This window comes from Trachemys scripta, chromosome 14 (assembly GCF_013100865.1).
Source record: "Trachemys scripta elegans isolate TJP31775 chromosome 14, CAS_Tse_1.0, whole genome shotgun sequence".
NCBI lineage: Eukaryota > Metazoa > Chordata > Testudines > Emydidae > Trachemys > Trachemys scripta.
Window position 1 is genome coordinate 26915790 of NC_048311.1, and position 288358 is coordinate 27204147.

Below are 288358 nucleotides of genomic sequence, written 5' to 3' on the forward strand. Positions count from 1 at the left end.
GTTTTCCCATAACTTTTTTTAATGGTAAAGGGAAGTGTGAATTTTTCATGAAAAAAAATGTCCAGTTTATGCTGATATAGACTAACTAAAAGCTGAGTAAGAACTTCAGGATCTGACCCATTATTATTGTTTGTTACTGTTATCACGCAGGACACAGAAAGGAGATGTAATATTTTGCTCAGTTTTTAAATAAACTAATATATGAGTATCTCAAAAATGTACGCAAAATTTCTTTAGGAACTTGGTCATTATAGGTTAGTATCAGACCTTTATTCTACTGTTGGACTGTAGCAAAGCCAGGAGGGAGAGGTACTGGAACCTAGTTGTTCTCTAAAAGCCTATGAAAAAGTAATCAAGGCAAAATACAAGGAGAGTCATTCAGCCTCAGTCCAGATGACAAGGGCAGAGAGTGCGGTCACTCACAGACAACGTTTTTCAACAGGATGAGTAATCTGTTGGCAGTCTTTTGATTTATACAGGACTTGCCACGCCTATTGCAATAACAAATGATGCTCAGCCTAATTCTAGTCAATACCTGATGCTTCAGAGGACAGTTATACAGGGACTGTCGTATTATATATATAGTTTGTACAGCACCTAGCACAATGGCCTTTAGTCCTACCATAATATAAATGTTAAGTAATAACACCACCATGTTTACAGTTTATACCATGCAGCATGAGATCTGATTCACTGTAATATTATCCAACTTGCCTCACTGCAGCATTATCCACAAAAATATTCATTCATTGTTTAAGGCCAGTTAATTTTTTTATTGACGCCCCAAATATTTTAAAATATGATTCCAAAGACCTTCAAACTTTGCAGTTCTTGTAAATACCTGAATTATTATTGTATCTTTCATGGAAAGTCCTAGTCAGAACAGAGAAACCCATAATAATCACTGTAAACTAGCCACAACCGGCATTCCTCTACCATGCATCATTTCTCTTATCCCAGTTCCACAAATTATCTCTGTCCCCCAAGCAGCATTCTAGGCAGAGCACAAGTGGACTTCAGCAATCCAATGACAACACTTCTCAAAAGATGGAGTGCAACCTCTGGGTGCATGAAGGACAAGCCACAGGGAAGGAGCTCTCAACTGTTCTCTAGAGTCACAGATATCTTTCAGAAAGAAAGGAAGGGCTTGTCTACAAAGGGATATTTACAGTCCTTTCTATACCGTTTTCTTGAAAGGGAAGGACGGGTGTCAGCTTTAAAACGTTTGAGAACTACTGCATTAGGGCAACCCCATCTTCAAACAACCTCTAAAAGTACCCCCCGTACTTCCACAGTAGTTGGCTCTACAAACAAACAGCTCTTCAGGCTCCATAAGGAAATTTAGTAAATGATGTAACTACTCGCTGAGGAGACTTCCGCAAGAATCACAGATTTATCAACATTTTGTTTATGCTCTAAAAATCCTTCCTCTTCCTCTCTCTCATTGGAGGTAACATAGGGGACGTTAGCACAGTTTACCACTCTTGGCAAACTGGATTAGACCACTAAGGACATATAAATATTCCTTCAATTTTTCCTGATGTTGGGAACAATCAAGGACACCTGCACACATTTTAGACTTGCAATTTCCCCAAGAGGTCACCTGCCCTGCATCAGGCCAGGAAAATGAGAAGTTAAGGCAAAAATTAATATTTCAGTCTACAACATACTGAGTCTCTCTTATCTGGCCCCACCCCTTGTATCTTTGGATTGATTTACACTAGCCATTTTTTCTGTACAGTTTCCCATCATGGCTATTACCGCTGCCACTCCTGGGATGATAGCAACTATGGGAGCATTAGTGTGGAACAGCTGCTGGCATTTTAACCACCATTTCATGTTACTCTCCTCAGAGCAGGTGTAAATAACCCAGTGGTAGCTGCGGGCAAGATGGCTACAACTCGTGCTCACATCGTTGCTACAAGTGGTGGAAATACAGCAGGAATCGCAATGGGGGATATTTCATTAAAGGAATTCTAGAGCAGCCAAGGCCTTTCTGTGTTGCATGTTTATGCCAAGGTTTCTTCAGAACTGAAATCAATTTGCCTTGCTTCCTGACTGTGAAAGATCTGTCCTCTGGCATTCTTGACTGTGGTACGTGTGTTTTTTAGAAGAAAGTGCTGAATAAAAGGATTTTTTTTTTTAAAGTTAGGCTAACATTAAAAAGAAAGTAATGACATTTTCCCAGCCCTGGCCAGTTCAGTCTGTGCAATCAAAATTTAGCAGGTGGGGTACAAGTGCATTCCATGTGCAATGTCCATAATATTCCCTTCCTCAGTACATCTGTACATTTTTAAACCAATCAACTTTTGCTCGGAGTCAGAAGTGGGAGCCGGGAACTCCTGAGCTCTAACCTGATCTCTGACACTGCCTCACTGTACAGCCTTGATCAAGTCAATTAGGCTTTAATTTTCAAAAGCGATTAGTGATTTTGGGTGCCTAAGCTGAGACATATTATGAGGGCCTGAATTTCACCAAGCAAGTGCTCAACCCTTTTTGAAAATCAGGCCCCTCCCAAGTTAGGTTCCCCAAAACTGAAACACCCCAAATCACTAGTTACTTTTAAAAATGGAGGCCTTAATCTCTCCATGGCTCAGTTTCTCCCGGCTTTCTGATGGGCATGATACATACTTGTTTACTTCCAATGGCACTTTGAGGGTTGATTAGTTAGAGCACAGTATCAGAGCTATGTGATATAATCAAGGAAGTATGAAAATGGAGAGGCATGGTTCTCATAAGCTTCATTGTTTACATGAAAACCTCTTTGTTTCTCTTGGGGTCAATGGGAACTGTTTTCCCTAAGTCAATAGCCTTCAGGTGTAAGCTGTGCTATAGTCCTTGTGTAACATACATAAGTGTGGTATTTTGCAACAGGGAACAGGAAGGAAATACTCATCTGTTTAACGATGCATCAATAACATTAGCAAGCCCCCAACTAGCTATTTTGCAGAGGAAATGGCATAGTAGCCCTAGCAATTAATAACCAGGAAGTAAGCTAGCTTGTTAGCAATGGTATTTATTCTCCTTAACCTGGTTCCCTTGAAATACATTTACAACAAAGCATTGAAAACTTGGCCAGTCTCCAGCAAAGGGTCTCCAGAGCCAGGTAGAGGAAAGGAGGAGGAGGCTGCATGCCAGATGGAGAACAAAGACTGATAAACTTTGGCTATTGATAGCAAAAGTAGGAAGGAAGGAGATTTTCCCAGCCCCTTAAAGTAATGCAGCACAGATGTACAAAAGTCTGCACAAACCAACCAGCCTTTCCCACAAGGAGACAAAGGTGGTACATCCTCTTAACAGCAGAGGGGGAAGGAGTTTGAAGAAAGTATGTATAGGCTAATATAATATAATTAGAGTGGGTCAAAATGACTCTAGGTTCAGACTGAGGTTGGACATCTGGCTTGAGGATGAACCAGGGTTAGAGCTCAGGTTCAGTGTCACCAAAACTTCATGAGTTGTTCTCAAGAGACTTCAGCCCAAAATGGAGGACCTCTCATTTAACAATCTCCTGCGAGTTCCACCATTTTGCGAAGCATCCAAATGGCTCTGGAAAAAAGACCCCTTCCGGTTCTTGGTCTGGCTCAGAACCAAAACCACACAGGTGAGTTTGAAACCAGGGATCAGGAGACCAGGGCATCTTGGGCCCATCTCCAGTTTTAATTAAATTGATCTGAACTCCAATTTAATAGAGTTTCTGGGTACCTCTGGACCTGGGCTGGTGAGTAATATACCTGTGTATTTTCCCATATTCCCTATGGTCTCCATTCTCTATACCTTTATCTGATGCCATGTCAGACAAAACTGATCAGGAGGCCTTTCCTACCTGTACCAGAATTAGAATGGAGGCCTAAGAGAGCAACAAAAGAAGAAGTTTCTTCCAGACCCAGTATCCATTGTGCCTGTGGGCAAGTAGGGTGTGGAAAAGATACTCCATCCACAGACACCCCTGACTTCAAGCGTTTCAAACCCAGCTCACTTTCTGAGACAGATGGCAAAGTGATGAAAGCCCAAAGCCCAGTGAAATCAGTGACCATTGATCTAATGACTGTAATGGCCACTGGATCAGTCCTTCTCATTTGGAAACTGCTGATTGTTAATGCTTCTGCTTGCTCTTTCTGCTGGTATTTGCCTACTTAAATAAGCCACCAGCAACATCATCTCTTTGAAATGGAGCGTTGCTTGAATAAGGCAACTCAGACATTTTGCCCGAGTAAGGACTAAGTAAATGGTGAACAAGAACTTTGGAATTTTGGCCGACAAATGTTCAGTCTTTTCAGCTGACCTGTCTCCTATGACAAGACAAGGAAGTTCACACCAGAGTTCACACCACATTTCAGCCATTTATTTTTGCTAGCCCCCCATCAGGCTAGCATTTAGAGTGCAGCACTAGGCACCCACTAAGCAATACAGTGCCTTGCTGGTGATTAGGATCAACATTTACTTTCTACGCTGAGCACATGATGATCCCAGTGGGCCCCACTCCCTTCCTTCAATTCTGTGGGGCTCTGCCTCGGGCCTTGACATTTCAGTGCATTGCCTCCAGTACTAGCACACTGCTATGGGAAGAAGCAAATCCAAAGAGCACTTGCAGCTTGCCACAGCTCTATCAGCACAGCTGAGATGGGCCACAACCAGAACCATTCATCTGCACTTTGGTTAGGGAGTTGACTAACTATGATGTGGAGCCAAACAAGCTTCTATTTTGTTTTGCAAAACAAACCCCCCTGCCCAGCTTTGCCCAGTATATAAGAGACAGTGGCTCTGAGTCCACACTGTTGAAGTCAATGAGAGTTTTGCCACTAACTGTAACAGTCCCAGTGTATATTTGTCTTAGCTTTTAAATTATTTTTAAAATGATTCAGTTTCTAACCCACCAATTTCTGATCAGTGTATCCTAATCAGTCCGTTGCCAGCGGTGACCCTTACTACACTCAGACCTTTATTCTAATTTATAGAGTTGTCTGACGTGCAGGATACTTGTGCAGGTTTACACAAGTCACAGGCCAATCGGGAATTAAGTGAGTTAGTTCTAGAAATACTTTTTTTTTTAAATCCATATTATCTTTTCTGGAGAGAGTGACATTTGAATATTTTATTTACTGTAAAAACTGTCTCTTTACACTTCGGCAGAGTTCAATTTTATGCAGTGATTTGAATGTTTATCAAGAACTTACCCTCTTTGTTAGGGGATGGACATTTCTGCCAGGAGTCTAAAGAGCTTTCTACAACTTACAATGGTGGTCCCCAAACTGTGAGGCGCAGAGGAACGTTCAGGTGGAGCACTGCGAGGCCTGGGCCAGCTCCCACGGGGCGGGAAGGGAGCACCACTGAGCCCCGCTCTGCCCCCAACTCCGCTCCGGCCCTGCCCCTAGCCCCAGATGCAGCTCCGGCCCTGTCCTCAACCCCCGGCTGCGGCCCCACTCCTGGCTGTGGCCCCAACTGCAGCTCCTGCCCTGGCCACGGCTCTGGCCCTGCTCCCGGCCCCAGCACCTGCCTGCGGGTCTGGCCCTGCTCCGGGCCCCGGCTCCCACCTGCGTTTGGGGACCACTGACTTATAGTGAACCTACAGTGCTAAAAATTTGCCTTTCTAAAAATAATATTACATATCACAATGGCACCACCTAGTGGAAAGTTATCACTAGTAAAATGGAAACAAATTCCGGTCACCACAATACTAATCTCTGCTAAACCAATAATATTTGAAAGCTTTATTTAGAGTTTCTCTTATTATCACTGACATCTTATAGCTCCTACTTCAAACTGCAACATAAAATAGAATTGAAAGGGCACTGGATGGGTCAGAAGGGTGCTAATAAGAGACTGACCCTTTCACATCAAAGTTATCCATTCAGATCTACCTGATGCAGGTGAAAGTCATGATTACCACCTAACATCTGATCAGTACCTGTATGAAGTGGGTGTAGTAGTCATCTATTTTTGTAATGATTATTTGTATTGCAGAAGCACTCAAAAAGCCCCAAGCAGGATGGGGCTGGACTCTGTACACACACACAGGAGAGTTTGGGTTAAGGCATAAGGCACTATCGTACTTTGCCTAGGGCAACACCTCCAGAGTCATGTGGTTGTGTCAGAATCTCAGCTTTCGTTTCAAAAATAAATGTTTCTAGCCCTTGTGATTGGGAAGAAAAACTTAAATGCATAAACTGAGTGTAGCCAATGTAGCAGCATCCACCAGAGTCTGAAAACAGGTGGGAACTTTTCCATTAATCTCAATGATTCCAAGATGCACTTGCACTGGTGGGCACTGACAACACCACCCTTACTCATTCCTCTTGAATTTCATGAGGGTTTGGATTTAAATCCCTGGATCCAAACTCAGCTCTATGGTTTTGAGACAAACGCAGAATTGAAAAGGGGGGGTGTGGGGTGTCTATTTTTCCAGATTCATTCAGGCTGCTGCCCAAGATGATCGGTATCTGCCTGAGTGTGCAGACAGCCTGAAAACAAAACATCCGTCAGGGCTCACTGCACTGGTCTCCTGCGGAAACAAAGGAACCAGAGGGAACCTAGCACTGTTACTTATGGCCACTATTTAACCTCACCTACCAGGACTTTTGTACTATAGGTATATGAATATAATTTACAAGCACAAGGCAAATACTCCAAAAAAAGTTTCCATAAACATTCATTTGAACGTTTAAACAAATTCCCTTTTAATGTGTTGGGGTCCCTTTTGTGTTTTTTTTTCAGCGGAGATTCAGGTGAACAACCCTACTACCAGAAATATTAATCAAAACACCAAATTTTAAGCAACTGTTGCAAAATATTCATGGAACAGGAACTTAGAATTAATAATTGTGAGTATTTGCACCAAAAACCAAAACAACCCCTAAGCAGGGAACACTAACATACCATGTGACCTACAGTTCTATTCAAAATAGTTAACAATTTGACTAGCAATGACCCACTTATAACTAGGAATTATTCAAGTAAATTATTTTTCTTGAACTTGTTATACAAAACATGATCTGTCTGTGGACAATTCTCAAACAGGAGAAGGGGCAAAATATGTTGAAAAAATTATATGTTATGCATTTTTGACCCAGCTGCACTAAGTAATATAATGGCAGAGCATATTGTAGTTTCAAAATTATAAACAGGACCTAGAAACTAGATCAATGTTTAAAATTATAACTACTCAGTTCAAATCAAGGGACTGTGAAGCACAGAGGAAACATTGATTTAATTCTGATCATCAATAGATGGACACACACACTTGCCTCAAAGCTTCTAACCATTCTCCTGTTTTAAAATATATGTGTAAAATCTTACCTTGCTGGTCTCAGCAATAAAATAATCACAGCTGAAAGGTTTTGGGGGCCTGAATGCTATGGTAATGGTGCTTGAGAAATCCCCACAAGAGATTTAAGGAATGCTATGTAATAGGTCTCTGTTTACAAATTAGATATGCCCCCCAAATGGAAATAGCCAGAACAAAAACATCAAGAACATTATTATTATTATTTTTAATTAAGCATCTGGATGATATCTTTTCTTATATTCTTATTTCTTTCCTTAGACTCTACACTTCTGTGATTTTCTTTCTGCTGCATTAGAAAGACAGAAACCTCTAGTATGTTGGCTATAGAGTGAATCTTCCTCAAATGCCATCTCTCTGCACATTACCTGTTCAAGCAAAATTCTGCTTTGATTTTTAAACACATCATCCATTGAGACCAGCACTAAGGACACCAATTGAAAACTCCCTGCCCAGGGTTATAAGTTCAATCCTTGAGGGGCCACTTAGGGATCTGGGGCAAAATCAGTACTTGGTCCTGCTAGTGAAGGCAGGGGGCTGGACTCAATGACCTTTCAAGGTCCCTTCCAGTTCTAGGAGATGGGATATCTCCATTAATTAATTTAATTTATTTTAAGTACAACCACTTTATAGTGTGAGAAATGTAGGTCTCCATAACACTTCCCAGCTGTCACCAGCCTGGTCACCAGAGCTATCCAGAACTTTGTGGGCACAGTGAGGACAGAACCCCAGAATCTCTTGTTCCACAGCCAGAGCCCCCTATCTCTTGAGCTAAAGGAGAAACAATCTGTTAGCGATAAAGGCTATTTTTTACACAGGAGTCTAAGGGTGTTATGGTCAGGATTGGGGTCCCTAACTCCCTTAGGCCTTGCTACATGAGAAAGTCTCACTACTATGACTAAAGATGTGATTTTAAACTGATTTCTTTCACCGGTGCAACCTCCTGTAGGGACACTATTTGTGTTTTAAACCAAATTTATTACAACTTAGTTTAAATTGATTAGGGATCCATTTAGAATACACTGAAATAAGCCACTCTTAACTGACATCAGATTGTCCACACAGGGGCTTGTACCAGTTTAAAAAGTGATTCAAGTCAAACCAGTGCAGCTTATCTAGACAAGGGCTTAGGCTCCTTTGAAAATCTGTCGTAGAGCTTGACACACAATTAAGCAGTATCCATCCAGTAGAGGGCAGTGGCCAACACGTCACAAGGACATCCCCATGTCTTTCCAAGAATATTTGTATTTAATCTTTAATGAAAGATCCCCCTGTAACAAGGACTGTCTGCTAGGAACTAAACTTATTTCTAACTTATGGTAAAACACACCCTTTGGGCTCTGCCTCTACCCTGGATGCACCACTGTAAATCCCTTCCTGCTACTGCAGCTTTCAGGGCAGTTGGTCACTCATTGCAACAGATAATGTTAAAAACTCTTCAGGGCCTGTCTGCCACAATGGCTTCCCTGCAGCCCAAAGTCATCTCCCCCCCCCCCCTTTCCCCCTGACGCACCCAATATCAAGCTCTTGCTTCCTTCCTCCCAGAGTTACAAAGCTGCACTAAACACTTACAGCACTGTAAATCAAAAGTAACTCCACTCTAGCCACTGGAGTTACACTGCTGTCAATGGCAGAAGAAGGAGACCCTTTGAAGCCAGCAGGGCCGTCCTTACCCATACGCAAAGTACGCAGCTGCGTGCCCCAAATTTCCTGGTGCCCTACGCAGTTGCATGCTGCTCCAGTGGCCAGCCCGATCCCCCGACCGGCTGAGCCGCCCAGGAAAGCCACAAGGGGGCTGTGTAGGGCACCAAAATGGCTAGGGACAGCCCTGGAAGCCAGGTCTTCCAACAAGCTACCCTCAATTAACATTTGTAAATTCTGCTTTTCCATGAAGTGGGAATGCGGCTTTGAGAAGACATTGAGTTCCCCTTACTGAACTTCTGGCTCCCTTCCAGAGATGGTCCCAAACACGCACCTCCAAACGCGTTGAACTCCAGATCCAATAGCATGGTTCAGGGTCCATCTCTACCACCATCTCGCTTTAATCTAGAAGGGAAGGCAGCACTGTATAGGAACTAGGATTTGAAGAAGAAGGACGGATATAGTTCATATATTCATATCTTGCCTCTTTTGACTCTGGGTTTGTAAGATGTTTGTAGAGCTTAGAATATCAGAGTTCACCCCCTTTATAAATTGTGTTTAAAAAAAAAAATAAAAAAAGCCCCAAGGTTTATTTCCAAAACACCACTGAGTCAAGGTTACCCTTGTATGTTTGTATCTATTTGGACCTATTTTCAACTGTAAGGCACCTAGAACACCACTTACAGGTGCCCGAAACATTCATCATTAGCGTTACGGTGCAACTAAATGTGGACTTCTCAGATAACCTGTCCTGTGTAACCAAGACATTGCCAAAATGTTAACTTTTCCCTTCTGTGCCTTTGGCATTTATGGTATGTTTTAAGTCGTATCTCAGACACTGCTGAGGAATGGCACAGAGATACAGAAACACAGCATATGTTGTTTCCTTTAAATAGAATTACAGGATTTATTAGAGTTCTCTCTCCATTTTAGGACAACATTATTCGCTTGAACATATGGTCTAGATACACCACTGTCTTACATTGGCACAAACGCTGCCATCAAGGTCCTGTCCACCCTGGGATCTTCCCAATGTTAGCTCCAATTGTGGTTAAATATGGTTGTAGCTAATGTGGGTGGGGACGTTTCTGTCTGAGAACCATATGAGCCAAACTCTACTATAGATATGCACCACTCCCAGGCTGTGTTTTAACACTGTTCTAACACACCCAGCTCTTAGACAAAAATTCACTGATCACACTGGTCAGAAAACCATACTAGAAGCCTCCTAGTAACAATTATGTTTAAGCACTTAGGTTGTGTTCAGAACCCAGGAGTCCTGACACCTCAGGCCTCTGTTTTAACCACTGGAAAATATTGCCTCTGCTAGGCAGAATCTGGACTGATTCTAGGAGCATAGAAGTGTTTATGCAAATCTTATCAGCAACATCCGTAATTTTAACTTCCTCAAATCTCTTGTCACATCCCCATCAAAGAGACTTTTACCAGCATAACTACTATTTCCTCATTCACTACACTTCGTTTTTGTAAGAAAATGCTTAAACTTGTGATCATTCCATTCTTCCTCCTATCCTGCTGTAAGCCATGGATCTGCTATTTATCAACTGCATCTTATTCCAAAGAGGGATCATTGACTAATTTTGCTCAAGTTCTTCTTCTCTCTTTTAGTTCAATCCACTCAGGAGAGTCAAAAATCCAATGAGAAAGATAGCGGTAAGTTTTCATTTTTCATTTGATGTTATTTACATGAACCCTTTAGAAAAAAAGTCATGTCATTGTGAAACAGAATAATTCCATGTTGTACAAATTTTTCTCCTTGTTCTCTTTAGTCACACATGGAATGAGATAGTTACGTGATTTTTTCCTCTTGCTAGATAGACTGTGTGTACATTCAGAAATGTTTGAAGTTTTTAAAACCCCGCTAGAATTGCTGAACAAAATAACAGTTTCCCTATTTTATGTACCGTAGCTGGCTCTAGAAAGGAAAGCAGCGTTGTATAGGAACTAGGATTTGAAATACTAGAAATACTGTGATTTACATGGACTGGAGCTCAGCATTATCCTATAGAAAGAGTTTGCAGACTTTTTTCTACTGTTACATTTATGATGATTCCATGAAAAAAAACTACATTAACAGAAAGTTGCCAGCCACTTAAGAATTCCAAAGTCAGGGTAGGCTAAAGTTAAAGCTGCTCCCACAACCGTAACTCTGCTTGTCTGTGCGTCTGTATCATTACAATACTGTCCATATACATTTTCACATACTATTTCACAACTAATTAAATAATGGATCATGCCCTGTTTCCCATAGCTTTAGATACACTACTTTCATATAATGACTCAGCAGAGCTTTTTTGGCTTAGATTTTTTATATCTGTTACCTTCTGTGTTCAGATGTGTGTTTTACTATGATAGTTAGTATGGATGTATGGATGACTGAAATTAAAACAGATGGTTCAGCCTTTCCTAGGACATGAGCAGCTAAATATAGTCTGGGGCTTCCTCCTCCCACAGAAATGTCCATGTCACAGGCAGGAACTTTGGGTGGAGAAGAACAGCTCTATGAGAATCCCCTTTTGGGGGATCTCTGCACACCATAGGCAGCTGTTCTTCCCCATACTCCCCGGGTGGACCCCCAAAGGTTAAGACTCATTGAAGGGCAAGAGCCCATTCTCTTCTTTTCCTGACACAAAATCTGAGTTTCAGGAAAAGATTTCCTCAGGGTGAAGATTATTAAGCTGTGGAAGGGACGGGAGGAAGCCTTGTTGCTTGGAACAGTCCAAACTATTAATTCTAAAATAGGGAGCAAACCCACACTGTCCAGAAGACAGATTTAGCAGGTCTTTTCCATCTCTAGATACTCTGCTCTGAGCTTCTTGTCACACTGAGAAGCTACTCAAAGGGGTGTTGTGAGGATCAGTTAATGGGTGTAAAATGCTTTGATAATATTTTATGCATGCTGCTATTTTTACTCCGTCTAAATTTCTACCTTGTACCTAGGAAGGCAGGTGCAGAATTCCCCATAAGAGAGAAAAATAGTTTGTACTCTTGGGAGCCAATCTTCCTCCCTCCCATTCCAAAACTCTAAGAGATTTCAAGGGGAGCAAGAGCAGGAGGTTTTACTCCATAGTAACCTTTGTGAAGGATCTCTACCCACTTTAAAAACATTCACTAAGGGTTTGATCTTATAAGCCTACTGTGTATGAAATTCCACTGAGGACCTAGTGCACAGAGCCCTTCCAGACTTGGAACATAAGCCTCACAACAGCCCTGTGCATTAAATTAGCTCTATGAGAGTGAAATGCTCTGTCCAGCGCATTTCTTGTTCTTTTTCAGTTGTTAGTAGGTGTCCTTGTTAGTTCCTGATGAGAGTGTTTGTTGTTATCTGCCGTTTACCACTGATAAACTGCGTCATTTTGTAGATAGTTCCTTGTTCACCACAAGCAGCTGCATCCTCTACTTGTGTAGCCAGATTATCAATATAATTCCATTTGTCCACTCTCACAAGGCATTTGACCTCCCGGTGTGCCTGGCTATACTGCTCGTGGTATTTGTCTTTTAGCTTCTGGGATTTTGTGTCTAAAACTTTTTCTTCAGGACTCGTCTGGTCTCTATGGCGTTCCCTGTGCTGGGTGTAATCCACTCCTTCCTTCTCTTCTGTCTGTAGCCTAGACAGGCTTCACTGCTCAGTTTATAAATTGCTGTTACTTTGTCCCACTTCTTGTTGATCTCTTCATCTGCATCAAAGATTTGCTGAGCAGGAGGCAGAAGAAGATCTTGATATCAACACAGCCTGCAGAAGGGTTGGCCTGCCCCCACACTCACCAGCAGCAGCGGGAAGCAGAGCGACCCGGCCCCAGCCCTCTCTGCTCCCCCAGCTCCCACCGCGTTGCTCCGCTTCCCGCTGCCACCGCTGCTGCTGAGTGCGGGGGCGGGTCTGACCCCTTCCTCCAACCTCCCTCCCCCAAGTGACAGAGCTGGGAGAGTGGAGCGGGCTGGGTCCGGGTCGCTCTGCTTCCCGCTGCCACCAGTTAGTGCAAGGGGTGGGCCTGACTCCTGCTGCTGGCGCCAGCCCCCCCGCTAATCCCCCGTGCTGCCCTGGGCCTCCCTGCCCTGCTTCTGCCCCCCATGGCCCTGCAGTCCTCAAGCGCAGTCCCCCCCCCCACGGAGGGGCTGGCCCCACAGCAGAGCGGCCGCTCCCCCCGCAGGGGGGTGCAGGTGCGCAGGCTGTGTAGGGCACCACCATAGGTAGGGACAGCCCTGCTCCTGTCAAGGATAACTTGAATGGAGAATTGTTCAAGGTAAATCCTAAATTAGCAGCATCTATCCTGACCCCTCTATTTACATCAGCCTGGGAAAGGGAAAAAGTGCCAGATGAGTGGACCAATGGGGTTATAGTGAAGATACCAAAGAAACGGACTCTCAGTGATTGTAATAACTGGCATGGTATCACACTTTTACCTGTACCAAGCAAAGTATTGTGTAGGATCATAGTCCAGTGTATATCAGAGGCAGTTGATAGCGTTCTCAGAAAACAGCAAGCTGGTTTTCGGAAAAGGCGTGGATGCACAGACCAGATCTTCGCTCTATGAATCATCATAGAATAATGCTTAGAATGCAATGACAACTCTACATAAATTTCATAGACTTTGAGAAGGCTTTTGATAGCATTCACAGGACCAGCCTATGGTGCATTCTGCGGGCATATGGAATTCCTTTCCATATAATCAATGTCATCAAAAGCTTCTATTTCAACTTTACATGCAGTGTTGATCATAGTGAGCTCAGTTTTTAAGTCAAAACAGGAGTACGTCAGGGACAAACTTTGCCTCATCTCTGCACACCATAGGTCAGGGGTGTGTCATGTCTGCAATCCTCTTCAACATTGCCATCAATTGGGTAATGCAGCGTACAACAGAAGACATATCAAGAGGCATTAAATGGACACTCTTCTCATCCCTTGAAGACCTGGACTTCGCAGATGATGTCACTCTCCTGTCACATACCCAACACCATATATAAGAAAAAACAGCTCAACGCATTCAGCCAGCAAATTGGACTGAAAATCAACCACAATAAGACAGATATCTTGACCTTTAATATTGCCTCACCATCACCAGTACAGATAGAGGATTATATTCTCACCAATGTAGAAACATTCACATACTTGGGCAGCACCATCAGCAAGGACGACGGAACAAGCCAGGATATCCAGAACAAAATCAGTAAAGCCAGGAACACCTTCAGGAGCTCAAATACAGTCTAGAAATCATCAAAATACAACACCAAAACCAAACTCAAGATTTATCAGAGCTGCATACTTTCAACACTACTTTATGGTGCAGAATGCTGGGGAATGAGAAAGTATGACATGTCCAAACTGTCTTCATTCCATACAACCTGCCTCAGAAAAATCCTCCATATCTTTTGGCCCAGAACAATCTCAAACCAAGATCTATTGACACAGTGCAGCCAAGAGGATCTGAGCACCACCGTTGCCAGAAGGCGTTGGAGATGGATCGGTTATGTGCTTCGGATGGAAACTGATTCCATCCCTAGAGTAGCAACAAGATGGACACCTGAAGGCAAGTGAAAATGAGGCCATCCAAAAACAACATGGCGAGGAGTTGTGGAAACCGAGCTGAAAAACCTGGGGCACAGCTGGGGAACCATTGGAAGACGTGCCAGAAATAGACAGGAGTGGAGGAGCTTCATCACTGCCCTAAATATCGGAGGCGTAATAGGAACATGATGATGATGATGATTAGAGTGAAGCGTCTGGTGAGTGACCACCCAAGGGATGAGCAACTTTCTCCACTAGTTTAGTCTTTGAAAGTCAAACCAAATTCCCCTGGAAACCATGAGTGCTCTGGAAAGAGGTTGCTTAACATGGGCTTGGCTATGGGATGTGGTTCTTAGAGTTAGTTTCACTGGGTGTCCATGTTACAGCAGGGGATACACAAAGAATATATATTTCAATGTGGATGCCTCAACTTTATGTAGTCTGCTTATATGCTGAATAACCTTCATTTTTCAAGTTAATGGGAATTTTGGGGAACCGAGCTCTTTTGAAAACCTGGTCTAAAGTGTTTACATTTTTTCATCTGTAATTATAAAAATGCTGCCCAGGAGTACTTTACCTTACCATTATTTCATTTGTCTAATGCCATAGTTACCTGCAAGAACAAAATTCTCCCCTATGGCTGTCTGAAAAGAATTAGTTTCTATTTTTGACCTTCTGAAAAATCTGTCACAATGTTGGCCAATTAGATTAGATATGTAATTACCACATACTGGTTGGCTCAGAACATTTATCAGGAGGAATTTTTGCTGCACTCGCTCAGATCAGATACGTAGTTGCCTACTTTGTGATTAGCTTGTAAAAAAGCATCAACAGGTTTTTCCCCTCTATCCTCTTTGGGTTCTAACTTCATCAGCTCTTTGGCACACTAGTTTTAAAAAACATCATCCCAAAGAAATGTCTGTGGCCAAAATGGGGGAAGATCTGCAGATATTTCCAATGAAAAATATTCCGAAGACAGGTAATAATCCATATGATCAATTCATGTTTCAAACATCAACATGTTTTTGCCCGAGAGGCTGTCTTGGTCAACATTTAGCATGAGGGTCAATAAATCTTAGCCATCACTTTTCATAAAACAATGGCTCCAAATCACAGGCATGTGATTGGGCACTGGTAAATCATGCTTCTGTGGCTGGCATGCTGGGGTCCCCTTCCTTACACTCTGGATAAGTCTCTGTATCTCATTCAGCAGGGTCAGCTCAGATAATGCTCAAGTCTTCAGCTGCAGGGGGCCCCCCCAGGACAGGGGGGTCACAACTCCATTCAGAGACAGGTGATCTGGTTAGCATGATGTTTCCTACTCAGACTGCCGGGCCACATCATGCAAGATGCTTTGTGCTCACTGGGGTTGAGGATGACTTGAGCCATCATAAGAAACAGGACACCTCCACCTTTAGTCTAGCTCTGGATGGTAATACTGTGGGTCCCCCTTTCCGCTGTCTAAAGAGGAAATCTACATTCAGTTTTCCACTAACTCTTCACACACACAAACACATACAGCCCAGTTATGGACACATTACCTTTCCATTTCCCCCGGACAAGGACTGTACTCCCCAGCTGAAATGACAGATGAATTTGGAGCAGGTAGCAGGAAAATATTTGTATATTGAATCTTGAGTCTTATAGCCATGGAGTCCAATAACTGAGGTTCCATGGAACACAGGTGTTGCCCCAGTCCTGATGCCCTGGGCATCTAGTTCTCCGCATTTCTCTGCCAGTGGGTTGGGAGGTATTTGTGAATTGTTGTTTTACTCAGAAATGTTTCTTTTCCCCAGAGCAACTGTCTAACCCTGAGTTTGGATCTCTCCAAAAGAGCTTGGAGGTAGAAATTGGCCAGAATGTGACCCTGTCCTGTCAATCCACCAATGGCTCTCTTCCTATCAACTATACATTTTTTAGAGGAAGTCAGAATCTGTGGCCGATTATACTGAAGAAAGACAGGAATGCAGCTCTGTTTAACCTAACTATCAGTTCTGCCAGCGACGTGGGGGAATATAAATGCAAAGTTGAAAACAGAATCTCCAACAGTTCAAAATACAGCAAGAGTCTCAACTTTACGTTACTAGGTAGGGGTTTGTGTGTATCTGCGACATTTTTCAACATCAGGAAATGAGTGTTCATAATAATCCATCCCAGCTGGCCTGATCCTGTGAGCGGCTGGAGGCACAACCCCACGGCTGTCTGACACATAGCACCATGCAGGACCAGGCACAAGCATTGTGCCATAACCCTCTCCAACCCATTCAGAATAGTTTAAAAATTATATTATGCATTAACATATAAACGCCAAGTCCAGAGAGGGCTCTGGCAGCTGGAACTGCAGTCAGAAGGGGGCCACACGAGCTGCACCCTCCACATGTGTAAGAGACCACCTAGATCAGACCCTATAGTTTTACTGTATAATTGTTCCTGCATATGCACAAAATAGCTTGCAGAGTACAATCCATGACCATCTCAGGATTATGCTGCCATGTGACCTTCCCCCTTCCTTGCTATCAATACCTTAACATTTGAGCAGCAAGACTTCTAAAACAGAATGCAATTTCTTTCAAAGGGATAGGGCCATATACTTTTCGGTCCATTCATCCTGTAGCAGCCGCAGCCAGCAATCCTGCAAGGCGTTCTGGTAGAGAACAGTGTTCTAGAACACAGTGTGCCCCTGTCTAGAACGTGGACCGGCTCCACAGCTGATGTGAATCAGCATAATTCTATTGGAATCAATGGAGCTCCATTGATCTAGGTCTGCTGAGGAGCTGTTCTCTTGTTTGTAGGTCTCAGTTTTAAATCTCATGTTTGCCTTGTACTTATTTTTGCATTCCACTGGTTACTTTACAGATCCAGTGTCCAAACCAGTGCTGAGCACGACTACTCCCCAAGTGAAGATAGGCCAGAACGTGACACTGTCTTGTCACTCAGAAAATGGCTCTTCTCCCATCAACTACATATTTTTTAAAGGAAAGAAGTCTATGTCATCCAGAATATCTATGCCAGGGAAGGCAGCAGCTGAGTTAAATGTAACTATCAATTCTCCCACTGACTTGGGCGACTATAAATGCAAAGCTGAAAATAATATCCCCAATAATACAAAATATAGCAACAGTCTCAACTTTACACTAGCAGGTATGTGTTTGTCCTACCTATTACTAATAACATCTGATGATGAGCTTTTAATGATCTCTGCCTGTCCATGTAAACTGGGTTAGCAGGTCCAGCAACAACAAAAGCATGTCAAAGTCCCTGATGGAACTTTTAGTGCCCGGTAGCAGGGTCCACATGGCATCTTAGGGCACAGTAGGTTAGAGTGCTGGACATTCACACCCTGGCTTGCTGTGAATAAGCCCTATCCACAATTTTTCCCACCATGATTTTACTCTTGAGGTGCATGGATATAACAAAAGAAACAAAGCCAGAGCTTTTAATTTAAACAGAGCCCAATTCAGCCCGTAAACCAGCACTCTAAGAACAGGGCATGAAGGGACACTACCAAGGAGTTACTTTTATATAGGCTTGGCAGAATTAGATTTTTATATATACACCCACATACATATATATACACCCACATGTATGTGGGTGTATATATAATTTCAACAGATAATATCCATGTTTATTTTTAAGGATTTTTATTTATTTAATTTTTCAATTGTGTGGAATTAAGGGAGGGGGTTAGACTACGGAGTGAGACAATAATTATTTAATTACAATGGACATTGAGATATAAAAAGCTAAAGCTTTACAACTGATAATACACAAATCATCACCACACATCAAAATATACAAAGCAAATATCCTCAAATTAAACTCCAGCAGCATTTTTCTTACTTTGCCTATCTGTAAATTTCAATGATCATCAATGGAAATATTTTTTCATCGTTTGTGTTTGATGAAACTCACGTTTACCAACATTGACTGATAAAAATCTAATCCTTCCAAGACCTGCTTTTATAGCCTTCCCTGGCTTTTCTCTGAGTTTATCCTGTACACCTGCAGGACATCTTAGCCTAGAGCCTACTTCCTGTGATAGGGCAGGATTGTATCCAGATACTCCCCACTCTGCATCTGTAGGTTTTTAGCATGGAGCCAGTTCTTTTTCTCTCTAGGCTCAGGTAAGGACCCCTCACCTTGCCACAGTCAGTGTTATTAACAACTGCTACTCCACTTCTCCAAACTGTAACAGAAAGACTGGGCTTTCATTTTAATAGAAAGATAAGTACTTGGAACATCTTGCCACACCTGATCTTGCTCTCTACAGACACTCTTTCTCCTATTGACAGGAGAGAATGGCATTTCCTATCCCCTCCGCATTTTTCTTGTGCTGCTGCTTCTGCTGGTGGTGACAGCAACTGCCCTACTGGTTCCATTTCTGATCCTGCCTTGGTGTAAAGCAAGTGAGTTTTTTTTTTTTTTTTGCTTCTCCAGATTTTCATTGTAAAATAGTGCTTCCGGCCCTTGTTACACTCGGTGTCCTTGGAAACGGAAGGCTTAGCTTCCTGTCTGCACATCACACACTAAAGCCTCCCCCTTTCTTAGCAGCTGGTCTCAGTACTCCCAAAGATGCCTGGTCCAGATGGTATCTCCCGGCCAGCTCCCATTACATTGGAGGGGATGGCCCAATAATATAAGCTTCAGGATGATAACATCAAGATTCCCAGGAACTGCTGAGTTAAATCCAGTTAGGGTTAACTTATTTCTTCACCTTTTTGAGGTAGATACTGTATTGGGATCTTTAGGAGGAGCCCTTAGAAAACCAATATCCAATCTCTTCTGAGTGAATGCAGATCCGGTGGCACTTTTCTTAAGAGAAGTTTGCCCTTGGGTAAAACGCTCTCCCCATTCTAGTGGATTGACTCCTTTTTGCTCTCCATGCTAGAAGAAGCCACATTTCATTGAGACCATACATATATAAATAAAGGGTGGATATAAATGCAAGGTAATAAGACCAAAGAGGCACCATTCTCCATCTTTTGATTGACTCCAAGTCTATCCTCAAAGCCAAATATCTCTCTTCATACCAAAGCAACATGTTTTCAGGCTACATTTTAGGTCCCAAAGGCAAAAAGTTACACATGTGCTTATCTTCATGAACATGAATATTTTTGCTGACGTCAGTGAGACTGCTCACATACCATAAGTTACACATGTGCACAACTGTTTGCAGGATCAGGGGGGCCTTGGCGTCCAAAATTAAAGTAGGAAAGCAGTCTCTTTTTGCAAGGACCCCATGATATAGCACCAATACTTGCTGCCTTTGGGAGCAATTTCCTCTTCCCATACCACCACGTGAAGTAAAGATGCAGTCAGGCATGATTAGTACTGCTTGCTAAGGAATGATGTTCATCGGGACTATAAAATTATTTAAAATATCTAACAAACCCCCAAAAAATCATGGGACACACATTTTTGGAGCAGTTGATATTTTTATCACTTGAATAATTTTGTTTTCTTTACAACTTGCAGGAAAACTGAAGTCAGCTGGCTCCTCAACTGGTTTTGTTTCAACGGACAAAACAACAGGGTCTGAAAACTACGTGACATACACTGAGATTGGTAAATTCCAAACTGCTCTTTCTTTAGTCGTGGGACTCACATGCAGGAATCTGGCTGCAGGACATGATTAACTAGTCCTAGATAAAGTTTATGGATGATGCCTTTTGGTCTCAAATGGGGAAGATGGGAAATGGGTGATCACTACAGGCAAGTTCCTAACCCAATAGAACTCTCATTGACCTTGACTGGAAGTTGCTCAGCATCTCTCAGGATCAGGCCCTATATGGGCATCTCATGCCAGCCCAAGAGCCAAATTGCAGCCTGGGGAATGACATTCATTAGAAAGATCCTTAGAAACTTATGTGAACTATCCCTCAGGTCCAATCAGGACAGAACTAGAAGGAAAGTTTGTGTTTGGGTGTCTGTGGAGGTATTGGTAAGGGAGTGACAACCACAAAGCAAAGAGAAAATGAAATACTAGCAAGTAAAGCAGAGCCTAGATTTATACAATAGCACCTTGCTAAAGTGTGGAAAGGATTTCTGGGTTGCCAGCAAAAGTGAAAAACAATTGCACAGCTTCTGCATTTTGCTTTGTATTCTTCAGCGTATATTTCAGTTCTTCACTCTCAGTGTTGCTCAATGCTGAAGAGATTCAGAGCCACTTTCCCCCAAAATAGAGCCACAAAATAACTGGGCCACAGCTGACAGCCTCCATGTTGTGTTATAACTAAGGGTAAGATTTTGTCACAGACATCACAGATTCCGTGACTTTAACAGACCTCTGTGACTTCAGGGCTAGAGCAGCTGTCATCCCCCTCTGCTGCAGCGAGGCTGGACCAGCAACAGTCAGCACCAGCCACAGGAGCAATGGCAGGACCGGAGCGGCAATAGCCAGCAGCCAGGCCCCGGGGCCGATGGTCAGCCCCCAGGGCTGGAGTGGCAGCTGGGGGCGGCGGTCAGTCCTCGGGGCCAGAGCGGCGGCCGGTGGCTAGCTCCCAGAGCTGGAGCCGCAGATGGCTGTCAGCCCATAGCGCCAGGGCTCACACTGTAAGTTTCCCTACTCCCTGATATTTTTAGTAAAAGACCAGGTCAGGGGCTTCTGTGAATTTTTGTTTACTGCCCGTGACCTGTGTGTGACTTACTAAAAATACCCATGACAAAAAACATCACCTTAGTTATAACATTGTGGGCTAACAGACCTCATAATAAAAACGTTGCAGGACAGACACCATGCCAGGATTATCTTGAAGTTCTGTCATATGTCTCGTGACCAAAGGCTTTATCTCCGCCACCCCACTTGGAGGCTGGGAAAAAGGGAAGATATCTCCCTATCTTCACAACCCCTGTTTCTAGCAACTGGAATGAAGATGGGAAAATGGGTGTTTTTCCTCTCTCTCCCTCCACCTGTCTCCTAGGAGGAATGGGGAGGTATTCTGGCTGCTCTGCACCATTAGCTCTGCATTCCCTGCAATTTTTCACATCAGGTAGAGAGTCCTCAACTTGCACTGTCCAAGAGTATGTAGAGGGAGAACAAATACAGACTCTGTGAGAGGCACATGTGGGTCTTATACCACAGGCTGAGTCTCAGGGCTTTCACAAGCTTAAATTCACCAAGCTGTAATCTCCTGCAACTGAACCTTGAACTCTTTTTCACTTGTTTCCATCCAGAGTATGCTAAATCTGAAGAACTGGAGTACGCCAACATACGGATTAGAAAAGAGGAGGAAGATAGGAAAGGTAAAAGGCTTAGATTGTGACCATGGGCAAAATGAAGCATTTCACATTTTCAAGTTCTTACAACTAATGTTCTGGAAATGAAATAAAAACTGATTTAAGCACAAATGTGTGTATCCCAAACATGTCTGTGGATTAATGACAAAACTACCTCATGCATTTTGGAGTTCACTGTGCATTGATAGCATAGTCAAACGTTCACTTGCAGTAGGGCCTGACAACTGCCTGGTCTCACTCTTTGTAAACCACTTTCACTGCATGCTCCCTCTTTGCAGAGGTTAAGCACAACTCCCTATGGAGACAGATCCCTTGTGGTTAGCATTCAAAGGGCATTTGAAGACAAGAAGGATGAAACTAGAATTAATTTCAGGCAGACACTAAAATACGCCCCCAATTTGCCTTCAAGTGTTAGCTACCAGCATCTAGACTAATGGGTTGGAGGTACAAGGTAGGTTGTTTATTTAAAGGGAGAACGGGTGTTTCTATTGGTTTGAGCACGGGACCGGCTAACCGAAACTCCCATGAACTAACCTGTGGCTAACCCTGACTCGGTGTATGACCACAGTGACTATTTGAGCTCTTTGACAATTTCTCATCTTTAAAATAGGAATAATACTTTCCCACCTTGTGGATGTTATGAGTGCCTATGAATTCCCACACAAAAATCTTCATTAAGGTGAACTAAGGTTCAGAGTACATACAAATAACTTAAGGGCAAAAATCTTTACAAGAATACAATAGTTAATTTGAACAAACCCTCAAAAAAAAAAAAAATCAGGAAACTGTTAAGATTAAATATGAAAATCACAGTGTTGGGAGAGTGAAGTGGCCCACACAAAACAAACCCAAACCAACCAACTTTATTTTATTAAGTGGTCTGTAGAATAAATAGTTAAGACTGCCTGCTACAGAGAAACTTCTCACTCCAGTTAGAATCCTTGACCAGAAAAGAACTACCAATAACCGTCAGATCCCAAATGCAACAGCTTCATTCTGAAACTGTCCTATTTGTGTCGTTAGTTATTGAGCTACAAGAGGCATATTTAAATATAGCTCGATTACTGTAGATTTTAAGGGTTATTGACTGTGTCTATTCTGACTTTTAGTGAACATGAAGGCAGATACTACAGTTGTCTACTCTGAAGTCATCATAAGAGATGGAACGCAACAAGGTAAGTTTCCTCTCTGATGATTTACACGAGAGAGAATTATATAAAATATTTTTTAAAGAGAACCTCTACCCTGGTAAATTTTGCTAGCACCACCGTGCCTGTATAGGAAGCACATAAGCAAACATTTAGATGCTAATTTCCCCACCCTAATTATTTTGCAGTCAGAAGCGGATGTTAATCTCCTCCCCTGCTAATATTAAAGAATGGGTTCCTCTCCCTGACTTTTAGAGATTCCAGTTTGAGCAAGAAAAAAAAAACATGTTAGAAAAAGAAGTTCATTGATGCCCAGATTTCTGATTCCTTTACTCATGCACAGTACCTTACTCCACAAGTAATGCCACTGTCACTAATGGGACTAGTTGTTAAAAAAAAAAAAAAAAAAAAAAAAAAGTACTATCAACATGGTGGTGCAACTGAACTCTCCACTGGCATTACTCTTTTGATGTATCAGCGGGAAGGAGTAAGCCACCAGTTAGCTAACATGGTCCAGCTATAAGGCTCTCACACAGAGAGCTTTGCTCCTGTGCTTGTCAGGAATTTCAGGAAATAAAACAGGATTTTAAATAAGCAGAGAATAAAAAGGTCTTGTTTAGCCATAGTTCTCTTAAAAATCTGTCCCAGTAGCTGCTTGCTTGGCAAGATGTCTCCCTAAAGGATCCATCATTTGCCTTGCTAACTACTACTGCCTGCCAGGGAGCAGCTTCCCAGGACTCCTGGGAAGGTATTGAGCAGGACTCCTGCCTAGTATTGCCCCAGTCTTTTCCAGTTTGGGGAGTGGGACTTGACATGACCCCCTAACACTGGAAGAGTTGACCATTTCCCTGCCACAGCCATTTCAACTCAGATCTATACACCTGGGTCCCAGCTACAATACTTAAGGGTATAAGACCAGTACATTACCCACTCCATATTGCTTCCTCACTCACCCTGTAGCAAACAATTTTCTCTATCTACCTTAATGGATTACTTGAAATAAAATGTTTACAGCTTAGTTCTTCAAATTGTTCTGGTATCCTTGAAAGGCAGAACAAACAACTAATATGTTATATTCAAACCAGACATCACAGCAGTCTAAAGGCTGAACTGGAAAACAGAGGCCATCTAGAGAAACATACTCACCTAGTAACAAACACTGCTTTCTCTAAAAGCAATGCATCCAATGGCTTTGCTTTTCAATTGACCTTTTCCACATTTAAGCTTTTGAAAGTCTCAACTCCCATTTATCTTCCCATTGCAGCAGAGACCGGCATTTGTCACCATATATCAGCAACATGCGTATTATCTAGACTCTCAACCAAGGAAAACTATTTTCCATTAAAAAAAATAAATTTTCCATAAATTGGATTTCTTCCAGGAGACCAAATCTTCTAGGACATCTTTGAGCCTGCACTGCAGAAAGAGGCAAACCCAGCTCTGTCCATCAAGGTTAGAGCAGGGCTAAGAATGCACATCTGCAGAGTTTACCAATTAGAGAACTTCTACAGCCAGGAAAACTTTATCAAACTGGCAGGCTCTGCAGCTGAGCATGATTAGCTCTGCTCTACCTGTGGTGGATAAATATGGTTTTGCCTCTCTCAGTGCAGGCTGGAAGAGGTGTCCTGAGCCTGCCAGTTTGAGATAAGGGTAAGTTCTCCTGGCTGTGAAAGTTCTCCAATTGGTAAGCTTTCCAGATGAGCATTATTTGCCCTGCTCTACCCCTGATGGACAGAGCTGCGTTATCCTCTTTCAGCAGTGTAGGCTGGAAGATCTTCGTAGAGGATTTGGATTTGATAGAGAATGAGTGCATCAGAAAGCTTTATCAACATCAGTTTTGGAGGATGTCATGGGTACTTCCACAATGGTATCTAGCAACACAGTAGGGTATTGTGACTCAGAATTCCTGGCTTGTACTTCATCTGTGCCACTGATTAGTGCGATACTTTGGAAATCAATTTAAACACAGATACAAAATTCCTTTTATTAGAGAGGTTCTAATTTATACATTTTTAGCTGCTGTAATGTACTTAATTAAAAAGTCCTTCAATCGAGAGATGTGCATCATTTCTTTCATGGTTGTGTCTCTGCTTCTCAGCTGAACCACTCCATTCTCCAGCGTAGCATCACTGATCAAGATTGTGAAGAGGACACTCATCTCATCATACCTGCCAAAGAACGAGCACTCATCACTGCTGTTACAGTATTGTTGCCTTGGTGTGTGGCAGACTTAGATTGGGGTTATATCCCAGAGCAATATGTATATGTTCAAGTTTTGCATGTAGTTCTGTGTCCAATATGAAGATGCCTATTTTCTTACTTTCAGCTCCTTGATCTTCTCTAGTTAACTGCAATAAGTTATTAGATTCCTTTGCAATAAAAGGGGAGTTTTATTTAGTAACCTACAATAGGGACATTTTTCACAGGAGAAAAATGTTACCATTTCTCCAATATTTACTAGCTGATCATCCATACTTTGAAGAGTATTGTACATGAACATGACTTATTAACTTTGCTATGTTAAAACAGTATGTGTTTGTTTCTTGCTGAAAACCTCTATTAAAGTTAAGAGAAAAGCACAAATCAAGATTTTTTTCTTTTTACTCCTTAATCTACTTATGTTTTGTAGGTTGATGTGGGCCAGTTCTAGCAAACTTAATGGGCATGAGCAATTCTTACTCCAGGGGTAGGCAACCTATGGCACGCATGCCAAAGATGGCACGCTAGCTGATTTTCAGTAGCGCTCACACTGCCCAGGTCCTGGCCACTGGTCCAGAGAGCTCTGTATTTTAATTTAATTTTAAATGAATCTTCTTAAACATTTTAAAAATGTTATTTACTTTACATACAACAATAGTTTAGTTATATATTATAGACTTATAGAAAGAGACCTTCTAAAAACATTAAAATGTATTACTGGCACGCAAAACCTTAAATTAGAGTGAATAAATGAAGTCTCGGCACACCACTTCTGAAAGGTTACCGACCCCTGTCTTACGCAGTAGGACTGCTTGTGTGAATGAGAATTACTCAAGCTGGTATCAGTTGCAGGGCTGGGTTCTATATAACAACAGTTTCAAATCAAATGACTTAAGAATGAAATGCAGAAGTCAGTCCAGATGCAAAATTGGATGTAAACTGGTTCAGTAGATTTATGATTCACTCTAAGAAACTACAGTTTTCAGATGGGATTTCCTGAATGGTTTATTATTAGCAACTGAAGAGCAAAAAACAAACAAACAAAAACAAACAAAAAACAATAGTTGAAGTATGAAAAATAAAAGTTTACTGAAATCCCTCATTTTTTTAAAATGAACTAATTCAAGGGTTTTTTTAAATGCTGTTAGAGATATCAAGTCTCAATCTGTATTTCAGTACCTTCAGTGATTTGGTTACTGTACCTGATGACTTTATACTGAAATCACATTCATTTTTGCTACTTTAAGGAAAGCCATCTTTCCACTTGACATTTTATTTTTTTCTTACTTTGCATAGAGTTGCTCCAGGGGTGTGTGCATGGTTTCAAGATACCCAGGCCACACAGAGATTCCTTTCTCTATCAATTCGTTGAACAGCCCCTGACACACCTAAGAAAAAGACAGTCTTAAGAGGTTTAAAATGTTGGGAGAAGGAGCGATACAAATTGTAGTATCTGTTTGATATCAAAGCTCGTTTATAAATTAACAGAAACATGCACTCAGAAAAGAGAGCACTACTGCTAAGAGATCTTCATGGTTATATGTAGTTCCCCATATGCATATCTAAATAAAAAGGTCTCCCCCCCCGTGTATTTCTTACATAGACATCACTAACTTGAAAAAAGTCACATCTTCATCTGAAGATTTCCTCCTTACCATTGTTACCCTTAAGACTACTATGGAAGATTAAACAAATTTAGTTTATATGCAGAATAAACTCCAAAAATATTAGTCAATATTACTTTTCTATTAAATACAGCTTGAGGAAGAGCAGACATTAAAGCCTGGATGTTTCTGTTCCCCAACTCCATGTGGGATTAATCACAGTGGAACAGATGTGTCCACTGCTCCCAAATCCACTATTCCACAGGGCACCTCCTAGCATGCAGAGAATATGGATCTCTGCAGGGGCTTCCTAAATCCTGCACAGTGAAAATGCTGTTTCACTGGAGTGAGGGCACTTCATGCCCATGAAGGAGAAGCAGAATCTTCCTCACATGAATAGAAGGCTTTAAAAAACGTCAATATGAGATTTACAGCACAAGACTACATGTAACTCCAACTCCCACAATTAAATGCTTAGTTTCAACACACCTGTCTCAGCTCCATTGTTGGGCCTCTTCCCACGTCCAAAGCAACTTTTATTGGTGTTAAACAAGGGTGAAGCTTAAGTACCTAACAATGTTGCAAGAAACATGTTACTGGGCATTTACATTAAATACATGAAACAGAACTTAAAAAAAAAAAGTGTATTAGGGTGGATTTTATTTAAATCAAGTTGATTTAAATCACTAGTCAGGAAGACTCGATTTAATCATGGATTTCTACATAAAAGTGCATTCTTCTTGGTTGTTATAACCTGAATACATATTCTTCACAGGTAGAGAAACTTCATTAAAATATTATCAAACTGGGTCTCTTTTACCGCCTGCTGCCATTATAGGTTTTCCCTTCTGGTAGGAGAATGGTATGGTAGATCTCAAATCAACGAAGGCTACACTCAGAAAGACCTCAAGACTTCTGGAATATGCTGTTCAAACAGTTTCACATTTGTTCCTACTGCTTGTCCCTCCCTTCTCAAATTTATCTCCAGACTTCTTCTTCTTATCCAGATCTATTCCACCCCCAACAATCTTCTATTCATTGAACTTTTTGAAACTTTCCGCTTTTAGAGAGAGGCAAGGGATTGACTCTATGTACACAATTTTGCAGAGGGACAACAGGGTTCAGGTCTTATTTCTCACCTCTATATATTATTTATTTTAAAACATTTTTGCTGTTAACAAGCATATTATCTCTGGAGACACAAATCCAGTGTTTGAGAACTGCAAAACTAAGTATCTCTGATGGTATCTTCTAGACTGAGCACTGAGTCCCATTGGGTAGATAGAAAGATTAACCTAAGTAATCTATACAGAAGCCCCTGGAAGCCAATAAAATTGGGTCCCTAATCCATTAACTACTGGAACTCATTTACAAAAACTTTTCTTAAACATTACATGAATATATAGTCTCATACTATAGAATTAGAATTTATAATCCCTATTCCATGATGAAATATCTGAGCTATAATGTATCTTTAGATGGATTTTTTTTTGATAAAATGCTTTTTGAAGAAAAAACCTGATTTAAATAGAAAAAAAAATCGAGTTTTTATTTATTTAAAAAAAACATTGATTTTTATCCACCCTGAGGAATATTAAACTGTACTTAAGTTTTTGAAATAATGAAAAATAAATGCTTAGTTAGCAAATATATTCAATATGTACAGTCTTGTGTTCCAGACTAGAATAAAGCGAGCCACATTTGATATAACACTCAGACTGTTTTAGTTTGTAGTTTCCTAGTAAGACTATTTTCACAATCCTGACATACACTAAAAGAAGTCACCTTTCTTTGAAGAGTTTTCTTTCTTGTTAGAGAGCTCTCTGTGAGTTGCAGAGAATCACAAAGATATGCTAGCACTCCTTGGTCCAAATTGCCACTCACAGACAGCACATGAGGAATAACATTCTTCCTTCCATCCCGGCCCTGCAGGAGAAACACCACAACAGAAATGCACTAAGTAACAGTCCTCAAAAATAAATAGTGTATTTAAATGAATGAACACAAGAAGGCACCAATCCCAAGATGGATTCCCTCAATGTACATTTAAAACAAACATATATTAAAGAAGAACAAGCAGGAGCAACCTCACAACATACGGCAGTATCTAACTGAAGCTTGTAGTGAGAGAGAACCTTCCTTAAATACTGCCTCTGAAGCAACATCTCACCAAAAGCCCTCCCAGAAGATAAGCCTTACAACAGCGGTTCTCAAACTTTTTTTTCCATGGACCACTTGAAAATTCCTGAGGGTCTCGGCGGACCACTTAATGATCTTTCCAAATGTTGTTTGTACCGTTAACTATTTTAAAGTGCTTTGGATAAAAGCGCTATATTAAAAAAAAAAAAAAACCCACACACACACACACACACAATTAACTTTTTTTGTTCAACAAATAAAAGCACACAACTCATCTTTTAATATCAGTAGTCTTACCTTGCTAATGTGATGGATGTGCCCTCTCTCCCCCGCCACGACAGACCCTGAGCTGGGGCTGGGAAGGAGGGGGTCTCTCCCTGGCAGCCACAGCCCTGGAGCTGGGGAAAGTGGCCTCTTTATCTGGCCGCCAAAGCCCTGAATATCCCAAATTCCCCCAACAGCCTCTTCTCACCCCACTGCCCCCTCCCACCTACCCCCTATTGCCCCCAAGGCCACCACCTCACCTTACATGTGCATCTTCTCCAGAGTACAGGCACCTAATTAGTGGAGCCACGCCTGCGCCTTTCCACTAATTAGGTGGGTGGCCACCCAGGCATGCACCTTAGAGGGAACTATCTGTGGATCACCTGAATGGAGCTTGCGGACCACAGTTGGAGAACCTCTGCATTACAACAAGGCAGGGATTTCCGACCCAGGCAATTGGGTTCAGAAATGAAGGACTCCTCAAAGAGAATACCTTGCCAGAAGCCTCCTCTTTTTTACACCAAGGGGCTCCAGCTTGAGCATCTCTGTTGATCTCAACTGTAGCAGAATAGCAGGGGGAAAAGAGGAGGTCTCTCGGGTTTCGTATGTCAATGCCAAAGCCTTAAACCAGTGCTTCTCAACCAGGGGTCCAGGGCCCCCTGGGGAGCCGCAAGCAGTTTTCAGGGGTCCACCAAGCATGGCCAGCGTTAGATTCGCTAGGACCCAGGGCAGAACGCCGAAGTCCTGCCACACAGGACTGAAGCCCGGGGCACCGAGTCCCACTACCCGTGGCTGAAGCCAAAGCTTGAGCAACTTAATTTCGCAGTGCCCCCTGTGGTGTGGGGTCCTGGACAACTTGCTTGCTATCCCCTAATGCCAGCCTTCGCTTTTATATGCAGAAAAACAAATTGTTGTGGCACAGCTGGGCTCTGGGGTTTATAGCATGGGGGAGGGAAGAAGCTCAGAAAGAAAACAGTTGAGAACCCCTGCCTTAAACCGCACATGGAAAGGCAACTAGTGCAGACCCTGCAGCACCATGGAACATTCTCACAATAGAATTCTCTACTTAACAAATGAGTACCACAATCTGAACTACCGTTCCCTACACTGTTCTGTCAACGTACCTCAAGTCTAACTTCAAGGATCAGCTCTGGAAGTCAGAGAATAGTTTGGTTTCTATGCTCATTCTCTGGCCTTCTATCTGCTTTTGAGACCTGATAAGATCATAGTCCAAGATCGCTTGGGTGCAGGCTACCAACCACTCACACTGCCTTTGTTTCAAAAACAAAATTTTATTTCCATGTTAATAAACTGGATCACACCAAAGCAAGATTTGTATCTCAGAAGGCTTTCCCAGTGAGCAATATTTTAAATATAATAAAATTAACTGAATCTTACATGTAATTTTGATTTATTCCCTGGATACATTTGTAACAGTTCATTATCTCCTAGACTCTGCAACGTTTCTATTGGTTCCTTTCCCCAAGGAAAGCTGTAGTACAAATTATTTCCTTTTCTTCCCTCTTTATCTTGAAAGTCGCTGCTGCTGAAGTTGGATGGGCCTATCGCAAACTGGAAATTAAGAGATTTAAAATGTCCACTTATTGTACATATTAACTGAATTGCAAATGGTAACAACTCTCTTAAAATATAGATGCAAACCCACTGGCCTGTGACCATTTAAGAACAGCTTTTAGAATTCCGAAATGCTATATCAGTTACAGCACACAAGCCTCAAATCACTCAGAACAGAAACCCAAACTAAAATGGTGTTTTCCAATTCCCATTATAAACAGTTTGACAGTGTTGTTAGATACTCTTACACAGTTTCTCTATTTTACCCCATAAGTGGTTGCAGTTCGGAGGTAGATATCTGGCAATATCATTCTATATCACCCCTAAAAATGCCTTTCCCCCCATAGAACATAAATGCTATAAGAGGCAGCCCAATGTTTTCTAGCTTAAAGAGCAGTAATGATGAAGTGAATATCAAATACCTTTCTCCACCACTGGAGCCGCTGGCGTAACCAGTAATCAAGCCACTGTCCTGCAGTTCTGGCGGAGCTAAACCATACAAGGGAAGACATTGTCCTTTCGCCTATTCTTTAAACAATAGCAAGGGGCAGCAAGTTAACTCCTTCAAAAATAATAAGGGAAAAGCAAGAGACAGCATTCAAAAAGATATCCAAAATGAGCTTGCATTTGTTTAGTTTAAATATAAACAGAGGTTTGTCAGTTTTCATTACTGTACCTTGCGATGTTGTCATTTTGAGGCTCAATGTCCGGAACAGGATGAAAACATACTCCAACCTGAGCAAGTCCACATGGCAGCCTCTTGTTTACCAATTCTAGACAATTAATATATTGCTGTAGAGCACCTGTCATGAGACAAATCATCTATTTCTGCAGTTCTAGAAAGTATTTTAAGTTTTAATTATAATTAAAATTAAATTCTAACTTATCTAAAGAACAGTTAAAGCACAGACATTTAGCAAGAAGGGAGAACAAAGGTAAAAGCAATAAGACCACAACTTGATAATTACCATACATTAATTATAGTATTTTGCATGTACCAGCTCTGCCATTTGGACTGCTGTTTCTGAGATAACTGGTGAAAAATTCAGTTCCCACAGGCCCATCTCCAATGTCGACAGAACAGTTAACAGTCACATACACATTTAGGCATCACAAGGCATGATTACATTGCTTCAGGCTGTGGCTACACTCAAAACTTCAAAGCGCTGCCGCAGAAAGTGCGAGTGTGGTTGCGCGCCAGCGCTGGGAGTACTCCACCTCCACGATGGGATTAGTTTACGGCGCTGGGAGCGCTCCGAGCGCTGGGGTACCGTTTACACTGGCGCTTTACAGCGCTGTAACTTGCTGTGCTCAGGGGGGTATTTTTTCACACCCCTGAGCGAGAAAGTTGCAGCGCTGTAAAGCGCCAGTGTAGCCAAGCCCATAGTACCTGACGAGGACACAAACTTGTAACACACTGAGGCAACATCACAACAGGAAATTGCAACTGGTAAATCGTTTTAACAGATTAATCTTATCCAGTGGGATAAATACAAAGAGGTAGCCCACCTGCCTTTGGCTCCCAACCAGCAGATAATGAGAGATGATATCATGCCTGCAATTTCTAAACATATTGTTCATTGGGGATAATAAGACCAAGAACGTACCATGAAGAAGGTCCTCTCGCAGCACCCCAGACATCCCTAGCACCTTTTCCAGAGCTGCAGTTATCTGCTCTTTGTTTAATTCTTTATTCTGGAAGATTTCACGCAGCTTTCCAACCTGTATCAGCCTGAAAGCCTCCCCTGCAGGCAGCATGCCAGCTCCTGGAGCACGATGTAGCAAAGAATCCACTGCAAACACCTGCTCCCTGGAAACCACCACCGAGGCCCACCACTGGGCTGCCAAGTTCTTCCTCAGCTCCATCCCCAGGGGCCCAAGGCCTGGGTGGCAGCCCCTCAGGTAAGAGTCCCACGTGAGTGTCTGCTGCTGGTCCCCTCTTAGAAAGTGCCTCCTTTGGCACACATCCAGCAGCACCTCACTGCCCTCCCAATGCTGCCCCTCTGCACTGTTGCAGGGCCCCCCCATATAGGGCCGCAATTGGGCAAACTGGGGCCCCAGCGCAAACCTGAGGGACCGCATCTGCACCCCAGGGACCCCCACCGCAGGCCTGGGGAGCCCCACCTGCACCCCAGGGACCCCCACCGCAGGCCTGGGGAGCCCCACCTGCACCCCAGGGACCCCCACCTGCACCCCAGGGACCCCCACCGCAGGCCTCAATTGGATCTTGGAGACGCCCACGTCAGGCCCCGGCTGCCCCCCCTTCAGGGGATGGTTGGGGTCCAGGACCCCAACCCGAGCCCTGCCCCAAAGGCTGACCCTCGAGCAACCGCTCAGCACCATGGTGGGACCGAGAGCGCCCGGGGCCTGAGCGGGAGGGAGGGAAGGAGAAGAGGCCCCGACGTCCCCCAGGACGCGCACGCGCACTGGCTCGGGAACGGGCGCTGCGGCAGGCGAGCTCAGCTACCACAGCGCGCGGAAGAAGAGCGCTCTGGGACGCGCGTCCTATGCTGGGCAAGGTCACGCGCCCAGCGCATGCGCAGTAATTCCCCTGCGCCTGTCCCCTACTGCTCAACTTGGAGTCCCAGCTCTTCACTCCCTTGGGTTGGGTCAGCTTCCGCCGCGCTCGCGGCACGGGCAGTGGGTCCCTGGTAGCGCGCCGGCACCCGGGGGGGGGGCCGGAACCGTGAGGCCCCGCTCCCTGCCCCCGCTCGAGGCCGTCCTAGCCAGGCCGGAAGCTGGAGCGCCCCGTGTTAGAGCCGCGCAGGGCGGGTGGAGGGTCCGGGGCTCCCCACAGTGGCCGGGCTCCTTGGGCGGCTCTTTCCACGGTCCGGTTCCTGCTTCCGGCCTGGCCAGGGCGCGGGGCCTTGGGGGAGCAGCGGGGGGGCGTCCCCTCCCCTCCCCCACTGGAAAGAGGCTGGTGCCTCCAGCAAGGAGCTGATCACCTTATCAGCCCCCCCAAAACGCAGCCCCGGCCTGAGGCTTGCTGGGGGGGGGGGGAAGCGGGACAACGCAGTGGGCAGACATGGCCCGCCCCCTTGGGAGGCTGTGCCCCCTCCCAGTACCCTGCCTGGCTAACCGTGCTGGCAGGTTCAGGGCGATTTGAATGTTTGCAGTTTGAAATGACACTTTAATCTATAATTTGATTATTTATTTATTTTTAATTAAAAGAAAAGCCCAACAGTAGTGGTGTTTTTTCAAGCCAGCAGGAAACATCTATCTCTGATAAGGAAACACCTTCAAGCATGGGTCATTATGAATGGAGCACTTGGCTCTGATCCCACGTGAATCCCCAGTTGACCCCATGGGACTCTGTGCAGGTATTAGCACCCAGCTGCATAGATCTGATTATAGGACTGAAACCTGAGGCTACTTCCTACTGTCTTGAGGCTGTTGTGCCAACACCTTCACCTATTGTAAGACCACAACATTTTCTGACAACCCTTCTCTGCCTTCCCCTCCATCATGGGCACACATTCATGCATGGGCAAATGAGCCAGGAGATGGGAGTCAAATCACAACTTTCCAAAGAGGCTTTGGGTGATGACAGCTGTCATCTACTGAGTTTAAGTGCAAATAGGACTATGGAAGGAGAATCTGGGATGGTGCTCTGTATCTAGACACATAAGTCACGTGAGGCCCCTGGATGCACAAAGCCCAGTGTGGTCACAAAGATAGGAGATGTTTGCTGCAGTTCGTGTCAGAGCAGCATTGTTATATAAAAAGGCCTCTAACAGAAAGGTTCCCTAGGCAATAAAAGAGGGTTAAAACAGCATAGATGGGAGGGACCTAATGTTCTGCTGTAGGCGTGTGTGGCCGAGGTGAGGGAAGGTTTGTCTGCTAGTTCTGCTAATGAGCTCCCAACTGGCAGTCTGACTCAACAGCATGGCAGTGGAAAATTCCATACATGCAGCAGCGTTTCCTAATCATGGATTTAAACTAGTTCCAGTAGGTGGAGCTTAATGAGTAAGCATTCAATGTGCTGTGCATGTTATGAAAAATTCATGTATGTTTAAGTCTCACTGATTCAGAATAATCCCATCATCCACAGTTGCCAGCTTTACAGGCTAGAAGAGCAACAGAGTGAAAATAAAAGATTGACAAGAATTGTTACTAGGTCACTAGGTCAACCTGATACGTTACACGGCTAAGCAAAAGAAATCCAGTTTAACATCCTATCCACAGTAGGATCAGAATCCTGCTAGTTACAATGGTATTTACAAATGAGAGTTGTCAATAGCTTGGTTCTAGAAAAAGGCAAGGATAGTCTTTGTCTGAGAATCAGGAGTCATATTCTATACTACAGTTCTTAGTGGGAGAAAAAAAATCCCATTTATTCCCATTGAGGAACCCCTGTTTGTACCTTGCTAGCAACAAGCATTTTTTGATTAATTATAACAGTTAAAGTTAACAGAGTTCTGAGCCCATTGTGAGCGGGAACTAAGTAAATAAACCCATGGGAAAACTACACCTGACCTAGATACCACAACTTGTGTGGCATAGCTTGTGCTGTCTATGGAATTGTCTGCTCTACAGGCTGTGTGCAAGGAAATCCTTACCATAGACAACAGTAACATAACCATAGACGTATTGTACTCATTTTACAGATGCAGGGAATTGATTTGCCCAAGGCTCTTACTCTGGGACACACTTTCCCTCCCCTGAAGTTTACAAATCTAAATCAGATCAAACACACAAATACATGGGACAATAATTCAAAATATAACACATTTATTATCTTTTAAAGCTGTGCCACAGTGGATCAATTAGTACCCATTATGATGTAACAGGCTGGCAGATACTGGCTTAGTAACCCACATCACAGCTAGAGGTCGGGTAGTGACTAATCAAAGGAGTTGAGTTCTCTTGCAGTTTATGGTGGCTGTCGGCTTCTCTGTGACACTATAGGAAGAGACAGTTTTAACAAGCCTAGTTTTATTAATCCCACAATCTGTTGTGTACTGTTACCTTATGGTTGCTGGCAGGTGTCAGTTTCTCCCTAGTACCAGGATGACTGAAAAAAAACTCTGCTAAAATAGTACAAAACCACTTCAGTGGAGTGCTCCTCCCTATGCATTTCCTAATGAACCTCCCACGCCCAGTTATGGCTTGTAATTGCATTTGTCTCTATGTATTTCCTTGTAGCAAACAAGACAAAGCAAATGAACCTGGAACTTGCATTTTGCTTCAAGCTAAGGAGGGGAGAGGTCATTGGTTCACCTTTGTTTAGCTCCATCTATGGCTGCTTTTAAATTTTATATAAAGAACAAGGAATCATGATAATTTCCTGTTTAATCTAATTAAGCAAATCACTTAAAATTTAAATTAATTTTTATCTTATGTATTTTTAGTTATGTAAATTCATGAGTTCCTGTTTGTCTTTAAATAGACACTTAAGCTGGAGGCTCAGTGGTAAACCCCCACATTTCAAACACTTGTGGAATTTATACATAAAGTTCCAAGTAGGACTGCCTCAGTCCTTCATCTTTCCACTACAGATCAATTGATTTCCTTGCCATTTATTTTGCTGGAGGTCTTAGGAAGATCCCCTCCACATCAGAGAGTGAACCTTTAGAACTTATTTACATTTGAAAAGAGTCCTGAAATGCTACCACAGTTAGGGCCTTATTGAGATGGGCATTGTAAGGATTCAGGCAGACAGTCCCTGCCCTGCTGCAAAGAGTTTATAATCTAAAAGTTAAAAAGAAAAATTAAATTAAAGACATGCCAAATAAAAAGGTAAATGAAAGGGATAAAACATACTAGCACAAAGCTATCAGAATGATGGCAGGTATGTCCTGGTAGTACTTGTTTGGTATTTAAGGGGGGTAGTTTGGTATTTAAAGAGGGGTAAATCAGGTTAGACACAGGAGAGAAGGGAATTTTGGAGTGACAAGACAATGAAAAGAGAAATAAAGGGTAGTAGGAGGAGAAGTATAATAGGCAGACAAGGGTTGGGGAACTGGGAGGGAATGAACCACCACTGGCAAGACAGTAAATAGGAATAATCCATGAACATCTCAGCCTTGGCTTTGGGATGTTGGTCAATGCATTCTGGGATAAGACTGGCAGGCCCTGATTAACCAGTGTGCACTTGCACAGGGCCTCCATATAAGGGGGTTCCATGTGGGAATCCCTATCCCACAACAGCCCAGGAGGGAGGTTCCACGTCTTGGTTGGGGGGAGGGCTCTGTCTGTGCACTGTGGTAAGAGCCAACAAGGCAGAGCAGGGAATGGGACCAGTCCATGGGATCAGCAGTGTACTGGAACCTATGCTGTGCTATTCAACATATTCATAAATGATCTGGAAAAGGGGGTGAATAGTGAGATGGCAAAATTTGCAGACTGTAACTATTTTGAGTAATTTTGTAAGTCCACTAAAATGGATGACAAAATAGCAGGTGAAATTTAATGTTTATGAGTGCAAAGTAATGCACATTGGAAAAAATAATCCAGACTATACATATGAAATGATGGGGTCTAAATTAGCTGCCACAACTCAAGAAAAAGATGTTGGAGTTGTCATGGATAGTTCTCTGACATCTGCTCAATGCAGCAGTCAAAAAATGGTAACAATGTCAGGAATCATTAGGAAAGGGATAAACAAAACGAAATATCATAATGCTACTATAGAAATCCATGGTATGCCTACACCATTAATTCTGCACACAGTTCTGGTCACCCCCATCTCAGAAGAGATATTAGAATTGGAAAAAGTGCAGAGGAAAATAAAAATTATTTGGGGCTGGAACTGCTTCCATAATGGAGAGATTTAAAAGACGGTGACTGTTCAGTTTAGAAAAGAGACAGTTAAGGCAGGATATGATCGAGGACAATAAAATCACAAAGGATATAGAAAAAGTGAATAAGGAAGTGTTATTTACCCCTTCACATAACACAATTAGGGGTCACCTAATGAAACAGTCAACAAGATTTAAAAAGAAAAAGAAAGTACTTCTCCACACACCACACAGGCAATTTGTGGTTCTCATTGCTATGGACTGTTGTGAGCACCAAAAGTATAACTGGGTTCAGAAAAGAATTAGATAAATTCATGGAGGACAGGTCCATAAATGGCTATTAGCCAAGAGTTAGGTATGCAACCACATGCTCCAGGTGTCCCTAAAGCGCCAGCTGCCAAAGGTTGGGACTGTGTGCTAGGGGATGGGTTACTTTAAACTACTCTTCTGTTCATTCTCTCTGCAGCAACTGGCAGTAGCAAGGTTACAGACAGAATAGGGGCTAGATTGACAACTGGTCTCAGCTAATATAGCTATTCTATCCAACACCTCCACCTGCCACCTCTTGAAGGCAGGGAACAGCCCCCCAACTAAATTGGGTAATCTGGCATTTAGGACTGAGAGCATTAGTGCTGAATACTTATACTTTGTAAGTGTTCATAAAAGTTGACTTTCCAAAACAAAAGCTGCTTGTTTGACTGGGTTGAAAGAACACACGTGTGAATCTAGGTAAATAGCCTTGCTTTGATCAGTGATTAGAAAATGCCTACACTGTTTATGCAGGGTAGTTGTCAGTCCAGGATATATTTTACTTAACCAACTTCTGTATGTCCTGTTAGCAATTCAATGTATACAACTCCATCTTTTAAAATGGACTATTGTTTTGCAGTAGTTCCTTCCAGCAATTAAAAAATGCAATCTTACCTGCAGGTCCTAGTACTGCTACAACTTGCTAACAGTGGTATATTTGAATGTACAATTGACTTAATATTGTAATAAGAGTGGTGACCAGCACCTCTAGGGCTTTTTTGAACTAAGATTAACTTGAAAGTCTCATCAGCACATTTGGCAAAGCTACTTCAAAAGCATGTTTTCCAATTCCTGGGGGGAAAATACAAAAAAAAAAAAAAAAAAAAACCTTGACAGGTCAGCTGCTTGTGGGGCTGAGGCCACTGTATCCTCCAGACCAGTATTGGCTCTATGGGGCAAGTGGGTGGTGGTGGTGTAAGGGTCACAGAATATAAGGAAATGAGAACTGATTTTTTACATGGTGAGCTCTTGAGGGCAGGATTGTCATTTTGTTTGTACAGCACCTAGGGCTTATAGACACAATGGTAATACAAATGTTAGCATTCAGCAACATAGTATAGTTCATTGTGTTCTACTGTACCATGTGATTTGCTAGTGAAAGTTATAGCAGACAAGCCAAAGGCCTCCTCCTAAGAGAAAGCTACTGCATTCCACTTATATATATATATATATATGAAACACTGTTGGGAGGCTGGATGATTTTAGAACTATTTGCATTTCAGGGCTCACCTACAATATCCATGTTGCAAGATGGAAGGTTCTTCCCTGTGCCTAGAAAGTTATTAATCCTAGTGTAGGAGCTGGATTTTATAATGTACTATGAGACTTAATGATTTGATTTCATCCTGTCAGAACAATCCTTATGACTGATTATGGTCACCCTTTTGTTTTAGGATAAGTTATGTCTACTGTAGTTTCCTATATGTATTACAAATTAGGAACTCTAGTGAAATATACATTTTTGTTTTAAGGTTTAGAAAGAAAGAAACAGGATCTTGTATCTATGTTAAGCAAATTAGAGGAATGTTGAAGGCCTGAAGCCCCACTGTAAATTGTAGGCTTGATTTACAATGTATTCTGCTGAATACAAAATGCTGTCTGTATACCTTTGAAGGTTTCTGTAAGAGATTGTTTGTGTGAATGAGGAATGCATGCATAAGGAAAAGATGGTGTGAAAGCCATCACAAATGTCCAGATTGTCTCCTGGTCTTTCACTTCTTGACCATCAGAAAACATCCATTGTATCCATGTTAGCAGCATAAGCTACCTCAGAGGTGAGACAGGCACCCCTGAAGGCAAGACAATAAATAGGAGGTAATGATGGGAAGCTGGACAATAACCATCAAATGATACCACTTAAAGACTGATTACAGGATGACACTGCAAAATGCATGGACTCAAATGGGAATTTACAACTATAAAGCTGGGGTGTTTTGCCATGGAACTCTAGGTTCAGTCCTGCAAGGCCTCGGATCATGACCAACAAGAACCCACTCCACACTCGTGCTCAATCTAACTGGTCATTAGATTGACTCAAGCTACAACAGACTGGTAACTATGATCATCACTGGCAGGAGGGAGGGAGAGAGAGAGAGAGAGAGAGACTGAAAAGCATATGCTAACTGTGATATTCTCAATAAATGCGGCATATTTGCCTCTCTCTATAAAGACCCCGTGTGCTTTGTAGGAGCATAACATTTTCCAGCTCCTATACTAGAAACCTCAGCTTGATGCAGTCTTAAGGAATAACTGTTGTAAAAACTAAATTATGAGCCTTTTGAGTTAATGGGAAGAGTATTGGTAACATCTATGCACAGTACATGTTGAGTGTTAAGTCCCTTATTACCCTTTTGGTTATCTAGGTCTATAAAATTCTGGGAAACAGGCTTCGATGCAAAACAAGTCAGGTCTACTTGTATATGGAGTTATTAATGCTCTAACTTTTGTGGCTGCAGAAGGTTTTAATACTAGATCTTGGACTCCCAGATTGCACTTTGCAAGGTTTACAGCACCCTTGCTTTGAAGGGCTGATAAAAGCTTCTGTAGGACAGCTGCATACTACTCTTGCCCTTCATCTAATGAGTTTTCGTTAAGAACCATTTAGCTGTACCATTGTTTCCATGTATTTTCACAGATTACATCTACTCTAGAGTCAAACAAATGCATAAAATTACTTTCTTCAATACTAAATCTGAAGCCAGTTTTGCCAATAGAGTCCAGCTAATGTTCTCCAAAGAGTTTGAGTGTTTATAACCAATAAAAGGAAGTCACAGCACTAGAATGCAATAAGCTGATTCTCTAGCAATAGATGAAGTTATTTAAAGTGGTTATTGAGAGGATAAAATAAAACATGCAGTAAGCTTCTTTCTGGGATTTAATAGAAAAACATTTATCATGTTCCACTGATGTAAAGTTGCGCAATTGAGACAAACCATTTCCATTTCACAGAAAATTCAGTCTTCAAATATCTTTATTGGAAGGCCATGCACTGCCCTCTGTTACTGTATTTCAAATCACTGTACATTTACTTGGTGAAAACACTGCCTGCATTTTCTAGTACAAAAAACTAAAAATTGTTTCAGGAATGTAGAGAAATATTCAACTTAAATAGCGAAAAAGTGCACCATAATTACTGCTGCACTGTAGTCATTTCTGCATTTTCCGTAAGTTTCTTAAATAACTATCCTGTCTTGATAACACACAATATAAAGAGCAATTATGAAAAAAACAGACATTTAAATATACTTCTAAAGTTATTGAGTATAACCTGCTGGCATTGGGTAACCTATCATAGGAGCAGCACCAGTGGCAGGATATGCATACTGCTGTTGGTTCATACCATTGTGCATAGTCGCAATGTTAGTTGCATACTGTTGATCATAACCATTCTGGTAAGCTCCTGCAGGATTACCAGCAGCTCTGAAGCTAGCCTGCATGCCAGCAGCTGCAAAGCCATTTCCAAATGGAGTTCCATTACTGTAGGTTTGAGCACTGTAGCCACCGTTTTGGGCTTTTGCTCCAAAGTCTCTCTTTCCTACTGCACCGTAAGTTCTCTCAAAATTCTCTCTCTCTCTAAAACTACCAAATCCACCCCTTTTGCCCGCAGAATATCTGTCACGTCGATCACCTCGGGAACGACCTGTGAAGGGAAAAAAATCTAGATGAGATACTGGCTTCAAGAGTTATCTGCCAATCAAGCATCAATATCCATGTTATAGGGAAGTACCTTTCCCACTTAATGTATCTGCACTTCAAGGTATCCAGATTTCTATACACAACTTTCATTTGAAGAGTTTAAGCTCATCATTGTCAACTTTTTCAAACATGAACTAAGGTAAGTGCAAACAGATGCGTTCCCAGTCTGCAGACTGCCCGACACTGATCTCAGGGTGTTAACTCTAAACAACCCCAACATAAGCACTTACAATGATCAAATTAAGTGGTTTGAATAGAAAAGCAATAATGAAGTGGGGGGGGGGGGTTAGAGGTAAATGGGAGGTTGCACAAAGGATGTTTAGAGGTACAGAAAGAAACAGGGAAGGAAATGAAAGATGGGAATAAAGGGCTTACAATGTAGTACAGACAAGCATATTTTTCTCCACCAATGCTAATAGTAGCAGATGGAGTAAACTTTGGTGCCAAAGAAAGAATATAGCCTTTTTAGAGTTTATCACCGATCTTTGATGGTGCTTTCAAAGGGACAGTGGTCTGCTGTGGATTACTGTAGTATAATATGGCCATGGGCCAATTAAAGTTTTATTTTCCATAAAATTGACAATGCTCCTGGTTCAGTACAATTCATGTATAACAGATTTGAAACCCATTTCTTTTAACTGGCAAGATCATGACATTTTAATGCATTCCTGAAGTAAAAGGTACTATTCTGCCCAAGTTCAGGGTCTCTGGAGGCAGTGTGAAGTTAAAAATTTGTCTAAAGCTACATACCAGGCTACAAAAAAAGAATTCACTGACAAGGGGAAGAAAAAAAAAAAAAGTGTAGTAAATGGAATATTTACCTGAACCTCTGTCTTCAATCAACTGAAGCAATTTGGGGTTGATAGCTTGATTAGCCTCCCGAAGCACAGAGATGAGGTCGCTTACTTGCTTTATATTGTTAGGAGTAAAGAATGTGTAGGCTGTGCCTGTTTTGGTACTGCGGGCAGTTCGTCCAATTCGGTGGATATAGTCCTCTGAGGAGTTAGGGTAGTCATAATTGATGACAAATTTCACATCTTCCACATCTGTAAAGTGTTGCAGTGTGGCAAAAAGCAATGTACAAAGTTTTGCACACCACAACAGCCAAATCAAAAATAAACGTTAGACAACTATATTTTTAAGACGCTAATGGCTGCAAAGAATGTTGTTAGAATCATCCTTTTTGCTTGAATATTGTGGAAGAGAAAAAAGTATGCACACTCCATCTGTACCCATCTTATCACCCACCCAGTGACCTAAAAACCTTACCATAAAGGAGAATGCATTTGCTTGTCATTCCCAACTCAAGAGTTCCCTTACAAATCATCAAGTGACTTCTGAATGCTTCTTGCAGTAGGGCCACTAAAGCTCACAGCAGCCTCTTCATGTGCTCATTTGAGGACCTTAGAGTAAAAACACACAAGGTCCTTCACATACACACTCATCAGAAGCTCAAAAAAAATGGGCCACACTGCTTGTCTTGCCAAGACCTTTCAACCGCAGCTGCAAGAAAAACATACCTGTCCCCCAAAGTCACCAAGTTGTTTTTATGCACTGTGTCTCGTCTAGGCAAGCGCTTCCAAGAAGCCAGGGTTCACTTGAGAATGTGTCTCTCTCTGGCAGGTCTCGACATGACGACTGGTGCATAGGTGAAGGAGGAACTTTGACTTTCAAAAGGAGAAGCCATTGCTTTCCCACCCCACTTGCTAAAGTGAGAGGTGGACTTTTTCTCAGATCTCATGTGCCAGTACTCACCAATTTGTACAAGGCTTAGTACATTTTAAAGCTGCTCTCTCCATTTCAAGGTTGAAATGAATTTCATTGAACAATGAAGTTCATAATTTTCTTCGACATTTCAGCAAAAAGTCACTGAAATTCAAAGACCCACAGATCACAGCGAACAGTACGCACAAAGTTAACAACACTGTACCATGGCAATCATGCAAAGCATGGGACAGAAAAGAAATACCAGGGCAAAGTGAACTGTGAATAAAAACTGCTGTTTCATGAGAGAACAGTTTATGGGGTAGTAGTTTAAAAGATGGTCTTTGCCTTTTGAAGATTACTGGCACACAATGCTCTCAGCTGTCACCTCTCTATTCGACTGGAAGCAGCCAGCCGATCATTTCCACTAGTCCTCCATCCCCCTCGAGTCCTCCGATTGTCATGCCTAGGCCTTGCCACAAAGACTGCACCTTTATGTGAAAAAAACTTAGAAAAATGCAGAGGTTAAAGAAAGCAATGAACTTTCTTTAAATGTTTGGCAACTGGCATTAGAGGAGTTGTACTAACCTAGACCTCTGGATGCAACATCTGTAGCAATCAGGATAGGAGCTTTTCCATGTTTGAATTCTGTAACAGAACACAGTCTGGTCAGTTTATCTATATTCTTGGTCAGATTTTTAATTTAAGAAGTGCCAAGAACAGTTTAGGAGTCACACTTACCATTTAGAACCCAGTCTCGCTCCTGCTGGCTTTTGTCACCGTGGATACCCATTGCTGGCCACCTGAAAGCATGTTTAAATTGAATGACTAACCTCATCAAGATGTTATACTTGATAACATATCAATATCAGGACAGTTTGACAAATATTTTAATGAGCTTCCACCAGTTATATTATATATTTATGCTTTTAATTAGACCAACTGCAAACCCCTAAAATGGACATTAAAGATGTTTAATGAATTTATACTGCACCAATTATGAAAGATCATCTTGCTGGATGCACTATTCACTTGACATTTAATACTAGATTGATTTTTTAGTTCATCACTATGAAGAGTGTTATATGTACACTGGTCAGTGAATTGTGGACTGAGGGAAGCTAATCTGGAGTAATTAAGCTATATAGCTAAATCTAAAAAGGTTAAAAATTTGGAGAGGAAACATACCCATCTCTTCTCATTTTTCTGGTAAGATCATCACATCGTCTTTTGGTTTCCACGAACACAATGGTTTTGTTTTCTTTCTCACTCATAATTTCTTCCATCAACCGAATAAGTCTTTTGCAAGAAAAATTAGTTCATCAAAACAGCAACTCAAGGCAATACCCAAAACTAACAGTTTCTTTAGTACTGCTATTAAGACTCACAATTTGACTTCAAATAATTAAGACCCAGTTCTTAACCTTAAGACGCTTAGCATTAAACTAAAAAAAAAAAAAAACCACACACAATAAAGCTAAATAGAATCAAAGGAAAACCCCCCAAGTTCTATTAATTTAGTAGACCCCCCATGAAGAGATCTGACTTGCATTAATGTTTTCACACCCCCACCCAGCTTTGGGAGCACAAAGTTCTCAAGTGACTACGTACTTGTCATCCTTCTCTACATCATGACAGACATCCACAATTTGAAGAATGTTGTGGTTCGCACTTAGTTCCAATGCCCCAATGTTGATGTGTACATATTCTTTCAAGAAATCTTCAGCAAGTTGTCGAACTTCTTTGGGCCATGTTGCACTCCACATTAGAGTTTGCCTGTCAGGCTGAAGAAACATTAAAACTGTTTATTAACTTGAACCACACAAGCAGAACAGTATAGTTGAACCACATAGCAAAATACTGCACCCAGCTAGAGTTAACAGGATAGATCCAGTCCAACAAATGTTACTATAATTGAACTGGATGTAATTCAAAGGATAGGAGAAATATGATGGTTGCAAGAATTATGTGATTCGATATAGTAGGCACCTTCATTTTTGTGTTTGAAGTAGTGAGTTTTTTACCCACGAACGCTTATGCCCAAATAAATGTTAGTCTTTAAGGTGCCACCGGACTCCTTGTTGTTTTTGTCGATACAGACTAACACAGCTACCCCCTGATACTTCATTTTTGAACTACATAAATTTTGGTTAACTAAAGATTGGAACATGACTTCTACTTACCCTTATCTGATCTACTATTTTTCTGATCTGAGGCTCAAATCCCATGTCAAGCATTCTGTCAGCTTCATCAAGTACAAGGTAAGTACATCTCCTGAGATTGGTCTTTCCAGCTTCTAAAAAGTCTATGAGTCTTCCAGGTGTTGCAATGCAGATTTCCACACCTTAGACCAAGCACACTGAGATTAGCACACCTGAGAACATTTTCCACACTGCCAATGTTTACGTGGTAACAACTTTATTCATACCTCTTTCTAAATCACGAATTTGTGGTCCCTTTGGAGCGCCTCCATAAATACAAGTAGACTTCAAACGACATGCTCTGCTATATTCAGCAGCCACTTGCTGCACTTGTTGAGCCAGTTCTCGAGTTGGTGCCAGCACCAGACACTATAAACATTGTCAATATCAAATTAGCACTCCATCAAGATAAGTAAGCACATGCAGTGTCAATTTTTGTCAAATCTAGTTAACTTTTCTCTTAAAGTTACAAGATTCGAAGTTCTATGTTGCCTATGGAGGCAAAGGTAACCAAGGAAGTTTTACTTATTACTCTAAATCTTTTAGAAGCCTAGGACTAGAATTGTCTTCCTGCAGCACTTTAAAAAGCTTAATACTCAGCCCTTTTGGGTTTTGCTGCCAGTTACCTTTGCCTTCAGCAAAATATCCTCAAAGCCAGACATTGAGATATAGGTGTCCTCAAGCCAATATTCCCATTTTGAGACGCATAATTCCAATAGAAATACTGGAAGTTCTACTCTGGTTGAATTTGACAAAGCCTTAATGGAGGACAGGGTCTATGCAATGCACCAAAACCTGGTGGACTAGCTAAAATATTAAACTAATTACCAGCAAATGCCTAATTTTTCTACTCATTACACAACATTTTCCCCCTAACCATCTGTGCTTTTAACATAACATTCCTCTTGTTAAATTAAGAAGAGGGCGGGGGGGGGGGGGAGGAGAGAGAAGAGACCAGTCTCATACTTACAATAGGTCCATCTCCTCGCTCTAGGAATGGCTGATGATTTATATGCACTATGGCAGGCAACAAGTACTGTTTGAAAACAAAGAAAACCTTCTGTTAATACATGCATTTCTCAGTATTTCAGATAGAAAACTGGATTTACAGATAAGCGTATTAGCAATACTTTACGAAGTTGAGGTTATGTAACTACATTCCCAGGTTTAAAGTCACAACTTACAGACAGGGTTTTTCCTGATCCAGTCTGTGCTACTCCAACCATATCCAGTCCACTCAAAGCAACAGGCCATCCTTGTGCTTGAATAGCAGTTGGTTCAGTGAAATTCTGTGCCTGAATTACTTCCATAACATTTGCTGCAAAAGAGAAAGAATGAATTAGCTATTGTTTGTATTCATGAAGTCTGAGTGACCCCTTGGTATACTGGGGTACTTACCAGGAAAGTTAGCTTCATAGAAATTTATAAGTGGTTTTGGACAGGTATGGCCCTTCACTGTAACTTCTTTGCTTGCTCTGTACTGTTCAACCTCTTGCTGCAAAACAAATGTTTAGGCTTTTAAAGAAATCTACAGCAAACCTGCAATTCACTCATTGATCCATGTCCCACAATCAATAAATTACCAAGTAAAAAGCACACCAAGTTTAATAAGGCAAAGAACAGCCATGATACATACCACAGTGCGTCTAACTACATCAGGATGCTCTTGATAAAAATTCTTCTCAAATTTGGGCAGTTCATCTAGGTTCCATTTCTTTTTTGTAAGTTTTTCTCCAGGGTTTCCAAATTTCTTTCCAGATAGAGGTCCACCTCTGCTTCCTCCAAAACGAGGACCACCAAACCTGGGGGAAAAAAAATAGTAATTATCCTTGAAGATTTCTGAAAATTCGAACTTGTTCCCATATGTGGCAATTAACTCATTTCCATAACATCAGATCCAATACCAAGATTGTCAATATATCAAATTCCTAGTCTGTGGTTATAACTATTTGAGGAGGCAATGTTTTCAAGGATTTAACTTCATGGGATCTTTGAAATCAAAACTCCAAGTGTAAATACCACAAAGGTCCCAGCAGCAGGTGTGCTCTAGTTACCAAATACCCAACATCCCAAACTGAAAGGCGCTCATAATTTTCCTAAGGGCTCAAACAAAACGATTAAAAAACAGGACAGCCCCAACGCCTTGGGAATAGAAGGGACACTCCCAGCGTGCGTCAGAGACTGAAGAAAGCCGGTCTGTGTGCGTGGGTGGGGCGTTATAAAACCTAGAGACAACATTCCCGTAAGTGGGTTGCTGTGGAGATTTTTTTGGTTTGTTTTTGTTCTAAACAAAGGCATCGATTTCGGTAACGAAATAAAACACCACACTAAGAGGCTCCTACACATCCGGGGCCCATTCGACAAAAATGTCGGTAAAATAATCCCCACTACCCCAAATCACGTTAAGCCGCCAGGCGCATCCTCCCCCCCATGTCGCTCCCCGAACAGCGGGCGTTACGAAGCTTTATTTGCCATGCCAGGCTCCGTCCCCATCCACCCCGTCTAGGCGGGGGAGCGCCCTCCGCCCCCGGGGGGAACATGGCGGAGCGGCCGCTGCCGTTTCCTTTGTTTCTCATTTCTGTCTACGCCACATTTTCCAGCCGCTGCCATTTTAGAGTCTGGGCGGGGAGGGGGAGGAACAAAGGCAGCAGCAGCAGCCGGCATTTTGATTTCCCCTCAGTCACCGCATGGCGGGGCCGGCCATTAACATCCGCTTACACAACACAAAGCAGGAGCCGGCCGGCTTCAGCCGCGGACGCCATCCGAGCGGGGGGGAGCCGCCCCGCGGACGTCTCCGGCACCGGAGAGGCGCCCGGACAACCCGTGGACCCGCCGATCACGATCCCGCCAGCCCGGCGCCCCTCAAGCCGCCCAGCCAGGAGACCTGGATCCCACCTCCCGCGCAATCTGCGGCGGGCGGCGCCAACCCGATGGGGAATCGAGCGCCCAAAGCCCCCCACCCCAGTGCCGAATAACCCCAACCGTCGAGGGCAGAAATTGTACCTAGCCGGGTCCTAGGTCACCAACCCCCGGGGGGTCACGCACCTCCGCCCCGCCGCCAACCTCGCCCCTCCCCCGGCCCCTGCTGGGATCGGGCCCCCTCCCGCCCGCGGAGCGCTGAAGGAGAAGGCTCCCACCCCCGCCGCCATTTTACACACGGCTAAACGGTCGATCTAGGCGTACGGACGAAAACGGCGGCAAGCGCCGGCCAGGGCCCCAGGCTCACCCTCTGTCCATGTCGTACCCAGGCATGGTGATGGCGGCGGACGCGAGACGAGCCCGAGCACTAAAGCTGGCGGCGGAAGGTACAGTGAAGACAGCGAGCACCGGCGATTCTAATGAATGGGGACCGCCCCGTCGCCCGGACGCCGGTTATATAGCCGGTGCCGTAGGGAATGCTGGGAACCGGTTCGTGACGCGCGCACAGAACCCGCCCCCTCTGTCATGCGTCACAGATCGAAGTCGCCCGGATTCCCCTCCCCCCCTTGTGGGCGTGACCCCAAGAGCTCTGTCCTCGACTTCTCTTTTTCCTCGCCGGCCGGCTGGTGTGTGCTCGCAGGCGGAAGTTCCCCTTCGGGCGTGGCTCGCGCACCCTTCCGTTCCCCAGGCGCGTCCCCGGAGCCCTCGAGCGGCGTCCCGCCCTCCCTCGCCTGACTTCAGCCCTTCGCGCCCACGCCTCTGAGGGCAGCACGAGCCGCTCGCGCCTGCGCGTGCCCTGTGATGCCGCCCAACCCCCATATGCCCCGTTAATGCAATAAAGGCCTTTGTCAGTAGCCCCATTCCGCTGAGGTGATGGAGGGGCGCCGTGAGGGGGGCATTGACCAACTGTGTTGAACACCTTCGCCGAGATTATTGAGGGGAACAAGCCCACTCTTATCAAAAGGACATTGCCCCGCATTGGATCTAAGTCGCTTCCAGCTAAACAGGCCCAGCTTCTGACAGGGCTGTTTCAGTGTACTGTTCACACACACGAAATCCTATTAAATTCAACCCCTAATGTTGTGACTGGGCAGGTGGTTCACCCTAGTAGTATTTAGAAGCAGAGAAATGTGGGGCTGAAAGGGACCTTGAGAGGTCATCAGGTCCAGAACCCTGCCCTGAGGCAGGAGAAACCTAGATCATCCCTGACAGGTGTTTGTCTAGCCTGTTCTTAAATGCCTGTAACAATGATGGTTTCACAGCCTCCCTTGGAAGCCTATTTCAGTGCTTAACTACCTATAGTTGGAACGTTTTTCCTGTGATCTAACCCAGTGGTTCTCAAACTTTTTTCTTCATGCACCACTTGAAAATTGCTGCAGGTCTCAGCAGAGCAATTAATGATCATAGAATATCAGGGTTGGGAGGGACCTGAGGAGGTCATCTAGTCCAACCCCCTGCTCAAAGCAAGCCCAGTCCCCAGACAGATTTTTGCCCCAGATCCTTAAGTGGCTCCCCCTCAAGGACTGAACTCACAACCCTGGATTTAGCAGGCCAATGCTCAAACCACTGAGCTATTCCTCCCCCAAATGATCTTTCCAAATGTTTGTACCATTAGCTAACTGTTGTAAAGCGCTTTGGATAAAAGCGCTATATTCAAACAAAAATAATAATTAATGTTTTTTGTTCTACAAATAAAAGCAGACAACTCATATTTTAATATCAGTAGTCTTACGTTTCTAATGCGATGGATGTGCCCTCTCTCCCCCGCAACAACAGCCCCCGAGCTGGGGCTAGAAAGGAGGGAGGTCTCTCCCCTGCCACAGCAGCCACAGAGCTGAAGCTGGAAAGCTGCAGCCCTGGAGCTGGGGAAAGTCACCTCTTTCTCTGGCCACTGCAGCCCTGCATATCCCAAATTCCCACCACCCCTTCTTCTCACCCCCCTGTCCCCTCCTACCTACCCCCTTCCTCCCCCTGGGCCACCACCTCACCTTACATGTACGTCTTCTCCAGAGTCCAGGCACCTAATTAGTGGCCCCACACCTGTGCAGTGCCACTAATTAGGTGGGTGGCCCCTCATTCTCTTGTGTACGGCCACCCCGGCATGCACCTTAGAGGACACCTGAGTGGAGCTCGCGGACCACAGTTTGAAAAACTCTGATCTAACCGAAATCTCTCTTGCTGCAGAGTAAGACCATTACTTCTTGTCCTACCTTCAGTGTCCATGGAGAACAATTGTTCATGGTCCTCTTTATAATAGCCCTTTAGCATATTTCAAGCTGCTTATCAGGTTCCTGTCAGTCTTCTTTTCTCAAGGATAAATATGCCCAGTTATTTTTAACTTTTCCTCACAGGTCAGGTTTTTTAAACCTTTTTATTGCTCTCCTCTAGACTTTCTCGAATTTGGTTTGGTACCCAGAATTAGGCACACTACTCCAGCTGAAGCCGTGATTGCCAAGTAGAGCAGGACAATTTTACCTCCTGTGTCTTACCTACAACACTCTTTTTAATATGCCACAGAATTATATTAGCCTTTTTTCTAACTGCATTACATTGTTGAAATGTTCAATTTGTGATCCCTTATAACCCCAGATCCTTTTCAGCAGTACAACTATCTAGACAGTTATTTCCTATTTTGTAGTTGTACATTTAATTTTTCCTTACTAAGTGAAATACTTGCACTTGTCTTTATTGAATTTCATCTTGTTGATTTCAGACCAATTATCCAATTTGTCAAAGAAGTTTTGAATTCTAATCCTGTTCTCCAAACTGCTTGCAACTTCTCCCATCTTAGTGTCATCTGCAGATTTTATAATCATACTCTCTACTCTATTATCCAAGTCATTAATTCAAATAATTAATAGCATTGGACCCAGAATTGACCCCTGTGGGACTCCACTAGATATGCCCACCCAGTTTGACAGAAACTACTCAGAGTATCGTCTTTCAACCAGTTGTGCACCCACCATGTAGTAATTTAATCTAGACTATTTACCATTAAATTACCTCATGTTTCACTACAGATTGCATCTGCACTATTTTCAGAAATTCTCCCGTCATTGCTTTAGCACCTGCTGATGCCCAGTCTTCTCTAGATCTTCAATTGCTGCTAGGAAATGGTGGAGCTGCAGCATCCATGCTAAACTAATGAGAGAATTTCTGAGATTTCTCATTGTAAATAGGAAATGCCAAACAGACACAGAGTAGCAAGTGGCCAAGGGTTTTGAATCAAATACACCCCAAAAGTACTCTGGGATTTCAAAGTGTCTAAATCCCATTGAAATTAATTGCCTGATCACAAATAATTAGAATTTCTGGAATAATTTTCCTTACAAGAAAAATACAGAGGATAAATACACATAACCCAGTATAATTTTTTAGATTGTTGTCCAGTGTTCAGGCATTTTCAGAATTTATGAATATTAAGATAGCTGTGATTGTAAATGGTTATAAGCTGTATCCTTCCAACTCCCCTAACAGAACCAGTATACCAGTTCAAAGGTCATAAAAAGTGCACTAGCGCACAGAAGTGCATATGGGTTTTAAAAACGCACACTGTACATTCCTCTTCAGTCTTTTGTTTGCTGGAGTCCTTTAATCATATCACTACCTTTTCTAAGGTCCTGTACACTCTAGACATTTTCAACCATTATTACTATTTAAAAACAAATTAAACTTTGCTTGTGAAGATAACTTTGAGACTGTAACCCCTACTTGCAGACTGATTTAAACAATGACGCTGAGAAGTATGAATTACTCCATTGATCTGAAAAGCCCTTCATTTCAAATGGGTGTTAACACTCAAGCCTGTTATGATATAGTTTAAATTATAATATTGTTAATTATTTCACTGCTGATCATGGTACCCCGTCTATATACTTGTTCAATGTACATATACTGTATGTTCCAATCATATAATTTAAAAGGACCTTTTAAAATGGAGGAAAGCTGGCTTAGGAAAAGGATGGTTTTATGATGAATGTGTTGGGTCGGACTACATGAGATGTGGGTTTGCTTCCCGGTTCTATGATAAACTTCCTTTTCCATATTTCATTAATCTCTTAGTCTTTCTGTGCCTCAGTTCCCTTATCTGTAAAGTGTAGCTAATAATACTTTCCTATTTCCTAGGCATGTTTCAAGGATAAATTAATGTATATGACATTGCTAGGACAACAGCGTGATCAGCACTATACAATAAGAAAATAAGAACAACCATACTGGGTCAGACCAATGGTCCATCTAGTCCAGTATCCTGTCTTCCAACAGTGGCCAATGCCACGTGCTTCAGAGGGAGTAAACAGAATAGGCAATCATTGAGAGATCCAGTCCCTGTTGTCCACTCCCAGCTTGTGTCAAAAGAAGCTAGGGACACATAGAGCATGGTGTTGAACCCCTGACCATCCTGGCTAATAGCCATTGATGGACCTATCCTCCACTGACTTAACTAGTAATTTTTTAACCTTGTTATAGTTTTGGCCTTCACAACATACCTGGCAATGGGTTCCACAGGTTGACTGTGCATTGCGTGAAGAAGTACTTCCTTTTGTTTTAAATCTGGTTTCCATTCATTTAATTGGGTGACCCCCCAGTTCTTCCGTTATTTGAAGGAGCAAATAACATTTCCTTATTCACTTTCTCCAAACCAGTCAAAATTTTATAGACTGGTATCATATCCCCTCTTAGTCATCACTTTTCCAAGCTGAAAAGTCCCAGTCTTTTTAATCTCTCCTCATATGGAAGCTGTTCCATACCCCTAATAATTTTTGTTGCCCTTCTCTATACCTTTCCCAAGTCTAATGTGTCTTTTTTTTGAGATGGGGCAACCAGATTGGCATGCAATATTCAAGATGTGGGCATACCCTGGATTTATACAGAGGCATTATAGTTTGTTTTATTATCTATCCCTTTCCTAATGGTTCCTTATATTAGCTTTTTTGTCTGGATTACCATAGCATCTAGGAGCCTCAGCTATGAATCAGGACCGCATTGTGCTAGGCACTGTATAAAGAACAAAAAGATGGTTCCTTCGCCAAGGAGTTTACAAAGAAGCATATTAGATGCAATATTCAGATAAGCAAAGATATTTGATTTTTCCTTTGCTTCTTCCTGCTTTATGCTAAGTGGTCTGATGTGTTCATTTACCAGTTAAGTCATGGTTTTATGGAGGTCTCTCAATCTCCTACCTGCTTATATTGAAACCCAAATTTTGTACCAGTTTCAATATAATTGCCTTTCTGGTTTGCATCTCCCTGCCATTCGTTGCTCTCAGAGCAGTAATTAAGATCCCAAATGCCTTTGTCTTTGGCCTGTTTTGGGCACCATACATTATGTGCACTTGGGATTTTAATGAATGGGGCACTCCAAATTCTGGTGTGGTATGCTTTGATGCAATATGGGATTTTGAAAACCCTTAGCCACTGCTTAATTTATAAGCAAATGCAGTTAGGCCACTGGATCTCTCTGCATGGACAAATCTGGAAACCTCAGGGACAGCAGTCAAGAGAGGTTAGTGGCAGCGGATAAAACCTCTCAAGCTTTTTCGTGCAGTGATAAGAGTCCCCAGCATTCCTACATTCTAAAACAAGTCTTCCTTCCAAGATCAAAAACTTTCCTGTGCTTCCTTATCTTCCCAAGCACTCCTGAAGCCTCTGCCCCCTTTAATCCCAATCCTCTACACTCAAGAAAAGCCTCTTAAACTAAATCCTTTATTGGCAAACTCCTCCCAGAATTCCCTAGGACAAACCTGACTAAATCAATTACCAGTGCTCTCCTATTTCCCCCCTCCCTCCCCAATACCTCATACCTGCCAGGACAAGCCTTCTCCACACCTGAATTTGGCCTTGAAAGTCTGAACCCATTAATCTTGCATAATACTCTACTTCAGAGTGATTAGATGTAGTATGTCTTTAGCAGAGTCTGTAGAACTGTTTTTCTTATGATTTTCTATTGTTATGTTATTCTGAGTCAACATATAGGACTTTTCATATCACACTATCATTATGCATTATTGACCTGTAAAATTATGATTGGTGCTTTACACATAAGTCATAACTGCTGCTGAAACTTCAAACTTCAAAGAGTTTAGAGTGAAGCTAGACAATGGACATAGGAAAGAGGAAGGAACAAAAACAATGAGATGGAGCAGTGATGTTTATTACAGGGTTTTTTGTTTGTTTGTTTTTGGAGTAGAGCAATGGGAAGGAGTAAGAATTTTTGTTCCGCCTGTTTGTTAAAATTTCTGAGGATGGGACTAACAGTTCCACTCACACACATGGGGTGGAGGAGACCCATGTCTCTCTCTAGGGGGTGTCCCCTTAGGTCCTGGAACACCTGTGTTGTTCTCCCATCGCAGTCTCTCGGGGGAGGTGTTGGTGCCCATCTCTCTGATATGGCTCTGTTAGTTTCTCTGGGAAGCTGTCTAGTTTTATGGGCTCAGGATCATCCTGGATGTCCCATTTCTTTGTATCTCAGAGGTGGCAACCTTGCAGAGGACACTTTTACTCTGTCGGGGGGTGAGGAGGGGGGGTTTCCTGTGGGTGCTGGGACACCCACATCATTCTCCTGGGGAGGGAGGGAGGAAGAAAGGTTCCCTGGGACACCATTATTGCTCTTCTCATTGGGTTTGCTTATGCATGCCAGGACTTCCCCTATTATTCTCCACTCTCTGTGTGTGGGGGGAGGGAGCAGATTCTATAGTTATGACATTGCCTGAGCGAGAATGGTGACCAGCCTGGCTTTGCAGGCCTCTCCTCTCCTGTAGGTGCTCAGAGTCCCCTTGTAGCTCTCCCCAGGGAGAAGGGTCCCCCCGTGAGACACTCCCCCCCAATCACTCTCGTGGGGGGGGGCTCCCACGCTCCCTTGCTCTACGGGTTTCCTCGCGTAGCGTCCGATCATGTAATTAACAGTCCCAATTTGCAATCCCCCGGGGGGAGGGGAGGTTGGCAGCGTCACGTGACCCAACATAAAGCGCTACATCGCGCGCGTTACTTAGCGGGCAGTAGGATCCGCCCCTATCGCAGTTTCTATAGCGACCGGAGCTGACGCGGCGGGGAAATATAAATAACTATAAACGTTGCCAATGTTTAAAAAAAAAAAACCGAAACGGTGAAAACATAATCGAGGCCGAATAGAAAATTAGAAGAAGAAAAAAAAAAAAACCACGCTAAAAACATGAAAAACCCAGCAGGAAGTCCCGCCCCTTCCGGCTCCGGCTCGGCCAATCGGTGCGGAGGGAGCACGGTCGCTGTATTTAAATATCCTGGAAGGGGGAGGGGAGCTGTATCCGCCAGTTGGGAGTTTCGGCGTCGCATCCCAGTGAACACCACACCATGGGCAGCCCCGAGGAGAGAGGTGGGGGGTGAAGAAGGGAGCCCCATGGGCGGGGGCTGTTGGGGGAGATGGTGTGTGGGGTGATGGGGGGAAGGGATTTGCCCTGGCTGCGCCCCCCCCACTTACCTGGTCCTTTTCACCATAGTAACGGGCTCCTCACTGTTGTCTTCCCACCCTGTGAATACGTCTCCAGCACGATTAAGTGACTTGCCCAGGGTTACAGAGTGAGGCTGAGGTGGGACTTGAACCTTAGATTCCGGAGTCCCAGACTAGGGCCCTATGTTATCGCCCATTCTTCCTAGTCCGTATAGGTGGGTGTTGTGTGTAGGAGCAACTGTCTCATTTCTGTGCTAGGTCTTAGAGCTGGGGTGAGTAGCTACCATTTAGTCCGGAAATCTGTGTGGGGCACGGGAGCAGAAGGAATGACGTGTGTAACAGGGAGGCCTCTCAACGTGTCTTCAAAGTTATGTTTACTTAAAAAATTAAGTAGATCAGTAAATATCCACCACCTGCCTCTTGTCCTGGCCCCATGCTGGGCTAGGTGGGGGTGTCTTTTCTCCTGTCACAGCACTGTTTGGTGAGGGCAGTACCTACAATCTTACTTGCCCTATATCCTGAAACTAAGTGACTCGTTTTCTTGTCTTATGACTTAATTACAGCCTCTGAGGCTTTCTCTTTGGTGAGCAATCCCCAGATGACCTCAGTTAACATGTTAATATTGAAAATGAAACAAGTTATTGGGCCATAGTCTAAAGACTATTAAACAACCAAACCACTTCAGGACACCAGCAGGCTCTTTCAACAATTTGCTCTGCTTAGTGCCATTTGCTGAACTTTCTATTTCAGCCACTCTGTCCTCTTAATTAAAGATGCTAAAAAACTATTAGGTGATGCAGAAAACCTTTTGTGTGTTAGCACTGCTGGCAGGGGAGGGAGTTAACCTGTCTCTGGACCACTGGTAAGCATACCAGCAAACTTCTGCCCTTCTTCTCATGCTGAACATCTTGCTGTCCCAGATGACTGCCCTTAAGTTAAAGCTAGCCTTGCTTCTTCCCTGCTCATTTGTGCACTTTGCCTCCACTCTCCCTTTCTCTTCTTTCTTGGTGTGACTGGAAGGCAGCACACTTACTGCATTTCACATCAGTGTCTGTTGGTTGGGACTTGTTAGTCTGCTCCTTCCTGAAACTTGGATGGAAATCAAACTACCCAATTTTCACCGTACAATAGCTGCTGCAGCCCAAGTCCTATCCATGTTCTAATATCCCATCTCCACCTGTCTACTAAAAATATCCTTTAATATCTATATAAACAATAATTCCTTTTATATGTTGGCCCAACATGAAAAAAATTATCTACATAAAATTACTTGATGTACTAGGCCAGTAGATATGAAGATTGTCCTGCATTCTTTGATGTGATATTTGCAATGTATGGATTATGTTGGGATTGGGGGAAATGAGCATTATTGGCAGCTTTTGCTCTATGGCTTCTGAAGGGATAATACCAAAAATTGGCCTGATCCAATAAGCACTCTGGACAGCTTCCCTCTGCAGCTTTATCCTTAAAATTAATGGGAATTCTGTATGTAGAAGGATCATTGCCATAAACTTCAAATCTCTAATAGAACGTAATACATTCTAATATTGGTTTGTTAATCTGTAACAATAGAATTTTTTGAATTGTCAGATCGAGAGTCCTATTACACTTAATTGTCCTTCTTTATTGTTCTGCCCAAATATCAAAGAATACACAGTTAAAGCAATTTGGGGGACTAAGGGCTGTTTTTCACTCCTGTCTTTTGCTCCCACCAGTACATAAATAATAAATTATTTATTGTTTAATAGGCATATAAAGACACTTTCTACTTGCAAAACTTGTTACATGAGCCTTTAGCTGGGAGTCTCCCTTCATCATAATGTACACAGACAGGGTTTTGTACTTATGTTTTCTAGCTAAGTCATTTACATGTTTTAACATTTTTTTTAATAGAATGGGTTGATGTTGCCAATGATCTTCTTATGAAATCTCATATAAATCTGCATGTGACGAAGCTCACAGAATGTGGTGCTAATGTATTTGTTGGTCTTTATGAGTCGATCTTGGGAGAAAAAGTACCAGGTAGGAACAGAGATCCTGTATCGTTACTTATGCCTATGATGGCTTTCTTTGTTTCTATAAATACAAACATAAATAAACACAATTGTAGTAAGAGAAGAATTATTAATTTTGTGTTAAGTTCCAATAACACATTTTCAAAAGTAAAATCACAAAATAAACTGAGGCCAGTAGAATACATCTTGTGTACAGCTGGTAAACATACTGTGTAGTTTAACATTCCAACAAACAGGTTAGAAAAATCTAGTGCATGCAAGATTGGTGTACTCTTTAAATGTTTCTAAACTACTCAAGTGAGGCCTTGTCTGCAGTAGGATTTAAAGGTGTGAAGTTAGCACATGCAATCTGTGTTTTAAAGTCTAGTATGGATAAGTCACACTGCCTGTAACCCATGCTAATCTGGTTGAAAACTTGAGCAGTTTAGTATTAGTGTTAGGATAGGTCTATGCGGTTAAAAAAAAAAGTTAACTCAGGTTAGCTAACTGGAGTTAAAATAGTAGGCTCCCCTCTTGTCTTTAACTCAGACTGCTAACCCAAGTTACAAGCAAAGTTGCCATGTCTTCACTGTTATTTTAATGTGAGTTACCTAACCTGAGTAAAGAATGTTTTGCTGTCAAAAAGACAGACCCTTAAAAGCCTTATCTACTGTGGACTTTCAAACATGTTAAACATGTTTTAACACACCTCTTATCCTATTCTAGACCAGGCTGCTGTAGTGCTAGAATTTAGGAATGAAGTTTCTGGGTGGAAGGTACCAGCAGGACCTTTGTCTGTTACAAAAACAAATATATATATTGTTCAGTTCTGTTCAACTGACTTTCTGTGACGTAAACCTCCTATCATGAATTTTATTACAAGATCTGGGTGGGATCATGTTACAACCTATTTCTTCCTCCCCTCCGAAATTTCATGCTTATAACAGAAGTTTTTCTTAAATCAGAGCAATGGAAAAATTACTGTAGTGTGGGGCTGTTGGCATTGCTCTACTTTCTACACTGGATGTAGCTTATAACTCTCTTCCCAAACATAGCCAAGGTTCATTGGAACTTGGTAATTTGCCATACCAGTATTAGTATGGTAACCCCGTTAATTTTTGAAGAATTTAAGCTTTCATGTTTTTTTTGTTTTTTTGTTAAAGTTGCTTATTCATTCTTTATGGATGTGAAGAAAACATAATGAATGTGACTCAATGCAGTATTGACCTGGGCCATCTCTACTGTAGGGTTTTGCTGGCATTGCAGTGTAGTTAAGGATGTGGGCTTTTGGCCATTTTCCTTTGCCAACAAGAGCCCTAGTGTAGACACAATGCTTTTGCTGGTATAGCTTATTTTGCTTGCTGCTGAACTAGTATAATCTAGATTGGTAAAGCACTCTTTTTTTTTTTTTTTTTTTAAATCAGTATCATCTGGGGTTACATTAGCTATACTAGCAAACCATCCTCTACTGATGAACGTTTTCTAGTGTAGACCAGGCCTTGAAGAGTCTACAGGCTAAAACAATAGCTCTGAAAAGTAAGAACTGGTCTAGATCATCTCAATGGAATGCTAATGCTGAATCTTATACTATTATATTCAAATGTTTAGTATTACATATCTAGAATGTGATTTTTTTTCAAAAGCACTTAACCTCTGCCAAACACCTGTTCAAATCAATGATAAAACTCCCACTGACTTCATTGGCAGCAGAGCTAGGCCAGCACTGAGCAATTTTGTATGTAAACCTTTGTTTACTCTGGGGTAAACTACAAATGTTTGGGGAATGTCCAGACTAGCTTTTACAAAGGTGTTAACTGCTTTAACTGGCAATCAAATTTGAGGCTAAAAAAACATTTTATTGAAGACATGCCCTGAAGCTTGTTAATCCAAACTAATTTTAAAGTGCTTTAAAACTGGTTCATGTAACACCATTGCAGGTACAGTACAGAAGAGAGAGATCTTAGACAAAATACAACAAACTTTAGTCCAGCTCTCCAAATTTAAATTGTTTTTACGTTTTCCTATTGTACTAAAAGCTGTAAGAGAAGAATACTACTTTATTCAATTCTATCTTCTAAGTCAAGTTTCATAACTGAATACAGCTGCATGTGAATTATAACCAGTGGCTCTTTATCTGTCTATGTATTTGAGTGTATGCTCTGTGCTTATATGCAGTAACCATTGAATTGTTTTCTTATGACAAAATGACAGTTGGGTTTTCCACCCTTACTTTACACGATCTTTGCATTTAACTTCATTGCAAATAAACTAGAAACAATTAGGCCATTTTTGGGGCCTACACAGGACATTATCTCCTTCAAGTAGGCTGTCGTACAGGGTCGGGTAAACCTTTTGGCCTGAGGGCCACATTGGCAAAATTGTATGGAGGGCTGGTTAGTGGAGGCTGTGCCTCCCCAAACAGCCAGGCATGACCCAGCCCCACCCCCATCCGACCCCTCCTGCTTCTCGCCCCCTCACGGCCCCCTAAGACTCCTGCCCCATCTAACCCCGTCAGCCCCCAGAATCCCCACCTCTGACTGCCCCCCCCCCCGGGACCTCTGCCCCATCCAACCACTCCTTCTCCCTGACTGCCCCCCGCCCACCCCATCCAACCCCTCCTCTCATTCCTGACTGCCCCCCAGGGACTCCTGCCCTATCCAACCACCCCTTCTCCCTGCCCCCGACTGCTCCCGCCACCCCATCCAAACCCCCCTCTCCTTCCTGACTGCCCCCATTCACACCCCTGCCCCCTGACCACCACCCCGAACTCCCCTGCCCTCTCTCCAACCCCCCCCCCGCCCTCTTACTACGCTGCCTGGAGCACTGGTGGCTGGCAGCGCTACAGCCGCACCGACCAGAGCACCAGGACAGGCAGCTGCGTGGCCCGGCTGGAGCCAGCCACACCACTGCGCAGCACAGAGCACCGAGTCGGGCCCCGGCTCTGCAGCTGCGTTGCCCCAGGAGGTCGCAGCCCTGCCGCCCAGAGCATTGTACCGGTGGCAGAGTGAGCTGAGGCTGCAGGGGAGGGGGAAAAGCAAGGGAGGGGCCGGGGGCTAGCCTCCCGGGGCAGGAGCTCAGGGGGACGGCAGGAAGGTCCCATGGGCCAGATGTGGCCTGCGGGTTGTAGTTTGCCCACCTCTGCTGTAGTATGATGTAATGTTTCTTCTTTGTAGATTTCATAGCCTCTCCCAGAAGCCAAGAGGATGATGCACATAATGTGCAAGCAGTAATAGATTCTCTGGCATTAGACTACTTGCAGGTCAGCTTGTCTCACATCACTGGTGAGTACTTACAGTCATGGTCAACAGAAGTGAGGAGTATACATGCGTGATTGAAAAATACCCAAGGCTTTACATTCAACTTACTATTTATAAGCAAGGATCTGATCTTTCATAGTATGTTTCCATATCTGCATGCAAAATTGTGCATGTGCAATGAGTTATGCCCAGAAAATAGTCTTGGTCTGAAAACTGGGGCCATCAATTTAGAGAACAAGCAAATAATTAAAAATTTAGACTAAACACCTAATTACATTTCATGTGTCCTATATTGCAGTATGGAAAGTAGTAAATCAGTGTTGAGGTTATTAGTTTTTTTACCTTGAAGTTACCAGTTGGATTAAGACACTGCAGACATCTAATTATTCCTAGTGGAATATATAGCAGTTTTTATCTTGTTTTCTGCGTCAAGTCACTCTCTTCCACTCAGCTGGAACGATGTTGTGGTTGGTGGTGTCAGGCCATATGGAAAGAGTCTTTGCCCTTCTCACCTTGGAAACAGTAGAAGAAGCCTTGAATGTGTCCTGGGGGTTATAATTACCATACTTGGCAACAGAGGGAAAACACATTGTGGTGGTAAACACTTGAACTCGAACAGATAGTTCATCTTGACTTGTTTTTTAGCTACTCTCTGTCTAGCTAACGGATAGATGTGTATGTTCAAAATATGAATATTTGTAGTAATTCAAGTGATAAATAACCAATATGGTCTCAATTTTATTTAATTTAAAATTGATTTTAATTGGATATTGTCAAAGTAGTTAATATATTTGCTATGACATTCATGTTACATTGTGAATTTTTATAATAGAAATAGTTATTTAGATATTTTAATTATCTAAATTGAAATCCCAGGATCGTGGGTTTTTTTTTTTTTTTTTTTTTTTTTGAGACCTTCCATTTTTAAGCCTGTCATTTAATCTTACTTGAAATGAGTCCCAACTTACATATTTTTTATTGAACAATGTATCTTGAAATAGAAACCAAGTCAATCTCTTAACAGTAACAGTGCTAACAAACATCTGCAGTGAAATACTGAGGGAATAGTTCAAATTCTGGTTCCAATCATACATTAACACCCACCTGGATATTTGGCTTGCTCTGAAGATTGACATTTGTAAAGGGGATTGCAGTATTGCTTGTGACTTTTTGTAAATAACTGGAGCGTATCTAAGTCCTCTGAAATCTGAGCCTACACAGTGATTATCAGTTTTGTGCTGGCTTGGGCATGTATGTATATGTTGAAGATTTGAGTTTTTAGGGGCTTCTACTCTGGATAGTGAAGACCAGTAGTATCATATAAATAATTGACTCCCTGAAAAGGGAGGATGGAACCTTTCTCCTCCTAACAGCATCTCTTGCTGACTGGTAGGTATATCTATAGAGTATTGCTGACATTTTTGAAAGACTCCTACATCCTGCCTTCCCAGCTTGGTTTGTGCAGTAGCAGGCATGTTTGAGAATCCTACCAAGTTCCCCAACAAACTGAAGGCAGGAATCCTTCATTAGTTTCATATTGACTATAATACTACCTGCTGAACCAGCTACAAAGTGTAGGCAAAGATCTCAACCGCTTGCTCTAGCGGAATTTTACCCTGTAGAAACTGGATGAACTGCTAATGTGACTTTCACTAGACCAGGGTTTCTCAAACTGGGGGTTGGGACCCCTCAGGGGGTCACCAGGCTCTTACATGGGGGGTCGCGAGCTGTCAGCCTCCACCTCAAACCCCACTTTGCCTCCAGCATTTATAATGGTATTAAATATATAAAAAGTGTTTTTAATGTGTAATGGGGGTTGCACTCAGAGGCTTGCTATGTGAAAGAGGTCACCAGTACAAAAGTTTGAAAACCACGGCACTAGACAAGTATGCCGCTTGTAACCTTGATGTCTGGTATGCTCCATGAGAGCTGATGCAAAATGTGTCAGTGAGGTTAGGCTTTCAGTTGTTGGAACAGAAAATGTACAATTTCAGGATGTTTGCCACCTACCTTAAAATATGTTACAGAAATAAAAATCCAACAGTGTCCCAAACATCTAAGTCCAGCTAAATTTCTTCTGAGTTGATATCTGTATATACATTTCTTTGAACAGCCTTTCCAAGGTTTCAACAAATTTTTAAAGTTGAATTTTTTTTCTCTAAGCTCTAATTACTAATTCATAGTAACCTCTGTTAAGGAGAGAACATCGTGAAAGGAGAGAGAGAATCTATCCGAAATCTGTTAGAAATATTTGATGGCCTGCTCGAATATCTTACAGAACAAATCAGTGAAACTTCTTCTCAGAATGGGGGTGAGTAAAGAGACTAACAAAGTTCAAGAGTTCAAGTTCAGGTTAAAGAGACTCTCTCAGTTCAAGATATTATGTGCTGCTGCTTATTATTATGATGGACTGTTTCTTATCTTGCCTGCATACCTCGAGTGCTACTATTAAGCTACCATACTGAGGCATAAGTTCTGCCTTCATATGTACACCATTCTTTGTATGTTTAAGGATGGAATAGGCTCCGAGTATTAGATTAAATTTTATTCCTTTGCCCTGCCCCTGATTAGCAACTACATTGGTTTTTTTGAGGAATCCCATAGCCATTTAGAATCATGTATGGAAAACAAACTTTGTAAACCCTTGTTTTTACAACACCTAAGATCAACAGGAGTGCTTGCAATTAAGCAGTTTTTTGCTGGGATTTAAAACTTTGCTTGCAATGTTTGTAATCCAAACTTTGCAGGAAAGCAAGGGATTGAAACTGATCACAAACAGAAGTGGAACTTAATCTATTTTCTTTTCCCAAGTTGTGTACTTACTGTACCATTTCGTTCAGTAGTCATGGTGAACAGAAAGTTGGATTTAAAATATTTTAGTTTCAGTAATCTGGTAATAAAAGGTGAAGCCTTTAAAAAAAAAAAATCATAGTGCCCCATTTATCATGGTTCTCTTTTGTGGCAGAAACCATCTCCTAACAACTTTATGAATTACAGTGTGAAAGTGGTATTAAAACTTTCTCCTAACTTACCACTGAAGCTTCTATTGAATAAGGTGCATTTGGAAGTTGCTATATTTAATATAAACTGTACTGTTAAACCCAAATATACAAACCTGTTCAGTGTGACAGTTTTAGACAGCATGTTAAGTCTAAAATTGCCATTTCTGTCAAATTATTTGTTGTGATATTGGCAGTAGTACCCATCCTGTGTATGTGTGGTTTTCCTTGAAATTAACAAACCAATTTTGATTATAAACAGATGAACCTGACCAGCTAGCTAACAATGAAATTCAAAGTGCGCTTCAAGAGCAGCTGGACGGTGACCTTGAGGAACCTGTGCCACCTCTGAAACTCCCATCAGTTGCAGAGTAAGACTGGTTCTGAATGTTTTAAAGTTACATTGGGACAGTGACTGTATTTTTACATATCTATAAAGTGTCTAGCATGTTCATACTATGCAAATAAAAAAAAACATACTGAGTACAAGCATCAAATGGAATGCTTGGTCTTCTTTGGGCAGCAAGAGATCTAAAATTTGGATCAAGTATGTGTTTGCACCGCAAAGCCTAAAACAACTTGCAGTTTTAAAATGTTTAATCCACCTTTAGTGGTGAATCTGCACAGTAATGAGTTATGTTCCAAACTTCCATTGTCGTCTCAGTGCATGCTTTTTGATTTAAATCACTGAAGCTTAGTTAATTAATTGTATTACATTTATTTTCATGAGAGATATATATATTTTTAAATTAGCTTACTCTGTGGAAACTGATCATACTCTTCTAAAAATTAAAGGCCAGCTAACTGAAGGTGTAGAGTTAGGATTCTTCTGCAGCTCCATCTTGTGGCGTAGGCAAGCAAAGAATGTTATTGCTAATAGATCTTCTGCGTTGTGTTCCTCTTAGGTCTTCCCAGTCAGATATTTTTGTCCCATCTTGGGAGGTAGAAGGATCAGAATCTACTAGCGAATTAATCAGGCTTGGGGACACTGCTCATTCATTTTCTCTAAGAAAGGAAGGTGAGTTTAAAATATACCTTTAAGACTGTTCTATATGGACATGTACTCTTCTAGCAATCAAACATATACTGTCAAAAGTGCTTAGTATTTTTAAATGTATGAAAGGACTGGGAGCATGCTTGTAAAGCAAAAAGCTTAGCTCCTTTTGTTTTGAAGGTTCCCTAAATGCTTCAGCTTATATATGGTTAGTACAATTGAGATGAAGCCATCTCTGGGGCTGGCATAAAGTATGCTGCATAACTGTAGGTCGGAGAAAACTTAGGTCAAGAGAACAGGACAAATCTTTACTCCCACAAGTAACACCAGTGGATTTTGAATAATTGCCAATAGCAGATGGACCCTCTTATATTATAATTCTTATTTCACAGACCCACAGACAGAAGTACCCAGTGTACTTATGTCAAGATAAGGGATCCCGCTGAGATGGAAACATCTGATTCCCTAGAGTTTAAGGGTTTCAAACCTGATTTAGAGTTGACCATTATCTATCCCTTCTGGTTGAAGGGTTTTGTTTTTTGTCTAAAAAAGGACTACATAGTAAAATAGTGTGAATTAGACCCAGTTCAGAAGGACATGAAAGCATAACTGGATGGCCTCAGACAATCACAGTATGAAATGTAAAATAGTTGTAACAATGTTGCTTCAAGACACAATATGTAAACCTAGCAATGAATTATTATTTAAGCTTACTTATAGCAAACAGTTGGTAGGAGTCTGGGCAATTCTGAAACATTCTTTAAGGGAACCAGATGGCTCAGGGAATTGGTAATAGGAACCACTTAAATTGGGCTCACTCTGAACACCAATAGCATTTTTGTTGACAATTTCCTTTGCAAAGTGAAGGACTGAATGGGTACTGAGGCTGACTTATCTTGCCCCTACAATGGTAGCTGAGCAAATCTGTGAATAAAACTTTTGTCGCATACTGTGATGTATAAATACAATTCCTTGAAGTGTTACAAATTCCACCTACAAAGTTGTGCTGTCCCCACAGGAGTGAAGAGCATTAACTGCTAGTTCCTAATTTAGTCCAATATGAGCACTGTCTAAACACAGAGCTAATAGTAAAAATGCATTTAATTATTTAAACGTAAGTTTAACCTGCTTTCAAACACCACTTCCAGAGTTCCAGCTCCCTGAATTGTTGCCGGCAGAGAGAGAGAGGTCTAAGGAGATCAAGGAACCTGAAGACTCTGAGGCTACTGTGGCATCCTGTCAACTTGTGGCATCATCTAGTCAGCTTTTCAGCTTCAGAAGAGCACTTGTAAAAGAGAGGAAAGGTGAGTGAAATTCTCACTTTCTGAGAAATACCTTAAAAATTCTTTAGTCTTCCTAGTTCTGTTGGCAGTAATCCTCACAGCCATGGATTTGAGACTAGAAATACAGTAGCTGACAAAAGAAGGCTTCTTATTTCTTTAACTAGAGTTACTTATATAAGTAGTTCTTCACCTTTCTTCCTTATTTCAGTTTTGGAGGAAATCTGAATGGTCTGACACCTGATAAATCAGAAAACTCAGATGTTCATATGACTGTTTTACTAACTTAATGCTAAATTATCAAATCAATTCTTCTCTCTAATTAGTTCCACACACCCAAAATCCAAATTCTGCAGCATGCAGCAAAGATGGAAGCTACTGTCAATGTCTATATGTATTAAACTCTAGAATGATTAACATGTTTATTCAAAGATGAAGCTGATTGAAAGTGTCCAGCTGACATTTTTGTTAAAGGGATTAACTGTGCCTATACATTTTTTCATATTTGTCTTTAAGGATCAATGGAGTCTGTTAATTCCAATGAATTTCTCAAAGAGAGTTTGAGTTCCAGTGCTAAGAAGCTTGGGGAGCCCATACGCCCAGCTATTCCTTTGCAACCACCATATCAGCCTCCTGAACCCAGGCCTCATTATTCAATGGGAAGGGAATACCAAAGCCCAGCCAGACAGTCCCCAGGTTTGGCTAACAGTCATGGACTTGAAGCTTCTATTGTAAGTGAAAACCTCTTTCTTGGTTTTATTAGTAAATATCTTCAGCTTTTCTCTATTGCATTTGTAGAATGGAATTAATGAGATCTCTATCTGAACTGTATCTCCGAATGGATTATTAATCTATGGCCTTGTCAAAACATTCCTGTTCAGCAGGAAGAATAGTGAATTATTAATTTAATATGCATTTTTACTTCTCTTTGCAGTTTGCAGAACCACTTAGACAGGAGTCAGCTACTTCTGATAGGGTTCCTCTGTCAAGACTCGCCTCTGGTGAGAACAAGTTGTGCTTCATATTAAACTGTGTTCTAATGCAGTGTTAAATATTGGTGCTTGTTACTTTGAATTCATCTTATTGGCATCGAGGGAAACATGGTTTTGAAAACCTGAATCTGTGTTGCTGTTCAAACCTTACTAAATTCAAATTTCCTAACAGATGTGAGCAAATCACTTCTGTCACAGTGTCTGCAAGGGCAGTGAAAATAGGTCATAGTCAAAGGGGATTTATTGTGCTAAGAAGTAAAGTGTGTCCATTGCTCAACCGTTTTTTTTTTTCCTCCAGTTAATCCATCTCAGCTTTGTCTGTTTTGCAGAAACTCATTGAAAAAGTGGAGCTGAACTGGTGCAGAATAAACTAGCTATGAATGTAGACTAAGACAAACTATGTTAATCCGTTCCAGAAAGCATAGTTAAACCCTCCTAGTATAGACAAGACTTAGTTTTAAGTGCTTATTTTCTAACTTCTCTGTTGCCTTGGAGACCCTGGCTACTTTTCCAGTTCCATTGCATCACCCTCTCAAATGACACTCCTGAAAATTCAAAGCCTACAAGAAATTCTCCTTAAATTAAAAAAAAAAAAAAAAAAAGTGTGCACAGGCCATAACTGAATAGCCACACATCTAATTACTGTCTTCCTTCCCCTGTGGTTTTACACTTCTTTTGACAAATAGTTTGTAAGTTCTTTGAGCCAGGATCCATGCCTTTTGTATTTGTTCTGTAAATCACTAAACACACTTTGGTGATGTGTAGAGAATAAATAATCCAGTAAATACAGCTGTTTCTATTGCCAGTTTTTCCAGTTGGAGATAAGGTGGTGTCAAAAGAGGAGCCAAATGGCACAGATGATGTGGCTAAGGTAACTATGACTTTCTACTATTTATAAAATCCATATATGTTTTAGGCAGGGTTGCTGTAAACCTGCATACATGGAATTTCCCCACAGTTGTGCAGGGGATTTTTGGTATTCCTACCGCCTTGCAGAAATGAAGCTTTCCTCTTAAACTTGTTGCTGCTTTTCTTTTAAAAACCTTGCGAATGTGACCTGATGCAGTGTTGACTTGGTGTGTCTACAGGCAGATTGTAAACTACGCTAGTCATATCTCAATGGGATGTTAGCACTAACTGATGATGTAAACACTTGCATTTACATTGCTGACCAGTTCAGCAAAAGCACCCAGTTATTACATATCAGTTGGATTTATCTATGGATGTTTAGGAAGAATATTTTAACCTCTTCCTTGCCTAGTATCTTACGATATTGGTGACACCCTAGAGTCAGGTATCTCCAGAAAAATGAGACTTGCCTGGATTTCAACAGAGGATTTGCCTCAGTCTAAAGATCAGTCAGTGACTCGGCCAGATTACTTCCCTGTCCTTTTTGTCCTTGCATTTGCCCTTTGGAACAACTGGATAATTCAGAACCCACAAACTGGTTAGCAGATTTCATTCCACTCAAAGGGCCTGCAGGGAACAGGTCCTTATAGGAAACTAGCTGAGCAGGAGATGTTTACTTGTTCCACAAAGCACTTCTTGGGTGATTGAAGATATTGTGAGGCTGACCTACTACTTGGCAACCTGAGAAGATAAGCTTTGATGGGAGGTGAATAGGACTTTCAGAATATAGTGGATTTCACTTGTAACTTAACCAACAATCCTTCATTTTAAGTCTTACTATAACCAGATCAGCCGACTTAACATGGCAGTTCTAGTTTTTACCCTCTGCTATGACAAGGGTTACTTGCAGGACTGTGGGTATGTTTTACAGTGGAATTAAAAACCTGTAGCTGGCCCATGCCCATTGATTTGGGCTTATGGGGTGCAGGTTAAGGGTTTGTTTAATTGCAATGTTGAGGTGGGAGGGTCCCAGAGCTCGGACATCTACACCACAATTAAACAGCCCCTTAGCCCAAGCCCTGCAAGCCCAAGTCAGCTGTCATAGACATAAACTTAGTCTCTGGACTCTTCCCAAAGCAGTCTATAACTCTTCCCTTCATGTTGTTGTGGCTGAGCAAAAGGAGATGTTAATGAACTTAAAGACATGCTAAACAGTGCACTCAACATTGACAGCCAATCAGATTTTTTCCCCCCTTTATAAGTGGAAAAGATCTTGTGCCAGGCTCTCAGTCTACAGACTATTTGCTGTAAGATGTTGTATGCCCTGGACTAGTCTGGTTAGTGGTAAATGATGAAACTACTTGCCACCTAGAGGATATAGACAAGAGCTAGATGTAGTAGTAATATGGACATGTTATCTCCCACTGATTAAAGATGAGACCCATCATGGTGATTTTTCATGTCTCAAACTTTCTAATAAACTGAAACTTTCTTAAATGTGCTCAAAATATGATTGCAGCTCAGAGGCTTGCTGGATATTTTGAGCTGGAATATGTTTGTGGGCTCTGCAAGCCTCCTTAATTGTGTCAGGAGAGGGAATAAATGGTGGTCCTCTCCCAAATACCATTCACTGGGGGCATCAAAAAAAGACCTCACTTTCAGTGAACGCTGCAGCTGTGAGATCCCTCTCTTCTGTTTGTTAGGAAAGAACTAGGTAATTATGTTGACATTTAACTGGAGATCCAGTGATCTTTAGAAGTTGCAGAGATGAATGGGGAAGTTTACAGCTCTCAACTAATGTTTGAGGCTTAGTAGAAATCTCTCCATTAGATGCCTTATGTTCACATTCGAGATTATTTGCAACCCTAAGAGATAAGAGTCCAACTCGTGTGGGGACTTCTAACTAAACTAATTAACTTAATTTGGTGCAACTACTATGCATAGACAAGTCCTAAATTTCTATCTGTTTAAAAATGGTTATGTTGGTTTAGATTGCACCTGTAAATTTATCGACACAAGCTAAACCACTGTAAGCCAGGTTTAAACACTAGTGACACTTTCACCAGTTTACCAAGATTGGTATAAACAACACTGTTGGTTAAACCAGTACGAAGTTGTAGGTCAGGCCTTCCTTTTTAAATAGGGGCTGAAGTCCTTGATGATAAGATAGCAGTATGGCATAATGGTATGTCTCTGAATCTATATACCTACTCAAGCTGAGCCCTGAGTTAGTTCTGTTGTGATCTCAATGGTTAATTGTTGAAAAACTTTTGTGTTATTCAGGATTAAGTGAATAGCCTCTTTATGTGCTTTGGAATTAGCTGTTCCAAGAAATAAATATTTCAGATGTCAAGAAATCACTTCTCTAGCTCTTGTCCCATGGTGACACTTGACCAGATTATGTGGGTACTTGACGTCTCCCATTATTTCAGTTTTTTTAGACTTAACTGCCTTTTTGACTTAAACACTGACACTCCATACCCTTTTCCTGAGTAGGAGGCTGGTAGTTGAACTCTACTAATATCTAATCTTATGATTTGAGATGTGTATTCATACGGACTCTCATAGGTCGTCCTCTCCATGCCAGAACTTTGCTGCCTATGGAGTCTTTAAGCTTTTCACTAAAAGTTCATAAGGAATTTGAGCTTGTCCCCTCCCTTCTCTAACAGGCTTTTGATGTGGCTGCCTCACGTACATCAACTACCTGCTTACTCCAAGACATCTCACCAGGCACGGACCAGGTAATATCAGTAGCACGAATCACAAACCCTGAAACAGGAAGTCGGCTTAGTGGGAAAAGGTAAGTCCAGTTTTTTATACTGAGTGAGAAGCTGAGGGTTTCCGTGCTCACTTCCTTATACGGGGCTTTCACTTCTTGGCTGCTGCTCAGAATCCAGCCTAGGTAACAACCAAAGCTGGTTGGCGCTAGCGGCGGAGTGAGATGTGCAGACTTAGGTGAAGATCTAGAATAGCTTTAGTCTCTTTAACAATGGCCTTTTAATTCAGATCTTTCTTCATACAGAGAAACCCATTTCTAAGACCCAGATAAAAATACAATATTTTGTAGGACTCAGTTCTTGGTATCTAGTTAGGGGGAAAATGTTCCAAATACTCCTAAAAAGGCTTGAGCAGCCAGCATAGGCTGGAACATCTGATTCTTACAAACACTCACTGTACAATTAGGGGCAATACTGCTATAAATGCTTAGGTGAATTCTGTCCCACAAGATCGGTTTCTATATAATTTCCTAATCCCATTTCAAACAAAAAAGTGAACTGAGTTCTGGATCTGTTCAGGAATGGTAACCTTTGACCATAAATCTTTGTTGGGACAAAAATGAAACCTTAGTGGTATGTGTGCAAATTTTTTTTAAACAAAACCTTTCTTTTTTAGCAGATATGAACATTTTATCACAGATTCATTTGAAGAGGAGCCCCTTTCCTGCAGAAAGGCAAAGGATAAATTATCTGAGCAAGAGCTGCATGAAATGTCAGAAAAACTCTCTCACAGGTTAAATGAACTAGATTTAGTAAGTGGGAATCCATTCTTGATAATATTTTGGAATTTATCCAGCATTTGTAACAAGTGTGAGAAGCCTACCTAAAATCTAGGGAATCAGGTCAATCTTGGTAGGATTAACAATACATTAATTTCTAAAGGGACTTTAAATACAGTTTAGGTGCTTTTATGTAAAAGAATGGATAGAGAAATAATCTTAAAGAAAATGAGTTATTTCATCTTGGATGAGAGACATGTTGGTGACATAGTGCAAAATATGCATTAATAGTCACTTTATAAAATACTATTACTTGGTTTAGGAGAAATACTAGGATTACTAATGGCTGGATATTACACAATAATGTAATTTAGTTTATATTGACGTTCTGGAATTCTTGTACCACTGTTTAATCAATAGTAATATGTCTTTTGCTTAGCTTGATATTTCTTCAACATGTTTCCATTAAATTCCCAGTGAAATGCAGAAGGTGAGTTCAATGTATAATAGAACTGAAAGGAAATCTGTAATTGGTACCTCTCATTTTGTTAAACAATTCTAGACTTTATTAGGATGAACTAATGAAACTGACCAGAAGAATCTCTAATCATTAGATGTTAAAGAGAGCTTTGGGGGAGCATCCCAGGGAAGAGATGTTGACAGATGAAGATAAACTGTCTCAGCACAGTGACAGTGTCATGGATTATCGGGGAAGGAAACCTCACCCAGGTAACAATCCAGAGTGTGACTGTTTAAGCGCTGTGTGAAGTACAACCTTGTTAAAAGTAAAGCTTTCCTTCTTACTTAAAGTTGAAAGTAGGACACAACTCTTCTATACATAATTTCATAGAGATTCAGAAGCCTACCTTCAGCCCTAGAATTATATCATTTGGTGACATGCCCAAAGATATAAAATCCTGTTAGTAAAGTGTTAACTAAACATAATACCTAAACAACTATGAAAGCTTCACTAGAAATGAAAAGTGAAGTACCGAGTGACACATGAGCAAAGTTCAGAATGCTATTGACCATACCGTGAGGGAGGGGAATATTGAAAAATGGGCCTGTTACCTTGTTATAACACACTATAGCCGTCCAGTTCTAATATATAACAGCGTTACATCCCTTGTTGTTGAACTTGTGATAATCATGTTATGTAACAATACCGTACACTGACAAGGGTTGTAACGCTGTTTTATGACTTGGTACAGTCTACAGATGCAAGACCAAACCATGTTATAACATGGCTCTGACATTGTAAACTTGTATAGCAGGCCCTAACTTTGAACCTTCCTAAAATACATTTTTGCTGCCTCTTTCTTCGCCCCATTGTGATATCTTCTGGCACTTTTGATTTGCTAAATACATAAGTATGGTACGGCCAGGAAGAACTGGAGGCTTGGGACTGGGAGGACTTTAAAATAAGGGTATTTGTTTTTAAAAATTACTTTCTTTGTAGAGTGTTCTCCGTTTAACTATTGGGAACATTTGGCACCCTTCTGGATTTAAGTCTATTCATCCTTATAGTTTTTGTTGCTAGTTTCTGATACTAGCTATAACAGCATTCACATCTTTATTTCACAGCCACTCCCCATCCAAAAAGACTTCTTAGCAGACCACGGTCCCTTTCTCCATCCCCACCCTCATCCAGGTATCTACGTCACTCTGAGTTTGAAGATGCACTTCAGAGAGATGCCAGAGGCCAGATGGGGAAAATGCGCAGGCAATTGCAAAAGGAAATGGACCAGAGAAGAATAAAAGCAAAGGTAACTGTTTCTGGGTTGCATTAGATCTGAATGCCCCTGCAGCCTGGTTAGTGGGGGCATTTGGCCTATTTTGGGAATTTTACTTCCACTTTACAGTTGTCCTACTAAGAGGCTGGGTGTAGCAAAGATTCAGGCGTTACCTGCAGCACTGCTTCTTGCATTTAATACTTGCAGCAGTTTAAACTATATGCAGAATAGGGAAAACTGGGAACCAAAAGATCTGTGCTGTCCATTTGCTGCTAACTGACACCATAGTTCTAAGATGTCAATTATGGTGTACCACAATAGCCAAAATGAACTTGCTAAAATTGTTTGAGGCTTGATGTTCAGCCCACTACCTTGGAAAGTTTTATTAAACTATCTAAATTATCCTGGATGACTGAATTTTGCTTACTATTGACAGTCCATCATTTAGGATTCCCAGACGTGAAATTTTTGGCCAGCAATGGCTATGCATGAAGTGGGTTATGGCTCACTTCCCCCTTCTGGGGTAAACAAAAGCAGCCCCAAAGGGGAAAAAACCTCTCTGCTGTACAGTCCTTTGTCTGAGTGAACATCTCTCCCTTTTCTCAGGGGTTCGTAATTAATGTAGGGCTCTCCTAGTCCTTTGCTCAGTTCTTCAGCAGCCTTCTTCCCAGGCTTGTCCCTTAAGCCCACTTTGCTTAGCAAGATCAGCTCTCATGTCCTTCCCTTGTTTCCTCCTTGGCAGAGATGCTCGCAGCACCTCCTGCCATCACTCCGCACATTGAGGAAAGCAGGCCTTTTTTATATCCAGCATGCTTTGTTAGCAGCCTCTAGTTCTCATGATTGCTGAACTACAAATCCCAGAATCCCTCATCTTTGACAGAGGCCAAGTCACATGAGTGAGCAGAACTTTAATCCTCTCAAAGGCCCAAGCTTATCCTGTAATGGAGTAGGTTCAGAACTCTCATTCTTAAGAAATGTGAGCCCAAAATTAATATCCCCCACAGGCAACCCAAAATACTGACTACCCCAATGAGCACAGTATATAGATGCCTAGCTGGAGAAGAGCTTAATCCTTTCATGCTTTTTCTACATTACAAAAACAGTTATTGAACATCTTTGTTTTAAGCTATATTTTGAGGTCTAAGTTTTGTGTGGGACAGTTCGCCGAACATCATGAATATTTACAACAGAAGCAACTTTATATTTGGCAAACCTCCTTTTCACCAGTGATGCTATTGCATGACCATTAGCTGTAGCTAATAGAATTGACCTTGCACTCTAATGCTGATGGCTGTGCATAGGACACATTGTACGGTTTTATATGGCCACCCATCAGTCTATTAATTTTACATTGAAAATGCACAGTTCCTAGAGAATTTCATGAAGTCTCTAGCTTATCTTTTTTGGGGTATAAGCTCTGCTTGGGGTATGGTAATCTTTTAGTTGATTGGTTTATTTAAGGTTTTTTTGAGTGTCATTATTATGGTGGAAAGTATTTTTTGTAGATCAAAGTTTTGTATTTCCTAAAGCCTGTTTGAAGGTCTAAAGTTACCTAATCTCCTGGAAGTTTGTTCCATATGTGAATCCTCATGATGGAGAATGCTTTGTCCACAGCTCTCTTTATTCTTAGCTTTGTGACCTGCTTTGTCCCAGAGGAATGCAACTGTCTTGACAATGCTTAGGTCAAAAATCCAGTTTTTAATGAGGCTGGGGCCTGATCCATAAATTGCTTTAAAGGAGCCAGTAGAGGAACTTGAGCACCAGTCTGTTCTCACAGTGACCTAGTCCATGGATAACAAGGGCCGTAGTTTTTGTTTTGTTTTAAACAGAATTTGTGCAGCTTCACGTTCCGCTTGAGTGAATTACAGTAATTCACCCTGGAGATAAATGCATAAACCACTGTGGCCAGGTCCTTGTCCGGGAAGAAGGGGTAAAGCTTCTTAGTGAGCTAGAGGTGAAAGAAGCCCTTTTGACACCAACCCTAATTTGTTTCATTTACGTGACTTCCTTTGGACTGATTATCCCCTTTGCAGAGAGTAAAAATTCAGACTGAGTGTCTTATTTCGTTTTCTAGATGATGACTAAAGCCTATGAAGAGGAATTAAGAATTTTTGAAGCTAGAGAGAAACTGGGCCTCTCCAAGCTAAAAGCAAAAGCCAGGGAAACGGTAGGTGAAGCTTACTAGAATAAATTAGATGGTGTTTTGTTTAAAAAAAAAAAAAAAGTCTAAAAGTTACTCAGTCCATGCCTGCTATCCAGGCTACATGGATGATGCTTTTAAATGACATGACCCAATGCTGACCCTGGCTTAAATACTAGTATAATAGATGCTGTAAACAGCTTTGTTCAGCTACACTACTTTGGGGATATGGTTAGCAGTATGTAATTTTCTTAGGGCACATAGACCCTAAGGTGGGGAGGTTTAGGTAGTTAGTAATTCTTCAGAAACATCTCTTAGGGGTGGCACAAGGACCGTGATTCTGGTACACCTCTACCTCCATACAACGCTGTCCTCAGGAGCCAAAAAAATCTTACCGCATTATAGGTGAAACCACGTCATATTGAACTTGCTTTGATCCACCGGAGCACTGCTTTACCGTGTTATATCGGGTCGCGGTGTATTGAGTTTGTCCTGTAGTGAGATACTTCAGCTGGAAGAATTTAAACCAGCGTGGTAGGCAAGTGGCTAGTTCGTATTGCAGTATTGGAGAATAAGATTTAATAACTAAACACCATTTGGTGGACTGGAAATTCCACAGAAGCAATCTTAGTGCCTTGCATAGCTGAAGTAATCGCTTCAAGAGAAACAAGTAGTGAGGATGTGCGAGGACACCAGGAGAACTCTAATAAGGAAACTGATTTTCCCCCTAACTTTGGAAGCATTAGTTTTTTTTACCTTCTTTGCCATTAGAATTTGAGAGCTGTCAGATTGGCACTTACAGCTTGTACCCTAACTACATTGTTTGCCTTTATGTAGCTCTTGCTATGAGCTTCTTAGATATGTCTGATCCTGCAGTGCAGTCACTTTGCATTGCACTGCCAGCGTAATGGGGTGATAAAACTAGATAAAAAAATACTAAACAAGAAGGCTAATGATCACTGCAGGGGTGAGTGAGTAGCATGGAGCTGATGTGGGTTCTCACCACTCTTATGTGCTGCTGGTGTGTAGCAAGAAAAGGGAGCATGACTGGAATGCCTGTATACTATGCGAATCTGAGCTGTATTTTCAGCCCAGGGGGCCATTGCAGCCATGCATAGAGCACCCCAGAATTAGGGTTATGCAAAGGAGAGCTTGACACCTCTATTGCACACCATCCTTTGACCTGCATTTGGTGAATTTTTGGCCCTACTGTGAGGGATCTGTCTCACTGTGTGCAAACTGCCTTCCTAGAGACTCAAAAGCTACTTCAGTTCTGATATTCAAGCCATATGAATTACCACTCTTCCCCTCCCATACCTGTTCTCCATCTGTTTTACATCCTAAGGAACAAGAATACCAAGAAAACATCTTTAAAGAACCTCCAAAAATGCCTCGGCCAGTGAAAGTTTATTCTAGAAAAACCACACCTCGGATTCCCAAACAGAGCCAGTGGATTCCAAGAGGAGGGTTTGCAAAGCCAAAGAAAGCAACTCCGAGTAAGAACCACAAAACTCTACTTGGTGGAAAACTGGCATCCTGTGAAAGCATCTGGTGAACTCCAAGAATAAAGGCATCTGGCCAACATATACCAGTCAGCTGTAGCATTTTTCCCCCCTTATGACCTCCAGATGTCTGGATTTTTGTAATGGAAGATAATGCTTTGAAATAGACACAAACCATTGATGCACAGCTCAAACTGTGACCCATCCATTATCCATTGTTCAGTATGCTGAACAAGTTGCAATGGAAGCACAGGGAGTACTCAGAGTGCAAGCCACATTTTTAGCAGCTGCATGCTGTGCATTCATTATATAAATCCACAGCCTGAATTGCACCCTGCTACACTGCCTTGGTTTCAGCATGGTTGAAAGGCACTCTTTCCATTAATAGTATAATTAATAAGTGCCCAATGATTTCATCTCATATTCAGATCAACCTGTGAAAGCTGAAATGTGAAAGAACTGACTCTTAAATCAATCCCTAATTAGAACATTACCTCTGTTGCGCCTGTTCTGGGGCCTACTACCTCAATGCAGTATTTCCAGGGAATGAGAGGAGGATCCAGACAATGATTTGCTTCATTTACAAAATATAGGACCATCACCAGTACAACTGTTGGGCTTATTTTAAATAACCGCATGCAGCTAGTGAGATTGACAGGAGCAAGGAAATCATTGTAAGGTTCTATGCTGCTTGAAAAGAAGCTAAGCAGGTTGGCTTGGGGATGTTGTGAAGACAGACTGCAATACATCCTAATGAGAGACAATGTTACATCATGGTAACAGAGCATATTAAACAGGCCAGGTGTTCAGTCTCAAATGTTTGCATATCTTGGACTTAACTACTGCTAAACTTGCTCTCTAGGAGCATATTGATTAATCTGCTTTTTATCTTGCAGTGAAAGTAAAGGACAATGACCTTCTGCCTCTGCTACTGGAAGAGTTTCCATACTTGCATATTTCCCACCACTCTATGAACAAAATGTGGCAACAGCAGCTTGCACAGATGGAACAACTGAAGTCTGCTTCTGGCAAAGACAGATCAAGACTGAAACTCCAAAGTGAAGTGAGACCCTCTCTTGTGCAGTATGAACACAGCCTCTTAGGCTTGCCCGGGGGCAATGCGGCTACACAATAGTACTGGCCACCAGATGACTGCACTAAGCAATAAAACCCAACCAATTGCATAGATACTGTGTAAGGTATTGGCATAACCTGGGGACTAGTTTGTATGTTATCTTAGAACCTGTATGGAATCTGAAGTCTGCTTTTCTTTAAAAGGGAGACAACTTTAAGTCGGCTGGAGTAATTTGGGCCTGGTTCTCTAAGCACCAGGCCTGTGAGGATCCCAGCTCCTTGGCTTAAAAGCAGAGCAGATTCACTGTCATGTTATAAGTATGTGGGGGGAAAGCCCATTGCTTATATTACTGCAGGTGCAAACTCCACAGATTCTCTATCCCAGCTCTTTCATCTTGCAGTACTTGAATAGGTTTTCCCATGGTCTTTATTGTACAAATATATAGCATACATTTGGGTCAAACTAGCACTCACTTGGTCTCCAGCAGAGGTGGCTGTCTAAAGAAGAGCTACTCTGTAGAATAAGGAGGCACTCTTGAATAGTTAAAGTAGGGGGACTGAATCAGGACACTTGGGTTCAGTTCCTGATCTTAGCCATTCACTTGCATTTAACCTTCTATACTACTTTCTCTACAATAAAGATGGGAATATTTTTTCATCTTTGTAAAGCATTTTGAATTTCTCTAAAAGTGCTATTACATATAAAACCCTGTAGTTTAAGAGCTGTTCTTGGCATGCAGAATTTGTTAACTCCTTGAATGGTTAATTCACCAATGCTAAATGAATCTTTTCTCTTTCCTTTCTCTTAACCACTTGGGGCAGAGTACACTGAAGTATTGCTCCTCTGTTAAAAGTCCCATCACTGAGTGCCTATCCTGCAGAATTTATTAAAGCAATTGCCTATCATCTTTCTTATCTCAAGGTGGAAGAAGCACTGAAGAAGCATGACCTCCTTGTTGACATCATAAAGAAAGATCAAGACCATCACAAGAGACTGGTATGTTCTTCCAAAGAGGATACACAAAGCATATGACACTTACATGGTGATAGAGCCAAAATGATCCTACAGCTGTTGGTCCATGGAAGCAGCCCCCTATTGACCCCTGAGCAGCTATGGTATTGAAGATTTTACCTAGTCTGTTTGCTGTATGTGGCCACTGAGGTCTTAGAATGAGAATGGGGTTGCTAAACATGCTTATGTTTCACTATTTAAAGAAGCAGCTTGGTGCATTAACAGGGAACAAATCCTGAGAATATGGGAGACAGAGGAACAGACCTCAGTCTCTCCATGAGTAAGTTTAATCCTTGAAACACTAGTTTACCATTAAAGTGCTGATTCCTTAATTATACAGCACTGTGGATAGCACCACACTACAGTGGTCTACTCCTAAATGTAGTGCAGGGTAGTAGAGTGGGGGAGAATTTCCTTACTCTTGATTTATTTAGTAAAGTTTGCCATACAACTCTGCCTTGACTTTCCCTCTCCAGGAAGTGCTGGTGGTCTGATACTTGATGATCTTTCTTTATTTAGCAAGAGTTTAAGCAACGCATATACCGGCAGAAGTTTGCTCAGAATAAAATGAGAGAGAAACGTCAGCAAATTGCTCGAGCCAAAAAGTACTATGAAGATTACCGCGTTCAGCTGCGTGCCAAAATGATGCGGGCTAGGACACGGGAAGAAAGGGTATGTGAGGTTGCTTTCTTCTGTAAGTGTGGCATTCTTGTTCTACTAGGGGAAAGACTCCAGTATTGAATGAGCATCTTTCCCCCTTTGCTTTCTCACAAGTATAAATACACACCACATAGTAAAGTGTTGGTACAAAGAGTTCGAGGCCAACTAAACTAAACAGCATAGGCCTTGGAGCTCCTAGCTCCTGCTTTCTAACTCTGGCTCTGATAGTTTTTCTGGCAGCAACCATCCTTGAGCCAAGAGCTTGTAAATGTCCACGTCTACTCTTCTTAGCAGAAGGCAGGTATACGACTATACCTGCTGGTCAGCTAGGTCCTATATGAAATTATTGTTCTGTGTTCTGCCACACACACAGTAGAGCAGCCACCTCCCACCTAAACAAAAGCTGGAGTTAACTTTCACTGTCAGGCAACAAAGGAAGCTACTAGGCTGGGAGTGGGGGGGAGGGGACACATCAGAGGGAACTATCTGGGGTGAGAAGTTCTCTTCACAATGAGATCAAAGCTGAGTTTAGAGAATGTTTCTATTAGTATCAAAAGTAAGGCCACCACTGTTCCCTCTAATTTTTTCCATCCACGTGCAGAATGAATTTTGTTATATGCACCCATATTGAGGTAATGTGCGGATGTGCATCACCAGGAGAAACAAAAAAACTAGATAGAATATAGATTTTTAAAAAGTTACCATAGGGATAATTACTCCAGCCTGGACAGGTTAGGCATTTTAGAACTCACTACTCACAGAATCAAATTTAAGCGTAGTAGAAAAAATTATGAAATACATAGACCACTCAAAAAACTAAAACAGCACTTTGAAAGAATAAAATTGCAGAGAATATATGTGCATTGCAGGAAGTAACAACACTACAATGAGTAGGTGTTGGGAGGTGAGTGAGAGAGAGACACCGAGACACACATTGCCTCTTTAAGTAGATCGGCACTCATCAAACTGAAGCCTGTTTTGTTCAGACACAGTAGCAGCTGCCAGGAAGCACCATCTGAGGTCTCACTCTTAAGCCCTGACATCAGCCCCTCCCCAGCTCTGCACAGCAAGCAGGAGGCTCCCAGGAGCAGCCTAGCAGTAGGGGGAGGGGCATCTGAAGTCCACAGCACTTCATAGACTGCCGGGTGGCCACCTCAACTTTCCTTCTGAAAAGTGATTAAAAATGACACCACCTCACTCAACCAATTACTTCCTGTTAAATGAAGTGGGTTTTTAAACATTAATCTCATTTACTAATTCAATAGCTATGGGAGAACAAGTTGAATTCTATTCCTACTCCTGCATCAACTCATTGCAACAGTGGGGGCAAATGCTGCCATCAGTTATACCTTTTACCTGGATGAGCACAGTGATGTTTAGAGGTGTAACAGATTCTGCCCTCTGATTAGTGGTGATGGAAGGAGAGAACTGTGCCTCAAGGTGCAGTGAGGCCATCTTTGTTCTGTGTAAACAGCAACATTTATATGCAATTGAGACAAACATGGAACCTCTCAATGCAATTTAGTTCTCTTTAGAATAGAACTTCCCCTCCCATGTTGAGAGAATTTTTAGACGGGCTTGTAGGCAAGGTGGGACACTAGCTAAAGTAGAATCGAGGGGGTTCTTGTAACTTCAAAGATCACTTCCTAAAGTTCTGTGGCTTACATGTGCAAACTGGGTCTACGTTATACTTAACCCCATAGGGTTGATGTACCCTACACCAGCAGAAGGGTTTTTTCCTTCGGTTATACATTAACACCTTAATTGTTGGCAGATATTTAAGAATCTATTTGAAGAAGGCTTAGAAATTCAGAAGCAAAGGCTGCAAGAGCTGAGAATGTATAGTAAAGAAAAGCGTGCTGAGCAAAGAAGAGTACACCAGAATGAACTGGAGTCCATGGAGAACTACTACAAGGATCAGGTAGGCTTATTAGACTGCATCCAAGACAATCGATCCAGTTTTCAATCTTAAATTGGTAACTCTTTCATATCTTAATGAGTTCTAATTCAATGTTTATTGTACTCAGTTTTCAATGCTGGCAGAAGCTGTATCACAAGAACGTCAAGAAATCCAAGCCAGAGAGAAAGCACAAGCAAAAGTAGGTGTATACCAAACCCATGGAAAAATGCAGAAATTGGGCTTGTTTTTTGGCTTAATTGGCTTGTGAGTTGCCTTTTTTTTTTAAATCAGCTCCCGGTAAGGGGGAGAGAGAGAGTCGGGTGCACAGCGGGACCACCACAGTCCCAGACTGCACACCGGGGGGGATCTAGTCACAGAGTGTTGGGATTCTTAGGGATTGGCTTGTTTTGAAATGGGATTAGCTTGATTTTTGGTTTATTGTAAAAGTCGGGGTGCTTATTTACCACGTGAAAGTTGGCAGCTGTGTTCCAGTATGCAAGTGATTTCTTGTTCAGAGTTGTTTTGGTAAACCTCAGTATTCTTTTCAAGACACTGCACAAAACGAAAAGGGAGTTAAGATCAAAGATGGAAAAGGAAATACAGCAGCTGCAGACGCTGATAACTCAAAATGACGATGACTCCTTCTTCCGAGAGCTGGAAGCAGAACGACTGAAATCCAGACTTCAAATGGCTTCTTTTCAGTATAGCAAAAGCTATTTCTTATAAGACTTACATTAACTATTAAATATCAAAGCAGCTTTTATATCTGGCTAAGATACTGTTAAGGGTATGTTGGGGAATTGCCACAACCAGAAGGTGGTGGCTGGTTGTTCTGTAAAATGTTGTCCGTCTGGTTTACAATGTCAAAGCATCGTACTATGGCTGTAAATGTCAGTAACTAGGACTTGAGGATTTTTAACATACCTTTTAATAAAGTTAAATTAATTTGATTCTCCTTTATCAAGTTTAAACAATCTGACTATTTCAAGCTACCATTCGGCCTCTAGGGCAAAGTTCTTAACCCAAGTTTTGCTGAAGAATAGGACCTACTTGTCTATTGTACTCAGTACTCAGCTTTCTAAAGGGCTGAATATTAAAATTCCTACATATCAGTGCTACATTATTTGGGTATTTTAGGCTGAATCAATGTCTCTGAACTTTTGACTACAAAGTATAATGAAACTAGAAATGTGGTGGCAGCACTTTCTCAAGTTCCTTGTGAGAGAGCAGGTCAGATGGGGATTTCCTTCAACTTTTGACATACAAATCAATTATTTAAATATACCCCTGATGGGATGGGGGGTGGCACTTCACTTCACTACACTGTACACAGCATTACAACATAGTGCTTATGGGATATATTTACATAGGATTTAACCAGGAATATATTTTTGTAGTGTTTTGGCTCTTAAATAGCTAGTACTAAATGAGATTACAGTACTTGTGCCCAATCATGTCCTCAAACAAGCTTGTCATCTCATTCTTAATCACGCACACACTTCAAAATCTAGACCACGTTTTGCTAAAGAATAAAACTGGTACAAGAACTTGCAGGCTCTTAATTACTTCCTAGAGTGAGCATATTAGTGTCCTTTTACATTTCAATTTTACAGCGGTTCTCTATGTAATTGCTATCAGCAGATTGCTGCAATAACTCCAGTTATAGGCACTACTTATAACCTACCTTCATGGTGGGAATATCTACAACAGTCAAAACATGTTAGTATTTGCACATGATTGAGGTAGACTTTAACCAAGCTGTTTTCAAAACCACATACTTTGCTTCACTAAGCTACGTGGAAAGACACTGTCCTAATAACATGATGCAAGCATTTAAACCTAAAACCAACATCTTGTTACATTAACTCTAGTTTATTTGAGAACAGGTAAGGAAGCAGGGGGTTTGACACTGGTGGGGTAAAGTAAGATGTATTATACTTGCATTCACCATTCTCAATGCAATACCTATTCAGCTATCATGTTGAGGTAAGGTAGACTAGCTAACCACACACTGACAGTACATTTAAGGGAAAGACCCTAAAGTTCAATCTGAATTTAACATCCTAGCCTCTAGCTCGGACTTGCTGCCAACAGTCAGCAGTTGAGAGGTGGCTCTTATACCTGTCTTCTGTAAAGCTGTTATTTACCTCTGCTACTGAGGTAAATCTACTACACAGGCTAGTAGATTAAGTGAAGGAATAAGTGCGCACTCTACTACAAACAGTGTTGTAGCCTTACAGGCAAAGTAACTAGGGATGTTAATATGCTTGAAAAAATAACTGACACATTAAAGCACAGTGCTAATTAGTAGGCTAAGGACTAAGTCTCTTGCTGTTTAACAAAACTAGACGTTTTAGGTCCACCCTCTAGAATACACTCTTTTCACTAAACAGGACCCAAAGCAGAATTTTCAGTAAAAGGCCTTGCCTAAAGTTGGTTGTTCCCTATAGGATTAGCTGCTAGAAGCAGAAATCTTTGGGATTTGCCTGTATAAGACTATTGGTATCTGTCACTCAACATTGTGGGCTTGGCCTGATAAGAGATAGAAACAGAACTACTCAGTCACAAGAGCATTCATGAGATTTAGTCTCATGCATGTGGGAAAAAAGTTCACACTAGCTTTGGTGGGAGAAAGAAGAGAATTGCACCTTGACTGAAGCTTCTGACAGCTTAAATAAATAGTTTTTCTGGTGGCAATAGCCATTCAATTTTTTTTTTTTTTACAGAATCACTTCCAAACAGCTAAAATACTAAAAGAGACCAATTCCTCCCCCCGGTCCACCAGGGCTATAATTTAATGAGTTGGAATGAAGACAAAGTATTAATTGATTTGATTTCACATATTTTTCACATATATATTTTCCTGCAAGGAATTCTGTCAGATTAGCTAAAGCCAGCAGAATAGTCACCCCTTCACCGACCAAGAGAGATCAATTCCCCTTTGAGACATGTTGATATTCAAGTGGCTAATGTTAAAAGGCACAGAGAGAGCTAGGAGAGACAAAGTAAAGTGGAACTTAAGCATTATGAAATCACCAATCAATCAACCACACACCTCATTTGGAACCAGAAGTATGCAATCAGACAGCAGCGGAGACAAAAAAAAAAAAGAAAAAAGCAAATACAGTACTGCACTGTTAACCTAAACTACTAAAAAAAAAAATAAAGGGAAAGCACCATTTTTCTTCTGCATATAAAGTTTCAAAACTATATTAAGTCAATGTTCAGTTGTAAATTTTGAAAGACCCACTATAGTGTTTTGTTCAGAGTTATGAACCGCCATACTCCGAGGTTCTACTGTATAAGGGAAAACTGGCTACAGTATCCATTCCTGAATGCTGTTTTAAGGCCTAATACTTGCTGTATATGCAAGTAAATGTAGGAAGGCATCAGATTAGTTTCATACCCTGTACAATATACTCTCTACGATTGGATCTGACTCCCTGAACATCTCTAAAGTTACAAATGTAAGTCAAAGTAAACCTTTAATTAAAAACTTTAAACGATTTTAAACCAATGATGCTGTGACAGTGCAAACAGCATACAATTTATTGCTCAACTTCTGCATGGGTACATTAAGTTTTTAAAAACCATTTTATACAGATGTTTTGTTAAAGCTCATGTAACGGATGGCAATACAATGAATATCAATGCTAAAAACACTCTGTAATAAATAATAGAAATGAGAAAATAAAACAGTTTGTGGAGGGGAAATTATACTTGAGTATAAACTAATTACAGCTACAGACAAAGCTTGGGATGTGGTAGAGTCAAAAAACCTACTATATAGTGTTAAATACAACAAATGGCACCTGTTAACTATATGGTGCAGTTTAAAATCTGAAGCAATGTGAGCATGCTACATTAAGCTGTATGATGCATACTTATGATATAGAAGCAAAGCTTTTACTTCCATCAATGCAGCCAGTTTAAACGCACCAGAAGTTTAATACAGATGTAGTGTTGTAGAACAAAAATACAAAAGGAAAACTTGTGTGCTCTGGACTCTAGTATACAACAAAAAATGGTAAAAATAAATCAGTTTAGGGAAGCTGAACCTATGTGCAAAAAAAATTTAGAATACATACTGTACAAAGCACCATTACAAAACTGTTTACAGCGAGAAATTAAATCCTCTGAAACTCAACTATGTGCTGTATATTTGAAATCTACAAAATAGTCACTGTTCATAATTAAACATTCATAATGAAAAGCAACAGCATGAAAACATGATGCAGCATTTCTCTAAAACAACTTTATGCAACTAAAGAATGGATAAAATAAAACCCAGTAAGGACAAGCTGAAATAAATATTCACATTAATCATGGGTGAAAGTCCAAGGTTCAATGCAACAGAGGGCTTAGCACCTGTTTGAGGGAAAGTGGCTGACATGATTTTGGAACTATTTCATTAGTCAATACTTCTGCAAAATGTATTAGAAAACTTCTGGCCAGCTGGGGTGCTTTATTTAAAGCTCTTAGTTGTTATGAAGGTAAAAAGGCACTCCGAATACTTGATATATTCCTCATAACTGATCAAATATATAGCAATATTAAGTTTGTCTATCCATGTCCATAGTATTTTAAGAAATTAGATTTTACAACATTGAACTGGTGGTGCTAGAGGGATTACACAACACCAAAATGCCTAGCAGGAAAGCAATTCACCTACAGCTAAAGCTGCTGTGACACTTCAAACACTGGATTAGGGTTTTTTAGTTTTTGTTTTGTGTGCAGATTCCAATAAACCCTTACATTGGACTCAACATCTCCAACCTATAGGAGGTTAGGACAGGGGCCAGCTACAGATGCATGTTCTGGCTGTTTAATGCAGGGAGTAGACTACAGTGGGGAGGGAGATGCATACCTGAAACAGCAGAGGCCGGATGCCATCAAGAGACTTTGTACAGTGGCAGCTCAGAAGAGGCGCTGAGCTGCAGCAGTCAAACCTGGGGATACAGTATTTGTGCTCGGTATCCCCAGGCTAGGTCCTCTAGTGTAACAGATCTGCATTGCCCCTCCCCAAGGAGTCACTTGGATGAGGCGTTTTTTCTGTTCATACACCACAGGGAAGAGCTGCCTGCAGGATCAGGGGAGTCACATGGGATGAGACCTGTCTGTGGAAAAAATCCCAACCATACCTTGGGCAGGAACAGCCACCTCCCGCAGAGCGTGGTGCTGTCAATAGGCCATGCCTTTTGGATGAAGAATGTAGTGAGACCATCTCAGCAGCCTTGCACCGAAAGGCCTTGCAAGTCACTAATGAAGTTTCCAGCCAGTGAAGTGACAAAAGAACCCTGGCTCTAGAGAACAATCCATCTCATGACCCTCAGAGTTTGGGAAGGTCTCTTAGAGGCAGTGTTACCACTCAACATGACTGAGCGCAGCATAGAGCTGCAAGCCCTCCAAATGAGGAAAAGGGTCTGGCAAACCGCAAGCCCAGCTGCCAAAGCAGATCTCTTAGCTGCTTCCGGTGTGCATCAACAAGCAACTAACGTCTCCACCATGCACGAGCCCAGATGGGTATGTTTGTTAGAACAAGCAGCATCTAGCAATCATACTACTGAAGGAAATGTAGCCCAAATCCACATTTTGACTTCAGTGATGGTATGATCTCATTACAACTGCTCTCAAATAGACGTACTATTAGGCTATTAATCATTCCAGTGAACACAGTCCATTATTAGCTTACGTGCTGTAGCAGTCAGATTTGGCAGAATGAATTTATATGTTGACATTCACAAACTACAGAGAATAGACAAGACAAAAAAAAAAATCACTAGTTCATTATATAACTTATGCTGTGAAAGGAAATAATTGTTTACATCCCATTGTCTTAGTGAGTTCAAGACTCTTGTTTCTCATTAATGTAAAAATAGTGCAGATTTCTAATGATTAATTATGATCCAAGTTAAAAAACAACAACCCAACACTGACTAGAAAAATTCGAAATTACCTCCAAATGTTGCTCCCCTCATTACTGTGCAAGAGGGCAGGCAAAATGCCAGTTGTAGATTACAGATCATGCAGAAGAATGCTGCTATAAAAAATATGCAGTGAGTAGCCTACCTTCTCCACACCCCAAAAAAACAGCACTCTGACCTCACAGTAGGATGCTCATTTGAACAGCCCAGGATTCCCTCCATTGGTAGTGCATTATGTTCCCATTTGAACTGTCCAACCCACAGTTTAACTCTTACATATTATTTACTCTCATCCCTACAACCAGTGACAATGTTGTGCTTTACTCACCTCATTTTCAAAGCACATCACATCGTGCATGTTTAACAGAAGAGCTTTTGCCATTTGAGTTAGTTACTTTTCCTTATTTGTAAATTGTGCAAACCCACAAGACATGAGCAGCCAAACAAAGATTAAAAGGTGGTTTACCTGATAAGTCTTTAAGCATCAAAAAGTACACAATGTGAATTGGCTGCATTTGAACATAAAAAGCTTTGGTTGATTAGATAGACACAGTGGGTTCTGAAACATGAACTGATGACCAGGCAGAAGACTGTCAACATCACCTCATCAGCATGCTTTAAGAATTTTTTTAAAATGTAGCATTTGTTTTAAATTGAAAGCAAAACCAAAAATACTCTCGACAATATCAACTTGTTACAAAAATGCTTGTTTAAAAAAACTGAAATGACTAATGCTCTTTAAAAAAGGACTATTCCACATTTAACACAAAGTACTGTACCAAATGCAGTATTTCACTCATACTAGGAATCTGACAACTGATAGAAACAGGACACAGAACTTCATGTCTGTAATTCATGCTTGAAAAATATAAAAAAGCCCAATTCTGGGTAACATTTAAGTTGAACATATAATGCAGAATATAATATTTCACTATAAGAAAACGCAGTTAACATGTAAGTGGCTGTAATTAAAAAGTTAATGATTCTTTTAACCAATTTTATGCAAAGTTAGAATAATCCAAAAAAAATTTTTTTTTTTAAATAGCAGGTATAGATGCTGTTCAGTATGTTTATTCGAGCTGAAACGTGATTTGTACCGACTGCTGAAGTTGTGTCTTCTTGTCTGTGAGAATAGAAATCAGGTAGGCAAATAGAACAGATTACCTTTTACAAAAATAGTAGTAGTCTTTAAGTGTAGAATACTGCTTAACTGTCAAAATGTAGTAAAAGTCAGCATTCTGTATGGTCAAGAGATTAGTTTTTAATAGCAGCTGAATGGTTCCACGGCAAGAGCCACGGGACCTATTTTCTTGAAGGCAAAAAAAAAAAAAAAATTTCCAAAATTGTCCTTTTCCTCACAGTGTTCTTGAGTAAAAGAGGAAAAGCATTCCTGTATTTCAAGCATTTCTTGAGTCTTGGCTGAGGGGAGGGCTTTCTGGCTGACAGGAGTATAAATAGAGTCTCAGGTAAGTCTGCAAAGGGTCATTCCACAGCAAACCCACATGTTTCTTCAATGGCGGTTAGCAGCTTCTCATACAGCTTGTCATAGCTTTCATAGGGAGGAATGTCTATTCGATTAAAGCTGTTAACAAAAAACAAAAGCTTTTTAGAATGAGTTTCAGCTCTACCAAGAAATCCAAAATTGATGCAGTTCTGTTGCACTACAACTGCATTTAACATCCTTGAAACACTTTGGCGATAAGCATGCAACTTCTTGTATTAGATTACTAAATTACATTACGATAGCCAACAGAACTACACTGATATAAACAAAACCAGACTATCTCCTATTGCCATAAAACATGGAATTCTTTCCCAAGCAGAAAAGTTATCAGGAGAGGAGAAATAAATGACAGTTGATAATCTAGATGGGCTACATCAATGGGCACGTGTCCATTTACCAAAACGCCAATATTTCCATGGAGGAGTGAAAACGTAACATGGTCTTACCAGGTATGAGCTTTCGGCAAGTTATTAGTGCTGGCATCAATCTGGTGTATTGTAAATAGCCTGGGCCCCGCAGCACCTGCAAATCCAGTAAAGATGAATTCTCTAGCACTACTACAGGATAGAACCCCCAAACTACTATTTTGTAACTGTTAAGAAGGCAGAGTGAGAAGTAAACAAGCAGGTGAGACAGATGAGCCACGTACTAAGGAAATGAAAACAGTATAATATTGTGGCAGGGAGGGAGAGAACACACAGAACAGCAAATGGAAAAGCTCTCTCCACATTTCCCCATCAGACAGAAATTTGGTTTTCTTCACACATGCACAACACTCAGACTGTTTAAGCCAGTGAAAGATACACAAGAACTATCAGTACAAATGTAAATCTGTATTGCACTAAGGTTATATAGTAGAGCCTGATCCACACACAGTTTTTATACAGGTATCACTATTTCAGTTAGGGGTGTGATTTTTTTTTTTTTTTTTTTTAAACTAATACAACTTATAGTGTGGTCACATTCATACCACTATAGCCGATTTCTCCTCGTATCAGACTAATCTACACTGGTGTAAGCACATTTATATCTGTAAAAAACAGCATCCACTTCAGGGTCACGTTTACAAAGGTGTGATTTGTGACCAAGACAGCTGTGATGGCAAAAGCCCCTAATGTAGTATATTAGCAAAAGGAGAAGTTATTACCTTACAGTAACTGGAGTTCTTAGAGATGTTTTGTCCCATGGATACTCCATCATAGGATGTGCATGCACCTGTGCACTCTTGATCAGTAATTTTAGTTAGCAGTGCCTGTGGGTCCACGCCTACACTCTATACATCCTTGTGATCTGGTGTGAGAGTATATATGGAGGGTGGACCCGCCACTGCTCCAGTTCCTTCTCAGACTGGAAGCACAGGAAGACTTCACAGCAGAAGAGAAGAAAGGCAGGAGGTGGAGCACCCATAGGGACAACACATCTCAACTTCCAGTTACTGTATAGGTAAGTAACCTCTCCTTCTTTGAGTTATTGTCCCTCTGGCTGCTCAACTGTAGCAGTGTCTTGACATGGAGGCGGATCTCAGCACAGCGCTGAAGAGAGAGTGCTGCTCTAGGTTCTCTCTGACGTGGAAGCAGGTTGAATAGCAGAGTGCCCAGAGAACATGTGCACACAAGACCAGGTTGCTGCTCTGCAGTTGTACATGATGGGTATGTCTTTAAGAAGGGCTATAAAGGTGGACTGGGCCTGTTGGAACGAGCAGTCTGCTTAGCAGGAGAATGCGTTCCTGCAGCTTTGTAACAAGCTAGAATGCATCAGAAACCCATTTACATCGTCTGAGCAGAAACTGGCTATCCATTCTCTTGGCAAAGGAGATCAACACATTTCAGGATTTTCCCTCCAGGCTCTTGTTCTGCCTCTAGGTAAAAGGCAATGGCCCTTCTTACATCCAAGGTATGGAGGCTAGCTTCCTCCCTCAAGGAATGAGGCTTGGGGTAAAGCTCTGGTAGTCAGATGTTCTAACTGACATAGAATTCTGAAGAGACCTTAGGCAGGAAATGAGGATGGGGGCAAAAGGTCACCTTGTCATGGCAAAATGTAAGTAGGGAGGGTCAGCCATGAGTGCCCTTAACTTCCCTACCCTTCTGGCCATAGTTATGGCTACTAGGAACAAAGTCTTGAAGACAGGTAGAGGTGTCAACAGCTGGGCTCCTTAAGGCATTGAGAAGCAGATTAAGGTCCCACGGATGGTGCAGACTCCTTAACATGATGAAACAGATAAAAAAAACCCTCATGGAATGTGGGTGAGGTAGAAACAGAAAATCCTTTGATTGGTGGATGAAAGGCTCTAATAGCAGCCAGGTAACTCATAATGGAGCTCAGTGATAACCTTGTATGTTTAAATTCAGCAGGTAACCTAGTACATCTGTGAGGAGAGATTCACAAGGGGATATGGATCGATGGGTACACTAGACTTGGAAGTGCCTCCACTTTTGCAGATAGATTTTCCTTGTACTTAGTTTCCCACTGCTCAGGAGTATGGACTGAACTTCTGGAGAGCAGCCCAATTCTATGCCTGAGAACTATCGAGGAGCCAGCCCTTGAGGTGCAGAAATAAGAAACTGGGGTGCATTGTGGTGCCCAAATCCAGTGTCAGAAGATCTGCAAGAGGAAGGCAAAGAGATGTTCACAGAGAGATGAAGCAGCTCTGGGAATCACACTTGCCTTGGCCAGGATGGTGCTATCAAGATAGCTACAAGCTTGTTCTTCTTTCAGTTTCTCCAGTGCCTGGAGGATCAATGGTGCTGGAGGGCAGGCGTACAAGAGACAGACTAAAGGAAGAGTTCGGCGTTCCCCATGGAGTTGTGTCTGTACCCATTCTCCCTACTCCACGAGCAGAAGTGTTGGCATTTTGCACTGGATGGTGTTGAAAAGAGATCCACCTCTGGAAGGACCCAGGACTGGCAAATAAGTTGAAAAACCAAGTTGCTGAATCACCTCTCATGGTTTTGGAAGTGCCTGCTCAGGGAATTTGCAACAGCATTTTGCAAGCCTGTCAAAATGGCTTTTTGGAAGAAGATGCAGACTGGGAGGTCACCATCAAGGAGGGCCTCTTCTTGTAAGAGCTGGACCTCTTTCTGGAGGGTTCTGCAGGTCTCTCATAGGTCTGGTATTGAAAAAGTCAAGAATGCTGAGCAATCTGAGATATGGTAAGTCATCTCTTTGTTGAAGGCATATAGATCCCCAGGGATTAGAGAAAGAGATCCAAGAAGCAGTAAACATTCATGTCATCCAGGACAGGACCATCCTTTTCCTTTCCTTATGCAACACCATAGTGGGCTTTCTGGAGGATACCCTATAATACTGGTCACCGTACAGAGTCCATGTGTTCCAAAAAGCCCACTGTGGTGGTATATAAGCAAAGAGCATGATCTCCTGCCAGGGATGACATGAATGTCTGTTGTTTCAGTGATCTCCCCCTTGGGAAATATCTCCAGAGGGGGGTTAGAATGGAAAGAATGGTAGAATCCTAGAAGGTATCTTCTCCTGTGTCCAATGGAGGAGCCCCAAGCATAGGTAGCGAGGGCTGGATCGTTACTGGGGGTTCATAGTGATGAAGCTTGTGTGCTGCGATCCAGGATAACAGAAGGAAGCTCTGGCTGCAAATGGTAAAATAGTACCGGGGAGGGATCCCTCTAGGTATTCCTTAGGAGGGGGGAGACCCAGGCTTTTCTGTAACTAAGAAGTCTTCATGGGAGAGAAACCTGGACAGTGCTCAATAAGAACCTGAGATGGTACTGGGGCCTGCGCAAAAAGTACGGTCCATGCACTCCAAGTGTACGCTACAGAGGTAAAGTCCGTGTGTTCTTTGTGGCTGTGTCCAGAGGAGGGCAGTACCGAAGCACAGTTGAACAAGGCTTCTTAGGAGAAGTCACTGTGTCTGGAGATCTCCAGTTCCCAGGCCAACTATGGAGGTGCTTGGTGCAGTTTGTTAGAAGACTTCTTAGCACAAGGCATAAGAGAAGTTTTTTTGATGGGTAATGGTAGCTTGGTACTGGGGGTGTGGGGAGGGTACAGACAGAAGCCTCAGCAGTACCCATACCGGGATGCAAGGTCACCTTGCTCTCTGTCCTAAGAGGTAACCTTGGAGACTCTCCCCAGGGAATGAGTTTACCACCTCTTAAGAGTGCTTCAGTTCTGAAGCTGCTTCACGGTCTCTGGAAGTCACTGCTGCAGCCTGAGTGACTCAGGCCGTTGTGCCAGGGAAGGGCGTCACATCCTGCAGGTCTCAGACAGTGGAGCACTCCATCAGGAGGAACTTCAATCTAGCCTCCCTCAGCTTAAGAAGGCAGTAGTGGAGAAGCTAACAGAAAACTCTGCTATGCTTTGTTTCGAACCAAGGGCAGCTGAGAAGGAACTGGAGCCTTGGCGGATCCCCCCCCCCCCCCCCCATATACCCTTGCACCAGAGGACAAGGATGTATAGAGCCAAGGCATGGATCCATGCACACTGTTAACTAAAATCTGCAATCAAGAGTGCACCAGCGCATGCACATCCTACAGCGAATGCACCCATAGGGACAATAACTTGAACTTTTACCAATACAGCTTACTACACTCAGGGTGATGATGGAATAAGTTATAAAAGCTACAGCTTTGCCAGTATTAGCTGCATCCACGTTAGCAGCATTTTATCGGTATAGTGCACCGGTATAGCTATACTGGCAGACTGCTTCCACCGCTGATCTGACCTTAGGGGTTGTACAACTTTAACTATACCAATATAGCTAAAGTGGTACAACTTCTGTGGTAATCAAGGCCCCACTGGGCACTTGGGTGGTTGTATGGCCCTTCCCAGACACTAGGATACAGTATGTGCTGCAAAATTCTAGCTCATGTTAAGGATTTAACACACAGGTTAAGTTAGCCATGGCAGTAATAGGGGTCACTAAGAGAACATTAAACAAGGCAAGTATCTAGTGGGTAATACAGTGAGTTAATCATAGGAGAGAAAGCACCTAAATGAACATGGGGCTCTCACCTCTGCTTAAGCTTTTCATGTTGCCATTTAAATATGCAACATAGTAGAGAGCTCCTCCTATATGTGTTAGCACTCAGTGGAGTACTGCATTCTGCTAACAGGTACTAATGCCCATTAATGAAACCTTAGTACTGCAGGGGATCTAGGCCATCTGAGGAACCCAAAAGACTACGCAGGCCCTATGTGAGTGAGAAGGCTGGGTGGGGATAGTTGGTTTCCAGAACCCCTGGCTTTTGTAAGTGGCAACTGATATCACAAGGTTTTTGCTCAGTTGGAATCCAGCCTTTCTACCGGTAAAGAAAATACTTCTACACCGCTACCCCACTATAACGCGACCCGGTATAAGATGAATTTGGATATAACGCAGTAAAGCAGTGCTCCGGGGGGGGGCAGGGCTGCGCACTCTGGCAGATCAAAGCAAGTTCGATATAATGCGGTTTCACCTATAACGTGATAAGATTTTTTGGCTCCCGAGGACAGCTTTATATTGGGGTAGAGGTGTATTTGGTGAGTGTGTTCTCTTAGACACTTTCCTCCATCTTGAGAGAGCAAACAGGCCTGAACGGATTGCCTCTGATTTTGTTCACCTAGCAGCATGGATGACAAAGTTAGAACTGTTGCTGCAGAAAGGTAGAGATTCTATCAGAGTTCCAAAGGCAGTTGGATAATATGGTAGATTCTTTCTGTTCCTGGCCTGCTCACCACCATGTGGCTCCTTCCATGAAGGAGTCACCACCACAAGAGTCTCTCTCACCCCTGTTATAGTCGCAAAGAAGTTACTTGTTGGCTTTCCTGGCCAGGGAGTGAATTGTAGACAGCTGAAGAGGCAGTGAGGGATCGTAAAGTGAATATTACAAAACAGGCTGCCAGACAAAACAGCCAAGAGAATCACATACAGGTCTCTGATGTCCAGAGTTCACTACAATTAGAGAAGACTAGAGAATGGAGCGCTTTACTGAATGAAAGAATTGGGCAGGTTACAGCTGAGAGTCACAAGGTTATGGGACAGGAGAGAAGAGTATCTGATAAATGATACAGCTAATCAAGACCACTGAAAACCCCTTTGTAAAAACAAAACAAAAAGAACAAAAACACAAGTCACATTACAGACCAATAATCTTATTTTTATGCAAGGTTTCTGTGATGTGCTATTTCTTTCCTCAAATGGATCCCTTTTAAGTTGGTTCCCATCGAACTTTTACCTTGTAATGCTTTAAAACCCTGAAGAGGCACTCTGGATGAGCCGGTCACAAACTGGAGCAATCGTGCTCTCCTCTCTTCATCGAAGAGCTCCACAGCTTTCCAGAACCATTTCACAATGTTGCTGTCTGGAGTACAGTGTTTTAACCTAGTATTTGCCTTCCAGTCATTAACATCAATCTTTCCAAGTCCACAAATGATGAGCTGTTAATAATTGTATACATCATCAGTGGTCAATACAAATAAGTGACATTACATCTAAGCATCAAAATATAATACATGTTTAAAAAAAATACCTATAGATTTCAGTACAAATGGAAAGTTACAGGCTCTCTCTCTTGTTTAAAGGCATAGAATTATATAATTTTATTCTGTAGTAAGAAATGTCATACAATGAATCCATTTTCAAGGTGCCATATTTAAACTTCATTTCAAACAGAGCAGCCAGTATCCAAAAGCTGTGTGGCAAAGATAATTTAGGGAGCTTGAAAGTGTCATGTGTTTCCAGATGTATACTTTACCGGTTAAATTCTTCATTCAGATGTTGCATTGCTGCCACTGAGTTCAAAAGAAGGAGTTTCTTATGAGTAGCTGGGGGTATAATCTGGCTCTCAGAATTCAACTAATTCTGTTTTTTCCCCCCTCTTAATGTAACTTTTTATTGCAATCATATCCACACATATTGTACAAATCAGTTTAAACACATTTACAAGACAATGCACAGGTAAAATGTATCTTGGACTTTGTTTTAATTTTGTTATAACATCCATCCTGATTCTGTCAGAGCTTAAATAAAAACTGTGCACTGTGAACATGTATCTAAGAGTTTTATCACCGTTACATCTGAACGCCTTCAGTTTAAAAATCAATAGCAATAGCCAAGTCCCTAGTGAACTTCATGGAGTCTCTGGCACTTCTTCCTTTTTTGAATAAAACCTCTATGTGCATTTATAATGTTTTTATTTTGGGGCGGAAATGGTTGTCTTTGAGCAGAGGGGAGTGTCAGTATTGTGCATGTCATTCTTGCGAGGGTGGAAAGGCCTATTTCAAAGAAGAAGGTTTTGCAGTATTTCTGAACGAGTCAAACTCTGGATTTGCCTAATCTCCTCTGGAAGCTGGTTTCTCTAGAAGCCAGATCCTCTTGACAGAGAATGCTTTGTTCCCAGTTCTCATGAGGCATACACAAAACTATTCGGAATTTGCTTGTTTATTCTCCCAGTGAGCAGGCCATACATTAATCATAATTTATTCCAGTATAACAACAATAACTTTACAAAAGGAAACATAGGGAAATGTGGATAATTCACACTTTAGCCATTTTATAAACCAACACACATACAATGGCTCTCTGGTTGTGCAGGACTGACAGAGAGAAAAATCCCAGCTACGGATTCTATATTAGATGTCGGTTTTTAAAAACAGACTTTGGGAACTTGCTGCATTTGTCCAGGGCAATACGGTATTTCAGGTGCTGGATCTTTACGTTTAGTAGAGCACTTAATGGCAGTGCTAAGGCATACATGTGACTTTAAGGATAATGCACTGCCACCTCCACTACAGAGAACACTCTGGACCAAAATGAGGTGATTGCAGATACTTCGAAACAGAAAACCAACTGAACCAAGGTACAAGAGGGGGATCCATACTACATGTCCTATCAGAACTGATTGAAATAAAGGAAGTGGCTACTTCTACAGTCACTATGCAACACCTTATTCAGTCACTCCTAAGATTAACAAAAACAAATGCCCAAACCTGTGTGTATACACTCTACTAAACAGAGTTAAACAATGCAGACCATATGAGAGAGAGAGAGAGAATGCTTCAAGCTGACAAACTCGCTACTGATTCTGTAGAAGATATACAGAAGTGAAGGTGTAAGAAATCAACCTCAGAATTCCAAGGCCTGGATGACCTTTTGTGTTTAACTGTGGTGCTTGTAATATTGCACCTGCAAAACCCCAAAAACACTGGGGATGCAACTTAACCTTTTATTGTTACACTTGATGACATAATGTAACATTAGTGTACTGACCTCTAACTCCTTCTCATCAAATGTCTTCAACAGATGTTGTGGGATGACTTCATTAAATCCCTTCTGCAGTGCTAGAAACTGAGCTTCAATTCCTCGTAAAAACCGCCAGTTTACATAAAGCCTGCAAATCAAGTGAAAATTCGTTTTGTGAAAAATATATTCAAACACAATAACCCTGCACTTTATCCAGCCCAAAAACTGAACTTACTGACAGCAACCTAGCACAATAAAAATACTGTACTAGTGCTTAGATAAATGTGGCACTGGCAATAAATTCAAACAAGCCAAACTCTCTTAGGGAGGAAACTAAAAGAGAAGCTTTGCTTGAAAAAATAGATGGATAATTATTTAATACCTGACATATTCTTTTTTATTTTCCTCTGTGACTGGGATGCTTTTGCCATTGGGTTTCAGTTCATGTTGAATAATTTCCCCATAAGCATTGTGTTCCACACAGAACGTATGGTCCAAGACGCCTGTAATATCATTCTCTCTTGTGGAGGGAAACAAACAAATGGTTCAGTGAAGAAGACATACTCTGCAAATGTATTACATTCATAAATACTTACGATAGACATCTCAATTTAATTTTCTAATCAGATTTGGTTTCAAAATATTGATAATAAGCATAACACAAGACAACCTATTATTTCTTTATTATTCTTGAATTATATTTTGGAACACTGTCAAACCTTTTGATGCAACACTTTTAGCAACATGCTGCTGCTCTTTAATGGTTTACGTCGGGGTAGGCAACCTATGGCACATGTGCCAAAAGTGGCACGTGAGCTGATTTTCAGTGGCACTCACACTGCCCGGGTCCTGGCCACCGGTCTGCATTTTAATTTAAATTTTAAATGAAGCTTCTTAAACATTTTAAAAAACGTACTTTACATACAACAATAGTTTAGTTATATACAGTATTATAAAAAGAGACCTTCTAAAAACGTTAAAATGTATTACTGGCACGTGAAACCTGAAATTAGACTGAATAAATGAAGACTCGGCACACCACTTCTGAAAGGTTGCCAACCCCTGGTTTAAATGATCAGTAAATAGAAAAACTAAGTTTCTGATCAGTTTCTGATCAGCTCAGTGAATCAAAAATTCTTCCATGTTCAAAAATTACATTCACTACACACGTCCATGCGTCTATAAAGCTGAAATACTCAATTTTTTAAAACTTTTTGTTTACTATGAATACTATAAAGATATACTTAGTCTAGAAAGATATACTGTAACTCTACCTTAGACATTTGTATTAATTCTAACAAAATTTTAAATATCAATTATTAAATGTGCAATACATACAGTATCCAGACTAAGCTGTTATGAAGATCTGGGTCAACCAATTCCATGTCATCAAGAGTAATTGGCTTTCCTAGCAATTGCTTATAGAAAGGCAATGTGAAGCCCCCATCAATATAATGTCCATGAAACACAGCCATCCCCATAATCCGTCCAACAAAATGGAAATATGATAAGTGTTCCTGGAATTAAAAGAAAAACAAATGCATTCAACTAAACCAGACTTCCAGAGAGAGTACTTACTGAATTTCAAATTTCAGAATTAAAACTTTACAATCAAAAAGTTTCTAGGTTTTTTGTTGTCACGCTTTCAGAACTTGGTTGGCAACAATTCAGAGATCTTATTACTCAGCACAGAAACAACTTGTTTGAATTGCTTTACGGAAAGCAATTCAAACGTCTAGCACTGAGATTAAGGAGAAATATTTGGTATTTTTCTTTAATTCTAAATACAAAGGGGTCATGCCATTGCACAAATTCAATTTCTAGTAATGATAATGTGAGAATTAGACTCCTAAGTCTAAGGCATTCCCCATGCTAATTCGAAGATGAATTTCCTAGGTCACAGAAAGAATGAGTTCTGTAAATTTGTCATCGTTTGTACCGGGTTAACTGCAGAGTCTGGGTTGATTTGCAGCGTATAGATATCATCTCGTGAATACTGGAAGAGGCCATAATATGGATTCAACATTTCATGAGACAACAGGTAAAGCCATTCCCTGGGGAAATAAAATAATAATTTTACTGCATGTTTCAGACAAATACATTTCTATGGTGACAAGTTGTGCAAAAATTGAGATTTTCAACTGTAAATATTTATAGCGATGAATACAGAGTTAAGCTATAAACAGGACAGAAAGCAGAAATTACTTTTACTCGCCCAGTAAGCATACAGTACTTGAAAACTGGCAGGGTCCCAACTCTGCAAGCCTTTTCTTCAACTTAATCTCAATAGTTTCTGGTTGCTTCCCCTTCTTTAGACATTACACATTTAAGACAAAGTTGTATATTTTACTCACTATACAACACTGCTGTATGATACTCTGCTGAACGTATCCATTACCTGAAGGCCATTTACTTTAAAGCCTTCAATTTAAAGTGCTAAATAGGTTAGCACTGATTGATACATATTGGTTTAAGGGGCAGAGGAGAACAGCCATAATTTTTCATACTGCTCCTTTGCTTCTTTGGCTGCCAGCAAAGCAGAGGGCTGATTGTCCAAGGTAGGCCAACCAGAAGTAGTGCTAGAAAACACTAGCAGAAGCATGAAAAATGACACCTTACTGCATCTGTTATTTCTACTTTTGAAACATTTTTGTTATAATTGAACAAGCAGCTGTAATTAAGTCAGCAAAATATTAGATTGTTGTAACAGTAATGATTAAAATGAGAAGTTATCCTCCAGGGATGGGAGGTTACATGAAGCAAACACACTGTAGTGTTATTATGCAAAATCAAGTAAAGTTATGTAGAGCCCTTCAACTCCACGGTTATCTGCTTTATATCCACGGATGTGGATATCTGCGGGAACATTTTTGCGGATCGCGGATCAGATGCAGATACACATTTTGTATCCATGCAGGGGTCTAAAGATATGTTCAATATAATAGTTGCCTTGTGTCTTTCATTACGACAACCTGCCATACAGCACCTAAAGATGCCAAAGAAATACTACCCCAATTTTGGGGGGGAGACGGATGCTTAAGAATGAATGAAAGTTGCAATTCTCACTACTTATGTATTTTTTAGAATTTAACATAAAAGTGCTATTCACCACAATAAATACGTTAACTTCTATCTCACAGCTTATTTAATTCACAGGTCACAAATCCATATGCCAGCAAGGATGGGCATGTTAATATTTTTGACTGTATTACAGTAGCATCTAGGTTATTTTACAGTAGCAACAAGGACTTCATATGTTAAAATACTTGTAGCTGTTATATCAAAACCATTTTAAACGATGTTTAAACTGAAACATTTGCTACCAGCAGAAAAAACTGTTTTTTTAACAAGTGAAAAATTAAAATAGGCTTACTTCCCTACTCTAGTAACTGCTAACATTTGACTTTAAATCCTAGTCAAAGTTTTCCATTCAAAACTACAATATTAGACTCACTTTTCTTACCAAAAATGTACCACAAGGTGGAGTCAGTTCTTAATGGTGTAAACTCTCCGATATCTAAGCTTCAGTAACCAGAGGGGGGAAAAACCAACTACATCTTCAGTGGAGTTACTAGAAACATATCTCACATTTAAAATGCATCTATGTTAAGATCTGCAGTAATCTTGCAGATTTACTTACAAGATATACCCCAACAAAGGAATTAATATTTTCTACTCTAGAGAAACACCAGAAAACTGAGAGAAAAATTTTTGATGTACAAGTTATTAGTGGAACACACATTAAAAAAAAAAATTTAAAAAGACACAGTACTTAGAAGCAGGATAATTTAGATCATGTTTTCTAGCATACCTGGCAACCCCTCCATAATCAAGGCCTTCTTCTCCACGAAATTTTATCATTAATCGCTTCCACAGGTCCTTCGGCCTCATCTTCATGACTTGCCTGTAAGACTCCTGCAATCACACCATCTACTGTCTTATTCACTGCTGTTTATGGATAGACATCCTACTACTATTTGTTATGGTAAATCATTTGACTCTGAGTTCCTAAACCAGACGGTGTCCTTTCAGTTATTAACCACCATTTCTCAAACTACTATGTTTTCTACCAATAAAACATTACCCGTCAAATAAAAGACTAGATATGCTCGAAAAGCCACGGATCCTTAAATTGCTGGTCATGTGCAGGGATTGTTTCTCTTTTGTTTTGTCCTTCTATAGCTTCTACAAGTAATTAAAAGCTATAATTGTCAGTAAACTTCTTTGAAAATTGAAAGTGCTATATAAGGGCTCATTTCTCCTGTCTGAGAAGACAAAACATGGGCAATCTGTAAAGGGTAGGTACAAAAACAAATCTTCAGGGGAGCATTAAGGAATATCAAATATTGCAAGCACTGGATGCCTTCTGCTACTGGGAAACCTAGAGTTACACCTCTATCAGGTAACTCCCACACACTATGGGAAGAAAATGTGTGGCTAAAGAAACTGAAGAACAAAGAGGTAGGAGGAATGAAGAACTGGGTATTAAATGTACAGTTTCTATTTGAGAGCAATGTCATGATCCCCTGGAGCTAGCACCCCGCCTCCAAGGGACTACAGCTTTTCAGAGTTGTCAACCCTTGCTATTAGAAAATCATGAGTCAGACCCCCAAATATCATGAGATTAAAAAAAAGTCCTCATGATTTTTAAGCCAATGAAATGTGGGTTCTCTATTTCCCTACTGGTTTCTGAGCCTCTAAGGTGCTCTCAGGTCACATTTTCAACCTTTCCTCTGCAACCACACAGCTAAAAACGTACCTTTTAGTACAGCGAGCGCCCTGGGGAGGGCAAGTTGTTGGCTGACAGTGATTTCTAAGTAAAATTAGGCCTCACTCATGATCTCGCGATAGCTCTCAAATGTCTTTTTTTTTTTTTAAGCAAATATATATAAAAAATTCTTGACATTTGAGAGTTCTATCGCAAGATCGTGAGTGAGGCTCAATTTTACTTAGAAATCGCGTCACTCATGATAAATTTGTGAGTTGGCATGTCTGATTACCGCACAGCAACTCCCCAGCTAATTAAAGTGAGATGAGCGAGTCTTCAAAGGAAGACTCATCCAATCCCGCTTGGGTGGAAAAATGGTGACCACAATGTGGAGACTTGGAAGTTGAGTGTAAAGTGAGAAGGTTGCAGTGGAGGAAAGCCAAAGAATTACAACTGCATAAGATCATTTCAGCAAAACAATGTTGCAAAATTCCAGTGAGAACACTGCACTTTGGGTGTCTCCTGTCAGTCAGCAGCCTTGAGAATTCAAAAATCTGAACAAAAATGTGTATTTGAGATACATACTGTGTAATTACAATATCAAAGATGAATGCTATATGAAGTTATTTACCTGTTATATTTATAAAAAAAATTGTTTTCAATCTACACCCTCCCTTCTCCTAAACAACTGCCCCTCCTTTTTCATTTCTTTCCTGGAAGAGAATCCCATCCCATCTAGGATCTACGATTATCTATACACTCTCCTCAACCCTTACCATCACCACCCCCTCGGAAAAGTTCCCTCCCCTACTCTCTCTCTCCCGTCACTTAAAAATGGGTAGAGTTTCCTTAGCTTCAGATTACCTCAAAAATCTCTTCCCTGGAGACTTCAATACGACAGTGGCCAGCTTGGGGTTGGTGCTGTGACAATTCTTGCCTCAGAATCTTGAGTTTCTGCACTAGGTCTCGCTTATACCTTGGCACAGTCAGACATTCTGCCTCATCTGGAAGCTGGCACAATGATACTACCTGCTGTTGCTGCTGATGATCTTTAAGTTGGTTCTGACGGCTAGGAATAAACAGAGCTATTTTCAGAAACTCAAGTCACATGCCTGTATTTCCCTCTCAGATATTTTTTAAATTTTAGTATTTACAACAAAACTAGTTTCAATGACACATGGTTACTTATTGTAATTACATTTTTTAAAATGTCCAGTTTCAGTAAAAGGAAAAAAAGAAAAAAGTCCAGAGACTTTATCCTGACCAAAGACATATGCTTCTGTCTTTCTTGGCAAGTAGCTGGTTTCAGGGTTTGTTATTTCCATTAGTGCTATTCTAATAGCACTAAAAGGTTATAGCAATGTATAATAAAGCATTATCTATACAGTTTTACCACTGAGCTGCTGACACTGAATTTCTTAGATACCATTTCCATATTTCCTTTGCATGTTTTACCTTCCTCCATTTTAAAATTCAGGGATATGCCAAACACTACGCCTCTAATCTACAGTCAATACCACAGTCTGTTTTAAATGGCTTGTCTGAAAAAGAGTAAGCTTACAAAAAGATGTTTGTATTGGCAGCTTGGCAAGGACCTTGTCCCTTGTATCTGGACTAGTCTGGGCCACAGGAATGTAGGGAGTTCACATGTAACTAATTGGCACAGATAATCACATAGTTTTACTACCAATTCTAAGAGATTTTATAAAGCTACAGGCATGTGAAAGTGTCCATCTTGCACACAATAAGTGGATATTCTTTGAGCTAGATCAGTGATACCTAAACTTTTTAATAAGGTGACCCACCAACTGCATTTTGTCTTTTTTTGCAAGCCAACCAAGGTCCAAATTCATGGGGAGAAGAAGGGGGCAAAATCATAGGCCAGCGTCCTCTTCTGCCCCTTTCTCCTCACTCTACCGAGGGGGCACTGGCCACCTGCAGCATCACCCTCCACCCCAGCAACCCTAATCCCAGCCCAGTGCAGAAGGGAGAACCTGTGGGGATGGGGGAGTGGGACAGAAAGCGAGCCTGCCCTGCACTCACCCCCCAGTGGCAGTTCCCATCCCACTGGACTAGACCCAATTCCCCACTCTAGGCACAGGGCCACAGTCCCACTCTGTCATGAAAGTGGGGTGGCCACGCCAAATCTCAGTGGTGCTGTAACCTATCATGCCAGGCCATGTCTGGAGTGCGGAATCAGGCCCAGCCCCACAGGAAAGGAGCCGCAGCTCCAGGGTGAGTGTGAGCTGGGCTCCCCCTCTGCACTATACCTGCGACCCGCTTAGAATCTTCCCATGACCTGTTGGTGGGTCATGACCCATCATCTGGGAAACCATGACCTAGCACAACGGTGTAAAAAAGGTACGCTTTACTTAAGCTGTCCAGCAAAAACTCTTATGTGGAACACAGAAGATAGTACATTGAATGTACAGTACTGTATAATGAAGGTTACATTTCAGTATGTGTTTTTTCAGTTGACTTATTAATGATATCTCAAACTTCATACACGAAAGATTCTAAACAGAACCATGCATAATTTTAGACCTGAAAATATTTTAGTCTGTTGACTGTTTTGAACATGATCTGCTAGAAAGCTCCCTATGAACAATGGCCAACCAGAAGTCATTTCCAGCAAGCTTTCAGCATTCAGGGTTGGCAGTTAAAAGCGAAAGTCCCAGCTTGCTCCAGGGTTTCAGTAGCCATTCTGTTATTACAGAACCCTGTCTTTTAATGCAATTTAGCAGGGCGAAAAAGGAGGAAAACTGGGATCAGAAAGATCACTGCAGACCAACAACAATTACAAGGTGGTCCATGCTGCCAGAGTTTGATAAACACTGCCATAGGGCACATTCTAAATCACTAAAACAAAAATAAAATGAGTTTTAATGTTAATATTTGCTTTTATCCCACAGGCTCTAAGGAGGGGATAATGGAATTAAATTCAGTTCTACCACCAATATTTAGGACAGAGAACTTATTAATTATCTGCTAGTCAGGAAACAGGTATCAATGGAATTTTTCCTCCCCCTTCTGCCATTGCAAATTTCACAGAATAAACTGTAAACTACTTTGCATAAGATTTAGCAAGAAGCAGATATCAGAGAAATCTCCAGGAGCAGTTATTTGGGGTGAAGAAAGAAAATTAAATTTAAACTCTAAAAATACCTCTGTAAAGTGACCATGGTTGGTTTTATTTACAATGAGCTACAATTATCTTAAAACCATTATCCTAAAAAAAGGCACTAAAATGATTTAATGAGGAAGACAACCAACATCTCAGTGCTACTCAGAGCTAAAGCGTAAGACAGTCTACTTCCCTCTCCATTCTTTCCCAAAAAACTCAGACAATCATTTCTATGGACTTGTCTACACTTAAAACTCTATAGTGGTGAGGTTCACTGCTGTAGTGCTTCAGGAAGGGATCTCCCATTGGCAAAGGTAAGCCACCTCCCCAGGAGGTAGTAGCTATGTCGATGGAAGAATTCTTTCATCAACTTAGCACTGTCTACACAGGGACTTATGACAGTTTTACTATATCACTCAGGAATATGAATTTATCACATTGCCGAGCAACGTAGCTGGATCAACTTAATCGTCTAGTATAAACCAGCCCTAAAGGTCCACCTCCAAATGGCCCTTGAAGCAAAGTCCCCCACATAGCTCCTGAATCCAGCCCTACATCATTAGTGCTATGTATTTCTACCCGTGACTTATATCTAACACTATCCTCTCACTCATGATGAGACATATGACAATAGATTGATGTTTAACAACAATATAAACTCCATATACTCGAGGATAACTCTTGATGATGCTCAAGTTAAATGAAAGAATGATTTCCTTTTCCTGCACATTCTAATTCCACAAGGGCAAGCCAGTAAAAACATCCCTTGTATAAGGCCTACCAGACAAGGTAATACTATATACCGTACTCAAGATAGTAGTCCTGTAGATACAAAGCCAATTAATCTCAGTCTTAAAGGAAAAGTAAGTAATCTGTGAAATCAGCATGAGTTTAAGAACTATGCATCAAATTACAATTTTTTAAAATATCAGCAGGACTGGAGGGAGAAAAATAAAACAGTATTAGCTGAATCAGACCAAAAACAAATCACAATGAAGTATTAGCTAAATAGTTTGCAGTACTTAAAAAAATAAAAACATTATTTTACCATTACTGCACTGTTGATGCTGGTATTTTGCTATTTTCATAGTTATTTTTCAATGTTTGTATCACCAGAAAATTGCTCAACTACACTTCCAAAGTAATATACTCAATGAAGCATTTATTTAACTCATTCAGCTTTGAAAACTATCAGTAACTCTGGGCCAATATTTAAATTTTAAACAGAATTAGGTAGCTATGTATAATGGCATCGGGGCAAAATGGCATCTCTGCTCAATGGAAAAGTCAGTATCATCTGAACTGAACCCTATGTTACATTTTTGGACTTGGAATTATATTCCACCCATCCCTCTTAAACATTATTATTTTATTTTTCAAATAATTTACAAAATCTTTCAGGCCTAAGGCAAATGACGTGTTTTTACTTCAGAGCAAATGGGGGGGGGCGTGGAGAGAGAATCACTTTCACATATCCTGTCTGGTACAATAAAAGAATAAACATTACAGAAGATTTGTCAGCCTGCAGACACTGTTGGTTGAATTTCTAAAATCCTTTTCTAATGAAAGACAGATGTACAAATGAAAAACTTAAGCATGTTGTTATATACAGCTTGAAGAAGTGTAAAATGGTTCTGGAGTTTGCTAGTCAAACTGGATTTTTCTGATGCAAAGCTAGCTCTATTGTAAGCACAATAAAATGTCATGCGAACGACCATGTCATAGTTATTTTGTACATATCTATGAAATGGCAACTGATGGATCTAAACAGAGGCTGTACTAACCAGAATATTTCTTTTTTAAAAATAAATATACTCCTACAAATTGACTTTTCTACAAATATAAAAATTGTATTGTTGTACAAGAGAATTTTTGGTTAAAATATCCAAAATAAAAATAGTTCTGTGTGTTGGATGTGTGCAGGCTCCCAAAGTATCACTGGTAAATTCAGTTTCAATGCCAGCAGGCAGCTAAGGAGACAAGGAATCTAAACACAGTTAAGAAAAAAAGGTACATCGTTCATAAAAAGATGCCATCTTATACTACGAAGACTTTCATAAAATGCCCATAACACTCAAAAATATGGTCCTCAAAACATTTAAAAATATTTTTTTCTCATGTTTAGATGACAAATTCTCTCTCAATACACTAGATTCCAGATGTGGATTGTCCAGACAAAAGCCATTTTCCCAAACCAGCTAGCCTACTTAAAGGTGATGGCACAAATTACATAAAAAGCTTTTCTGGATGTTTTCGGAACCTAATTTGATTCTTCTACTTGCTGGCTCCTGACATACTCTCCTTGGCTTCACTTCCCAATGGCTGAAGGCTGGTCTACCGGGAACTTTTATTGGCATAGCTAAAAATCCACACACCCCCAAGACATAGTTATGCTCACCTAACCCTCTGTGTAGGCAGTGCTAGGTCAAAGGAAGAATTCTTCCATCTACCTAGCTACTGCCTCTTGGGGAGGTGGATTATCTATGCCAATGGGAGAACCCCTTCTGTTGGCACAGGTAGTGTCTACACTGAAGCTGTGCTGCTGTAGCAGTTTAAGTGTAGACATACCCTGATTCCCTTTAAGAAAACGTATTGCTATCCCTCCCAAACACCTCCTTTCTCTCCATCCAGCTCTTCACTGTTTCTTCCATTCAACACCTAGTTAATGCTATGCAGGTGTTTCCAGAAACAAAGGTCTTAAAAAGTTGTTAGTGGGAGAAACAGCAGAGTCAAAATTCCAGCAACGTCTGGTCAAGCTGATAGCTGTGTCTAGACAAAACAAACATTTGTATTCTTTTTGGTTTCCACATTTAGTGGTATAGAAACACTCCAATGCGAAATGAGTACACCAGGAATGAAAGTAAGCGCCAGAATTCCTTAATGTTTATTTAATAATAATAATAAAAAGGCAGTATCTGAAAATACCCAGATTTAGGTTTTGCTTAAGATTCTAAATGCTGGGACATATTCCTAGTGCACATCATAAATACCCTTACTATTTTTCTCTGTGTTTAGTAGTAGCTTCATTTCTAATGAGTGGTTCTTTTTGTTCAGAATGTTTCTAATTGTCTTTATTAGAGATCTGGAGCTGGACAAACTGTGGAAGGATACCTAGTTGCTCCCTGGCCCAAAGCATCAATGTTTTATTTTAACGACAACAAAATATGTCATCTAATTTTTTTAAATCAGTTTGTTACCCCATAGACTAAAACATTAAAATCTGAAGACAATGCAAAAAGGTACAGCAGGCACTACTTTTACTGTCCCTGGATAAATGCCACTGTTATACAATCTCTCACCTGGGGTGGCAGATCTCTTCCATTGGATGGCACCTGCCCCCCCATGACATCACAGTGGCCACGCCCCTGTTGAAGGGTGGTAGAGATTAAAATATTTATATAGTAATCAAAGCTCTCTCATATATATATATATATATATTATGTTATTACACAGATGTCTGCAGTATGTTAATTAAAGGGCAAATACTGTTGCAGAGAGTTTACATAACANTATATATATATATATATATATATTATGTTATTACACAGATGTCTGCAGCATGTTAATTAAAGGGCAAATACTGTTGCAGAGAGTTTACATAACACAGAATGCGCCTTGGCTTATAACAAGCACTCTCACGAGTCACCTTCTTGTTCGAATATTAAATTTAATACGTGCTGGACACTTCTCAAACTTACTTTAAAACTAAGTGCAAATTAGCAGATAGCCGCGGATCTGTAAACTGTGTCGTTCTGTTGTTATGGTCGACAAAATAAACTCTGCCTGTTGCTGTATTACGGATCTCCCATCCAGGAGGCAGTGGACCAAGCTCTTCACAATTGATGTTGCTAAGATCCCTGCAAAAACAAATATAAAATGAAAAATACCTCAGCATTTGGCCTCTGAGCCAAACAAGTGTAAATGTAACAGAACAATTCCATGAAGTCTGAGAAAATGTATTGTTTCAGAAACTTAATCTGTTCAGCTGGAATCTCTACTCCCAAGGTACAATCCTACCAAAGAAAATGAAAATATACACACCCGACTACACATGCATTGGAAAAGCAGTTATTACATAATCTTCATTTTTACAAAATAACAATCAGATACTAATTTAATACAGATTTAAAACAAAAATAAAAGCTGCCACCATATTTGCCAACCGGAGTTGCACCAGTTTTAACAATAAACAGTTTTAAAAATAATAATAGTCATTTAAGCCACTCAATCACATTTAAAAAACTCCCACAAAACAAACCACATTTCTGATTAGTTACATTTTCCATGAAGATTTATGCATGATATCTGCCTAAACAAAGTCATTTTTGGCTGTTTTAAAAACAAAATTAGATGCAAGAAAAGCTCTAACGAGTATTTTAAGTAAACAATTAAGTGGTCTCAGGTAATCTCTATTAAAGTCAGAAGAATGCAAGTAGCATATGCAGGTTAATTTATTTAAGATGAATACTGTGTTTTTTAAAAACTGCATAGCATTTCTCTGAGGAATGATAAAACATCCTTTCTCCCTGACAACCGTTAGGTACTCTAGCTCAACTTCTGTTGACATCCTTGGAAGTAGGGCATATGTAACTCATGAAGCAATTTGGCCCCAAATACACAGATTATGACTTTTTACAAAGCAAATTATTATGCTGCATCTTTAAGCATTTGGTATCTTTTGTAAAAGGACCAGTGCCCCAATTCTTTACCAGTTTGTAACAATGGCAGTCTTCAACTAATGTAGAAGACTATCAATCCCACTATACCCTTTGTGAGGTCTTGTTGTAGAATATGAAGCATAGCAGTACTGCTTTTGATTCAGAAAAGAGTAGTGTCATTGTAAATAGTTAGAAAATAGTATTTTAACACAGGATATATGAAAGAATTTACAAGATTACAATAAGTATAGTGAAAGGAAATCTCGTTAGTAGCTCACCTTTTTAGGTGGAGCAATAAATACCTAGCAAATAATAATTTTTGTCCAAAGCATTTTAATGAATCAATTTTTCATAATGGGGTTAATTTGCAGATCCACTGACCTCTTGCTATCACACAGAAGCTTCTATCTTTTACATTATAATTACAGTTTGAGAAGTTTGTGCTGCTCTTAATTAAATCTATTAAATACAAAAATAGCTGAATATAAATGTTGTTATATTCCGCCACCAGTCTAGAATTTGGATTTCCTTCCCCATCCCCAACCTGAACAATCAAAATGAGGCTGATCTATTTAAGAGAGAGGCATGTACTTATATAGGCTACAGGTATAATTTCTAAACCCTCCTTTCTTGCATCAAGTCTGTAGCCGTAAATAATGACAGGGCAAAATGACGGAAGTACTCTATGAAGTAGATGTTAAGCCACCTGATCACACCCACAAACAACTAAATGTCAATATGCTCTCAATTGCAACTTCAATTATCTGAGGCACAAAAAGCGTGGATAAATTAAGGTGTATTTTAAAAAAAGTCCCCACATACAAATGGAGACTAGTTCTACGCAGCAAGATAGAGAATATATTGCTCACAGAAAATGTTGGAAAGTGTGATGCAGGGGAAGATTTTCTAAGCACAAACGGCAGTTGACAATTTGGCATCAGCTGCTTAATTGCCTTTTGTGTTTTAGAAAGTCTTCTCCATAGTCCCCCAAAGGACAATGTCACAAAGGTATTTTTCTTATCTCAACAGTAGTATTTCAAACAGCAAAAGTGTCACTTTTTCATTAAAAACTTTAATTTTTGTTCTTCATACTATGGTTTTGAAGCACCTTACCCACTTCTGGCAATACAACATCCATTTACATGGGAATGAACATGAGCAGAAGCCAACCACAGAGTTGTAAAGTTTCTTATAAATCTCAGGGCTTGCTGCCAATTTAGGACTGTACATGCCATTTTTACATTAGCATCAGCAGATTTTAGGAGGTAATAATCTTAAAGAGCTTACAGTGTGTTAACAAGGATTTTTTTTAAACTAACAATTCTCTCTCTTTACACAGACAGGGATGTGTTTAATGAGTGGGACAGTAAACCTCAACCTTCTGGAAAATGGAGATGCAAAGATGTATTGGATTATCCTGTCCATCTCGCCCTGAAAAGGCAGAATTTATTCTGCAGAGCACATTTTTCTAGTACTTAATCTAGTTTCAAATATGTCAAGAAAATTGGGCTTCCCCATTTCCCTTAGGAGACCATTCCAGAATTTAGTACATCTCATCAATGTATGGAACATTTTCGTGATCTCTTTTCCCTCTAAATTCATTACTCCTAATTATATTCCCCTTCCTCCTGATATTTACACACTTCAGATTAATCTTCCCCTTTAAATGTTTAGCCAAGTTGTACACATTAGCTTTTTGTGTGTAAAGAATCAAGTCAATGCCTTCTAGCTCTTTTATCAATTTGGTTCTCTTGTGTGTACTCCTTCCATTTGTCTATGGGTAATGAGGTGCCCTGAACTAACTACAATATCCAAGGAACAGTCTATGTATTCCCTCTTGCTCCACTATACAATACCCCTGTACACACAGCCTTACATTGGATCTTTTGGACTATTACAAACGCTATCCATGGTCACCTCTAGGTGTATCCCACCATTTTCACAACTTCTATATCCCATTGAGTATCAGTGTTGCAAGTTACCTTTTTACAAAAACATATTGGCTTACATTTTCCAAGTTAAATCATATTTTGCTGTTTCGAGCATCCCTTTCTATCACATCTAGGTCCCTTTGTATTACTGCCTTGTCCTCAGTGGTGTTCATATCATCTCCTCCCAAATTAGTGTAATACGTACATTTCATGTATGTGCTGCCTGCTCCCTTCTTCCAGATCATTAAAGGAAGATATTTAATGAAAAGGGATCTAACGCCAAATCCTGAAGTAATATACTACACGCCTTTCTCAGCTTCAAAAACTGTCATTTCTCATTTCCCTTTTATTTACAGTCCTTCAATTAGTTCACCATGGGATAGTATTCATATCCAAGCCAATTTGAATTATTTTGATTGTGAGACCATAAGATATTGTATCCAATGCATTATTAAAGTCTCAACATACAAGACATCAACCATATTCTTTTCAATTTTTTTTTAATTCTGTCAATAAAATAACCCACAGAGACAAGATGAGTGAGGTAATATCTTTTATTGGACCAACTTCTATTGTTGGAAAGGACAAGCTTTCAAGCTTCACAGAGCTCTTCCTCAAATCTGCAGAAGGTAACCATAGAGTATTGCAGCTAAATAGAAGGTGGGACAGATTGTTAAACACAAGGGGTGTTTAGGAGACCACTTAAAATGAAGTGGGCACTTAGCACCTCTGCAGTCATAGAGCAAAGGAGGGTGAGTAGGCAGCAGAATGTGTTACAAATTGTTGTAATGAGCCATAAAACCAGGCTCTGTGTTAAATCCACAATTTTTAATGTCCAGCACAGTTAGGAATTTAAATTCCCAGGCTTGTCTGCAAACAAAAAAATAATCCAGTTTGTCTGACAAGATTTGCACTTAAAATTTATGTTGCTAAATTCTCATGCTTCAGTTATCTTCTATGGGCCAGATTTTTATAAGAACTCAGTTCTCATTTGGGTACCTAAAGGCAGAAGCCAGGTTGCTGGGCTTCTGGGAGCTCCCATTTCTCTCAGTGGGAGCTGAGAACTTTTGACGAGCCAGCCCTACATATTAAGGCTTTGATTACACTGTCAATTCAAGGACAATGTCGTTCACAAGTGCTTAAAAGCCCCCATTCCCCCGAAAGACAAAAGTTGAGCACTCTCTAGTCAACAAAACGAACCCCGCTCATAGAGGGTGGAAGTATTTTGTCGGCAAAAGTGCCAACAAACAGCAAAAAGAAGAACAGGAGTACTTGTGGCACCTTAGAGACTAACAAATTTATTAGAGCATAAGCTTTCGTGGACTACAGCCCATTTACACTGCCTGACTTTTAGCAACAAAGCTGTGTAGTGTAGACAAAGCCTTGGTGATTTTTCCATCTTTTACTGTGTGTTCCATTATTTTATTAGGGATAAAAAGCCAGACTTGGTTGTAACCTTTGGGGCTATATCTGATACTAACACCATCAGGTACCATACTTCCTTTCATAAAAACAGTTTTATTTATTCTCTGAGACTTTCTATTATTGAAGAATTCTTTGAAGTCTTAGTTTTTGATGCAAGGGGTGTAATTTATTTTGTTGAGTGGCTTATGTTAAGATGACAAGCTGGATGCTGGGGAGGAGTGGGGATGGAGAAGGGGGCATGGGCATGTTTCATCTAGCAAGCCAATCTGCATATTCTCTTAAGTAACATTCAACAGTGTAATATTGGAGGACAAGCAATTTTAAGAGCATCCTGTTTAATTTAAGACTTTATATAACAATAAAGACATGTGAGTTCTTCTCTTACCTTGGTACTCTTGGGTCATGCCATGTGCTTACACCGGTCTGAGTATGCAGGAAATAGACCTGACCTTGCTGAGTTGTCCTTTGCTCTGTTAATTAAGATAAAATAATTTAAGAACAACCACAAAGATTGACATGCATGAAAGGGAAAAGGAAAATAAAAAGTCATCAAGCTCATACTACAAGATTATAGACAAAATTACTAACCAAACAGCTCTGCTCAGAAGAAGAGATGCTCTAGAAATGTGGTTAAACAAACAGATTTTTTCCATGGAAGGTTTCTAGGTACTGTCATCAGATTAACATGTGGAGAGAGCTAGGCTTCCTGACAGCAGGCTGAGCAGGTTGCATGTGGCGTCCAAGTAAGAAATCCAAATCAGAGTCAATTAGCATAGCAGCAAGCCTTGACAATTGGCAATCTGACAGTTTTTAGATATTTGTTTTTGCTAGAGGTGTGGAATAGTTTTTCTACAGTCAGCGTTTCGGGGAAATACTACAATTTGTAGATATGGATAGGAGAGCAGTATCTTTTCTTTGCAGTTCATAGGAGTCTATTATGAGACAAAGGTTTCAGTTTCTTCTGGAATTGTGTCTACATCTGGGATTACATAATAAAACCTCAGCAATACTGGGCTTTTACTTCCTCTAAGGCAGTGCCTAAACTCTAGAATAGCACACATTTTACAAACACTTAACTAGCACATATTCCATGGTTATAACAGGAGTAAAAGTCCCATGAAGAGAGAGTCTCAGGCTTTGGCTACACTGGAACTTTGTCGGCAAAACTTTTGTCATTCAGAGGTGTTAAAAAAACCATACACCCTGAAATACAAAATTTTTACAGATGAATAGCACCAGTGTGAACAGCGCTTTGTCAGCAGGAGCACTCTCCTGCCAACAAAGCTGCTGCAGCTTGTGGGGGGTGGAAGGTTTTTGTCAGCAGGAGAGCTCTCTTTTGCCGTCAGACAGCAGCTACACTGCGTGCCTTTTAGCAGCACAGCTGTAACGGCGTGGCCGTGTTGCTAAAAGCTGCGTGGTGTAGACAAAGCCTAAGTGTACTGTTATAGGGATCTAAATCAGACTTTTTGGTAAAGTGATTTAAAAAAAAAAAATTAAGCAGGGTATAGCAGAAGTTATATCAGCAACTGAACAACGTGGAAACATGTTTCAAAACAGTCTTTGTACCAGCCTTCCAGAACTACCAAATGTGGTAACGTTTCTCAAGTAGTCTAAAACAAAAGTATTCCAATATTCCCCTAGTTGTACACTAGAAATATTAAGTTTGTATACAAAATTTGACAAGAATGCAGACTTTTAAAAAAGCATAAGTTCAAAGCAGCTATTAAATATTCCATGTTTTACTTTAAAATGTTCCACTTCCCTAGAGAGTCAATTCAGATGTCCTTGACCCAGATATCCAGGTAATTAACAAGTCATTATCCATGACATAGGTATTTCTCTACTACCAGCTGGTAGTGTCCTACAAAAGCCTCTAGATAATGAGGAACACCACATCAAATGCAAAAACTTCCACTAAAAAGATTAGACATTTAATGAGATTACAGCATTATCTCTGTGTTTAAATGTTTTTATAGGTATTATGAGAAATGGAATCAACTTGGCCAACTACACTTACAACTGTGTGAGTATCTTCTCTAGCCACATGGATAAGGGCTCGTTCAGTTGTGCCAGAAGTCTTCCAATTTTAAAAACTGAAACTTCATGAAGTTCAGTTAAACCTACTGAATAGCTAAAAGCACTTGATTTTAGGAAATGTTAAGGGACAAGGTCACATTACCATGCAGACGTTAACTACTTATGTCATCCACTATAGTTTATCTGACAAAATATGTGACGTGATCAAAGTATAATACTCCACTCTTATACAGTGCTTTTCATCAGTAGCTCTCAAAGTGCTTTGCAGTATCATTATCTCCATTTTACAGATGGGGAAACTGAGGCACATACTTGCCCAAGGTCACCCAGCACTCCAGTGGCAGAGCCAGGAATAGAACATAAGAATGGCAATACTGGGTCAGACCAAAGGTCCATCTAGCCCAGTATCCTGTCTTCCGACAGTGGCCAATGCCAGGTGCCCCAGAAGAAAAGAACAGAACAGGTAACCATCAAGTGATCCATTCCCTGTCGCTCATTCCCAGCATCTGGCAAACAGAGGCTAGGGACACCATCCCCATACGTGCCGACTCTGTGGGTGCTGCAGCACCCACTGGGAAAAATTAGCAGGTGCTCCGCACCCACCGGCAGCCAAGCTTCCCCCACCTCTATCCCTTCCTCACCTCCTCCTCCCCCGAGCGTGCCGCATCCCCGCTCCTCCCCCTCCCAGCGCTTCCTGCCCACCGCCTAACAGCTGTTTGGCAGCGCTTAGGACTTTCCGGTAGGGAGGGGGAGGAGTGGGGATGTGGCACGCTCAGGGGAGGAGGCAGTAAAGAGGCAGGGACTTGGGGAAGGGAGTGGAATTGGGGTGGGGTGAGGGTGGTGCAGGGGTGGGTCAAACACCCATGGGGCAGAGGGGAAGTTGGCACATCCCTGCCCATCCTGGCTAATAGCCATTGATGGACCTAATCTCCATCAACTTATCTAGTTCTTTTTTGAACCCTGCTATAGTCTTGCCTTCACAATATCCTCAGAACCCAGATCTTCTGAGTCCTGGCCCAATACTCTATCCACTAGGCTGCACTGCTTTGTGATGCGGTAGTGATGGCCTCCTTTTTAAATACTATGGAAACAAAGCAGGTGAACCTCTGTAAATTGTGGGGGAAAAGCCATATGATTTTTAATGTGTTCCATGATTTTCTAGCCTCTTTCTAATCAATCTTATTGTAATGTACGTTTCTACTGGCACCAGGCTTCCTCTTTTCTAGTTCTTGCAGTTTATCGCCCATCATCTACACACTAACAAAATATAAGGGAGGGTTTTCCAACATGCTGGAATATGGCTTGTTCCAACTCCCATTGCAGTTTGTGGAAAGACACCTATTGCCCATAGTGAGTGTTGTACTGAGCTCAAGGGCTGCAAGTTTAAAAACCGCAAGAGTTTCTCCCTCCACTCTTAAGTCACAAATGAACCTTACCACTTCAATTTACATATAGAAGGGAAGAGAATCAAATTACGCTTTTAAATATCAAGATTAATTTAAATTTAAAGAGTTTATAAAATGTATCAAAGTCCTTTCTTTAACTTAACCACAAATCATACCTAAGTTTGCCCATTTGACCATTGAAGATATATGCTCAATTGCAGATGAATACATGTGGTACATTAATAATGTCCAATCATTTAAGTGCACTCTTGTAAGAATCTACTATGGAAACAAATACATATTCTGGGAACAGCAAAAGTCTTAAAGAAAAGTTCAATAGCTCCAAATGCAGTTACCATTTTTGTCTGCCCTTCCCTAATGGCTTCCATCTGGCACATTTCTTCACCTGATTGTGAATCAGTGCAGGGAAGTATTTATTTCCAATTTATAGAAATGTCACTAAATTGTTCAGAGAACAAGGACAGGAATAATGGAATGGGAAGAGGAGCTCCATCCTTCCTCACAAAATGTCTGACTGCTTTACAATAAGGCTATCACCAGAAATCCAAGCTTAAATTTAAGACTTTGTGCAGACCCCAGACAGATCAGCATTTTAAACCAGTTATCAAAGAAAAAAAGAGGATTGAAAAAAGTTACAAAGAGCAGGGAGGAGAAATTTACTTAATTTCTTAGAGAAGGACTGGAATAATGTCACCCTGTTTTTTAACTCACATACCATATCCCTCAGGCAGGTCAGGAGGAGTATGTAAATGTGTTCTGCTCATGTAATTCCTATGCCTTTGAGACCTGACTCTTCTCTCTGCCAATCTGGGATCTGATGACTGTCCACATGTCGCACCATTTGTTCCTGTAACTGGTGTGTTCTCATCCACAAAGCAGCTCAGAGGTCTGCCTGGACTAGAATATTCAGATGCTGGTCTGTTGAGAGGTAATGAGAAAAGGTTACTTGTCTTTTGTAACCAAGGAAATTATTCTCTCCAACCACATCTATCCTTTATGAAACAACATTTACATACAATAGATGACAGCATCAGTCACTAAAAGTGCAGGAAACAGTCACTCGTGTTTAATTTCATAAAACATGTGAGAAATATTCAGGTATCCGCTGTGTCAAAGACTGCTTTGATAAGACAGCAAACTACTCTTTTGTATGTAGACCTTGCTAAGCTATTCATGCATTTGTCCTGCGTACTCTACATGAGTTACATCTGAAGACCGTTTGAATACACTAGCTTAGCAATGCTTCTTGCAGGAAGCACATTATGCCTGTGCTCTGTGATAAGCACTGGCTGTCAATTAGCTTCCAGATACAACTCAAGGTGTTCATTTTAGCTCAAATTGTTATGGGTTCTGCCTACCTTAAAGACTGCTGCTCTCTGCTGCGGCAGCAGTCTAGATCATGTGAAGCACTTGATTTAACACCTCTCCACACACTTTTAAATAAAAAACAAAAAAAAAAAAGAGGGGGCTGGCAGTAGGGTATTTTTAGCGAGGGGCCTGCAGCTCTGGAACTTTTCCCCCGGTCAGACATTACCTGAGCATGTTGTTTTTATTATTTGTATTTCCATAATGCCTAGGAGCCCTCATCATGAACCATGACCTCCATTGCAATAGGCACTGTTCAGACACCGAACAAAAAGACAGTTCATGTCTCAACGGGCTTATAATCTACTTATAAAACGAGACAACAGATGGATAGACACACAAATAAACAAAGCGACAATATTGGTTAGAAAGATAGGCAGCAATCCCCGCATATTAGCAGCCTAACTGTTGTCAAGTTTTTTGTAGACATTATGGCAAAAGATTTTTCAGGTGGGATTTGAAGATGGATAATGAGATAGCTATGTTGATATTTATGGGGTGCTCCTCCCAAGTGCATGGGTAACATAGGTGTCTGTTTGAAAATAAATGGAGGTTGAAATCATGGGCTGATCAGAGGTGAGCACTGACAGCTTGATAGCGAATGAATGATGATACGTAGGGCGAGGATTGACTATAATGTGCCTTAAAAATAAATACAAGCAGCTTGTATTTGATACAATAGAGAAGGGAAGGGCGACATGATAAAAGCAATGAGCTAAGAAATGATCTTTGCAGCAGCATTATGAACAAATATGAGTGGGGCAAAATTGCTTTTGTCAAGGCCAGAAAGAAGGATGTTGCAGTAAGAGAGACGCAAGATAACGAGAGCTTGCATGAAAGTTTTAGCTGCGTGAATGGATAGAAAAGGCCATAACTTACTGATGTTATGCAGAAAAACAATCAGTGAGATTTAGACATAGCATGGATGTGAGGACCTAGACAGAGATTTGAGATGCAAGTTACAAGCCCAGGGAGTGACAGGCAAGATGCTGGTGTTGTCCACAGTGATCGAGAAAAGAGGTAGCAGGGAGGACTTTGGAGGTGGGGGGAAATTAGGAGCTCTGTTTTATCCATGTTTAGCTTGAGCTGGCAGCTAGACATCCACAAGGTGATCTCAGAGACACAGGCCAAGATTTTAGTTTGGAGAGAAGGAGACCGTTCTGAAGCAGAGAGGGAGATCTGTGAGTCATCAGCACAGAGATGAAAGTGAAGTGTGTGTTTGTGGATGAGATTACCCAGAGATAAAAGTGTAAAGAGAGAAAACCACAACCTCCGAACCACCACAGAAAGCTGGAGAGAGGATCAGAAGGATCCTCCAAAAGGACATGCTGAAGGAGTGACTAGAGAGATAGGAGAACCAGAAGATGTTGGAGTCAAGGAAACCAAGGCAGTACAAGATTTCAAAAAAAAGCATGGTAAACTGTGTCAGAGGTGGCTGATAAGTCAAGGAGGAGGAGGATGGAGTGGCGGTTCTGAGCTTTAGCTAAGAGGACATTAGAGACTTTGGCGAGAGTGGTTTCAGTTGAATGCAAGGGATAAAAGACAGAATGGAAAGGGTCTAGAATGGAATTGGAGGAGAGGAACTCCAGGCGACAATTGTAAACAGCATGTTCAATGAGCTTGGAGAAGAAAGAGTGGTAGCTGGAAAGGCAAAGTGAGGCCAAGGGTATATATATTTTTTTAAGATGGGAGAGACTAATGCATGTTTGTATGGGAGGGGGTGGGGGAGTGGAAGAGCCAGAGGACAGTGAGAGGGTAAGGAGAAGAGCAAGACAGAGAAGTGGACGCAAAAGAGATTAGGAGATGGAATGGGGACACTAGGGTAAGGGGAGGGGTTAGAGCATATGGAACTTCAGGGTATGTTACAAGACTTATCTGTCCCATCCCCTTACTACCTTTTGAGAAGGGTATCAGATAAGGATCGTGTAAGTGGGATAAGTGAGGTAGAAATTGTTGGTCCTGATATTATGGGTTCATACAATGATCCTTCACAGAACCTCCAACGTGTCAAATGGGGATCCATATAGGCACAGGGGTCTACCCATACATTCCACAGTACAAAACTAGAGACATATTTGTGTGTCTAGACCTTAGGATAGACATTTTTATATCAAGAAAATATAAATTCATAAATAAAATTAATAAATGGTCAGTACTTTCAACTGAGAAATGCAGGCATATAATAGAACTGAAAGTTTAATAGTGCAGGTCATTTGCCCATCTATTCCTTATTGAGGAAGGAAGAGAAGAGACAGAGGGTCTGCAAAAAGCTCCAGAAGAAAATGCACAGAGACTATTTAAGGCTTAGATAATAGCAGAAGTCCACTTGGTTTGAGGAAATGAAGGTTGACAGATTTGACTTCTATTGTAAGTGGAGCTGATTATACTGATTTCAAAAACTGATTATATATTTGTAACAATTAGCTTAAGAGTTCTGACCCATATAGTTATAGCATATCTGCAGACATTTGTCAACCAGTCAGAATCCCTTTTTCATAATGCCCACTTTATAAAGGCTGGCATTCTTAGGGTTCCACACTGATGAAATCTACCAAAAATCAGTGATATGAAGACCAGTACAGAGAAATCTAGCTGGAATGATTCCTGTGAATTAAGCAGGAGGGGGGAGAATATAATATATCTGGGGCATGATATTCAGGGATTGCTGAGCACATACTCTTGAGCCCAATGGGAGCTGTGGGTGCTCAGTACTTTTGATCAGTAGGTGAACTCCACTATAGGCATGTTTTAGAATTTCTTACCGTGTTGGTCGCTCCCACTGAGTTGTCCGTGTAATGTGATTTAAATACTGGATCCTTCCAGAGGCAGTTCTCCGCTCCTCCCAACTAGAATTCGGACATTGAGAGATAAGGCAATGAGTGATATTTCCAGGAAACCAAGGCACAAAAATGTTTCTAACACAACAGCCAACTCAGGAAGACATCATCTATTATGAATCATAGTAGCTGAACACTGAAAGCTCAACTCCCAGAATGTTTTCTTCTTGAAGCCAGACAAATCATTAACAATGTTGTGCCATCACGTTCAGTAACTATTCAAAGTGAAATTAACTCCAAATACTCCCCAAGTTTCCTAATAAAAAGTATTTCATGTTTGATAATACACTCAGTTTTTTTATTATTTGGCAACTGCTTCTAATAAACTGTTTCCAATATAATTTCTATTAAATATGGTGGATTAACACAATTTATCTATACTCATTAAAAATGAAACATCATGTAAACTAATAAATATTACTCCTAATGTCAAAGCTAAAAAGCTTGTTGCAAGATATTTTCTCTTCACCTTTTCCTCTGAAATATATGCATGCCTTAAAATTCTGTTCAACCACTGCTAATGATTCAGGCATCTGTTACAAATGCTGGGCAGCAAGTTAATGTGAAGCACCAGAAGTTCTCTGGTGCAATCAGCGTATCTTTGTGTGACCCAACAATCATGCACAGTATCTTTTTTGCACCAGTTTCCTTTGATAAAAATTACTACTGTAAAAGCTGTATTATCCAGAAAGCTCTATAAACTGGCATTTCTAATTTTTATAGAAAGTCCGGCTGATAGTCCGGTTGGTGCGGGGCCAGCAGGCTCCCTACCTAGCTCTGCGTGGCTCACTGGAAGCGGCGACCTGTCCCTGCTGCTCCTAGGTGGAGGCATGGCTAGGCGCCTCTGCGTGCTGCCTTTGCCCGCTGCAGAGCCAGCGCTCGCAGCAGAGCGGGGGCAGTGCACAGAGCTGTCTAGCTGCGCCTCCGCCTATGAACAGCAGGGACAGGTTGCCAGAACCCACACCCAAACCCCGCACTCCTCCTGCGCCCCAACCCCCAGCTCTGCACTCCCTCCTTAGTTAACCGGAATTTTTCCACTTACAGGCACCCCCAATTTCCCCAACATGTCGGATAAAAAAAAAGGTTTTACTGTATTTGTCCTTAAATTACAGGACTTTTCTATTTTATTTTTCCATTAAAAATTCTCTCTTAAAGGATTAAACTAGCTTTGCATTTATACAATTAACTAAGAAATGTTTAAAAGGGAAATATTTATCAGTGACTTACATAGCTTTTTAGAATTTTCTTAAACTTTTTCAGACTCTCAAGCAACATCACAATGTGGTTTATGACTTAGAAGTGATAACTGATTTTTCAATTTTCATTTAAAAATATAAACTCTCTCCTGTCTTTCCCTGCCAAAACTCACATTCAGAATTCTGTTTTTCCTCTGCTACGCAGATGCTAGCCAAAGCACCTAAAACAGCACATTTTTCTGAACTCCCCAAACTGCTTTAGGTATTGATCTCATCAGTTTTCATAGAGGAAAAAATATCCTGAATCCAGCCTTTGGCAGTAAGTACAGCAAGAACTCAGTCTCCACGACCTTGAACAATACTGTTTCTTGATTTACAAATGAGAAGAAAAGAGACCCATTTTTACAATACTATATCCTCTCTACAGCTCTATAGAAGACATTTTGGCACGCTCTCACATTACACGGGGTACAAAATTAGGGCACTGGGTCCTATTAGATTATCTTGTGGGCAAAGCAGGGCTGTTCAAGAATGTTAGTTCTCACTTAGATTTACATTATATTCATGTAAGTCAATTATCTGTTCTATAATTCTCAAATGAGCTGTGGGTTCTTGGGTATATACTTTCATTCACTCACTGATATCACATGCTCTCCTCTCGCCCTCCAAATGGGCGAACAGATACACAATGCTTACACTATTAGGGCAGGTCTACACTATGACAGGGATCCACGCTCTGAGATGGATCCACTGGCAGTCAATTTAGCGGGTCTACTAAAGACCTGCCAAATCGACTACAGATCGCTCTCCAGTCGATCCCTGTACTCTACCCCCGACGAGAAGAGTAAGGGAAGTCCACGGGAGATTTTCTCGCAATCATTTTCTTAGCAATCATTCTGAGTAAGGCTATGTCTACACTACCGCGGTAAGTCGACCTACGCTACTCAACTCCAGCTATGTGAATAACGCAGCTGGAGTCGACGTACTTTAGGTCGAGTTACCGCGGGGTCTCCATCGCGATGGGTTAACGGGAGAAACTCTCCCGTCAACTTACCTTACTCTTCTTGTCGGGGGTAGAGTACAGGGGTCGACTGGAGAGCCATCTGCTGTCGATCTGGTGGGTTTTTACTAGACCCACTAAATCGACCGCCGGTGGAGCGATCTCAGAGCATCAGTTCCGGCTGTACTGTAGACATAGCCTCAGTAAGTACCTTCTACAGTTAAGTCAGTGACTGGTATGTCTCCAGCTTCTAAATTAAAACTTCTATAGGTTTATAAATATTTAATAAAAAAAAAAGTCTATTTTTACTTTGACATCTCATCACTTCAAAGGTTAAAAAGTAAAGTGAGTATAGGTGTTAGCTTACCCATCTGGTAGATCATTGTCAAATAAACGACTGCAATCCACAACTTGTCCTCCTGTGCCTATTCGGTCTCTGGATTGAAGACTTACTATTAAAATATTAAAAGGCAATTATTAAAGATACTGCAACAGAATCCAAATCACAATTACATTTGGAAAGAAATGGTATAACTTAGAGGAGGGCTAAGTTAAACCATTTTCTTAATTTTATCTTCCTCCCCAAATAGCTAATAAAGGTTAAGCAGAGATAATACACCTCTACCTCGATATAACGCCATCCTTGGGAGCCAAAAAAGTCTTACCGCGTTATAGGTGAAACCACATTATATCGAACTTGCTTTGATCCACCGGAGTGCACAGCCTCGCCCCCCTGGAGCACTGCTTTACCGCATTATATCAGAATTTGTGTTGTATTGGGTCACGTTATATCGGGGTAGAGGGGTATGTGGTTTCACACAGCTAAATCTCTGTATGCTACTTTAAAATTACACTCTTATCCCTAAAGGTGGGTTTTTCAAAGTGGGAAGAAAAGTTAAATCTGAAATTGTAATTAATTTTGATTTTCCTTAGGCAAAGCTTAAAACTGTACAACTGGTCTGGTGACAACAGGGTGGCTGATCCCATGCAGAATGATTAGCAAGTGGAATTGTGCAATGCCAGTGTCAGACTGCTACTAGAAACTGAAAAGGAACACTTCTAATGGAAAGCAGCAACCAAGACTGGGCCTGTTAAGCGGTCTAAAAATGCAGTTTCTACTAAGGTTCAATTTTTTAATAGTAACTATGAATGAGGGTGAACATTCATCATAAAAAAGGACACAAAACAGGCAAAGTTTAAATGCTATGAGCACAATACATTTTGGTTATTAGAGATCTATGTAAACTAACATTCAAATATCAGTGATATAGATTTAAACACATTTAAGTTACATTTCAAAAGCATTTATCAGAACAGTAGTCTTCTTACTTACAGTAAAAATTTATAAACAAACTAAAACTGTATTACATGCTACAGTCTTAAACATTTTAAAACATTGTTTTAATGCCAGAAACTTTTTCACTGCAGTTATGAAATCACAGGTTTTGTGGACAATTTTTGTTCCTAACATTGCAATGTGTAAAAATATCTGATTTGAACGTTCAGGTTGCATTTTGTTTATTTTGTTGTTGTTGTTAAAGAGGTTAGTCACGCAGGAAACCAAATACATGATTGCTTTCTGTTGGCTGTGTGACATGAATGCACCTTTTCATCTCTGGACACCTGCATTCAAATTTTTTCCACAAATGAAGCGAAAATAAGTTTAATGGCCTCAATCTAGACCCAAATGGACATTTGCCCATATCATAAAACCACAAGACAATTTAACATTATTGGCAACCTCCGAAAGAGAGAGGCCCAGTTCTGAATCAAAAGGTGTGTTGAAGTTCAGGATTTTGGGACGCTAGCTGAGCTACACAAGAAGTCTTGCTGTATCTGTGTGCATTAACCTCATTTCTAGCCAGTATTAATGCCTAACCTTTTATGAGTGTGGTCTTTATTAGAGAGAAATGTAGACGGCCCTTCATTTCTTTAGAGAGCAAGGAAATGCTTGATTTACTTTATTCTGCAACAACCCCACACATTACAAGTTCACGTTGTTGCATGTAGGCAAGCAATACACACAGACAAAAATGAAACTAAACAATTACCTCCTCTTTGCCTATGTGAGGACCAAAATTAGTGGACGGCTTCATTTTGTAATGAGTAAGGACTCATTTTTCTGCACTGCCACATCAGAAATAAAATAGTGGCACAGAAGAGAGCTGCAAGATTAAGACACAGTTCAGGTGCCCTTTGTATCCACTACCCAAAATCATCACCCTTCTTTCCCCCCACACTTTAAAGGTAACCCCAGGCAAGATTCCCCCTGTTCTCTGCCCTCAGTTATAAGGCATTCACCAGGGAGTCCCTAGATTTTTAGCCATAAGGCATACACCAAGGTGTCCCCCTTTTCCTAGACAATCAATTGCTGAAGACACCAATTAGATAAATAGAATAATTTCCCTTTCAATTTTAACCTGTCCTTTAATTCAGGCCATTTCACCCCTGTTATAAAGCTACTCCCACTTTCAACTCATTTTAGCTACAATTTATTTTGATTAAAAAAAAGAAAATCAACTCTCTCTACTCTAACTATTATACCCAGAATTATCTAGTTTTACCTGGACCCATTCATCCACAAAACGAAGTTGTATTAGTGAAGAAAATTTTAAGGAGACTAACAATGAATTTTCAATAGAAAAAAGGTAGGAGCCTCTGGAGTATCTGTCAAGTTAAAGACAGCACTGACTGAAGACACAAGGCCTTTTTAAAGTTAATAGCTTGAAACAATGTACAGATACTATTCTTACAAGGGAAGCAGCAATGGTGCTAATGTAACACACTTTATAACTTCACAAGCTGTGGATTTCTCAGGGAAGAGATGAACACTACTTTCAACCAGGTTTCAGTCGGTAGCTATGAATACTCCACCAGCACCAAGGGAGCTGCTACAAGTGTCTATTTTATCATCATTTCTGTTTAGTGTGAACCTCCATGGAAAACTGATATGTCAGCATGCACTGAAGCATTAATAATGTGTTGATGATACCGACATATCTCCCACCATCTGATCCTATTACATCACCTCTGTCTTGATGCTATCTTACTACCTCACAAAGACTGCAGACTGGAGGCAAAACAGCTGGTTAAAATTTAGCTAAGATAAAGCAGAGGTATCAATGGACAGAGTATTTTGAGGAGGGTAACAAACATCCAGAAGCCCTCACTTGTTGCCTGGCTGCCTTGCCTATTGGCAGAGATCCCTCGCAGGGTGGATCAGGTACACGACTTGGAGATTTTATAACCAGGAGCTGAACATGGAGGCCCAAATCTTCCCCCCCGCCCATCTCTGAAATATTCATAGATTACAGCTCCCCCACAAAAATACAGACCCCATCACAATGATCCATAACGTGGTGACTTCCAGGCTGAACGATTGTAATGTGCTCTACTCAGGGCTGCCCTTTAAACTTACTCTGAATTAAGTTCAGAATGCAGCAAAAGAAGAATGTTTACTTAAATGTGTGGCCGCTTATTTTCCAATAAGCCTGCTTCAAGGATTTATTTATAGCGTTTAAAAAATCTTAAATAATTTAGGAACAAAGTACCTGAATCACACAGCACAGCAGCTGAGATTGAAGCAAGACAATTTTAAAAAAAGCCATAAAAATACAATATACATTAGTGAAGTTATCCCAAAGAAGAACTCACCCCAGTTATAGCAAAACTCCTTGGAAGGCATCCCTTCTTAGACAAAACCTACAGAAAATATGTCTTGCGTGGTGCCCTGAAGCAAGGTCAACAATTTCAGCTTTGTTGGGTTTTCAGGGGAAGTTAGCCCCAGAGTTCATCTGTCACCTCCTCACGGCAAAGCTCAAGACAGTTTTCTTTTAATGCATTTTATACAACTTTTATACTAGTATTACTGTAGTCTAGTTTGCCTCATTTCAGCACTACTTTGCTTTCTTGGGCCTTGTTATTTTTCTTTATAACTCTATGCATGAGCTCGACTGCACACATACATACACACATACAGTTATTAGAGGCCTTTGGCAATGGCTCCTTGACAATCAAATTTAAAAGCACAGTTATTGTTACTCTAGTCCAGAAAACACCAATCTAGAAGCTGATAGTACAATTCAAAACAAAGTTCCAATTGAATTTAAAAAAAATCCACACTTACCTACTATCTGTCCTCTAACTGTATCATTGTCATTTGGCCCAAGTTTGCATAGATCCAACCTCTGATCTATAAAATCAGGAAATATCTAGTGTTAACTATATAATATTTTGCCGTTTTTAAGGAGCATTCTGAATTACCATAAAAGCAAGATCTGAGCTATCTTAAAATTGCTAGAATTCAGAAAGGGGAAAAAAATTCTTAAGACAGCACATTTAATTTTCATGCTTCTAAAATTGAAAGTAAAAATTATTAACGTTAAAAAGACATTTAATTCCTTTATTAAATTTTAAACTGTTTTCTGACCAACTTCACAAAGTTCTTTCCTCCTCACAATTCTTACTCTCCTCCTACCTTCTCATTTAACACAGGAGATTGTGCAGTCAGACTGGACTGGTTACATGGTATTAAAAACCAACTTGTTTTTTTTCCCCCCATGTAGGGAGCAATCACCACCATAACTCGCTGTCGCCATGGCATCGGATATTAGTACAAGAGACGTAAACACAGACACAGCTAATCTGGAACATCAATCAAATGAGCATGTACTCCACACTAAACAGCAAGAAGTCCAAGCAATTAAGCAAAATGCAATGTGTTGAACCACTGAGACAACTATAAGCAGTTAGAAATTAGAGATTCAGTTGCTACTTCATCTTCAAGAATCCAATTTTTTGAAGGGAGACTAGAATACTTCCTGGAAAAAGAAAAGTCTGACTGGCCTAGCCAGGTAAGTACATCTTTTTCATCAAGAGTGGTTTGTCACGCTTTGTTCAGTGGCAGGCATGCCTTATGATTGATCTACTACTGTTCTCTTACCAGTTTCAATGGAATCCGTGTTAATTAGCATAACGAGAAAAAGGCATCTTACAATTTTTATTAACATTCTCTTAAAACGGTAAATCCACACTATTGTAAAAGTTTGCTGTAAACTTTCAACATATTTAGGCACAGGCTACACAGGTAGAAATTGAAGCTGCAGTAATTCTCAAGTACAGATCTCTAACTTCAAATTAAAGCTACCCTTCATGCACCTTTTTAAAAGTACAATTTATTAAAACAAAAACAAGTTAAACACTTGGAATCCAACTACAATTCTGATAAGAGTCATATCTTTGAGGCAATAAAGGCAGTGACTGGAATTTGTCTTCTTTTACAGCTCTGATATAGGAAGTTTAATTTGGGCAATTAGCACCAGAAGCACCAAACTAGTGCAACAACAAAGTTAAGAAAGGGACACCTGAGATTCTAAGACCTAGAAGTTGAACTACCTTTTGAGTGATCTCATCTGAAACAAATTATCTTAAAAGATTCTAGGTATGCAATTTCATCCACCTCCAACATACTTTTGTTGCACTGGGACATAGAAAAAGGACTATATATTGTCAACTTTCAATGCAAAGATACCACTAATGTACATAAATAGCCAAGAGACAAGATGGTGTAAAGTGAGTAATGCTGGTACTAGGTCTATTTTTCCTCTCTATTTTTCATTAGAGCAAGGAATGGTTAGAATTCATGATGTTAAACCTTCCAAATAAGAATATGTTGACTGTTGGTTAAATAAAGCCAACAGCTCTAATAGCATTCCAGTGCAAGTTTGTGCAAATATGAAAGTAAGGTATGTGACAAGAGATAGTTATATTTCTGATAACTGCTCAGTCATAAGGCATACGAAGTTTAGGACTGGATCAGTTTTCATTCATGAAACTGCTGAAGTCTAAGAAGGTCATAAAGTCAATAGGCTTAGGCTATGTCTACACTGCAGCCTATGTCAGCATAACTTATGTCACTCAGGCATGTGGAAAAAAAAAAAAAAAAGACACCACAACCCCTCTGAGCGACCTAAGTTACACTGACAAGTGCTCAGGTGCACAGCTTCTCCTACCAATATAGCGTCTGCCGCTCGCGGAGGTGGTTTTATTATGCCGAGGGGAGAGAGTTCTCCCGTCGAAATAGAGTGTCTTCACCAGACGTGCTGAAGTGGCGCAGCTATAATGGTACAGCTACGCCGCTACAGTGCTGTACGTATAGACATTGCCTTAGTCATGGGTTTTTCAGCTGGCCAGCCAACTGCAATATTGTATTCTAGGAAAGGAAAAATATGCTGAACTTAACGCAGTGGTTCTCAGCCTTCTGTTTCCAGACTACCTATTACAACAGAAAGTTTCGAAACTCGCTCCACTCTAGACACAAAGGGGTGGGAGAGGGAATGATGACCCACCTGAAACAAGTTGCAATCCCAGATGGAAAACCCATGACTAAGGCAATGTCTATACAAACAGCACTGTAGCAGTGCAACTGTAAAGTTTGGTCATTCCCCCTGCACCTTTGTTTCTAGAGTGAAGGGCGTTTTGAAACTTTCTGTTGTAATAGGTAGTCTGGAAACAGAAGGCTGAGAACCACTGCCTTAAATTCAGCATATTTTCCTTACCTAGGAAACAATATTGCAACGGGCTGGCCAGCTGAAAATACAGGTCTTTAAAAAGGGCAACACAAAAAGAAAACATTAACATATACACAGAGCTGCCACTGAATTTTTTTAAAACTCTTTGCAAAAGTGCTCTAAAACAGAGACAAAATATTAGCACTTAGTCTACTTACAACCAGTGTCTTTAAGGCGGTTGATTGCATTTGAAAGAAGTCTCACACAACCCAGAAAACCAGCTCCTTGTTTTTTATGGATTTTCTTGTGGTTCCATACACTGATTGTTATTGAATCTGACTTCCCAATATATCTGAAAAGGGCAAAAATAAATAGCATTATAAGGTTACACATTGATAAAATAGTGAGAGTCTTAAGAAATCTCAATGGTTGTAATTTAAGCAACATGGAGGCCCAGAAGAGGATGCAAGTTGCACCACTTTAGACTTGCCTCTGATCCAGTATCTCTAACAAAAGACTGTACAATACTTTGGTTCAGACCTGCTGGATCCCTTGCAGTGTGAAATACATGGTATCTACAGAGCTACAAAAACACTTTACTGAGTACTTTGCAAAATCCAGATGAGTATTTCTCAAATTTTAGAAAATCTGAACACTGAAAGGGTTTGTTATTGTTGGTTGGATGGTTGTTTTTAAGTTCACTTTTAAGAAGCATTTTATTTGCAAACCAATTTTTACAGGAAGCAATTTCGAAAGAACCTTTCCAAGTATTTTGGATACATCAACTATTGCCAACACCCTCTGGCTAGACAGTGACAATATGTCTAAGTGAGAATGACTGGTATCTAATTGTTTAGTTATTTCAATCACGGGCAATATAAATTTAAGAATTATGGCCCAGATCCTGAGATGTGCTCCATTCCAAGCTCTCAGATTCTGGCCTTCTTTAGATTATTACCAACTTCTTTTGAACAAAAAGTAAACAATCAATTCAGCCATCCAGATACCATCACCACTTTCTACATACACCCTCCCACATTCATTCTAGTTTGTATTGTCTTCTTATCTAAAAAGAGTTCTGAACACAGTTGGTCAAAGTTTAAATGATATTGTCAAGGCTGGCAGACTAAAAATGGGACCTACCTGTTGGAATTTAAATTGCAGCTGTACTCAAGTAAGTGTTCATGTAACGCTTTTCCTCTGCTTCTTTCTTGTATGCAGGCCTTCGGAGCAGGATTCTTGGAGATTTCACTTTACTGCCTGCATACAAGAACAGAGCAGAGCAGGGAAGAGCGTTACTGTAGTTGCATACCTGTGAGTATGGAGAGGGGGGAAAAAAGTCCTAGTTTTTTTAATATTAGGGTTAAAACTTTTTAATTTATTTATTTGAAGTGAAGTTGTCAGCAGACCGACAAATGTAACTCTCAAGGGAGGTCAGATTTTTGGCCTATCAACCTTGACAATGCCGATTTAAGAACGGTATTGGAGGCAGAAAAGCACAGGAGAAATACGGAAGGGAAGACCGGAATTCACTTGCACAATATTAGTTGTGACAGTTTACACTATATTTCATATACTTATTTTTGTATTCTTAAAACAGATTCCTGTGAACTAGTTATGAGCACTGAAGAATAAAAAAAACCAAAACCCATGAGCCTTTTATTTTCCAGTATTTCCTTGTTGCTTTTAAAAAGGACAAAAAATCGTCAAATAAAATTTCAAACCTATCTAGAAAATTAAGTAAAAATACGTATTTCAATACTTTACTAATGTAACATTTGAGGGAGAGTTTTTATGGCTCAGAAGTAACTAACAAGTCCTCCATAGAAGGCAGGTAAGAGCTTCTATACTACTACTTACCAATTTAGCATCTGAATTTTGCACTAGAAAAATCTAGTCTCAGTATCATGTTAGGAGAGGAAGCCATTCAACTTACACATGCCAAAGAAAGATGTTTTTTCCTCCTGTGGAAAAAACACTTCCTATAAACACTAGTGGACCTTGTTGGAAACAACGCTTAATCTTTTTTACTATGCAAATTGAGGCAGAGAAAAATTATAGTGGTATTTAAGGACTGAACTGGCATTTTCTGTCCATTGTTGGGACAGTAAGTTACATTTGTTTCACATCAACTTGCAATAAAAATCAAACATAAAACCCTAGCTAGGAATTTTGTTTATTAAAAAAAAGTTCAAAGTCTTAAAACAAAGAAGTTAAACTCTGCTTCTTCACATAACAAATCCATTTATTTTCTCCAATAGAGTTCCAGTGTAGCCAAATCCTTAGAGTTTCCTCAACTTCCCCCCGCTTACAGTGATCAGACAGCAAATGTGAAAAATCGGGACGGGGGTGGGGAGTAATAGGAGCCTATATAAGAAAAAGATCCAAAAATCGGGATTGTCCCTATAAAATCGGGACATCTGGTCACCCTCCCCCCCCCCCACACACACACACACCCATCCTCAATAGCTACATCATGGCCTCCAATGCTTGCAATTGAGGCCATATGAAATATTCTAGTGAAAAGAAACCTCAAGAGATATAGTTCAGATAAGCAAGATACCCAGAAGTTAGCAATCTTAACTTTTCTATATCTATAACTGGGATTTTGTACAAGAACAGGGTTTTATGAAATATTCTGGAAACAGGCTATTTTCAGTATTTCAGTACTTCCACCTCTAAACCTCTATCTTATCTGATTTTGTTAATTAAATTATTTTGTTTAAACTCAAAAAGGTTCAAGTCAAGTTTTAGACAAAGGGTTAGCTCTTATTTTAGATGAATTAGTTCACCAAGATCCATAGGTAGCATTTCCTTCAGAGCCTATCCATTTTGCACCATTATCATCCAGAAGGGTTGCTGTCAAGTCACTTGCCTACCGTTGTGACACTAGGGCAAAGCACACTTTCTTTGCAGAATTCTGCCTGGGAGAGGAAAGCAGGAAGAAAGGGCGAGAAGGAAACTTTCCTTCCTGAAAAAGCACCTCTGATCAGACCAGATGTGCTGTCTCTAGAAAAGCAAAGAAAATGCAGCACAGAACTGGAAGCCGGGAAATCCCAATTTCTAATCCCTGATCTGACAGACTCCTTTTGCTGCTTTGGATAAGTTACTCACTTTCTCTCAGTATTCCCATTTGTAAAAAAAAGCTAATAGTACTTCATAATGGTGGAGCTAGGTTTAGATAATATTTATGTGCTTTGAACATATAAAGCTCAGTAAAAGTGCCAAATATGATTTTTCAGGCATTGGGAAAAGCATGAGCAGTAAGGAAAACACAAAAAGATGGAAAATAAGGGAGAAAAGGGAACACGACTAGGACAAGCATGGTATTTTATTGACATTTAACTACTGCCAAATAGTTTTGGATTTTTTTTTTTTTTTGGGATATTTCTTTCTGGAAGGGCTCCCAGATTTTCCCCTACACACACCCAGCTGGATTAAGGAATTTAATCATTTATCAAATTCAATGGCTTCCTCTCACATTAAAATCTGAATTAAGAAGCACATATAGCAAAAAACGTACTATTGGTCCTCCCAGTACTGCAAAAGCCTTGGGAGGAAAAAGTCTTATACAGGACAGAAGCTACTGTATTGGGCTGAATCAGACTTAAGGAATGTGGGTTCCCTTAAAATTAGCAACCTAATTCAAACACAGTTCTACAAATACATAAAGATCCCTCTCACTGTACACTCAGATGCAGTATCATTAAAAAGCCTGTAAGTATTAATTTGTTATGCGAAAGGTCCTAAACTTGGCATTGAGCAGACACACCGTAACCAAGAGACAATGTTATTGGACATCAGACTATTACAATTATTAAAAAAAAAAACTTTAAGTAACTAAATATTTTATAGTAGAAAATTAAAATAATATTGTATTTAATTACATCAGCTCTAAAAATTCTACATATTTGCACCTTCCTCTGGTTGATTTCCACAGAAGAGACCAAGTGGGCATTTTGCCATTGAGACACCATCTGTTATCCTTGGCGTGCATACTATTTCCTGTAGCAGCACAGTGTCATAAGTCAGAGACTAGCGTTCCCATGCAATGGTGTGTTGTTAGGGTAAACATTATGATGCCTTTAGAATCTACCGTATTATTATTTTCAGAAGAGGTCGGAAAGGCAAATAATCTCATAGATTGCAGGGATTAATCATCAGCCTTTTTGGCAGTGGGCTAGTTACTATTCTTACTATGACATTTTTCTAGACTTTCTGCAAAGGAAAAGATTACTTTATTTTAACATCTGCTTGGGATGCAGAGCTGAGAACTGGCATTAGTTATATCAAAGTAAGAATTCAGAATATATTTAAATCACATTCAGATAAATGCATTCTACAGAGTCAAACTCGTTTAATCAATTCAAGGCTCCTTAAGAGGACAATCATGTGGATAGCATTCTGGGGTTTAAGATACTTCTAACTGCCAAGCTAGACAACTTGGAGCTGAGAATATGTGCATTTGAAAACGCCGTCAGGACAGTACACAGAGCTCCGATTTTTTATGTTTTTAAGGTAAATAATTTTAATAATAGAAAATAGGTTTCTTAAATCACATCTAGTATTACGGGGTAATAAAGCAAGGAAGCAAAGAAAAGTTGGGTTTAAATGAAAATAAAGGAGAATAAAGTAAGTGAATGAAGGGAGAGAAAGACGACTTTTTTTTTTAAATGACTGATGAGTGAGATTCAGTGTGAGGTCTGACCTTAAATACCGAGAGTAAGGAGGATCCAGGAAGAATAATAATCTCTACAGGATCATACCCAAAAAGATATATGTATTAAGAGTAACGTTACCTATGAATGCAAACTCATTTTTCTTGGATTTCAGGTCCCGCAGATGAGAGACACACAAACATGCCATCTCTTAAAAATTCATTACATAATAAAGGCATGGAGATAACTCTTCCAGAGCTCATGAAAGTATGAGCTAGTTACAGAGGAAAGACCTGCTTCTGTCTGAGGAGTTATTTATTGCTAACCTGAACAAATCTTTTTTGATTTCTTCAGACACACAAGATTCTGAAAGTGAAAATGATGGATAAAAACTAGGGCTGTTGATTAATCGCAGTTAACTCACGTGATTAACTGAAAAAAATTAATCATAGTTTAAAAAAATTAATCGCGATTAATTGCAGCTTTAATCACACTGTTAAACAATTGGTATTCTATTGAAATTTATTAACTATTTTTGGATGATTTTCTACATTTCCAAATATACGGATTTAAATTACAACACTGAATACAAAGTGTACAGTGCTCACCTTATATTATTTTTATTACAAATATGGGCACTGTAAAAATGATTTAAAAAATTATTTTTCAATTCACTTCACACAAGTACCATAATGCAATCTCTTTATTATGAAAGTGCAACTTAGAAATGTAAATTTTTTTTTTTTGCTACATAACTGCACTCAAACCAACCAACATAAAACTTCAGAGCCTACAAGTCCACTCAGTCCTACTTCTTATTCAGCCAATCACTAAGACAAGCAAGTTTGTTTACATTTACATGAGAGAATGCTGCTGGCTTCTTATTTACAATGTCACCTGAAAGTGAGAATAGGCGTTCGCATGGCACTTCTGTAGCTGGCATTGCAAGGTATTTACATGCCAAATATGGTAAACATTTGTATGCCCCTTCATGCTTCAGCTACCATTCAAGAGGACATGATTCCATGCTGATGACACTCGTTAAAAAAATAATGTGTTAATTAAATTTTGACTAAACTCTTTGAAGGAAAATAGAATGTCTCCTGCTCTGTTTTACCCACATTCTGGCATGTATTTCATATTATAGCAGTCTTGGATGATGACCTGCCACATACTGTTCGTTTTAAGAACACTTTCACTGCAGATTTGACAAAATGCAAAGAAGGTACCAAGGTGAAATTTCTAAAGATAGTTATAGCACTGCACCCAAGGTTTAAGAATCTGAAGTGTTTTTCAAAACCTGAGAAGGACAAGGTGTGGCGCATGCTTTCAGACGCCTTAAAAGAGCAACACTCTGATGTGGAAACTACAGAACCCGAACCACCAAAAAAAGAAAATCAACCTTCTGCTGGTGGCATCTGACTCAGATGATGAAAGTGAACATGTGTCAGTCTGCACTGCTTTGAATCGTTATCAAGCAGAACCCGTTATCAGCATGGATGCATGTCCTCTGGAATGGTGGTTGAAGATGAAGGCACATATGTTTAGCTCATCTGGCATGTAAATAATCTTGCAACGCCAGCTACAACAGTGCCATGTGAATGTCTGTTCTCACTTTCAGGTGACATTGTAAACAAGAAGTGGGCAGCATTATTATAAGTACCATCAAATTATAGTAACTCATTACTCCTTTTAAAAATCCCACAACTAGCTTTACAAAGCCACCAAGGTTGTGGAAAACACAAACTTGGCAACACTCTTTTCACTTTCCTTTCTCCCTTACTCTTTCTTTTTGTTCCTATAAAGAAGATCATTAATGTGTGCTAATGGGCATTTCCAAAAAGAAAGGTAAGGGGGTGGGAAGAGAAAGAAAAAGAAAGAATGAGAGGAGAAAAAGAAAATGCAAGACTTCGATACTGCTGCCAATTTAAATATATTTCACCAGCTGGCACCAATTTCCACAGCAGTATTTGCCATACCAACCCTGCAAAGTGCTCCTGATTACAATGCCTAATAAATATGGCTATGAAGAAATCTCTGAAAAAAATCGGTTCCTAAAGATTTAGACAATTCACTTAATTAGCTACTTGTATAAAATCAGCACCTTGGCAGATTTAATAATTATGAAAATCAAAGCATTTTCAAGTCCTTTAAACATGAAAAGCAGAGAGATGTTTTTTCTCCTTATAACCAACTGCTTTTAAATCAAATTTGTTTGGAAATTGAAAAAAAGACTGCATATGCGGAGCTTGACTCTGGACTAAGTTTTTATGGCACAGTTACAAAGCTTTGAAAATATGCTTTGAACAAATGCTGTCCTTGGCTAAAATACTACAATCCCACTCCCCAGTAAAGCAATATTGTTTCATTAAATTATCAATGACATTTAGTGAAATAGTAATGCAAATGTTTTGTATCTTGCACCAAAAAATTCTGAAAATGTATTGTGCGTGTTTAGTCTTCAACCATTCAAGGAAGTGGAAGATCTGAGGTTACTTTAAACCAGGTCTTTCACATTAGTGTTCTGCTGAAGATTTAGGATGCTGGCTGGAGCCATGGCTTCTTTTCCCTGGGAAGCCGGAGGCATGGAGTGGAGATATTTGTATAGGTACAAATTCAGTGATGCAGCTATGCTGCGGCAAATCCCTAGCATAGATATGCTGCACTGGGTGCAAATCAGGGCTTGCAGTTTATCCTAGTTTTAAACAGGGGGTCTGGAACAATTTGTATAATGGGGGCGGGGGGGGCGAGGTGCTCAGAGCCACTGAACCAAACTGTAAGACCTCTTTATAATGGAAACCACTTTAAGCCAGGAGGTGTGGGAGCACCCCCAGCACCTCTAGTTCCAGCACCTATGTAAAAGTGATGCAGCAGTTTAAAACTTGTAAAAGCCCATTTTACACCACTGTGTTGCAGCTACACTGAAGGTCTGCACTGGAGTAGCCTGATCAATACAAATACTCCCACAAGTCAGGCCCTAAGGAGTGAATGCAGATACTGGCAGAAAACAGGAATGGAGGGAAGACAATGTGAATGGAGGAATGGATTAAGCCAGGATGTAATCAGTGACTAAAAAGAGAGCCTTGAGGCAAACTGTGCAAATAGTTCAAAGACTCCTCTTTCTGCCTTTCACCCCAAGCACATATTGAAAGAACAAAAGGGAAGAAGAGAGCAGAGAAACAATATAATAAAAAAAAATTAAAAATGCCTAAGAAAACAGAATATTGTATTATTTCTGCACAGAAAATTCTCCCCCAGGGAGAAGCAAGAGAAAGAATGAACCACACATGACAGATGTATGTCATGTTGCTTACTGCACTACTGAAAGGAGCTCAGATACTAGGGTGAGGATGGCAGTATAAAAACCTACACAGAACAGAAATGAAATACTTAGCACAAATTAAAGGGAATAAGAAAGGGAAAGAAGGAAACAACATTAGGACTGAAGAAAGATTTTGCAAGACAGAAGGAAAGACACCAAATTACACTGCAGAAATAAAAAATGGAATGAAGAGGAAAGGAAGAATAAATGCTAAGGGAAATTTGGTAAACTATTTTTTCCTTTTATTTTATGCAGAGTCCACTATCAAAATGTTGGACAATAAAATAATCCAAACAACACTATGCTATCTGTAAAATGCATTGCAGACAGTGTATTAGAAAACATACCAGGGTGTAGTGTTGAGATGCGAAAGGTGTGATTGTGGTGCATGTATTTTTCACCCTGGCTAACAAGGTTTACTCCTCTGGCATATTTTCACTACTGTGAACATTTGGCAATTTTGGAGTTTCTGTGCTTTTTAGAAGATTCAGCTTCAAACCTTTGCTGTATTTTAAATATCACTGTTAACACCTACAGGTCATAATGCTGATTCCACTTTGGATCAAGCGTATTCTTCACAGTATCTGTAGAATGGCATTGGCCAGATCCGTCGACCACCACCTTAGCAAATGGATCAGGAAGTCCTATAGGAGGGGAGGAAAAACTCATAAAAGGGCATGCTTGAAAACTGAAGAAAAATAAAATGATAATCAATACACAACTGTGATTTTTTTTTCTTATATGCTGAGTATTTTGAAAAGGGTCATATTTAATCGGAGTCTGTCATCATCACAATTTCAGCTCCAAGTAGGTTAACGTGATGTTTGCATTAGAATATTCAAAATTCAGGATAAAATACTTGCTTTGAAAGAGTTTTCAGATATTTCATATTCTCTACAAATATATAAAAAAAAATGTGTGTCTTATGTATACAAACTGACAGAACTACAATGTTAAACTGCCTTTAAGTAGATGAACAAACTGAGCTTTGCAACAATGCTCTAAAGGTGACCTGCAAAGAAAAAGAAAGGTTTTTTCCCCCTTATGTGTAAAAAGGGCTACGCATTTTTCTCCCCCTTAAAAAAAAATGTTTTTCCTTCTGCTATTTTTACACTTGCCATTCAAATCTTGACTACTTGGGATGGAACTATGGATGACTGGAGGCCTGTTAGGACAACATGAAATATACCAAGCAAGTGCAACCTGACTGAGAAGAGAAGTAATTTTCATTCAAACTCTTTAAAACTGTTTGTTTTTTAATCCCGGAGTCAAATATTTATGGAGAAAAGCTCTTGTTATATAAGGTTCTAACCACTCTCAGCCCCTTCAACCCTGTTTAAGTTCCCAATGAACAGCCAACAAGGAATCCACTAAATTCACAGAAGAGAACATTCCTGGTATTTAAGTTAAGTTACAAGCAGGATTTTTTAGTTATCCTTGCTAATTATTTGTATTATGGTAGTATTTACAGGCCCCGACTGAGATCAAAGCCCCATTCTGCTAGGCACTATACAAAACACATAGTAATGGACAGCCTCTTCCTCAGAGACCTTACAAACAAAATAAACATTAAGGCTTTACGGTCTTTTTTATATATCACAAGACCACAAAAAAGGGCACACATCCATCTTTTTCCTCTTTGCAGGTTATCTTTAAAGTTTAGGGTCTGCCCTTTTGGATTCTCCTGCTTTACCTACTAATCTCATTTGGAAGGAAGTTGATCTAGAGATATCTCTATCTCTGTATCTATGTGCGCGCGCACACACACATAGTTGAGAAGAATCCTCTTTCCCTTCCAAAATATCATGAAAACTAGTGGAAGGTGCATAATTTCAGTTCAGGGTGGGCAAATATGTATTCTGACTTGCTCATTAATTATAAAAAGGTGTATCTGCTTGTTAGACCAAAGGAGCTTGTCTATGGTAAAATGGTTCAATGTATATTTATGTATGTGATGCTAGTTTTTCTGAAAGCCTGCAATTTGCCTGAAAGAAGTTACTCAAGGTGAAAAACTTCTCTCTCCACTCTAAAGTCAGCAACAATATAATTGGTACATATGTGGGGAAAAAAACAGAATTTTTTGTTTAAAAAAAGATACTGCACATAATCAACCAATCATACTATTCAAACACCAAAAAGCGATCAGATCAATATTTTTAGATGAAAATCCTTCAGATTTATTAGCACCAAAAATGTCTTCAACCCATAAACTTCCTTCCCCTCTCTACACCAGTCCAGAGGAGTTGTTGATAATTTTTGTTCATTTGTTTGTTTGTTTTTAAAAACAGATTTAAAAAAAATACTCCCAGGATGAGTGCCAGCTAAAAAGTTACAAGCGCTGAAGAACAGTGGGTTGGAAACACCACTATCTCCTTCAACACATAGATGTCAATGCACTATGATGCTGTGTTAAAAGTAGTGTACAGAACTTATGTCACATGTACCACACATATTAATTCATAAATGTTAATAGCTACTTACGGAAAAAATCCTTTTTCACCAAGTTTTTTGCACATAGTACTGCAAGGGAAACAAGAAATACATAATGAAATTACTGATCATTAATATTTTAGAATTTCTTTATCTTCTCAGCATTCCAGAAAACCCAGTGCAAAGTAAAAATCTATGAACATCAAAGATGTGTGCAAGAAAACAAATTGTGATCACAGGCCATTTTTAATCATGTATGAAGTAAACACAGAAGGCTGAGCCAGAAGTTCCTTCTTTTGACAGTTACCCCAACGTCAGCTGTGGTGGAAGTTACAGAGAGGTGATGCTCTCAGTATGTGTGTGCGCTTTCCAGCCCTTCAGACATGGCCATAATTTTAATCTAATTTTAATCGCCAGAACATGCTAATATGTGGAGGAGGGATGGAACTGCATCAAGAAAGAATAGAAGGGCAGGTGCCTCTAGAACGGATTAGGGTGCTTCCCCTATACCATATGCCCTCTTGGCATAATTCCTGATGGACGGTGATAAATGAAGTTAGCTTGCCCAGTACAACGACACTCACACAAATTAAAGATTTAGAAGGCAGAAATCATTTAGAGTTGCCATTTGTTTTCAGCTGTTATTCTTGATTCTAATTTTGCAGTTTCAGTGTCTCACTTTGAAAACTGGTTGCTATGATAGTACAAGCCAGCTTTTTAAATGCATTCAATTCACACTTTATTAGAAGACAAAAATAACCAATCTCCAGAGGGTATTCAGGGTACAGTTAGTAAAACATAGTAAGGATTTAAGGAGGTGGTGTACACACGTAAGGAACGCTTGTGGAAGTCTGTTAAACAAGCTTTGCCTTACATGAAAAATAAGAGTCATATCAGAAATCATTTCAATTTAAAGAGTTGAAAACACATATGCTAATCTATTAGCTACTTGAACTATAAGCTATGAAACTAAAACAATTTGGTTCTTTTAGAAAATATTTGCTCTATGTGCAGAAGCTTCCGGTTTATTAACTGTTTAAATTTGAACAATAAAATGACTGTCTCCTTGCTTAAACACAGATAAATATTAAATACATCAATCTAAATCCCACCATAATCAATACATCTCGAGAAGGTAAATTATAACCATTTAATGGCAATTTTTCCATAGAATCCAAGTACCGTATATACTCGATCATAAGCTGGTTCGTTTATAAGCCGACCCCCACCCCCCAGGGCTCCCGGGCCATCAGGATAAGCCACTGGTGGGCCGAGATGGTTTGTTTACCTCAAGTGTCCCCAGGCACTGAGGTAAGTAAACAAAGTGTCCCAGCTTACCCTATCGGGCTGGCACAGCAACTGGTGGGGAAATTTGGGGGGGGGGAAGAAACTGGGAGTCAGAGGACTAACCCCTGTGACCACCCCCCAAATGTCCCCACCCCAGCCCAGGACCCCCACACTCTCCCCATCCCATCCCACCCCACCTTATCTGGGGAGGGCCAGGGGAGGATGTCTCTGACCTGGCTGGAGCTACTCCGGCAGGCTGGGCAGCCCGGCCGCAGCCTACTCCAGTGGGCCAGACCGGGCGGCGTGACCACAGCATGTTCCAGCGGGCTGGGCCGTGCTCCGGCAGGCCGGGCGGCGCAGCCACAGCCTGCTCTGGGGGGCGGAGCTGAGCGACACGGCTGCAGCCTGCCAGCCCTGGAGCTGCAGCTGCTTCGGAGGCTGGGGGGAAGAGCAGCGTGACCAGAAGCGGAGAGATGCTGGCCCCCCGCTCTTCCCTTCTGGCTCTGCTGCCTCTCCTTGCTCCCTCTGTTGGGGGGAGGGGCTGTGTCCCACCTCTCCCTCTCTACACTCGTTCATAAGCCGACCCCCTTCTCTGGTGCTTCCCTTTTTTACTCAAAAAAATTCGGCTTATGAACGAGTATATACGGTAATTGTCTAAATAAGGTCAGATTTGTAAGGTTTTAGAAGTGATTTTTCTGTAAAAATGTTTATCTATTTTGAAAACTAAATGGGTCTAAATGAAGTTGTTTTAAATATTTTAAAACAAGACTGATAGAGAGATCTAGTCTCGAAATGTTGTACAGAGAATTTCCTTCCACACAAAAAGGCTTTGTTTAAACTTTCTATTGAGTAACGATGGCTATACTCATTTCCTGGTTGACATATCTTCATATTTTTTCACTTAGTGTGTACCTTTCTGCTTTACCTGCCCACCAGCAACAAAAGAATTAAGATGCTTGAACACCAGAGACCTAAAATTGAGTGGTTTGGCCTAGTTCTAAATAACTTAGAGATCTGTCTTCCTTTCAGTTCTATATAAATAGCAAGACTTCCCACATGTAAATCTGGTGCATTAGTCAGACTCACCAGTCTAGATTGACTGGTATTCCTGCTTTCACACTAACAAGGAAACTAACCAGATGAACTTTTGTCTTGCTGCGTAGGTGGCTCCCCAGTATCTGTCTTCTGAAACCCCGGAGAAAGATTCCACCCTCACTACATGAAACTTCAAAAACAACCTTCTGAGTAGGCACCAGAAGCTGGGTAGAGCCTTGGAGATCTAAATTGAAGAATCACTACAAGAACTCTTTTCTTGACAAGACCACGCTAAGAATGAACTGAACGGGAAAATCCAACCACATGAAATTGTAGATGACCACTCAGAAAATAAGAAGGCCGAATTCAAGAACAACCCAATATTTAATCTTTCGTGCTGGTTAAAAACAAAAAAGCTACAATTATCAGCACCACATAATCACCCACCTCAACTGAGGCAGTTTTCTTCCCTCTCTTTGCCAACCAAGTAGCTATATATTTACAAGTGATGTTTTTATGGAAGACTTGCACTTGGCAAAACTGAAGGAAACCTTTTAAATAAAAAACAAGCACGCACTTGGACAATTTTACAGATCACACTGTACTCAGAAAAAAAGTAGAACAAGAGCACAAGTGATACGGAGAAAGGCTTTGCTACTAAGCTGGACACTACATATGGCAGAATTTTGAAAAACATGAATTATAAAAGGATTCCTATTTTTAAAGTTCTCTTCTGTTTGAAAGTTCCCTTTCTGGGGTTATGAGTCCTTCACCTGAGATGATATTGCACTTTAAGAATGGAGAGAAGAAATAGGCAATGATGTGGCTGAACGATCAAGTAAGTATTTACAGCCCATGTCCATGCCCTTAATGAATGAGGAGATAGCATTATTACAATTTCTGTACCCTCTGGTAATAACCAGTCCAAAGTTAGCATCCATTGCGATACTTATCAGTTTGTCTTCATTAATTTATTTTCAGAAACATGGTTTCTTTTGTCCCTCTAATCGTATTACTGCCCAAGCAAATAAGCTATTAAAATATCGCAGTTAATATTATAATTTTAAAAAGAGAGCAAGTCTTTACTCAGTCAAACGGAATAATATTGGTTTAAACTGGAGAAAAAAGGGGATGATACAGAGCAATCATATTCAAGTAATAAAGTTTTATGAAAGGATACTAGTGCTGAGTAATCAGTTAGCTATGAAAGAAATTCTGTGGTCCCTGAAGAAACAATGGCAAATTGAGAAAGACACTGGGAGCCCTGAGATAAACATTAGAGTGGAATAGATTGTCTCTATTATCAGAGTTCGGTGGCTCCAGACATGTCTTGTTTATTTTTGGAAACTGAAAACAACGCCTTTCTCAAAAATGATTCAGGGATTTCTTTGCAATTCCAAAACCAAGGAAAAATTGGAATGTGTTGCCAAAGGGGGGAAATGCTTCCCCCAACAATAAACTTCTCTTTCAAGGAATGGATTTAAACCAAAAAAAAAAAAAAATCAAGAATGAAGATAACCGCCTGCAAGGGTGAAAATAAGTTACAAGGTGACAAGACATGCATACAAAAATTACTTACCAATAATTCTAGTTCTCTGACAGTGGTGCATCTGTGTGATGCACTCCCACGGCCACAGAGATTCAAGAACCTTCTAGAAAAGCAGTGCCCACTGAGATATTATGAGCACCCCCTCAAGGCACTAAAAATTATCGGTAAAAAACCCAAAGGTTTTATTTGGCAAATACAGAGGGTGAAAACTCCCACAGCTGGCTGTGAAAACGAGCAACAGAGGGGGGTCAGGAGCTGAACAGCCTCTTATAACCGTGGCTTGAAATATGTGCTTCCAATGAACACTGCTTTTCTTGAAGTTCCCAAAGCTCAATGGTGCTGGTGGTTGCATTCCACAAACTGAACTCACTTTAGAGAAATACAATTACTCATCGTAAATATTTCCCCTATGTGAGGAATATCCTTCCCTGAACTGATCTGTAAGGAACTACCCTCTCCAAGACCAGCTTCTTCTATGATCCCTACAAGTAGTTAACCAATTAAAAGTCTTAGGCTACATCTTCACTACAGGGGGGGTCGATTTAAGATATGCAAATTCAGCTACATGAATAGCGTAGCTGAATTCGATGTATTGCAGCGACTTACCCCGCTGTAGGGACGGCGGCAAAAATCGACCTCTGCAGCTTCCCGGCGACGGCGCTTACTCCCACCTCTGCTGGTGGAGTAAGAGCGTCAATTCGGGGATCGATTGTCGCGTCCCAACGGTACGCGATAAATCGATCCCCGAGAGGTCGATTTCTACCCGCCGATTCAGGCGGGTAGTGTAGACCCAGCCTTAGACACAGTCAGGTGCAATTGATGTGCATTACAAAATGTTTTTAAATATGCCAGAAACAAAAATTTTATATACAACTTGTATATACATTACATACAAATGTATATATCGATTGGATCTCTCCTCTACCCCATCACTGTTCATTGTCATATTCAAGGCACATACAGGGCCTAGCATAATGGAGCCACACTGTAAATGGCGCTTTAGGAGCTACTACGATTGAAATAAAATATTACTCTCTAATTAGTAGACTGAATGTGATACATTTTTTCAAATTTTCTAGTGACTTCTGTTTATAAAGATACTGATATAACAGCATCTGCCTCTTTTTAAGGCTAAATGTTAAACAAAGCTTTCTTTGGGAAATTCAGAACCTAGTAGACTTGATCACTTAATGCTATACTCATTTCTGTCAAGTATCAGGGGGTAGCCGTGTTAGTCTGTATCTACCAAAACAACAAGGAGTCTGGTGGCACCTGTCTTTAAGGTGCTACCAGACTCGTTGTTGTTTTTGTACTCATTTCTGAAGAGCTTTATTCACAAGTAAAAATAAAATGATGGCCATGCCACCTAATTCTTAGGTGGATCATACAACAATCCACTCTGGCACGAATCACAGGAAATGCCTAGAACAGCACAATGTTAGACAAATCAGTCAGTCACAAGGGATGCTAATATCAGAGCTGTTAACTTAGCCTGAAAACAGTAGTCCTGGGTCTAGCCACTATTACTGGTTCTTCCCTTAAAGAGATGGGGTGAGAGAGGTAAGGTGATGAGCTGAGGGAAAGCATGTAATGGGAACCCTCCAACACAAACCAAATAATTCAACTGCAGAAAGCTAACGTTGGCACAAAAGCTGAAAATTTCAGCTGTCCCTCGATGCCTAGATTTTAGGCACGTACGCAACCACAGAATGCGATGACAATCTGCTACACAAGACAGTCATATAAAATTCCTAGGATGATGTAATGAGAGGACAGCTACTAAGCTCAAGGTGCCCAGAGATGTGAAGTGTTACACCACTGATGATTTTATAGACTTCTATCATATCTCCCCTTAATCATCTCTTTTCTAAGCTGAAGAGCCCCAATCTTTTTGGTGTCCCCTCTTATGGAAGCTGTTCCATACTATTCATCATCTTTGTTGCCCTTCTCTGAATCTTTTCCGGTTCCACTATATCCTTTCTGAGATGGGGCGACCAGAACTAGATACAATATTCAAGGTGTAGGCACACCATGGATTTATATAGTGGTATTATGCTATTTTCAGTCTTATTTTCTATCACTTTCCTAAAAGTTCCTAACATTCCGTTAGCCTTTTTGACTGCTATTGCACATTGAGCTGATGTTTTCAGAGAACTATCTACGATGACTCTAAGATCTCTTTCTTGAATGGTAACCTCTCATTTAGAGCCCATTATTATAAATGTGCAGTTGGGATTATTTTTTCCAATTGCATTACTTCACACTTAACATTGAATTTTATCTGCCATTTTGTTGCCCAGTCACCCAGGCTTGTGAGATCCCTTTGTAACTCTCCACAATCAGCTTTGGCGTTAACTAGCTTGAGTAATTTTGTTTCAGCTGCAAACTGCCACCTCACTGTTTACCCCTTTTTCCAGATAATTTATGAATATGTTGAACAGCAGTGGTCCCAGTACAGATACTTGGGGGACCCCATTGAGAAAACTCACCATTTATTCCTACCCTTTGTTTCCCATCTTTTAACCAGTTACTAATCCAAGAGAGGATCTTCCGTTATCCCATGACTACTTAGTTTCCTTCAGAACCTTGAATAAGGGACCTTGTCAAAGGCTTTCTGAAAATCCAAGTACACTATATCCACCAGCTTGTTGACATCCTCAAAGAATTCTAATTAATTGATGAGACATGACGTCAGTTTACAAAACCCGTTGTGACATTCTATACCTTGGGGGAGAGCCCTGTAATCCCCATATTCCTCATTTATATATAATTGTGATCTTGCATATAAAGCAGGGCATGTAGGGTATCAAGGGAAAGGTTATGATCTGCTGAAAGTCACTGTTCTATCTAAATATGTATATTGTTAGTGCTTATAAAGTTATGAGATTGCGTTGTATGGTTGTCAGTAAAACATGCTCCAAGTTGGGGAAATCGGCCAGATATTAGTTCCCCAGAGACAACAGCAAAGAAAGTAACCAATGCCTCGGCGGGTGTCAAAACCATCAACAGCCATTGTTCACCAAGGGAGTTGCAATTCATAAGGCCACACCAGGGAATTGTTCAACCTTGCCTGGGGACTCAGCAATGCCCCACCAGACATGCCTGGACTTGTGTTCCCCATGCACATGGACTAAGGCCTTGGCTAAACTGGTGCTGTATAGTGCTGCAACTTGCTGCGCTCAGGCATGTGAAAACGCCGCTGCCCCCCCCCCCCCCCCCCCCCCTGAGTACAGCGCTGTAAAGCGCCAGTATAATCAGAGCCTGCAGCGCTGCACGCTCGCTCACAGCACTGCAAGCTATTCCCCTCGGAGAGGTGGAGTACTTACAGCGCTGCGAGAGAGCTCTTGCAGCGCTGACGGCGCGACTACACTTGCGCTTCACAAGGAATTTTCATGTGTGCAAACTTGAACTTTGTAGAACAAAATAATTTACACTGCCTAGAAGTTTTCTGTACTCTACTTACTCCTGCTGCTAATTACTGAAGAGCTCTCTCTTGCATAGACTAGTTTTAGCTTTGGATTTATTCTACAGCAAAGTTATAATATTGTTTTTATGACATCAGGGTCTGTTGCTATGGAAATTATTATGTCACATTATTATTACAGTTTTAATCACACAGCATAAAAAAAATACATGTAATAAATACACATAAGATAAGGTCCCTGTCCTGAAGAAGAAATTGCAATTTAAAGATGCAAATACAGAAGGCCATTACAGGAAACAGGACAAGCAATGCAAGTGGCAAAATGTGCAGTTGTATCTAGATTCAGAGAACTAATAGGATTTCATATGAGATGTGGAGGAGGAAACAGAATCTTCTTGGAAAATATTGATATGGAGTCTTTTCTGAGGGAAAAGGGTAATATGTAAGAAGAAGAAGAGTCGAGGGGAGGGTAAAGTTTTACCATTGGTAACAGAAAAAGAACACATATTGATGATACTCTAGAGGAAGAGTGACAGGATTTCACGATATCCTGGATGTGATGGGAAGAGGTGAGGGATAGAAGGCAAACATAAGAACATAATAACGGCCATACCGGATCAGACCAAAGGTCCATCTAGCCCAGTATCCTGTCTTCCGACAGTGGCCAATGCCAGTTTCCCTGTTCTGTTCATTCCCTCTGAGGCATCATCAAGTGACCCATGCCCTGTCACCCATTCCCAGCTTCTGGCAAACAGTAGCTAGGGACACAATCCCTGCCCATCCTGGCTAATAGCCATTGATGGACCTATCCTCCATGAATTTATCTAGCTCTTTTTTGAACCCTGTTGTAGTCTTGGCCTTCACAACACCCTCTGGCAAAGAGTTCTATGGGTTGACTGTGCATTGTGTGAAGAAATACTTCCTTTTGTTTGTTTTAAACCTGCTGCCTATTAATTTCATTAGGTGACCCCTAGTTCTTGTGTTATGAGGAGTAAATAACCCTTCCCTATTGACTTTCTTCACGAGCAAAGATGATGCCAAAGCTACAAGTCTGGTTGAGAGAGTTAATGGTCTCAGCAATGAAAAAGTCTGGAAGAAAAATGACAAACTCACTCTGAGCTTGAGGTGGGCTTTCTTCAGGCCCACTCAAGAGATAAGAATAGGACAGAGGGAGTAAGGAGCTAGGGTGGAGAAAGCAGATTTAGCACCATGACTTCATTGCAACATAAACCAGAAGAGGAGGTGCATTGCAAGGGGAATAACAAACTGCATCTTTATATATGATTTAAAATGAAAGCCTAAGAAGAGTATGAAAAATAAGTGGGCGTAGGTCAAGGGTCGGCAACCTCTCAGAAGTAGTGTGCCAAGTCTTCATTTATTCACTGTAATTTAAGGTTTTGCGTGCCAGTAATACATTTTACATTTACAGAGGCCAGCGGACAGAACCCCAGACTGGCAGCGAGCTGAGCCACTGAGCCCGCTCCCAGCCCAGGGTTCTGTCCGCCGGCCCCTGCCAGCTAGGGTCCCGGCTGGCAAGGGGCTTAGGGCCGGAACCCCAAACCAGCAGCGGGCTGAGCGGGACTGGCGGCCAAGACCCCAGCGGCAGGGAGCCTGTGGACAGAACCCCAGACCGGTACCCCAGGCCAGCAGCAGAGCCCCCAAGGCCGGCAGCAGAGTGCCACTGAAAAATCAGCTTGTGTGTTGCCTTTGGAATGCGTGCCATAGATTGCTGACCCCTGGCTTAGGTTGTAAAGTATTAAGTTACGCCCAGTGTGTGAATGACCCTCTTTATAAGAATAAATCATTTAAAAAATGAAATTTAATTCTTAAATATATCTGGTACATTTAAAAAAGTTTGTTTTTTTTAACTGCAGAATAATTACAAAGCAATCTTTTGTGCCTGATTTACTGTGACCAGTTTGAGACAAATCCTTTATAAACAGGTGCCCACATAAGAGAACTACAAGACTATATATTGTTGAATAATATTCTAGAATCTAAAGGGTTTTTTTTTTTTTTTTTAAAGTAAGTCTCTACTCCTACATTTACAAATAAAACTTTCAAAATGTGAACTCAGTATAAGCAAATACAGTAATGTTTCCCTTAGTCTGTAGGTAGCCTTAAACAATAGCTTTGAAAGAAATGTGAATTCATGTTAATGTGTTGTTGACTATGAAACCTAGTGATGATTTAGATGATGATATTGACAACTATTTCACTGATTAGTTTACTTACTGTTATTAAGGCTGAGATTTAGTCATAGGTAGTTTTGGTAAAAGTCATGGACAAGTCAAGTCACAGGCAACAAAAAAAATTCACGGCCCCTGACCTGTCCATGACTTTTAATATATAAATACCCCTGACTAAAACTTAGCACCTCATTAGGCCCTGAGCACTGCTGCTCTGGGGGACCGCGAGACACTGCTGTTGTGGGGGTCCGGTGGCCAACGGCTAGCCCCTGCACTGGGCGCAGGGGCTGACTGCCCCTAAGACCGCTGCTCAGGTGCTTCCCCTGGGATCAGCCACACCAGTCATTGCAGCTGCAAAAGTCACAGAATTCATGGAAGTTACAAAATCCGTGACTTCTGCGACCTCCATGACAGAATCGCAGCTTTAGTTATGATATGTAGTAGCAGATACTGTGGGAGGGTGCAAAGTGTAGCTAGCTATTGTCAAGGGTTATGATGATTAATGTACGGCTGGAGCTCTAGAAGACCCCAGTTAGGATCAAGGCCCCATTGTGCTATCCACAAACACAGAGGAAATGGCAAACTCTGCCTCCAAGAACTTACCATCTAAAAAGACATGAGCAGAGGAAAGAAATACATATACAAGCAAAGTAATTAAGCTGGGAATAGGTATACAACTTGTTAGCATCATGTTTGAGTTTATTTTTATATAAACTCTCCACACAGTCTAATCTCCCACCGGAGGCTGATGGCCACAGTGTAGGTCTTGGGGAAAGAAGCATTGTAAAAGGTCTATTTGAATTTGTCTAGCAATGCAAGATGTTCCCCTCTCCCCAGCTCTACCAAAATAAAATATATGCTATTTTTTCTTCTCTTTACTCAAAAGCTTACTAAAAGTATTAGCATGGGGAGACAATGGGCTTGTCTATACTGGCAGTTTACAGTGCTGCAACTTTCTTGCTTGGGGTGTGTGCGAAAGAACACCCCCCTGAGCGCAGCAAGTTTCAGCGCTGTAAAGCGCCAGTGTCAACAGTGTCCCAGCACTGAGAGCCGCACTTCCAGCGCTAGTAGGTACCCCCTCGTGGAGGTGGTGTTTTTAGAGCACTGGGAGAGCATTCTCCCAGCGCTCTGCCGCGACGACACAAGCCATGTTAAAGCGCTGCCGTGGCTAGCCCAATGTGTAGACTAGCCCAATGTGAACGTGCAGCAGACACAATGATGTGATGGATTACAATGGCTCCTACCCAGCAAGCCAACATTTGTACTACTAGAGAATTAAACAGATTAAGGTCTGGTCTACACTACAGAGTTAGGTTGACGCAAAGTAGCTTACATCGACCTAACTGCATAAATGTCTACCCTAAAATTTACGTAACTCACCCGCTACACTGCTTAATAACTCCACTTCCATGAGAGGCATAAAATCAGCGTTGATGTAGTTATGTTGATGCAGTGTCAGTGTAGACACTCTGTTGCTTACATCGACTGTGACTGGCTTTCAGAATAACAGGTACATAATTGGCTTGTGCGCCGCTGACACAATGAGCAAAGCATAGACATGCACCAGTGATACGATTACTGTGGCAGCTGTATGCCAACATAAATTAGGTTGACTTACTTTTGTAGTGTAGACATGCCTTAAGGCTTTAAGGTACTAGATTAATATGCACATTCAGGGCTAGTCTACACTGGGAACTTACACAGGTATACTTGTATTTCACTGGGGTGTGAAAAATCCACACCCCTGAGAGACGTAGATATTCCAACCTAGCCCCCAGCGTAGACAGCACTACATCGATGGAGGAATTCTTCCATCATCAACCTAGCTAGCACCTCTCAGGGAGGTGGATTAGCTACACCAACAGGAGCACCCCCAGCCTGTCGGAACAGGTAGCTTCTACACTGAAGCATTATAGCTGCAGCTGTGCTGATGTAACAGTTTAAGTGTAGACATACCCTCAGAATTAGACTCTCGGAGATAGTCTACCAGGGATAGCTGGTTTGTTGTTAGTTGCCTGGTGGTTAGAGCAGCGGTCTTGGAAATAGACCCGTAAGTACTGAATCCAACTCTGCCAAGGGAACATAAGTAGGTTAAATGACTTAGCCAACACTATCTGTGCATCAGTTTCCCACACAGCTGTAAAACGGGAATACAATTTATCTCATAGGAGTGTTGTGAGTTAGTATCTGTTACATTGGGCTCCCCTGTCCATCTTTTGTATTCATCTATTGTTTCTTGTGTTATATAAGTAAAATCTGATATTTGTATGTGTTTGTACAGTGCCTAGTCTAACGGGGCACTAATTTATAATTGGAGCCCTAGAATTTAACACAATACAAAATATTTAGCATCTCTAAAGCACTTTGAGATCTTCAGATGAAAGATGCTATATAAAAATAAAGTGTTATTAAAAGATGAAATGCTTAACTACTTTTTACAGAATAAGATTTCCTTAAAGCATCCAATTATTAAAGAGTTTTAATTTTGATAAATATATTTATGTATTTCATCCCAACGTATACCATTCAGATGTCCACAGCACAAAACAGATACCGAAAGATCTTGATTTTAGGTCAAAAAAGATTTAAAAAATAAAAAAACCTCACATGACCATAGAAGTCAAGTCTGTTAAACTGCAGAAACAGGAAAGAAATTGCAAAACAAATATATTTAAAGCTCAGCACATGGTTATGCTATAAGAAAATGAACACTTATCATTGCCAATACTGTATCCAAAAGCAACCAATACCGTGACAACAGCCAGCAATAAATTTATAGAGAAAAAAGGACTGAGTCCAAAACTAAGATTATGTTTACTAATCTTCTGTCTTTTCACATGTCATCACCATAGAAAAACTATTTCAGCCTTTTAAACCCAACCAGTAGGTTCAACATTATAGTTATTTTAACACAAGAGTCTGCTCTTAAAAAAAAAAAAAAAAAGGTATTTCTTTCAGACCCTATGTAACATGTGGAGTGGGGGAGGGAAATACATGCTGCCCTTCAGTTCTCAACACAATAGTTCATTTTAGAGACAAATTGTTATTTTTCTCTACCCAAACATCATCTTGGAAATCATTAATATGGTTTTCTGAGATTGGATCCCAGCAGTTTGCATGTAATATACAGTGCAATACAATCATTAAAATAAGTCCCAGCTGTAGAAACACAATGCTATGCTGTTGCTAATGTGCATGTACCGATAATGAATGGTCGTCTATGCTTTAATCTGAATAAAGCTCCCAACTGCTCTGTCTCTTCTTGCCAAAAATTCTCCTTCCTCCTCCAGACTGTTGTTGCATTCCAATTACACTGCTGATTGGAATGAAACTACTTCAGGGAGACTACACACACACACTTTTAGGATACTGTTCCTGAGACACAAACTGTTTAGACCATTTTGAACACTTAGCGGACACTACTTTTCTGCATGTTTTGTGAACTTTTTCTACCCTTTACAAATGAGATTTTTTCTCATAACTGAAGTTCAAGAAAGCATACACACACACACAAGTTCCAGAAGGACAGTCTTTAAACATTTCTAACCAAATTCTACTGTTTGCTTTAATTGCTGGCATGCTACACAGCAACTTTTATTTTTCTGTTTTTTCCCCAGATATAAAAGAAAGGAGGTATAAAATAAAGTGAAATGTTAAGAAATCTAACAAGGGGAATTGCAATTAACTAAAAGTCTAAGTACAAATTAAATTATTGTCACGCAGCTTTGCAAACATGTGGCAAGATAAAATAGGAACAATCTACAAAGAATATTGTTTATCCTGACACTGACTTTTCTTTTTTTTTTGGTTTGGGCAGTTAATCTTCATTCACTTGGAAATCTTTTTGAGTCCTCAGATTTAACAGAAAGGGCTTCTTCAACTGAGTGAATTGCAAATTATAAAATACCCCCATAAACTAAAGAGTTATTTTTAGTTAATAATAAAGTTCATAAAATTTTAAAAGGTTGTACTTAATTATAACTATAAAGGAACACTCGAGGGTGGTAAATATTCCACATTTAATTTCACAGGTGCACATGCTGAGAGATTAGGATTTTGAATGTTTCAATGCTATTCCTGCTCATGAGAATGGAGGAGACACCGCAATAAAGCTACCCAGGATCACTAACATACCAGTGCCAGTGGGTTTGTCCAGCTAAAAGGCAGGTTTTCATCATGCAGTGAGGGTTGTTACGTTTTTTCCCCCCCACTCTCTGGTTTACAGTTACAGCATGCATTTTAAATATGGAGATTTCACTATGAGATGCCAAATTGAGAGCAGTCAATAACATCCCTTACCCACCCCAAGCTTTTTAAAAAGGGACAACTTAAACTTACAAATTCAGATAGAAATGTGGGGTTTTTTAAAACTCTATTATTACAAGTCACATCTAAGAGGCATATAACTAAAAAGAGTAGAAAAAATATTGATTTCACTTTATTCTATGCATCTGAAAACACTTTGTGTATAGTCACTTTCACTGTTACCCCTATATATTCAGTTTCCTTTGAGATTCCCACAAGAGAGAGACTATTTTTAAAAAGTGGTTATAAAGCCACAAACATTAGTAGACAGACTCAAAGGCACGTGGTACCTTCAACTATTAACTTCATGTTTTGAATTTATTTTTTTTATTATTTTTTTTTTTGCATTACAGTAGTGCCAAGAGGCTCCAATCAGAATAGCAGCTGCATTATAATAGGCACTGCCTTGCAAAGTATAGGACAGTCCTTGCCCCAAACACGTCACAAGCACATTTACAATCAAACAAAAAGAATGGCAGAAGACAGATTAGATGTCATGTTGATGGGGTCTTTTTAACACTAAGAAATACAAATTACTCCGCAACATATTTCACCTGTTTGGAAATCAAGGCTCTCCCATGTCAGACAAAATTCCAATAGTTTTTTGAAATCAATAATGTCAAATTATTCAGACTACAACCGGAACTAATGGCCTACAATTATCTTTCAAAATTATAATTCTAAATTATTTAAAGTATAAAAGTAAATATTGACACATGACCTGGTTTTTAATTAAAGTTCCGTTTATCTGGAAGATAATCTAAAAGAATGATTCAGCTAATAATAAAATTATAACATGTTATCAAAATACTTAAGTGCAACATTAAAACACAATTATTCTAATAGCGCAAAAATACAAAGAAAACCCAAAAGGAAAAAAATGTTATTGTTAGGCTGAAATCTAAGTGCAAGGCAGAATAGTTTCTGAACAATATATAAAGCCTTCTTTATTATATATTAGAATAATTTCTACTATCAGAAATTTCATCCTTAGATATTTCTTTAATAATGATCAGAGTTCTAATTTATCCTTCACATAACACAAATTTGTAAAGTTCAACTTAGCTGATTTGCATTTAATAAATAAAACTTAATACACAATGTGTAAAAAACACCCATTTTAAAAGGTTCACATAAGTCTGCCTGTATGCATTTTGTCAGTAAGAACAAAGCAAATCTGATCTCCAACTAAACAAACAGCACAAATCAATAACCAACTTCCAGACACCAGAGTGCAACCTAAGGAATCCAGAAAATGAAAGCATGTCCTAGTAATCTGAAATACTATTTGAAGGGCTGCAAAGTATACCAGAAACTAATTTTATAGCGATTGTACATTTTTCTTCTTTCCTTTAGATTTATTGTACTCAATTTTGTTATCCTACTAGCTCTAATATATGCCTTGGGGTTAGTATTTTAGGTTTCCTGCTAAAACTAAACAAAACACCAATTATGTGCAAGTACTTAACATACACATGCAGATTAAAATTAAAAAATATGAAAATGTCATACATTTATCACAGAAGGAACACTAGAAAAATGCATTGCAACACTGAATATAAATAGTTAAGCCAGTAATGGCTTAACCAGTAATCAGTCATCTCGTCCAGTAATAAAACACTGGGACATAGTCTCCAAGGCAATTCTGAATTTCCGTAAGAGAAAAAAAAATATCAGACTCCAGTAGTCTGCGCCTAGGATGCCTGAATGACTTGTGGACACAGCCAGATGGAGTCTGCCTAGATTTGCCATGTTTAGACTCCTGTTTTAACATCATGATGTCTACTTCACAGTATTGTTTTACTGTAAACAAAGGGCTTCCTTTTCCATTCCTCCTCCCTCTTACCACACTCCAAGCCAAAAAAAAAACCAAAAAAACAAAAAAAAAAAAACATACACCCATAGAATTCTTAGCACAAGGGACTAACGTATTCACATTTCCTTGATTCATTCGGTGATGGGCTTACTGCCACTCACGTCAAAGTCTATTCATGTGTCCAGGTTTATTTTACATGGCTGTCATGAGGTAAAGGAAGAAATTATTCTGCAACCTTTGCAATACAGACAGAAGAAAAAGGAGAGTGTATTAAAATCTCATTGGTTTATACTTGCAGGTCTCTTGTACAGCCATGAAATTTTGTTTCTAAGTGGATGTATACAATTTCAAATCTAAGGAACTCCCACTTTTGAAGCACTTGTGGCATGCTCAGATCAAGTCTAAATAATACAGTAGCAAAACGTGTGTCCCCACCTGTATCCTGTATCAACTGGCATATCCATCATTGCCACAGGCAGTGGAACTGAACCAGTGGTAGCACTGGTGGGATGTTTTAGGAAAACAAAGGCTAGTGTGAAGATTTTGTATTTCCTGGTCTAGCACGGATGGAGCCTCTCAGACCAGTCACCCAGCCAGGATGCTTCCAACACAATTATTTTTGCACAGTATAAATGTTGTTCAACTTCCCTAGTACCCTCAAGACTGTCCTTCTTGAATGTATGAAAAGCAGTTAGCATATCATAAATGCACTGCAAATTATTAATTACAAGAATACTGAACAGTTCTCCAACCAAAAGACAAAATTTAACAAGCTTAAACTGCCAAAATGCTTATCTGAAAAATTGAACATTTTTGGCAGTCAACAAAGCCTAATGTGCAGGTAAAAAGCTGCCAATTTCATTTCTCATATCTGTAATAAATTCAGATTATAATTTATATTCCAGTAAGCACACTATGGGTTGGAGAAGGAAATTCAATAAAGGTAACTTCAGTTACCTATTTTAACTGTTGCATTTGTAGTGTGATACTCTAAATTACAATTAAATTTATCTCAATTTACTACAATATGAAGAACAATTAGCCACACAACAAAAAAGTGAACTGGAGATCAAAAGCAACACTGGCCAAGGTTAATCTCTCTAATCTTGAAGAGGCGGCATTTAAAAACAAGTGAGAGACAAAGGCTATGTTAACGCTAGCAACCGAACAACAAAACTTTTGTCTTTCAGACGTGTTTTGTCCGCGGCGGGTGTCAAGTTTTGGCGACAACAAGTGCCAGTGCAAACAGCGCATTGTTGGCAGGAGAGTGCTCCTGCCGACAGCGCAAATGCCACTCATTGGGGCTGGAAGTTTTGTCGGCAGGAGAGCCAACAAACAGCGGCTACACTGTGCGACTTTTAGCGGCACAGCTGTAGCGACACGGAGATGTGTAGTGTAGACATAGCCAAAGTAAACTCTTTCATGAACATACATTGTATATCCTTCTAAGACATACGTATAAAATAGCCTTAAAGAGTTCAGATGCAACTAAGAGCTGCCCCACCTGTAACTCTGAATAATTAAGGCACTCAATTCTTACCTCTTTCCTTAACAACTGATGTGAAATCCATAAGACAATGATTTCAGTATATTACCTAAGAAGAGTCAAGATTCATTCTGTTTCTAATAGAATTAATTTAAATCTTCTTGAACAGAGAAGCGATTTGCCCAAAATTATTTTTAAAAATAAGTCATATCAAGAGTCCATAAAAGAGCATAGGAGTCTTTCTCTGAAGATGAATGGACCAAAAAGAGTGGAAAGGCAAATTCACTGCTTAACAAATACACATGCAGAGTATTAATAAGGAAAAAAGGAGATAAAGACAATTTACAGCTCTGTTCTGTCCAATATATTTCATGTATCTATGAAAATGGACTAGAGGAAAAAGACATTCAACAAGAAGCAGAACCCAAAGATTTGCTTCATTGCAGTAAAACCCTCCATCGCTGAATGCTCTACTGTATTGTTTCCTCTACTATAAACTGATGATCTAATTACTAGCTGGACAAAAATGCCCTGAATTTTAAAAAGGTCTACTGACAAGAGAGACCTGTAACTAATAGCCTCCTGCATATTAGGAATTATAAATGACTGAAGCTTGTCAGGTATCAGATCTACGCAAGTCTCTTTATCCAGAGCTAAAGATCACCTACCCAATTTAAATAGGAAAACTCTGAATTCTCTCTCTTCGGAAACCCAGATCATGTTACAAGCATGGTCCCATTGATACTACTCCAATAGTTGAACCTAGCTGAGCCTACATTATTTGTCTGTCATAGTTTCAGAAAGCGTTGAGCTAGTCCTGCAATACTTATTCTAAATCCAATGTTATGGTTTCTAGGAGTGTGTTAAATAAATAAGTTATAAATTTTGTGTGTGTGTGTGTGTGTGTGAGTGTGAGTGTGAGTGTGAGAGAGAGAGAGAGAGAGAGAGAGAGAATGAATGAATTACAGATAAATACATTTAAAATAGATGGATATAATTTCCTCTTATATGTCAAGATCTACAGTCTCTTTCGTAGAACAGTTGATGATATCACAAATACCTAATACAGAACAAGGAGCTGTGTTCCCTGCTCTACTCAGTTGCTTGTGATCTCAACATCTGTTCCAGCACAGAAATATGGCAGCCTAAATTTAAATCCTGGCAGGTTAAATAGATTAAAGATGAACTGAAAGATTATATAAAATCTAAAGGTGACCTGCATATGATTATTTTTAATATTGTATTTGTGCCCCTTTTTGCTTCTTTGTGATATATAAATAAGTACCGAAGAGCAGAGGTTTTTTGTTTGTTTTTGTTCTGCAAGTGCAAGGCTCAACGTTTTCTTAACCTTAGAAATATCAGAAATGTCAAGTTTCACTCTCTCCCGGTTTTGCTACACAGCTTCTTGAGGATCTCAATTGTAGACTAGCAGCTCTGTCAGGCCTTAAAAAAGGCACAAACATTTAATCTTTCTCCCAAGTGTTTATTAGGCATGAATATTTAACAATGACAAAAAGGTTTTAGACAGTGACTAAAAATACCTTCCTCTTAACTATTCAGTCTTCCATCTCTTATGAGGTGTTATAATTTCTCTAGTTTTTCAATTATCCATAAAATTCTAGAACAGACAAGACTTAAATAACTACATACATACATACATACATACAAAAATAAAAGCAGTGACAGAAACTTTCTGGCCTTCTTTATAAGTAATAAAGGAACAAGAAAGAGCACAAGCCCTTTTCCCTTCCCCCATTTTTGAAAGTTACCTTTAATGCTCTGTAAATTGAACCTCCTTTGTACCTTAATAAGTAACTTAACTCTAAGAATCCACAAATATATCCTCTGTTGCTAATGTAAGGAATAAAGATGTTTGCAAGATACTGTTTGTTGCAGGACCATACAGCACCAGGCACGTTGTCAGCATTAAACAAATAAGTTATCTTTAGTGAGCAAAATTATAAGGATCAAAGAGCAATATGTTAAGTCACATTTATGGGTAGTTACGCAAGAGACACACAAAGACACAAAATGAATGTAGCTCTGCCACTGAACATCAGGGAATGTTTACACAGCAGCTAGGAGGTGTAATTCTCAGTGCAGGTAGACATACACGCGCTAGCTCTGTTCAAACTGGTGCCTAAAAATAGCAGCATGAGCGTAGAGGCAAGGGCAGTGGCTCAGGCTAGGCACTCAAGTACAATCCCACCTGACCTCCAGGAGATGTATTCAGGCAGCGAGCCTGAGCCAGTATAGCCACACTGCTACTTTTAGGCACTTGTTTGAGCAGACCTAGCACAAGTGTGTCTACCAGTGCTGGGAAGCACACTTCCCAGCTGCTGCGTAGACACATCTTCAGTCATGTCACACTTACATTTCAGGCACATATAATCCCCTTCCCACCAAAAGGTGAAGCTGACAATGGTCACAATATTGGGGTATTTTTAGGCTGCACACAAACATACTAGGATATAGTTAAGGACCACAAAACTAACCAAACATATCTAACCTTCCAAAAGAAGATAAAAGGATAAATAACCCGTCCATCGAATTTTGATCGTGAATATAATTTTGCTGTTCGGGATGCATTGAGACAAAGGATAGGAAAAGATACAGTTTTAAATCACATATTTGATGGTTTATGAGCCAAACCAGTCTGAGGTTTAAACTGCTTCTGCTCAATGCTCATCCCATTCAGAGACGATGAATCATTTCCCATTTGGCAACACTTCTGCCTACAAGGCTGTCTTTTGTGAGATTTCTCCTGTATTCTTGTAATAGATTTGCTAATTTCGTACACCTGACTAAGTAAAAATATTATTGCCAGCTGTCAGACTAGACCTTGTCCTGTTTATCAGACACATCTGAACAATCCTGTTCTGCCCCAATCATAGAAACAGAATGCTCCTTACTAAGCCCAATGTAGTAAATTACATTCTAATATTCTTGTTTTTCTTACGCTGGCAAAATAACAAATCATCATAGATTTTAAGCAACAGCAAAATAAATTTATCAACAGCAGCTGGGCTCATACTGATTTATCCAATAACCACATTTTTTTAAAAAGTGTATAGTTGCTTTTCTAATCATTCGGTCCTTGAATTTCTAATTTAGAGAGACAGAGGTCTGAGTATTTTATAAAAAAGTAATTTGAGGTCACAAGGAGTGTGCTCCAGTTTTTCAGGCAGCCCTCCACAACTCTTTGAAAGAGAAAGCAGAATGAAAAAGTTCTCTATCCCCTACCCTCCCAAGGCGGTGTGTGTGAATAAAGAACTGCATTTAATTCCTCTCTCTGTCCGGACTGTATCTTAAGAGGGTAGCAGTTTAGGTTAAGGAGACAATATACATTTTTTTTTAAACCTACCTGTAACAAAGATTGGGAGAGCCATTTGATAGAATTCACTTCTGCTCCTTTTATTCTCTGCCAGTTTAAAATTATCCATAAAAATTCAGCAAAATCTACCAATCTCATTAAAAAAAAAAAAAAAACCTATCTGTATTTAGAATTTTGCTTTCCAGATTGTAGAAAGATAGATGCTCTGCTTCCAGGGAACCTACAGTGCACAAAAAGTCCAGGATCCAAATCCAGTCATAAAATTATATATAATAATATATATATATATATATAATGTGAACACTAAGCTGCTATTTTGATGTATTTATACTCTTCTAAATATTTTAAAAGCCCGTAAGGTATTCAGTGCCCCCATCTCCACTGCTGCCTCTTGGCCAGCAGGATCAACCAGAAGAAGAGAAGCAAAAATAAGGGTGGGTTTTGTTTGTTTGAAACACAAGCCTATTTTCTCCTCAGACCCAATCTTGAGACAGACAAGAAGGTGCACCTTTACCTCCAAGTTTCAGACTTGGCAACAATGAGTCCATGTTTAGATCACTTTAGGTCAGCACTACTGCAATATATTTTACCTGGAGCCAGGGCCGGCGCTAGGCATCAGCAAAACAAGCTGGTGCTTGGGCCGGCACATTTTTAGGGGCGGCATGGCCGGCGCCAAAATGCCGCTCCTAAAAATGTGCCCGGCCGTCCTAGCTCACCTCTGCTGTTGCTGCCACGGCGCGCGAAACAGCTGATTCGCGTGCCGCTACTTGCCCTCCCTCCCAGGCTCTCAAACCTGGGAGGGAGGGGGAGACTCCGAGTGGCCGCGGCGCGGCGCCGCTTCTCCCCCTCCCTCCCTCCCAGGCTTGAGAGCCTGGCGGGAGGAGGAAGGGCTGGGGATTTGGGGAAGGGGCGGAGTTGAGGCGGGGCCGGGGGTGGGGTAATTAAATAAAGGGGGGGGGGGAGTGGCCAAAATTGTTTTTGCTTTGGGCAGCAAAAATCCTAGAGCTGGCCCTGCCTGGGGCTGACCCAGAAGGTCATCCAAAAACTAGCTGGTTCAACATGCAGACATACACCTTCTACATGGAGCAGACCACATCACACCATATCGGCTGCCTACTCCCCACTGGGTATATTTCTAGCTCTGGTCCTTATCTTTAAAACCGTGAATTGGGGCTTAGGCTCAAGTCTTGTCTATATATAACATTATTCAGAAATAGCTCTGGGTGTGAATATTCTTATGCCAGAATAAGAGTGCCACTCATGGAGAAATCGATTTAAGATACACAAATTCAGCTACGCGAATAGCATAGCAGAATTTGACGTATCCGATCCGACTTACCCCGCTGTGACGACAGCGGCAAATCAACTGCCGCGGCTCCCCCATTGACGGCGCTTACTCCTGCCTGGGCTGGTGGAGTATGCACGTCAATTTGGGGATCAATTGTCGCATCCCGACGAGATGCGATAATTCGATCCCCGAGAGATCGATTTCTACCCGCTGATCCAGGCGGGTAGTGAAGACAAGCCCTAAGACTAAGGTGTGAAAGGTATCCTCAATTAAATGACCCTCGAGTATGGTATTCAGTACAAGCAAAAGTTAAGCTATGCCCAAATCTTGCCAGATTCTGGGCTAGAGGCAAGAATCATGACTTGATCTTGTTCTGTGGATTTCTCAAGTAGCCCATAGTAAGGAATCTCTCACATAAGTTAAATACAAGATAATAAGAGAAGCTCAGGGCAACCACTACAATCTTTTCATTTGATGTAAACTAGACAGACTACCAATTTTAAAACAAGTGAGTTGTACAGAGAGTTTCCACCTAAAGTTTGGAATTCCTTGTGTTAGAACAATTTTTTTGTCAAAGTTTCGGGGAGAAGGGGTGTCCTTTTTAAAAATAGTTTAAAATAAGACAAAGTAATACTGTAACAGTTGCTTTTATACATGTCGTGGTCTGCCAAAACAATGAACTTGACATATATGAACGCTAAATCTATATGCTAAAGGGACATCAATTTGAATCTTGTCCATTTCAAAAAGGAAATTAAAAAGTAATATCAGATACTATCACAGCCGAAGTCCAACTGTTAATTTGTGATTTTACAATCATTTTTTGTAATGCTCTCTTCCTTGTTAATATGATAAAGGCTGACACGAACAAGAAAGGAAAACCGACTATACAGAAGAAACTATTAAAATTACTATACGTAAAGTGCTGTCAAATGCACACAAGATATTTTCCCCCTAATCTTTCAGTTAAAGTAACTTGTGACTGTAAAAAAAGTAAGTTCATTTTAAGTTAACATGTACCCTGAATGTGCACTATTATTTTTTATCATCATGAATGACAGAATGTATGAAAATACTAACCCTGAAAACATGTTTCTGGTGCACCAACAAATATTAATTTAAAATGTTGGAAAAAGTTAGAGAATGCGTGACTAAAAATTAGAGTAATAAACAGTTCAACGCACAGTAGCCAATGTTTAAACTTCAGTTCCCAACTATTTGCTCTCTTCCTAATTCCACACAGAAATCAGTTTGTCATACAACATAAGGATTGATGGTGCTTGTAATGGTGCCCTAGGGGGTATAAATGTATTCTTACAACAGTTAGAATGTCAGCTTTCCACAGACTGAAAATGTACGGATTTCATTTACTGAATTAAGCAACAATCTATATGAAAGTGTTTTTTAAAGTCAGAAATCTGACAAACAGGAAAAATCTTCCTATTACAGCCAGTTCAGATCCTTAACTCTAAATAGCAAACAACGATATCTTATTCCTTTCCCTCTCCAAGTTAGTAACCAACCATAGCCACATTCAGTGAGTATATGATGGTGCTAAAGGCCCTATGGACAAAAAATAGGTATGCCGGATGTAAACAATAATCATCCATGTTGACATGTTTGGATGCTCAAAAACCTTAAGCCATTCTAACAATAAATGAAAAAGTAAGCTATAAGAATTATTCTGAAACTCTTGCCGTCTGGAGACACATTCTAGACCCTTCAAAACTGACATTCATAACCCTGTTCTTTGAGAGTAAAGAGATTTAGATTTCTGAATGACTAAACGTCAATCACACTTATGAACATGACGAGCAGGCTGAGAAATTGTTTTTCTAAACAATGGTAACCTGATACAGAAGTTTTCAGAGAAAGCAAATATAGCAAAAATTGCCATGAAGATTTCAATTCAAGAACTGGATACAGCATATCAAAACATTTTAAAAAAATGCAAAAATTCAGATTACTGAGCTCCCCATTACTATTACAAAAAGAGTAGCTGAATATAGAGGAAACATCTGTGGGTGAGAGTACACACTTTTAATGACACTGAACACAATCTTGCAACCCTTACTTATGCAAGTTCTCCCATTAAAGTCCATTGGGGCTACTCATGTGAGGGTTGCTGAATCAAGGCCACTGTTTGCAAACCCTCCAGACTCAAAACTGTGCATCAGTGCAACCTCATTTTCTTCTATGTACAAACTAGTATCTTACATTTTGCCTATTATGTTAAAATGCAAATATAAAATTTCAATGCACAATATTCTTACTCATGTTTGTATGCACAAGTTTTGCTCGTGTCTTATGTTCACTTGTTCCAATTGCTGGTCTGCATACTTTAATAAAGCACTTTACTCCTAACATCATGATCAAATGATACCAAAATTCCCTATTTCTGCTACCATACCAATGGCTTGAAAAGTTTACCCAACATATACTACTCTGAACACTAACCCTATTAACCAGCATGATCAGTATCTGGACTATCATGGCCCTACTGCTCCAAACAGCTCCTCAACGCCACACCACCTTCAATTTAAAGGAATAAAACAGCTGTGTAAAGTATTTAATAACATTGTTAAACAACTGTAACTTACTACATCGTGTCTTGCTTTTGCTATTCCTTCTTTCCCTTTCTGCTTCACTCTACTTTTTCTTTCCTCCAATATCCATTGTGGTGCATCTTTCCTTGCATTGTCTTCATTGTGTACTTTTCTCTTTTTCTACTCTGACCCTCAACCCATTTATGTCTCTATTTTCCCTACACTGTATTCACCATCTCCTCCCCTATATTTTCTCTCTCCTTTCTTCTCCCAGAATATCAGTTCTGAAATTACATTTTTTAAACTTATATAATCTCTCTCTCCCACCTACTTCCATCCCCATATTCTACATCGACACATTTCACATACTGAAAATTTTCCCAGTATACACCAGTGCACTGAATCTACATTAAAGGTTTGCACTTGTGCAGCTACATCAATATAGTTACACTAAAAATCCCCATTAAGGCCTTGTCTACTCAGAGGGGTTAATTCACACTGAGTTTGTGCACACTAAAGTCCAAAAACTGTTACAATGCTCAGATGGTAATACAACCTCTACCACCCAGCTGCTAGGAAAAGTATGTGAATTCTTACTGGGGTGCTATCCTAGAGTGTTGACTCTGGGTATAATATAATGAAAGATGAAGGAGTTTACCCTATTTATCATGAAAACACAGCTAAAATTTGAAAACACCTTAGAAACACTATTATTCCGGAGGCTGTTTTGATGTAGGCCAACTTATTCCACTATAAGAGTAAGTAAAAATAAGGCCAAATGTTATTCTTACAAAAAACAGATGAAAAGAAAAATTCCTAATGAAGTAAAACTGTACAAGGTTCTTCACTATAACTTTTGAGACCATAAACCAAATTAGTTACAAATACAGATGGACACCATTCTCACAGTACAACTTACATTAATATTGTACAGTCATTAAGGAAAGGAAAATTTATTTATGTCAGAAAAAATAAATGTCCAGAAAAAAAATTAAGCATGCTGTTTTCAGATGGTAAATTACACAACTGGATGCTATGTTTCCATTTTACATAAGATGCAATCTTTAATATTTAAATTGATATTCCTAGAATAGCTAAGACAATTCTCTCAGATGCTCTGCAATTCAAGAAGCATCTCTTAGAGAATGTCATTGTGCATGAGACTTATTGCTGATTTTGTTAATACAAAGGGATACATGCAATACATTAGAGAACAAAAGTGGGCCCTCTGATAGCATTAAAAATTCTAGCCGTGGAATACTGAAGAAGACATTGTTGGAATTTCAAGGCAATTCACTAAGATGTAATTAGGATTCTGTTAAATATGTGAATAAGTAATAGAATCATAAAAATGTAGTACCAGAAGGGAGAGCTCTCTAGTCCAACTCCCTGTGCAGAGGCAGGACTTTGTATACCCACACCACCCCTTACAGACGTTTGCCTAAACTGTTCTTAAAAACCTCCAATGACTGGGATTCCACCCTTGGAAACCTATTCCAGTACTTACCTATCCTTATAGTTAGAAAGGTTTTCCAATATACCTAAGTCTCTCTTGCTGCAGATTAAGCCCATTATTTCTTGTCCTACCTTCAGTGGACATGGAGAAGAAAAGGTTAGTCACCCCATTCAGTAACTGTGGTTCTTTGAGATATGTCCCTACATGTGCTCCACTTCAGGTCCACATGCACTCCACGTTCCTTCAATAAGATATTTTCAGTAGCAGTATTCATTCAGCCCATGCATATGCCCTAAGCAGTCCTGTGCCCCACATCAAGGTGATACAGGGCTGCAGTGGCAAACTGTCTTCAGTTCCCTCTCTATTGCAAAGTGCCACAAAAACTCCAAAACAGGTAGCTGAGCACCCACAGGGGGACAAATCTCAAGAACTATAGTTACTGCACAGGGTGAGTAACCTTTTCTTCTTCTTGGAGTAGCCTCCCTGTGGGCACTCCATTTCAGGTGACTTCCAAGCAGTATCCTCACAGGACAGAGGGAGCTTCAAGAATGGATCCACAACTGAAGACAGAACCACACTGCCAACTGTTGTATCAGATCTAGAAGCATAGACCAAGGCATAGTGCTTAGAGGAGGAATGCATTGAAGATCACACAGTCGTTCTACAGACCTCAGATACTGGAATTTCTTTCAATTAATGAGAAGATGTTAACTGTAACCTTGTAGAGCACGCCAACACCCTAGAATGAAGCTGAATGCTGATAGCATCATAGCATGTAATAATATACCCAGAGACCCACCTCAGTAGCCTCAGGGTGGAGGCTGTGGATTCTTTAAATCGGTCTAATAGAAACAAACAGCCTAGGAAACCTCTGAAGCAGTTTGGTCCTATCAGCATAGAAGGCCAATTCTCATCTGACATCTAAGGTATAAAAGGGAACCTCCTGTAGCGAATTAGGGGGTGGGGGGAGAGAAGGGCGAGAGAAGAGAGACAAATAAATGGATGGATTATGATGAAACTTGGATGAGAGCTTGGGAGGAATTTAGGGAGCAGACATAAGGAAACCGTGTCATTTAAGAATATCATGAAAGAAGGATCTTTCCATTAAGTCTCAAATGTTTCCGACTCTTCAGGCTAACATTATGGCTACCAAAAAGGCCGTATTCATACATAGGTTAAGTAAGAAGCAGGTCACCACTGGTTCAAAGGGAGGTCCTTTGAGACAACTAAGAATTAGACTGATATCCCAAGCCGCAGTGGGGGTCTTTCACTTGAGGGAATGAAAGGTTGTTATGGTAGCCAAGTGAACCCTGACTGAGCGGAGAGTGAGGAAAATCAATTTTGGAGTCCTTGGAGTTGACACTGATGGCTAAATCATTTCCACTTTTGAACGTAAGTACTTTGAGGTGATTCTTTCCTACCACCTATTTTACCTCCACAGAACTGGCAGACTAACCCTGCAAACCACTGAGAATCCATGCCCTGAGGCAGAGAACTCCTAGGTTGGGATGAAGCAATCAACTGGCTTCTTCGGGGAGTAGATGGGGGATGATCGGAAGCTTGATTGTTGGACAGGTGAAACAGATAAAGATACCAAGCTTGTTTCTGCCATGTTGGGACTATTAGAATAACCCTAGCTTTGTCCTGGCTGATTCTGTTCATCACCCTCAGTACAGAGGTGTTGGAGTAAATGTACAGAACAGGTTCTTTGTCCAGGGTAGGAGAAAGCCATCCCTTAGAGAATAATGGCCTAGACCTCCGCTCCTAAGCAAATCTGATGACACTTTCTGTTCACAGAGGGGACAAAGAGGTCCACTTCTGGAAATCCCCAAGTTTGAAATATGCCTTGGAGGGTCCAAGAGTCCAGCTCCAACTCACAATGCTTGGAGAAGTGCCTGTTGAAAGTATTGGCTGTGGTATTTTGAAGGCAAGGGAGCTAGATTGCTGAAATTCATATATGATGGATTAGGCACCAGTTCCACAACTTGATTGCTTCAGTGCCAGAGAGGGGTATCTCACTCCTCCTTGCCAGCTGATAAACAAGTAGGCCACCTTGTTGGTAATGAAGAAAATGAAGGCAGGCATTCCTGACTCCCCAGAGTTCCAACACATTGCTATGGAGACTGGTTTCTTGAGGCAACCATCTGCCTGAATTGTATAAGCATTGACATGAGCTCTCCATCTTTACAGGAATGTATCTGGCATTATTGTTGGGATTGATTGGAGAAAAGGAATGCCTGCACTGACGCGGTCATGATCTTTCCACCAGTCTAGGAAATCTTTTACTTGGTGGGGAACTGAAACCTGTTTGTCTAAGCTGTGTCTGTTTGGTGAGTAGACTGCTTCTAGGAGTGGCTCAGATCAACAAAGGCCCAACCTTGCATGATCTGATTTAAAAAAAAAAAAAAAAAAAAAGTGCAAGCTGCCATGTGACCTAAAAGTTGGAGGCATTTTCTCACTGAGGTTTGAGGGCTCCCTTCAGTAGTTCTGACTAGATATGATATGGTTATGAATCGGTCCACGGGAAAGCAGGCCCTGGCGATCAACAAACCCAAGGACACCCCTACGAACTGTATTTTTTGTACGGGGGTCAATGTGGATTTTTTTACATTGAGTTGAAGACCCAATTCCAGGAACTGAGAAAGGGCCTTCTGTGTGGATGACAGTACTGCTTCATAAGACTTATCCTTGAACAGCCAATCATTGAGGTACAGGAATACTAAAATCACCTCTCAACTTTGAAACCTTTGAAAACACTCTCCGTGGCAAGGGGCGCACCCAGTATTGCAAATGATCCTGGCCTATAACAAAATGCAGTTATTTTCTGTGAGATGGGCGTTATCGCTTTATGGAAATATGCATCTTGTAGGTTGAGAGATGAAAACCAATTCCCTTAATTCAGTGAAGGAATTAAACCTGCCAGAGTCACCATCCTGAACTTCTGAGACTTCACAAATTTGTTGAGTAGCCTTAAGTCTAAAAATCAGTCTCCACCCTCCATTTTTCTTTGGTACAATGAAGTATCTTGAATACAAATCCTCTTTCTTGTGTTCAGCGTGAACAGGCTCTATTGCTCCTAAACAAAGAAGGGAAGTTTATTTCCTGTCTCAGTAAGAGAAACAGGTAACATTTTTAACAACTACATTTTGACCCAACTGTTGAGCAGAAGGCCATACACATGGAAGTCTCATCTGTAGTGCAGAGCTTCACTGGTGGATCATACATGATCCCAGCATAAGTTCTGGGTGCTCCTACATTTGTGTAGTCTAAACAATTCAGCTTTTTTGTCAACAATGTGCATCCAACACTTTAAAATCATTGCACGGCACCGAGCTTACATAAAATTAGCATTTACTTTCATAAGAACATACAGGGATTTCACATCGGCAGTAGTGCAAGACATTTTGGCTAGATGTCAAAAACAATTTGTTTCATAAACACACATGTACACACTTAACCGGTACTTTCTTATAACAATAAATATGAAATGTGTACCTTTACCCCAGGTTCTCAATTTATGTACTTGTATCAGTAATTTTAGATGCTTGTTTAGAAATGCCATTTATCCAATCCATTTGAATTACGTCAGACAGCACTAAGATTCAGCACAGATCTTTTAATTGTCCATAGACATGTTTTGCTTCGGATTTTATTGATCGCTATAAACAGGAAATGGACAGTGTCTTCCCCTTGTGATATGTTTTAGGAGCTATTGAAATATAAATAGGAGCAAGAATACTTTTTCCTCTTTTCATGAAGAATTACCATTTCAAGAAATAAAAACCCATAGAACTTGTCTTTTCACTTGGGCCCATGATCTCTCAGCCCACTGAGTCCAAGCATACAAGGATCTGGCCACCTTCAACTCCTCCTAACCTGAACAGGAACTGAGAGAGGTGGTGCCTGACATCTTGCAGAATGAGGCCATTTGTATCTATTTAAAAAGGACAGATTCTAAGAAACCTACAAACATATTCATTTCAATGCCAGGCAGGAAAACAGATGTTTAATAAAAATTAGCAAATAAATTAGAACAATTATTTTTAGAATTTCACAAAATGTAATTCTATTGTTACCCATTGGCTGAGTTATATCATAATAAATGGCATGGGCACAAAAGAGAGACTTCCATATGTTCCAGACCAACTATAAGAACCTATTTCTGGTTTTCTGTTTCCACTGTCAAATTGCACATATGCTGGCACCACTGCAGCTACAGAATCCCTTTAGCAGCTCAATTCCCCCATCCACTTGCCTGCCTCTCCTACTCCACCCTCTGTTCCAATTCTCTCAACCACCCCACTATTGCTATATCCACCCACCACCTTCTTTAGAAAGCTCCTAAGATACTATTGATATATTCCTCCTTTCAGTAATCGAATAGGGTTTTTACTATATGTATTTTAAACAAAAACAAAGGGCATCACTAACATTGCTGCCTAACAGGCTCAACCCTGCATAGTTTTCAATGAAGAAATCTATAAGATCTAGAATCTAAAAGATCTAGTAATTTTAATAGGTTGATAGGGAATAGAGTTCATTTTCTGGACATATGCTATGACATAAATCCTGTTTTCCAGTATCTTGTGTCTCAAAAATAAAAAACAGTTCTCTGAAAATGTTCATTCTGAAAGCTTATATTAATAAGGTTAAATTTTATGTCTATTTCAACTCATGTTAGAATTAAAAACACCATTTGCTCTTAGTGCAGGTGAACATTTGCTGTAAGTACTATTTTGGTTATGAACTACACAGTCCATACTTAACCATCTGGTGTATTACCTGAGCATGTTGAATTTTTCTTAATTTCCTGTAAACGCTCAAAAATTTTTGCAAGTAATTATTATAATTACTCTCTTTCTCCTGCTTCCCCCCAACACCAGAAATAAAAGACTGTTTGTTTTAATATACATATTAATCTCAATTAACCTCTCACTCAATTCAATACAGGCACAAGTGCACTCATTTAGACTCCCATCTACCCAACTACAAATCAGGTAGTTAAGGATGTAAAAAGGTATCATTACAGACCTAATTAGTTATGCCTGCATTTAACTGGATCGGTAATATTGAAAGCTGGATTGAGACTAACTGAAAAGTTTTTGTCTTTCAGTTGTTTGATAGTCCATCATGATCAATCAGTAAGTAATATGGTCCCAATCCTACAAATGCTTATACATATGCTGAAAGTTAAGCATATCTGTAATTATTTGCAGGATATGGACATGTTTACTGTGATATGCAAGGAGTTATTTATGAGAACACAACCCCTTTGTGTTTCTGTACATTTGATACACACAAGTTTCTTTGAATGGACTTCAGGCTCCACACTCATCCCATTACACAGTTCAACTCAATTATCCTGTTGAAAGCCATTTACCTTTAGTTAAGTCGCTCCTTATTTCCTCTATGTATTTTTATTGATTTTTAATAAAGTAACAATTCAACAGTGCATTGAAAGTATCAGAATCCGGATACTACTATAGTATTTTACCAGTACACTAGAGATGCATATAATTTGATCATTGTTAACATTTTAACATCTGTTTCCAGAATGAGTAATCGTATCAGCATTCTTTCACATAGCTCTAACCGCCAATGAGAATCAATGTAGTATTCTTAGGTTGTGCTTGGGAATGTTCTTAGAAATTCGCTTGTCCTGTTCATGGATTTCTTTTTAAAATTAAAGAAAAAGGATGCACAGGCATCCATTTAATTCTCCCATTTGTTAAGACAATACTGTTTCATTGCTTCATTCAAGCATTACCGAACTGCTAGCCACTGACAAAGGCACCAAAAAAGGTTGGAGTGGCTGTCTTCTATTTATTTCTACAAGAAATCCATTTTTATTAGTCGTGTTAAACATGAATTGGCTAGGAATCATTCCAGAAAATTCATAACAGGATACAGACTTATAAACTTATATGTTGCTGCTTTTCCTTTCACTTTCAGAATTGTGCAAATGTGAAGTAACCATCTTACAGCTGAGCAATACTTTCTGTTCACTTTTAGAAATGGAAAGTGGCACAAAAGCCTTCCAACTTGAGTTACACTTGCTATGAGACGTAAAGAGCACTGATCATTTATGAGATGGTTCATTACCAGGTTTGACATTAAGGTAAAAGCACTTTCAAGATTACAGTAAAACTTGTGGCATGTTAAAGTATTTCTGCATGTAGTCGCACAGATAGAATGTACAAGTGAATATATAACTAAGATCATAGAATCATTTGATACAATCCAAATGGTACCCGTGGGTCACTCCCAATCTCTAGTATCAGAAGGGCCAATACCAAATTTTACTTTCAGTAAACGTACATTAAGGAGAGACAGCATGCCCCAGTGCCTAGACACTAGACTGGAAGTCAAGTTATCAGGATTCTATTCACAGCTTTGTCACTGACTCCCTTTGCGAACTTGGGCAAGTCATTTCCACATTCTGCATCTCAGTTTCCTTCCCCTGGAAACTGAGACAATGCTGAGCCAGCTTTGGGCTAAGCTTGGATATCTACAGAGGAAGAGTTCAATATATGTCACAAGTATTCTTATCTAACTTTGTGGTGTAAACATCTAATGTTTGAGTAGCAAGGGAAAGTTATTTACCTTACAAATCTGCTTCTTTGAAGATATAATCACTCAGATCCCTATTTTTAGATCACAAAACTCCAGTGGAAGACAGGTTGGGAACTCCCCTTGTTCTTCAATTTTTGAGGGATTTTTAGTTGGGCCCCTTCCCTCCCATAACCCATTCAATCATGGTCCATTTCAACTAGCAGTACCCCACTGCACTAACATTTTCAGTCAGCTCCCGAGGTATCAAATCAAGTACTGGGCTCTCCAGGGGCTGGGAATATTGTGAAGGCAATACCCTCTGACTCTGGGGAAGAATGTCTTGTGTCCCTCAAACGATCTCAGCCATCATGACACAGGGAGTCAGTCTGTGACATGTCAAGAATACAACACATATCTTGAATTACACCCAGAAAAAGCTACCAAGTCAGTGCACTGAATATAATATAGAAGTGATGTACCCATTTCATTAGATCAGTAGTTCTCAACCCAGGGCCCACGGCTGCTTGCCGCCCAATCAGCACACAGTTGAAGCCCATCTGACATCCTCAGGGCCATAAAAGTAGTATACATACTGTGTGGATGCAGCCCACATAACACAGAGAGCTGTGAAGGTTGAAGCCCAAGCCCGAACATCTACACTGCAATTAAACATCCTTAGACCGAGCCCAAGTCAGCTGGCACAGGCCAGCTGTGGGTGTCTAACAGCAGTGTAGACATACCCTAAGACTCACTGACAGGATGAATGTAGGAGTGGCAGTGTAGACATACCGTAAATATATTATATCTATGCAGTTACCTTTATCAACCAAACCTGATCCTCCTCATTGGAGATACGGCAACATTGAATGAGAAACTCTCTTAACCCCTGTACACAGATTCTGCTCCTCCCTCATATGAAGCTAACTGAAGTCTATGGATTTGTGTTTTATGGAACACACGATACAAGTATTTCTTCATATATTGGAGTTTCTATCAGAGTGTCACCTAAACAGGCTCTAAACAGGATTAGACAAAACGGTGGTAAAAATGCCACTGGCCGCAGAAGCCCTGCCTATACTACATTTCCCCATGGGAAGGGCTAAATCAGTGAACCCATAGTGGGAAATGTTAAGAAAAAGTCTAGTGTAGAGACAGCCTTAGAACCAGCTACTGAGCTCAGACTAATCCGAGTTATACTTGTGTAAATGAGATTAAAATCCATCATTTAAACTTTATGCTAAGATTTTTCAATTAAAAAAATGTATTTGAACATATTTAATATTTTGACAGTTGTCTAATATCCTGCAACTTTCTACCTCAAGACAGTGCATAATACACCAACGTATATGTCAGTAAGGGATTAGGAGATATTTATCTTCATTTGTCTACCATAAAAGCAAAAGATCAATAACCTTAGAAGAAACTTATAGCCTAGATATACCGTAAGCTAAATAAAAAGTTACTAGAAGTGTGCCACCACCGTGGTTTTTCCCCTGTTATGGAACCCAGACCTAAATAAACTGTTAAACACTTAGTGTAAAGGTATGCCAAACATTTCTCAGAACTTTCTTAAGGTCCCAACAAAGACTCAACCTTTTCTGCAAAATGAGGCCTAGGTTAAATATTTTATTTGGCTCCTTAAGATGGACTGAGAAGTTGGGCATGAGCTCCAGATCAGTTCTTGGACTCGCATCAAACACTATCCTGTCATTTATCCAGTCAGTCAAAACAACGTTTTCCATCTAAACCTTTAATGTTTATGTCCTGAAAAACTGCTAATTGAATCCAGTTCCTGAAATCCATTTTTAGAATATATACCATCCAGTTTAAAGATAATGAACAAAAACAAAAAAAGTATTACACACTGATTACAGAATTAATCCTATCAATGTTCAAGCCAAAACAGAAGACAAGACCGCTAGTTTCATAAAGCCAAAGAAAATTAAGATTAAATAACATTTGTCAGATTTAGAGAGCAAATTACTTTAAAAAACACTGGAATATAAGGATTTTGATTCCAAACAATTTTAGCATTCAAGAGTTCTCAGACTGCTTTTCCAATCAAAATGGGTAATCAAAACCACACAGAGTACTCCAGACTATTCCCAAGCAAGAACTGACATCAGTTCAATTAATAAAATTCAATTCACCACTTATACCAACTTTCCTTAAGCATATAAAACTTCCTTATAACAACTGACCTTGCGTGTAAATCAGTTACGATTAATGAAAGCACAAAATACCTCAACATATCAGATGTATATTAAGAAACAGACTGATGCCTCATGCAAATCTCTGAAAATCAGAGTTGCTCAGTACCAATTCCAAACAGTTATTGAGATTACAAGATTCTTTCTGAAGACAACTTTGTGTGTATTTTCTTTTCAGTATTTCTCTTCCCATATTTTATTAGCAAGGACATATGCTCAAAAATAGTATACTTGTTTCTAAAGAATATACATGCCTTTTCTTGGGATTGAATGCATCATATTTGTACACTTTACTAAAATTCAATAAATAACTGGGGGGGAAAAAAATCTACCCCTGCTGTTTATTTCTTCATCACAATCATAACCCTCTGCAATGTACCTATGTACATTATGTCATAGACAGAACATTATGTCCCTAGATCTTTAATAAAGGGAAGAGAAATCCAGAGGTGAAAAAGGACAATTCCTTAAACAGGTTTTTGTTCACAGTTTTCCATTAAGCCACAGCAGATTTATAAAGTTTTTAAAAGATAGTGCTCAGAGAAACTATCAGAAAAGCAAAGCTATCAGCCAGAGACCCAAAAGTGCAGAACAGTATTTTAAAAACTAATATTGTCCCACACATCAGCCCAGCTACCCTCATCTCAAAAGTTTATTTCTAAGGAGTTCAGCACGTGGGCACTATAATGGCCCTGTATAAAAACCCCTTTTACAAGATCAGTCCAAATACGTTCCAAAATATAATGTAAGCAATTATAAGTAATTATAAGAAAAAATCTACAGTAGTCTAGAAAATAAAGTCATTTTTTTCTACCTACTCAGAATTATTTTAAAAAGTTAAATGTAGTAACTAAGAATTTTTTTGCATTAGCAGTTAAACTGGAAATTCTGCACATGCCATTAAAATTACATAATTTCAAAAACGCAGTGACTATTTTTAGACTTTTTAAAAACAACTAATTTATTTTGCAAAGCACAGCCATTAAGTTGGTTCAATAAGCTGTTAGAAAACAAACAGTATTTTAAATATTTATTTTAAATCTTGTATTTTCATGTACTGAGGTCACAATTTAGGGTACAAAATGTGTTTTTTAAATTCAGTCTTTTCTCCCAAGTCTTCAGGAATTATTTTACAGAGGCAGACAAGCTTTATCCATATTTATAAACGTTTCTCCATTTTTATCTTTTTACATTGCCCTCATCACTACAAAAGAAGCACATTCCAAGTATTTAGAAACAGAAATAATGTCTTTCTTCCTTCCCAGCATGTAGACTGAGATAGTTTACTTTTATGTATACAATATACATAAATATTGTTAAAGGCCAAGTTTTTTTAAAAAAGGTATTTTTCCTACAGAAGGAGGAACTACAGCCAACGAATTGTTTACAATCTCAACTAAGGAAGCGGACTTGAAAACAGCAACACAAAAGATCAAAACAAAGGGGACAAAGGGCCTGATAGTTTGTTTCACGATTACACAGAAAAGACGGTCTGAGAGGGTGAGAAACAACCTAAGGTACCTAGCGCCTAAAAAGTTACAATGGCCTCCTGCTCACCCCCCCTCCTTCCCTAAAAAATACAACTATTCCAAAAAGAGCTGCGGCATGTTACAGACTTCGTGCAATAATTCTAGTGAACTCAGGTTTATTCTAGATTCTGAATCCAGGCAGGCGGAGAGCACCAATACCTCCACCCCACCACACACACACTGCCCAGGGCTTCACCTCTCCTAACCAAGGCGTGTTTATTACTTGGAGTAAACAATCTGGTTTGAAAATCGATGCCACTACAACGCCGTGCAAAGACGTTTCCTTCGTGGCACACGGACCCCTTAGCAACCCGCATCCTGCAGCGGAGCACTGGGCGAGGGGGGTGTTGGGAGAGAGTTTACTTTTTTTCCTGAGGCCTGAGTCTCCAAGCCCCAGGTTCAATCTCAACTACACATGGAGGGAGCTCGATCCCACCGCTCCAGCTGGGCTTGCGGGGTTTAGAAAACGGAGAAAGGGGCTTCCCCCAGTGTCTCCCTTGCCTTTCACCCCCCCCCACCCAACATCCACACTCCTCCTCGCCCCACACACCGCCCGCCCCCCCCAAACCAGACCTTCCCTTCCCCCATCTACTCCCCACCTTCGCCTGCCTCCCCACAACAGCTCCCGCCCCCCAACTCGGCCCCTACCCTCCTGAACCATCCCCCCTTCTCCCCGAAGCAGCCCCGTACCCCCCAAACCAGGCTCCCCCCCGCCACCTACCCCCTTCCGTCTCCTCACAAAGCCCGGCTCTTGGCCCCCCTCTCCGCCTTCCCACGGCGGGCCCCAGGCTCGGTCCCGGGGGCTCCCCGACCCCTCCTCACCTGTCAGTCGCAGCTTGACGGGCCCGTTCCTCCGGGCCCCCTGGTTGGACATGTCCCCGGCCGCGGCTGGGGCTCGGCGCTGCCTCTGGGGCCGGGCAGGAAGGGGGGACGCGCTAATGGAGTCGGGCTGGGCGCTCAGGGCAGCAGCGGCGGCGGCGGCCGCCGGACGAGGAGAAGCCCGGATGTGCCCAGCGTCGCCATAAGCGGGGCCAGCGCCGAGGAGGAGGCGGCGCCGCCACCGCCGCCTTCCCCCGCCCCCTGCCCGGGGCCCTGGCGGCGAGCACAACAAAGCCCGGGACAGCGCGTACCGCGGCGGCCGGCCGCCTCCCTTCCTCCGGGACTGGGCCTGGTACCAGCTTAGCCCCCAAGTGGGGATGGAGCCCCCCGTGTCCCTGCAGCTTCCTTCCTGCCTCGCAGAAAAGCGCCCCTGTGCTCCCCTCAGTACCCCATGTCCTCACTACCCCCGGGGAGAAGGGGGTGTCAGCACCCCCTGTCACTGGGATGCCCACATGTCCTCACTACCCCTGGGGGAGGGGGCTGCCTGCCCCCATAGCATTCCCCTTGCCCTTTGGGGATGCCCCCATATCGTCACTACCCCTTGGGGAGGGGGCTGCCTGCCCCCATAGCATTCCCCTTGCCCTTTGGGGATGCCCCCATGTCCTCACTACCCCATGGGGCTGCCTCCTCCCCCACACACTACTGAGTATAGAGCTCCCTGTGTATCTTTAACTCCCCCCAGGGAAAAGCCCCCTGCCATTGGGTGAGGGTACCCTTGTGGCTCCTCACTACCATCCATGGTGGATGGGACCCTTGTGTCTTCCTTTCTCCCTCAAGCTGGGCCCTCTCATCCCTTGCTTCCCACAGATGGAGCCCCTCTCACTGGGATGGTGTCCTTGTACCCCCAATTTTCTGGGAATTATGTCCTCCTGTGTGTTTCTTCTCACCCCTTCCTAAAGAAGACACCACCTTGCACTGTGGATGCTGTTCCTTTTGCCCCTAAATGTTGACCAAGGGAGACTGGTAACACTGTGATGGGCAAAATAGCATCAAGTGTGACTAATAATTCCCACCCTGGAGTTGAAAGGCTCAGAGAAATGTAGGCGCAAATCATATTGTGAGTCAAGGGATAGAAAAAGGAGTAGGAAGTTAGTAGTAGCGGGTGGTGTGAAGATTTATGTATTGAAAAAAAAAAGATTCAAAAGTAAAATAAGTTTATGGGATACAAATGTATAAGTAGATTGTGATACCTTTCTCACATCGAGTAGTACCCTGTTCCTGTTCCCCCAGTATGATGAGACTACTTGTGATGTAGGGTACTTTTCAGGATAAGGGTATCATAATCTAACCATGAAAACCATTACAACTCCGATAAATCCACCATTTATGTGTGATTTGGTTGCAGTAGAAAAGTGAGGGAAATTCCTGCACACACACTCTGAAATTCTCAAAAAAAAAGACGGATACAGATCCCGATTCTCAGTGTAACTCTCCTGTCTTCCAGATCCAATGGCAACTATTCCAGAGAATTCCAGGCCTTTCAACACACCCTCCACTATGGGCACTCCAAAGCAGCAAGAGGATTTAAGGAAGGGTATCTGTATCTTAATGAACAATCCAGCAATTACAGTAGAAGCTGGAGGGGCAACTTTCAAAAGTGCCCTACATTAATGAAAGACAATCCTGGGATCAACACAACTACACTGCATACCCTACATTAAATGAGAACGCTGGTGTAGCTAAAAATGGGCAAGGTACTCCCACTTAAAATTATGAGTTTGAGATGCCATTGTAAAATTTCCATGAAGATTGAGATCGATAGGAAACTACTGGCTTTGTAAGCAGACTGCTAATTATATTTGATATTATTTCTGATGCTTACCCAGTTTATCTGATAGTTTCATTACATAGGTCCCATTCTGCTAAGGCATTTGGCACTAGAATACAAATTAAAACATAATATTCAATATTAAAAAACCAAACAAAAATTATATCCTCAGTACTTCTCACATACTTTCCTGCTAATTTTGTATTGCTTTATACACCCATACAAGTTGAATGAGGTCTCAATTATCTGGCTTAGTGCAAGAGACTCCAGCATATCATTTCTGCTACAATAACTATCTCCAGTGCAATAGTTGATTTGATTAGAAGACTATATTCTTGCCTTTAAGGTGAATGTTGTGGCTTTTTATTTTTTAATTTGGTCCATTTAATAAACTATTGTTTTTTCATAGGGTTTCCTTCAGTACAACTCTATCATAGCACTGGGTTGTACTGGACCTAAAGAAACCACCCAGTTTTGGAGTCCCATACTGTTCTTCCAGCTGAGAAGGACAGATGGCAGCACTCCCAGCCCAGGGTATGAGAAAATGGGATCAGAAATTGAATGTAGCAGGACTTCCACTGGGCTATCCATTATGTTAAACTAGTCTAATGTTTTTAATATTTCATTTCATTTTGTTTATTTTTAAAAGTACTATTGTAAGACTATATAGGGCAGAGAGGGAAGCTCATATTGACGTAATACCAGTGTATGACATCTACCTTTAAAATACAACCTTCAATTGATAACATGCTGTACAGCACTACACAGAAACTACATAAATGTGTATTAGCAGATAGAGCTGTCATATCTCTTCAGGGCAAAGATTGTGTCTTATAGGTTTGGACAATGCCTTGGACATTGTGCCACAATTCAATCAATTCAATGAACAATCTGTTTAAATCCACATAGGACCTTGCTATCTGCTGGATTTGATTTCAGAATCAAGTGATCATTAAAAAACAAACAAAATGACTACTTGCTTTTATTTATGCACTACCTTGTAACATCTTGTAAAAACTGCAAGATCTTCCTAGGGAATATGTCCCTTGCAACTCCTTTTCAACACAGAATTCATGATCTGCTGTTCTCACTGTAAATGATTCTTGAACATGGCTTTTTGGTATGTCTGGGAATTGTGCAAGATCTTTTGGAAGAGCTTTTTAAGTCCTGGAGGGCTCCAAATATGCTATCTGTGGAATTACACATTGTACCGGGCTATTGTAAGATGCTGCTTTCGACATAATTCTATTGGGTCATTGTGACCTCAGTAAAACCATTATGATTCTTCCATTTACACTGTTTGGGATGAGTGGTTCTCTATGTTATTAAAAATTTTATGAAAGGTGCATGTATAACACCTACTTTTCAAAGTTAAATAACCAGACATTTTCTGAAACAAAAGAACATGGGCAGAGTTATTGCTTGAGAAATTTATTTTTTAAAGAAATATAAAAATAGGTTTTTTTTTTAAATTGGTCAAATATCTGAAAACACCACATTTTAACCTCTCTATTCAGACAACCCCGGTGTGATTTTTCACAGGTGCTGAGCATCTCTGTAAGGGCTTGATCCAAAGCCCACTGAAGTCAGTTGGCTTCTTTTCATTCACTTCAATGGGCTTTGGCTCAAGCCACGGGTTGTTAGCTTCAGCTCAGAACATACTGAAATTCTCTTGGATTATGCTTCAATGGGTTTCCACACATGCTCAAGGGTCAACAGTAGCAGATCCTAGTGCAGGATAGGAATCTAAGGCCCAGATCCACAAAGTTACTTAGGCATCTAAACACCAGACTTAGGTCCCTAAATCCCAGTTTTGGCTCCATTGTGATCCACAAAACTCCTACCTAACACCTTTAGGAACCTAAACTTACTCAACACCTAAATTTTCAGGGTAAAAATTCCCTACGCACCTATGTTTCTGCCTCTGGGTATGTGCACGGCTGTCTCACTCTTAAGTGTACAGATGCCTATCTCCCACCTAAGCCCCAGAGCGATTCAGAAACTTTGCACAAGATAGGCATTCAGCTGCCTAAGTCATGTGTGGTACGGTCATGGTAGGTGTGCTCAGAGGAGGTGGGGATTACCCCCCTTCTAGCTCAGTGGTTAGAGCACTCTTCTGGCATTTGGGAGACCTGGGTTCAGTCCTCCCCTTGGGCGGGAAGGGAAGGTTTTGAGCAGGAGTCTATCAGGAAAATGTTCTGACCACTGAGCTATGGAATATTATGATGTAGGGACGCCTCAGGTGTATCAATAATTAAAGAGTCATTGGAGTAGGGGGACTGAATGTTGAATCCCTAACCACTGGGCTACAGAGTCATTGCCCTCTGTCTCTGGCCAAATGATTCTGTTCCACTGTGGATAAACAGTCACTGGGCCAGAGAGAGAGTAGTGGGCACCACCTCCTCCTCTGACCATTTTGGATGGAGAAAGGCAGGGGCCTAACTCATTCCGAAAAGATGCCTTCAGTGCCTCAGAGTATGTCTACACAGCAAAGAAAACCCATGGCTGGCCTGTGCCAGGTGACTCAGGCTAAGGGGCTGTTTCATTGCTGTGTAGACTTCCAGGCACAGGCTGGAGCCTAAGCTTTGGGACCTTCCCACCCCACAGGGTCCTAGAGCCCAGCAATTAAACAGCCCTGCAGCCCGAGTTCCTGATTCCAGGACAGCACCTGCCGACCAGACTTAGGAGAGAGCGGGGTAAGGCTTAGGACACACCTCTCTCCTTGTCATCTCCTATCAGTTAGCTTAGATGTCTCCCTGCCTAGCCTACTGACTTTTGTGGATTGCATTCTTAGGAGCCTCTCTCTCCCTATTCGTTGTACAGGAGCCTAGGCACCTAGCTCAGGCTTTGTGGATCATAGTACTATTCCTGCGATTTTCTAGGCACCAACAAGTTAGGCACCGTGATGCCCAGAGTTACGTCGCCTAAGTCCCTTTGTGGGTCTGGTATTAGAATGAAAATTGGAGGTTAAGCCTCCAAAGTGACCAGTGTCTCCCATAAAATACTTAATCCCAGTGAATTCAATGAAAGCTGAAGTTGTTCAGCACTTTGCAAGACTGTGTCCTTAATTAGACTTATGCATGAGTTGGGTTCTCAGGGATTGTTTGTACTGGGTTTACTGGTTTATGCAATTGTAATTGATATAGGTCTCTCTCTTACTATTTATTAATATCATGTATTTGCATATTCTTATTTGTCAAAACAATTGGCATATTCAATACATTTAAAATTTTTTAACCTTTGTATCATCAAATAAGTATCTCTTTCATGGAGACTATTTGTGTCTTTCTTGTTTTGTTATTTTCAATCTATGAAAAGTCTTTTTAACACATCCTAGCTATCATGTTAATATCCCGCTGTGCCACACCATAAATTTATTTTGACCAGCTAAGACGTGTTTAAAAAAAAAAAAAACGGTTACTCACCTTCTCATAATTGTTGTTCTTCGAGATGTGTTGTTCACATCCATTCCAATCAGGTGTGTGTGCGCACCGCATGCACGGTCAGCAGAAACTTTTTCCCTTAGCAGCTCCCATCGGGTTGGCTCGAGAGCCCCCTGGAGTGGCACCTTCATGGCGCTCAATATAGGACCCTGCTGACCTGACCCCCTTTCAGTTCCTTCTTGCCAGCTACTCCGACAGAGTGGAAGGGGTGGGTATTGGAATGGATGTGAACACCACATCTCGAAGAACAATAGTTACAAGAAGGTGAGTAACCGTTTCGTTCACTGCCGTGACCACCCGGGAGCAAGGGTGTGGGTGAAAGAATAAGTACTCGTATCCCTGAGATCGGACAAAGTACTTTCTCTCTGTGCCCCCGGCGGTGGGCGGAATGGAGGCTGGAGTCTGCCACAGGGTTTTATTATTATTTTGTATGGTCATTATTTGTGGTATGCCACCCAGGAAGGACCTTCTGGTGCAAGAATAGCTACCATTGAGTTCTCCGTTGCAGCCACTTCCTCCGTCTGCAGGCCTATTTTGCGGGCAATGTGGGGGAGCAAGTCTTGGTGCGCCCTCTGGTCGATAGGCGGGGGTCTTGAAACTGACGCTCCTGCCACCACCTCCTCAGGCAAGGACGATGATGTGGCAAGTGAAGGTACAGGGTCCTCACAGCCCTCTAGCTGCCCCAAATGTGGGATACATGGCAAATTGTCACCTCTACTCTTGCAAGCAGAAGACATTCAGATCAGGCCATACTCTGACAGGGAGAAAGGCCAGGTACATAGTATTGTCTACTTGTCTCTTAACCTTGCAGAAGCCCCTATATGCTCTCTAGTAATTGGGCTCTGCGGGTTGGGGCTGAGGGCACAGCCATTTTCTGTCCTATCATTCCTTCCCCAGTTTCTGTGTGGAATCACTAAGTAAGACAATGTCAGCAAGTTTTACTCACTGTCCCCTTTCCTGAGTAAAGCCCCTGAGTGGGGGGACAAGGAGCAGCAGCCAGGAAAAGAACCCACGCAGGAGCCATGGTTACAAGGGTGTCAGAAAGCTTTGCAAAGCAGTTCTCAGAGAATTTGTTTGCTTACGGTGGTCAAGGCCCATGCACTGCCACAAGAGAGTATACTACACTCCCCCAACAAAACAATGCAACAGACATTCTGGGACTCAAGGCGTTTCTTGTCCTCTATATAGTTTATTTCCACCCCAATAATCTTCTCAGAGGATGCATCAGACATTAAATGGATACTTCATTATTGGGGCTCCTATGTATAAAGTACATGTTGCTCTCAAAACATCTCATTTCAAGGGTAAAAAGAAGCTGCACATTTTATGGAGCTAATCTTGTGATGTAAGTGTTTAAGTATTACCATTAAATGCTGACAAGTGATCTGTATTTCACTCTAGGCTGATATCACTGAGTAACAAATCCTTTCAAGATGAGGTAGCTAGCTCAGATCCAGAGGGAAGGGAGTGCCTTTTCTCGCCCAACAGCTCACTTGTTGGATGGCAGCTGCACTGACAGGCTCAGAAGGGAGTTCCATCCAGTCATCCTCAGCCAGAAGGTTAGTGATTGAGACATGGAGTCTCAAGGGTGGGCAGGAGTGTGTAAAGAAAGGAAGAACTGAAGCATCTTTTGGGCTCCAACAGAGATGTGGAGGAGCCATTGGGGAGATAAAATAATGTAATAGTTGATATCATTGGTTAGTAAAAGTTTTTGAATAAATGTGTAGCGATACAAAAACTGCTGTTCTATGGCTGCATACCACAGAAATTTGATTATTGAATTTCCCACTATGCAGAAAGAAAAGGCTTGAAATTTACAAAGGTTTCTCAAGGGATTTAGCGTGTTTTACTGGAAAACGTCAACACGTCTATAACCAAATGTTTGTTTTCAGAAAAGGAAATGTGTAGCTAAATTCTTAGAGGTGATGTCCTTTCCATCTTTAGAGACAGAAGAGGATGCTAGAAATGTGTTCCTCAGAATTTGGTATGTGTTCAACAAAGAGAAACACCACTGGAATTAACACAAAGATTATAATCTCAAGTCTTCCTACAAAAGGTTTAGTCACACCATTCCTTTAAACAATCATGAGAGAGCTGGCTGGTATTATACCACATTCTTTACTAGCATATGCAGTGATTTGATGGAAGCAAAGGTTTCCATCATGATAGTGTTAAGGCTTGGTGGGGAAATAGAAGGTTATAATGGTATTTTCTAAGGCAAAGATTTGTTTGTAACAAGTGTTCTTCAAATTTGCTACTTTCGATTTCCTGCTGTTAGTGTCTCTTTCTCTGAGCCTGTTCTTCTCTCATGTACACTGGTGTAAATAAGGAGCAACTCCACTGGAGTCAATGGAGTTAAAATTAGCATAGGTAGTAAGCGCAGTGGAGCCCCATTCTCTGTGTTTTCCTTTTCCTCTATGGCATGCTGTTTGTGGAATTTGCAACTGCAGCGGACAGACTGTACTTATTTTTTCTACCTAATGATACAATTCTGAGCGTAAAAGGTAATACCACAAAAAGCATCCAGACAAAGCAAATTAAAATGTTAATCTATAAACTCAAAACTATTTTAGGAGGATAAATCTGGACTCTTTCTACAGTAACTACTGCCTTCAGTCTTCGCAACTCCAGCTACGGGAATAATGTAGCTGGAGTTGACGTACCTTAGGTCGAGTTACTGTGGGGTCTACACCACGGGGGGTGTCGACTTACCTTACTCTTCTCGTCAGGTGTAGAGTACAGGGGTCGACTGGAGAACAATCTGCTGTTGATTTGGCGGGTCTTCACTAGACCAGTGGATCGATCTCAGAGTGTCCAACTTTTTTCTTTTTCACTACTACTTACCCACACTGGTAACAATGAGCTTTTAAAATAGCTGTTTGCAATACTAGATACAGTCTCTTGCTATGAACATTTACATGTTCAGTGTTCTGTCTCCCTTCCTTTTTAGTCAATTCTCTCCCAACAAAATTCCATGCGAAACATTTAAAAATAAAAAAAGTCATGGTACTTACATGTTTGCAGACATGACACATTATTCACTCTGCTTGCATGTTGTATTCCTCCCTCCCACCTCTTTGTCGGTCTTGTAAGCTTTTCAGAGCAGGGATTCTCTCTTACTTTGTGTTTGTACAGTGCCACGCCCAATTAAGCCTTACCTCAATTGGGCTCCATAGGCACTCCCTAATATTAATTAATAATAATACAAATTTACAACATTAAACTTGGACCATATCTTATTAAAATAAAATCTAGACAAACAACTCCCATAAGAAAGAAAGAAAGAAAAAGCAGGGCAGATCCTTTAACTACAGGTAACAGAATATTATTTCAGAGCATATCCTTACTACATTGAAACATGCAGTAAAAGTTCAGCAAACAATAGCTATGGGTCTGTGGGGATTCTTCAGGCACCGACCCCCATTGAGAGCACTGCAAAGTCAAGAAAGGAGAGTCTAGAAATGATGATGGGTTTGGAACAAGTGCTCGTGCTGCTTCACTGTCTGGAAGAGATAATGAAATAAAATAAGGCTGATTCTGCCATTTTCACTCACACTGAATAGAATCTTAATCCTCAAGGAACCAGGTTTATTTCCTTAGGTCATGACTTCCTGGAGACCACCGAGAATGCTGTTCTCTTATGACCTCCCTCAACCAGGGCCCTCTCCATAGACATCTTTGCTTGCAATGGCCATTGTCCCTCTAGCCAGAACCATACCCTTTCTCCACTTTGGGTATGTCTACACTACCACTTACATCACTCAGGGGTGTGAATAAGCACCAATGTGGACAGCGCTATGCTGGCAGGAGAGCTTCTCCCGCGGACATAGCTTCTGCTACTTGTTGGGGGTGGATTAATTAAGTCAAGAGGAGAGCTCTCTCCCATCTGCTTAGAGCAGCTAATGTAAGCGTAGCCATTTGTCAGGCTCTCTTTTAGTGATGTCTATACGGCAATTAAGAACCCTCGGCTGGCCCAGGCCTTGTTCTGTCTGTTGAGCAGTACAGTGGACCAGATGCGTATGCCCACATCAGTACTTCATCTCGGTTGTAACAGGTCTATGGGTCATAGATCTGACATCTTAATGCAGAGAGACAAAGAAAACTATCCCACCATGGACGATTTCTTCATCGCAGCAACATAATGAGCAGAAATGTCTAAACAGAAGCTCTGCTTCTCACTAAGATTTCCTTTGGCATGTAGAGACAATGCTTGTGTAAAAGGTCAAGATTCAATCAATTTCTCAGGCTGGAGAGCAAGATGGAGCTCTGTCTCAGCAGAATAAAATAGGAAGGACGTCTCCACCCCTCCACCAGCTGCTGAAAAGAGGACAGTAGCTTGCAGTGACAGATATCATCGCCCTCTCAGACAGGATGCGTTTTGGGAAATGATGCGTCTCTGAAGGGAAATGACTGCAACCGTGACTGCAAAAAGAGAGACCACCCCCCACACACACACACGACAGGATTTTCCAGTGGTTAGTCATTTAGATAAATCCTATAACTCCAACCACAGCAGATTAGTAATTGAGGCGCACACATTTCATTTACTCCTTCAACTATTTTGTTTCCTAATTATGTCCTGCTGGATGGCAGTGTCCTCATGTTACTTTATAAAAGTAAGACATGCAAACTTGTTAAAGAATGGATAGGCATTGAAACAGGCAAACCAGGTGCATCATAGTATTTTATGGGTAGCCAGAAGCTAAAAATCCCTTTCTGAAAGAAACAAATGTAATATTAATTTGAAGTGATAAGGCATTGGACTAGTGTTTAAAGCAGGTGACTGCGAGTCAAAGAAAAAAAATTCCGCTCTCATTTATACCAGTATAACCCCCGTGTAACCTAGTTGGCCCCAAGACTTCAGAGTTCTAGTCCCAGCTTTGTGGCCCAGGTGAAGTCATCAAATTTCTTTGCCCATGGGTGTAGTGTTGTTTTTCAGAACCTATGCTTCAGTACTGTTTTTTGCATAGCACATGTATGCAATCTTATAGTAACAAACCAGGATGTCTGAACACAAAGGGGAAAATTACTGTGGAAACCAATGTAATATTTCAAGAGATGGTCTAGTGACGTAGGACTAGAAGTCATTCCTAATGGGCTCCCTATGGGCTCCCATTGAAATTAGTGGGTGAGTTTCTTCTCTAACTTAAACCAATGGAAATCAAGAGTAACTCTACTGAACATTATATAACCTGTGTATTGAGCGGGGGATTAGGCTCAATGACTTCAGTTGGAGCAGGATCAGCCCTACATAACCTTGGCCAAGTCACTTAGTTCAACAGTTTCAAAAGCAGCCATATGTTCTGGGTGCCCAACATGAGACACACCTGAGCCTAAATTGCAGAAATGCTGCGTGCTCATAACTTCCATTGAAGGCAGTGGGACCTGTGAGTGAAAAATACTGTGGAAAAGCAGGCTCAAGGTGTCTCAAACTCATCATCCCAAAAATCAACCACCCAAAACCAGAGGCCATTCTTGAAATTATTAGCGTCACCCTCTCTTCACCTCCGTTTATTCATCTGTAAAGTAGTGATAATAGTACAAACTTTCCTCAGAGTGAGGGGAGGTTTAATTGAGGTTTGTAAAGCGCTGTGAGCGCCAGCTGTTAAGTATTCTCATTTAAATTATTAAAGGTACCTTGACTACCCCTTTATAAGAATTATGGGCCTGATCTTTCAACTCCTAAAGCTCACCTTGCTTCGTGTATGGAGCAGCTGCATGATCAGGTCCCATATACTTTTGTTTGTTCGACGTGAGTGGATTAATAAAAACCTAGAATCTTATAGAATAAGATAGTATTGTTGTTAACTATCTTGGTGAGGCATATGGGAGATTTACCTTGTCACTGTATTAATGTCTATCTACAACTGTTATGTGAATTATCTTGAAAGGTTTATGTTTCTAACATACTATTACTTTCAAGGGCATACTAAGCATAACTTTGTAAACCAGTAAAAGGGTTAATGTTTCACATTAAGGGAGAGCACCATCTTTTTTTCATCTCATCTCAAGGCCAGGTCTCCCTAGGAACAGTTCTACAGGTGATCAGAGTAGATGATCACAAGGGTGCCTTCTGGCCTTAGAATATATGACCTTGTTAAATAGTATGAAAGCATATTTGGGATTGATGTAGCACCCCCTGGTGGACCACTTTAATATCAATATACTACATAGCTATGAACATGCATCTTGAGCAGATATTGGACCAACATTACACTGCAGGATGGTAGCATTAATGGTCTTCAAAGCCCTCTCCCACAAAAGTACAGTCCCTACAATATTCTTTTTATAAAGTAAATTGGTTATTCATTTAAGACTGCCCCCAACGATTTTCAATATCTGCAGATTTTTGCACTGAAAACTATTGTATCAACAGATACCCTGTTTCCCCGAAAATAAGACATCCTCCGAAAATAAGGCCTACTTACAGTTTTGCCTCTCGTTGTAATATAAGGCATCCCCCCGATAATAAGACCTCCCCGATAATAAGGCATCCACCGATAATAAGGCATTTTTCATTTCTGAAAAATAAGACATCCCCTGAAAATAAGACCTAGCGCATCTTTGGGAGCAAAAATTAATATAAGACACTGTCTTATTTTCGGGGAAACAGGGTATATGCATCCGAAGAAGTGGGCAGTAGCCCACAAAAGCTTATGCTCTAATAAATTTGTTAGTCTCTAAGGTGCCACAAGTACTCCTGTTCTTTTTGCGGATACAGACTAACACAGCTGCTACTCTGAAACCTATTTTATCAACAGTGTCAGGAGAAAGCTGGAGGACTGTGAGCTGGGGAATGGAAAAATGGAGCTTCTGGCATTCAAAGCAGTTGAAGCTTTTGATATTGGGGAGTAGGTGGTTCTCTTCACCTTTTCAATTTTGGGCAAGGGTGGAGGCAATTGTAAATTGGATGGCAGTTTAAATTAATCATTACTTACCCCAACAAGCCTTAACATCAAACTAGCTCCTTGGTGTCCCAGCTATAAAGATGAATGCAGTATGCCTTAAAGGGTTATCCTCTCCACAAACATTCTAGACTGTTTGATGCACAAACATTATTTTGCTAAATAGCATAGTTGATATAGTCGTAGAGTATAAAATAGACAAGTTATAATCCCTTGCAAGTAACTGTAGTAGAGCCGTGCACATAACCCATTTTTCAGTTCAGTAATCAACCAAAAAAATCCAACATGGTTTTAGGTGAAGTGAAACATTTGATTTTTTTTTTAATATCTTTTATATGTATTTGAAATAAAATTTTAGGCAAAAAATAATTGTTTAAAATCAAAGTTTAAATGTTTCTAAAATGTCAAAAACATTACAATTTGCCATCCCAACTGAAACATTTTGATTAATTCATGAAGTATTTGTTGAACTAATCTGCATTTCTCCCCCCCCCCGGTGTAAAAACAAGTTTAATCTGAAAAATTTCACCCCGTTCTACAATATAGCATTTTTCATGCTGAGGATGCCCAGGTGATTTATAATGTTGACTCACCTACTTCTGAAATGCAGTCACCATACGGGTAGCCATAGCAGCCATCCTGTTTAAGTAGCTGTATAGTCTTCTTAAATGGGTAAGTTATGAACATTTATAATTAAATGTACAGTGAGAGTCTGTAAAGTGTAGTGATGGAAAGTGGTAGTTACACAAAGAGAGATAACAGTCCGGGCACCATTTTTTAAAGTTCTTGTGTTAAGTAGCAGCTTCAACAGCACAGCAGCCTCTAGGCCAGGAGTAGAAGAAGCAAGTGTGCTACCTACTAAAATCACAAATACCATTTCATAGATCTCATTCAAGTACTCACCAGGTCCAATCCCGACTAGTTTCTAGAACTTCAGATTATAGCACAAGGTTGTATGGTGATATCAGAATAAAGGACAGTTACCTGTTCCATAACTGGCATTCTTTGAGATGTGTTGCTCATGTCTATTCCATAGTAGGTGTGCACGTTCACCATGTGCACCGGTGCCGGAAGTTTTTCCCTCAGCAGTACCCATAGGGGGAGCATTGCTGCGACCCCTGGAGTGGCGCCTCTATAGCGCACTATAAGGGGAGCCACGAGCTCCCCCCACCCTCAGTTCCTTCTTGCCAGACCAACTCCGACAGAGGGGAAGGAGGGTGGGATGTGGAATAGTCATGAGCAACACATCTCGAAGAACGCCAGTTACGGAACAGGTAACTGTCCTTTCTTCTTCGAGTGCTCGCTCATGTGTATTCCACAGTAGGTGATTGCAAGCTATGTCTGATGGAGGTGGGTAGGAGTTCACAGATTCCCTGGCTGAAGCACAGCTCTACCGAAACGAGAGTCATCCCTGGCATGGGGAGGACAATCGCATAGTGCGACGTGAACGTGTGTGCTGAGGACCAGGTAGCGGCTCTACAGATGTCCTGGATGGGGACATGGGCCACAAAGGCAGCTGATGAGGCATGAGCCCTTACAATAGGTGGTGCGGGAACCCCTGCTATGTTGTAGCATGTGTGGATGCACGATGTAATCCACCGGGAAAGCCTCTGGGTGGAGATCGGTTGCTTCAACCGAGCGCATGAGGGGTCAACAAAGAGTTGCAAAGACCTGCGGAACGTCTTAGTCCGATCCAGATAAAAAGCCAGTGCTCTGCACACACCGAGCATATGGAGGCAGCGTTCCTCGTTAGAGGCATGAGGTTTAGGGCAGAGGACAGGCAGGAAGATGTCCTGGCCCATGTGAAAGGCGGAGACCACCTTAGGGTGGAATGCAGGGTGTGGGCCGAGATGAACCTTGTCCTTATGAAAGACTGGGGAGGGGGGGGGTCGCAGGTCAGGACCCTGAGCTCCGAGACCCGCCGGGTTGACGTGATAGCCATGAGGAAGGCTACCTTCCATGAAAGGTGAGACCATGAGCATGTGGCCAGGGGTTCGAATGGGGGCCCCCCCCCCATGAGGCAGGATAATACCAAATTGAGATCCCACTGAGGAACTGGGGTTCTAGCATAAGGAAAAGACCGGTCTAGCCACTTGAGGAAACACCCAGTCATGGCATGGGAGAAAACCGAGCAGCCCTGAACCGGCGGATGGAACGCTGAAGTAGCCGCCAGGTGCAACCTGACAGAGGAAGGGGCGAGGCCTTGAGTTCTAAGGTGGAGAAGGTACTCAAGGACAAGTTGGAGTGGGGCAGACATTGGGGAAGTACCCTGCTCACCCGCCCACCTGGAGAACCTGGACCACTTTGCCAAGTAGGCTTGGCGCCTGGATGGCTTCCTACTTTCGAGGACACACCTGACCCTTTCCACACACACCTTCTCTCCTCCCCATCTAGCCATTGATCAGCCACGCTGTCAAATGGAGGGTGGTCAGATTGGGGTGGAGGAGGCGTCCCTGGTCCTGGGAGAGTAGGTCTGGGCAGAGCGGCAACGGTGGGGCCACAAGCAAGCCCACGAGGGTCCCGTACCAATGTTGCCAGGACCAAGCTGGGGCGATCAGGAGGACGCGTGCCTTGTCCGTTTTCACTTTCTCCAGGACCTTGCCAATGAGGGGAAATGCAGATCCTGGTCAGGGGACCGCTCTCGGGCCCGCTTGCCACTCAGTGTCCTGTCTGGACAGTTTCTGGCCTCTGCTTTCGTCACCCACCAGGTTGTCTGGTTGGGTGCCGTTGGAGCGGAGCTCCAGGCACCGCTCCACGCTGAGTAGAGAGTATCGGTGGGACAGGCACAGACGCCGTAGATGCTCCCATTCTCGGAGGAGCTACCGAAGCCGCTCCCGAGAAGGGCACCGTCACCAGTCACGCTCCAGCTCTCTCGCCTCAAGGCACCATGCCCACGACTCCCAGTGGGGATCGCCAGCTCCACGTCACCGCGGATCCAGGCATCGCAGCATCTCGAGTAGCAGCAGCTCGAGGCGGCACCGTTCCTCGACGTTGGAGTCCCAGTCCTGTGGCAGACATCATTTTCAGTACCACCGCTCGTACCGCTCTCACGATACCGACAGGTCATTGGTAACCCCAACCTCGACCCACACGTGGCCCCCTATGACCCAGCCAGGCCAACCCGACCAGCTGGTGCCGCAGCAGAGTCAAAGGCAAGGACCCCCATGGCAAGGCCAGTGGTACCAGTGGACTCCCTGGCCCCCCGGGCATGCCCAACAAGGCCCTCAATCGATAGCAGATCATACAGCGGTCACCGATGTGAGATTCGCCCAGGCAGCGGAGACAGTCGGTGTGTGGGTCACTTCTAGGCATTGAACGGCTGCAAGACTCGCATGATTTAAACCCTGGGGCCTGGGGCATGCCTCGGCCCGAACTCTAACTAACTAAACTGAAACTTTATTGAACTAACACGGGTACTACAAACAACTAAAAGAGTTCTGGGACAAGCTGGAGTAAGTAGTTCCGATGCACCATCACTGGTGGCAAGAAGGAACTGAGGGTGCGGGGAGTGCGTAGTTCCCCTTATAGTGTGCTATAGAGGCAATGCTCCCCCTGCCGGTACTGCTGAGGGAAAAACTTCCGGCACCAGTGCACATGGTGAGCATACACCCCTACTATGGAATACACATGAGCAAGCACTCGAAGAAGAGTAATTTTATGCATAGGTTCAGAAACAGTTATTCTTTTAAAACTTTAAAGATGTTTGGGGGGTGGATTATGGAGAAGGAACAAATAAATAGAACCAGAATTCTGTGCGATTTTCTATACAACTGCTTTAAAACAGAGTTATCAGGATTTTATTGGCTCAGTTATTAAAAGTTCATTCCAAGCTGAAATAATACATTGACAATGTGTGTGTTGAAGTCAGCCTACTCTCTATTACGCATCTTAATACTTCCACCACATTATCTTTTAGCAGGACAGGGTCCAGTTGTTACTGGATTAAGTAGCAGCAAATGACGAAGCAGCAAAACTCAAGAGCCAACAAGTGTGAACCTCATGTACCAGGCTGGGACCAGTCTTCAAGTTTCTTTTTCCCCATTTTTAGACTAAACCTTGTCACACACTTAGTTTTTTTTTCCTCTCTGCCATCCTCCGCCACTAAGGAGCCTACAGAGCTATAAAAATTTAAATCAGAAGCTGGTTGTTAAAGCACCTTCATCATCCTTCTAGTGAAGAGAGTAGAGCAGCTGCAGCATTATACCTTGCCATGAGCAGCTGATTTACCTCATTCATTTCCTACTTTAAATTTCCCTGGCACCCAGAAAGCGTGTCAGTATTTGGATCAGGCCTTGGCTGTGTTTAATTATACAGGCACAGGTTATCCAGAACAGATGCTTACAGTCTTCTAGGATTGTTCAGCAACAACAGTAAAGGTAAACAAATCTTTGGAGAGGTTTGCAGGGAAAGAGTGAAGACTCCACTGTCTGAAGTACATGCTAGATTTTCTTTCAAGTTAGAATCAACAAGAAGTAATATATGCCAAGTTGCTGGCCTTATTTGCTATAGCAAGCAATACTTTGGAGTATTTCCTGGGCAGCTGATACCGATTAGAAATCTGCTACCATTCTACATTATCTACAGCAAGTTATTTCTCTAGAAAATTTAAAACTCTCTGGCTTCCAAAATAAAAGCTAGGAGAATGTACTATAGGAGGACTCTATCTGGTGTACCCTCTCAGAGCCAACCTCCTTATTTAAATTAGATTGCAGGTATTGTTGGTCATGGCTTCTCCATAGATGTACCGCATTCACTCCTACAGTAGTTCTTGACTTTACCTTTATCAGCAAGCTACCTTCCAGGCACAGCCAGCGTGAGTAGATTATAGTTTTACTTGCAGAAGAGTTGTGTGTTATGATTCATCAGGAGGTTACTTGTTCAACGAGTTCAGTTCTCTCTCCAACTTGGGAGTGTTTTAATTTTTCCTCAGCTTGGGTCACAGGAAATTAATTACGGCAGAAATTAAGGTACCATAGTCTACTTAATGCATTCAGTTATCACCATGACTTGCATCAGCATAGAGGACTGAATAAATGGGAAATCACTCTTTAGTTGATGCTTTCTATGGCTCATTCCTAGTACAGCAGCCTATTTCAGTAACAAGTTTTCTTCCTCAGACCTGGAAGATTGCAGATGCTATTATATGGTTCTTCTCCTACCCTTCTCTCAAGAGCATCAATATGAGCCTCCCAAGGAGGCCAGCACAAACATGACCTCACACAAAGCTACTGAAGCAAGAGAGCAATTAGAATGGATGCGTCCTGTATTGAAAGAGTATGTTTGATTCTGAAGAGGAAAGTTGCTGTAGTAGCTACTGTACTCCAAGATGATCTTATGCACATGAAACCGACTACAGCAAGGCCTAGCTGTATATATTCATCCACCAATACAAGATAGTCTGATGTCTTCCTGAAAAAAAATCAAGTCAACATATCCAGCCTCAGAAGTAGCTATACAACTTTTTCCCCTCCATTCCCTGAAACCACCTCCAGGGTTTTTGGTAAGCATCTGGTCACAGGCTGCCATTCCTTCAGCATCCTTTCTTAATGATGAGTCAGAGCCTTATGGCATGTTGCTTCAAATAGGACAACATTAGTGCAAACTAGGGACCTTTAAGGTCATGCCCACATCATAGACAAGAGGGAGTTACAGAGCAGCACTTTGGTGCATACTGCTATCACACCAACGTAGTCTGAAATGCAGAGTAGTGCAGACATGCCTGTTAATATCCAGAATCTCATAACACTCAGGAATGTAATCAGAGGTTGTTGAGGGGTGCCACTGGACAATTGTACGAGTAACAGCAAACAAGGAAGCAGCGTTGTAACAGCTCCCCATTATGCAGTGATATCTGTCAACTATGTATGTCTAGGATTCAAAGCTAAACATATGAGGCTTGAAGGGTAAGTGACCTAGCTTCAGGCAAAAAATTTTACACAAATTTAGACTTGGGCTAGGAACTCATTCCTTTACCCAGCCACTAAGAATGAGGAACTGGTTGATTAACAGAAATGCAAAAGAGGACAAAGTGTAAATACATCTGGTTTGCCACATCTTCCTTTAAAAATAAAGAGTTTGACAGTTCACACTGTGTTCTGATACCATTTTATTAAATTCTGAACACCAATTCTCTTTAAAACCCAATTCACAGTCTGTTGATGATTTCACTGTGATTGGCATAGAGTGCATGGCAGTGGCTCCTGCTCTGAGAGAAGAGCATGACTTGTTAAGCCTCCAAATTCTTCACATGTACATAGATGTGACATGAAGAAACCAATACCTCCCTTATCCCAAACAGCATGAAGGCTATATTAGCACAGCCATGCACTGAAATCACAGTAAGAGCCAAAAAAGTATGGAAGTAGAAGAGTATTTACATGTGTACTTCAAGACTCAGGTAGAAAGATCGAGATTTACATAAGTAATTCACACAGTATGTACACTGTTTTGAACTGTTCAAGTATGCTTCAGTTATACAAAGTGCTACATTACAGGTCACATAAAAACAGTAAAAAAAGATAAGTAGAGACATTAAGACAAATAGAAGGCAGTATTCAGATGGGTAACCCAGAGACTTTTGAAGCTGGCTGGAATGTATGAAAAGTCTAGAAGTTGAAAGTATCAGGAGTACTTCCCTGAATCTGGAAGGTGTAGCTATCAACAGTAGAGTCTGGCACAACATTTTGGTCTTCCTCTTCCTAAAAGAGATGGAAAGAGGTTTGAAATGGGTATTACTATTTCAAGCTTTAAAACACTTGGTTGTCTTGAGATGCAGAGTGTCAAAACCTATGTTTCAATCCTTCAGTTACTCACCTCTGCTGAGAAATACTTCTCAATCAGGCTTGAGGAGGCCTTGTACACCAGTTCATTTTCATGGGACTGAAGAGCTTCAATTTTGTCTAGGCCTCCACACTCTTCTATCATGAGACAGAGTCTTTCGTTCTCACCGATTTTCTCAGCAGCCTGCAAAGAATCAGGCATATAAGGTTCATGCTTCGAGAGGTTTGCTTACGTACTACAGCACCACACATTTACCACAATGACTAACCTTGTAAGAGGGATGGATGGATGAATGATGTGTCCCTGCTTGGAGCATATAATGGCCATTTTTAGAATCAGTGAAAGTGATTGGTTATGAGCAAGGCCACGGTTCTTGGTTACTGAATCTACTAAGGTACAAGATTCCGTGGCTGAACTCTATAGATAGCAACAATGCCCAGAAGTAGGTAACTAATACTGAATGAAACATGGTGGGAAGTATCTGCAGTAGGAGGCTCCCCTTCAGTCATCTACTATTGGAGAAATATTTGTTACAGACCATCCTACCAACAATGGACAATCTTTTGTCTACTTACCAAGAAAATATTAGTAATAGCATCCAGAATAACTAGTACAGTTTTGCTGTCCTTGGCTGACAAGAGGTTCAGTAAAGGTTCTACGACACCAGCCTGAACAAGGTACACAATCTGATCAATTGTTCCACCACTTGTGTAGTTGGTCACAGCCCATACAGCTTCTTTTTGTGATTTGAAGTCCCCCTGTTTTAAGATAAGAGCAATGTACTTCAGTATAAACAGTAACAAGAAAGCAATGACTAGTAGATCAATGAGGTCTTCTACATTAAAGATATCCAAGTGCTAGTTTGGGCATGCAATTAAAGTATATGAAGTTCAGAGCTAAAGTTTTTGCCAAAGATGATTAACATACAGAGAGCACATTTAATGCCTCCTTTTTACACACAGCAAACTTGCCCAGAATAACTTCAACTCTGAAGAGTTGTCATCTTAACCCTACAGTAGTTATAGTCAACATCAGCCTGAAGATTTTAGAGCAAATACACCTTTAGAACAGCAGGTAGCTTCCACTGAAGTCTGTGGGGAACATGTTTCCATATGTAAGGCCTGAATTTTGGCACTTTATTGCAGAAACTCATTGTGGAGGACATTGGATTTTTACCTTTTTCAGAATTCCAATAAGATATGGAACAAGCCCATGATCCACAACTTGCTGGATTTGGTCCCGACGACCAGCAGTGATGTTGGACATGGTCCACGCAGCTTCTTTTTGGATGTTATTTTTGTGGTGAGACAGCAGGCTTGGAAAGACAGTTAGTGCCCCTGATTCAATAACAATCTGTGTTTGGTCATCGGTGCCAGTGACAATGTTTCCTATAGCTCTTAATGATGGAGTCTGAAAGACATTGCAAAATGATGAGTTTAGTACATATTACTAAGGCCAGGTCTACACTGAGGGGGTGGGAGTGGGAAAATCGATCTAAGTTACACACTTAGTCAATGTACTTAGATAGACTTTCCATGGTGTCTTCACTGCAGTGAGTCGACTGCTGCCGCTCCCCCGTCGACTGCCTGCGCCTCTCACCAAGCTGGAGTACAGGAGTTGACAGGAGAGCGCTCGGGGCTCGATTTATCGCGTCTAGCTGGATCGATCGCAGCCCGCCAAGCCGGCAGGTAGTGAAGACATACCCTAAGTTCCACTAATACTACACCTCAGAAGCAGACCATCACCACCAGAAGCTCTTCTGCTTTATCCCCTGCAGTTATTAAGTGGGCTGCTGTAGAATAAACCACTAGGATACCTCTCATTTGAGAAACCCAAAGTGGTCTAGACATTACAGCTGTTATACACTAGGTAAACTGAGGTGGAAACGATATTGTCTTAGCACAAAATGCCCATCACAAGTACTAGAGATGGGAGGAAGACTCAAGCTGGACTCCTAGAACCCAGGCTCTAGCCATACTGAGCTAAGTTTTAAGATTCCATGTGCCTTTAACAGATTCCATTGCCAAGCACTGCCATTAGAATGTCAAGCTTTACATCTGTGTTGTGGACTGAAGCCAAACTAGTTGATTGAGAAAAGCTACTAGGTCTGAAGGAATATCTTTGATAGTCATTATCCATGCCTCATGATCAGGGCCCTACCAAATTCATGGTCTGTAACATGTTTTTCTATGACCATGAAATCTGTCTCCCCCTATGAAAACTGGTCCTTTGTGTGCTTTTACCCTATATTATACAGATTTCACAGGGGAGTCAGCATTTCTCAAATTGGGGGTCCTGACCCAAAAGGGAGTTACGGGGGGGGGTCCACAAGGTTATGGGGGGGGAGGATCACAGTATTGCCATCCTTACTTCTGCACTACCTTCAGAGCTAGGTGGCCAGAGAGGGGCAGCTGCTGACTGATGGCCTAGCTCTGCAGGTAGTAGCACAGAAATAAGGATAGCAATACCATATCATGCCATCCTTACTTCTGTGCTGTTGCTGGGGCCAGATCTGTCCTCAGAGCTGCGATCTTGGACAGCAGCCACCGCTTTCCAGCTGCCCAGTGCTGAAGGCAGCGCCACCACCAGCAACACAGAAGAATAGCAGTACTGCAACCCCCCCAACCTGGCAATCCCCCCATACCTCCTTTTTGGGTCAGGACCCCTACAATTATAACACTGACATTTCAGTTTTAAATAGCTGAAATCATGAACTTTATTATTTTTAAAATCCTATGTCTGTGAAACTCACCAAAATGGACCGTGAATTTGGTAGGGACCTACTCATGATTCATAAGGAGAGACATGGTGGGTGAGGTAGTATTTTTTTATTGGTGCAAGACAAGACTTTCAAGCTTACACAGAGCTCTTCTTCGGGTCATGATTCATAAGTGAAATCGAGACTAGAGTGAGGTCATTAGACATTGTCAAGCTATTAAAGTTACTGAGGAAAGCAGCTTGTTAATTGCATAGATCATTCGTGTGAGGTCCTCAGGAAAGACCATCTAGTAGTTAAGCTTATATCTACTCATGGATCACCCAAAGTATGTGTTATGGGTCTCCTTTTGACTACATGAAATGGCTAACACTATCTGAAAGCCACTGCTCTATTTTGTTTTTTTCCTAAACCACTTAGACAGGAATGAGACAAATACATGCTAAAGTAATTTCTATGCACCACCATCTTACCATTATTGGCAGTTCACCACATCCCAGGAGCTTCACAAGCTGTGGCACCAGTCCAGTTTTCACTACTACTTCGATTCTATCATTAGAACCATCAGTAAGGTAAGAGATTGCCCAGCAGGTATCTGCCAAGACCTCACGGTCATCATGGTGCAACAGACGAACTAGGGTAGGCAGGATCTGCTCAATGGCTTCTATGGGTGGTGCAGGATTCTTATTGCGACACAGGTTTGAGAGGGTCCAGGTAAGATTGCGCAAGTATCCCGACTGAAAAAGTAAACATTTGTAGTTAGCTCCTGTTCAGCTGAGAGTGTAATGATTTACAATAGTTTGGTGTTACTGCTGTGATTTCATTTGTGATGCACTTACTGCTAGAGAAGATATATCAGGCACAGCAAGTAGAGCCAGCAATGGGTCAATAGCACCGTACTTAATAACTAGGTCTCTGTAGGCTGAACCATCACCTGAAAGCCAGAAGAAATATCTATGTCAGGAACAGGAAACTCCTAACTGAACAGCAGGCTGTGTATAAACAGTGTCTCTTCCTTGGTTTAGTGAATCATTAAATGCTGATACTGATTAAGAAGCAGAGGCATTGGTGAACAAAGGGAGAACTGCTATTATTGATAAGCCACTGGGAATGCATGTTTTTTTTCCTACTCAAGCCATGGACTTCCTGATCTGATATTTTCAAATGTGGCTTAAGATGTAGGTTTGGTAACAAGTTTTCACAAAACTCAAAATCAAGTAAGAGTTTTCTCCCTCACCCTCCCTAGTCCTAATGGAAACCTAACCCAACCCCACACTCTTCCACAAAATGCGTTTGACCCAGCACTGAACCTGGAACATGGAGAGTCATTCATTCTGTCTGAAGGAAATTCTAGAGTAAATAAGTAAGTAAGAGTTATGCTAAGTGGGACTTTTAAGATACTTCTAGTTGAATTCACTTGTAACTACCCCTTAGATTAAAAATATTCTAAAGCACCTATTAGTTACGGTCAAGGTTATTTCAATCCACTTTCAGAGACTAAAAATCTTTAGCTCACAATTTGATTCAAAGTAATTAAAGGCTACGGTTGAAGGTTTTTTTTTACTGAATGGTTATTTTGTCACAGACCCCTTTCCCCCCCATGTAGTAAGCAGTCACACTGTAGCACTAGAACAATTTTATAGAAACATTCTTGCTTTTATTTCAATAAAAACTCTTGGACCCTAACATATCCCTACATTGTCAGGCATAACTGCACTGTGATGGTTCATGAAAATTAGAGTGAACTTAGTGCTGTTGATGAGTTCCTGTAGTCCATCCCTGAGCAAGGATTTTTATTTTTTAAGACACCTGATGGTATCTTATGCAAATTATGAAGTACTTTGGAATTCTGATCTCTCATGGCTGAGAACCACAGTTCCTAGTTGCCACGCTATGGCTAGTTTAAGGATTTAGATTTTAGGGGTCAAGAGAAATGACTTTAGCCTCAATTAAGGTTTTGAGACTACGCGGAAGGAACACGAGGTACCCCAGAAATTCACTGCCTAAGCCATGCAATATTTTAACAGCCATTTCTAGGATTCAAGTACTAAAATAATTGCTCCAGCGATCATCTGAATCACTATTTTACCCTTGCTGTGTCTGAATTTATTAACTTAGAATTCAAGAACTAGATTGAACAGACTGACTATAACCAGGTAGATTGCAGCCAAACACCTGAAAGTCTGATACTGAGGAGCCATCCCCCTTCCCCCACCCCCAAAAGACACACCTGTTTCGAGAAAAAGCAGAGTCTACTCAGAATGTATTGAAAAGAGAAGTAGCTACTATATTAAGATAGTAGTGAAATATGGAAGTGTTGTGTCAAATGGAATTTACAGATTGCCAGCTTTTGATAGAAGTTATATGGAATACTATACTTAGACAAAAGGCAAGGCGTTATTTGTGACCATCTCCATGTGGGAGTCCAGGTTGTTATATGCTAAATGACAGTGGGGGTAGGGCCAGATTTGCAAGAGAGCTCTGCTTGCTAGGTAAATGGAAACTACACTATTTTGAAAATCTGGCCCCAACGACCTTCTCTTCCCCTTGTATATAGGGAAGTAGGGCTGAAAACAATGGTCATACTCCACATTGATATACCTGCAATGTTTCCTAAAGCCCACACGGCCTGTTCACTGATGTGAGTATGGGGCGAAGCCAACAGGGATATAAAGGCTGGTATAGCCCCACCATCCACTACAGCCTTGGTTTGCTCTGATGTGCCAGAAGCGATGTTGGTAAGCGCCCAAGCAGATTCAAATTGGATAGGGCTACAGTCTGCTCTACCCAGAAAGGAGACAAATTTTGGAATCAAACCAGCCCGGATTATATGGTCAATGGGGGGCTGCTTCTCTCTGGACAGGAGTTTCCTAAGGAAGAGATAAAAATAAGGAAGTGTTATTTTTGTCCACTAAAATCTTTAGGCAGATTCCAGTTTAGTCAGTCTGAGAATCACTTTTTAAAATATAAAAACATTCAAAAGGGGAAGCAGCAAAATGTACTGAGATGTTCAGACAGACTACACGTCAGCTGAACACAAGCTAGCTAGGAAGCTTTAACATGTTAACAAAATTGCTTTGGGGCAAAATTTCTTTAGAGGTTTTGTTCAGTGACTGAAGTGAAACTTAGCTTCATGCTGCTGCAACAGTAATAATGCATCTGAGCTGCTCAAGAGGTATATTCTACTGTAGAGAGAGCAGCAGCTGCCAGAGGCTGCACAAAAGCCATGTGAGATCTTTCTGCTAGCTCCCGTGTTTTGGGCCACATTCCTAACTGGCACCATTGTGCTGTTCACTTCATTCAGAAGTGAGATCACAGAACCTATATACAAGTGGAAAACATTAGTGTCTTAAATGCTCAGCCCTAAACTAAGGGCCCAGTTCTATCCATAAACAGCGTACTATATAATTAAACAGATGCAAGATTTAAAAACTTTTATTCTCAGTTTATAGAATAAAATATTGCAGCACCTCTGTGCCACCCCTAAGACCAGAAACAGAGTCGGGGGACAGCTCAGGTGTGCCAGGTTCAAAGTCCCATAGTCAGGTCACACCTTTAATCATTCAAGGTTATACATGATGCTAGGTTATAATTGTATTTGGCCCTAAAGAGCAGATTATAGAAGTGTTAGCAATATTTACATAGAACTAGGCTTTGAACAAGTATTTGCTGTGACTGATACCTGTGCTCTGATTAGCTGAACCCCTTTATTCCCAGCCACATAGAAGAGTTGGATAAACTTTGACCTTGAAGGTTCTTACCTGGCAGCCTGAGTTGCCTGCAACTGAAGCTCCAAATTGTTACTGTTAATTCCTTTGACAATTTCCTCAACAGACCAGTGTGCAGTGGCCTGCATGAAAAATAGAAAGTTGTTAAGACTATGTTGAGAAGAATGTGTGAGTGTATAGCAAGCAAAAACTCCCTTAGCCCACAAGGCGCAGTACTATGAGAAAGCACCAGCTAAACGTGTAATACTTTATTGAGCATTGTGCAATTATAATGGGACTCCCAATCCTTGTCAGCCATAGTTTTGTCTACACTGGGAAAGTTAGTTGTTAGGTGTGTTAACATAAAGTTTAATTAATGTTATTAAAACCACTTAGCATTAGTGTAGATAATTGTGTTTAAAACCATGTTTCCACTGTAGACAAAGCCTAGCTGTACTGTATCTATTTGTTCCTTCAGTCTGAGGTTATACAGGGCAGGGATCTGCCACTGTGATCTCTCTGTTACAGTTGGTAACATAATTATACAGCACCACAGAACACATAGGAACACATCCACTGATGGAAGAAACCAGAGCCCAGCATGAGGGGAAAAAGGCCTCCTGATCTCATTGAGTTGGGGACTTAGTTACCTGATTGTTCCGGTTTTCCTGAAGAGGTGAAGTGGCATCATCTGGGAGAGTACTGACATTTCTTCTTTTAAGCATCTGATCATCTTTCTTAGCTTTCCTCAGCTCCACATTGACTTCAATCCGCCGTCTCCTCATTTCCTGAGAGAGGCAAATGTGCATTCGTGATGAACTGTACTTCTCTTTTTAAAGGGCTAAATTATGTTTAAAAACATACATTTGAACACAGACTCCAACTGCTGATCAGATACTCACTGTAGTGTCTTTTCCCTTATTCTTGAATCTGTTAAGACGGGCAACTGCTGCACTAGCATTCTCATTGGTAGACATCTTTTATAGGAGTCAGACCTCAGGCAATACCAATGAAAGAGATAGACCTGAAACAGATCTGAGATTAGCAATTAATTTACTTTAGCCAAAAAGATTTCAGATTAAGATATGCACTTGAAATCAAGATTGGGGTTAAAGATAAAGAAGTATGTCCAGATTACAGATCATTTCACCTAAAAATTAAATAACTAGCATTGCCTCTGATTTGAAAAAGGGCATTGTTAAGTTAAAAAAACAGAAGGGATGGTTTGTTTTTTTAAAAAAAGCTCACAATTGTTACAAGTGACGCCTAAATTTACTAGGAATAAACAGAAAAAAATATTTATTTTCTATTTAGGTTTCTTAGAGCCCTCAAGGCATAGTCAGATTCATTATTTCTGCAAATAACATTGGTCATTCAGGCATAGCAACAAGAAAGTTTGTTATTCCCCCACCCCAGGAAAAAAACAGAAGTGAGATTAGAAACACATAGGTTGGCAACCTGTCTCGGGGGGCAGGTAGATGTAGAACCTGTACCTAACTTGAAATCCAGTCAGTTCTGTAAAGTGAATTAAAGTCGATAACGGCCTTTTAAATGGAGATAGCCATTTTGCAGACACACCCCAAGCACAGTGCAGCCGCTACATTTATAACGGGGTGCAGATCTCAGTTCCTTTTGTAGGTTACAGGAAGTCAAGCCCCAAACCAACACAAAGAAGCAGCTACAGTCACACGGTCAAGAACATACCACCCGATTCAAAATAAGCCAGTAACCCACAGTCAGTGCCTCCCCCGGGAGAGTTGCAATCTAGAAATCCCCCCACCCAGCCGCCCTCCAGCAGGACAGAAACCACAGTAGCCCCCTGTAATGAGCAATGGAGGGGGGGGGGGTTGTACATTCCCCCACCCCGCTATATAAACACCACATGGGAACTACCCCACTTCATTTCACCCTCTACAGCTCTAGACCACCCCCCCGTCCCATATAGCCCCAGAACCGCACCCCGCCCAGCCTCTTGCCCCCTCACAAGCCCATATAGCTCCAGACCGCCGCCCTTCCCCCACACCTAAATACCCCATAGAAACTCCCCATCCTCCTTTCACCCCCTATGACTCCTGCCCACCCCCCAGAACTCCCCCCTCTTCTCCCCTTTTCTTCCATCAGCCCCACGGCCTCCCGGACGCAGCGCGCGAGACCCCCCACCTGCCTCTGAAACCGCTTCCCGTCTCTGCAGCTGCTGCCGCACTGACTGACTGACTCGCCCAGGCCACCAGCGAACACGTTGCCGCTATCCCCGCCCCCTTCTTCCCTGACCCCGCCCCTGGCGGGATTTAAATTTCCCGCGTCTTCGCTCGCCTATTGGTCAATTCGAGCCACAGCAACATTGTCATTGGTCAGTTTGAAAAACAAGCTGTTCTCGCGAGGTGGAGGGGCGGTGGGAGGGAGAACCAGTGATCTCACGAGAACCCCGCCGGGATCCCGGGGAGAGATGATAACACGTCAGAGAGCCTACAACGCACCGCTCGCGGCTCCAAGCACACAATGCGCCACCTAGCGTCAAGCAGCCCGAAGGAGACTACAGTTCCCAGCACCCAACGCGCGGCCTTGTTCCTTGTCCTCTTGAAGGAAGTAGAGCATGGGATGCTGGGATTTGTTGTCCCCGTAGGGGCCTGTTTTTGTTATGGGGACTTCAAGGGTCCAAACATATGCCGAAAGCGGCGGCTTTCAGTAGACCTGAGCAGGGAGGTTGAGGGAAGCCTGAAGGAGGAAGTCATTGGTCTTACCTCCCGCCCCCCGGGTTAGAGTGAATGGACTTTCACTGTGGGGTTCTCAATAGTCACATCCCCTATAGCATGACCAAACCCCTGGCCACCTAGGACTGCTGCATGCTTTGGGTACCTCTACACCAGTGGTTCTCAAACGTACTGGTGACCCCTTCCACTTAGCAACCCTCTGCGTGTGACCCCCCCCCCCCTTATAAATTATAAACACTTTTAACATATATTTAACACCATTATAAATGCTGGAGGCAAAGCAGGGTTTGGGGTGGAGGCTGACAGTTTACGACCCTCCATGTAATAATTTCACAACCCCTTCAGGGGTCCCGACCCCCAGTTTGAGAATCCCTGGTCTACACGGCACTGTAAGCCCAGTGTTCAAACTCAGCCTCAAGCTTACCCCCTTTCAGTCTACACACAAATCATGCTAATCCAGAGGTCAGACTCAGACCCAGGACCACATGGGGGTGGAGCATCTGAGCCTCAGTCAAACTGGGACTAGGGTTGCCAACTTTGTAATATTTAGCAGGAGTTCCGGAACCTCCCCCGCTCTGCCTCTTCTTCCTTGCCCCACCTCTTCCCTGAGGTCCCACTCCCTGTTCGGTCTTCTTCCCCACTCTCCCTACCACTCACTGCTCTTCCCCACCCCAGGTCAGGAGGGACTTGCCTGTGGAGCCAGGGCTGGGAGCTGCAGCTGCCTGATGTAGGTAGGAGGCGGCCCCAGCTGAGTAGGGGCTGGGCAGGTGATGACCTGGCACCTTTTGGAACCCATAACTTTTGAAAACCACATCTGATCAATTCTTAATTTTAGGGAACGTTAGGTATCAATGGGCAGAACCCAACTGATTCTGGTGAAAACTGGAAGTCTGATTTCCATGAAAATCAGGCCCAGAGTGCCCATTTGATAGTGCAGTGGAAACTCTCTTTCCTCCCGCATACACATAGCACAGGCAGCAGCTTACTAGAGGGTCACACAGGTTGCTTTGGTTGGCTATACACCCAGCTAGCCTTGGTAGACACAAGCAATGAAGTATGGAGCCCTGGGCAGTATGAGCCAGCTGGGCAGGGCTGAGGTAGTTATGGTGGTGGGGCAGGGGAGGCTTGCTGTGGGAACCAAGACACCGGCCATCAGCTGTAGAAGTTGCAGTAGCTGAAGGAACCAAACCTGGCAGGTGCCAGTGTTTTGACGGAAGGGATAAGGGTCGGTGGCCTGATAGGGTGGAAGGAAGGAGATGACAATCAGAGAGCTTGGGGTGAGCAGCCAGCTATGGGAAGCTATTGCCAGGGGGGCAGGACATGCTGTCAGTGGGGTGCCCAGGAGGGGCTAACGGGTGCGCTACGTGTGGGGGAATGGGTGACATGGAGGGCGTGTGGGGGACACACTAACGTCAGACCTGCCTGGGAGTGGGCAGAGCTAACATCAGGGGACAGCTACTACAGGGGTACGGGCGCAGAGCGCAGTGCTAACGATGGGGGGGACTCTGGGAAGACAGCAGCTGTGGCGGACGCGGGAAAGGAAAGCGCGCGCGAGGGGGCGCGGCCAAAGGCCAGAGCACGGGGGGCGGCATGGGGGTGACACCGCCTAGCGGGGCGCGCGGTGAGGGAGGAGCTAACGACCGTTGCGCGCGAGTGAGGCCCTCGCGTGTTCGGGGCGGGGCTAGCGGCGGGACGCTGACAGGCTAAGGGCGTGTCGCGAGCGGCAGGGCAGAGCCCAGGCACAAGTCCTTAGCGCGCCTTGTTGATTGAGAGGCTGGGGAGGGGCGGAGTCAGAGCTCGGCGGGTCTGGGGCGGGCCATCCTGGGCTGGGCGGGGCCCTTAGCGGGAGGCTGGAATCATCGAGGACCAAGGGCTGGGTCGGGGCGGAGCCAGTTGGAGCCGGGCGGGGCCTTTAGAGCGCGCCCGTCTCCGTTTTCACTGGGTGACCCAGTGGCCTAATGGATAAGGCATCAGCCTCCGGAGCTGGGGATTGTGGGTTCGAGTCCCATCTGGGTCGTGCCGATCACACGTTTTGTAGCGAGCCGGAGCAGCCTAGTAAATTCGCGTCTGGGCGCCCCGCCGGGCTCCTGGGCCGCTTCCACGTTATTCTCGCCCGCAGGGGCTGCACATGCCGCCGCCCTGATACACTTTTAATCCGGCAGTCCCGCCTCCCGTGCGATGGGAAGGCGACGCGCAGGAGCTAGGGGGTTGTTGGCGGCTGGTGCACGTAGCCGGGCTGCGATGGCTGCGTGCACAAGGCCGGGGGCTCCTGCACCGGCGCGGGGGCAGCCGGAGGCAGCTCGGCCCCTTCAGCCCCGCCGGGCGGAAAGAAATCCCCGGGAGCTGCGTCCAACGAGCCCCGTGCTCGGGCCCCGGCGCGCTGCGAGAGGCAGCCAGATCTCCTGGGGCAGGCGATGGGCCGGGCCGGGAGCGCCGAGGCGGGTTTGGGGCGCGGCGCCGGTTCCCATGTAAACACGGTCAGACCAGGGGCCGCCGCTGGGCACGTGAGGGCGCGCGGGAAACAGGAGCCAGCCCCGGGCTGTGTCTGTCAGAGGCGCAGCCTGCCCAGGACAGGGCGCGAGGCTGGGGTTTGGCCCAGGTCTGTGCCGTGGTGGCCTTGTCTGGCCAGGGCCGGCTCCCGCCCTTCTCCCCCTGACGCCTCATGCTGTAAGTAGCAGGCGCCCCCCTTTGTTTTGAACGGTGGGAGAGGGACTGGGCTAAAAGCCTGAGCCGAAGCCCTTTGCAGTCCGTCCACTGACTGCAGGGAGCTTCGGATCAGGGGCCTCGTTCTGTACCGGAATTGGTATCAGTCTAGCTCCTTATTGGTTTTGATTGGGCCTTCCTAGCTGTGGGGTCGAGGTGCTGCTGGTTTAGCAGCTTGAGGCTTTGTTGGGCTTTGTTTTTGGCATGCAATTGGATTAGGGTGGGATACAGAGGTAGACCAGGCCTTCGTTTGGACTTAATTTTTGATCTTTTAGGCCCTGGTTTTTAAAGGTATTGAGACATTGTGTTGTGTCAGCGTTGCAAGGCCGAAGGGATTTAGACGGCTAACTTCCTTTGTAAAAAGGCAGGGGCGCCTACGACTCATTTAAAATCAATGGGATTTAGATTCCTACGTGCCTCTGTCACTTTTGAAAATGGCCATCTAATCGCTTAGGTCTTGCAGTGGTAAGCGGATGGACACCTAACTGCTTTTTAAAATCTGAGCCCTAGTGTTTTGTAGTGAGCCATTGTTCATCACACATCAGGGTCATGATGGCATCAGAACTTCAGTGTTCTTTTCTCGATGGTGATTAGGAATGGGGAATTCATCTGGTTTTTCACTGCAGGCCAGTATTGTCACCAGTGCAGAGTCTCTGGGGTTTTTCAATAGATGTAAGTGGTTGCTAAAATTGTAGTTCTAAACTTTTCTCATAGGGAGAAGGAATCCTAGGAGTAGCAAAGAGTCCTGTGGCACGTTATAGAAGACAAACAGATGTATTGGAGCATGAGCTTTCGTAGGTGAATACCCACTTCGTCGGATGTAGGAATGTTTCACTACAGTTTGCCAACCAAAAAGCAGCTTCACCAGTAGTAGCATCAGTGCAAAGGCTAGTGTAGACATGTTAACCACCATATTGTCCACAGTGCTACCCATGAAGCTGAAATTTTAAAATAGCTGAATTTTTAGGAGAAGCACCCGGACATAAACACAACAATATAGTAAAATGGATTGTATTATACTGACATAGTTTTATCAGAAGGTTGTATCTATTTAGTGGTTTCTTTATATCATCAAAAGGTCCACATGGTTCTGATGCATCCCACATACATACTCCTTAAGTAGATATAAATTACACCCAGAAAGACACCTTCACATGTAGCTCCTTACATATTCATACTCACATCTTGCCCCATACATCCTTTACATAAGGAAGAAAATGCTGAATCAGGAGAGAGAGCATAGGCATCTTTTTCTTATTCCTTATCCTCCAGGGGGCGCTAATGCTTACCTAGTCTGGTGTTCAGACACTAACCAGCTGACTTATTTACTATTTGAGGAATTTAAACAATATAAAGAGTTTAACATTCAAAGAAGCATAACAGATTCACTTAATTATTTGCAGGTTGTATTTGCTCCGTGCCTGCCATCGCACAGTCCCATAGAAGCACATTAGATAAATGTTACAGAACAACTGTGTATTTCATGTAATCCACCCCATTGCTTTTTCTGGTGTGTAGCCCCTCATTGTCCCACCTCACCCCAGGAGAAATGGAGAGGAATGCACTGTGCTGGAACAACTCCTAAACAGCCAAATTAATAAAATATAAATGGCTAAGATATTTAACGTGAATCCCCAGTTGTGACTTTTGTAATGTTTTTTCCCCACATTAACATACTTTCAGATTTAAATCATTTAAAAGGCATATTGTAACAGAAGAAAAAGAATTAACACATGATGTAATGGGAAATTAAAGAATAGGGTCATATATGTATTACAATTTCCTTACATATTGCAAACCATTTTAGATATATAGAAAATAAACTGTACACAGCTATATGAAATAAGACTTTGTGCTGCTGGGGAATTTGTTGGAATATATAAGACAGTCCAGCTATAAAGAAATACCAATTATCTACATGAGACATCAACAAAATAAAACTTCCACTCTAACTGGTAGCAACCAAAATAAGTTTTCATATACCTCTGCTCTGTTTTATTTAAAATAATTAAACAGAATGGAAGTTTACCATTTACTTCAGTGAGGGCAAATATCCAATCCTAAAGCTGCAGTATTCTCCCAACCATTCTCTGTCTTGACTGGTAACTTGATACAGAACATGCCGACAGGAGCATTAGAAATCCATAGAGCGTTTATATATATTTATTCTAATGCATTGATCATTCTTAATAAACCATTTAAGCTTAAACTAAGTGATAGATACTACAACATTCAGCAATCTTTTGGGGCCTTTCATTGCATAGCTTTCCTCTGTTTGTAAAGATGGGCTTCAGTAAACAGGCTACAGGATATTTCTAATGACCTTTAACAACACTTGTCTGGTGCTTTTTGTGTTCAAAGCACTAAACAGGCATAAACTAACTGATTAATCCTCATAACATCCCTTATCAGGCAGTGGGGTAAGCAGCTTCAGTGAACATCTGGCTTGGTAATAAGAAGAAAAGTCCTCAACTGTTTAAACTGGATATATAGAAACAAGCATATTGGGCTAAATGAATCCTACATCAATAAAGTTACGTTCAAGATGAATTTGGCTGTGTGTGTGTAAGGTGAGAGGCGGGGTGTCAGAGTTCTAGATACTTATTCAAATTACTGAAACCGGGTTTTAAAATAAATTGAAACTACTACAGGGAACAGCGACCCTTTCTGTTGAGAATGGACAATGACTATAACAAATTTGCAAAATCCCCATGAAGTAAGGGCTGAAATAACCAGATGTACAATATAATTGACCTTAAAAAAACATGCACCCATTATAACCAACTGTGCATAAATGCTCAGCACATCTCTCCCTGTCCCCAAAGTAGCTGCTAACATGTAGTGGTGATGTGTTCCCTGATTCTGTATGCTGCATTTTAATGTAGTTCCTTGTATCCAATTATGCGTTGATATGTTTTGTACAGATTCCCCTCAGAGGTAGGGAAGGAAAACAAGACCCCAACCCCGACTACTTTGAGTAGAGAGTAGGAGTTTAGGGAAGATTCGTTTAATCAAGCAAAGACAAAACTGACATTTCAGGCAATTGTATCCAGCGTGGGGGGGCTCCATGCACATTTCTCTTAGGAAGTGGCAGTGGGAGGCTAGCAGGATTGCGGCAGCTTGGTCTTGCTCCAATGGTTTGTCCAGGGAGCGATTCATGTTTCCCCTAAGGCTGCCTCTCATTAGCATGAACCAGGGGGAAGGGCATAAAAGACTCCAGTTCATTTAGAGTCTGGAAAAGGTTTCCTTCAGAATGACAACCAAAGCATTCTGGCTCCTCTGTTTTGTCATGGGACCATCGTCCAACTTGGTGGCAGGTAAGTTTCTTAACATTCCAAGGCAGAAAAGGGCAGATTTGCTGTTTCCAGCAAGGAGGGGAGAGGCTGAGCGTCGCTCTTTCCCACAAAGACTGGACACATTATTTCCAATTCTTGCCCTGACAGCCCTCTCCAGCTGCATCCGTTTCAGCACGCTGCAGCAGCAAGCACATGAGAGCCGAGGAAAGGAACATTTTAGCATGTTCATTGGTCTAGAAAGCAAGCAGAGATACTTGTGTCAGAGGAAGGTGTATCTGGGGAAGCTGGAGAGCACCTGCAAGAAACAGAGAATCAGCTAATACCACGAACCCTGAGTTAGCCAGCGTTGAGCACTTTGTGAGTTACTTAGTGGTTCGTGTGTGGTTTCTTATGTGACTTTTGTAGCCCCTTCCTACTCCGTGTAGGCTCCAAATTTGTGGTTTAATTCAGCAGTTTTGAGCTCCCACCTATGCCTTCTGCATGTCAGACTAAACAGATTTGTTACTGCATCCCACAAGGGGTGTGGAGGTAAAAGGTGCATCTCTCCCCAAGGACAGAAAAGATCAGGTGCTATGTTGAAGTTCTGTTTTCCCAGTCTCCAGCGATCTGACAGGAATTGAGGGGGATTGGAAATCTGGGTCATGACAAAATGCTTAATTTCTTCTTAGAAATTCAGTGCTTAGTGAAAGTGTGTCTTGGGGGTAAACATCGCAGGTAGGAGATGTGTTTGAAAGGACTTGTTCTTTGAAAGGCTCCATGGCTCTAGGCAGAACAGCTCCAGTGCACGCTGGCATGTCCCTATCTTCAGCTTGTACCTCCCCCCACCCTCCACTTGTCTTCATGGAAATTTCTGACTTTATATGCATTCAGCCCAAATATCAGGAAATCTTTCCCATGACAACAGCTGGTGAGAGCAATGGAGAAGTAATGGTGAGGTCAACAGCTGAGAGTCAGGATTTGGAGATAAACCAGGACTTTATTCATCTGTTTATGTCAAATACTTCACAGGACGAGTCAGGATCGGCCTCCTACACACTGTTAACCGCAAACAGCAAGCACCCACATATTGTGTGTGGGTAAACTGTTTTTAAATACTCTACATTGGCAAACTAATTGCATGGCAAGAATAGGCTGAAAAGGAAGAGGGAACCACAACTTTGAAGGGGAAAAAACTGCAGGGGAAAGAAAACTCTGTCTAAAAGGAAAGTCAATTTGCTTTGTGAGATTCAAAAGGGGGAAAGGGATGGTGTGAAATGAGACCTGGAAATTTTCCCAGTTGGCCTGCACTGTGCTGTTAACCTGCGTGACCCAAAAACACAATTATATTTTAACATAATTTCTTAACTTTCATTTTGAAATAAAGGGCAGATCTCTTTCAATCCCATCTTTCTGCCATCAGGAACAAACTGCAAGGGATCATTACTTAAAAGCAATGGCTCTTCTACCAAACATGAGCTTTTTGGGCTCCTTGACAGCTCTATGCCGCACAAGTCAGAAGTCCAAAACGCTGGATAAAGATCTATTCAGCAATCCTCAAAGCCCACGAGCATTGAAAAGTCCACATGACATTGTCAATAAGGCGTCCCATGGATGGGAAAACCAAATTGTTTAAAAGGCTATGACAACAGAACTCTCAGCCCGCAATGCACTGTGAAGCTGGCTCCCCCGGATGCTCCCTGGACTTTCAGGGCTCTTTCGAGAGAAGGGTTTGTTTATAAATCATGTTTTTAATTTGTAACAATAATAGTAAAAATGCAGATCACCAGGGTTCAGCTCGCACACAGCTGGGCCAAGTTCCGTGCTGGAGTTACTGGGATTCTGTCTGAAATAGGAGCTATAAAGTTCCCCTCCAATCTTTCCTGTGTTTCTGGCCCCCCGCATTTTTTGAAAGGCTGTTTTGTTGTACGAATCCCAGCTATTTTCAACCCTGCGGCATTTTGGAAAGGAGAAGCTAATTCAGATTTTGTTCCACAAGCAATGATGCCCAGAAAGGCAGGTGCTGTCCTTCTTTATGTGAGGACAGTGAAATCAGATATGGGCACTGCGCTTTATTCCTGTGAGTGGACCATTTATTGTTTATATTGTGGTAATGGCTAGAGGCTTCAAGTGCCCCTCCCCTTGTGCCAGGCACTGTACATACATATAAAAAAAGGTCTCTGCCCCAAAGAGCTTACAAGTCATCCCCCCTCCCCCCCAAAAAGTTAAAACAATTCTACCTCTTCTGTTTATTTGTACATAGGATACCTGCCCTATATCGGAAAACCCATTCGGGCACTCAGCAAGGATGGGTACAGTGCAGCAGACTCCACACCAAGCCAAGCTAAGTTCCCATTTAGAGGCAGCAGTGTTGGTGAAGAGAATCAAACAGAGCATTGGTTGCTGTCTCCAGCTAACCTCCAGTGGCCAAAAGCTGCTGACATCCTCTCAGTCTCACCAGAGAAAAAGAAAAAGGCCAAGACCTCAGTGGAAAACAATACAGGGCTGAGGAAAGAGCCTCACCAGGATGGCAGGGTCCTGGCTTCCGAGAGCCACATGGAGGGACCTCCTTCTGCTTCTTTTTACTTCAATCATGCAAACAGAATGCAGGCAGATAGGTTTCAGTCCGAGTCAGCGAACAGCATCTCAGCACGCTTCCACCATAGAGCATTTTCCCATTATAAAGGCAGATCCTTGACTTTAGCTGAGATGCATCCTTTCCAAGACACAGGGGCAGTTGAGACAGAAGATCCCAATATGGTGGATCACCTCAACCAACCTGGCAAGATGAATCCCTACAAACAGCACGACCCTATAAGAAACGTCAGCAAGCCCTCCTGGGTCACCAACCGCCAGTCATCGAGCCTGCTGTATCACTTCAACGTGCTAAAGAAAGGTAAGGGGGAACCTCTATTGGAAGGGACTTTGTGACCTCTCAGGAGAACAGGGTTACTTACTTTCAGTCCTGAACTCCAGGGGGCATGTTGTGTTAATGCTGCACATCCACAACATACATGCCTGTTGCAGTTCTAGATGCTGACAACAAGGAGAAGGTGTGCCTGACGGAGTGCAGGAGGGAGAAGGATGAAGCAGAGGCTTTCTGTGTGAGTGAATTTGGTAAGACTGTTTTGTTCCATTGCATATATTCTCACTTACAGGCAGGCATACCAGACACTCTCATTGGCCTATGCTACTAGCACATACGTTTCCGTTCTTGTTTTTAAAAGCCTTCTTGGGCTTGCTCCAGCCTATTCTAACAACTGTTTTTAAGGCACCCATCACAGATGTTCCTATACATACACAACAAATAGCATCAATCATGTTTCACTATCTCATCCCCTTTCTGTATGACACTGACCTTCTTAGTGTCCCCACTCCATCCACACATCACTGTCAGTGCTAAAGCCATTTCACAAGCTGTCTATATGATTCTCCATTTCTTATTAACCCACAGCTGGATACATCTCTCTCCCTCTACCTTTGTAGCTGTATTGTTTAACTGCCATTGCATTATTTACCTAGCTCTAATGAGTTTTAGGATATCATTTGGATGGAAGACCGTGCCAGATGTTGGCCTGAATAGCATGCTGTCGGCATTCCGGACTCCGCTTTAGCTTCCTAGGACTTCTGCCTGCAGCGGTCATGCTGCAATAGGTTCTAATGGCCATTTTGTGTCACACATAGATGACAGCAAAAGATAGTGTAGGTCTGGGTTAATTGCACTGGAAATCGGCGCACAAGTTTTCTGAATGGAGCTGTGTCTCATTATCAAAGAAGCAGGGGATTAGATGGTGTTTCTCAATATTTAAAAGTAGATAAGTAGAATACATGCCTAGGACCAGTTAACAGGTGTTTCTATTTCCAGAAAATAAGCATATTATGAGGCATCTGTTTTGCCTGACTAGACATTAGGCAGTTTTCCACAAATGTAAACATTCCTTAATTTCCTTCTAGTCAAAATTTTAGAATGACGCCCAGCACATAGGTCTCTGATCGAGGCCTTGTACTGGCCCTCTCCGTATTTCATCCTTTAATGATTAAACAATTTCAGTTATTTCTTAAATTAAAAACAAACAAAAAAAGCATGTCTCTTAACCCAGCCTGAATGAACATTAATCTGCACAGCCCCATGGCCATGGTTCCCCTAGAGTGATCACAGAAGGGGCTTTACTCCTCATGAATTTACATCTAGAGATTAAAAGGCTAGTGGCTGCATCAAAGAGAAGTTTTCACTCCATGAGGCAGATATGGCCTTGACCTTTGTTAAGGAAGTTTTCTAGCCTTACCTCTCCAGTGACTATCGCAGTCTATCTAGAATACATGTGGGGGATTTTCCAGTCCCTTGGTTAATTCAGCCCAGGCCTGAGTCAGAAATGGTGTAGCACAGCTCCACGTGGTTGGCTAGGATTAGGACGCTTGCTACCTCAGCAAGCTGCATTGCAAGGACACTGAGCAAGAGGACTCTCCTCTCAAATTAGATAATACTCTAGTGTAATATAGTAATACAGCAGAATACGCCAATGAATGTTTCTTTTTCTTCTCCCTTTCAAGTGACTACTCAACCCTACCATTCCCAACCTGCACTGTTATTCAACACCACTTAGGACTCAACTTTGAAGTACTTTATAAACTTTAAGACTTCTGTTCACTGCACCACTGTGATTCATTTAGAGCATCCACATGTATCATGAGCTGAGTATCAGTGTTCCACTAGCAAGTGTAGCGAGTGATCATTTTCCCCTCTCTCCCTTCTTAAAACAGCAGTGAATGGGATTGTTCATGATGTGGAAACACTGGAGAAAGGAGTCCGCCTGGTTACACTCTTGGTAAATAGCGACGGATTATACAAGATGAGTCGCCTGTATATCACCCCCGATGGTTTCTTCTTCCGAGTTCACATTCTCGTTGTGGATGCTTTAAACTGCAGTAAACCATGTCCAGATTTTAAACTTGGTAATGATTCCCAGCAAAATCCAGTCTATTTCTCCTTTGGGTGGTGTGGGATTTCAGTTAGCCTAGATTTAAAAGGGGTTCATGGGACAGTTTGGGCAGAAGGAACAGATTCATTTAGGAGCAGGGGACACACAAACTGTTTTCTTTCTGGTTTCCCCATATCTGCAAAACAAGCCCAACGGTCTGTAAGGCAGAATGGTTAAAGCCATTCAATCCCCTAAAAATACATTCTGTAAAACATTTGCCCTGCTGAAGCTTTCACCCGCAAGCAGACCTGCTTCTTTTATCCAACCTCCAAAAGTCAAGGTGACGGTGGGGGGAGTTGGCATAGCCAGTTCCAGTTTTTGCCCATCTCTTGCTTTATTAATAATTTGAATGTTGCTACTTGAACACATTTGGTTTTAGCCCAATTGATGTTAAAAGAAAACGTGACTAAGCTACAATCATCCAAACGGGAACAGGCGTGGTTCATTTCCTTGTTTCATTTTAGGAAAAAAACAATGAAAATAAACCAATCCAGCGTCAATTATTTGTTATTTTGCAGGAAGTAGATACATTGTGATGGGTCAGATCTACCACAAGAGACGGCAGCTACCTGCCCTTCTGCTGCAGTTCCTGAGAGGGCGTCTGCGGCCAGGAGATGGGCTGCTAAGCAGCGGCAGCAACTATGTAAAAAGATTCAACAGGAAGAGGGATCGTAAAGTTCAAGGGGTAGCTCACACCAAGTGTGGATGAGGCTATGGTCCTAACTGCTTTACTACGGCATAAGCAGCGCTGGCAGTCAGCTAGCAGAACAAAACTGGTCTCTCCTTGAATTGAGTCTGACCTTCCTGCCATAGTAAGGATCCTCTTCGAGTGACTACAGCTCAGCTCTTGCTTAATTCTGTCTCCAGTACTGATGAACACCTGGTGTCTTATAGGGTTTACAAAACAATGTTTCCTTCAAAGGTTCTGGTTATATACAGATACCAATATAGTGTGCAAAAAGAAGAAAAAAAACAACAACCAACGACCCACAGCCTAGGAATCAAACCTATTCACTCACTGTAGAGAACATTAACTGGTTAGTGGATTTCCCTTTAAATATAGGTTATCCTTTTTGTAATACATAATTTAAATCCTAATATTTGGAAAATAACCCATTATGATTATTTTTAGAGCTAAATTCTTTTGTCAGCACCTCATGTATATCAGGAGTAACTGGAGTCACTCTGGCTTTACACCGCTTTAACTGAGAACAGCTGTCTCTTACTGCTTAGATTAATATTCAGAACTGTGTATTTCATAGTATTAAAGTTCTCAGTGCAACGAGATTATAAAAACGAGCATTCAAACCCTAACTCTGTAACGTGTTGCATGATCATTTGTAGCTCAACGGCTGCACAGCATAAATACGTAGACATTTGTTTTGAAACACTATCAAATTAAGAATTCTGACAAATAAAATTTTTGCAGCACTTTGGTTTCCTCAAAGTACATAAGACTGTTTTTTTAAACAATGTCTAATTATACCATTTTTCTCAAATATAAGGGACCAGATTTTTCTGGTCATTTAGAAACATGTTCAACATACATATGCCACAGCACACCTTATTGGAGCCTACACATATGCTCGGAGATTGATCCATTTGTAGATTCCAAGGCTAGATGGCACAATTGTGATCATTTAAGTTGACCTCCTGCATAACACAGGACATACAACTTCCCCAAAATAATTCCTAAAGCTTTTTCTAAAACATCCATTCTTGATTTTAAACTTGTCAGTCAGTGATGGAGACTCCACCATGACCCTTGGTAAATTGTTCCAATGTTTAATTACCCTTTTAAAAATTTATGCCTTATTTCATTAATTGAATACAAATCATGCACAAATAGCCAATTAGTATGTGTAGTTACCTATTTGCATGTACAAATTATGGTATTGAGGCATGCAACTCAGTCATGCAATTGCATACACATTTTGCATGCCTAATTACTCTTCTGAAGTGGATGTTCAACCCTGAAACTATTGAGTGTATTTGGTATAATTTTTCTATGAAGACAAGTGTATGAGGTTTATATCTGCAAACCAGTAAAGCTACCTTTGAATCAGTTCTATGTTGGACCTGATCTTTTACTTTTAGAGCCTTAGTGAGACTTCAACAAATATCTTTTTGACATTTAACCCCTTGTAGGAAATGCTGGTATTAAATATTCCTAAATAGCCCTCTCCCCAATTATCTAAAATCCAGCTTCTTAGCCTTTTCATCAGTTTGTTTTAATCAGCTCTACTCTTCGGGCAGAAACTTAAAACAAATAAAATAAATAAAAGTTGAGGAAGAGACCCAATAAAAAGATTCAATACCTTAAAAAAAAAAAAAAAAAAAAAGCATCAACTTCCTTAGCTAGTAATGAAAAAGTTATTTTAAAACAGCTTGTGGGGAACTAGTTCCCCTAACCGTGGGAAAAAATAGCTGCCTTTTAGAATAGCAGTAAAATCTCTTTCTGTTGTCAAAACGTTAAAAAAGTAGTATCTTGCAGGTGGGCTATTAGCTTCTCAACTTACGGTGTCTTCACTGTGCTGCGTTGACGGGAGACACTCTCTCATCAACTTACCTTACTCTTCTCCTTCCACTGGCATACTGGTGTCAACAGGAGAGCAATCCGCAGTTGATTTAGTGGGTCTTCACTAGACCTGCTAAATCGACCCCCATTGCATTGATCGCAGCAGCATCGATCCCCAGTAAGTGTAGACATGCCATTAGACAAAGATTAACTACATTTGCCTCTCAGGCCTGGTCTACACTGGGGGAGGAGGAAGTGGGGGAATTGATCTAAGTTACGTAGCTGAAGTCGACGTACTTAGATCTACTTACCGTGGTGTCTTCACTGCGGTAGGTCGACAGCTGATGCTCTCCCATCAACTCTGCCTGTGCCTCTTGCTCCATTGGAGTACCGGAGTCAACGGGAGAGCGCTCAGCCATCGATTTAGCGCATCTAGTCTAGATGCAATAAAATTGACCCCCACTGGATCGATCGCTGCCCACCGATCCTGCAGGTAGTATAGACAAGCCCTTAGATATAGGCAGTCAAACGTGTTAGCTTCAACGAGAGGCTGCATAGCCATGGTGGGAAGTGGGGGAAGTCACAGAGGCAAATATCAATCTTGATTTCTGTATGAATCTGGCCGGCCAGCCAGCCAGGAGAATACATTCATTTTGTAGAGCTCTGTAGAATTCAGGTCTGGAACTATTGATTTTTGACTCTGCTGTAGATTTACACAATGAGGTACATTTTTTTTTTTTAAAGGCAGCTGAAGCAAGGACTCTCTCAGCAAAATGGTACACCTAGGTCACTATGCATTATGGCAGAGTACACCAAAGGATTTTACCAGGAGACTATTCAGAAACCAAAATGGTAGGGGCAGGCAAGCAAGGTGACATGAATAGAACAGCAAAAGTACCTTCCCAGAATTGTTCTCATGTGATTTATTTCTTGACATGCAATAGGCTTAAAGCACTGACTGCAAACACTGCTGTCACTTCTAAAACACTATATATTCTTGCTGTAAGTCAGCATTTGTTTGCATTGTCAACTGGGAGAGAGGTGAAGGGTTGGTTTACTGGGCTGTACACACTAGCGAGCTTTTAGAATCAGAACAGTTTTATCATATGATTGAAGTACCCGCAGAGATGCTTGCTACCTGACAACCAGTAGCTTGCATCTATCTAAAAAGGTCACAGTGCCTTCTTACTACTTTTATTACATTTAAGTGAGAACAGAGTTGAGCGAGCATGGAGAATGGCACATTTACAATTGAGAGGTCAGTTGAAATTTTCCCAAGAAAACTCTAATGAGGGGCTTTTACTTTGGCAGAATAAGACTGTTCCTGGCAGCAACTCAGTGCACTGGAGGAAGGGCTACATCAATGTATCAAGTTTGGGTATTCTATTTTCAATCGATATTTGAGTGTTGCTCAATGATGCCCCGTTTTCCATTGATCCAGATTCAGCAATGAACTTCCCCCACTGCCTTCATCCAGGACACTGAACAGTGATCTGAAGCAGACACTGGAGTGGGGGGTGAAGAGTAGTCCCATTGCCTTGGCTCATTTAATACTTGCTCCCCCCCCCCGGAGACAAATAGGCTATCAATGGTGGTGATGGACAGCAGCTGGAGCAAGACCACTAGCTTAGGACAAACCACCATTTGACCACTCCTAGATTTAAACCACACCCTAGAATAAATATTGCACCTGGAGAGTTAAACCACTAAGGAAATTGATAAACCCTTTATTAGGTAAAGTTGATTTACACAACAATGGTATTTTATTTGGGCTCAACTCTTTATTTGGTGTGTATCTATTTTTTCATTGGGCTACACAGGGACTGGGACATCAGGACGTTACTGAAAGAGGGAAAAGCAGCAAGGTGCTTTATTTTTCCTTTCGCATCACAAAAATCTTACCTTCCTTCTGGAAGAGGTGAGGTGGTTATTTATTGTGTCACATAAGTTAAGAGGTAACAGTCCAATATGTTTCAGTGTCTATAACTTAAACATTTAACTATTCATTATTTTCACTTTTTGGTAAACCCAGCGTATGTTTTAATGGGTGGTGTTTAGAAATATATGTAGACGTGTCATACTGCAGGAAGATGTTTATAAATCATTTGGATTGCTCTTCCAGACTCTCTCACTAAACAAGATCACACTATTTTAAAAGCTGTACCTGATTTAAAAAGGAAAAAGGGCCATTACTTATAATACTTGCTTTACAAGCTCAAGAGATGAGGTGGCAAAGTAACTTCTGAATTACAATAGATTACTAATGCAGCAAAGGAATGGAAAGAAAAAGTGAGAATTTCTTTAAAGATCAAAACATTTCATACTCAATTACATTACCAGTTTTGCAATTAATTAGCCAGTATGGGGCAGATTACTAAGCATATAAAAATGTATTAAATGTACAGGAAAGTACATGTTCCATAGAAAACTAGTCTATAGTACAGCTAGCTTTTCATACTGAGTCAATTTTGCTTTACACAGATTTTAATGATTTCATCATTAAAAGACAGTTTACAGTTCACTTTCAGGTTATTTTGTGTGGTGTTGGGATAGCAAATGAGGAGCACATATCAGGCTACACATCTATCTTCATTAAAGGGACACTGTCAAACTTAGGTTGTAAACTGTTAACTCAGAAAATGTCCCCCCAATTCTAAGAGTCCCTAAAAACCCCATATTCCAACAAACACCAGTGAAAAGGCCAATGCTACAGGTCAAGCAGGCCTTAACATGACAGCAGCAGCAACGTGCAACAGTACATCAGCAACGATGCTAATGTACAGACAGAAACAAGCAAATATAGCCACATGCATTGCTAAACAGATAAAAGTTTAGACAACAAAAAGGACAAATATGGCAGGGATTTTTATTCTCAAAACTTCTAGTATGTTTTATTACAAACGATGAAAAGCAAAAAGATTTTAAAAGTAAGTAGATGACAGTGTCCCTTTAGAGTGTATTTGCCCCTCAACATTTCTAACAAAATTTTTTTACAGGATCTCTTACTTTAGAAGAAAGTTAACTCCTGGTGTTCTTCTCAGCGGGACAAACATGAATATTTTGCAGCCAATCAACTGATACGCTGAGCACATAAGACACTGCAGTCTCTCCAGTGATTTACGCAGATCTGTTATGAACACATCTTTCTACAACCTTTTATGAGGATTTAAAAGCGTTTGAACTAAATTCTACAAAAGGACTAATTACATGCGCTCAAGTTTATCTGAGGACCTCTGATGACGCAGCATAAAGAAAAACAAACCTCAACTTGGTTTAGTTTGTGTCACCAAAACCCCAAGTTAAAACATAATTCAATAACAGACACTTTGGAATTTACATGGTAATAATATATAGAAACAGGACACTGGAGCAACATAGCAGGTCTCAAGTATGAATTCTCATGCTTTTAAGAACCAGTTTTAAGTAGGACTTTTGAAATACATGTACAGGAATGATACTGGTATTGCAGATATGGTATTTCTATTTTTTAATATATCACTTTTAAAAAAAGACAAAACCACAAAATTTGATACCTGATAAAGCTAGAAAATGTCTCCACATGTTAGCTGGCAACAGAAAAACTGAAAAGATGTCAAGAATGTGAAAATGTCTATATGAGATTAACATTTCCCTAGCAAGAGAATAATTTGTATTAAAAATTCCTAAGAAGTTATATAAAATTTGGCAATGCCAAGAGCTACATAATCAACCAATGTTTCATTAGAAACGGCACCAAATCGGATGTCAAACACATGACTTTATTTGTCTAGGATGTAATGTCCTATTACGTACAAAAAAAGTACTCTTCAGTTTGCCACAACTGTTAAAAACATAGCAATCTATTGGCTACAAGTAAGAAAGTTCTTTTCGCATTCAGTTTCAAATGACATCATATATATTTATATATGAATAAATAGTACAGAAATACTATGAAGTTGGGAAGAGATGCAGAATATTTTCAGAACTCATTAAATTGAGAATTTTCCTTCTTGCATCAAACACAATGCATACAATATGTAGCATTTCTTTTAAGAAGTCAAAGGACAACATAACCTAAATGCAACTACTCTTCTCATAATATTTTTAAGAAGCATAAACTGATTTTGTTTTCACATTGAACAATTCATTTTTAGTTTTCACATATAGGTTAAGTGACAGTATCTGTACAAAAATGTATGGGTTTTATTAGATAAAATTAACCCAGAAGAACCTGTACACCTGAGCATGTAATTGTAAGAAAACTGTGGTCAGTAGCAATGTCTTATTTCTAAGAAATTAACAGGAAAGTTTCTTGCATAGCAGGGTGAGGTTAAACCCAAGGGAAGCTTATCCATAAACCAGGTAAATCCCAGATCACTGTAGGACAAAGCTAATTGTGAATTAGTGCAAAATCTAGCAAAATGGTTGTAGAGCTGCATAAACCAACCTTGGCTGATTTACTGGAGGCAGTTAATATGACAAAGTCAGTTACATAAGCAATGTGCAAGTGATAGATCAGAGAGAGGAGAAGGAAAAAAAAAAAGTCTGCAAGTCACATCTCCCTCTGTTGGCTTCCATTTATCCCTCACGCTAGCTTTCCTTGTATAGGAAGAGACAAAACCACTGAGAATGCCCTTTAGAGATATAATTACAAACATGTGGTACTTCATTCCTGGATGATATTTTGCCTTCTTATTTCTAATTCAGAAGTGGGCAACGAAATTTCACAATACTGCCTTTATTATCTGATGCAGCAATTATGGCACCACAGTAGAATTGTTTTTTAAAGGGATAGTAGTTGCTTAATGAAACGAAAGAAACGCTTTCCCTTTCTACCTTTCTTACCTTTTCCTCCCCTACTACTTGGGATACTTCCAATTCCAAACACACACCCCTCAAAAACTTTACAAACATATTAGCGCACATTCAAAGACAGCTACATCTGTGGGGAGAAAAATTATCTCCATTTATTTTGTTTCATTATACATCCATGTTTTGAATTTTAATACAAAAAGAAAAAAATTAGAATCTGACAAATGTTTACAAACAAGATACCTTCAAATAGATTTTACTCATTTCAGTCTGGTGCAGAGTAAATGACAAATTGTACTGTTATATTCAAGGCAACAGAGTCTGTAGTCTGTGACCACTTAGCCCAACTTTTATGCAAGCTTAATCCTTTTTCTCTACCACGAATGATAAACTCATTGTTGATTCCCAGTTTTTGTGTGTGCACATGTGTACATAGCAGCTCCTTTCATAGAAAGAAAAGACATCTAGAGGTCTTCTTGTACTTTTACCTACAGGAATCATGTTAAGATACAGAATGGATTACATGTAACCGGGGCCGGATTTTATAAGAAAAAATAATTAGCTGACAAATGAGGGCAGCAATAAAAAAGCGTCCTTTTTTGCAACAATAAATAAATACAGTCAAAGTTTTCTGTGTGGACTTTAAACCAGCTTCTTCACTGAAGAACAGACGTGGCATTTCCATGGAGTTAAACTTGACCCCATTTACTGTATCTTTTTTCTTGCTTGCTTGCTCTCTCTCTCGCCAACAAAACAAAGTTTTCTCACTTCTGCCACAATAGTACAACAATTTGATCTTGACAAGAAAGTGGTGCTGCTGATTTTTATTCCTTTGTCCTTTGGACAAAATAAGCCAAGAATATAATTTGACTGCTGTGACCAATAAAAACACAGTTTACATCAAGTCTTGTCAGGATAACCTGACTAAAAACCATCTGGCTTCTTAATTAAAAATTTCAGACAACCAGATTCTTGCTGTGTGTGTGTTAGGTTAACACGCTGAACTCTAAGAAGCTGTAGACTGCAGTTTGTTGTTATGAGACCTGCAGAATACAGAAAAAAGTGAATTAAGCACCCTTCATTTTTGAGAACACGGTTTCTCTAAGAGGATGCCAAGGGTCAATCACTGGGAGGGAAATGCAGCCATGTTGTGTCTGTTCATCTTTGGAGACAAACCATTTAAAACAAGCATCTCTGAACTTTACAGAAGTTTTCAGCTACAGCATTAAAAAATTCCACTGTATACAAAACATGATGCTTCACTGGAATATCCAAAAATGCCCAAAATAAAATTTTACTAATCAAGATACATAATAGTATTCTATAATAGGGAAGGCATAAAGACAATTCATAAGTTAGTACGGTACTTTTAGTAAAATATACAAAATATACTTAAGTTACATTGATTTGGGAAGTCTTTGGATAAACGTTCAAACATAAAAAACTGAATAGTAAAAGAAATTAATACCACATTTTTGCTAATCAGAGTTCAGCGAATCCCCTTTCTAATGTTCACAGTTTTATTAGTGACTGCAAATAATTAATTAAAATACATAGTTTCCAAGACTGAATTATTTGACTTTGTTTAAATACAGTATTCCAAGGAACAGACAGTTTCTTAATACATTTTTGTTTACCAACATGGCTGCTGGCAAATAATTGTTTCCATTTTAAAACGAACACTTAATATTTGGACATTGATCTGGATTTTTAAGGCAGTTTAATGTCATGGTACTGTACAATAAAAGAAAGAGTGACCCCAACATCCAGTTCTGATTCCAGTTAAAAAGGTCAGACTAAAGATATCACAATCTGCAAGAAAAGAAAGAACATGGATGGTGTAAATGAAGAAGCACAACAAATAAGATGCAGCAATGAAATTAGTGTGCAAACAATGAATGTCGGATAACCAAATATGACAGAATGAAAGAAGCATGAGCCAGTAATGGCCTGATAAAAGCAGATTATCACAGAATTAAATTAAGAGGGTAAACACACAAGTGCTTCAGTTGGCCACACCTGCACTTCCCCGTAGTCCTGCTCTTGTCCCACTTGGAAAACTAGCAACTTCCACACAGATGGATATAAGTGCAGCTTCTAACAGAGTTAATTGCAAATAGATTGAATCTTGAATTGATCTAAACCTACCAGAATTCAAGTGTAATGGTCAAGCTGACTAATCTACCAACTGATTGTACATAATCAGAATTCTGATTCAAGCTGAATTTAATGAAAGTAATATTTGTGATTAAATATAGGTTGTTTATTGTTGGGATACAAATCTGCAATGATATATGGAGAGTCCTATTACTATACTAGTGTTAAAGAGTAAACTAGTCTCAATCTTAATTATAGCAGTACTACCACTCTCAGCTCCCCTGGTTTCATGTAAGTAAGTACATGATACTATGCATTATACATAAGGGCATATGGATTATAGCCTGAAATGTAGTTGGCAAGCTGTATAGTTCATGTTAAGCAGAGTGCATGTTAGTTTTACAAACAAGATTCCCAGATGGAATATTCTGTACCAGTCTTTTCCTGCAGAAAAGGAACTTAAAACTAAATTTCTGTTTTTTATTTTAAACTATTAGTCTCAATTTTAAATTTCTATTATTTCAATTGGACATATAGTTGCTTAAAAATGAGAGTGAATAGGTTATCTAAATGATACAAAACAACAAGAAGAGATGGAAGTTCGCTAGATAAGAGTAAGGAACTGTTTACTTTTGAATTTTCCTTAGGTTGTGAGCTCTTTGGAGTAGGAGGAACATCCTTTCTTCAGTGTTAGGAAAGGTCCTGGCACCAGTGGACCGTACGTAGCTAATAATTATATTCAAAACAGAAGCTGGTCCCTTTGATTTGGTTTTCACAGTAACTGAAAAGGTCTTTATTTTAGTGTTCAGTTTCTTTATAATTATGATAATGCCCATACTGATATGTAATTCATATTTTAAACAAAAATTATACAAATACTTAAGTAGGATCAGGTTCAGGCCCTAAGTTTGACAAAAACCAACAGCTGGACTGTATTGACTCGAGATTCTTCCCTTCCAAATCTAGCTATAATGGCACGTGTGGGGAAAGAGGCAGGCCTTTATAGGAGTGCAGTAGGATAAGCTTAGGGTAGTAGGAAGATTTTCTAAAACAAACTCAGGTTACAGTCAAACGATTATCAATATGGGGAACACTTTGCCTTACCTGCTTGCCTTGAATCCTTTTAGCTTCTGTACAAAGAATGATTCAAGAACCTCTGCACATTGGTAAAAAGGGGAGTCACTTGGATTGTAGTAACGACAGTTATCAAAAATTTTGGTCATATCTGCCACAAACTCTGTCACCTTTTTGTAGTAACGTTTCAGGATTCTTTCTTCCATGGTAGCAAGGTCTTAAAAGAAAAACAAACAAACAAACCCATACCTGTTATTTAAAACGAGACATCTTTAGTCTCCCAGACAGAAGTTTATTTATATCATCATCAAATGTTGTAACAAAAGCACAACTGGGTTGGCTACATTTCTGCAATGTTGTTTGTGACATGATGCCAGGTGAGGGGTCTCATTTAGAATGTGTGCTTCCTCCCTTCTCGCATGAATTTATTATATGTAATTTACACATTTTAGTTACAGCAACTAAAGTTTTTGAAACCTCCATTACAGAGCTATTATTTACTCCTGATGAAGAAAGGACACTGCCATTAGAGAATTCTGATTCTATTCTTGGTATTTTTTTGTTTTCCCTATTTTTTAATACTATCATCAATCAATGCATAATAAATACACTTGATTTGCAGTTCATCTGCTCCTGCTGATTACTCCTTATTTGAATTCATAACTCTTTTAGGGACATCCATTAATTGTCACTGAGATGCACATTACCACACAAAGGGCCGAATGACTTCAAGGGCTTTCAGATGGCAAACTGATAACTTGAACACCCACAGCCAATCAATTCTGAAATTACAGGGAATATCCTAGGCATCCAGAGCCAGAACTGTACTGATTTGGGGGAAAACGGGGGCCACATGACGTCCCTGCCAATGCCAGCTCCTCAACTGTCTATCCAACAACTGGTTGATGGCACCCATTAATGGTTTTCAGCATAACAATACTGCAATTCATCACTGCTCATCTTCCCTAGAGAGTTTAATATGTTGACATCCTGAATCACTTATCTCCCAAACAGAAAGAATAATAATGGTGGCAAGGAATGGGGACATGCACACAGGCATCTGGGGAATATGGGGGGGGGGGGGGGGACACACAGCATTCCTGCCATGGAGGAAGGGGAAATGGGCATGCACACTGAGTCAGTGGTGAGGCAGGGAGAATGGAAACCCTAGTATGGGGGGCACACAGACTTCATGATGGGGGAACTCGGGGAGAGTTGCAGGGAATGCTAGAAACAGAGGGGGATGGGAGAGTGACACATAGAAAGTTTGGGGGTGGGGGAGGAATGAAAGAATGCAAGCAGCTCCTGGTATGTGCAATAAGCTCGGCCTACGCAAGTTACAAAGGCTGTGACTCCCTAGTTAAAAACAAAGGGACAAGCATTGAAAAATATAAACTAAATGGTCTTTAAATTTAAATTAACAAGTGTCCCTCTTAACTTGGTTGAGAAAATGACCAAAGGATTCACCTGCCTTAAAAAAATTCCTTCTAAGTGCTTGTTTTTTAATCCCACCAAGTGTCAAAACATTTGCAAACATGGACATCTTTTGATGTGGTTTACTCATCCATAACAGGTGGTCTGCCTCCCAGTTACAGTGACAATGTGCTAAGTGTAACCTGATAGATTGCAAATTCAACGATGTTATCGCTTGGCGTTTCTGAGACAGTTTTACCCACAAGAGAAGATTAGTGTTTTGTAAAACAAACAGCCAGCTCTTTTCTGTGAAACTTGAGGAAATTTAGGTGGCCAAATTCCAATTTTTCCCTCACACACCAGAATTAGCATCCTTATTTTTGTGAAAAGTACAAAGTGGTCAAGTTTTGTGTGACATCCAGAAGTCAGAAACTCCAGCAGCAAGCACACTGACTGCTAAGACAATACTGACTTTGACGGAAGAGGATTACAAACATTTGTAACAATTTCCTGCAGCAGCTGGGTTTTCCTTAGAGATCTTACATCCACGTCCCGAGGCAGCCCACCACTGCTTTGTCCTTGAGATTTAGTAAGATCACAGCACAACATAGTATGGCTGCAGATTATTATACAGCCCCAAAAGGATTTTCTTCCTTTTCAATAGAGCTTTCAGTCTAATCAAAATTTTCTTGTACAATAGCAAAGAAAATGAAGATTGCTTTTATATCTTTCCATCCTGTATTACATAAGTCATTATGCAACTATATCATCAATTTACTAAAATCATCTTTTTCCTTAATCACATGAGCACATACTTCTACTTTTCCTACTGGGAGATGCTGAGTGAGGGGAGAGAGGAAAGGATAAGGAATGGTGGTACAACTCACTCTGTTGGAAAGTGACTACAGAAGTACAGAAAGATCAGAAAAAAATAAATTTGTAAGTTTGATAAACCAATTGGGACTTTATTTTGTATGTTGGGAAGGATGGACTTGTGGTTAAGGAGCAGGACTGAGAGTCAGTATATAGGTTTCCATTTTAGCTCGGTCACAAACATACGTGCTGATAAGCGAGTCACCATCTCGGTTTCATTTTACCCATCTCTCTAACGAGGATATATTGATAAAGCACCCAAAGATCCTCGGATGAAGCCATTTGATATATGTAAATTTTAAATCTATATTAACTAACAATTAGTAGTCAGCCAATCATATTATGAATTGGAAATACACTTACCCATAGGCTCTTTGATAACACCATAATAATCTGGTGCATCATTGGGATCTACTGGTTCTAGGAAGGGCCATGCCATCTTGTGAGCCTATCAGGAAAATTAGGCATAATCAGTTTCAGAAGAAAACATTACAAATACATTTAAATTAACAAGGGCTTGATAGATGTTTAATTAATTATATATTGCTAGAGATTTGCATCTGATTCTAATTTCAGGAACAACTAAAGTGTTATTTGCTGATCTTGACTGTCCGTATCCTAAAGTATAATCTGGCACGATGAGCAGTTTGTCCTCATGACGAGAGGCATACTGGAATTGAGAGACTGCAAACAGCCAACTTCAGCCAGTATTCCCGAAGAAGCTTCCTTTCAAGTCAGTGGGGACTGAAGGGGCTGCACCCCTCACAGAGTTCGGCCGTTTACTGTTTTTCACTTTCATTACATCTAAAATTAACTTGTCATAAAAAATGTCAATTAAAACCACTCAAATCCATCAAATACTTTGCTGTACATTTCATATTGCACTAGCCTGCTCTTCTATTAACACATGGGATTATTTCTAGCTGATGGCAATTTAAATGTCCCTTTTCAACCATTAGGGATGATATTTACACTAGCAAAAATGTTATAACTGGGCCAGAGGCTTTTCATTTTTCTTAGCAACATATAGTCATTTGCATGCTGAAATCAATCTTCTGGAGGTGATCTTGTGTTAAAGAAAATTTTAATATATTTTTTTAATCTTTAAAAAAAAGTCAGCCTTGCAGTTTAACTGAAGTGTATATAATTTCAGATTGGAAATCATACAGGCCAGCCAGAGAACACAACTTATTTTATGTTGAAAACTTCCATTTCCTACCCAAAATGCAACTGCTCTGCCCTTTATATTCTGATGATATCTGCTTCCGTCATGTTCAACAGAGCTATCCTCATTCATTAAAAAAAACAAAATACCCCAGAACCTGGAGGCAGTGATTTTCTTCCAGGCTACCATCAATGTTACTCAATGTTACAATGCTGCTTGAGAAGGCTGTGGCCAACACATTGTCATCCCTCACAGAAAAGGAAGCTTATTACATCTCAACAAAATCACGAAGTCTAACAATCAGACAAGCGAAGATCCAAGGTTACTCCCAAGAAAGACATCTTGGATGAACCTCTATACCTGTATTTTCCACTCTGAGTATGGTTTATCCTCACCTGTAAGGAACGTAGTACTCTTCGTAATCCCTCATAATCTTTATCAGTCAGTGGACTGAGCACTGTCATGGCATCTTCTGTCGACTGACACTGTGGACAGACATACTCATCAATGAGATCTGCCTCACTTTGCAAAATACCAACACAGCGCCCGTGATACCAGTTCTGACATCGGTCACAGCCAATGTAAAATCTGCAAGATTTGAAAGAAAAATATCAGTAACATTATCCTTTACATTCAAAGCAAAAGATGTTTTTAAAAACTCAGTTTTAATAATTTGCACCTCAGTAGTTGTTCTGCATGATATAAAACAATTTTATATTTAAACATGTGACATTTTAGTGTTACATATGCTAATTAAACCATGCACGCTAATTTAATATTTACAAACAATAACTAAATTACCTGACAATTTTACTTCATAATTATCAGTAGTGCCTAAAATTAAATAATTAATTTCAAGGAAACACGGTTTCAGAAGTTCTTTATCAGTTTTAAAGCTGAAAGTAACAGTGTAATGCCAGAAGTCTCACTCGACCAGTGATTCAAGGACCATTTTATACATGTAAAATAGGACTACATTCTAGGGCTCCAATTTCACCCTGTTCAAACATTTTTCATATGGAAGCCAGAGTCTTGTGGTTGAATATAGAAGGGGTATTCTGGTGACAAAAAGCCTTATAAACAAAGATACCACCCAAATACCCCATACTCCAAGAAATTTTTCTAATCTAAATCGAAGAGACTAATTTCAAGCACAAAAAGTCCCAACTAATATTCAATTTTTTAATCTTTCTAGCTCTTCCTTGTTAAAATTAATCGCAGTTTAAAATTCTTGGTCTTATTTAAAACATTGAGGCCACCTTAAGAACTTTACTTTTCCTAAATATTCACTTGAAAACAACATTTGGGGGGGAGAGAGAGAGAAATATTGAAAAAGAAATTGTAATACCAGGGGATACAATATATGCAGAATATTTGTTTTTCTTTTTAAGGAACAAGTAACCAAAGTCAGAGCAGTTTGCTACCTAAATATTAAATAAGAGGTTCTTATCAGAACTCACTGTGACTCATCATAAGGTGTTCTGCAGATACAGTACAATTCCTCACTGCTGCCCTCTTGTGCCCGTTTACAATCATTACAGATGTACACATCCATTTTCTTAGCCTCCTTTTCTGTGATGCCAACACATTCTCCATGATACCAGTTAGTACAAAGATCACAGCCAATATAGAACCTAAAAGTGTTCACAATGAAAATGACAATGTAATTGTCATTTCAAATGGCATGGCACTTTTCCTTGCATTTCTGGTTCTGATGCACTTTCTTGCTAGCCTGCTTTCTGCAATTTTCTGACTCAGTCTCCCTGTCCTCTACCATTCTATCCTTGCAAAGCCTACATCTGACACTGCAGCTGCACTGTAAATAAGGTCACTTGGGTCAATCTTGATATAGACAGTTTAGTAAATGTGGGTCAACCAATATCTACAAGATTTTGAAAAAACTGGACTGAAAATGTGTATCTCCAACATGAATGCATATGTGAAAAACTGTAAAAGGCACAAAAAGACATGGCCAAAGAAAAAGATTTACATTTTCAAAACTATGGTTCAGAAGCCAGGTAAGTATCAAGGCAACTTCTTGAGATTTGAAAATGTAGGTCTCAGTTAATTTTAAAAACAAAGCAAAGCACAAACACCAACTAGAAGTTACAAGTACACTACAAAGGAACATGCATACCAGCCATGTGTAGAAAACATATTGGTATAACATGATGGGAAGGAAAACTGTGTAAGAATGTGTGTTGTAATTTTAAAATTTCTATGCGGGATCCTGAAAATAGAGCAATTCAACTAAGCAGAATTACAACAAACTGGAACACAGACCATTCTTTGGAGAATATATGTCTATTCTCAAACAACACTATGGGACAGAACCAGATATGGTATGATACAAAGTGAAGGAGAATTGGGTAAGGTTCAAAAACAATTTAATTCCATACAGAATCATGTGAATGATGGACCTTGCACAGAATGGTGTGATAAACTTGTAAATTATTATTCAAGGATGTTTGACAGTATTTTGGATATGGATGCCCCAAACATACCTATGACTAGGAGAATCAACCATGGGGACAAGACGTTAGACACCCAGGCTCCCTCTCTCTCTCTCTCTCTGACTGAGCAAAAGCTAGCTGACTCCAGATTTTCAGGCTTCCTAGAGTTTAATCATAGAATATCAGGGTTGGAAGGGACCTCAGGAGGTCATCTAGTCCAACCCTCTGCTCAAAACAAGACTAATCCCCCCCAAATTTAGTGAAAATTTTATCATTTATCACCTGTTATGATGCCAGTTTCTGCTAACCTACAGAACCAACCCTGGGCAGGCATGACAAAGAGGAACTGGCTATACTAGGGTAGCTAGCAATATATGTCACACCAAACAAACATCTCTAATTTCTACCAAACTTTTGCACTAAAAGTCTTGGAATGTGCACCCAGACTTCACATCAAATCACACCTCACTTAGACCATTTTTGCTAATTTGAGGAATGCTTCCCCTCCGATGGTGCCTCCAAAATTCTCTTAGCGGCCCAATATCTGCCACATTCAACCTATTTTTTCCATTGCTTCTTATTTCCTATCAGTCAAGTCTCAACAATCTAATGAAATCATCTTTCTGCAAAGAAGGGCTAGATGTAGTTCTCTCTACAGTGAGTCAACATCAATTCAATCTAGCACAAGATATTTCTTCTGCTTCTTTGCCCCAACACTATAAGGGCAGATAGCATCATCTCCAGAGCGCTGCCAGTTCCTGCTGGCCTGGAAGCAAATTCAGGTCCAGAACTTGGATCCTTTGCCTCACAAGTTGTTTTATTTTTATATTTCCCACTTATCGGTTAAATCTTAGGGTACGTCTTCACTACCCGCCGTATCGGCAGGTAGCAATCGATTTATCCGGGATCGATATATCGTGTCTTGTTAAGACGCGATATATCGATCCCCGAACGCGCTCACCGTCTACTCCGGAACTCCACCAGAGCGAGCGGCGGTAGCGCAGTCGACGGGGGAGCCGCGGCCATCGATCTCGCGCCGTCTGGACCCCAGGTAATTCGATCCAAGATACTTCGACTTCAGCTACGCTATTCGCGTAGCTGAAGTTGTGCATCTTGGATCGATCCCACCCCCCAGTGTAGACCAGCCCATAGACAGATACCCTGACTAACCCATACAGTATATGAGTGAATCCCTAACATGCTTCAATGTCATTAATGAAAAAATAAACATGAAAGACCTACAGTAAAAGAATATAAATGACTCAAGCAAAGAATGATCTTAGTGAATCTAGTGCATTATAACAAATGTATAGGGTACCTCATCTCATATTACAGGTTGCCTCTTAGGAGCAGTTCAGGCTACAAAACTGAAAGCTACACTTCTATCCTGCATGAACTGCAAATGAGGCACCAGCACAAAAAGAACATATCTGATAACCATATACATTTATTAAAAAACACTAAATTGCATAAGAAAACAATGTTTTCAAAAGTAACCAACTTCTTCACAATCAAGTGGTGAAATAATTAAGCTCAACAGCATAGCTACTGTATATTAAACGGTGAGATTCAGAATTTATGAGCAGAGAAGTTGAACTGGATCACACTGCTAAGGCATTAACATTCCGTTTTTTGGGAAATCTTATTTCCTGCTTCAATAAAGGTCGTCTCTGTTCAGTATGCTAGAATGTGCTGTCACCGTGTATTATCTATGGGCCAATCCAATGCCCACTGAAATCAATGGAAAGATTATTGACTTGAACAGGCATCAGATCAAATCCATGTATTTGTTTAATTTACTTTATTTTTGTGATAAAGCTTCCACTGCTTATAAGAGACTGAACCAGTATGACTGGCCTTTGCTCAATTTGTTATAACAAAATGAGAACAGGGCATCCTACTAAGTTTTACTGAGTGACAAAAATCCTAATATAGCACTTACTCTTCCCCACCCACCAATCCCTATTTAAAGTGGTATTTAGCACTTACAAGTAGCGGCAGATTAGAGTACTTCCATTCCAGGCTGCCATTCACAGAAGGAGTGCAGCACCAGGAGCAGTCTAAGCTTCCCAGCACTGACAGGATGGTAGACTGGAGTTATATAAATACCCAAGAGACAGAAATTAACCCCCTTCAGCTGTGACTTGGAGGAACCACTATTGGGGGGACAGGCTAGTTCAGTCTCCATGGCTCATTTCAATTCTTGGCATTTCTACTGAAACCCCAAACAAAGATGCTAATTAGTGCTTTTGGAGTGAGTGATTTTTATCAAGTGGATGACCTAGAACACTAACACGAACTGATTTCTCAGATGCCACCGCATAGCTATCACACGGTAACAACTTTTGATCATTACTGACTTGAGCGGAATTAGAGCCATCAAACTAGAGGTGATCCAGTCCACCATTTATTAATTTTTCCATAAACAATTCCTTCTATAAAACAATTTCCCTTTCAGCGGGAAACAATCTTCTTTTTCTCTTCAGAGTTAGTTTCTAAACCATTTATTAGGAACTGCCATTTTCATTTTGTCAAATGCTTAAAACTTTCAAAACATACTAGAGTCTGGTAGAAAAGTAGGGTTTTTTTTTTTGCTTGGTTTGCATTTCTTAATGTAACTCAATAAGAGTCCAGCGTGGGGTGGGTAGGTAATATATTAAGAAATGAAAAAAAAATATACTGGAATATTGGAAACCACTTGAAACATTTTCCAAAATGAACTGCAGCCTAATAGGTTAGAATCTCTTGTTAACTATTGAATTACAGAAAAATCTTATTTATGGGGAGACGGTACCAAACCTATCACTAGAGAACACCAACCATCTGTTCACAAGAAGGAACACAAGTATATAATCATTTGCTCCCAAAGCAGAGGCAAAAAGGCAAAACAAAGAACAGAGCGAAATAAAGAGTATGTGCATGTGAGACAGAAAGATCATACAATGGAAACATGCAAACAGGTAAAAAAATTAACTCACAAGAAGTACTAGATTTGTAATTGCTAGTATAATCCAGACACTGCTTATTCTTTCATAGTCCATGCTCCTTGCAATACCGCCTGATTTTCTACCCCCATTTCTAATCACTATCTCAGACTAATAGCTAAATGCTAAAGCTGAACCAAACAATGCACAGGACAAGCATGCTGCATTCACCACTCACTTTGATTCATCATAAGGTGTTTTACAGATGCAATAAAGCTTTGTGTCCTTCTTGGTTTCCTTTGAGGTAGTAGAAATCATTTTCTTTTTCTTGGACTTGGAAGCTGAAGAATCTTTCTCCTCCTCTCGTTTTCTCTTCTGGGAAGATACTGGCGCTGGGACTGTGGTGGCAGATGTGACGCTGGTGGCATGCTGTGATGGTGATGGTGGTGGTGGAGGAGGAGGTGGAGGTGGAGGTGGTGTTGCTGCTGCCGCAGCAGCAGCTGCGGCAGCGGCAGCGGCCGCTGCCTGTGCTTTTTCTTTTTCTTTCTTAATTTTAGTCAAGTCTTTCTTTAGCTCTTCCTGAAGCACGTTTAAAAAAAGGCAAAAAAAAGACACCTGTTGAGGACATTCTAGAATAGGATCAGAATCCAGACTCAAATCTTGCTCCATTTAAAAAAGACAAGTCATTTAAATAATTTACTCATTCAGGTACAAATTCCAAGATTAATTTAAGTCAGCCCCTGGGCTGCTTTAAGATTAGATGTTTTAAGTCTGATAATAAGTATCGGGGAGGTGACCCAATGTCTAATCCTAAGGCAAAAAAGAGGAGGAATTTCAGGGATGCGTCAAAAACATGGAGGACACATGCTTGCTAATAAAAATGGTGATCAGGCATAAAAAGCTGAATTAAGGATGGAGTCAGTCTTTACTGGTAACAATCACCTAGCTCTTTGTACTTTTAACAATAAAATAAAAATTAATATGATTCTTATAGGATCTGTGACATTTAGAATTGAAATAACAGCCACAGAACCTTTAATATATTAATAAAGTCCCACACTGGTAACTCTGCATTGTCATGTGGGAAACCTGTTCCATTTCTAGTCCCTATTTGTCATTCCTTGGGCACGTAAAGGGCGATTAGGGATATTCAACAGCAGACCCTCTGGCAAATAAACTATAATGTCAGATGACACAGAAGGCAGCTCCCCCATCCAGAGGTGTAATTGCCAGGATACAAAATCTTGTGTGTGGGAAGCATACAGAAACAATATTTCACCCCAATGATACCATCCACCAGAATTCTCACTCCTGGTTTTCACTCCTATATGGGAGAGTGGGGTAGCTCCCAGTCATCAAAGAATTCGGATATAAGAGCAGTGGTTTGAGTGCTATCCTCTGGACATCCAGCTCCTTCTCAACCATGATTGAAGAAGGAGCTCCCTGTTGGTATGTCTTTACATCGCTTCAGTTTTCCACACAATCTTTATTCAGCATTCCTACCTTGCAGTTGGTCCAGTAGGTTCCATAAATTGTGAGGCCTTTGCCTTAAGTGCTCTGGTACATTTGTGTTGCAATTTGCTGTTTGTTTCTTGGAAATCTGATGCCTTTACAATGAGAAAGTGCCACAGAAATAACGGATGGGGCCAACTCAAGGCTTTGTGGGGTCCTTCACAAAAACATGTCTAATGCAGCTCCACCCCCACTTCTAGAAGCGTATCCCCACCGGTGTTAAATTCTCAACAGGGTGGAATCAAATGGGTCATATTTCCTTTGAAGGCAGGGGAAGGAGCAAAAACTAGGGTAGGGGGATTTCTGACTTTCTTGGTTTAGCTTTTTCAGTGAGAGGCAAGACTGCAGTATGTGGACCTTTAAATTTAATAGGGCAGAAATGGTTTTAAGAAACCACAAAAGACCTCTGCATAGATTAAATGCTAGATGCAGTAAATAAAGTGATCTGCGGGTTCAGCAGGGATACAGGCATGCAACAAAAGAATTTCATCCTGCATGCTTCCTTAAGGACTCAAAGGACAAGCTGATAAACATAACTATATTTTCCCCCAACTTAAGAAAACCCACCTGGTTCATTGAGAAGAACTGCTCCTACCTGAACTTCGATTTGTAGATCTTTGTCCAGAAGTGCTCTTTTTTTCAGTATTTCCGCTTTAAGCTGTTCTTTATGTTTGAAAAGCAGAGCTGAGAGCTTGGTAGCATTCTGTTTACTACGCTTCTGTTCCACACTCTCTTCTCGCTTCCGTTTCTTAGCTGCCTGTTTTTCTTCTTTATCTATCTTATCCAAAATATACTTCATCACCTGATTACACACTATCATTCTAGGGAAGGAATACAGAGAAGCACATTGTCCCAAGTTGTCTAATAAATCTCAAAATTAAAGTTATTTTCTCTTTACAGTCTACACAAATCACAAGTTGTATTATTAATTCTGGTGGTAAAATCATGGATTTAGTCACAACAGCAGCACTTGCTTGACTCGTGATAGGGCTGCTGCAGAAGTAGGAATGGGAAATCAAGGAGCCACCTGGTATTTTATTGAGGGCTGTAGGAGTACACTGGCTGTTTGGTAGGGCCATATGACATCAACCATTCTGTTCTTCTCCACTGTCTCAGTCTGGGTTTCACTGATAAAGATTATACTCTTTGGGAAGAAAAGACTCATTGAGGAGGAAAGATGACAGCGCCACGAACAGAGCTGGTCAAACACCATTAACAAAAATGTTTTGTTTTTTAAAAGTAACAAATTTGGTCATTCGCAATGGTTAAGAGAACAGTCTGTGCCAACAAATTTTTAACTTTTGATTTGTGAACTAGCCACAGTGTATTCACTATTCGTTTCTCACACTGAGTGGACACTAAGTTGCATAGTATTGTTCTTGTATCTGATTTGGGGATCAAAACCTCATAAAACAGGAATTCCTTTTCCTGATCACAGGATTATTTGATAAATCATGTGAATAACAAAACTGTCAAAATAGCAATGGAAGAATCTCTAAAGCCAACGACTTTTGTCTGCTGGCTGGGAGGTAAAATAGTTAAACAGAGGACAAGCTCCAGCCAACAGAAGGAATGAAATTAAGAAACCATAACATGGAGTGCTCGAACAGAAATGAGAAACAGGCTTAGTGACAATAGAGCAATCCTTCCATTTCCTTTTGTGAGCTCCCTCAAAGTTATTTATCTGCTTGAATTTTAATATATGGAGATATACCTATCTCATAGAACTGGAAGGGACCTTGAAAGGTCATTGAGTCCAGCCCCCTGCCTTCACTAGCAGGACCAAGTACTGATTTTTGTCCCGAATCAGTAAGTGGCCACCTCAAGGATTGAACTCACAACCCTGGGTTTAGCAGGCCAATGCTCAAACCACTGAGTATCCTTATTAAAAAACTGTGGCTAGCACTAACCACATGCATCATATCACAGTCCATATTCTGGGCAACAATTGAAGATAGTCAACATTTAATTTTGATTACAGGGGAAATCAAACTGCTCATAATTAGAAATGTCACTTTTAAGTCATTGATTGTCACCGTTATTTGTATATTACTTGAAGTCAGTTTTAGAACTTCAAACAACTAAGCTTTTCCAAGCCTGAGACAGAAGGCGTGACTACACAATGGGGAAATGCACACCACTAGGGCGTGATTTCTAAAGCACACTAATGTTTAAAATAGCACTATGTTAAAGCAAACTAGGGAACTTTCAATGAGCACCAGCACTGTCTACACAGACTGGTTAGAAATCACACTCACACACTGCGCCTTACAGCTCCATGTAGACAAGCCTTATTTTGTACAACAGACAACAATGAACACATTTGCTCCATGTCTATTGATACATTTTCATGTGTTCCTACCTCTGATTTTCTTCTCGTTCAGCCGGGGTCAGTGTCTTTTTCTGTTTCAAGTGTTCTATTACAGCATTGTGTTTCATCACCACCTTGAACACAAAAGTCCAAACAACATTTGAAAACTTCAGGTAGTATCTGAGAATAGTACTTGGGGAAATGCAGACACTTGCTAACTTAAGTCACATTTGAACAAATAAGTCTTATGTTACTTACACTATTTTGAAGGTAATTTTTTATACTTAATCTTAAATTATGACTAAGGAATTTAGAGATTCAACTTACATTTTCATTATTTCTGGAGAAAAAAATAAGTGAAGTCAGTTTCACTTTTGCAGTCAGTTGCACTTCCCCAAACTCCTATTGCCGCACTATATTTAGAGTTTTCTGCCCATTTTTTCTCCCCACAGTCCATCCCCTGGTAGTTAACATCATCATACTTAATATAGCTCTTATAGTCTCCTTTCTAGAACAGCCAATGAAAGCACAGTAGAAGTGTTGCAAATCACCAGTCCTCACTTTTTCTGGACTAACTTTGAAGATACATTTCTCGCAATAACCAGCGATACAATAAATCAAGTCAAAGTGCCAGATAGCAAGTACAGCACGGTAGTCTCTTAATGTGCTGAATTAACTTAGAGGCGCTATTAAATTGGCAAAAACAATTTTGCAATCTAATTTAGAAATGAAAATCCCAGAGGCTCAATTCACAGGCTATCTAATGTATCAATATGATGAACAGAAACATGTGTTTAGCCTGGTTTGTATTTACTTCTGATAACTTTACCTGTTTTTGGATAATGTCACTTTGATTAGAAGCCTGAAGAGTGTGTTCACGTTTAATTTCTATCTGTTGCTGCTTTTTCTTTTGCTGTTGCTCCCTGAGCTGCTGAACCCTTTGCAGCTGCTCTTGAACACTAGCTGCTTGAACTGTTACCACATTCTGAATCTGGTGAGCCTGCACCGGGCTGGCTTGTTGAATCTGAATAGGTAACTGAAGCTTAATCTGCTGGGGCACACCACCCTGCTGGGCCTGTATCTGAGCTACAACGTGAGACTGAAGTTGGGAGAGAACTTGGACTTGCTGCTGAAGCTGAGGTACGGTAATAACTTTTGTTGTAGGCTGCTGGATCTGCAGTGGAGGGCGAGATGGCGATTGTACAGCAATTTGATTTAAATTTTGAGCAGCTGGAAGAGTCTGAAGGGAAGTCTGAATCTGGGGTTGCGACTGCTGCTGCAGTTGAGTTTGTATTTGTAGAGAAGCTTGGGGTTGTATTTGTATCTGTTGCTGGGTTGTGGTCTGCACCTGAGCTTGCTGCAGAGCTGGGACTTGGGACTGAGCTTGTGGATGGATCACAGTCTGTGGTTGATTCTGGATTTGAATTTGAGACAGGCCTGGAACCTGGGTCTGTGGCGGAGACTGAACTGTAACTGGAGTTTTAGTTGGTTGTGCCACGACAGTTTGTGCTTCAGATCTGACTGGAGACTGAGCTGACGTTGGAGACTGAGATTCTGGCTGTGTCTGATCTTCAGGCTGAAGTGAGGGCTGAGTAGTTTGTGGCTGGGCTGGGGGCTGAGGCTGAATACTCGGGGTCTGCACCTGTGGCTGAGCTTGCAATTGACTGTGAGGGTGGGGCTGAATTGGTGGCAGCACTGGTTGTGTCTGTGTTTGTGAGGCTTGTTTCTGTTCTCCCGTAGCTGTGAAGGATAAAAACAGAGGATTCCACTCATTCCAAGCAACGTGCCTACAAGCTCCGTTAATCTGAACAATTAGGCCACGTCTACACTGCAGAGTTTTGTCGACAAAAGTTATGCCGCTTTAATTAAACCGCTGTTGAATGTCCACACTATGCTCTTGAGTCGGCAGAGTGCATCCACACTAGCAGCTCTTGCATCAACAGAGAGCAGTGCACTGTGGGTAGCTATCCCACTTTGCAACTGGCTGCAGGGTCCTTTGGGAAGGGTTTGCAATGCCTCGTGGGGCAGGTATAGGGTTACCATATTTTGTGCCTCCAAATGGAGGACACTCCACTGGGCCCCGCCCCCGCCCCCAGCCCCGCCCACGCCCCAACTCCGCCCCCTCCCCTGCTTCCCGCGAACATTTGATTCGCGGGAAGCCTGAAGCAGGTAAGGGGGAGTGTGGGGGGAGGAGGCGCGGCCCAGGCTGGCCCCCCGGCGGCTCCAGCCTGAGTCGGCTCGGGCCCTGGGGTGCCGGCCCCGGCCCCCGGCCAACCACTCCCGGCGGCCCGGCCCCGCGACCCCGGACCGGCTCCCGGCCCCGCGACCCCGGACCCGCACCCAGCCCGGCCTGGCACTGCGCCCCNTTGGAATAATATACCTCTCCTTGTTGCCAAGCACCTCTCTCATTATTCAGATGTTGTCACCGTAAACACACTCTTCCTCCATGAGGCTTTTCAGTGCTAACCTACCAAGTGCAGAACATATGTTAAATATAAATTAATTGATAAGGCGAACATCATTTAACTAGGGTTACCATACGTCCGGATTTTCCCGGACATGTCCGGCTTTTGGGGGCTCAAATCCCCGTCCGGGGGGAAATCCCCAAAAGCCGGGCATGTCCGGGAAAATCGGGAGGGAGGGAGGGCTCGGCCGGGGCCTCTTTGGCCGGGGCCGGTGCAGGGCCGGGCCGGGGTCGCGGGGCCGGGCGCCTGGGGCTGGGCCCTGCACCGGCCCCGGCCAAAGAGGCCCCGGCCGAGCCCTCCCTCCCTCCCGATTTTCCCGGACATGCCCGGCTTTTGGGGATTTCCCCCCGGACGGGGATTTGAGCCCCCAAAAGCCGGACATGTCCGGGAAAATCCGGACGTATGGTAACCCTAGGCAGGTACAGTGTCACATGATGCAGGTTTCTAAATCCCATCATTCCATGGGCGATTGCCAGTCACTTTTCAACTGAAGTGTGTGTGTGTGGGGGGAGAGTGAGAGAAAACAGGGAGGGGGAAGGTGCGTGTATTCAGGGAGAGCAAGCGTGTTGGCATGCTGTCTCTAAGTTCAGACAGCGGCTGGAAACAATCAGCCCCCGCCTCCCTCCCTGGCTCTGCATAGCATAGCAGTTTCACCCTCCCCCCGCCGCACACACACCCCTGCCTGCCTGCTGCTGTGTTCCTAGTGCCCAGGACTTTAATGATTTGTTGTTTGATGCCTGAGCAGAGCGGCATGTGTAGCTGCAGAACTTCCTGGAGCTTTGACAGGAGAGGGGCGCATGCCTGTGTAGCTGGAATGCATGGCAGCCAAATTCAAAATATTGATCAGAGCGCTCACGGCGGGCATTGTGGAAGGCCAGTTATGGCAACATAACGAATGGCAGCATCTACACTGACACTCTGTTGCTTAACTTCATTGCAAAAAGCTTTATGCCTTGTCAAGGTGGTTTTATTTTGTCGGCAATTCGGAGAGTTTTGCTGACAAAAGTAGCATTAACACCAAGGAGTCTGGTGGCACCTTAAAGACTAACAGATTTATTTGGGCATAAGCTTTCGTGGGTAAAAACCTCACTTCTTCAGATGCATTGTACACCTCCACTGTTTTGTCGGCAAAATCTGCCTTTTGCCAATAATACTGTGTAGTGTAGACAAGGACCTAGGTTTTCTAAAGTTGAGGAAGCACTATTTCCCCTTTGGTTTCAAAAGAACTACAATACTTTATACAGAGCTTCAGCTGAAGATTTCTATGCCTACACACTGTTCTTTTAACCAAGATACTTTAATGAAAGAGACTAACTCCAACTATATAAAAAAATTAAAACAACCTAACTCCAATCATCTTTTTCTCTTGAACACAGAAAACCCTACCTGATGTCGAAGTGGAAACTGTCGTAGTAGTTGTGCTAGCTGTAGCAGCAGATGATGATAATGGAGTGAAAAGGAACCTTTGAATTGTACCATTCGGCATAGCCGCTTGCATTAGCTGTTGTCCTGGACCTGGTATTACAGTCACACCCTGAGGTATCAACTGTAACTGCCCAGTAGTTTGACCCTGTCCCTGAATTACCACAGTCAACCCCTGACTGCCACCCTAAAAAAAAAAGTAAAACTCACGTTAGTATTGATGTCCCAATGATATAACCCTTAAGTGGACTATCCGGGAGACCTAGGATTATGAATTCTGGGGATTTAAAACCTGAACCACTAGGGTACATATCGTATCTATGATGCTTAATTTTGGGCATCCTATTAACCACCTCCTGACCCAAAGACCAACCTCAAGAGTCCCAACTGCCTGTTCACAACATTATTCAATAAAACATTTTCCTAACTGCATATCAGACATTGCCCAACTCCAAGTGTTGACTGTTCATCCAGGTTGTCAGCGTGCTGGTAGAATGTTACTGCTTAAATTGTTTCTTTGGATACCATATTTTTGGAGATCTTTAATCCAGGCAGAAACATCCCAGTTTTGCAGACAGATCAGAAGGATAGTTCTAACCCTCAAGGTGATTCCCTGGGTCATACACGTCTCTTTGAATCAGGCTACGTCTTCACTGGGGGGTGGGTGGGGAGAAATCGATTTAAGATACGCAAATTCAGCTGCGCGAATAGCGTAGCTGAATTAGACGTATCTGAGCCGACTTACCCCGCTGTGAGGACGGCAGCAAATTGACCGTCGCGGCTCCCCCGTTGATGACGCTTACTCCTACCTGCGCTGGTGGAGTACAAGCGTCGATTCAGGGATCGATTGTCGCGCCCCGACGAGACGCGATAATTCGATCCCCGAGAGATCGATTTCTTCCCGCCGATTCAGGCGGGTAGTGAAGACGTAGCCTCAGTCCCACTAGTGGCAGCTCTTGCCTTCCACTGATACCTGCCCTTCTCCACACCTTCAATAATCAATAGCCTTTTGAGTCTGCCCTAGAAAAGAATTCCTGTATGTTGTTCTACATGTCAAAAATGACACTAAGGCATGAGCATATTTTGACAATTAAACCTTTTATCCATTCTTAACATTATTATTAAGTATTTATATTATCATAGCTCCCAAAGGTCCAAATTGGGATTGGGTGCTGTATAAACACAGAAAAGAGGGCCCCTTGAAGGGTTAACAATCTAAAGGATTTACAATTTACAGCCAAACTCAGCATGAATCTAAATTTACATGTACTAACCAGACTCTCATGGTCTAGGCATAAGCAGTAAAGAGTGTTATTTTCCAGTTCCAAATGATGTAACTCTGTCCTTTCCCAGTACTAAAGCAAGTGTAAATGACAGCTATCATGTCCTTCAACACCCACCCAAAGACAGTGGATGGGCATCCACACCACAGTCTGAAGGCAACAAGGTAAGTAGATAAAAGATATTTAGAGAAAAGAAATCTCTATTTTCTTAATTTAATTACCATTTGATTTGTATGTAGGTTATAGGTTTCCCAAAAAGCAAAACTGAAACATGATGTACAAAACGTACAGACACACACACACACGCCGTACTGATGAGATCAAAGGATATCAGTATGGGCATATTTTCATAAATGAGTCTATAAAAAAATTGTTTACCTGTCCTTGAGTTAGCTGCGTGAGTTGGGCCATAGTAAGTTTCACTTGCCCTTGCTGGGGACGAGTGGGCTGCGGTGTTGTGGTTTGTGGTTGTATATTCTGTGGTGGTGTTCCTGGAGCTGTTGCTACCTTTTGTCCAGGACTTGAAGTTGTGCTAGCATTAGAAACTGCAGTTGAGACAGGCTGACCTCTAATTATCTGAGTCACCACCTGTTGAGTCTGACCTGTTAAAGACAGCAAAATTTGTTATGCTAAAAATACACTTCCAACATTTTTCATTATAGCCCACAAAACTTCTAAACCCCAACTTCATGAGAGAAGTTAAGCAAGCATTCCTGTTTGCCACAGAATATCTATCATTAGTCACTTCTCTATCTGACTAACCAAAAATATGAATCTGATTTCAAGAAGTAAAACATTTTGCAATCTACTTACAAGATAGTTTTAAACACCTAGCTTTCCTCTAATTACATGTAGTGTTTTCACAACACTATTAATTCAAACCTTTCTACAAACTGATGAATAATAATTTTATATTTTAATTATTCATTAAACTGTTTATCCAAGTTTTTTATTAAACTAGGAAACCCTGTTCTTTGTACCCACCCGAATGAAAGAGTTACTCTTCAGTAGACTCTCCAGTAATCTTGATTAAACTGATGATTGAGCCCAACACTTTTTTTTGGTAAAACACTGCACTGAATACAGTAATTTCTGAGTTAGGGTGAATGATACATAAAATGTTTATGGAGAAACAAACCATGGTTTCACACACTGGAAGTTTGTAATTAAAATGAACCTACTGGATGGAAGAATACCTTGCTGCACCACTACAGGTGTTCGAATAATGGCCTTTCCTAATGTTGATGGCTGAAGTGGTGTCCGTATTACTGTCATACCTGGGCGGAGCGGTGTTCCTGGCATTATCTAGAAACAGCAAAAGGAGAACAAACACAAAACTTTTCAAAAAGAGCATATCCTGCTGAACCTTGAATTCTTTACAAACAATGAGAAATAAAGGGATACAAGTAGCTCATATATTTATATGTTGCACGCTTGAAAATTTTGTTAAAGCCGACTTTAGCATAACTCTGTCTTATTTACTCTCCTGACAAGTTTCTTAGCTCTGATAAGCATCAATTCCTCATTAAAACTATGTGCTATGAGGTCCTATGTTGTAGAGACCAGACAAAAGCCAAGAAGGACAACATGGAAGTGGCTCCTTGATCAGTGAAAAAATTATGTGTGGTTTTATCCTCCCACCCTGACCAAATGTGAACACCAGCCTAGGAAGTGGGAGACTGAATCCAGGAATCAGATTGATATCAAGGCAACAGGGATCATTATGATCATCTAGTCTGATCTCAGCATAACATAGGCCCAGAGAACCTCACTCAGTAGCATCTACCTCATGCTCATAACTTCTGTTTGAGCTACAGAATATCTTTGAGAGACATATCCAGTCTTGATATAAAGACTACACTGAAATTTAACACAAAGGGAAATTAACGGTTGGAATAATTTACCTAAGGAGAATTCACCACATCCTTAGGTAAATTATTCCAACCGTTAATTTCCCTTTGTGTTAAATTTGCACATTATTATTTGTATTGCCATAGTGCCTAGGCACCCTAGCCATGGATCAAGATTCCACTGTACTAGGCTAGGCACTGTACAATCTTATTTCTAGTCTGAATCAAAACTTGCATCTCTTACATAGCAACACAGCACAACCTTTGAAAACTTTAATCATTCAATAATCCTATTAAAAATCCTATTTTGAAATCTTAAGTGTCTATTAGACTTGCTGGGCATCTGCATATGCATGTAGGATCCTGTTTCTGTGTTTGCCCATGTACCCTTCCATGACTTCCAATGTATTTACCCAATATAACTGATAAAGCTCAGAAAAACATCTTACTTGTGAAGTACATGTTGTACCTAGAGTCCCTGTGGTATTTGGCCTAATAGTTACAGTCGCTGTCCTTGGCTGGAATGAAGTAAATGTTTGTTGATTTGCACCTGTAGTTGATGGAATGATACCCAACACTTTTTGCTGAACTTGAACAACACCTAATAAAAAAGAATTAATCTGTTAATACAAAAAATTGCAAATGTAATAAATCATAGGAACGCCACACTGACGTCCAGTACTCACACTCTACGTTTTTATGACACTTCTGTTGGACTTCTGTCAAAGTCTCTTGACAGAAACTTCTTCACATTCTATAGGGAAGTAGCATTACCTCTTCTGTTGCTTGTACAACTTCCTCCACAATACCAATCCACAGACATTTTAAAAGGATTTGGGCAAAGAATGATACTTCAGAGTTGTGAACCTTTCTATTGATCTTTACGATGAGGCTCTTGCCCATGTGTGGTGCCATATACAAGTATTTATTATTTACACGTGTTTAAATATGGATGGGCTATGCCTCCCCGCTTCCAAGTGACCTATTTAAACATCTCAAAGAGCCTCAAACTCATGGAGCAGGTGAGTACGATAAGTGCCGTTCATCCGCCTAAAAAAAGCACCGTCAAAAGCTAGCAGTCTCCATGATTTTTTCATAGATAAAAATATAAATTCACTGTTTCAACAATCATATATATACAAATTATACAAATGATATTATACGAATATAAATAAAATAGAGATGGAGGAATGAGTATTTTTCTTTGGCGAAGAAGCGATATGCCATCCACAAGCTCACAAAATGTCATGTTGTCTTTTCCAATCAAGAAGAAAAGGATCCAACACTACTTCATTGATCAGTAAAATGAATCACACTAGCTTCTAAGGAATAACTATTTACAACAATTAGCAGTTAAGTCTATTTTGAAACACTTTAAAAAAAATCCTTTTGCTGAAGTCTAATTTAGAGGCGGAAAAGAGAATTTTGCATTCTAGGTTGTCAAAAGAAATTAGAGCTTCTGATTATGCACTATGGGACTCAGAGTACAAGGCCCAAGGTCACGGGTAAGAGCAGGCAGAAATTTAAGATACAAACCTACATTTTTTGCCTGAAAACAACTGCCATTGTTTGGGGGGTAGCAAAGAAAAAGCTATAGAGACTTATTCCAGTTTTGGTGTTTTTTCTTTAAAGAGACAAGTCACATTTTATTTCACTGGGAAAATAATGTCAATGCAATCTGAATTAGAAAGTTAGAAGATATATTTTTTCCCCCTACCTCCTTGGGTTGATGGCACATTGACGGCAACAATCTTGCTGTTTGCTGGAAGAGGCAACTTTGTTATCACTTTGCCTGCCATAGTTACTGGAGTGCCTGCAATCTGGAACGTCTGACCTGTGCTGGCAATGGTTGTAGCTGATGTAGCAGCTGTGCTGGTAGCTATTGAAATAAGAAAGTCAATTTTTGAACTTTATTATTATTAGTAAATATGACTATTTCTTAAGTAGTAGAGAGTAAAACTGGAAGGCTATTATACAACCAATTTTCAATATGTCATATCATTTCCCCCCCCCATTATATCTTTTAAAGGTTTGTTGAAACAGTGAATTTATGCACAGAACACTTTCACCATACAGATAAAACTGACACAGATCAGAAATGAAAATCTGGCTTGAGAATGCAGGAAAAATACTGGCCTAAGGATGGGACATTCATCTTTAGACAAAAAGAATTGTTCCCCAGTCCCCTCCCAAACTGGTAACAAAGTTAACCACAAAGATCAGAAATTAAATCCCAATATTGCTATATTATAGAGAAAAAGGTGATGTGCTATAGAAGCAGTGACTAACAACAGGTTCTTTTAGTGACACACAGATCATTTACCTGCCGAGGACTGGCCTTGTTTAACCCAGGTAGCGAAAGTCTGATGGAAGTTCTTGTTCTGCTGGAATGTTACCGTAGCTGGAGAGCCCACTTTAGTAGTAAGCACTACTTTGGTTCCAGTAGGAACTGGGCCTGTTAATGGGCCTACCACAACCTTCTGTGGAGTTGAGGCAGTGGTTGCAGTACTGCTTGCTGTAGTGACCGTAGTGGCTGTTGTAGGCAACTGCTTCTGTTGTTCCAGTCGCTTCTATAGAAGTTAGAAGAAAAACTCAATGAACGAATGAACAGTTAAAATTTGTGGATTTTGCAAGGGATGAATACCTAATTTTTCCCACTGAAAAACAAGGTATGTGAACAGGATCTAGCAAATCTAAATACTAAATTACTGAAGCAGAATATATTACAGATTGCTATCACGCTATCACAATTGACATATACATGCAATATTATAATTTGCCATAAAATACTTGCTGTATTGCAGAGGTATACATTCCACTGTGCTACATACCACAAAATTATTACATATATAGCATCTTTTGAATGCTGTACATAGTCAATCCAGTACATTTATTCACTATTCTCAGACTAGCAAGCAATATGAAAGATCAAAAGGTAGAAGGTTTTTTAGCATGATAAACTACAGTCTGAAAATATATGCCCATATTTTGGGTTTCAGTATGTGTCCGTGGCTTTCATCAATTTCAATGACAGAAGCAAACCTGTATTACCCATAGCTCAATTTTTAATTACGGTTGGCTTTCCTGAATTTACTGCTGGCTGCAGCTTTATCTTGCTAAAGTGACAAAGTGAAGATAGCTCCATTTCTACTTTATCTAATTTACCATCATCAAAAGAATATTATTTAAAGTTTTTCACCTGACTGTAAGCCAATCTCCAGCCTACTCAAAACCATATTCAACGATCCCTTACATACAGTAGGCTTCCCATGCTGCTACTGTCATAAGCAATGGTGCTTTTTTATTTTAGAGAGATGGCTATCTGCAAGCAATTCAATAATGCCAATTGTAATTTGCATGTTTTCCAATATATTTCACGCTGAGCAGTGCTCCTTATCCATTTGAATCTTGACTGCAAGACTGGGAAAAGTGGGTAGAACTGCTAAGGCACCAACATTATTTCTTTTTCACTATTTACAAGTGAATAAATAATACCAATGATTTAAGATATAAAATAGCAGAAACATTAGAAAATAAAGTAATGGAGGTTTGTAAGTCAACTAATGGTTTGCATTTTATTTTATGCTTAGATAATTCTAAAATACTATTTGTAGTATCAATCCCTAACAGGGAGAAATGTATTGTCTGTAGAGAAGAAAACAAAAGGAAAAATGAAACCATTCTGGAAAAATTGTACAATTCTTCATTGTAACATTCAGGGTGCAAAAAAATAAAATAAAATAATATAAAATAAAATCAACCTGCAATCAGGTATTGGGTATTATTAATTAGCAGGTTAAAACACAACCCTCCCCTTCCGTGCTTGTATCCAGACAAACTCAGGGTAGGACAAAATCAGAAGTTTTGTCTTAATTCTAGCATGGAACCTAATCTGGCCAATTTCACAGTCTACTGTCTGCTGAAGCTGCTTTCCATCAGATCGTGGAATGCTTCAGATCTCACCTGGAGGCTGCTATTTCACATCCTCCTTTTAAAAGGAGAAGAAAAACTTTTTTGGACACAATCTAAACTGGGTCTACAAAACTGAAAGACAATTATAAAAAAATCCTTCTTAGAGCCCAGTACTTCAAAATAATGAATGTATTACGTACAATAAGTGACAATATTTAATATCTCAGTGGGATCTTTCCAGAATGTTGAGTTTGTATATATGCTGGAAAAATTACAATTATACTTGAAAAATAGCATTACAGAGGCATACTTTATTTCCTGTGTTTGGATGTACGCAGACTAACAATGCAAACTTTTTGACAGGTGGGACTACTAATGGCTCCCCCACCTGCTGGGCAGCCAATCGTTGCTGTTTTAGTTGAACCTCCATTTGGGCCTTGAATTCCTCAGCCTTCTTCTGTTCACTAACCTTAGCCTGCTGCTCAACTGCCTGTGCCTTTTCTTTCTCCACCCTGCCAAAGACAAGCAACCAAAGAGAAAATTACTACTGTACACGAAAAAAGCTATTTCACTTTATCCAGGTTAACTGATGTTTTGAGAATTAGTCCTGCTTCTTCGACTACTCCCTGAAATATTCTAAAGCAAATAAATGCAATGCCTTTCAAAGAAGGTATTTATCAAGACTATGGTCTATAACTATTTTTGAGAGACTGAAAACACCACCTTATGCATAACACCAACAGTTCAAAACAATAGCATTTTGTTAGGAAAGCAAGATAAAGGTCTAACTACAACTTTTCCTCTAAATGTGAAGCACTGTGAATATTCCTTTCTTGTGTACACACTCTGGGACTTAAAGGCTGACTTTACCCTTTGTTTTAAGGGACACATTTGCTTCATTCATACTGCAGAATGATTTAAAACCATTATAGTTTTAGTAAGTAATGTGCATGTCAGAAGGACTCATGCTGCATAGAAATAATCTGTTGGCACACAACACTGTTTACTTCATAAAGCAGCCAAATAGTAGTTTGCTTAGTTACTACATACTAGATTAACACAAAATTAATGTGTAGGTTTATAGATCTGCCACAATTAAATTAGTTTCTGGCATTACTAGTAACTTGCTCCTTCAACTAAGTTTGTCCATTTTTAAAAAAGAAAGCAAAGACAACATTAAAAGCTTAATTTTTTATTCATTATGGGTATCACCCATAATTTGGGCAATCTGGTTGGAGCATTTTTTTAACAATGTACACACAAACTAAAATGCTTCATTTAAATTGTGAAATTACCTTTCAGCAAATGCCCTGATCTCCCATAATTCCAATTCCTCCTCTGCTACCCAACTTTCAATGATAACAGGGCCTGTCTGCTTGGGTGTTTCTGGCCTCTTTGGCCTCAATGCACTTGATCGAAGGCCTTTCCTCTGAGGTGTAGGAGTTTCTTTAGAGAAAAGTCAAACATTCATTAAAATAAAAGATCCAAATTTAAAGTTATTTATTGTCAATTTTTACACAAATTCTGCAGTTTGAAAATGGGGGTTATTCAGAGTAAAATTTTCAGACAAACTGAATTCAATAGCAGCATTGTTAGGCCAAAGCTGAAGACTTTGAAAAATTCCAACCTAATTGTTAAAGTAATCTGAGTATCATTATACTCCAAGAATCTATAATAAGCATAATAGATCCACAAGCTATTTTTGATTTACAGGAAGTTTGAAGCTAAAACTGTATTTAGGAGGGCTGTTAGATTTTCATGAAATCAGGAGAAAAATATAGTTATGTCTACAGTTTTAAAGATCTGTAGGGGTAGGTTCATTTTAGCTTGTTTTGTATGAAAGCATGGCTACTAAAAATCCAGAGAAAGTAAATATTACATACATACACATACACAAATTTGGTGTTTTTCAGTTGTAGCCTACTTGTATCTACAATATCATATGGTAGATTAGATATGGAGTTGGGTTAACTTTTTTTAGTTGATAATTTTCTTCTAACATATTAAGGACAGGATATCCTGCTTATAAAGAAGATTTACTGTATATTACCACATTCATTTTTGCTAATCTCATTTTGTAACAGGAAGGCCTTTGGCTTTAAGATAATAAATCTAACAGAATGACTAGATTGATTTGTTTAACACAATTGAATGGAGAATGGATACTTATCTCAATTTGTGCAACACTGCCCTCTCCTTAGACGGTCAGGGTTACCATGAAGATTTGGTTAAACTTATTTCTATAAAATTTATGATGGCGTTTGAAGACTTATAAACAAGCATACCTTTTGGAGCCTCTGGTACACCAATAGGGCAAATGATTTTTCTTATACAGTACTCTGAACGAATTCCATAAGGACCAACATCTCTCCGTTTGATTATTTCAGTTGTTGTAATTTCAGTTTCAGATGTTTCTACAGTGATTTAATCCCAATATGATGTATTATGTTAGAAAATAAAAAGTAAACAAGTTGTTCATGAGAAATAAAGACAATTGTGGAGAAATAACTTTCAATAATCCATTGAGTTTCATAGGCAACCAAAAAAGCTATTTCAAGTTTCTGCATGAACAGGCTCAGATTTCAAAAACTGGGCTTTTGCTTGTACATGCATGAAGGCATGTGTACACACATCTTCTGACTTGTACACATGGAAATAAGGCATGCACAAAAGCATGCAGGCTGATTTGAAAATATGGGCTATAGTGAGGAAATCAAGGAATACTGCAATTAAAAATGGCAGAAATAAGTGATTGTGTGTGCCGACTGGTTTGGAGTAAACAAAAACCAGAGAAATACATTTTAAGAGACAGTCCATTCTTAGAAACACAGGAGGTGTAATATCAGAATATATTGTCTACCTCACACACTGGCCAATTTTGATTGTCAGAGGAAAATTTAAAGCCCACCCTTCTGTAAAGTAACACAATCACCGGCAAGAAGGTGTAAAAACCTGGCATTACTGCCTTCAGTTGAACCAGGATTTCACCCAAGGTGGGCAAAATTTTTCTTAACCTCAGATGCTCATTCTGAAGTAACCATTTGGAAGCAACCCTTACATACTTTGTTTTTGGTTACATTTTTTCAAAAACATACACAGAAAAGTAAGGCATTTAGATTGAACTGATTCATCCATTTCTCCAAAATACTCAAAATAAGTAAAATAGCAATAGGTATAAATTGTATAATGTTAATTTTATATGATTTTAACCAACTGAAATTTGTGTAGCATATTGCACTTTTATAGATAGACTCTCAGTACCAATATCCTAAATTAATACAAACTATTCATTTAAAAAAAGGCAAAAGCTTATAAGAAATACTACCTGTGCGTGTAGTTCCTCCCCCAGGTGGGGGTTTTGCAGCCATATCATCCCACCTTAAACATGCCCAGAGTAACCGCAACATAAGGCTCACCCCAGCCAATGATTTCACGGTTTGAAGTCGATATCTAAAACAAGCCACAAAGAAAAACAAAAAAAAAATGTTACATTTTAAACTGAATACATTAAGTTAATGACTAAACAAACCAAAGGGTTTTCATTTTATCTTTTCAGTATTTAAGTAGCATGAACACCTGTAATTTATTCAGCTCCTGAAACTCTTTGGAACTCATACTGCCCTAGTTCTCCAGAAGATTTCCCATTGATGTCAGTGTGTATTGCATGTGTGGATCAAGGCTGGATACATGACGGGTTCCCTTATGTACTTCATGGCACAATGGGATAAGATGCTGTACCAAACACCCCTAAATTCTGCAATGTTAGTTTGTTGTATCCTCCAGAAATATCTTTTGTTCCACATGCCCCCGGAAAAAAAAAACATGTGCAAGAAACATGACCATCTATATATTCTATAGTGCTACAGAGTAGAATTATCTTTATTAGAGGACATATGAGGTCAAAATTAGGAAAGCTTAAAATAAAGACCTCCATTTTTCTTCATAAGTAAATGAAACTGGTCCTTCTCTTAGTAGGTGTGTGTTTAAATGGTCCAGAACAAACTGCAAGGCTAAAAACCTAGCACTTTCTAAACTAAGACTGTAAAGCCATAGAAGGATGCATAGTGTATATTTGTTTTGAAAGTGTCTGCAGCAAGGCACAGTAGCCTGTTGATGGCACTGTGGGGGGCCTAACTGTAAAAGTTTCTCTGAGTTGATTTCTAAATCCTACAGACAAAGCATATACAGAATTCTCTTAGGAAGTGGGTAAAGAATATGTGTGCACAAATACACCTCATCTTAAGGTGATGAGTTGGGAAGTGGGGGGGTAGATTAAACATATTTTAATGAAGTGGAGAGAATTTTATCAAGTTATTTACATGCCATTGCAGGAATGCCACTGGGCAGCTGGAGGAACATGCAAAAGGGGCTGACCAAAAGAATGTCTCCATCGAATACCACTCAGAGGAAAAATATATGGCACTTAACAGACAGCACATACAAAAGATAGGTAGGGACAATGCAGCCTTGTTTGAGATCTAAGCAAGGTCTGACAGTTCAGGAAGGATTCATATTTAGCACAAAGTGGCTAAGACCAATTTCTGAAGCTGGGAGTTTATCTGAAGCGTATCCAGGGACAAAATTAGGGGCTTCTCTCACTGAACTAAGCTGAAAAATTAACAGTATTTCTGCAGGTCCATAAACTGCAGTGAAGATTTTTCTGCAGGAATCTGCAAATCCCTCCCCACCAGAGAAACTCACTTTTCAGCTGTGTTTATAACAATGATTTTTATGATTTAAATATCAAAGATAAAATATCAGTGCCTGATCATAATACTGAAGATTTTGCAAATAATAATGAGCGGTAGAAACAGATCAAGAATGAATAAAAAAAAATTTCATAATGCAATTCAGCACCAGTTATTGCTTTTTTGAAATAATGGATTTGGATCATCTTTTCTTTTAAGGTGAAGACAGAGCAATTAGAATGATTCTTAGTAAGCATTTTGTCAGGAGAAGAGACTAAAGTTGTTAAGATGATTCTCACTAAAACCTTGATCGTGCATCATTAAAGTTAATAGGAGTTTTTCCATCATCTTGAATGGAAGCAGAACCAAGCCCTAAAGCATATGAGTCTGTGGATACGCAGTGGAAATATACAAATTATGGAACAGCTTTAGCAGGCAAGTCTACAAGATACCATATACCATTCAAGCCCAACTGTACGAAGAGTTGTGTGTTACAAAGAATGTTCACATAAAATCAAGAAAATTAGGATGTTGAAAGAAAATAAGATTCAGACCTTGTCTACATACACAAAAACATGTTTAAACATGGTTATGGCTAAAAGTGTATTACAGCATATCTTACATCCACACAGGCTATAAAAAATAAATTTATAACTACATTTTAAACTTAATAGAAATTGTGTCTACACTAAACTTTTTCTTACATTTCCCACTACTGCATCTTCACCTATGAGAATGCTAGTATAGATTGACATCTATTTTTAAGCATCCTATCTAGTGTAGATAGACTACTGAAAGAAAAACATGGGACCTTAAAAATGGTCATAACATTCCCTCACACCACCACCAAAACACTAGACAAGAAAACATTTAATGCAGCTGAGCCACAATCAAGTTTAAATATGGTTATTTCTGCATTATAAACAGTCTCAGAACTATTTTGTTCCAACAGGTAAGTTATTCCACCTATTCACCAATTATAGATAAGACTGAGGTTCCATCTCCATGGCCTTTAAACAGAGCCTGAGAATCAGTTCCATTTAAATCTATTTCCACCACTTTTGTCTAGTGTGGACAGGATCACTTTTCCTTTATGGTAAACCTTGCTACAACACTGTTTTAAACTCTGGTTCTGTGTTGTTTGGATCCATCCAAAAACTGGCAGCTCAGGGCTTGTCAACATGGGGAACAAAAATAACTAAGGACTTGTCTACATGGGGAAGGTAGTGCACAGCAAGCTAGTGTGTAAATTTACAGTGCTCTTGCTACTCTGGCACTATCTTCCTGGCATAAACACTCTTACTGAGCACTTAAAGCACCCTCGTCGGTTTAGCTCAGAGCTAAACTGCCAGAGGGCATTTTTGAGCACAGTAAGAGGTAGCGCCGGAGTAGCTAGTGTGCTGTACGTTCACACCCTAGTTTGCTGTGCACTAACTTTCCATAGAGACAAGCCTGACATCACCTGTAATCCACATCTTTAGTGATTTCAGTGCAAACCCTGTGTGTGGATGCTTATTTTGGAATAAGAATGCCCTATTTTGATATAGCTTAAGTCAATAAAAAATTACCTTTGGCATGCCTATTGTATTGCTTCCATCTTTACAGTTAATTTCACCCCATCCCAAATTCTTCTTTAAAAAGATAAACATTAAGTATGTACCTCCAAGTGATACCAAAAGTTGGTCTTGGGGATGGATACGGCCAAATATCCATGGCAGGTTTTGCATTGTAGTTGAAATAGGGAACCTCTCTGATCCCTCCTCTTCTGGCCAACTTTTTTAAATCATCATTGGGTAAAACAAATATACTCTTTTTACTGCTTTTGGTAACAAATTTTCTGTAAGATGGCAGGGCTGTTCCAGAACGAGTCTTTTTGGGTCTCGAAAATTTCATTAACTTCACTTTGTCCCTTGTGGAATATTCTTTGCTCACAGTCATGGAAGTCACCAATGTGCCTCCTGGAATAGTTAATGAATCAGTTACTGTTGTAGTAATCACAGTTTTACTGTGCTCCTGTACAGAGATGACATCAACATTGCTGTCTGCAGCAGGTGCGGTAAGCTTAGTTACAGTGGTGGTGGTAGTTACAGTGGAAATGGCACAATTTTCTGTAGATGACACCATGGTTTGTTTATCATCCTTGAAGGCTGACAACTCTGCTACTTTAAACACTGTTTTGGATTCTGTGGAAACAGTTGATGTTGTGGTGGTCACTTCTGTAATAACAGTTTTATTTTTTGTTTTATTTTCTCCATTGATATTTTCGACTTTATTATACATCTGCAGGCCATTCTGATCAGTAAAGTCACTACTCAAGCTAGATTCCTCACAAGAAGTTACTGGTGAGGGTGCAACTTCCTTACCCTCAATGGCTTCTGTTTCCATGGATTCTACTTCACTAATCACATTATTTTCTTTACAGGAAAGCTGTGCTTGCGTAGAAGCACTATCAACAAAGCTGGATCTTTCAAGAGAATGCTGCTTTTCTCCAATGTTTTGCACACACTTGGACATTTTATCTGGAAGCAGAGGATACTCTCCAGACTCACCACCAATCTCTGCAGAACTTTGTAAACATGATTTAGTATCCAAGTTATTTTTTAAATCTGTATCCTCCATAGTGATATCACCATTCATGAATGGTTTTACAGAGGATTCTTTAATAGTCAATGGTTTTATTTCATGTTCAGGAATGGATTTACTAATATTATTGACTTTAGGTTCAATATCACTCCCTGCCTTAGTATCACAGGTATCTTTCATTAAGCATTCTTCATTTGACAATACCTTAATGTCTTTTCCATTAATTTGAAATGCCACCGATTTCTCTCTCTCCACTTTAGTCTCTATTTCTCCATGTTTATTGTTCTTTTTGTCAGTGATACTTTTTAGATTCAGCTGATCAAGACATTTGTTTATGGTACTTGCTTCCATTTTCTGTTCCTCATCTTGCTTTTCACCATTGGCTTCAGTGACTTTAGAATTCAATAAATCACCACTAACATTTACTCCACCCATGTGTTCAGGAGTTTGGCTTTCAGGTGTTTTTTCTAAAGTTAGCTCGTTTTTTAACGATTGTTTCTGATCAAATAAAATCTTGTTTTCTGTTTTAATATCTGTGTTTTTCTGAGCCATATCTTTTCCCTCATTTTCTTGTGGGGACACTGGTTCAGAATGGCTTTTCAGCATGCAATTATTTTCTGGGTCACAGACCTGTTTTTCAGGTTTTTCTTCTGAGGTTGCTTTTTCAGCAATGGGCTGAACATCTGTTTCACAGCTGCTTTCAGTTACCACTGGCTGTAATGGGTTTTCACATTCACTCTGAGACATTGTGGTATTAAATATTTTTTGTTCTGAAGATTTTTCATGGTTTAAGGTGCCACTCTTGCTTATATCTTCTGTGTGTGTTTGTTTTAAGTCATCCATGAGGGGATTCTCACTCTCTCTCTTTTTAAGAACCTCTTGTCCTGGACTATTATCAGTAGTGATTGGTTCAGAATCACCTTCTTTAGTGATGTTCTGAACTGAATTTTGAATTTCAGAGGCATCATCCAGTACTCGGCCTTCTCTTTTTGTCAGTCTGTCTATGGAAGGCAAAGAAGGCTGGTCTGGTTCACAGGTTTTGGTACAAGGTGTACTGCTGGTTGGCAAGCAGTCCTGTACTGAATCTTCAGTTTGGATCTTACCTGAAATATGGGTTCTGTCTTGGGGAGACATGTGTATCTGGCTTCCTTCTTTTGCTTTAGTTGTTTGTGGCTCATCTATGTTTTTCTGTGGACTCACAGATCTACTGCCTACAGGTTTAGAACTAGCCTCCAGCTTCATCCTTTCTAGGCGCTGTTTTTCTTCCAGCGTAAACTGTTTTACTCTCCTTTCAAGTAGTCCATCTAATTTTGATGTTTTTACTTTTCTTTTGTAGCAAGTCCTTAAGTGAAACCCCTCGCTGACATTGATTAAATCTGCTTTAGAGTGAATATCCTCATTTTTTGTGGGGGATTCAATTTTTACATCATCTATCTCCATGGGTTCTTCCTTGATGGCTCTATTTTCACAATCAACTTCTCTTTCCACTGTGAACAATAAATATTTTTGAATCAGTAGGACCTCTCAGTAATGACATAATACAATAAATAACTTTCATTTTTACATGAAGTTTTAAAGTAATAACAGCATTTACAGCACTACACAAAGGGCTGGATAAACATTAACTGGGCTAGGAAAAACATGAAGCAGAAAACTCTTAAGACATTTGCATACAGTACACTACTGCAGACAAGTAGTATGAAATACAATGACTAAAAACTAGTCAAAAAACTTCGCCAGAGACTCTCAAAATTAAAAAGGATTTGTTAAAAGGTTTCTTGTGCTTTAACATACATAAAAATATATAACATATATCCTAGGTGGAGACAGAGAGAGAGAGAGTGTGTGTGAGAGAATGCATCCTTGTATTCACACACCCTACACACTATTGTAATAATCTCTGTACAAGGCATGCTTGTATGGTATCACTTGAAAACACAATTTGTTGATCAGTAATATAGTAAAATGCATATAGCAATATTGTGTGTAAAGTTATGAACATAAGCTGAAATCATGACTCAAGAGTGTTTCTCAGATAAATCTAGGGAGTGGCTAAACCAGTTTTTCAAACACAAAAGACAAGCTGACGCCCCAGCCAGGTGTCAACAAAGCTGATGGGCCATCACCTATCAAGAGGTCATTCTTTGACAAGGAAGGGGGGCAGGGACAAAGATCTGCATCTTAGCAGTTAAACAGCATGCGATCTCCTTCCTCCGCCAGACTCGTCTCTCGGTTCTCAACCGGAACTGCCTTTCAAAGAGGGACTGAAACTATAAAATGGAGGGGCAAATACCCCAAGAGGTCCTCCTCTCCCTTCCCCCCTGCCCATCTTATTTCCACACCTGAGAAGACAAAGAAAACAGCCATTGGGTTCTGGGGGGACAGTTGCTGACTTGAAGACTCTGGTCAGTAATGCTATTGGAAACACTTGGTGAGAAACTTTACTTGAATCTAATAGTTTAAATTTAGCATTAGAAAGCCAGTTATCTTTATTTTTCTTGTAACCATTTCTGACTCTTATGCCTCATTCCTTGTACTCACTTAAAATCTCTCTTTGTAATTAATAAACTTGTTTTATTGTTTTATCTAATCTAGTGTGTTTAACTTGAAGTGTCTGGGTGACTCCACTTAAGGCAGTATATTATTCCCTTAAAAGAGTAATGGGCTTAATATAGTCAGACTCTCCAGGAGAGGGCTGGGCATTAGAAGACATATATTTCTGGGGGAAAATCTGGGACTGGGAATATGTTGGGGTCACCCTTTAACATAGCCCAGGCTGCTGAGAGCCAGAGTGTAACACAAGTGTGGCTGGCAGGCTGCAGTGACACACAGACACTCAGGGTGTGACTTGCATGCTGGAAGGCTGTTTGTGAGCAGCCCAGGTGGGAGCTACTACCAGCAAGGTATTGTACGGCACCCAAGGTTGCAGGGGAGGGGTAAACAGTCCCTCACTGGTCTGGACTGCACCCTGGTATGTCACATTCAAGTCTGAAAAATGTCTGTATTACCTTCAGCTTTTGCATGATCTAAGTTTTCAGAATTCATATCAATTTCCACCTTTTCTTCACTCATTTTGTTTTCTTCCTTTACTTGGACTCTCTCCAAGGTTTCAGAAATTTCTATTTCCTTTTGGTCCTTCTCTTGTGGATCATGAGAATCTTTTTTTCTTTCTTTAGAAGAATCAGTCTCTATTTTTACTTTTGCTGGACTTTTTCTTTTATCCAATTCACACTCATTTTCAGTGGTACCATCATTCTTTGCTATTAGCAATAGATTAAAAAAGTAGAAAGTTTTAAATGTTTTAACTTGCTCAAAATAACTCTGTACATTGTTAATGATTTAATTACATTATTTCCTGCATTTTACACGCATCATGTACAATATTTTACCTTTTCATCTCTCCTGCAATCAAAATTAACCATGTGTCATGGTTAATATGTAGAAAGAGAACCCAACACTCCAGTGATACTTTCAAGTAAGGGGCTCAAATGTTGACTATATACATGTATGCTATGGGCCCAATCCTGGAAAATGGTAAAAATTCCATCCACTGCAGGCTTGGGCTCTTTGGTCTGGATTTTAAAAAGTGACTAGTGTTTTTGGAAGCCCAGTGTGAGATACCTTAAAAGGACTTGATTTCCAGAAAGAACTGAGCACCCACCTCTGAAAATCAGGCCCCTTTACAGTGTCTCAAGATAGTTCCAATTTTTTTTTTTTTTTTTTTTTTTTTTAATTTTGGCCTATACACCTTAAGCCCTGGATGGACCCAACTATCCAACTGGCAAAGACTTTGTACCTGACTGTCACTCTGCACTCCATGAGGCAATAATAATCCAATCTAGCTGTTACAAAAGCAACCCAAAGGCTGTGTCCACAAGTAATACTGCAGAGGAAGCCTGCATGTTTTTGTGGACTCCAGAAAATGTTTTTAAAAGTTTCATAGCAGTAAATTCACCCACAATTTTCTAATATTTAAAAGGAAATCCAAGATTATTTGCAAACTACTACTTTTCTAAATAAAATTGCAGACAGACACTTTTAAGGGTCAACAGTACCAAACGGAGCTTATATCACGTTCATTCATAAGACTGCTTGCTCACAAAAACTGAAGACCCGTATCATGATTTCTGTAGAGAATGGTTTCCTTCCCCACTGCAAAACTATGGTTTCCAAATCAAGTTGGGTAATGGTACAATATTTAATATAGAAAACAGGTATATATCTACAATAACTAGCTTATGAATGCTATTTTTCAACATAGATTGTCCATGAACAAAGCAGATGTGAAGATGCACATTTATAAGCACTACAAACTGCCTCAACTTCATAAATGAGCCAATTTAACATAAATGGTCAATTTTGCGGGACAGCTGAAATACACGCATTATACAGAAAAAAGGCAACAGCAAATTCCCAAAGTTTACGTAGAGCGCTATTTAGAACAAAGCCTATTTATCTGGGATATTTTAATGCAGTCTACTAAATTCAGTAAGTAGTATGTTATTAATTGAAAACAAAGAAAGGTTCACTTACTTGGTAGCACTTTTCTGTAATTGACATTAGTATTTCCAGGTAATTTAGGCACAAACCTATGAACATGTGTTTTACTAATCCAGCTCCAACCACCATATCCTGTTACTCTATATTCCTCTCCTTTTTGTTTCCAAACCTGTTAAATATTTTACAACATTAATTTTTTAAAAGATTTACTGAAACCTTTAAAGATGGATTTAAAGAAGTGTGGCAAGTTACCATAACACTATTACTTTGCACTTACATAGTACTTTTCAGGAGTACAATACTTTAGGCTAAAAGAAAATTTTCTTGAATAAAAATCAATAGCCCCCCTTAATCATTTAAATGAGTTGGGTGCTGGTAACTTCTGAGAGACTACTTCTTCCCTCGTGTGATCTTGCTTTGTTTGAAGGACTCCAGTTTACAGCATCCTAATTTAACAGTGATGCAGCTGGAGGTTAGGTGTTTTCAGCAAAAGGTCATTGACTAGAATTCGCTTTCCACCAAGACCCAATTTGCTAATCTTCAGCTCATGCTGTGAAGCCTATCTGTTCTCCAAGGTTTTTATCTGGAGGGAAGGGAGAAGTTGGTGGATGAAAGGATGTTGTAAGAAAGTCTGGGGTTTTTTTGAGGGGCGAAGGGGAAGAAATCTCCAGCAATTTTAGCTTCTATTGACACTAATTCTAATGATCACTGGCGTGTTTACAAAGATTGTACATATGCCATCACCACTGACTAGGAATTTTTTAATAAGTTGAAAGAAGCAGATATACAATTTTGTTAGCTTTTGCATATTGGAGGACATCTGTTGCAAAATGTATACCCAAAAATAAACTGACAACACAACTCAGTCCGACAGCAAAATTCTAACAAACGTTAGCTTAAAATAAGACTATCTTTATTTGTTAGCCCATGAGCTCAGGATATTATTCTAGTTGTTTTCTACTTTAGAGAGTATGAGCAACAAAAACCAAATCCCCTAAAAAATTCAGAAGCAAATGCAACCAAGTCAAATCCATGAATGAATCTCCACTGAAGAATATCAAAGCCTTTAATATGTAACTTTTGTGTTTCAACAGTAATGTTTCATTGTTTCACATATCGTTTCAGCACAATTTAGCTAAAAGACTTCTTTCTTTTTATATTCGATGATACTCCACTGTTCACCTATTATACTTCCATTAAAAACAGTTGCATATTTTGCATCATAAATAAGAAATTCTAACACAGGCAACCTCAAATGATCAAGACCGGAAATAATGTTAGAAATCTAACTCGGAGCCAAATTCCGTTTTTGAATATGAGCACATGGCTGTCACTGAAGCAATGGAATGAAGAATTTGGTCATTAACATCTTAAGTATAAAACAGAGTTGTATAAAGGACAATTGCTACAAAAATAAAGCCTTTTATTATTTCTAAAAATAAAACAAAAATTGCTAGGGAGAAACATTACCTGATGTTTGATAGGAAAAGTATATTTCACCCATGTAGCCTGTTGCATTGTTTCTTCCTCCTCTTGTTTCCTCTCTTTTTTTTTCACCTTCTCCTTTTCTTCTCTTTCAATAGCTGTCATTCTGTGTAATCTAATACATGCAAATACAGTCAAATTGTGTAAGCAAATTTGAACACCCTAACAATGGCACATACCACCCCCTTGAATGACTAAGATTTAGACGAGGGAAAAAACTATCAATGAATAATATTAGATTACGGAATAATATTAATAACATACATTTCTTCACTCTATGCATCTGAAGAAGTGAGGTTTTTACCCACGAAAGCTTATGCCCAAATAAATCTGTTAGTCTTTAAGGTGCCACCAGACTCCTTGATATTACTTGTGATAATGTTACTTTTATGAGCATTTACACAATTGCAAAAGCAGTTGATGGCAAGAGTATTCAACATCATTAATGTTACTCCTATTCTTATGCCAAGATTAGAGAATAATGTCAGATCCCAACAAATCGGGGTTTTTGAAAGTTCTCCACTGTTGCTTTCTTAGACTTCCCCCTCTGATGTCAGTTGAGGCTGGGGCTTAGGTAAATCATTGGGCTTAAGTAAATCATTGTTTGAAGGAAAAGGATTTCAGTATCATTTGGTAGAATGTCTGACTGATGTCTGACTGAATTCTCATCAATACTCTTAATTATATAGTTTTAGCTTAACCAATGCTGCAGATAAGAGTAGAATACATTCATAAAGCTTCTCTTACCTAGTGTGCCCCAACGACTCCCGCCAAATTGGCAGCATGACAACTGGTTTAATTGCACACTCCAATATAGCCAAAGCTAGTGCAAATTCTCTAGGTTTGCTACACATTTGAACAGCCTTAATCCAGTTAGACCTACATTGGAAAGAATGTAAAATATATCAAGTTCATCCTATGAGCAATACATCAATAGGATTTTAAAGTAGGCTAAACTATTAAAATATATTTGCTAAAACACTGCATAATTTCAGTTATGCATTACATATCACATTTATTCAAGTTTCTGTTCCAATGAGATCTATTGTCTATGAGAGTGATATGACTAAGGACAACACAAAGCATAGGCGCCAACTCTGTGGGTGCTCTGGGTCTGGAGCACCCACCGGCAGCCCCACCGATCAGCTCCTCCCTTACCCCCCCAGGACTTCCTGCCAGCCGGCAATCCACTGATCAGCTCCTTCCTGTCCCTCCCTCCCAGAGCCTCCCGCCTGCCTGTTCAGTGGCATGTAGGAAGTGCTGGGGGAGAGGGGAAGGAGCGGGGTTGGGGCACACCTGGGGGTGGAAAGAGGCGGGATAGGGGTGGGGTCTTGGAGAAACGGGTGGAGTGGGGGCAGGGCAGGGGCTGAACACCCTCAGGGAAAGGAGGAAGCTGGCACCTGTGCCACAAAGTAATGTTATGAAATAAAATATGGGTCAACCAAAAATATTTGCTATTTCTTTACCTGTGGGAGGCCCAGTTGGGGTGAAGGAATGATGCAGGGATGTTGCTCTCTAGCTGAATGATAGTTAGCCTCAGAGTAGATATGGTAAGAACCTTGGACCCATGTACAGACCCATTCCATTTGAACTCTCCAGCAGGAGTCAGACAGAATTTATGTGCAAGGTGCCGTCTCTTGTCATGGTCTTCTCTGTGCTGGTGTTTGTTCAATGCAAATGAGTTGGTGGCATACTGGTTGTGATAGACACGATACTTCCCCTCTTGACCTAACTTGAAATAATTACTGATGTTTCCTTTCATCACGATTTCTTTCTTGGTGTTCAACCGGGAGATTTCCCCTTGGGAGTTAACCACCAGAACCTTGTTAAAGAAACAAAAAGTTTTTTTTTTTTTTTTAATTAACTTATTTAAAATCTTAAATAATCTTTATTATATTCCTGTTTAAAATACAGGCCTTCAATTTTCAAAGTCACATCCATTCATTCTGAATTCTATATTGTATTAGTTTCTTCTAATTTATTTAATCTTTTTTACCTTCAAAACGTTTTAACAGTACTAAAATAGTAACAACAGTATTAAAGTTAGGGGCCAAGTTTTCTAATGTAGGCACCGGAGTTGCACCTACAAAATAGGTGTGCAAAGAAGTTGGAATTTGTGTATGCAAATAAGTAAAATAAAATAAACCTATCTTACAGTAACTGGAGTTCTTTGAGATGTGTTGTCCCTATCTGTTTTCCACTGACAGATATGCAGGCACTTCATGTGCCTAAGATTGGAAAATTCTTGCTAGCACTGTCTATAGGCCCACGCCTGGGTCCTTATGCTCTCAGTTTGGAGCACGAGGAGCAGAAGGGGCAGCGTGGACAGACTGCCTCTCTAGTTACCTTCCTAATGCAAGTAACCTTAGGATAAGGTTCTGGAGCAGCGGGGAAGGAGGGTGAGTATTAGAATTCTGATATGGACCACAAATCTCAAAGAACTCCAGTTATCATAAGGTAAATAACTAACTTTCTTCTTCGAGTGGTCCATATGTATATTCTCTGAGGGTGATTCACAAGCAGTATTCATTGAAGAGAAGGGTGAGGACCCTGGCTGTACCACCAATTAGAGGATTGCTCTGCCAAACGAGTCGTCAGCCATAGAAGCTTAAACTACGTAATGTCTCCTAGAAGTGTGAACAGAACCCTGCCGTGCTGTCCTGCAGATTTCCTTGAAGCAAGGCCACTGACGCAGCCCGGGTCAGTCAAGTGGTCCCTCACACGATGTGAGGAAGAGGTCATCGTCAATTCGTAACAGAGCAGGATGCAGTCCAAAATTGATTTGGACAGTCTTTGGGATGAGATTGCTTCACCTCTCATATGTTCTGCAAGGGATACAAATAATCTAGGTGATTTTTCTAAAAGGTTTAGTCCTCTAGAAGTAGAATGCCAAGGCTCAGACATACAGGGAGTGAAGCTTCCTATCCTCACTGGTAGCATATGGCTTTGGGAAGAAGACAGGTAAGCGAATAGCCTGATTTAGATGGATTTCTGTGATCACTTTGGGTGTGTCTTTCAAGTGTAGTCTTCAGGAGACTGTCCCTCTGGAAGGCTGTGTACAGTGGATGTGCCATGAGGGTCCCCAGCTTTCCTAGCCTTCAGGCTGACGTGATGGCCACCAAAAAAGCAGCCTTCATCAATAGATGGGCTAAGGAACATATGTCTAAATGTTCAAATGAAATCTCCATTAATGCTGATAGGACTATGTTGAGGTCCCAAGCCAGGGTAATTTTCAGTACTGGGGAAAGGTTCTAACGATACCCTTTAGGAAACTGTCACAGGATGGTGAAGATCAAGTGATCGCAACAGGCACTGACAGCTGCTAATTGCATCCAAAGGGATTTAACAGGTAGACATGAAGTCTTTAAGAAGAGAAGCTATTCCAAGTGGACACAGATATTGGAACTCCCCTGGGGCCATCTGACAATGTTGACACCACATCGAAAAATCTTTTCCACTTTGTTGTGTAGCACTCTCATGTGGTCTCCTCCTTTATTGTTAAGGAGGTAATGAACTAGTTCCAAGCATGTCTTTTCTAGGGTCACCATCCAGGCAAATGCCAAGCTGTCAGGTGGAAGGATGATGGATTGGGATGCCTGATTTTGCCTCAGTCACTGGTTCACTAGATCTGGAAAGAGTTGAATACGGCTGTATGGACATTTTGACTTCTGTAGAATGTTGGGAAACCAGAACCATCTGGGACGTCTGGAGCAATAAAAATAATCAACGCTCCCTTTTGCTTGTTCCATCTCGGAACCTGAGGTAAGAGTGGAATGGGTGGGAAGGTGTATATTAGTTGTCCTGACAAGGGATTGAGTCCCCTTGCAACAGCAGATTGCATCTCAAGAAAACAAGAAATCAGCAAGGAAGTCCGAAGATGGGGATCCTCATTGTTGAAATATGTTCTGTATTACCAAATTGTGTAGTTCTCTTTTGCTGTCCCTGGAGAAGTGCCTGCTGAGGCTGTCTAACTTGTTATGTATTCCTGGGAGGTGCACTGCTGAGAGGATGATCTGGTGGCAAGCACACCAGTTCCAGAGATTGATCATTTCTGTACAGAGAGTTGCGGATCTTGCTCTCCCTTGTTTGAAGTAGCACACTGCTCTCATGTTGTCTGATACGGGATATCGCATGTATGGGTCCCATGAGATCCCATAAGGGCAGTACGAGGGGTCAAATGGGAACTGAGGTGGTCCCTATAGAGTAGGGTACCATTGGTGCTGAGGTGCATATTCGCTCCTATAAAATCAGGAGGGTGCCCAAGAGACTCTGGATCCTCTGTCTGGACTGACCCTATGTCTCGATGGGAGTGTTGACACTGACTCAGAGGAGGCAGTAGCTTCAGATTCCCAGGGTGATGCCATGGGCACTGAGGGCCTTGATATGCTTCAGCTGGTAGATGGTACTGGTGAGTGGCTCTCCCTCTCTTCCATCCCTTGGATCAATGGTGTGGTGATCTCCCTTGGTCAGGATCAGTTCTTACAGGATGAGAGATTCCAGGTTTGAGAGGATGGCAATGTCCTATGGGGGTGGTGTATCTATCCCCAGACACATGGGTGTAGAATGGACTCATTTCCTTCGGTGGCACCAACGGTCTCGGTCTTGTCATGGCCTTTGGTACCGACATCTCCCTATCATAGTACGACAGTACCATCAATATAGAAGGTATCTACTTCCACTTCTCTCTGACTGGTAATGAGTATGATCCTGTTCCTGTGGTTAATACCAATTTTGGGGTGACTTACTCTTTGGAGCAGTGAGACAATGCTGTGCTCCTTGTGAACTCCTGACACTCCCACTGGGGCGACTTGGGGGATGTTGGAGAAGAGGTCCTTTTTTCGGATGCGTATCTGGAGGCAGATTTCTCTTGCTTCTTATCAGACCGTTTCCTATTTATCTCATGCCATTTGGAGTCCTCAGCTCTACTCCTATAAGCCCCACAGCCGCAGAGGTCACTGTGCTCCAACAGGCACTTGATGCCTCTGCCTGATGTACATAGGGGTCTATTGTGCGAGGGTTGAACAGGCATCTCATAGCATGATTTATTAGGAATCTCCAGAGCCTATATTCACAGGCTTGACGCGTTCGGCTTGGAAGAGATTGGCTAAAAGTGCACTTGGAGGGGACATGAGCTTCCGTGAGGCAGTAGAAGCATTTGAGATGGTCACCGCTGACTGGGAAGGCATGGTTGTTGGGCATATTGGTCATCCCATATGGATGGGGGCTCAAGGTAGGGGGAAGACTTCCCAAGGCCCTGACTGCTAAAAACTATACCCAAGTATAAAATTTATCTAAAAACTGTATCTAAAAGTTATTTACAAATATTTACAGTTTGACACAGAAGCAACTAGCAAACGCTGCAGACACAGAAAAGGTTCCATCTTGGATCACAGGCAGTAGAAAGGAACTGCAGAAATTGTCAATCTTTGCGGCCCCTTATGCCCTCAGTTCAGAGCATGAGGAGGAGAATCCTCAATCTCAGAGGCATGGGGCGCATGTACACCCCTCAGTGGAATACACAAAGGCACATGACAGTCAAGTATGACAAGAAAATACCAAGAAGTTACAATTAGCAAGAGAATTTCTACATATCTGATCAACAGAAATAGGGGTAAAAATATATTTAACTATTTTGTGTGTGTACACCATACCCACTGCATCACTCTCCTGGAAAAGGAAACCAACAGAACCTGCTTCACACTAAAGGAAAGCGACTCTACTCCACTTCGTTATTGTCACACCACTCTACATAGAGCAAATCAGAGAGCAGCTACACAGAGAGAAAGGGGGTGGAATAAAGGACAAAAAGGAGGAAGAACTACTTCTGATATGGCAATTCCACCAACTTGTGAATTTCTCAAGTACCTCCTAGTATGTCACTGACCCCATTTTCTTAAGACTGTAGTAGCAAGAAGGTTTCTTCTTCTGTTACCAATATAATCCTGTATTTTGGGAATTCTCAAAATGAGTACAAACCTCTCTGCCTTCTTTAAATAATTTATTTGCTTCATGTGCTGCTGCAGCAACCTGCTGGCTTTTCATCTGGCTCAGCTTGCTATCTGGATTTCGTAATCGGGTAAGCATTCGTGTCGAGCCTGATGCGCCTTTCCCTGTGCATGGAGATTCACTTCTTTCACCGTTGGATTTCTCCCCTGCCACAAAAATGTAATTTAAACAAACATGAAAAAAAAAATGAAGATAATATATTGCAAATGTATGGGAATTAAGAAATTTAAGAATCAAGTTTAGAAAGAAGCTTAGTGACACTTATTTTTACCTATTTCTTCTGAGGTCTGGGATCCTCCTTCTGCATTGTCAGCATCATCAGATGTCTTAATAGAGTCATTCTGCATAGAATTTAGCTCGCTGCTGTTGCTGTTTTCGACAGACTGGAGGGGTGCAGCTGATGCACTAGGACTGATGCTGGGGGTCATCTGACCAGTTTCTTCTACAAAAGAAAGACTTTAGATATTTACTATTGTATCAATTAAGCTTACTTTTTTTCCCTTAAAGTTAAAAACCCTAAAAGATTCAGATGAGCTACTGAAACATCAATAACTCATTTGTAACATGGAAGAATTGGGAGTTTTAATTACCTCAAAAAGTCTACCTAAAATCTTTAACAACATACAAAGCATACACAGGCATATGCACCTACTGGAAACAAACATCTCCCCTCTCCCCAATCAGCTTTCAAATCAACCACAACTGTTCAAAATTTCTATGGTCAAATAAGCAAGAAAGTAAAAACAATAAGTGATTGTTTTAACCCTAAGCATTAAATAGACAAATTCTACATAAATAAATATCTTCATAAATATTGCGAACAGCTCATTTGTCTATTTATAGACAATTACATGCTTTTCAGTAGTTCAAACCTACAAATGAAAAATTAATCACTATTTCTTTTGTTCTTTGCATTTAACCTCTCCTAGATTTCAAACAGGATTTTCTGCCTAACCTGCCATTTAAGATAAACATTCTTCACATCCTGATATTCTGAAACTGCTGATTAACATTACCAAAATATATGTTCAGAAAAATACAAATTAAGAAAGAGTGAATCAGCAAAGACCAAACAATTTAGAAATTATCCATGCTGTCAGGAGAAAGACAAAATTAGTTTTCTTACCTGCAATTTTAGTTTCTCCTCATGTGGATACATTGCTCTGGACAGATACTCCCTAAATTTGTCTAGTATTCTATACAGGTTTGGTTTAGCATGAGATTTTATCATATTTCTTCAAGTCAGGACAAGAGGGAATGTTAAATCATGCTAAAAGATGATGCAGTGTTGACAATGTAATAGTTGGATTTCTTTAGCTTAAGTTATTAATATTTTTTAAAAAGTTTTGCTTCTTTGGAAATGTTTACTAAGGAAAGGTGTGATTAATTCAGCAAGCACGAGTGCAAGTGATGATGCTTCCAGGTCCTCCTCCTCCTCCCAAAGAACTTCCATTTTTTTTGCTAGACTGCAGAGAAATACCCATGAGTTATGACTTCTATCCAGAGCACTGGATCCATTGAAGAATACTTACATTTTAAAAAGATAACTGCTATACTTTTACAACTTTTTAGATTAAGTTTTCTCCCAAAATTACAAAACCTAAATGTTTTATAAAAACAACCCTTGTAAAACAGACTAAATAGAAGTCAATCATTTTTATACACATCTTTACTGAGTATATTTTTTAATAAAACAAAGTAGACTCCCTAGTTTTGTGTCTGCAACCTAAGCATTACAGGACTGCGCTAGAGAATAAAAACCAAGAAATGAGAGTGACTAGTTTGTTTTTGTTATCCAAACTAGAGGGAATGCAAAAATGGAACATTAATGGTGAGAAGTTTTTTTAAAAATTCTTACAGTTTTAAAAATATAAAGTGTTATTAGTAACAGCTAAAGAATCTTTTTTAAAACTGACAGTGGCCCATGAAGTAATTTTTAAATCTGTATTTTATTTACCATCTCTGAATTAGAAGTAAATGGATCACACTGCCTGTAGCTGTATTTAAAATGCAGATTCTCCCTCATCTCTTAAAGCTAAGCAACAATTTCACCAAGACAATGAATATGCCTACGAACATCTACACATCTACTCTGACTGGATGAACTGCCTTTTTTTAAGCTAGAAATTCTAAAAAAAACACAAAACAAACAAAAAAACCCACCTATCCACTTATATTGGAAACAAGCCTCTACATAGACTAGTTCACACATATGGCACAAATGACTTAGTATTTAAGTGCCCACATGAAAAATGAAGACCCTATTTCTATTATCTGTAACATTTGTGAATGACATTTTCTACAACAAAATTAAACAGTTCTGACAGTTACAAAAGAAGGGAAATTCAGAATTAACATCTATAACATCCTTAATACAACATGATTTGATTACGTTTTCCTGTTACTCCAATGGCTTTCTGAATATCCAGGATGGTGAGAGTTAAATCTTTATCCATGTCATGTTATAAATAGCAAAATCAGAGTAGATCCCTGCAACACACACCTGTGACGGTTCTGATAGTCTAAAAATGACATGCCTGCCTACTGCTTTCGCTTTTTGACCTATGAGATACAAAAGATCGACAAAATCTTTACGAACTCAGAAGAGGCTGGAAGTCCATGAAGTATCCTAGTGAAGTAATTGGCCACCTAGCAGGTACTTTGTGTTCTATCCCCTCACTACTGGTAGAAGAAATGGACTGCCCTCCAAAAGGATGGAGAAGAAGCTTGCTTCCCTGACATAAAAACATTTTAATTGGTTTGATGGACTCTGCCAGTTTGGGCCCATTCCTTGAAGTCCTTGAATTGTAGGACTTCTGGCACCTCATCTGGTAGTAAGACTTAAGAGGATCTGAGCATGGTGAAAGAAGGACGAAAGAAGATTACTTGGGCTCCACAGGCTGTCCTGAACCTGGAAATTCTGAAGAGCTTGATTCAAGGCCTCCCACCTTTAAAAGCAGCAATAATGAGTGTCAGTGTCTGTCGCTCTTGGCATCTTAACCTTAACCAGTGGCTTTTCCCACCATGAGGTTACTCATAAGTAGAAAGGAGACCAAGGTTTGTGTGTCTAGGGAGACCTCTGGCAATAAGTCTGAAACCAAGCAGGTTGGTCCAGATCTCCATGTACTTGTGATCTGCCAAAGAGTCTAGATTCAGAAGTTGGAACTAAACAGCTGATGTCTTAAAGCACAAGGCTATGGCTGAATCGGTCAAAATGGTCTGTGATCAGGTCATGATTTCTCCTGAGCTCAGAATCTTACAGAAAAAACATACCTCCTCCATCTAGAGCTCTGACTCTCCAAATTAGTGACTAGGGTGCCTACATGCAGGAGGGACCTATGGGTCTCATACTATCTCTTAAGCAGACACAGAAAAGAAAAGGTACAATTAGCTTTAGGGCCTGGTGAGCATCTGGCTTATTTCAGGGTTCCCTATCTCCTTGATAACCTTGTACAAGGGAAACACAAGGAGGGTTTTTGCCTGAACTTGAACAACCTCTTCTTGAGGGCCCTCTGTTCCTGGAGTCCTCCCTGGACAAAATCCAGACTTTGGACATCACCTCCCCAAGGGTGCTGAAGATCAGGTGCTCAGATACTTTGGTGGTGAATGTGGTATACAGCCCTATATAGAATAGAAAGATCCTGCCATCCTTTTGAGAGGGGGCCGGGTCTCCCTCTCTGGGAAGTACTCACCATCAAAGAAGCAAAGGAATAAATCTGCTAAGAATCCAAGGGTTCTCAGAGCACCCCTAACCTTGTTTTGGATGAGACAGAGATCCAAAACATGACCAGTGTTATTTGGTCCACCTGCCCTATTGCTAGTCGGGGAGGATAGAACCATCTAAGGCCTGGAGTTTGGAGGAGAAGGGGAAGGTAGACCACCCCCACCCAACCTAGATTCACATAAGGACCTGAGATCCAGAGGACATATAACTGGGAAGAAAATGGGTAGATTCTCTCTTCCATATCTACATCTCAGCTTCTGCTCCACCTATGTGGGAATGGATGCCTGCCTGTTGTATATCATAGGTCTCCCCACGCTCTTCAATAAAGGTCCCAAAGACTATGACTGCGCAGTAGCAGCACACTTATAACTATGAGGTAGCAAAAAATTTAGGGGAGGTTGCAGGTAGAAAAGCTTAGCTGGATGCAACCAGCTAGAGCTACTTGCAAAAACGTAACAAGGAACAGCAGCCCAGAGTCCAGCCCAATAAGCATCTTCATAAATGAATTTTTAAACAAAAAATATAAACTCAAATTTTGAATCAACAGGCATATGTACTTTCCCTATGCATCTTCAGTAATATCCTGTAAGAACGGGATTATTTCCTCATTAACTCTAAAAGGAAATATGTACTCACCAGGTGATTTGTGAACAGTAATGGGAAAAAAAATTATGCTTGATCTATAAACCCTAAACAAAAATATATATATTTTTCCCCCCAAGCACAAGCAGATTTTCCCTGTTGGAGATGTACATAAAACCGCTAATCCAATTACGAAGCTACCTACTAATGGAGAGAAATAAAACTAATTGGTGGTGGAGAATAACGAGGGTCATTTCATACAAAAGAATTAAATACAATAATGTTTTAAAAGTTAAATAACCACCTTGAAACATTACAAACTATGTCTGTATGGAGGCATTTTACTTGTTCTTGGAGCACAGCACATCACATTTTTCAATGCGTTATCAAGAACCAACTTTCAAATCTAGCGTACCAAGTGTACTTTTTTCAACTGCAGTACCTTATTTGTAATATTGATTCAAGTGAAAATACAACTTTCATGATCTTAATTAATGCTACGAGTTATTCAAATTAACTTATCTGTTGCTAATGTAGGAATTTGGTCAAAAGTACAACGTTCTCTCTCTTTTCTAAAAAGTATTTGTATGATTTTAATGTACTAATTAATGCTCCAGACCTAAGCAAGTCATACTCATTCCTGAGTGTCAAGAAAAGAATTGTATTGTATTTTATGGAGTAGCGAATTACTGCTGCAGTGAAATAAAAACCAGCTTAAAATAAAAACAAACTTTGTACATACATTATTAAGCATCATCATACAGATTTTTGGGATGATGCAAAACTTTTCTCCAGGCAACCCAATGCAAGAACCTATATGATTAACTGCAAATACTAATTTCTTGCTAGTAATTTTTACAGTATATTACAGGTTAAACAATTTAACAGCCATTAGCAAATAAGAGCTTGAAATAAACCTTTGTAGGATGTTCACCACCACTATGGTTTGCAATGAAGAAAAATAAAATAAACAGAATATGAGAAAAGCTTAGCCACAGAAATCTTTGGAGTCCATGGAAGCATATGCTAACAGCAGGGAGGACCACATTAAAAAATTCTAAATGTTAGATGACAATGCAGCAGTAAAGGATGGCACTGCAAGCAAACAGCATGAATGAACATACACTGTAAATGGTTTTAGTTGACAATCCAGAATTTATAATAAGAAAATCTTAAAGGTTCCCCAAATTACAGAGGCATTGATACAGAGCCCTCTGTACCTGAGAGATCCTGGGGGAGCTCTGATGCCACCTTCTTCTCTGCCACATTGTTGCTATCAAAGGTTTCTGACTGACACCCCATTGCGTTCTTCCCTTCAGAGGAACTAGTTTCTCCTGCAGAAGGATTTGTGGTGCTGCCGTCTGTGCTTGATGCCACAGAGTTACTTTTATCCCCAACGTCTGTTGGCTCTACAGTAAAATGCACAACAAATCTTTAAGGATATTCTTAACATTTCCTTAGGATGTCATCTGTCCTTATCCATGCTAAAAGGCAGACTTTGTGCAGTTCCTTGTATTATGTCTACTTTGTAGCACCAAAATATATTGAGTGTATTTCTGCAGTAAGGATAATGTCTTCATAGAATCAGAGAACAGAAACAGGCCAAAAATACTTAATCCTAATTAAAAAATAGCATTAGAAATCAATCCTTTGACACTGGTGGATGTACACATATTGACTGCCACCAGTGAGCTCCATGCCAGACATCTCAAAGCAAAAGTGGAGTCAAATTGTAAAACAGCAGTAGGGAAAATGAGCTATCCAACACTACCAAAGAGAAACAATGGTATATAACCATAAAGAAGCAAACTAGCATTATCTCTTTAAAAGCAATTTAAAAAAAAATCTTACCAGTGTAAAAAATTACATTAATATTTCCAGAAGTAAATGTGATAGTAAAAGGTTATTTTAAAACAACAAAAATATTGCTAATGCAAGGTTAGTTTCTCTACCTTCTATTTTTCCGTTTTCTGAATCTTGTTCAGGTGGTGTTTCTTCATTTTTTTCCTGTAGTTGGTCTGCAGGTTCTTCCTTGCCTTTTTCAGTATCTGTTTGGTCATTATTTTCAACATCATTTTTGTCCTTATCTGTTTCCTCAGCTGCTTGACTTTTATCCTCCACTATTTCTCCTTTTTTTATTCTAATAGCGTCCAATATTTCATCTACAGTAGGAAAAAAAAACAGTAAAATTCAGGCGACAGGTATCAAAATACCCTTTTATAGAGCCATTAAGTAGAAGTCTTAAATCAGAAGTCATTTAAATCAAAATGGCCTTAAGGTTTAAAGCATTATCTTTCACAATTACAAAACAAAAGCCAGGAGCTAAGAACAAAAGTAACATCCAAGTTCTTACTCCTTTTTCCATTTTCAGATATATGGAAATTTGAATGCTCGAGTTCTTGATTTCTCAACATTATGTTATGTACAATACACCAAACCCCTTTACACAGTCCTTTATTGTTCCACGGTAGATAAACTGAGTTTCAGCTTATTGTTGTGGGGTTCTACATAAAGTTTAAAGATGCTATCACACTTTCTCTAGAAGATTAGGGGTTTGCGCCAGTGTTTTTGTTGAAAAATTTTGCATAGCCAGTGTCATATGCCTGTTAATTCCTGCCCCTCTTCACACTGGGGGAAATCAGGAGGTCAGGATCAAATCTGTTTCTGCCTTTTTTTTTTTTTTTTAGTGGTCTACATGGTTGCTTCCTTTTGTCTCCTTCCCTTGGGATTACACATCTATTCACCAAAGACTAGCAATGTGAGACTGTGATGCTAAGCACTGAAGTACAGTGTAATTTCTGTTCAACTGCTTCTATAAAAATCCATGCTATGTAACTTACTGAGAGTTGAGCATAGGTGTTGATGGTTGGCTCCAAATATCTGCGGAGCAGCACTCCACCCATGGCAATTCACATTCACTGTTTTAACTTTTGAGTATTAAGTAGAAAGAAGTAATTATGGAATCAGATTCGTCTCCAGACAGGTATCTTCGGGATATTTTTTTTTTAAACATCACTAATACTGCCATTATAAGATCCGGATTGACTAGTAAGACCTTGAAATAGTGATCTTGACTTGATTACTGTAACTTATTATTGAGAATTAATTGAGGGTGCTCTCCACTGACTACAATTCAGATCGCATGTGACTGAATTCTCACCAACTCAATTCCTTCTTCATGTCATGCCATTCTTATCCTATCCCACTTTGGCTTCCAGTAAAGTATAACGAATCTGAGCATTAATCACTGATACTCAATAATACTGCACCATCCTACCTCCTTGTTTTTGTTATTTTGTACTCCTTCTTTGAAGGACGCAAGAATAGCTGCTTTGCTCACAATGTTGAATCAAGGCTTTCTAAACTTTGAAAGACTTCATACTTTCAGTAATTATATCTCATAACTAATAAAAATCCTTTCATCAAGATATAAAAAGCTGAATTGCTCAACAAACTGTTAATTAAATATGGCCAAAGCTACATAAATGCATATTGTATTTCAGTAAGAAAAAATGGTTGAAAGAAATATTGAGTGCGTAAGTGAAAGCATTCGTTCCTGGAGGAAACCACACAGATTACACAAATCGTTAGCTTGTGTAGGGCATGCATGTAAACAAGGATTCAGATACAGTTTCTATGTAGTTGATACTTTTGTTTCTTGGGGGCTGTTACTTTATCTTGCCTGTTTTCTCTGTCTAGGATTTCCCTAGATTTTGTATTTTGTCAAAACTATCTAGAGAGAACAGATTATACCAAATGCCAAGTCACATACATCCATGAGTTCCTTTAAATCTTTCACATCAGAACCAAGAATTATTGCCACAATATACATAACTCATACAAAACATGTAATTCTTTCATTTACTGATAGCAGTAACATTATAGAATTGTGTTTGAGGAGCATTATGTACTTCCCCCAGTTAGTAGCATTTAACATTTACTTTACACCAGATTGCTGGATAATTAGAAATTCTAAAATTTAACATTAGGGAATTTATATCTTTGACACTCATTTGGAAGGGACTGTACTTTGACAGCAGTCTACAATATTCTATTAAAACACATGGCTTTGACTAATTTTTAACAAGAATTCTGCGGAGAAATGAAATTTTAGTAAAAATGTTAAATTAAAACAAAGTTGAGTAGATCTCATAATTCATAATTGTAGTGTCAACGTTTACAAGTACTAGATAGGAAATTTCTCCTGTACTTCCTGATAATCAGAAAGCCACTGGAGTATTAAATATGTGGACCTGCAGATGCAGAAATCTAGGTCTCTAAACAAAACTTAACAGACCTAAAATTAAAAAGTTATATAGGTCATATTTCTCAGGTAATTCAAAATTTTATTCTTCCCCTTCAAAGAATATTACCTCCAGACAGAGTTAACAGGAAGGACAACTCTGATTTGAACCCCTGCCCTTAGTAATCCCTATGAAATCAAAAAAAGGTATAGATTTGGACTCCTCTGGAATGGTCATACCACCACATAAATTCAATTAACAGGATACTTAACCATTTTACTAATGAACACTCCATCTCTCTCCCTTTCCCCAGCACACTCTCTCTCTTACATGGAATAGAACACTAAGTCAATGGAAATTCAGGACATAAATATGTTTGTCAGTGCTAGAAGAATATGTCTAGAAGATATATCAAGCAGTTCAGCAGGACTAGAACTGTTGGAAACAAGAAGTATGGAAGCAACTTCAAAAGTTCTTAACGTTGCTACTGCCAGCCAGGTTGATGTTAGAAAGTTATTAACAATACATTTAAAAAAAAATACATTTGTGTATGTGAAACTTGGGGGCAGACATTATTGCAATGTTTAAAGACTTTGAAGTAAAATCATAATATGAAAGTGTTTAAAATTCATTCCCATGATAGACAGATATTCCTACCATTTGCTGCAGCAAGGAAAGATTTGTTGTTGCCCCGTGCTTTGTTAGTAAGGTCTTCCGTGATATCCATATGCCGATGAATTTCTTGGCACATTTCTTCAAGAGTTTTGCAAAGATCAGCTTCCCAGTAATCTTTGTCGAGGCATTCAATTAACTGTGCCAGCTGGACCTTTGTGCTATAGTACCAGAGTTTCTTATCCTTCTCATTGTCTGAATCTTCCTCTCTGCAATAACAGTTTGAGAACAATTGTTTTATTCATTTATTTCATATAAATGAGGAAAATTAGATAAGATGAGCTTACCTTCCCCCTTTTTTCCAAGAAAATATTAAGCAATAAGGTCTGAATACGGTAGGACTCGAGATTAACCTTTGGCCTCCCAAGCTTCTAAAGAATCTCCCTCTCTCTCTTTCCACCTCCAAATGTTCTTTTCACACCACTTCCTCCCTGCTCCCTCAAAAAAGCCAATATTCATGATCACATCCCTGGGAGGTTAAAAGAAAAGCTTTTAAATCATTGCCTCAAATTTGGTTTGTCCATCTTCCAATAGGATTTACTACGGTTACTTTCCAATTATTACATTACTACTAAATGCCTATGCTCCCCAAGCATTCCTAAAAACAATGCAGTATTATGACTTTGATATATTTAAAATTTCAGTCAGAAAATTTAAAGATGGGGAATCGCACAATAACCATGAAATGTTTTATATTACTATTCAGATAGTATTTACTTGTGTGCGCACGCACCAGAGTGGTGAGGAAGGCACTGGCTGGCCCTTGCTCTCACTGCAGAGAGTCTCTATTCAGATCCCTGTAATTTGGAGGTTTTGGGAGCACAATGCTCTGCTCCTCCTCTATACCTAATTCTTCCAAACAAACCAGTCTAATACATCAGGGGAACTTGCTGAGTTTCCCTGACTACTGGCACTCTCTAGTGTTTCTCCCCCCACCCCCATAAAAGTGGATGATTTGGCCTTATGTATTCAGGAACACAAGCATCCTTAGTGATTTCATGAAGTTTATTTACATATTAGAATACTTTAAATTAGGATTATAAAGCAAGCTAAACAGTCAGTTACACACAGACAGTGCAGAAAAATTCAAATTCACCGAAGTGTTGTTATGAAGACAATCATCCTCAAAATTGCCAAAATATCAGGAGCTTGGAAGTAATGGCAATATTACTTTACACTAAATCAATACCTTTTCTAGACGTTACTTCAAAATATGTTTTTGATTGGCTGACAGAATCTGGCATATTGCAAAGGAATACCACTCTTTCCATTAAAAAGGACTTAGGGGAATCTTTCTTTGCTTTTGGAAGGCAACTAAGACTCTAGTTAACCTAATTTATTCCTTTAGTCCAGGAGTCCCCAAACTTTTTACCTTGGGTCCCCATTACCGCTGTCTGCGCCCCCTCCCCTCCCCAAAGCCACCATTGGGACCTAGGAGCAAGGCCGGGAGCTGAGGCCAGGGCTGGTGCCAAAGCAGAGCGGGACTGTGTGATGCTCCCTCCCTGCCCCCTGTGGGGGCTGGCCCGGGCCCCACCGCATCCCCCACCCTCCTAGAGGGGCACGCCCCATAGTGTGGGGACTACTGCTCTAGTCTTTCTAATCTCCAGCTGATCTTCATAGTTTAGCATGTTTTAGTTGTTTATTATTTAGTTGTTTAGTGGTTTTAAAAGGTTTCCAAGAAAAATGGTTATTTAAGAAAATTTTCAGGTTGTTCACACAGATTACAGATAAAGGGACAGTTCAAAAATAGTTTTTATATTGTCAACCCTTCGTTCTTATTTATCTCTGTGGTGTACTCTAACACTTAGCCACCTATATGTTTTTCAAACTTAACACAGTTAATGGTTAAGCCATATTTCATCTAAACCAAGAAAAATTTATGCTAGTCTGATAAGTGCTTCAAATCCTATCAGTGAAGAGGCTGTGGAACTACTGGGGCATGGAGAGGAAAAGCAGGAGGAGGTGGAAACTTGAGAAGAGAAGGAAGAGAAAACAGCACACAAATGATAATATAGCTTATTCAGAGAAAGGAAGAACAGACTGTAAATGAAAAGAACAGATAAGAGAAAAAAGTGGTAAGAAAGCAAGAGGAAAAGAAAAAGAATACATGCTTACAGTGTTGTATTTATTTGTTACTCTTTTACACATCCCTGGCAGACACACCACTGCAATGATGGGCGTGGGAAGGGCTGGCAGAGCTGTTGTAGGACAGTCATTTTGTTGCTTACTAACATTGTTGAGCACATATAATTGTTGATAAGCATTATACTTTTATGAAATTACTTAATTACTCAGCAGCAACCATGTTTGTTTTTCATTTTGAACCCAATTTATAAGTCACACAAGATTACTGACTAACCAATACAGAATCCCACCTCACCTGTCTATTTTAGCTACTTAGAAGAATCCCATTATCAAAGTATCTGAGTGCCTCTCAGTCTTTAGTGTTTTATCCTCAACATCCCTGTCAGGTAGGGAAGTACTGTTATCCCCATTTTACAGACTGGAAATGGAGGCAGAAAGAAGCTAAGCGACTTACCCAGACTTCGGCTGTGGCCATCAAGCAGGTTTCCTCCTCTGACCTTTTTTCCCCACCTAGCTTCCTATTAATCAATCCAAAATGCCATAACTAAAGTCATATCTGTTGCTCTGTCCATACACTTACCCAGCCTAAGCCACCCACCCTATCCTCCCCTCCATCTGTTCTCATTTCTTCTTACTCCGGTGTCGCAGGGCTCCCTCAGGTCACCCCATCATACAACAATGTAGATTTGCATCTAGTAGATTTCTCTCCCCATTCCAGCTTAGAGCTTACCCTACCATCTATAAATTGCCATGTTACGGTCTATGACACCAACAGAATCCTGAGCCACCTAGATGCATGCTACATCACAAAGGGATGCTATTTTACAGGAGAGACCTTGAGATAAACTTTTTGGATGTAGTCAAAGCACTAATCATTTCATGACTGCTCTGATCACGTACAGGAAATAGACTACCGAAAACAAAATATTTTTTGAGAGTGCCATCTAATTTCTTCACAGGGTTTCACTGGGCATGGTATTTCCCTTGAAAAAAAAAAAAAGCTACAAAGAACATAAGGACAGCCACACTGGGGCAGACCAATGGTCCACAGAGACCAGTATCCTGTCTTCTGACAGTGGCCAGTGCCAGATCCTTCAAAGGGAATGAACAAAACAGAGCAATTTATTGAGTGATCCATTCCATCGTCCAGTCCCAGCTTCTGTCAGTCAGAGGTTTAGGAACACTCAGCTAATGGCTGTTCCTTTCTAGATTAGAAACTGCTCTTCCCAGAGAACGGTGGATAAAAACCAATGATTTAAAATAAATACATAAATAAAAATCAGATTATTTTTATTTAAATCAATTTTTTGATAAAATGCTTTTTAAGGAAAAAACCTATCAAGATATTTTTGAGCTGTAATGTATCTTAATTAAAACTATCATCATGGAATAGGGATTATAAATTCTAATTCTATAGTATGAGACGATATAGTCACATAATGTTTAAGAAAAGTTTGTAAATGAGTTCCAATAGTTAATGGATTAGGGACCCAATATTATGGGGTTCCACAGGTTTCTGTATAGATTATTTAGGTTAATCTATCTACCCAATGGCGCTCAGTCTAGAAGATACCATCAGAGATGCTTGGTTTGCAGTTCTCAAACTGTGGATTTGTGTCTCCAGAGATAACATGCTTGTTAACAGCAAAAATGTTTTAAATAAATAAATAAATATATAGAGGTGAGAAATAACAGACCTCAACCGTATTGTCCTTCTGCAAATTTGTGTACACAGAGTCAATCCCCTGCCTCTCTCTAAAAGTGCAAAGTTTCAGAAAGTTCAATGAGTAGAAGATTGTTGGGGGCGGAACAGATTTGGACAAGGAGAAGAAGTCTGGAGATAAATGTGAGAAGGGAGGGACAGGCTGTAGAAACAAAATTGAAACTATTTGAGCAGCATATTCCAGAAGTCTTGAGGTCTGAGTGTAGCCTTCATTGATTTGAGATCTAGCATACCATTCTCTCACTAGAAGGGAAAACCCATAATGATAGCAGGCCATAAAAGAGACCCAGTTTGGGAATATTTTAATAAAGTTCCTCTACCTGTGGGTAAGACAGGCACGCATGCAAAATGCAAATAGTGCAACAAAGAAATGCCTGGTTGCCTGAATGAAATAACATCATGAGAAGCGTTCCTTCTCAGGAGAAAGCTGTGTTGAAGACAATGAAAGGAATATGTCTGAACAATGCAGGATCTTCAGGCTGGTAAACTTCTTTATTTCATACTTCTTTCTTAAGGACTGCCTGTCTTCCTTCTGGACTATTCTTGAATTCTCATGTTTTAGCAATAAATATAGTGGTTACTCTATGATACTATCATTTTAGATGCAGTTGTGATAAAAAAATAAACTGCTGAAATAGGCAGATTTTCCTTTTACAATTTCACCTTTAAAGTAGTACTGAGTGTCAGTGAATGCAATGAGTAATACTAAATGAGCAGTGTGGTAATAATAAATAAATAACTGCATTGACTAATTTTGTTTAGGAGAATCCATCCTCAACATACAGGATTCTGAAGACTATCCACCTTCAAGATCACCATCATTTTCTCTAGTTTCAGAGTTATCTGCCAAAGATAGTGTTTCAGTCACATCATGTATGTTATATAGCCACAGTATATCACCTGTAGCAAAAAGAAAAAAAAAAATCTCCATCATCCAGAAACAACCATAGATAAGTTTGTGATAAGAACCAACAGATTACAAAAAGAGGTAATTGATGAAAAAATTTCCCGGTTTGTTTATGCAACAAAAACTCTCCTTTCCCTATGATTGAGGGCACACACTTCATTAACATGGTTCAGTCAGTAAGACCAGGATACAGTCCACCCAACAAAGCAGATGTTGCAGGCAAATTGTTGGATAAAGTGTATGAAGAGAAATTGAGCAGTGTGCAAAAGGTCTAGAGGGTGAAATTGTTAACCTGAGTCTTGATGGGTGGAACAATGTCCACAACGATCCTGTTGTATGTGCCTGTGTGACAACACAAGAAGGGAATGTCTTCCTTACAGAAACAACTGATACATCAGGAAATGCACACAGCAGAATACTGACAAGACGTAGCAGTAAAAGCTATAAAAAACTGAAAAAAAAAATTCAAAGGTCTAGTACGCAGCTTGGTCAGATCATGCTGCAAATGTATCCAAGATGAGAAGAAATTTAAGAGAGACTCCCGAGCTAATAACATACAGTTGCAGTGCTCATTTCATGCACCTCCTAGCCAAAGACTTCAGTGTTCCAGAAATAAAGGCTAACTGCAAAATTGTTGAAATTGCAAAATACTTCTGTTAACAACCATTTTGCAGCAGCTGCTCTGAAAAAAGTGGGAGGAACCAAGTTAACTCTCCCACAAGACATACAATGGAACTCAGCAGTGGACTGTTTTGAGCACTATATCAAGATCTGGCCTAATCTGATGACAGTTGGTGAACAAAATCGTGAAAAAATAGCCAAAGTTCTCAACATTGGGCTTAAGAGAAATGTTGAACACATGCTGAGTATCCTGAAGCCTATTTCTGAAGTCTTGAACAAAATGCAGGGAAAGAGCTGTTTTACTGCTGTTGAAAATTTGGAAGGAACTGAGTGAGATCTTAAAAAGAGAAATATGCAATGACAGAGTTAAACTACAAGCATTAAAAAAACGAATGGGACAAGCACTATCTCCAGCTCATTTTCTTGCAAATATTCTCAATACTCGGTAACAGGGTCAAACCTTAACTGCTGAAGAAGAGGAGTTGGCTATGACATGGACATCCAGCAATCATCCCTCCATTATGCCAACTATAATAAACTTCAGAGCTAAAGGTGAACCATTCAAGAAGTATATGTTTGCTGATGAGGTTTTAAAGAAAGTCACAAGAGTGAACTGGTGGAAGACACTTAAGCACTTGGATTCAGAGACTCTTAATAGCAGTAGCTTCTTCTGCCAGTGTAGAAAGAATATTTTCTTCCTTTGGACTAATTCATTCCAAATTGAGAAATCATTTGGGACCTGAAAAAGCAGGAAAGTTTGTTTTTCTTTTCTAGATTATGAACAAACACGAAAATGCAAGTTGAAGACAACTGAGTTAGCTGCAGAAGCCAATATTTTAAGTTTCTCATGTTGACCTGGCTGACAGTCGATTTAATTTATGTTTTGTTTTTTAAAAAAATATTTCATTTAACTATTTTAGTTAAAACAATTTTAACAAAAACAAACCCGATTTTAAAAATCTTGAATGTTTAACTACATTCAAAATTTTATATGCTTGTTTTGTTAAATTATATGTTTGCTGTTGAAGAAAAAAAATCCAGAATACGTAACGTTGTTTTAGTTAAATAAAACAATTTAGATGTCTGGTGACATGTCTCCTAGTACAGCATGGCAAGAAACTCCTCCAAATATTAATGATTAACCTGTTGAATTGGAGATAGTTCACCTACCAATGACTTAATAAATATCTGCTTCAATTACCTTTGGTAAATGAAATAACCAAACAATCATTCATTCTCTGATATAGCTATAAAACTAATCTGAAAAGTTTTTAAAATAAATCATTTGAAAAATTTATAGTGTGTACCTTCTAAAAATGAAACCTACATCCCTATCGGAGTTGTGAAGAATATGTATTAAGGTTATAACAACCAACAAGAATGCACTTTTATGTAGAAATCCATGATTAAATTGAATCTTCCTGACTAGTGATTTAAATCAAATCCACCCTGCCAAAGGATTTTCCCTTCTTGGGATGATGTCAAATAGAGACATGGAAAAAAGCATGAAACATGAAGAGATCCAAAGAAAACAAGGACTCAGGTTTGCTGATGCGCATGATCTGGGCCTGCTGGGAGCCTTACCGAATGAGAAAGATGAGGTCTGGAGTTTGTGTTGACAGTGTGGGAGGGAGATCCTTGCCACTCAAAGAAGCTGTTTCAACAGAAACAGCTGATATTTCTGGGCTGGGTGAGTCAGCACTGCTCCTAGAGAATGAATCAGGAGAGACAGTGGAGGATAATACCAGAGAGAGAGAGAATGGAACCCAGGACTCTTGCTGCTTCTGGTACATTTGGGGCAAAAGGAGAATGATAGAGTAAGGGTCAGTGGAAACTCCCATACCTTGGGCACTTTCTTCCCCCCGTCCAACCTGGCCTTTTGGTTTTGAGGTCATGTTCAGCTTGACATAGTGAAATCATAGGAAAAACTGGATGTGAATATCTGTAAAACCTGGTCCTGCTTCAGTAAACAGGCTTCCAGCCCTTCCTAATACCGCTGTTGAGTGGGGGAGACCACACATACACAAAGCTGAAAAGGAGCAGAGGCCTCCAATCTATGGAAACCTCAGCACTGCTGACAACTGAAACAGGAAGTACTGAGTAAAAGGAATTCCCCTGGTGTCCTTGAAATAGTGCCCTAAAGCCCTCTCTCTCTCTGCCTGATTCGTTGGCAGGTTGGAGGAAAAAGAAGAGGCCGAACTTCTGCCTAGAAAGAGGACACAAACATCCCAGAGGAATTTTTGTCTGCCCTGAAATGGAGTTTGGGTTTAAATATGGATGCAGTACCACAAGCATGCTACTAGACCAGCGAATATCAGGTTTAAGAGGGGGAAATCTCAAGACAAATTTTACATTTTAGTATGTCTACACAGTAATTAAACACCTGCAGCTGGCCTGAGTCAGCTGACTTGCGCTTGCAGAGCTCGAGTTGTGGGGCTGTAAAAATGCGGTGTAGCTGTTTGGGTCAGATTGCAACCAAGACTCTGGGGCCCTTCTGCCTTGTGGGATACCAGAGCTCGAGCTCCAGCCTGAACATCTATGCCGCAATTTTACAGTCCCACAGCCCAAGTCAGCTGACATGAGCCAGCTACGGGTGCTTAGCCACTGTGTAGACATTCCCTATCTTACCTTTAAAGTGTGGAATTTAATGTTTAATATTAGTAAGTATGTTGAGTTTTGACAGAAGGATCAAAGGCTGCTAAATAGCCTGGCAGCTTGACTTATGGCTCTTTGTTGATCCAAACTATTACAGTTGATGTTTCTGCCACTGTCTCCTCACTTCCAGAGATTCTGGTTAAGCAATACCTCCAATGGAAAATTTGAAGACCTTCAGTGTAACCTGAATGACTTAATAAGGGGAGGTACAAGTTTGAGTTGGAGCCACTACGGCTGATAAAACAGGTGGAGCCACTACCTACCACCTTTGGTTCTAAGTTTTAAGAAAATATATTGAGTGGAGATAGAAGTTTGTCAAGGTAAACTTTGAAAAATATTACATCAAAATGCCAAATTAAGAATCTGAGACCTGTTTTGTAAGAATCAAATTACTACAGAACAAGGATCTAAATTTGACATTACTAATAAATGTTGGTTTAATTATCTACCATCCTCTTCTCGCCCTCTCGGTCCTTATTTTAGAGCAAAGCTTTTTTCAAATTTTATCTTATGTACTGATTTAACTGTTTTAAATGCAGTTTTTACTCCTGGGGAATTCTGCACAGAATTCATGTCCCCTGCAGATTTACTTTACTTCCCCGCAGAAAAACGACTTCTGATGGGGAAGCAAAGGGAAGCTGCAAAAGCAGTCATGTGCTCCTCCCTGGCAGCGCAGGCAAGTCTGTTTGGGCGCCCAGAGCAGCTGATAGAAATGTAAATCACCACGGGGGTGGGGGGGTGAGGGAGAATGGGCAGTCGTGCATGAGAGTGTGTATGAAACTTGGTCCCTCTCACTCGCTATTGTGGCACACTAATGTATAGAATCACAGAATCATAGGACTGGAAGGGACCTCAGGAGGTCATCTAGTCCAGTCCCCTGCACTCATGGCAGGACTAAGTATTATCTAGACCATCCCTGACAGCTGTATACTCCTGGGGGAATTCTGCACCACTGCACAATGCAGACTTTTGCAGAAATTAACGTGCACACAGAATTTCTTCCCCCCACAGAAATGGGCTGCAATGCTGCTAGCTGCCACAAGGGGCCACTGGACCCAGCAGAACCCAGCTCACACATAGAAGACACTGCTGGGGGAGGGAGAGGGAGCTAGAGGTTCCTGGCAGCTGCTGTTCCCAGCAAGCCATGAGGGAAGGAAAGAGCAGTGTGCAGGAAACTCCATGCAAGCCTGGTACCAAGCATCAGGCTGTTTCTCCCTCTGTATATCTAGGCTCTTGGGGGGAGGGTTATGGGTGTCTGGCCCCCCGGCTGGGCTCGGCAGAGAAACAGGAATGGGACTGTCATTGTTTCTTTAACTCTCTATTCCTGGGGGAATTTTTGCGTGTGTCTGTATTATTATAGACATGCTTGCTGATAAGAAGGGCTTGTCTCCACCACCAGGGAGATTGATGCTGCCGCACTCTAGTGAAGACCCACTAAATAGATGGCAGAGCGCTTTCCGGTTGAACTTGGTACCCCAGCTCTCTGAAAAGAGTACGGGAAGTCGACCAGAGAGCGTCTCCCAATGACTCAGTGCCGTGAAGACACCAGGATAAGTTATTCACACAGCTGGACTAGTGTAACTTAGGTCAACTTATCCCTGTAGTGAAGACAAGCCTGTATTTTGAAATAAATTACCAAAATAATTGAAACTGGCATGATTATGTAGTATAATAATAACAACAATTTGCAGACTTTAAAATATTATGTGAAGAATTTTTAATTTTTTGGTGCAGAATGCCATCAGGAGTAATTTTTTCCTCTTTCCTTAGTTGTTCTTTTTGTTTAGTTACTATTCAGCATAATGCATATTCAGTACCAAAAAACGCACTAAAACAATAAAACTGTAGCCGTAAAATTTGACACTGCAATTAACAACCATCAACAATTAAATATGAAAAACAAGTACCGTAAAAACTAAAATTTGTGACAAATCATACTGGTACATTTTCTCTTGCTATTAAGATTTCCATTTCATTCCATGGCAAACTATAATTTCAAGTTGTACCTGCAAGAGTAGGGACGCCATATTAACACTGAAGTAAATCACAGATAAGTATCCGGAAGCCTAGATGGTGCCAAAAATGGCAAAAATAAAAATGTTAATTTTCAGTTTAATAGTGTAATGCTAGCATAACAAGATTTCTAAATTATTTAAATCTGATATACTGTAACCATTCTGATTGTAAATAACCTTTTCTCCTGAGTGTCTGAATTGAGTTTCTCCCACCACCATTTTGGGATCTTGG

General features: G+C 40.7%; 8 protein-coding genes and 1 non-coding gene across 28 annotated transcripts in view; 4 read left to right on the forward strand and 5 right to left on the reverse strand.

The window, feature by feature from the left end:
• The first annotated feature begins 10365 nt into the window (after nt 1-10365).
• Nucleotides 10366-23245, forward strand: MILR1 (mast cell immunoglobulin like receptor 1). The gene is made up of 8 exons (XM_034790294.1): nt 10366-10458; nt 10550-10594; nt 16241-16531; nt 17301-17585; nt 18737-18850; nt 19920-20009; nt 21618-21686; nt 22790-23245. Exons 1-8 carry the CDS (start codon nt 10416-10418, stop codon nt 22870-22872), a joined length of 1020 nt encoding a protein of 339 aa, XP_034646185.1. The 5' UTR covers nt 10366-10415; the 3' UTR covers nt 22873-23245.
• Nucleotides 23246-24798: 1553 nt separating this feature from the next.
• On the reverse strand, nt 24799-32587 carry POLG2 (DNA polymerase gamma 2, accessory subunit; the record flags this gene model as incomplete). Its single annotated transcript, XM_034789313.1, is given in 9 exon segments — nt 24799-24996; nt 26315-26415; nt 27121-27201; nt 28417-28557; nt 30433-30606; nt 31032-31137; nt 31286-31412; nt 32217-32412; nt 32414-32587. Coding segments are annotated over 9 exon segments (1266 nt in total), but the record flags the coding sequence as incomplete, so codon positions are not given.
• Nucleotides 32588-40611: 8024 nt separating this feature from the next.
• On the reverse strand, nt 40612-48653 carry DDX5 (DEAD-box helicase 5). 2 transcript variants are annotated; one of them, XM_034789929.1, is made up of 13 exons: nt 48504-48653; nt 46896-47061; nt 46658-46754; nt 46444-46577; nt 46230-46295; nt 45487-45628; nt 45242-45402; nt 44670-44842; nt 44247-44357; nt 43800-43861; nt 43647-43706; nt 42176-42400; nt 40612-41298 (listed from the first exon to the last, which is right to left on the reverse strand). In XM_034789929.1, the coding sequence occupies exons 1-13, from the start codon at nt 48509-48511 to the stop codon at nt 40913-40915; spliced, it is 1791 nt and encodes a 596-aa protein (XP_034645820.1). In that variant the 5' UTR covers nt 48512-48653; the 3' UTR covers nt 40612-40912. The 2 variants fall into 2 exon arrangements, with proteins under 2 accessions (XP_034645820.1, XP_034645819.1); XM_034789928.1 differs by having other exon boundaries at nt 48486-48640.
• A 6748-nt stretch (nt 48654-55401) lies between these two features.
• On the forward strand, nt 55402-82475 carry CEP95 (centrosomal protein 95). Of its 2 annotated transcripts, none has more exons than XM_034790078.1 (22): nt 55402-55525; nt 57494-57622; nt 60768-60875; nt 63049-63162; nt 64113-64221; nt 64756-64868; nt 65993-66148; nt 66641-66855; nt 67059-67125; nt 67923-67987; nt 70635-70765; nt 71359-71494; nt 72076-72190; nt 73046-73227; nt 75269-75361; nt 76680-76830; nt 77733-77899; nt 78833-78907; nt 79442-79594; nt 81357-81503; nt 81610-81681; nt 82032-82475. In XM_034790078.1, exons 1-22 carry the CDS (start codon nt 55504-55506, stop codon nt 82206-82208), a joined length of 2697 nt encoding a protein of 898 aa, XP_034645969.1. In that variant the 5' UTR covers nt 55402-55503; the 3' UTR covers nt 82209-82475. The 2 variants fall into 2 exon arrangements, with proteins under 2 accessions (XP_034645969.1, XP_034645971.1); XM_034790080.1 differs by having other exon boundaries at nt 71362-71494.
• Nucleotides 82476-87239: 4764 nt separating this feature from the next.
• SMURF2 (SMAD specific E3 ubiquitin protein ligase 2) lies at nt 87240-176740 on the reverse strand. Of its 4 annotated transcripts, XM_034790558.1 has the most exons (20): nt 176533-176740; nt 139756-139794; nt 137810-137918; nt 129513-129646; nt 126912-126977; nt 123153-123237; nt 120515-120598; nt 117103-117305; nt 113330-113414; nt 108629-108787; nt 108230-108295; nt 102671-102875; nt 100910-101013; nt 99038-99152; nt 98437-98615; nt 97481-97618; nt 97126-97246; nt 95093-95294; nt 89357-89432; nt 87240-88988 (listed from the first exon to the last, which is right to left on the reverse strand). In XM_034790558.1, exons 1-20 carry the CDS (start codon nt 176582-176584, stop codon nt 88889-88891), a joined length of 2322 nt encoding a protein of 773 aa, XP_034646449.1. In that variant the 5' UTR covers nt 176585-176740; the 3' UTR covers nt 87240-88888. The 4 variants fall into 4 exon arrangements, with proteins under 4 accessions (XP_034646449.1, XP_034646451.1, XP_034646452.1 ...); XM_034790560.1 differs by lacking the exon at nt 108230-108295; XM_034790561.1 differs by lacking the exon at nt 89357-89432.
• Nucleotides 176741-194793: 18053 nt separating this feature from the next.
• KPNA2 (karyopherin subunit alpha 2) lies at nt 194794-204161 on the reverse strand. Of its 4 annotated transcripts, none has more exons than XM_034790366.1 (11): nt 204073-204161; nt 202811-202932; nt 202559-202696; nt 201963-202051; nt 200803-201071; nt 199041-199135; nt 198675-198938; nt 196662-196895; nt 196061-196243; nt 195519-195668; nt 194794-195403 (listed from the first exon to the last, which is right to left on the reverse strand). In XM_034790366.1, the coding sequence occupies exons 2-11, from the start codon at nt 202883-202885 to the stop codon at nt 195311-195313; spliced, it is 1590 nt and encodes a 529-aa protein (XP_034646257.1). In that variant the 5' UTR covers nt 202886-202932; nt 204073-204161; the 3' UTR covers nt 194794-195310. The 4 variants fall into 4 exon arrangements, with proteins under 4 accessions (XP_034646257.1, XP_034646255.1, XP_034646256.1 ...); XM_034790364.1 differs by having other exon boundaries at nt 202811-202943; nt 204069-204156; XM_034790365.1 differs by having other exon boundaries at nt 202811-202943; nt 204073-204149.
• Nucleotides 204162-206563: 2402 nt separating this feature from the next.
• TRNAR-CCG lies at nt 206564-206636 on the forward strand. Its single transcript has one exon. It is a non-coding gene; the product is annotated as a tRNA-Arg (tRNA).
• Nucleotides 206637-209168: 2532 nt separating this feature from the next.
• C14H17orf58 (chromosome 14 C17orf58 homolog) lies at nt 209169-217638 on the forward strand. Of its 4 annotated transcripts, none has more exons than XM_034790417.1 (5): nt 209709-210639; nt 212858-213490; nt 213622-213711; nt 215356-215547; nt 216092-217638. In XM_034790417.1, the coding sequence occupies exons 1-5, from the start codon at nt 210576-210578 to the stop codon at nt 216280-216282; spliced, it is 1170 nt and encodes a 389-aa protein (XP_034646308.1). In that variant the 5' UTR covers nt 209709-210575; the 3' UTR covers nt 216283-217638. The 4 variants fall into 4 exon arrangements, with proteins under 4 accessions (XP_034646310.1, XP_034646309.1, XP_034646308.1 ...); XM_034790420.1 differs by having other exon boundaries at nt 213320-213490; XM_034790419.1 differs by lacking the exon at nt 215356-215547 and having other exon boundaries at nt 209169-210639.
• Nucleotides 217639-220193: 2555 nt separating this feature from the next.
• Nucleotides 220194-288358, reverse strand: part of BPTF (bromodomain PHD finger transcription factor) — a 94849-nt gene continuing 26684 nt past the window's right edge. Inside the window, exons 3-32 of one of the 9 annotated variants that reach the window (XM_034790566.1) lie at nt 278106-278329; nt 275157-275366; nt 274425-274613; nt 269170-269340; nt 268869-269044; nt 264359-264714; nt 263640-263771; nt 262878-263007; nt 261441-261576; nt 259916-260167; nt 255985-258394; nt 252962-253086; nt 251922-252050; nt 250932-251082; nt 250025-250148; nt 248048-248294; nt 247442-247603; nt 246174-246325; nt 245071-245179; nt 244253-244476; nt 242556-242778; nt 239534-240444; nt 238756-238838; nt 236989-237214; nt 235120-235460; nt 230965-231138; nt 229900-230092; nt 228703-228787; nt 226084-226270; nt 220195-223925 (exon numbers count right to left, since the gene is read on the reverse strand). In XM_034790566.1, coding sequence (XP_034646457.1) covers nt 223889-223925; nt 226084-226270; nt 228703-228787; nt 229900-230092; nt 230965-231138; nt 235120-235460; nt 236989-237214; nt 238756-238838; nt 239534-240444; nt 242556-242778; nt 244253-244476; nt 245071-245179; nt 246174-246325; nt 247442-247603; nt 248048-248294; nt 250025-250148; nt 250932-251082; nt 251922-252050; nt 252962-253086; nt 255985-258394; nt 259916-260167; nt 261441-261576; nt 262878-263007; nt 263640-263771; nt 264359-264714; nt 268869-269044; nt 269170-269340; nt 274425-274613; nt 275157-275366; nt 278106-278329 — 8269 coding nt within the window. In that variant the 3' untranslated portion in view covers nt 220195-223888. Of the gene's footprint in view, nt 224695-226083; nt 226271-228702; nt 228788-229899; nt 230093-230964; nt 231139-235119; nt 235461-236988; nt 237215-238755; nt 238839-239533; nt 240445-242555; nt 242779-244252; nt 244477-245055; nt 245180-246173; nt 246326-247441; nt 247604-248047; nt 248295-250024; nt 250149-250931; nt 251083-251921; nt 252051-252961; nt 253087-255984; nt 258395-259915; nt 260168-261440; nt 261577-262877; nt 263008-263639; nt 263772-264358; nt 264715-268868; nt 269045-269169; nt 269341-274424; nt 274614-275156; nt 275367-278105; nt 278330-288358 lie in introns of all 9 variants that reach the window. The other 8 variants (XM_034790565.1, XM_034790570.1, XM_034790568.1 and 5 more) reach the window with 8 other exon arrangements.

Coding starts and splice junctions, on each gene's coding strand:
- MILR1 (XM_034790294.1), top strand. CDS start 10,416: ATGCTTAAACTTGTGATCATTCCATTCTTCCTCCTATCCTGCT. Junction 17,586..18,736: donor TCTCAACTTTACACTAGCAG/GTATGTGTTTGT, acceptor TCCTATTGACAG/GAGAGAATGGCATTTCCTAT. Junction 21,687..22,789: donor AGAGGAGGAAGATAGGAAAG/GTAAAAGGCTTA, acceptor TCTGACTTTTAG/TGAACATGAAGGCAGATACT.
- DDX5 (XM_034789928.1), bottom strand. CDS start 48,511: ATGCCTGGGTACGACATGGACAGAGG. Junction 45,403..45,486: donor AATTCGTGATTTAGAAAGAG/GTATGAATAAAG, acceptor GCTTGGTCTAAG/GTGTGGAAATCTGCATTGCA. Junction 44,843..45,241: donor AAATAGTAGATCAGATAAGG/GTAAGTAGAAGT, acceptor ATGTTTCTTCAG/CCTGACAGGCAAACTCTAAT.
- CEP95 (XM_034790078.1), top strand. CDS start 55,504: ATGGGCAGCCCCGAGGAGAGAG. Junction 57,623..60,767: donor CTTGGGAGAAAAAGTACCAG/GTAGGAACAGAG, acceptor TCTTCTTTGTAG/ATTTCATAGCCTCTCCCAGA. Junction 66,149..66,640: donor ACTTGTAAAAGAGAGGAAAG/GTGAGTGAAATT, acceptor TTTGTCTTTAAG/GATCAATGGAGTCTGTTAAT.
- SMURF2 (XM_034790558.1), bottom strand. CDS start 176,584: ATGTCCAACCAGGGGGCCCGGAGGAACGGGCCCGTCAAGCTGCGACTG. Junction 129,647..137,809: donor TGGAATCAGCATTATGACCT/GTAGGTGTTAAC, acceptor TGCCCTTTTCAG/ATATATTGGGAAGTCAGATT. Junction 126,978..129,512: donor CCGCCTTAAAGACACTGGTT/GTAAGTAGACTA, acceptor CTGATTTTATAG/ATCAGAGGTTGGATCTATGC.
- KPNA2 (XM_034790366.1), bottom strand. CDS start 202,885: ATGTCTACCAATGAGAATGCTAGTGCAGCAGTTGCCCGTCTTAACAGA. Junction 198,939..199,040: donor CTGATATATCTTCTCTAGCA/GTAAGTGCATCA, acceptor TTACTTTTTCAG/TCGGGATACTTGCGCAATCT. Junction 196,896..198,674: donor GTGGTGAACTGCCAATAATG/GTAAGATGGTGG, acceptor AATGTCTTTCAG/ACTCCATCATTAAGAGCTAT.
- C14H17orf58 (XM_034790417.1), top strand. CDS start 210,576: ATGACAACCAAAGCATTCTGGCTCCTCTGTTTTGTCATGGGACCATCG. Junction 210,640..212,857: donor ATCGTCCAACTTGGTGGCAG/GTAAGTTTCTTA, acceptor ATTTGTACATAG/GATACCTGCCCTATATCGGA. Junction 215,548..216,091: donor ATGTCCAGATTTTAAACTTG/GTAATGATTCCC, acceptor GTTATTTTGCAG/GAAGTAGATACATTGTGATG.